A 250,769-nucleotide genomic window follows, 5' to 3' on the forward strand; every position below is an offset into this window, starting at 1 on the left:
AGAACTCCAGTGGTTGAAATACTGCAAGCCTCTGAAGGATCCTGCATCAGAAGAACCAGCAGCTTCTAACATCTGTTTGCTGCTCAGCAGTGGCTTTTTAACAGCTGCTGTCTGAATACGATGCATTTGCTTGACAAATCTTCCTCGGTACACTTTAATCTGAACCAACCCGTCTGTGCTCTGCATCACATGGATCTGTTCACAGTACGATGATCTCTCTTAAGTTTTGGTGAAATTTCCAGTGTTTTCAGACCTCTGGCGTCTGCAGAAAGGTCTTTCTTTCTCCACATGTTGCATGAAACCTGTGACTTCCTTAATGTGGAACAACCTCATTAAGTTGTTTCCCTTTAATTAGACTCTCCAAACAAATTAATGATCAAACCCATCTGAAATGTTTCACTGAAATCCTACCTGCATAATAACTTGGAACAGTGTATTTTTCAGTCGGTTTGAAGGTTTTATTGCAGAGATTTTCCTTTAAATACATATAAAACACGACCTCTTTATTTGATAAATTAACTAAACATGACAATATGAAGCCTAACAACAGGCTTTAGGCAGCTTCACTCCAATAAATTCTCATTATATGTTCATTTTCAATGTTTAAAAGTGTTAAATTGATTTAAATTTTTTTTTTTTTTTTTTTTTAAAGACGTTGCAGCTACACAGTCTGTAGATTTGGGTTGATTCTGGTGTTTATCTGTGAACTTTTCTCCTTTTAAACCAACTCTGCTGGCTTCTTTTATTCCCAGTAAAACCAGTAAATATCCTGCACCGCCTCTGAAAGCTCACTGACCTGATTAAAGCTCAGCTCCAGCTCCAAATGATGTAAATCAACAGCAAGAGCTCGTAAAAGTGGAGTTTAAATCATCAAAGTGGGTCACGATGCAGATTTACTATAGAAAAAACAGGAACCATGAGTTTGTTTTTCACCCAGAAAATGCCCTGTTTTGTAGTAAATGTCTTATTCCTGCTTTCATGGAGACTTTTCTTTCTGTTTTTGAGTTTTAAACCAAACAGAGAATCCTCCAGATGGTCGGTTTGGTGATAAATGGCTCCATCTGGTGTCTCTCTGGATGAAACACTTTAAATAAACTTTGAGGGTGAACTGACGTCTCTTTCAAACTGGTTCAACTTTCTAGAAGAGTCTTTTTGAACGTCGACTGGTTGGATCCTGAAATGTTTGTTCTTGTCTACAGTAAAACGTGGTGTTTAAAGGCGTGTCGTTGTTGTTTAATGAATATTTCTGATACTTCCTGATGCTCGGTCAGCTACGTCACTGAGGTTCTCTAGTCGCTGGATGAAGGAGAAACGTGGAGCTGATGATGAATCGACAGAAACTTCAGCCTTTACAAGTTTACTGAGATATGATCAGATTCACTTACAGATTTTTTTCTCTGTTTTAAGATTTGAGGTGATAATCTGGAGTCTGTATTAGATTTAAAGGTGGTTTCTATTTCATAAGTGACATTTCAATGTTTTTTATCCATAAATCCATTATTTATACACTGATTAGCGCAGGGGGGCGGAGTCTATCACAGGTTCACCTGGACAGGTAACAGTCCATCACAGGGCTATCACACTCACATTCACACCTACTGATAATTTAGAATCACCAGTTATTAACCTCAGCATGTTTGTGGACTGTGAGAGGAACCTGGAGAACCTGGAGAACCCAGCAGGAGAACATGGAGACTCCATGCAGAAAGATCCCAGAACCAGAACCAGAACTGTGGGTCTTCTAGCTCTGAGGCAACTGTATTTAGATGACTAAAAAAACATATTATTTAACAAAGTTTATTTTTCTAATTTATTGATTATTGATTTATTAAGTATTTTAACTCATATTTTACCATTTTTTTTCACATTTTGTTAAATGACAGATAAAAACTTTTAAGATCACAGAATAAATGTTGACTATAACAAAAACTGCAGAAAAATTCCACAGTAAAAAAAAGTGGATTTTTAGTCATTTATTCTTTGACAGTGTGTGACTATAAAATTATTCTGTTTAAATCAGATAAAACATCCATAAAAAAACATTTTTTGTTTCTTTGCTTTTTGTTTTTAGTTTTATAGAACAGGACTTTAAACATCTCCTGACTGTGCAGAGCTTCAGGTTCATGTTCCATCTCTGCAGCATCTTTAAGCTCAGATAAAAACACAGTAAAACTAAAACGTCTGGTCTTCATGTGTCTTTAAAGTCCAGCTCCACGGATCAGAGAGATAAATCACAGGTTTGTTGTTCAGTTTATTTGTTCAGATGCTGTAAAAAGTGGGACGGACGGACGGACGGACGGACGGACAGACGGAAGAGATAAAACAGACGGAAACCTTGTGTTCTGACGTTAACCTGAGACCTGCTGCAGGTGTGAACAGGTGAGTTAACCCACTCTGACACAAACCTTAATGTAAACCTGGAAACAACCACAGAGTCTGACTAGAAGTTCTTTTCTGCTCTTACTTTATTTTGCACTAAAGATCTGGGATTTGTTTGAGCTGTAATTTTCCACTCAGCTGGACTGAATGGACTCGTCTTGTTTGACCAAATCAATCTGCAGCTGCTAGAAATCTGCTTTCAGCCGCTCAGTGAGAAGCTCTGAGGTCTGGAATCAGGTCTGGACTGAAGCTTTCTGAGGATTCAGAGCGCTGAGAGTTCATTTTAACCCTCCTGTTGTCCTCATTTACCGGCACCAAGAAATATTGTTTCCTTGTCTGAAAAAAGTCCAAAAATTCAGCAAAAAAATTCCCCAAATTTCTGAAAATTTGCAAAACCTTCAGGAAGAAAATTCCAATAATTCCTTTAAAGTTTCCCTTAAAAGTTTTATTTTTAAAAAAATCCCCCAAATTTGGCAAGAAATTCTTGTAAATATTGTCAAAAAATTAGTAAAAATCTTCCAAAAAAATCCTAAAAATATCTAAAGTGATTCCATATATATCAGTAAAATTTCTAATATTTTCTTTAAGAACATTCACAAAAAAATCAACCAAAATCCAGTGAAATTCACTGGATTTTGGTTGATGTTTATGTGAATGTTCTTAAGAAACATTTTTAACATTTCTTTTTTTCCACCAAAAAATGTTCAAAAATTTCCCAAAAATGTTGAAAATGTGGACATCAGAAGTTTCACTGTGAAAATATATTTTTTTTCACATTTTCAAACTTTAAAACGGATCAGTTTTGACCCGCAGGACGACACGAGGGTTAAACTCATTTGCAAATAAAACTAGGATCAGATCAACCCTGCAGTACAAAAATGCAGTAATCAAAAAGTACAAATAATCAGGAAACATACATTAATACTGTTGATATTCCATAGATTATTCTATAGCCACAAAAAACATATACAGAGTTTTCTAAATGTGTAAAATATTTATGATGCATGAAGGAAAATGTGTTTTCAGAAGGTGTTTTTTCTGTTAAGTTCACTTATTTTTAAGACTCAAACCAAAATAATTTGGCTGTATTTCGAGAATTTCATGTATTTTCATACTTCAGAGTTTTTGTAATTTCACCTCCTAAAAGACAATTAACTTTGGAAATCATTTTAAAAGACCCAAAACTAAATTCTGTTGAATATTTTTGGCAGATTTTTTTTAACTTTCGGGATTTCACAGCTGGATTGTTTTTGTCATTTCTTACCTGTGAAACCATTATAAAGGTTCAGTATCTCCAGAAATAAAACTAAAACAAACATGGCTGGCATAGTGTCTCCATAAAGTTCCTGTAAGTGTATATATACATGGATGGATCCATATTTCTACTAAAATACAGTCTTTGGTCCACATTTCACCAACTTTTGAGGCTCTAACATCAGTAGAATCTGATGTGAGGAAAGTTTGACTAGACAAGGTTCCAGTTTTTAGATATTTAAACTAAATGTTGATGTGGACTCATTGGTAGGAACCAGAACCTGGTGTTCATAGAGGTCTAGATGTTCATAGAGGTCTAGATGTTCATAGAGGTCTAGATGTTCATAGAGGTCTAGATGTTGGCATTATATATGCAGAGTTATATTGTTGGTTACTGTAAGTGTATATATGTAGATTGATCCATATTTCTACTTAAATACAGTCTTCAGTCCATATTTCACCAACTTTTGAGGTTTGATATTTAGTCAAGATGTTGATGTGGACTCATTTTTGGGAGATAAAAACTGGGCAGCAACTTATTTCCTGAACCCTGTTATGGAGCTTTTTGCATTTTCCTTAAAGAGTCGCTCTCATTACACAATAAAATGCATGTTTTTTTTCCTCCTCCGCTGGTGAACTTCTTCAGAAGGTGTTTTGTCGTCACATTTCGTCCTGCAGCCCGACGAGCTGCTGAGCTGCTGCTGGGAGACGATGTTTGAAGAACAAAGATTGTGTCCAGAAGTTTATTAAATTTCCGCCGGACAGGCAGCAGAGACTCAGATAAGAAGCTGATCTGTTTGATCCGGTCAAACATGATGGAGGAGGAAGACCTGCAGTGATGGAGAGTCTGGACTGAGGTGAGTTTATCTGGAATCATCCAGCTCTGTGTCTGCTTCTGTACTTTCTGACTGTTTTAGTGTTTGACATTAAATGCTGGAGATCAAGACTTTACTGAGGAAGTGTAGCCATGAGAAACTTAAAGTCTGGAGATTTTTTCCTCTTGTCGACTAATCAATGGAAAGAACGATCAAGAGAGAACAACTTCTTCCAGCGTTTTATAAAGTTTAACTGCAGGACCAATCATCCACATGGTTTATTTTCATATTAGGCATTAATTCTACATAAATCTGTGTTTAACCCTCCTGTTGTCCTCATTTACGGGCACCAAAAAAAGTTGTTCCCTTGTCTGAAAAAAATCCAAAAACTCATCAAAAAATTCCCCAAATTTATAAAAATTTGCAAAATCTTCAGGAAGAAAATTCAAAAAATTCCTTAAAAGTTTCCCTTAAAAGTTTATTTAAAAAAAAAAATCTCCAAATTTGGCAAGAAATAAAAATTCAAAGAATAAAAAAATAAAAAATGTAAATGAATAAAAATCTTCCAAAAAATCCTAAAAAAGTGATTCCATATGTATCAGTGAAAGTTCTAATATTTTCTTTTAGAACATTCAGAAAAAAATCAACCAAAATCCAGCGAAAATTTGCAAAACCTTTAGGAAGAAAATTCCAATAATTTCTTAAAAGTTTCACTTAAAAGTTTTATTTAAAAAAAATCCCCCAAATTTGGCAAGAAAAATCTTCCAAAAAAAATCTTTAAAATATCTAAAGTGATTCCATATATATCAGTAAAACTTCTTAAATTTTCTTTAAGACCCTTCACATAAAAATAATTTCTTTAAGAACAGTTTTGTGAATGTTCTTAAAGAAACATTTTCAACATTTCTTTTTTTTCCACCAAAAAAACGTTAATTTTCCCAAAAATGTTGAAAATGTGGACATCAGCAGTTTCACTGTGAAAATACAATTTTTTTTTCACATTTTCAAACTTTAAAACGGGTTAATTTTGACCCGCAGGACGACACGAGGGTTAAATGTTCCACACTTGATGCTCACATGACGGTTTTCAATTTCCTGCCCAACTATCAGCTTTAAACAAGGATCTGTCCGTAAATCTTCAACCACATCATGCTTTGCTTCCCGTTTCCTTTCCACAGTCTGAAGTGCGCCCCCTTCTGGCTGGCCGCCATGCTGCACCTGCTGCTTTCCGTCTACATCCTCACCTTCCTGATGGGCGTCCCCACCAACATCCTGGCTTTCTGCACCTTCTGCCGTAAGGTGCGTCGCAAGGCGACCCCGATCGACGTCCTCCTGCTGAACCTCACCATCTCGGACCTGATCTTCTTGGCGTTCCTGCCCTTTAAGATGAAGGAGGCATCCGATAACCTTGCCTGGATGCTGCACTACGAGCTGTGCCCCTTCACTGGGTACGTGTTCTACGTCACCATCTACAACAGCACGTTGCTGCTAACCGCTGTTAGCGTGGAGCGCTACCTGGGAGTTGCCTACCCGCTCAGGTACTCGGTGTGGCGCAGGCCTCGCTATGCCGTGGTGGCCAGCATGATGTTCTGGGTGGTGACCTGTCTGAACCTCAGCATCGTCTACATCATGCCCTACTCCCAGTGGAGGACAGGATCCAACGGCAGCACGCCGGTGCCGCCTCCAACCACCTGCTACCTGAACTTCACCGAGGACGAGCTCGACATCCTGCTGCCGTTCCGCCTCGAGCTCTTCCTCGTCCTCTTCTGCATCCCCTTCTTCATCAGCTGCTTCTGCTACGTCAACTTCATCCTCATCCTGTCCCGACTCCCAAACATCGGCCGGCGGCGGAGGCTTCGCTGCATCGGTTTAGCGCTCAGCACGCTGATCGTATTCGCCGTCTGCTTCGGGCCTTACAACGCCTCCCATGTGGTGGGCTTCGTCCGGAAGGAGAGTCAGGAGTGGAGGAACGTGGCGCTGCTCTTCAGCACCTTCAACGCCTGTCTGGATCCGTTTATCTTTTATTTTTCCTCAGCGGCCGTCAGGAGCATGTTGAAGAACTGCTTCAGGAACGTCGCGCCGAAGCTGCACATCCTGAGATGTGGAGCAGTTCCTCACAGCCCTAAACACAAACCCTCCAAAACTGAAAAATACCGGGAAGCAGCACCTCCCTGAAAGTCCAGCAGAAATCAGAATTCAGGAAATATGCACACACAGACTTCTGAAAAATACTTTGGATGCATGCTATGGTTTGTCTTTCCTGAGAAGTCATTTTCACAGTTCAGTATCTCCTGAAGTAAAACTCATACGGCCATGAAACGAGATCACAGAACTGGGTCATGCAGATCTAAATGATGGAATGGTTCAAGCAGGTGCCAAGTTTCAATTGTTGACCCTTAAAAATGGAAAATAGTAAAGCAAAATTTCAAATGTGGCTGGCATAGTGTCTCCATAAAGTTCCTGTAAGTGTATATCTATATGGATGGATCCATATTTCTACTAAAATACAGTCTTTGGTCGTCATTTCACCAACTTTTGAGGCTCTAACATCAGTAGAATCTGATGTGTGGAAAGTTTGACCAGACAAGGTTCCAGTATTTAGATATTTAGACTAAATGTTGACGTGGACTCATTGGTAGGAACCAGAACCTGGTGTTCATAGAGGTCTAGATGTCCATAGAGGTCTAGATGTTCATAGAGGTCTAGATGCTGGTGTTCATAGAGGTCTATATATTCATAGAGGTCTAGATGTCCATAGAGGTCTAGATGTTCATAGAGGTCTAGATGCTGGTGTTCATAGAGGTCTATATATTCATAGAGGTCTAGATGTTCATAGAAGTCTAAGATGTTGGTGTTCATAGAGGTCTAGATGTTGGTGTTAGATATGCAGAGTTTCTTTCATGTTGTCTCCATGTTGGAATTTAACAGCGTATGAGGATTATTTTGCCCAACAGAAGTTCCCATACATGTACTGGAAACAGTAAACACAGAAACGGACAATAAATGAACACACATGACAATAAATGTCCTGTTTATTGAAACAGATGACAAGAAACTGGAGATGAATGTTGGACTAAAAACGACAAAAGGAACAAAGCAAAATAAGTCAATATCCTTGTTGGTCTTGTCTAGTTTGTATTGACATTATCTCCTCATGGTTGGAGCTGGATGGTGACAGAACATCACCAACAGATATTATCAGATGGAGGAGACTTTACAAACACGGAAAGGACACAGACTGACCCCTAAGTTATGCAAAAAAATTGACAAAATGAAGGTCCAGGAACTGTTCTTATCCTCCAACCAATAAAAGGGACTTCAGGGAGATTGTTGGTGGATCAGTTACTGTTTGTGTCGTTGTCTCACTTTACAAAGTTCAAGTTTCTGTGTCTGCTTTTGTCGACCTACAATATTCAAAGTGATAACATGATATTATGTGGAGTTAGAACCACTACAGATGTGTTTGTGTTGATTAAGTTCTTTGTACAGGTTTGAGGTTAGCGTTAGATTTCTACAAAATAATGTCAACTAATTAAAAGTATAAAACGCAAAATATGTGTTTGTTTGGTTGAAGTATTTGCCTCCTTCATGTATTTCATAGATGTACATTTGGCCGCAACTAAATCAAATCTTCTCCAAGTTTCAGGTCTCTTCAGATGCATCAGGTCCTCCAGAATTTCTCTATTTACCCTCTACCTTTACCAGCCTTCCAGGACCTGCTGCTGAGGAACATGATGCTGCCACCACCGTGCTTCACATCATGATGCTGCCACCTCCATGCTTCACATCATGATGCTGCCACCTTCATGCTTCATATCATGATGCTACCACCACCGTGCTTCAAACATACCACCTACTTTGATGAACATAAAGCTCCATCCTGGTCTCCTCAGACCAAAGAACCTTCTTCCAGGTGTCTTCAGAGTCTCCACATGTCTTCTGGTGAACTCTGGTCCAGATTTAATTTAAACTTTTTCCATCAGAGTCTTTCTCTTTGTCTCCATGAAGCTTTGACTGGTGAAGAACAGACAGCAGTTGTTGGATGAACAGTCTGAAGCTGGAACTCCTTCAGAGGAGTCATAGTTGTCTTGGTGGCCTCTCTCACTAGTCTCTTTCTCCTTCAGAGGAGTCATAGTTGTCTTGGTGGCCTCCCTCTCTAGTCTCTTTCTCCTTGAGAGGAGTCATAGGAGTCTTGGTGGCCTCCCTCTCTAGTCTCTCAGGTCTTGAGGACGTCCTGCTCTCGTCAGATTTATTCATGTTCCATCTTCCTTTCGTTTCTTAATGATGGATTTATCTAGACTCCAAGAGATCTTCAGGAACTTGGAAATGTTCTCGTATCGTCCTGACTGATGCTTTTTAACAACTTTTTCTCAGACTGTCTTGGTTCTTCAGTCTTCATGGCGTAGTTCTATCCAGGAGTTCTGATCCACCAGAGACTGGACCTTCCAGATCCAGGAACCTTCATAAACAGATACACTATTAGACTGAAGCCCAGACATGGACTCTGCCTGACCTTAATTGAGTAAATAAAGCTGGAACTTGTCCCAGTAGGGCTCATACCTAAAGTAAACCGGCTAAGTATCATTTTTTGTGTGACTCAGTGCAGCCAGGACACGGTTTCATCAAAGCTGAGTGTTTTATAGGGTAAAGTAATTAAAAACCTGGATAGCAGGATGTTCACTGTCCAGCTAATACGGAGTTATGATCACAACTTACCGGAAGTTTAGACGCACTGAATACACAACTCTGCTTTATCAGGTGTGGAGGGACTGATAGCTGCTCTCTGGTCATTTCCTGGCAGTAATAATGAAGCTGCTGTGCAGGTGGAGAGTGTTAACACCGATGACACCCCTTTATAGAGTCCTGCTGAACACAAACAGCTCTATCTGTACAGTCTCCTTATGATAAATACTGAATGTTGGTGCACAAAACTCAGATTGTTTATTAAAGTGCTGTAAAATACTACATTAAAAGTAAAAGTTGATAAAAGTATAGTCAGGAAAATGTATTTTAATGCAGAAGAGTATTCTCTGACTGATGTTGCATTAATATAAAAGCATTATAAAAGCAAGATTTTACTGCAGGTTAAGGGAAAGCTAATTTATATTTTTAGGACTGCAAATAATTTTTAGAGCATTTAAATGTTAATAAATAGCGATCGAAAACAAGCAGTTTAAAAGCACTGTAAAATAAAAATGTGGAAATCTGGCAGCAAGGATGCCAGAAAAAATACGTTTAGCTCGCTACGAAAAGGTCTTACTTCAGTCCAGTCATTTATGCAGGAATATCAGATAAAAATATTTAGCCAAAAATACGATGACAAAACAAATTCTGTAAACAAAAAGTGAAAATCTGGCAGCAAGGGTACCAGAAAAATATAAAACTGTAAAACCAGTGACAACAGCAAATATATGTAAAATAAACATATTTTTAGCTGATTTAAATACAGTAAAACAGCAATTTTCCAAATTACTATTTGTAGTTTTGTCCTAATTTTTTATTTTTTTCAGTCAACACATAAAATGGAAAAAAAAAAATCAGAAAAAAAGTGAAGTCAAACTCAAACACGTTTCTGTTTTGGTGAAAGCAGTTTACTTTTGTACATTTGATCAAACTGAAATCACATTTTGTGTCTTTAAACGGGAATTTTACTGTGATTATTAGATTTAATGCTTTTTAAGAACTGTGCCACTGACTTTTCCCAAATTTTGTGCTGCAACTCAATCATTTTATTTCAAGGGTAAAGAAAAGAAACGATGAAATAATGTTTTACTTTCTACATCCATCCATCCATCCATAGGTGTCTTGGTGGCCTCCCTCACTCGTCTCTTTCTTCAACATTTCTACATTTTCCTTCTCAAACCATCAAAAAGAAAAAAAAAACGAGCTCACAGTATTTTTATACATGGAGTATTTATTCCAAAAATTAAATATGACAAATAAGAAGGCTCAACTTCGGACCAGGATCAGGTGAGTGTTAAACAAAATACACTTTTACTTCTAGAAGTCTCATAATCAGGCACACAAACAAAAAGCACATTAATATGAAATAACCGTGAAACCCAAACATCTGTTTTTCTTCTTCGATATGCAGCTCGACAGATTTGTTTTTGCGGGTGCTCTTGTTGTGAAGTCTGTAAACGTGTGAATTTCACATTAAAAGACAAAAACCATGAATCAGGAGCTTCATTATTGCCGTCCAAGGAGGAAAAGGTGTTTCTAGCAGTCAGTGGGAAATAAATAAATAATGCTACATCACTTCTACAGTGTTTGATCTTCACCCAGAAATGCTTTTATTTTGAAGTTGTGCTTGAGAGTCCAGGCCTTTTTATTTTGGTCCTGTCAGCTCCAAACCGATCAGCTCTGCATATTTTCTCTGTTCTTGGCATATATCAGAGGTAAGAACACACAAATGCTCCGTACAGCATCGTCAGGCATCGATATAACAATTCTGTTTTAAATCAGCACCATCAGGAAAGGCACAGTCGAACCTTCAACCCTCCTCCTCTGGGAAACACAGAAAGAGTAAAAATAACCGTCGCCTCGTTGATGAGATGAAGAAATGAAGGAGGGCTGATGGTTCATCGGCTAAACAAACAGAACTATGAGCTCCGAACTGGACTCTGGTAGAATAAATAAGTGGTCTGTGCATCACGTTAGCATCTCTACATATAAATATTTGTCCATTCAGACTGAAAAATGCTTCTGGCTTTGAGGGGAAAAGGCATCAGAAGCTGCCTTCAGGCTCTGAGGTGATTCTCTGGAAATAAAACTAACATTCCTCGACTGCTGAAGAACCACAGCAGGGTGAAGATGCCACTCCAGGAAAATAAGAACCGATCACAATCACTTTATAGAGCGAGAAGTTTGTTCAAAAAAAAAAAAAAATTCACTTTAGAACGAGATGTTTTCACTTTGTAACAAACTTTAAAATGTTATAACCAGATGTTTTCATGTTATAACCAGATGTTTTTGTTATAACCAGATGTTTTTATGCTATAACCAGATGTTGTAGTCAAAAACAAGATATTTTTAAGTTAAAACCAGATGTTTTTGTTTTAATAAGATGTTTGTTATAGACAGATGTTTTTGTTATAACCAGATGTTTTTTGTTTGAATAAGATGTTTTAGTCAAAAACAAGATATTTTTATGTTGTAACAGGATGTTTCTACGTTATAACCAGATGTTTTCATGCTATAACGAGATACTTTTAGGTTATAACTAGAAAATTACACATTAAATAAAGACATATTCATGTTATAACCAGATGTTTTCATGTTTTAACATTTTATGATGAGATATTTTCACATTATAGCAAGAAATTTTTATGTCATAAGATTTTTTTATGCTATAAGAAAATATAGTCATGTTGAAACTAGATATTTTCACCTTTTAACAGGATGTTTACAAGTTATGAGATGTTTTCACGTGATAAATAGATCATTTCTAGATAGATAAATATGATTTTTAGATATTTAACACACTTTCATGTTATGAGATATATATGTATGTAATAAAATCTTTTCATATTTTAAGTAGAAATATTCATGTTAAAACAAGATGTTTTGACATAAAAAATATATACGTTATAAGATGCTTTGATTTTATATAAGATGTATTCATGTTAAAAAAAATAAATTCACATTAAAACAAGATGATTTTGCACCATAAATAGACATTTTTATGTTTTATATTCACGTTATAACAAGACGCTGTCACATTATTAGATGAAAACTTCTTTTTTTTTTTAAATTTAATCAAAAAAACGTTCAAACTGCTGTTTGAATGAGGTTCATGGTGAATGAATAAATGAAAGAATACGAGTCACTGGATTAAGTTCTGCTCCATGTTGAGACATTCTGCTGTTAAACACAACGGAAGATATTGGATAATAATAATAATGGTAATAATTAAAGCTGCAAGCAGCGTTGGTTGGGTCCTCGCATCCTTGCTGAATCCAAGCATGTCCACTAGGTGGCGCTGCGACTGAGAGTGTATTTTTCTCCTATGGATGTGATGATGGCTGGAGTCTGATCAAACATGTAAAGTTTGAGGCAGATTGGAACATATACAGGCTAGTTATACATCACTTCCTGTTTCATGGCAAAATGTCGAAATTTCTTTAGCTGCCATTTCCACGTCCTTAGATGTTTGTGGAGCATTTTGGCACCCATGTCTGCTGTACATCTGGGCCAAACTTCAGCTCTGTTGGGGCTGTCTGAGTTTATAGCTTTTGAAAATGTCCAAAAAATGGTCCAAAATCTGCCAAAATATGACACATAATTCAAAACGGCTGACTTCCTGTTGTGTTTTAGGTATGGACGTCAATTACATTTTTGTGCGTCTTGATGGATTACATATGCCTACCAAATTTCATAGCTGTAGGTGACACGTCCTGGTCGTAGTTCCTGTTTGAATTTTTCCAGGTGGCGCTATGGAGCCGTTTTAATGACTGATTCTGTACAGGAAGAAAAATCTGTTCTAACTGGAGGCTCATAACTGGTCACCAAATCCTCCATCAGGATCAATAACAGCAGAATGTAACGAACATCTCAACTCCAACATCAAGTAGAGCCTCTTAAAAGATCAATTGTGACGCCAAACATCTCAAGTTTTAACCAGATAAACAGCATTTTGTTAGAAAAAGGAAAATATTCTATGTTCTGTTCTAATAATTTGAAACCTATCGCATGAAAAACAAAAAAATCATCAGTTTTTCTCTTCCTGGTGTGGCGGCGGTTCACCTCCATGAAACAAACTTCGAGTAAAATCAAAGTCCAACATGAAGAAGCGGCCTAAAGTCGACTAAAGTGTCTGAAATTAAAACATTTAAATAGAATCTGAACCAACTCCAAACCCGTTTCTAAGTGCAGTTAAACAGAATCCTTTAAACTTCTGTTTTCTCATAGCGGAGCCCGGTCAGCGCCCCCTGTAGGCACATTGGTTTGGTCCAAAACATGGAACCAAAAAGATTTAAACCAAGTCCAAGACAGAAAAGCAGCGACACGACCGACTGAAGGCAAGAAGAGTCTCAACCCCAGAAGAAAACCTGCTGCTTCCTCCAGTTTCAGATGGGATTTTTAGAAAAAGTAGAATAATTAACTGTATCTTTGGGTTTTATGCTGTTGGTCCGCCAAAATAAAAGCACACCGCCTTCTGCTGTGGGGAAAAAATATAATATACAGAACAGATATTTCTCTCTGTTGCTGTTTTCTGATATTTTACAGTTTGTTTTGGTGACTTCCACCTCAAAACTCCTCCGGAAGTAAAAGCTGCTTAGTGATAAAGACTCAGAAACCCTAAGGCTTCGACTGGTCGAGTGCAAACCAACGGACACGAGTTTCCAGTCTGAAGCTTCACTAATGCCGGCTCAGATATTCATTTATAGCTGCATCACATGTTTGACAGCTTGATGTGGAAATGATTTCTGATCTCACCCCAGATTAATCAAATAGATCCATTTATAAAAACAAAGCCACTGCAGAGCGTCAAACTACATCAAGTTGTTTTTTTTTTTTTACATTTTTAGCGGATGCGTTTTCAGCCCAGTAATCTCATGGAGGCGACATACACAAACATTAGGCCTTTTAGCACCATTTAGTACCAACACATTTGCACGATAAAAGACAGCAGCAGGTTGTTTAGCTTAACTGCAGAAAATACGACTAGATTTTAAAGCACAAGAGCCGCCAGAAAAGACGACAAAATCAGAAACGGCTGTACTTTATTATTAACGTTAAATTAATCTCTGATAGTCAAAGCTGACGTTTACATTTTCCTCCAGAAAATGATCATTCAAAAGTCTGCATTTCTGCCTGAACGGACTAAAATACAACCCCAAATCTCCAGAAGTCTCCTTTTAAGGCGTCCTAAGACATTAAAATAGTTTGGATTCTCAGTGTTACAGAGTTAAAAATGAAAATGTTTTTTAGCTCTTACTTTAAATCAGACTGTGTGCAACGACTCACATTAAAACTCAGTAAAAATGACAAGAAATGAGAATAAATCCCAAAAGCAATGAGATGTAAGGCTCATCCCAGACCTGGAGGACATTTGGGCTTCAAAATGTGTGAAAAATGAACCTTTCTGCTCCATATTGATCAATAATAGGTATTGATGGGCTCAGCTTCTTCTTCCATGTTTTCTGTGCTGTTTGCTAACTCTACTCTAATCCATGCTAATGTGATCTTTTTCTCAGCAGTAGAAGCTAGATATTTAGCTGCTGTTACTGCTGACCAAGAGGACAAACTGACTGATGGAAAACAGTCCAAAGAATTAGTCTGAAATCAAATCAAATTAATCCAAAACTACTCAAAACTCATCCAGATCCACTTCAGATTTGCCCAGAACACATCCAACTGTCCTAAACCCCTTGAAATGCTGAAAGTGTGAGCTGGTACTTGTTCCAAATGACTTGTGATGAAGAAAATAGCACACCTTTTGGAACTAGTGTCACATGTCACCCCCTGCATTCCATTTCCCACGGTTATCCCCTATTCTGCTATCTTTGTTTATTGTTACTGTCTGTCAGACCTCTATATGCCAGATCCTTTGATTGAATTGCTCTTAGTTGTTGTCTTACTGTCTGTTAACCAACTACAGGCACATTAACCACTATTCACCCTTGTGTTTCCATACTGCCCCCTCCCTACCCTCTGATCCACCTTCTGACATCCCTATAAAAGGGCTACTCTCAGAATGTTCTGGGTCGGCTCACATTCACAGACTCATGCTCTGTGTTGGTCAGCCCACCGTATGCCAGAATACCAATAAACACCCCACTACAGCAAACTTCAAAGGACTAAGAGGGAAATTTCTTCAACATCTGAAATTTGTCCTAAATAACTCAAAATTCACCCATGACTCAAAATGTGTCTAAATCTGTCTAAAAACATGAAATTAGTTGAAATTAGTCAAAAAAGACTTGAAACCCATCCAAATTCACTTAGAATTTGTCCAAAATTCTTTGAGTTGTCCCAAATCCCTGAAAATATTTTCATTATGAGTTGATACATATTTTAAATGACTTGAAATTTGTCCTAAATAACTGCAAATTCATCCAAAATGACTCAAAATTCGTCTAAATCTGTCTAAATACATGTGAATTAAGTCAAAACTAAACCCAAATTACTCGAAACTTGTCCAAAACAACCTAAAATTTGCCCAAAACACATCCAATTATCCTAAATCCCTTGAAATATTTCCATCAGGAGCTGATACTTGTTCCAAATGACTTGAAATGTGTCCTAAATTACTCAAAATTCATCCAAAATGATTAAAAATGTGTCTAAAATACATGTGAAATGAGTTGAAATTAGTCCAAAATGACTCAAAACTTGTCCAAATTCACTTAGAATTTGTCCAGAACTCATTGAGTTGTCCCAAATCCCTTGAAATATTTCTATTATGAGTTGATACTTGTTCCAAATGATTTGAAATATGTCCTAAATTATTCAAAATTCATCCAAAATGATTAAGAATCTGTCTAAAGCACATGTGAAATGAGTTGAAATTAGTCCAAAATGACTCAAAACCCATCCAAATTCACTTAGAATTTGTCCAAAACGTTCTTCTCTCGTAGTTTTTTTAGATTTGGTCTCAGGACAAGAACATTTACTGCAACTGCAAATTTTAGTATTTTCAACATGGATTATTTGACATTTGACGGATGAGACGTAAAATGTCCTCCAGTTCTGGAATGACCCATAAGTGAGTATAAGTTAAATTCATGTAATTTTAAAATCACAAATCATTGATTTTGCGACGAGGAAAGAACCAGTTCATTATTTTATGCCGATGTCAGAATGAGAAGTGAAATTCACACCAAATGTGAGCTTTAAATTCTGCATCAGAATCTTCTACTACTCTGATCAAAGAGTATTTCATGACCAGATCTTGAGGAAATCAGAAATAATTACACTCTTGGCTGGTGGTGAGATCAACTGAGACGAGTTGTGCAGTTTTCTGGGGTTCAGATTTGTGTTAACGGAGTCTTTTCAAACCAACGTATGATTTAAAAACCTTCCAACTAACCAGCTCGCCGCTTTCTGACCAAATCAGGCACTTTAGTTTAATCTCTTCAAACGCCATCGATCCTTCTTCACCGCTTCAAACTCTACGTTCCTGAATCCAACGTCACAAACTCACCTACGACAAACCGATTCTCTTACAACTTATTGCACCGCTCGAGTTCCTCACATAGAAACTGGTCTGAAAATTGGAAAAACTGGTTGACAGAAGAAAGAAACTATTGCTGAACATGAACTTTAGGTTAAAACCCGTGAAGGTTTGGTTTTAACACCTTGTTTTCTAACAGTCTTAAGGCCTCAGAGGATGGCTGAACGTGGCTCGTTTGGAAAATAAAAAGTTTTCATTCAGTGTCTGTGCTGTGCAGAGTTACGCTTCTTCCTGTCTGACTGATGGACTATGAGGCTTAAAGGGAGACAGAAGAATCAGCGCTAAGGCTTCCAGGACAGAAAGACGACATACAGGATCTAAAAGGCTGAAAAAACACACAAACAAACATAAAACACAAACCGGCCGAGGCTACGGAGCAGGTCGGTCCTCGCTGGTTCTGCTCTGTGCACCCAAAGATCCTCAGTTTTAAATTTACTGGCTGCTCCGACGGTCTTTAAGCTCAAAACAAGCCCAGCAAAGGAAAGGCTCCTGTCAGGTGTGGAAGGAGAGGCTTGGCTGGCTGGTTTTTAGGTTGCATAACGAGGTCGTTCTCCTCGCTGATGTCCGAGCTGCTGCTGGGCGACGCTAAGTCTGGTTCAGGCGAAGTACATGGTCCTCAGAGTGTCGTGGTGGATCTGGACCGCCTTGGCCAAAGCCTGGGGGTCCCTGCCGTTACTCTGCCCGGAGACATGGCTGCCCTCCGCACTGAGGAACAACAAAAAACACATTTAAACTGAGAAAACCCATCAGCCATTCCTGCAGTGAGTCAGTCTGGGTCACTTCAGAGAGCAGTGTTCCTCCAGATCTACTTCTGAGTGTTTCTATCGATTATTTGGGACCAAAACTAAAAATCTGAGAACTCTGAAGTGCAATTTTTTGCATTTTCACCTTGGAAGCTATTTCAAAGGTTTAATATCTCCAGAAATAAAACTCCCAAAGGCATGAAATATGTCGAGCACACTGACAGAATAGCTTCCAGATGATTGAACGGACCAAACAGAAGATAAGTTTTTTATTGTTAGCCCTTGAAAACTGAAAAAAAGTGCTAAGCTTCCAAACCAGAGTGTCATAGTGGCTCCACAAACACCTTCTAAGTCTATATATATATCCATATTTTCTAAAATACAGTCTTTGGTCAACATTTCACCAACATTTGAGGCTCTAACATCAGTAGAATCTGGTGTGTGGAAAGTTTGACCAGACAAGGTTCCATTTTTTACTATTTTGACTTGAAAGCTGTCTAGAAAGACTCAAAAGGTGTTCAAAATAAGATGAAGACCCCTATGAACGCCAACATCTAGACCTCTATGAACGCCAACATCTAGACCTCTATGAACGCCAACATCTAGACCTCTATGAACGCCAACATCTAGACCTCTATGAACGCCAACATCTAGACCTCTATGAACGCCAACATCTAGACCTCTATGAACGCCAACATCTAGACCTCTATGAACGCCAACATCTAGACCTCTATGAACGCCAACATCTAGACCTCTATGAACGCCAACATCTAGACCTCTATGAACACCAACATCTAGACCTCTATGAACACCAACATCTAGACCTCTATGAACGCCAACATCTAGACCTCTATGAACATCTAGACCTCTATGAACACCAACATCTAGACCTCTATGAACATCTAGACCTCTATGAACACCAGTTTCTGGTTCCTACCAATGAGTCCACATCAACATTTAGTCTAAATATCTACAAACTGGAACTTTGTTTGGTCAAACTTTCCTCACATCAGATTCTACTGATGTTAGAGCCTCAAAAGTTGGTGAAATGTCGACCAAAGACTGTATTTTAGTAGAAATATGGATCCATCCATATGTATATATACACTTATAGGAACCTTATAGAGACACCATGCCACCTTTGTAGGAAAATGTTGCAGTTTTTTTCCCCATTTTTTAGGACAAATCATTTAAAAATTTGTCCTCTGCTGGAAACTATTCCGCCCTCAACAAATGTCATGACTGTGGGAGTTTTATTTCTAGAGATGTTGAACCTGTACAATGGTTTCCTAGATGGGACTTTTTTAAAAGGCTAAAAATACAAAAATTTCACAGGTTTCTGCCTTAATCCTATCACTTTTAAAGGCAAAGTTCCAACAAGCTTGACAGAAAACCAAATGTCAAATAATGAGAAGAAAATTTGCAAATAACTAAGACTGCAAACATGGAACATAAATAAGATCAAATATTAAAGTCAAGTCTATATTATGTTCTATACAGCACACTGAAGACAACAACTGCTGCAGCAAAGTGGCTTCCAGTAAAAAAGATTCTGATTTGTAACCTAACAAGACTGAACACTGTGTGGTGTTATTTAAGGTGTGATTATACCTGATTATTTTACATATTAGGGATTAAAACCTTCAAAAATGATATAAAACACAACTTTAATTAACTATAATACATAAAAAGGCTGACACTCAGTGGAGATATTAATTATGGCGATAAATGGGACAAATGTACTAATAAAACTAGACACTGAGGTTATTATAAACTACGGAACTTAATCTAACTAACACAAATATTACAGCTAAAACCCTCCAGTGTGAGAGATCTGACATCTTTTAATAGTATTTTATTGTTCTATATTTGGACCAGAGGAGGCGCTGTTGTAACAGGAACAGACCTCCGCAGTGACAGTGATTTAAGCTCCTCAGAACAATTCTACATAAATCAGAACTCCACCTGTCGTGCTCTTTGTCGACCAGGTGGTAGCGGGCGCGGAACGCCACCAGGTGGGCGTAGTAGGCGGGTGCTGGGATGGAGACTGAACGCGTGCAGCGGACGTAGGTGTGGCACAGCTGGTAGGTGAGCAGCTGGAACTCGTCGGCGGTGAAGCAGTTGTCGTCCCAGAGAACGTGGTAGTGTGACGGTCGGCTGGTTCCCTGCAGGGAGGAAGATCCATGGAGACAAACACTGAGCAGATATATTTAGATGAAGCTGCTCCACAGAGCTGCACGTTACCTTCTATTCTCTGTGATATATAGAATTAGTGCTGGGCGATATGACAATACATATCGTGGGAACAATAGAAAAGTGTCTATTGTGCCATTTCTCTTCTATCGTTTCTAACCTAATTTTATCAACTATTACAGCAAATATATCATTAAATAGCCTGCAATGATTGTATTAGTGTTTTCTTGTCACTATGCATACTCTAAGTTTATATGAGTGAAAATAAAGATGAATAAAAAAGAGATTTTTCGCAAAGAAACTCCGTCTTGTGGTTTTGCAACATGACGCTGCTTTACGTTCTTTGATTCTCACGCGGGTTTGCAACATGCTTTACGTTACTTAACTGCTGAACGATGGACGAGGAGCAGGTTGAAGTTTCAGGCCCCAAGTCGCAACAGACAGAGACAGCTATGCAGGCAGCCCAAGAAGAAGCACTTTTACTGAAAAGACGGGGTACGTCTGTGATTTGGTTACATGTTGGGTTCAAGAGGTCCGACATGGAGCAGAAGACGGCCATATGCAAACTATGCTACAAGGTTACAGATTTCAGAAAGCTGAAAAATAATTTCTGTTTATTTTTTACAGTTGAACTTTTGTGCAAAATGTGTTTTTCTTCTCAGAAACTTGAAAATGTCGTGCACTTTAAAAAAAAGTTAAAAATAAAGTTTATTTTGACAATTCAGTTTAAATAACTGTATGATTTTGAAATAAAATGTGAAGGCTACTGTACCTCCACCACAGCTGTTTTCATTTGATACATTTGTATTGCTGCACTAAAATGTATGTTTCTTATTTATGACAGTTCAGTTAAATGTCACTTCAAAATAAAGTTGGAAAAAAGTAAGCAATGAATTTTTGTCAAACTTTTCAGAGAATAACTGAAAATATACTATATTGTGGTACATCGTGATATAAAATAAACCGTATTGTGATATATGATTTTTTCCATATCGCCCAGCACTATATAGAATAATACACTGTGAGGCGTGATTATAAATATGGATTAAAAAAGACCTCATAATACCAATCAGGCAACATCAGACATCAGTAGAAATATAGCAGAAACTCCCATCAAATTCTACTTTTAGTAAGGAATATGGATCCATCCATCTATACACACACTTACAGAAACTTTCTGGACTTCCAAATGTTTAAATGGCTCCAGTAAAGTTCACATGTTCAACTATTGCTTCTTGAAAGTGGAAAAATGGGCAACATTTTCCAAAGAGGGTGGTTATTGTGTTGAACTATCACTAGTTTCTCTGTTCATTTCAAGTATGTTTATGGTGCCATTCTTTAAGGAAAAATATGCTTCATATGTTGTTAAATCTGAGCATGGTAGCAGCTTGAAAGCCTGCAAATAAAACACCAACATCTAGACCTCCATGAACATCTAGACCTCTATGAACACCAACATCTAGACATCTAGAAATATGGATCCATCCATGTACATGCACATACAGGAACTTCATGGGGATACATAACCAACATTTTCCATTTTTGCACAAGTTTTCCGTTTTCAAGGTCCAATAATTAAACATTTGTTGTCTGTTTGAGTCATTTAATCATTGGTATCTGCTGGAAACTATTCTGTCTGTATTTTTACCAAATTCTGTGGCTGTGGGAGTTTATTTGCATATTTGTTTTATTTGTACTTAGTTTGCCTTTTTCTATTTTTTATATATAGCTGGAAGTCACCAATCGTAATTTCGTTGTGTGGAAACACAATGACAATAAAGATTCTTGATTCTTGTGGAGATATGGAACCATTAAAATGGCTTCCCAGGTAAGATGGGTTTTTTGGAGGGAAAGCTTACAATAATTAAGAAACTCTCAAAATTCAGCCTAAATATTTTAGAGAAATCAGTTTTGGGTCCACACCCATGAGAACCCTGAGAGTCTTTAAAATACCAACTAATAATGGGTTCTGTTTAAGCCCAAAATGTGATCAAATAGTTCAGTGATTGAACCTTTAAAAATCAAAAACCTGATTTAAGTTTTTGGTCATTTTTCGCCTCCTCACCTAGCGATACTGTAGATCTGTCTAGAAAGTGTGTGCTGTTGAAGGCTTACCTGGATTCCAGCGTGACTGCAGAGGTAAAAGTCGAACTCGTAGGGGTGGGTGATGTCGGTGTCCACGGTGGTACCGGCAGGAATGTTTCCACTTCGTCCAACCTGGTGGTGAAACAGAACAACACAAACTGATGAGTCTGTGGATTCTCAGTCCAGATCATGGCGATCTGAGGAGCTTCAGCAGAAAACAACTGGATGTCTCACCTTCACCCATCCATTTATCACAATGCACATGTGTGAAAAAGAGCTTTTCATGTTATGAAAGTCACAAAGATTCTGTTTGAGGTCCTGGTTTAAGGTCAAGGAGTGTAAAAGTCAGTAGTGGTGTCTCAGACTTTCATCTCCACTGAGTTTTTACTGATTTGAACCTCCACTGTTGTGTAGGATTTGCGTCCTAAATAAGTCAGAGGGTTAAGGTTAATCTTCACTGATGCCAGTCACTAGCTTAAAACCACTGTCACTTCTCATTCAAGAGGTTCTGAAGAACTGGATGAAGGTGAAACATCTTCAACAACCTGAAAAAGAAGGCCAGCTGCTGTTTACTTTAGCTCCTAGAAGTCACATTAAGACCCAGATATCAAATCCTTTTTCACTTTGTGAGATATTGGCTCAATATTTCGGCCTAATTTCAGTCATTCTACATTTCTACACCAGTAGAAAAATAACAGGAACACCCATCAAATTCTACTTTTAGTACAAAATATGGATCCATCTATCTATAGACACACTTACAGAAACTTTCTGGACTTCCAAATGTTTAAATGGCTCCAACCGAGGTCTTGAAGACCAACATCTAGACACCTATGAACTCCAACATCTAGATCCTTATGAACTCCAACATCTCACACTTTGTTGTGTTGAGATACTAGCTCAATATTTCAGCCTAATTTCATGCATTTCTACTATTTACAACATCCATAAAATCCCATCTTGTATTGCCCACCCGCTCGTTGCGATCTGCACAGAAGAGTCGAGTGTGATGGCGTTTCTGTACGACGATGTAGGTGATCCCTGGCTGGTATTCCTTCTCCAGACTGATGCAGGCCTCCCTGATGGCCAGCAGCTCGTAGTACAGCACCTGCACAAAATACAGCTAGTGTGAGTTTAAATTCAGATAAATACGTTTAGAGAAAATGTTTGGAAAGTTTTAATGAAAACTGCATGAGTGAAAATAATGTTCAAATGACCAGATAAAGAAAAAAAACGGCATTATTTTGTCTTAAATTGAAAATTTGAAAGTCAACAGTATCTAGAAAATATGCCTAATTTCAAAAGAGTGCTTTATATATCCCCAATGCACTTATTTATCTGGTTGAACAAGTTAAGGAGAGTAGAATAACCACAAACTGAAACAAAAATGTGTGGTCATGGCCCCTCTACAGATTCCTTTAAGCAAAATAACAAATTTTTCACCTTGTTAATATATCCATATTGTGTTTTATACATGCTGATAGACACATTATTAGTGAAACTAGCAGCCATGGCCATCTTAAAACATTAATAAACTGTAGTTCACTGATGACGGTCTTAAAAACACAGATTCCAGGGTTTCATACTCAAACATAAAGAACAAATTCTGTCAACCTGAAGCATGAAGCTTCTGTATGAGAATTTTATGGCATTTTACGGCAGAAGGGAGTTATTTTACTGGACATAAAAACGCCTAAGTCTGTACTTTCCGTGTACAGAGGAGAGTTTTTTGGGACTTCAGAGTAATTTGCATTTAAAACAGGTGTGACTTCATTTTGTTTCACCTGCCAGTTGTGAACTCGTGTTCACTTCTTGAGTTGACTCTCAATAATGTGCAAAAACATAATTATATCTGAATTATTATTTCTTTCTTATACTGTAAACTTCCTACTTATGTGTATATTTTAGTAAACACTCTTCCGCTTATGTTTATCCCATATTTTTTCTACTGACTAAATTTCTAAGACTTTGAATGGGAGTGACTGTAATGTCAACAGTTTATCCTCTGGGATCAATAAAGTATTTCTGATTCTGACTACAGAGTGCTTATAAAAGTGCTGGAAATCACAGAAAAGCATGAAGACTTTAGTGTTTGCACCTGTCTGAACTGGCCTTCCGACACTCCATCCCTGTAGAAAATGATCCTGGTCGGCTTGTAGCGGGTCGACTTGTAGAACTGGATCAGGAGCTCTCGAATCATGGAGGCCAGGTCCTGGATGATCTCCTGTCTGGGCCTCTGAACCCGAACTGTAGCACAGTACCTGCTGGGGTGGGCGTCCATGCTGCCGACCACCTGTAGAGGAGGAAGATATGGTTCAGACTGGTCCTGTGTCACTGTGCAAACACTATCAGGCTGCAAACCTTAAAATAAAATCAGAAAACTACAGCAGAAGCTCAGAACTCTGCCTGATTTGTGGCATCAGTTGATAAAAAATAGAAAATTTCCGTGAACTTTAGCACCAAAAACATGCATGCTCAGACTTCTATGGGTTACTTAAGCAGGCAAAGTAGCTGAAAAGTAGAATTTTTCCCAAAATTGAAGTCTTACCGCTGCAATCGACGGCTTTTTCCCGTCTCCTGCTGGAGGATGAGTGACATCAGCACCGAGGAAGATGACCGGCTGCTGGAACACAGTTGGTCTGGATGGAACAGGAAAAACACCTCTAAATTGAAATGACTTGACAGCAGAAAGAGCCTTTGCATCTCAAATCTTCACATTTCCAGATCAATTTCTGCTCCACTACCTCTAATTTGTCTATTTATAAAGATTTGTGAATTTTTAGATTGATATATGAAATACTTTTCGAGATAACATTTTTAAAAACTTCCACTTTCAGCAGGTTTTTTGCACATTAAAATCTGTCTGTTTGAACAACAATATAAAGATAAAAACATGAAATCTGAACTGCTATTTCTGTCATTTCATTTCTGTAATATCGCAGACATCGGGATTTATCTGTCAGAAATGATACAAGGAACAACTGATTAAACTGTGGGGGTGTTTCTGACTCCCATCAATTCCTGCCGCCCGCTACATATTTAGGTCACGTGATCCGGTATCCGTACATAACGTACACATGCAGAACACACACCTGTGCTCAGAGCAAGGTCATTTAGTTTGTGGGTTCATCTATATTAAATGGACACATTCTATGTTGCTGTGATTTCTGATCATCAATAACTAATAAACACATGCTGCATTTCTGACATATGGGGGAATGAGCAGCCTTGGAGGAGGACTGCTCTCTGATTTTACCGTTGGTGAGGAACCAGGATGTTGTTGATGCCTCCCAGTTTGACGTTGATCTTCAGGCAGAGGTTGGAGAGCGTCTGAGGCGACGTCTTCACCACGTTCTTCACCTGGACGCACTGGGTGGCCATGCCGAGGAGGGTATCTCCGACCCGCTTTACCTCAGCTGTGGGTCAGAAACCACATGAACACGCTGTTTACAGACTAGATGAGGTCTCACAAACAACACTCAATAAACTGCTTTTGGTCTTTATACAGGATAATATCAGGCTAGAGTTCAGAGGTTGGTCTGTAAGTTTTTTTTTTTTTTTGTTTTTTTTTTGATGATTCAGAACTGATTGTTATCGTCTGTACCATAGACGGGTGTTTTTCCCGGCAGGATGACGATGATGAGCTGCAGCCCGGCGTAGGTGTTCTTCAGGTGTCTGAACATCGGCTCCACGCTGTCGGCTCCCTGGGCGTATTTACAGAAACATGGCTGACCTTGGATCGGCATCCCAGCATCCTTAGAGATTTTGCGCAGCTGGTCGGTGAAGCTCCTGAGTGGAAACAAACACACAGAACGCTCACGTTAAAATGTACAGTTTGACTCATCAACATGAAGACAATCCTGAGTTCTGTTTTATTTCTCGTTCTGTGTGGGAAGTCTTTTTTAATCATGTCATTTAACTGAGATCTAAGCTAAACTCTGCTGCTCTACATTTATTACAGGAGGGACTAACTTGCGTTGAAACTGTTTTTGTTAAGATCTTGTACACTCCAATCCAGATATTTTGCAAAATTAACAATTCTTTTATGTCTGGGATCTAGATGCAAATGTAATCTTAAGCAATGAAAACGAAGATTTCTTTCAAACGCTGTGAAAAGTTTGGATTTCTAAAAACTCAAAATAAAAATATTAAACAGCAGTTTAAAGTCCACAGATATGATGAGGTGATGGCCTGTTATTATTATATCTATACTACTGTTCAAAAGTTTGGGGTCACTTAGAAATATCCGTATTTTTAATAGAAAAGGAGCTTTTTTCAATAAAGATAGCATTAAATGAATGATAAATCCAGTGTAGACATTGTTAATGTGGTAAATGACTATTGTAGCTGGAAACAGATGATTTTTAAAGGAATATCTCCATAGGGGTACAGAGGAACATTTCCAGCAACCATCACTCCTGTGTTCTAATGCTACATTGTGTTAGCTAATGGTGTTGAAAGGCTCATTGATGGTTACAAAACCCTTATGCAGTTATGTTAGCACATGGAGAAAAGTGGGAGTGCATAATATTATTTATCATTGATGTAGAAGGGCCGTCGTGCTTAGTAGTGCGTTTGGATCGAGGAAAAAATTGAGAAAAAGATCTGTATTGGTGTATACTCGGCCAACAACAAATCTGTCTGCGGTTGTGAGGCTGGTTGAACGTACTGCCAAATTCTCTGAAACGCCTTTGGAGACGGCCTATGGCAGACTGGGGGATATTTGCAGAAGGGGCAAACCTGGAGAGTCACACATCTGCTGTGCTCTCCTACATCAACTTCTGCTCTGAGAGTGTCACATCAACAAGGACTGTTAAAGTGTTCCCCAACTTAAAGCCATGGTTTAACAGCGAGGTGCCCTGCTGAGAGCAGGATGCTGTTTTCAAATCAGGAGATCATCAGGCCTATAAAGAGGCACGGCGGTCCCTGCAGAAAGGCATCAGAACGACCAAGCGCAAATACAAACAGCGCATTGAGGAACACTTTGACAAAAACAACACCCGGAACATGTGGCAGGGGGTCAAGAGACTCACCAGCTATAAGGATGGTCAGACAATGTCAGACTCCACAGACAGCACTCTACCAGACACTCTGAACCAGTTCTTCACTCGTTTTGACCAACCCAACGGACAGGCCTCCACCTTCACTGCTCCTCCAGAGGGACGACCCTCCATCCAGCTGCAGCAGCATCAGGTCAGATCCACCCTGAGCAGAGTCAACACCAGGAAAGCACCTGGTCCAGACGGTGTCACAGAAAGAGGGCGCAAGTCATGTGCTAAACAGCTGGTAGAGGTTCTCACCACCATCTTTAACCTCTCGCTACTACAGTCTACAGTCCCCACCTGCCTTCAGACAGCCATCATCATCCCTGTGCCCAAGAAGAACCCAGTGAGCTGCCTGAACGACTATCGCCCTTTTGCTCTAACCCCCATCAGAACCAAATGCTTTGAAAGATTCATATCTTCCCATATTAAGGCTGCTATTACTGCTGACCTCCATCCACATCAGTCTGCATACAGGACAAACAGGTCAACGGAAGACGCCATCATCACATCTCTCTACTCAGCCCTCACACACCTGGAAGGGAGCAACACCTATGTGAGGATGCTGTTTGTGGACTTCAGCTCCGCCTTCAACACAGTTCTCCTTCACAAACTGGTTCTGAAGTTGAGCAACCTTGGGCTCGGCAGCTCACTGTGCTCCTGGATATTGGACTTCCTCAGCAACAGACCTCAGAACGTCAGGATCAGAGACCACATCTCCTCCACTCTCATCCTGAACACTGGTGCTCCTCAGGGGTGTACTCAGCCCCCTGCTCTACTCTCTGTTCTCCTGTTCACTCTGGCAACACCATCGTTAAGTTCGCTGATGACACCTCCATCATAGGACTGATTAGAGACAACGATGAATGAACCTACAGGGAGGAGGTGAAGCATCTGCAGCGATGGTGTCACCACAACAACCTGAACCTCAACAGTGGAAAGACCAAGGAGATGGTCTTGGACTTTAGAAGATCCAAGCGAACTGAGCACTCCGCCCTCTTCATGGATGGAGAGGAGGTAGAGAGGGTGGAGAGCTTCAGGTTCCTCGGGGTCCACATCTCTGCAGACTTCACATGGTCCACCCACACCTCACACCAGGTGGGGAGGGCCCAACAGAGACTGTACTTCCTCAGGAAGCTGCGTCAGGCTCTTCTCCCCCAAAAGCTGCTCATAAACTTCTATCGCTCCACCATTGAGAGTCTCCTGACCTACTGCTGTACAGGTGGTTCACCTGCTGCACTGCAGAGGACAGGAAGGACCTGCAACAGGTGGTGAGAGCAGCAGAGCGGGTGATTGGGACCACACTACCTCCCCTCAGAGATGTTTATACCAGCAGAGTTCAGAGGAAAGTCAGGGGAATCACCAGAGACCTCCCAGGATGCTCTCTGTTCTCCCCTCAGGTAGACGCTACAGGACACTTAGAGTCAAAACCAACAGACTCAAAAGCAGCTTTTATCCCCAAGCTGTCAAATGTCTGCTCCCTCCACCCTGAACGACAATACCACACACCTGCAAGTGCAATATTTATGATTCAGTGCAATTTATACCATGTGCAATTTTGCTCTCTTATGTTGTATATATTTTGAAGGTGTTTTACTCTTACGTTGTATATATTTTTGTAAGGTGTGTTATATAGATCATTTTTGATGTTGCTATTTGGAGAGTACTAAACCGATTTTCATTGTTCTCTGTAACAGTGACAATAAAGATCTATTCTATTCTATTCTATTCTATTCTATTCTTCTAGAGAAATGAACATTAAATTCATGGTCCACAGCTCTGATGGACATTGCTGCAGTCAGCATGCCAATTCCACGCTCCCTCAAATCTGACAACATCCGTGGCACTGCGGCGTGTGATGAAATCACACATTTCAGAGTGGCCTTTTATTGTGGCCAGCCGAAGACACACCTGTGCAATAATCATGCTGTCTAATCAGTATCTTGATGTGCCACACCTGTGAGGTGGATGGATTGTCTCGGAGAAGACAAGAGCTCATTAACACAGACTGAAGCAAATGTGTGAACAATATTTCAGAGAAACAGATATTTAGTGTACACAGAAACAGTCTCAGATCTTTGAGTTCAGCTTATGAAAAATGGGAGCAAAAACAACAGTGCTGTGTTTATATTTTGGTTCATTGTTGTTTTACTGACTGTTAATTCATAACTAAACTGAGAAATAAACACCGTTAGCAGCTCACTTGAGGATCTCCTCCCTGCACTGCCTCTGGGTGGCGAAGCAGGCGATGGCCCACATCTTGATCTCCACTCCAGTGTGGAACTGCTTCCCCCTCATATCCCAGACGCCGTGGCTCGGTGTGGCCACCGTACGGTTCTGCAACGACAGTGTAGGGTTGATCTGCTGGCAGCCAGACAAACACACAACGTACAGATTCACAACGTAAGGATTCACAACGTACAAACACACAATGTACAAACACACAACGTAAGGATTCACAACGTACAAACACACAACGTACAGATTCACAATGTACAAACACACAACGTAAGGATTCACAACGTACGATTCATAATATACAAACACACAACGTGCGGATTCATAACATACAAACACAACATACGGATTCACATATTCTGATTATCTGAGCACTTATTAATCTCTGAGTTTTATCTGTGCTTCTGATTGGGCCATGCGTTTAAGGTGTATTGTAAATGCATTCTTTAATAACAGACATGCAAAGCAGCCACTTCTGGTTACAACTGCCTCTCTGGATGGTTTCTCAAAACAGCATTCATGTGTTAAAACATGTAAAAGCAAAACAAATTCATCAAAGTACACGTTCAGAGAGAAGAAAAGATGCTAAAAGACTGAATCAGAGGACTGTGGTTTACAGTTGAGTCAGATTAAACATGAAGAAATAAAACAACACAAATTTACAACATTTTTCATTCTGTTTTCGTGTCACATCAGATTTCTGGTATTATGCTGTTGCACTGACTAAGATTTGTTTACTTATTTGTTATTTGGGACCCAAAGCTAAGTTCTTATGAATATTATGGATAAATTTTGAGACCTTTATATATTTTCAGACCTGGATTTTTTTGTATTTGCATCTTGATCATCTTTTACAACTTTTATGTTGTTAAATTCCAACATGAAGACAACATTGAAGCAGCTTGAAACTTTGCACATGTAAAACCAACATCTAGACTCCAAAGAACACCAACATCAAGACCTCTATGAACACCAGCAGCTAGACCTCTATGATCACCAGGTTCTGGTTCCTACCAATGAGTCCTGATCAACATTTAGTCTAAACATCTAAAAACTGGAACTTTGTCTGGTCAAACTTTCCACAGTTATTTTGGGCGAGCTTTATCATATATGGAGCACATGTTGAGTCATTTTTGGCAGCTTTCATGTCAAAATAGTAAAAACTGGAACCTTGTCTGGTCAAATTTTCTCCACATCAGGTTCTGCTGGTGTTAGAACCTCGACAGTTGGTGAAATGTCGACCAAAGACTGGATTTTAGTAGAAATATGGATCCATCCATATATATACACTTACAGGAACTTTATTGCATGTTTTTTTTCACCATTTTCAAGGACCAATAATGAAAAATTTCTCCTCTGCTGGAGCCATTTGATTATTTAGATCTGCTAGAAATGATTCTGTCTGTCTGAGATATTGAACCGTGAAAATGGCTTTTTTGTGAGAGTGAAAATACTAAAATTTCGAGGTTCGAAAACAGATAAAATTAGTTGATTTTGGGTCTCAAATAAGTAAGTTCCAAAGTGAAAAAAAAAGATGAAAGAATCAGAAAATGTGACCTTCTGATTTTGGAACAGCGCCACCAAGAGATGCCAAAGACATCTTCAGGTCTTTTTACTACATGTCAGTAATTATGATTATGAAGTATGTTTTCTGTGACATGTTTCAGGACACACATGCATATGAAGCGTGATTTAAAGGGGAAGGTACCATAAAGGGTTCAGAGCTCACCCTGCCGCCATACTGCAGCATGGGGGCCGGCAGGACTCGGCCCGTCACCTGAGCCATCTCATCCCGAACCCGGAACTGAAACTCCTGGACGAACGGGTCGGCCTCGTAGTTCGCACTCCGCACCTGAGAGGAAGAAGAAGTTATTTTAACTTAAAAAAATGAATAAATAAAATTAAAAAAAAGCTTCATGGTGTCATCTGCTGGTTCCAGGACGCTCACCAGCCGGCTGATCTCCTCCTGACGGTCCGGTGCAGAGCGAGCCGTGGCTTTGATCATTGTGGACGTCTGGTTATCAGTCAGTTTCTTAATGCAGCGCTGCCCAGCAACTATATTACACACCTAAATGTAAAGAAACACAAGTTTAGGGTAATCCAGCTCAACAATCAGACTAAAACCACCTTTTCTCACTGGCTTTTGATTCGAGGAGATTTTCACTTTGTCTTTTATTCTGGATATTTTATCATCTTCTTTTATTTATGACAGATTTTTTTACACGTCGAGTTTTCTAGATTTTCCATTTTAACCACAAAGCACTTTGGTTTGTTTATAAATGTGCTTTATGAATGAATTTAACTTTGAACATTCTTTGTGTTCAAGCTCCTTTCTTGTTAAGAAAAGGGTGATTTGGTTTTGTTTGCCCAAACCAATCGGAATCAAATGACATGGAAGTAGCAGTACTGGTTGCTTCCATTTTTATTTCTGAACGTGTCGGTCTCATCCATGTTTTTATTCTTTTCTTGAACGTAGATGAACGTGGAAAAGATCTAAATAACTGAACGACTCCAGCAGAGGCCATATTTTTAATTACTGATCCTTAGATATGGAAAAAAGAGCCACACTTTCAATTAAGAGTAGTATTGTGCTGAGTAGTCATCAGTTTCACTTCTCTGTTCATTTCTAGTTCATATGTGGAAACTTTTAAACTTTTTCTTCAAGGCAAAATTAGCCTTACGTTGTTAAATTACAACATGAAGACGATATGGAAGCAGATTAGAACGCTTTACATTAAACACCAACATTTAGACCTCTATGAACACCAACATCTAGACCTCTATGAACATCTAGACCTCTATGAACATCTAGACCTCTATGAACACCAACACCTAGACCTCTATGAACATCTAGACCTCTATGAACATCTAGACCTCTATGAACATCTAGACCTCTATGAACACCAACATCTAGACCTCTATGAACATCTAGACCTCTATGAACATCTAGACCTCTATGAACACCAACATCTAGACCTCTATGAACATCTAGACCTCTATGAACATCTAGACCTCTATGAACACCAACATCTAGACCTCTATGAACATCTAGACCTCTATGAACATCTAGACCTCTATGAACATCTAGACCTCTATGAACATCTAGACCTCTATGAACACCAACACCTAGACCTCTATGAACACCAACATCTAGACCTCTATGAACATCTAGACCTCTATGAACACCAACATCTAGACCTCTATGAACACCAACATCTAGACCTCTATGAACACCAACATCTAGACCGCTATGAACATCTAGACCTCTATGAACATCTAGACCTCTATGAACATCTAGACCTCTATGAACATCTAGACCTCTATGAACACCAACATCTAGACCTCTATGAACACCAACATCTAGACCTCTATGAACATCTAGACCTCTATGAACACCAACATCTAGACCTCTATGAACATCTAGACCTCTATGAACACCAACATCTAGACCTCTATGAAGACTGCAACCTTGTCCTTTCAAACTTTCCATTCATCAGTTTCTATTGATGTTAGAGCCTCAAAAGTTGGTGAAATGTCAACTAAAAACTGTATTTTTGTAGAAATATGGATCCATCCATTTATAAACACTTACAGGAACTTTATGGAGACATTATATCAGCCTGGATTGTAAATATGGCACCTTTTTGGGGACAAAAATGAGAAATTTTGCTTCTGCTGGAGCCATTCAATCATTTAGATCTGATGGAAACTACTCAGTATGTGATAACTGGCAGTTACTCTGAACTTCTGAATGCTTTTCTGCCAAAGGAAAATATGCAAATTGTGTAATAATAATCTTTAATGATTGTACTTCAGGGCTGCACAGTGGCATAGTGGTTAGCACTTTCGCCTTGCAGCGAGAAGATCCCTGGTTCGCGTCCCGGCTTTCCCGGGATCTTTCTGCATGGAGTTTGCATGTTCTCCCTGTGCATGCGTGGGTTTTCTCCGGGTACTCCGGCTTCCTCCCACAGTCCAAAAATATGCTGAGGTTAATTGATTATTCTAAATTGCCCATAGGTGTGAATGTGTGAGTGCTTGTTTGTCTTTGTATGTAGCCCTGCGACAGACTGGTGACCTGTCCAGGGTGTCCCCTGCCTTCACCTGAGTCAGCTGGGATAGACTCCAGCCCCCCCATGACCCTAGTGAGGATTAAGAGGTGTATAGATAATGGATGGATGGATTGTACTTCATCATGCGGTCCTCACCTCCAGCGGCAGGTAGGTGTGCTTCTGTTCCTGTCCCACCTGCAGACAGGGCAGGTGAGGATACTTGAGCTGCAGGTTGTACTTCTCTCTGAAGTACTGCGCCACCGTTCTCTCCACCGTCTGGCCATTCTCGAGCTGCAGCGGAAATCTGCGGATGTGACAAGCGACAAGAACCTCTCGTTACCGTGACGCCGACGGCAGCTAACAGCTACCGAGGTGCGATGTGGGAACATACGTCTGGAGGCTGGCAGGACGCCGCGTCACGTTGCAGACTCGGTACTTCCTACGCATGGTTCCACAGTGTGTCACTTCCACCTTAAGACCTGTGAAGATAGTGCAGGAGATAAACATTAGTAAGAGACAAACTGGAACAACTGAGTTAGCTTCAGTCACTGAGATCTAACTTTCAACTGTGTCTCAGTTACGCTGATAGTCAGGAAGTTACCACAACATCAGACGTACCTTTGATCTCTTTGGTGAACTTGACTCTGTGGGAATCGGTGAGAGGTCGCGGCTGCTCGTCAATGTTGTGGATGTCCAGAACCTCACACATGAACTGGATGACCGGCTGGGCTTTATAGAACGCCGTGGCGGACACTGGAACAACACAGAGACAGGCAGAAATGTAAATAAATATGTCAGGGGTGTCCAACATGAGCACAATTCTTGAGTCATTCAGGACAAGTTTAGGGGAAAAAGGTCATTTAACGCTCATATCAGCATGTGTAATAGTTGTGGTGATTGGTCAGAACTATTATAGACGATGGAAGGAGAAACCAGGATCATCTAGAGACAGGATTCCTTCTTAGGGTTAACTCAAACCCTTTTCCAGCAGGTGAATGTTTAATTAGGAATCATTTCATTAACTTCGCAAGTTAGAAAACTACAAGCCAGCTTTACATTTTTATTTCTTTTTCCTTTGAGTTCTGCCTCCTTTGATTGTTAATTATCTTACTGAGCGATAAATAACTTTGCTAAACCAACAACAACTGTTTTTACGTTGCACCTCTGTTCCCTAACAGAGCTGGGACTGAACAACCAGTTTAGTTTCTTTTAGTTGCTCCTTCTTGTTTCCAGTCTTTAAAACTTTCTGTTTATTGAACAGATACATGAAAGGAATCGGTCTCCTGTGTTTACCGGCTCCTTTAAATGTTCCTGTTTCCACTTCCGGTACTCACCGTCGATGTTGAGCATCATCTTCCACATGGCCGGCCGGACCGACTGATGGAAGCCGAACCAAACCTCCCTGCCTCCACCCAGCGGATGGTCGTAGCCCTCTGGGGAGGAGAAGAAGGACCGTCCAACAGGAGTGTACCTGGGGAGGACACAGGTGACCAAAAATAAACCGAGGCCAGGAGCTGCATTCCCTGAGAGGTTCACTCGGTGCAGCATAACAAGCCACAGACCTCAGGAGGCTAAAAAGGCGGTCGGTCATGTTACTGAAAGCTATTTGGGTTAATGGATTCACCAAATGACACAACCCAGATTACATATAAAAATGCTTTTAATCCACATCTCAGCGTTGAATCCCAAATCCACCTGTGGTTCTGCATGTTTCCACTAAAGCAGGGGTGTCTAACTCATTTAATAACCACAACTCCCCATGTTTCCTTTGTTTCTGTACAAAAATGTTCATATTTAAGGAATTATCTTACTACAAAACATATATGAACAACCTTAGTAAGAAATTTCTGGAGAAAAATAAATTCAGTTTCAGCAAAATTCAGCCTCAGTTTATCATTTCCACATTACAACTTCCAGATCCCAGTGTCGACAAAGGAACACAACATTTAGTCATCTGGAACTGAACTAGAGAGGATTCACTGGAGGATCAAAACCACAAAAGTCACACCAAAGAAAAAAGACAAAAAACAACAAAAACAAGACAAAAATTATAAAAATGACAAAAACAAAAAACACAACGACAAGAAAGACAAACAACACAAAACAAAACAAAAAAGACAAAAAAGTAGACAAAAAAGTTACAGTGACAAAAAAATGGACAAACGACAAAAAACGAGACGAAAAAATACAAAAGCGTGAAACAAAATGACAAAAAGATAAACAACACAAGCGAGACAAGAAACACAAAATAACAAAAACGATGCACAAAACAATGAATAAAGCAAAACACTGACAAAAATAAGACAAAAAACAATGGAGAAAAAAAGGAAACACAAAACAAAAACATGAGACAAATGACATAAGTCTGACAAAAAGACAAAAAACAATAAAAACAAGACAAAATATTATGAAAACGAGAGACAAAACAACAAAACCAAGAAAAAAAATGACAAAAAATGAGACAAACAACACGAAACAAAACAAAAGAAGTTACAAAGCGACAAAAAATGAACAAAAATGAGACAAACGACACAAATGAGATAAAAAATTACAAAAGCGAGAAACAAAATGACCAAAAAACAGAGAAACAACACAAGCGAGCCAAAAACCGCCACAAAAAGACAAAAATAACACACAAAACAACGAATAAAACAAAACACAAAATGACGAAAATAAGACAAAAACCACAAACGAGACAGAAAGGAAACACAAAACGACAAAAGCGAGAAACAAAATGACAAAAAATTACAAAAACACGACAAAATATTACAAAAATGAGACACAAAATAACACAAGAACAATGAACAATCTAGTATTTTACTTTATGATCAAAACAACTTGTCATGGTCTAGAAATGATTTTAAATTTATAGTTTTACTGATTTACAATCTGCAGTTAATGTCTACTCTGGAATTTTTACACTTTGAGGGCCGGATTGGACCCTCTGGAGGACCGCTTTTGGCCCGTGGGCCTCATGTTGGACACCCCTGGACTAAAATACACCTGCTGCAGTATGTGACAATGGTGTGGCTGAACTGCTGCGTCATCTGTGGACTCACTTCATGGAGGGCAGATGTCGGAGGACCACGTCTACAGCGTGGACCGGGTTGGTGCTGACCGGTTTCTCCAGGTCCAGCAGTTCTGGAACTCCTCGTCCCGTCAGGACCTCGTGCAGCATGTGCCAGCTGACCAGCGACACGAACCTGATGGTGACTTTAAACGGTCGGTCCTTCCCACCTTCACCTGGCAGGGTGACGTCCAGATCCACCTGAGGAAGAGGAGGAGGAGGAGGAGGAGGAGGAGGAGGAGGAGGAGGAGGAGAGCGGTTATCGTGGCCTGAAGGTCAATGATCAACACAAGAGCCTCCAGCTTCATCTGAGTCGTTTCAAACATAGAAATCTGTCACAAGTTTAACGTGAGAATCACAGGTGAGATGCTGATAACAGGTGAACAGACTTGGCCTGTTAGTGTCGTCGGATGGACCTCAGAGTGAAGGCTAAGGCTAAGTCCAGATGTGTTCGTTCATAGTTGTGATGCCTTCAGTGAGAATCTACAATGTAAATACTCACGTAAATAAAGAAAACTATTAAATGAGAAGGTATCCAAACTGCTGACTGGTAGTGGAGATTAAGGGAACTATTTTAAATTCTTCTTACCCCAGAGGTGGCGACTGGCAGTGGGCTGGCCGTATATAGGCTTTTCTTCCCATCGTAAACTGGCAGCCGGTCACCGAAGATGGTCACCTTGAAATGCTGCACCATGGAGTCCACCACCTCCCTGGAAGACCACCATGAAGAATATATCACATTAATACCGATCAATAAATATTAATAATTAGTCTGATCAAACATGTAAAGTTTGAGGCAGATTGGAGCATGTACAGGCCGGTTATACATCACTTCCCGTTTCATGGCGAATTGTTGAAATCCCACCAGCCGCCATTTCCACGCCCTCAGATTTTTGCAGAGCATTTCGATAAATTTTGATCACCTATGCCTCCTGTACATCCTGGCCAAATTTCAGCTCTGTCGGGGTTACCCTGCTTGAGTTTATAGCTTTTGAAAATGTGCAAAAATTGATCCAAAATCGTATAAAATATGACAAATAATTCAAAATGGCCGACTTCCTGTTGTGTTTTAGGTATGGTTGTCTACTGGTTGTAGAGCCAAGTTCCATAAAATATCTAATTTTTCACCGGTTCTGATGTGGGTGCAAATTTTCACATGTTTTCAAGTATTTTTAAGCCTTCAAAACTGCAATTCAAAAAATGTGAGAAAAAAAAAAGAAGAAAATCATGGGTTAATTAAAATGTAAAGAAGTAATTTCCCTCAGGATTAATAAACTATCTATCTATAGTCTATCTATTTATCTATCTATTGTCTATCTATAGTCTATCTACTATCTATCTATAGTCTATCTACTATGTACTATCTATCTATCTATCTATAGTCTATCTATCTATCTATCTATAGTCTATCTATCTATCTATCTATCTATAGTCTATCTATCTATCTATCTATCTATAGTCTATCTATCTATCTATCTATAGTCTATCTATCTATCTATCTATCTATCTATCTATCTATCTATAGTCTATCTATCTATCTATAGTCTATCTATCTATCTATAGTCTATCTATCTATCTATAGTCTATCTATCTATCTGTCTGTCTATCTAGCTATCTATCTATCTATAGTCTATCTATCTATCTATCTATCTATCTATCTATAGTCTATCTATTTATCTATCGATTGTCTATCTATAGTCTATCTACTATCTATCTATAGTCTATCTACTATGTACTATCTATCTATCTATCTATAGTCTATCTATCTATCTATAGTCTATCTATCTATCTATCTATCTATCTATCTATAGTCTATCTATCTATCTATCTATCTATCTATCTATCTATAGTCTATCTATCTATCTATCTATCTATCTATCTATCTATAGTCTATCTATCTATCTATCTATCTATCTATAGTCTATCTATCTATCTATAGTCTATCTATCTATCTATAGTCTATCTATCTGTCTGTCTATCTATCTATCTATCTATCTATCTATCTATCTATCTATCTATCTATCTATCTATCTATAGTCTATCTATCTATCTATAGTCTATCTATCTATCTATAGTCTATCTATCTATCTATCTATAGTCTATCTATCTGTCTGTCTGTCTGTCTATCTATCTATCTATCTATCTATCTATAGTCTATCTATCTATCTATAGTCTATCTATCTATCTATAGTCTATCTATCTATCTGTCTGTCTATCTATCTATCTATCTATCTATAGTCTATCTATCTATAGTCTATCTATCTATCTATAGTCTATCTATCTATCTGTCTGTCTATCTATCTATCTATCTATCTATCTATCTATCTATCTATCTATCTATCTATAGTCTATCTATCTATAGTCTATCTATCTATCTATCTATAGTCTATCTATCTATCTATCTGTCTGTCTGTCTATCTATCTATCTATCTATCTATCTATCTATCTATCTATCTATCTATCTATCTATAGTCTATCTATCTATAGTCTATCTATCTATCTATCTATAGTCTATCTATCTATCTATCTATCTATCTATCTATCTATCTGTCTGTCTATCTATCTATCTATCTATCTATCTATCTATCTATCTATCTATCCTGGTAGTGATGGAATGTTATCTGTCTGTTATAAGACTTAAAGGCAGTAAAAGGCTGCAGGACTAAACCAGTTTCTGGTGTTTTTTTCTGTCACCTGTTGACCCGTCGGGGACATTTTTCCGGCTTGATGTCCACCTCGTACAGGCAGACGTCGATCTTGGGGATTTCCACCTGGAAGCAGTTGGCCAGAAGCTTGATGGGCTTCCCGATGGTGCCATAGCCGGGTCGCCGTGGCAACGAAAACAGGGCTTGGGCTTCATCTGCTCCTACAGCGAGAACAGAAAGAAAAACGTTTACAACAAACTCTGACAAATAACATAAAAATAACTGTAATATGCTTGTACACAGTTTTGACCAATAAATTGTGCTTTTATTCGCATCAACATGTGAAGTTAAACCATCACTGTATAGCCAATATACACACTGCAACATATTTATTTATCGAGTCATATTGTTATCGCAGAACAGAACAGAACAGATAAAACTAAGCCTGAACCAGAGCTGAGAGCTTTAAAATGAGGACAAACAGTAGGAAGGAAGTGGTTAATAAGGAGGAAAGTGCAGACGCTGTGTGCTAGAACTGAAGACGGTCAGTGATGTTGAACGTTTCCTCGTATCAAACTGACAAAACCGAAGCAAACAGACGCCATGTCACCCCCACATCAATCTGATAATGACCGGAGAAAAGGTTACGGAGTTGGGTGACATTTGAAAATAAAGACCAGCAGATTTCTTCTGAGTGACGCAGCCTTTTGCCAGAGAAGAGGAGAAGTAGGCGAGCGACACGACACCCTAATTTGACATCAATTTTCAGAAATGCCAAACTGGAAAGTACTCGTGAGAGAAAAACCTGACATCACACGACCACACAATTTCCACAAAATGTGACTCAGAGGATCCGAACAGCGACCAGAATCCTGCACAGAAACACAGAGTTGAAGATGTGGAAACAGCAAGAGGTTGTTGAAGAGAAAGAGAGCATGGAAGGAAAAGAACGATGAAATAAAAGGCCGAGCGGCTGTGGGTGGATGAAATTAAATGTCGACCCTGAATGCCTCACAAGGAGGAGACGTTCTGTTGATGCATCTCCAGGTCGCTTCCTCCCCTGTTCCCAATGAGAGACAAAATGTTACAAAAATGAGACAAAAAAACAACAAAAAATTAGACAAACGACATGAAATAAAACAAAAAAAAGGAAAAAAATAGACAAAAAAGTTATAAAGCAACAAAAACATAGACAAACAACACGAGCGAGACAAAAAAACTCCACAAAATGACAAAAACAGTACACAAAACAAGGAATAAAGCGAAACAACACAAAAAACACAAGCGAGACAAAAAGGAAACACAAAAAAGAGAAACAAAATGACAAAAAATGAGAAACGACAAAACAAGTCAAAAAACAAAAACAAGACAAAATATTTAAAAAACAAGACACAAAATGAAAAAAAATGAGAAACAATAAAAAGACAAGAAACAAAATGACAAAAACAAGAGACAAACGACAAAAGTCAGACAAAAAAACAACAAAAACAGACAAACTATTGAAAAACGAGACACAAAATGACAAAAATGAGAAACAAAATGACAAAAAACGAGAAACAAAATGACAAAAGACAAGAAACAAAATGACAAAAATGAGACAAATGACAAAAGTCAGAAAAAAAAAAGGCTGAGCGGCTGTGAGTGAAGAAATGAAACGTCTGAGGCTGTGAGGCGTTCAGGGTCAACAGCTGACCCTGAACATCTCACAACGAGGAGTCCTTCTGCTGATGCATCCCCGGTTCGCTTCCTCCCCTGTGACCTTCCCATGGCGATGGCACCCACGTTGCCACGGTTTCCCCATGGCAACCGAAGGCACGCCGACAGCGGGAGGCAGGAAAAAATAGGTGCACACAGATTGGTCTCATCGCATTCATTTAGAAATAACAGAAAGCAGAGGGAAAAAGTGAGATTTTCTTTTGAATTTATGTAAATCCTCCTGAGCTCAGCAGACGACGGACAGCAGCAGTAAATGACCCAAAAAGACAACGGTTCACTGCAGCCCGAGCACCAACGGAGAGAATAATGACCACTTGTCGGGCGGCTTCATCATACAAATGCAGCGTAGAAACATCAGCCCACACAAGGCTGACATTCAGCCCACACACTGGTGTAACATCGTCCTAATGTCTCCGTAGTGCTGCTTTAACGTCCTAATGTCTCCGTAGCGTTGCTTTAACGTCCTATTGTCTCTGTAGCGCCGCTTTAACGTCCTAATGTCTCTGTAGCGCCGCTTTAACGTCCTAATGTCTCTGTAGCGCCGCTTTAACGTCCTAATGTCTCCTTAGCACAGCTTTAACGTCCTAATGTCTCCGTAGCGCCGCTTTAACGTCCTAATGTCTCCTTAGCACAGCTTTAACGTCCTAATGTCTCCGTAGCGCCGCTTTAACGTCCTAATGTCTCCTTAGCGCCGCTTTAACGTCCTAATGTCTCTGTAGCGCCGCTTTAACGTCCTAATGTCTCCGTAGCGCCGCTTTAACGTCCTAATGTCTCCGTAGCGCCGCTTTAACGTCCTAATGTCTCCGTAGCGCCGCTTTAAAGTCCTAATGTCTCCGTAGCGCCGCTTTAACGTCCTAATGTCTCCGTAGCGCCGCTTTAACGTCCTAATGTCTCCGTAGCGCCGCTTTAACGTCCTAATGTCTCCGTAGCGCCGCTTTAAAGTCCTAATGTCTCCGTAGCGCCGCTTTAATGTCCTAATGTCTCTGTAGCGCCGCTTTAACGTCCTAATGTCTCTGTAGCGCCGCTTTAACGTCCTAATGTCTCTGTAGCGCCGCTTTAACGTCCTAATGTCTCCTTAGCACAGCTTTAACGTCCTAATGTCTCTGTAGCGCCGCTTTAACGTCCTAATGTCTCTGTAGCGCCGCTTTAACGTCCTAATGTCTCTGTAGCGCCGCTTTAACGTCCTAATGTCTCCTTAGCACAGCTTTAACGTCCTAATGTCTCTGTAGCGCCGCTTTAATGTCCTAATGTCTCCGTAGCGCCGCTTTAATGTCCTCAACTCACTAAACAACTGGTTTATAACACTCAGTACCTGCAGACAGGTACATTAGAAACTTAATACTCTGCAGAAATACCAAATATAACTGATGCTGATGCACAACCGATCCAAAACTATTCCCTTTCTGCAGCTGTGAAGACATAAAAACCTCATTAGATATTGCTGGATCGTTATAAACTGAATAAATCTTTGGTTTTGTCTGGAAAAAAAGGCTATTTTTAGACGCCATCTTGGGGAAACTGCAGTTAAACACGATTTTTTTTGACGCTGTAAAGACAAATTGATCCACAGGGCAGATTTATCCAAAGAGACAAAGAATAAACTGTAAAAATAATGTGGATTAAGTTGATGAAAGTCCGACTTTAAACAGGAATATTTAGATCAGGGGTGTCCAACATGTTATTATTTCTGGGTTATTCTGCTGTGGTTTTACTGGTTTTACTGGTCCAGTCCACTGGAGATCAGACTGGACTGGATGTGGAACCTGGACTAAAATGAGTTTGACACCTCTGGTTTAGAAAATGAAGTGATTTTTTGACATAAGGACACTTTAGAGAAGATGCTATTTGAAATTCCTCATTCTCATTTCAGTGAGTAAATACCGATTTCTCTACATTTATTACCGTCACGTTCAAACACAGTCCTGTAATTTACACCTTCAATAAGAGGAAGAAGTCCTCAGATTAATAACTTTATTAATTGTACGCTGTTAAATACTTCATTCCATTATTTTTCTTCTCAATCAAGAATTGAGCTGAAATTGATTCAGCTGTAGTTGATGGAGTAAACCCAATTAACACAAATTATAACGTGAATGATATTAGTGAGAGACGAAAGAATTCTGAAAGGAAAAACAAGATTTTCTGCTCACAACAAATATTTGATCATCAGGAAACCATTTATCTACAAACATTCATTCTAAAATGTGAGGATTTTCTGCTTTTCTGTGTTTAACTTTAAGCTTTAAATTAAATATCTTTGCATCTGTTTTGTTAGTGAGAACAGAGGAGATACCTGCAGAATCCCCTTCAGGGTTTTTCCCAGAGCTCAGGATGAGGATGACTACACATGATGACGGTAAACATGACTGAATGATTTCGAGTTTTGATTTGAAAAGACGCAATCTGCTGCAATTTAAATAACTCATTATGCATTATTATGACTAACCCTTAAACTGTCAGAAATCAGAATATCTGTCAAACAAATCACAATTAGTCATTTTCTCCAAATCATTCATTCAGAGTTCAGCAAAATCAGTGAGTCTATGTCGCCATAACCAAAAGGAATCTGTGCATTTTCCTGTTATTTATGATCATTTAAAGACAAAAAACAGCGTTTTATGAAACCCCAATTATCACAATTGGTTAAAGACACACATTTTCATTGGCTAAGATGATTTTAGAGAGGAAACAAGAAACCACTGAGCTCTGTGAATGGAAACAAAACTATTAACTGAGAAAATATCAACATACAAATGAAGTGGCAATTAAATAAACACGATATACATACATATACACATATATATGTATACATATACACATATATATACACACACACATTATATACACACACACACACACACACACACACACACACACACACACACACACACACACACACACACACACACACACACACACACACACACACACACACATTTGGTGTCATGTTTATTTACATTTCTAAGTCACCACAAACTTTGACTGGTAGTGTACATGAGTTAAACTTGCTCAAAAATGAGTTAAAGTTGCTCTATATTAGTTAAAGTTGCTCTACATTAAATAAAGTTGCTCTATATTAATTAAAGTTGCTCTACATTAAATAAAGTTGCTCTATATTAATTAAAATTGCTCTGTATTAGTTAAAGTTGCTCTATATTAATTAAAATTGCTCTGTATTAATTAAAGTTGCTCTGTATTAATTAAAGTTGCTCTGTATTAATTAAAGTTGCTCTGTATTAATTAAAGTTGCTCTGTATTAATTAAAGTTGCTCTATATTAATTAAAGTTGCTCTGTATTAATTAAAGTTGCTCTGTATTAATTAAAGTTGCTCTGTATTAATTAAAGTTGCTCTGCATTAAATAATAGATGACAGATTAATTCTGTAGAAACGGCAGTAGAAAGTGTGAGTCAGTGAACCAGTAATGAACCTCTGTTTTATTTTTTTTCCTTCCAGTTCACCGCTGACCCCACAAACATCAATAATACACAAGCTGTTGCTCCTGGCAACGCAGCAGATTGACTTGTGCCCGCTGTACCCGGCCGATCTGTAATCAACGCAGCCGGCTGAGCGGTAACCATGGCAGCGGCTTCAGACACACCTGACGGATCAACACCTGCCTCTGACAACCGGAGTGACGTCGGCAACAAAGGGAACCTGTGAGACCGGTTTCAGGGCAAACACTCCCGTAACGAGGCGCTGAGCTGACCGGAAACTAACTACCATCTCCCTGTTAACACTCACTTTATATTAAAGCTGGACAAATAAAGGTGTTTTAGTGGGAACGGTCATTCTCTTATCATTTCTATCATATAAAAATGGGTCAGACGAGGCAGAATATGATATTTTGTGACATGTTTGACCTCCCGATGACCACACACATCTCTAATAACAGTTCAAATCAAATTTAAATCTCATTGTTTTGGTTTTATTTTTTTCATTGATGTCTCTTGTAATTATGGGAACATTGTTTTTTTTTAAATAAAGACAATATTTTAAATAATAATTATTATACATGGAACGTGTCCCACAACATGTTAGAAGAACCTGTAGATGACGTTTTTGTCATTTTATGTTTCATTTCAGTCGTTTTGTGTCGTTTTTGTCATTTTATGTCTTGTTATTGTTGATTTGTGTCTCGCTTTTGTCATTTTGTGTTGTCGTTATGTCTTGTTTTTGTTGTTTCGTGTCTTGTTTTTGTCGTTTTGTGTCTTGTCTTTGTTTTGTCTTGTTTTTGTCATTTTGTGTTGTCATTATGTCTTGTTTTTGTTGTTTCGTGTCTTGTTTTTGTTGTTTTGTGTCTTGTTTTTGTCGCTTTGTGTCTTGTTTTTGTTGCTTCGTGTCTTGCTTCTGTTTTTACATCATCAACCAGTTTTCCTAAAAGAATGGGTTAGAACAAAGCTGTCTTCTCTTATAGTTTTCATATTTTCATTGCACTTTTCTGTCTTGAAATTCCAACAATATTCCGATTAATTGCTCCAGCTCCAGTTTCCATACATCTACAGTTGCGTTTTATCTGGATCATAATGTATAAATGCACATATTTTTACGTCTGAATAAATGTTAGACTGTAATTAACATGATTTATAGATGGGTTTTATGTAAAAAATACAGAAATTATCTCATCTGCTGCTACTTTATGGTGTATAATCGCAAAAAATACGACCCTTGTAAATTATATTTTAATCATTTTGATGCATTAATAACATTTCAGTCACAACTTAGAGGCTGCATCCTCCTTTCAGCAGTTGGAAAAACGGGTTGCATTAGTTGAAATGATCCTTTAAAGCTATTTCTGATTATAACCTTGGGCTTAGAGGTGGTAAAATAATGCAGAGACAAGAAGGTAAATGCAAATAATCACTTTTTGAGCACAAACACAGCTGATATCTCAGCATCTGTTAGCTGGAACAAATATTAAAATTCTGATTATTGCTGCAGTCTGGACCAGACAAGCTTCTGAAGCTGATTTCTAGACCAGATGACATTTTAGATTAAAAAACAAATGCAGCTCCTATAATCTGAATATTGTGGTTTTCTAGATCGACTTCTTCTACAGCAGGGGTGTCCAACATGAGGCCCGCGGGCCAAAAGCGGCCCTCCAGAGGGTCCGATCCGGTCCTCAAAGTGTAAAAATTCCAGAGAAGACATTAACTGCAGATTGTAAATTAGTAAAACTATAAATTTAAAAATCATTTCTAGACCATGACAAGTTGTTTTGATCAGAAAGTAAAATACTAGATTGTTCATTGTTCTTTTGTCGTTTCGTGTCTCATTCTTGTAATACTTGTGTTGTTTTTTTGTCTTTGTTTTCATTTGTCTCGTGTTTTTGTCGATTTGTTTCTTATTTTTGTCCTTTTGTGTTTTGCTTTATTCATTGTTTTGTTCATCATTTTTGTTGTTTGTGTTTTTTTAGTCATTTTCTTTCTCGCTTTTGTCATTTTTTGTCTCCTTTTTGTTTTGTCCATTTTTTTGTCGCTTTGTAACTTTTTTGTCTCATTTTGTCTCTTTTGTATTGTTTTGCATCTAATTTTTTTCATTTTGCGTCTGATTTTTGTCATTTGTCTCATGTTTTTGTGGTTCTGTTTCCTTTTTGTCTCGCTTGTGTTTTTGTCTTATTTTTGTCATCTTGTGTTTCGCTTTATTCGTTGTTTTGTGTACCGTTTTTGTCGTTTTGTGTCTCATTTTTGGCATTTGTCCATTTTTTTGCCACTTTGTAACTGTTCTAATTTCCTCTTTCTTTGTTTTTTGTCATTTTTCTCATTTTTTGTCATTTTGTGTCTCATTTTTGTAATATTATGTCTTTTTGATCATAACGTAAAATACTATATCGTTCAGTTCCAGATACCTTTGACTAAATATTTTGTTTATTTGTAGATCCACTGCAACCTCAAAGTTGTAATGTGGAAATGATAAAACTTGAATTTATTTTTCTCCATAAATTTCAGGTTGTTCATGTTTAGTAAAAAGATAATTCCTTAAATGTGAACATTTTTGCACTAAAACACAGGAACCATTAGGAGTTGTGGTTATTTCTAGGTTATTATGCTGTGGTTTTACTGGTCTGGTCCGCTGGAGATCAAACTGGACTGGATGTGGTCCTGAACTAGAATGAGTTAGACTCTCCTGGTTTAAACACGACATTTAACATCATTACATGTATGTTGAGGCTGAACGTCCTTGCTCAGACTGTAATCAACATTGTTTAGAAGTGGATTTTACACATATAATGAAAAAACAGTCTCGTTTATTGTACAAATTCAGGCCTTGTGAATTAATTGAAGCTATTTTTAATGCTTTAATACACATTTCTATCACAGTATGGGGCTGTAATCGTCTTTGGTAAGTAGGAAAGTGTATTATATGAGCTGTAGGAGCCTTTTGAACGAGTCAAACTGGTTGTAAACTGGGGCAGAGAGCAGACATAACAACTCAGAGCCATAAAGATGATGCAGATAATCAGCTTTTAACAACTTCTATACAGCTGACAGAACAGACCTGCTTTAACCAGACGTCCGGTACCGAGCTTAACCACCGTGAACCGGCCGAGCTCTCCACCAGCGGCTCAAACTTTAGCGAAGCTCCGCAGAGTCTCAAAATAACTCGGCGGCACCTGAACACCGCGTTAGCTCGGCTCGACTCGGCCCGTTTCGGCTCGGCGGTCAATCCGTTGAACCCACCTGTTGTTCCGATTTCCATTCATGAGGTCTCTGTCCGGAAGAACCGGCACCGTGTGGTCGATGGTCCTGCGTCAGCTGTCACCGCTGCTCCCCGCGGCTCTCCTCTGCCCGCTCTCCGCTCACTGCTCCCCGGTGATGTGGAACCGGCCCGCTCGGGTTTCCCCCCCTCCGGCTGGAAGTTCCTCTCTCCCCCGAAAATGACAGCTGAAAAGTTGAACCGAATATCGACACGTCCGTCCTGTGTCGCTCTTTCCACCGTAACCGGATAAAAAATACGGTTCTCCGGTGTGTTAACGGTGTTTGTGGCAGCTTGGACCCGAACTTGGCGGAGTTTCGCGGCGGCGGAGAAGCTAACGGCTCCGGTTAGCTTTAGCTGCTGACAACCAGCAGCCGACCGGCGACACGACACCGATATTCACCGTGTCAGCGGCACAGTTCGTCGTCCCGCTGGGTTAACGTGACACTCCGGGGTTGTTCTTTATCACACAGATACCGGCTGTTCACCGGGTTGGCGTCCTCCTCAGTATCGGTGAGAAACCGGTCTGCGGTCCGCTCCTCACCGCCCTCCTTCCGCCACAGCGCCAAGCTTACGGCGGCTACAGCTAACCACTTCCGCAGCGCTCCTCCAAAACAAAAGCACGAATTACCCGCTAATAGGTAATAATGGAGATTTCCGGTTTAAAAAATAAAACATCTTTTCGAAGTGATTTGCTGTGTTATGATTTTTAATTAACGAGATTTTATTGAATTTGAAGGTTCATCGAAACCTAAGGTGTCAAAAATGTATAAAACAATGTTAAAATCATAAAAATTGAATAGAGTTAAGGTATTTTAGGGTCAATATATAATTGCGGGACTTTTTGTATCATAGTCAACATTTTTGCTGTTTTCAGGACTAAAATCAACATGGCTGCCTATAACCAAACACCACATGGCATTTTAGAGAAAGATTCTTCTAAATATTATATATATGCAATTGAGTAAAACTGAAATAGAAAATTATTTATAAATATATTGTATCTGTCATGATTATCTCCACTTAATAAAAAGAACACAATCAAAACAATTTTTGAATAAGCTCATTTTATTATTGTTTAGCTAATTAGAAGGTGGTTGTGATTAAATTCAGACGGTTGTGTAGTTCTCATTTTAGTGATATCCAGTCATTTTTATTAATAAATGATTGTTGCCTTTAAAGTGTTATCAGTGACGGTGTTGTCTTCTTTATGGGGACAGTAGGTGGTGCTCACTTCCTTCAATGAGCCTTTGAAATGATATTTTGTGTGAAATCATCTTTTGCCTAGAAACCAGACTCTAAACGTGGGTCCTATCAGTGCTTTTTACATCATCTTTAGAAATAAGACACCTATAAGTTGTGTTTTTTCAGTTTCATGTCTGTCCAAGTGGTTTAGAAGCTCATAAATGACCCTGAGAGAAGTTCCTGGTCCGTTACATGGAGTTCCTGCCTCCATACTGTAGATGTCTCCAGAACCCAAAGCTGTGAGAAACCACAGAAGAAGAGAAGCAGGAAGCATCAGACAGCAGCATGAGGAGGAGGAGAACTTAGTGGAGCTTTATTGATATTATTATATATTATATCTAGTGTGTGAGCAGGAGGAGCTGCTGATGGGAACCAGCCTTCATCTTGGTGTTGTGTTGAACCAGCATGGAAAAGGTGATCAGCTGTTTCCAGAAGAGGCCAGATGCAGTTTCCAGGCTGATCTGCTTCCCCTGGGCAGGTGGAGGATCCAACCACTACGCCCGCTGGGGAAACATCCTCAACTCCTCCACTGAAGGTTCAACACAACACACACAATATCTATCTATCTATCTGTCTGTCTGTCTGTCTGTCTGTCTGTCTGTCTGTCTGTCTGTCTGTCTGTCTGTCTATCTATCTATCTATCTATCTATCTGTCTATCTGTCTATCTGTCTATCTGTCTATCTATCTATCTATCTATCTATCTATAGATAGATGGATAGATAGACTATAGATAGATAGATAGATATTTAATCATTCGCATTAAACAGCAGCTCCAGTTACAGTTGAAACTCCACATCTCCACTGAAAATAAAACATCTAGGAACAAAATTTTGCTGACAGAAGCATTGAAATATGCTAAAAACTCAGCGTGAAATGGCATATTTGTAATATGTAAAAATTCGGTGTTCAAAAATTTAAAAATAACATTAATTTACACTATTTTAATGTAGTTTAATTAAAAAATATTTTTCTAATAAAAAATATATGTATAAATTACGATATCAAAGAATATTTTTAAGAAATAATGTAAAATGTAAGTGTGTGTGTGTGTGTGTGTGTGTGTAGTGAGCAAAATGTTAAAAAAAAGTCATGTAAAAAAATACAGCATGCAAAAGTATGACAAATATACAATACAAAAATATAGTGTTCAGAAATGTTTTTAAAAGAGGGAAATGTATGTTGTGTGCAATAGTGCTGAAAAAGTAATATAAAGAAATACAGCTTGCAAAATGTGACAAATTTGTTATATAAAAAACATACAGTGTCCAAAACTGTTCAATAGATAAATAAATACATGTGCAATAGTTTTAAAATGTGTCATTTAAAGAAGATACACACAAACATGTGAAGTAAATAATATACAACAGGGCCTTTTTGAAAATACTTGGAGAAGCATTTCTGGTCTTTATTAGTGATATTATTATCATTTACTAGTGTTGTGAGGCGCTACACCATGAAACATTACCAGAACGCCTTAGAACAAAGTAGAAGTTAAAGACGCTTTCTGCTTTTATGAATCATTTCAGACTTGTCAAAATATAAACAACAACAACAACAACATAGAAATGTTCAACATTTATCCATCTTAACACTTGTTTATTTCATTTTCATGCAGAAGAAATAATTAATCAAATTTTTAAAAAATCACTAAAAATTCAAATTTTGCGTCTAAGTGTTGGTGCTGCTCTTTGCTCTGTTCTCTCCATGTTTACTCAGGATTCAGTTTTACTGCGACCAAAGGGCGTTTAAATGTGCTTAAAGTAAACCTGAATGTAGAGTCGTGGTCTAAATGTTCTCTGTGTTTATTTGGTGTTTATATTATTTTATACACAGAGGTGGAAAAAAGTTTTCAGACACCACATGCATTCGTGAAATATTGTATTAAGACTCACTCTTAGGTCTTCAAGTGTAATTTCTTTTAGTTCATCACAGCCAAAATACCAAATAAATCTTTAAAAAGCCAATAAAAACTTAAAATTGATTGGTTCCATAAAAAATACATTTAGAAATGTTGAGTATTGGGTCATTCTGCTTCCAGTGATCCACTAATGAAGGTCGGGCTTTTTATTAAAAGACACAGGTTTTGTTGCCGTGCTTCATGTCTATATAAAGCAGCACATTGGAAAGTTCTTCAGAAGCAAAAATGGCAAAAATTAGTTAAAACTAGTTCAAATATGTCAAAAAAATCCTTAAAGTTTTTCCAAAATTACTTAAAACCTGTGCAAAAATGACTCAAGCTGTTCAAATTTACTTAAAATTCATCCAAAAAGAGTTGAAATGGTCAAAAAATGGCTACAAATCTGAATAAAATGACTTGAAATTCATCTAAAGTACCTCAAAATTAGTCTAAACTGACTTAAATTTGTGAATGTTTATTTGTTTATTTACTTAGATCCCCATTAGCTACCATACAGACAGAAGCTATTCTTCCTGGGGTCTAAAATGAATGAAATGTTTGTGGATGTTTGTGAAAAAATGCTTTGAATTGTCTGACTGTGATCTGGAATGAGTCAGAAATGGCCTAAAATTACTCAAAATTTGGCCAAAACTAGTGAAAATGTATCAAAAAATTCTGTTTGTCCAAAAGGACGTGAAACTCATGAAAAGTGATCAAACATCTTGGAACAGACCCGCGTCCTGAACGTTCTCTGTTGCGTCTCCTCCAGTGTTCTCAGTGAGGCTTCCTGGCAGAGAGAGTCGGTCCACAGAACCGTTCTTTGAGAACATGCAGCAGATCGTGGATGAAGTTGTGGACGTGTTGCTGCCGCTGCTGAAGGAGAAGCCGTTTGCTCTGTTTGGACACAGGTAGGACGGAGGTTTACTTGAATTCCATGAATCCTTTCTTCATTTTAACCTCATGTTAAAATCTGTTCCAGCTTCGGAGCCTTTACGAGCTTCGCCGTCGCAGATGTTCTGAAGAAACGTCACCACATGGAACCTGCTCACATCTTCCTGTCTGGAGCTTCTGCTCCTTATGTAAGTTATTCAAACACAGATAACACCTGCATTTAATAACGTCAGTACCTGGAACTTATTATTTTATTATCCATGCACTGCAAGAAACTCTAAATCTTATCAAGTCTGTTTGTCTTAATTTTAGTCTAAATGTCTCATCCCACTGGATTTAAGATAAATTCACTTAACAAGAGACATTTCAGCAGATGGAGGGACTTGTTTTAACCCTCGTGTCGTCCTGCAGGTCAAATTGACCCGTTTTAAAGTTTGAAAATGTGGGGAAAAAAATCTATTTTCACAGTGAAACTTCTGATGTCCACATTTTCCACATTTTTGGGAAATTTTTGAACATTTTTTGGTGGAAAAAAAGAAATGTTAAAAATGTTTCTTTAAGAACACTCACAAAAAAATCCAGCAAATTTCAGTGGATTTTGGTAGATTTTTATGTGAATGTTCTTAAAGAAAATAATAGAAGTTTTACTGATATATATGGAATCACTTTAGATATTTTTAGGATTTTTTGGAAGATTTTTACTCATTTTTTGAAAATATTTACGAGAATTTTCTTGCCAAATTTGGGGGATTTTTTAAAAATAAAACTTTAAAGGGAAGCTTTTAAGGAATTATTGGAATTTTCTTCCTGAAGGTTTTGCAAATTTTCAGAAATTTGGGGAATTTTTTGCTGAATTTTGGGATTTTTTTCAGACAAGGAAACAATATTTTTTGGTGCCTGTAAATGAGGACAACAGGAGGGTTCAGACGATGCATCTTAAATATCTTGTTAAGTCAAACAATCTGGAAAATATCTTGTTTTGAGTTATATTTCACAAGAAAACTCAAAATAAGTTTAATGCATCTCGAATTAGGAGGTTACATGAAAGCAAAAATCTATTTTTGAGTGAAAAATTGCTATTTTTTTTTTTTTTAGCATGTCAGGCTTATTTTAAGACACCTAAGCTTGACAATCCTGGTAAAATAGAGCTTAAAATAAGTTTTCCCAGCTAATTTTAAGATCTCAGTACTCTAAACATCATATCTTATTTCAAGAAATCTTACCAAGACATTTTTCACTTGTTCTATTGGCAGATTTTTCACTTATTTCAAGGTAAAAGTTGCTTGAAATAAGTTTTTTTGTGGTTTTGGAAGGGGCATTTTTTCTAGTGTGAGTCTCTCCATCATTTTCTGGATTAATCAATAACTGTTTGGTCTATAAAGTGTCAGAAAATGTAGAAAAAAGATGAAATATAGTCAATTTATTGGCACAGAGGAGATCAGGAACCAGAAAATATTCACATTTAAGTACCTGAAATCACAGAATTTAGTTTTCTTCACACAAACTGATCAATCGACGATCAATATAGTTGCTAAATAAATCATTGGGTGCTTGATTAATCACTGCAGCTCTATCAATAGCTGTTATTTTATGGCCTGTAAAGCTAAATAATGTATTAAAGTCTCCAAAAACTCTTCATAAAGCTGAAAGGAGATGCAGAAATGTTCAACTGATCCAATAGTAACAAAAAATATTGATTAAATCTGCTTTAATGGCATGAATTTACATGGAGGGTTGCTCAATATGAGGGATCCAGAATTCAGAGTTAGTTTCTCCTAATCGATGGTTTAAATAATTGATTATTTAATCAGCTGCAGGTTGATTTGATATCATGTGTTTGCCTCCACATTAACAATGTTTTCTGTTGTTGTTCATCCTCCAGTCAGAGATTCGGATCAAAGCTCCAAAGAGAAGCCAGATGTCGGACAAAGACTTCCTGAGCTGGTTGACGTCCATCGGAGGAACTCCTGCTGAGCTGCTGAAGAACCCTGAAGTCCTGAAGCTCTTCCTGCCGTCGCTGAAGGCCGACCTGCACGTCGTGGAGAACTTCAGGTGGAGATATATATATATGTATATACAGTGTCGTGACAAAGTATTTGCCCCCTTCACAAATTCTTATTTTTTTGCACATTTTCCCCACCTTAATGTTTAAGATCATCAAACTAATGTAAATATCAGACAAAGATAACCAAAGTAAACACAAAATGCAGTTTTTAAATGATGATCATCCAAAGCTACCTGTCCCTGTGTGAAAAAGTAATTGCCCCCTAAAGCTAATAACTGGTTGTTCCGCCCTCAGCAGTGTTTTCTAGAACTGCCAGTGAGTCTTTCTCATCTCTGTGGAGATATTCTGGTCCACTCTTCTTTACAGAATAGTTTTAATTCAGCATCACTGGAAGATTTTCCAGCATGATCGGACTTTTTAAGGTCCTGCCAGCGTTTCAATCAGATTCTAGTCCAGACTTTGACTCGGCCACTCCAGAACCTTCATTTAGTTTCTTTAAACCGTTCAGAAGTCGACTTGCTGAAGTGGATCGTTGTTCTGCTGCAGAACCCAAGTGAGCTTCAGCTGGAGGTCAGGAACTGATGGCCGAATGTTCTCCTTCAAGATCTTCTGGTAGAGATCAGAATTCATGGTTCCATCAATCACAGCAAGTCGTCCAGGTCCTCAGACCATCACACTACCACCACCATGCTGGACTGTTGCTGATGTTCTGTTTCCAGATGGAACGAGACACACACCTTCCAAAAAGTTCTACTTTGGTCTCGTCAGTCTGTAGAAGATTCTCCCAGAAGTCTTGGGGATCATCCAGATGCTTGTTTCCTTCATGTTCTTCTTGGTCAGCAGTGGTTTTCTCCTTGGAACTCTACCATGGATCCATTTCTGCCCCGTCTCTTCCTGATTGTTGAGTCATGAACTCTGACCTTAACTGAGGCCTGCAGGTCTTGAGATGTTCTCCTGGGTTCCTTTGTGACCTCCTGGATGAGTCGTCTCTGTGCTGTTGGGGTAATGTTGGTAGTGAAGGTTCTCCACTGTTCCATGTTTCCTCCATTTGTGGATAATGGTTCTCACTGTGGTTCTCTGGAGTCCTGAAGCTTTAGAAATGTCTTTGGAACTCTTTCCAGATTGATTGATGTCAGTGATTTTATTTTTCATCTGTTCTTGAATTTCTTTGGATCATTTAGTTTCAGCTTCTTGAGATCTTCTGGTCGACTTCATTTATCAGATAGGTTCTATTTAAGTGATTTCTTGATTGAACAGGTCTGGACGTCATCAGGTTTGGGTGTGGTCGGTGAAATTGCTTTCCAAACAATGTGATTAGCCAAAGTTAATTCATGATTTAACAACGGGGGCAAATACTTATTCACATTGGGCCAGGTAGGTTTGGATAACTTTTTACCTTTAAAACATTAAATCATCATTTAAAAACTGCATTTTGTGTTTACTTTGGTTATCTTTGTCTGATATTTACATTTGTTTGATGATCTTAAACATTTAAATAGGAGTAATATTCCAAAAAATAAGACTTCAAGAAGGGGGCAAATACTTTTTCATGGCATTGTAAATGTGTCTATATAGAGTCATGTACAAGCCTGTGAGATTATACAGATATTTCTGTTTTTTAGGAATGTAGTTTGGCCTGTCGGGGTTTTATTTATTCATTTTACAGCATTTTCCCCATTTAATGTGAGCATTTTTCAGGGACATTTATTCCTGGATAACTAAATAGAATGTTTTCTAACTTTGTGTCGTGAAAACTGTATAGAACGCAGTATCTAGTACAACAATGTACTGCAGACAAACTTAATTTTAAGCTTGTATGTTGTTTTTTACCTTTATGTTAATCATTTTTGTGCACAACAACAGAGAGAATTGTTGGATTCTCCACATCATGGTGCTGCCACCACCATGCTTTCCACTCAGTCTTTTTGATCAACATTTAAGTGGGGGAAATATTCAAAAAATAAGAATTTAAGAAGGGGGCAAATACTTTTTCACGGCACTGTACATACTGCATATTTAAGCCTTTAATTCTATATTTGTATATATTTAATTCTGCTGCAGGTCCGATCGGCCCGACGCTCCCTTCCTGTCCTGTCCAGTCACATGCTTCGATGGAAAAGACGACGCTCCTCATGACTTACAAGGTCGGTTCAACAGGAAACTTCTACTGCATGAAGAGCTGCAGGACAACTGGCTGCGTGTTCTCATCAGTTTACCAGTAAAATCCTCCGTGTTCAGGTGTAATTAATGATGAATTAATGTTCTCTGTGTTTCATTATTAGCCTGGAAAGACGTCACATCTGGAGATTTCACCGTTAAGATGTTTGAAGGATCTCACTTCTACCTGAAGGAGCCAGAAAACGAGAAGATCATCTTAGACTACATCACCAAGCACCTGGAAACCTCCCAGATGGACTATTTATGATAAGAATAAGAATAACAGAGTAGTTTATTTTTACTAATTTATCATTCAGTGTCACTGTCAGTCCCACAGGCTTTATACTTAAATAAATGTTGAATAAACAGAATGATAAGCTCCAAAACTTAACACACTTCCAATAAACTGGTTGGAATTGAAAATCAAGTTCGAAAAACATGATAAAATGTTAGGAATGAATATTGTTTGGTGCTTTAATAACAGTCTGAATTCATATTCTTGAATTCTTTTCACACATTTCTTGCAAAGGACCAAATTTACACACTTCAAGCTAACTAGAACTATGTACAGTAGCTTTTTGTACTAATTTTTCATGATGTTATTCTGTGTCACTGTCAGTCTCAGAAATATGACATTTAATTGAAGTGTAACTCTGTTTCTGCTCCCAAAAAGTCCCAAAACTAAACATATTTGCAATAAATGTGTTGCTGTTCTTGATTTCTTTGATTTTGTGACTGAAAATCATGATTAAAATACATGATAATGGACCAAATTTACCCCCACACTAGTATTAGCTCATGGAAGCAAGATGAATATTCTTTGATGCAGAGTTCTGATATTCCTGTTTTTGTCCAGAATCATGGATACTTTTTGCATATTTCTTGAAAAGGACAAAATTTACACACTTCAAACTGACTAAAACTTAACATGTACAGTCATTTTTAAAAATAAGTTGATTATTCAGCAGCTGTGAATTCTATAAATTTTACATTTATTGGAATATTCAATAAGTGTAACCCTGATTTTGCACCAAACAAAGCCCCAAAATTTAACATATTTAGAATAAGTTTGTGACAAAAAAATCACAAATACATGATATTGGACTAAATTTCTCATGTAATAATAATAACATGATTAATAAACGTTTTTTGGAGCATTAATAAGAGTGTTCAGACTGATGATATTTATGTTTTTATCCAGAATCTTGAGTTCTTATTGTACAGTGGTTAGAGTCAGTTCCTTTATTTTGATGCAGGGAGTGGTAGCTTGGGCTGCACAGTGGTGTAGTGGTTAGCACTTTCACCTTGCAGCTAGAAGATCCCTGGTTCGCGTCCCGGCTTTCCCGGGATCTTTCTGCATGGAGTTTGCATGTTCTCCCTGTGCATGCGTGGGTTTTCTCTGGGTACTCCGGCTTCCTCCCACAGTCCAAAAATATGCTGAGGTTAATTGATCATTCTAAATTGCCCGTAGGTGTGAATGTGAGAGTGATTGTTTGTCTCTGTATGTAGCCCTGTGACAGACTGGTGACCTGTCTAGGGTGTCCCCTGCCTTCACCTGAGTCAGCTGGGATAGACTCCAGCCCCCCCATGACCCTAGTGAGGATTAAGCGGTGTATAGATAATGGATGGATGGATGGATAACATCTGTCTAGATGAAGCTGCCAACAGTGGAGTTCCACAGGGCTCTATGTTAGAACCAATATTATGAAGAACATAAAGGCCTGGGGTCCGTTTCACGAAGCAGGTTCCACAAACTCTGAGTTTAACCCTGAACTCTGAGTTGATCTACTCTGAGATAGAAAACTCTGAGTTTTCGGTTTCACAACGGCTGATCTGAGTTGGTTAAATCAACTCGGAGTAGTTTCACCCGGAGTTAAGCGCGTGCACCACAACTCTGAAAAGCCAGTATCAATGGAGCGCCGATTCGACGAGTCACCATGGCAACGAGGAAGCGGAGGACTACACCGTTTGAATTGGAAATCTTAATGCGCTTATATAGCGAGTTTGAACACGTTTTTAGAAAGAAGTGCAACACCTGCAGCTGCAAAAGAGAGGGAGACGGTGTGGGAGAACATTGCTGCCTGGGTCAATGTGTAAGTTTAAATCACAATAATATTACAGGAAAACTGTTTGAATAGTAGACTATTAAGTTATTTCATTTAGGTGCAATCCTGCAGGGGAGAAGCACATGAGGCAGGAGCTTAAGATGAAATATAAAAACATTTTTAAAACAGGTAAGAAGTCGGCATAATCTCATGGAGCTACCTCATTTTGATCATGTTTTACATTGTAAAGTAGCCTAAATATTAAGTATGCAGTGGTTTTATCCCACACATAGCCTAAATGTCTGCATCCATATCATGTTCTGTTAAATAATTAAGCCTATTTAAACTAACAGACTTCTACTCTGCCAACTATATATATATATATATATATATATATATATATATATATATATATATATATATATATATATATATATATATATATATATATATATATATATATATATATATATATATATATACATATACATATATACATATATGTATATGTATATACATATACATATGTACTCTCATGAAAGCTCCCACTTTTCTCCATGTGCTAACATAACTGCACAAGGGTTTTCTAATCATCAATGATCCTTTCAACACCATTAGCTAACACAATGTAGCATTAGAACACAGGAGTGATGGTTGCTGGAAATGTTCCTCTGTACCTCTATGGAGATATTCCATTAAAAATCAGCTGTTTCCAGCTACAATAGTCATTTACCACATTAACAATGTCTACACTGGATTTATCATTCATTTCATGGTATCTTCATTGAAAAAACTGCTTTTCTTTCAAAAATAAGGTCATTTCTAAGTAGCTCTAAACTTCTGAATGATAGTGTAGAAATAAAACCAGTCTGTAGGATGGCTTTCTTTCATCTATGTAATATTTGTAAAAACCAGGAACATCTTGTCTCAGAGTGATGCTGAGAAACTAGTCCATGCTTTATAACTTCTAGGTTGGACTGTTGTAATTCCTTATTATCAGGATGTCCCAGTAATTCTTTTAAAAACCTCCAGCTGATGCAAAAAAAGTTCTGACAGGAACCAGGAACCTCCCTGTTAAATCCAGGATAGACTGTAAAATCCTTCGAACATATAAAACTCTGAACAACCAGCTCCATCGTATCTTCTGAATCTTTTGAATTGAATTATATATTTTTGTATTCATTCATATAATTCAGGATCAAATATTGACTCCACAGAAACCAGAAGCTTCCTCATTTTTATTTCTAGATTTAAAGTCACACCAGGTTTAGATTTTGTTCAGGGTCATGAAACAACGAGCAGATTAATAAATAGAATGTGTTTATCAAACATTTTTACAGCAGATTAATTCTTCAAGTTTAATCTGGAACCTGAGAGAAACACAAGATTAGATTCGGGTCACTACGATTATTTAATCCTCTCTGTTTATCTTCACACAGTTTGCTTGAGATAAGGTCGTTTTCTGTCACATTCAGGGAGGAGAAGATCCTGGTTTACTCCATCAGACCAGAAACTTCAGGAGGATGTCGAGTCCTTGGAGGAGGTAGTGGAGGAGGAGGAGGAGGTAGAGATGAAGGAGATGGAGGAGGAAGTCAAGTCTTTAGAGGAGGTGGAGGAAGAGAAGCTCCTGATTTACTCCATCAGACCAGAAACTTCAAGAGGAGGAGAGTCTTTGGAGGAGGTGGAGGAGAAGATGGAAGAGGAGGTTTAGGTGGAGGAGAGGGAGATGGAGATGGAGGAAATGGAGAAGGTGAGGGATGTGGAAGAGGTGAAGGAGGAGGTGGATGATCCTAAGTGTGATGATGAGGAGGAGGTGGAGGAGATGGAAGAGATGGAGGAGGAGATGGAGGAGGTGGAGAAGATGCAGGAGGTGGATGATCCTACATGTGGTGATGATGAGGAGGTGGTGGAGGTGGAGGAGATGCAGGAGGAGATGGAGGAGGTGGCAGGTCTATCTGCTGAGCGTTAGGAGGAGCATCGGCCATCATGAAGGAGTCGGTGGACCTGGTGCTGGTCCGGAGAGGAGCCAGACGTCTGAGGCTGCTGGGGGTCCAGGGCAGCTGGACCTGAGCTCTCTGGGACGGAACCACGGAGCTGCTGTCCTCCAGCCAGCGGGGGAGCTGGACTGAAGGTCCAGAGTCCAGGTCCGGCATGAAGCCCAGGTTCTCGATACCAGCTGGAGGAGGAGAGGAACCGCAGGGGAACCATCAGAGAGAGTAAACTTTTATTGTCTGTTTTTACCGTGGTGTTGCTGTCTCCTAAAGCTTTGTCTATCTAAATAACATCTAACTCTCGTTTTTAAAGGTGCCAAAGAAATAAAGTTTATTATTATTATTATTATTATTATGAAGAAGATGATAATAACAATAATTATTAACATTATTTTACCTCCAGCTCTGTAGGTGACTCTCATGGGCATCGAATTGTACGACGGGTTAAAGCCAGAGGCGCTGTCTCCTTCTGAAAACTCAAAATCTAGAAGACAGAACAAGAAACTTTCAATAAAGTCTTTAGATTTAAGGTGGACAAGCTCATTTTCAAGACAACTGAAGGACATCTTACATCAAATTTCAACTAATCCACGCAGAAAATACTAAAACATACAGTTGTTGTGTAAATGTACTTGTCCTGAGACCAAATCTAAAAAACTAGAAGAAAATAATTTTTTGTTACAAATTTTAAGTGGATTTGGACGAGTTTCAAGTCATTTTGGAATCATTTAAACTAATTTGACATGTATTTTAGACAATTTTTTTAAGCATTTTTGGATGAATTTTGAGTAATTTAGGACACATTTCAAGTTATTTGGAACAAGCATCAGCTGATAATATAAATATTTCAAGGGATCTAGGAAAATTTGGATGTGTTTTGGGAAAATTTTAAGTGGTTTTGGATGAGTTTCAAGTAATTTGGGTCTAATTCGACTCATTTCAGACAGATTTAGACAAATTTTGAGTCATTTTGGATGGATTTTGAGTTATTTAGGAAAAATTTTATGTGGGTTTGAATGAATTTTGAGTAATTTTGGATGAATCTGGAGCAATTTAAGACAAATTTCAAGTCATTTGAAATATGTATCAACTCATATTGGAAATATTTCAAGGCACTTGGTACAACTTGATGAGTTTTGGACAAATTCTAAGTAGATTTGGACAAATTTCGACTCATTTTGCATGTATGTATGAATCTTTAACAAATCCGTGGATCCAGACTATCAGCTTCATCACTGCCAAAACCTAATCACCTGGTCCTTGTGTCATTTCTGACCTTCCCTGAAAATTTCATCCAAATCTGTTAGTCCATTTTTGAGAAAAGTAGCTGACAGACAGACGGACAAACTAATGCCGATCGTCACTTTACTCCGCTGCTTTCCCCACCTCTCTACCTCCATCCCTCTACCTCCATCCCTCTACCTCCATCCCTCTACCTCTATCCCTCTATCTCTACCTCTATCCCTCTATCTCTACCTCTACCCCTCTATCTCTATCCCTCTATCTCTACCTTCTACCTCTTCTGTTCCTCTCAACCCTCCTTCCAGCAGCAGATGGTTCCCCCACATTAGATCCAGGTTCTGCTCGAGGTTTTTTTCCCTGTTAAAAGGGTGTTTTCCTGCCACTGTCGCCTTTTGGCTTGCTCTGGGGGTCAGGCATATGGGTTCTGTAAAGTGTCTTGATACAATTTGACTGTAATTGGCGCTATATAAATAAAATTGAATTGAATTGAATTGAATTGAATTGAATTGAATTGAATTGAATTGAATTGAATTGAATTGAATTGAATTGAATTGAATTGAATTGAATTGAATTGAATTGAATTGAATTGCTTTCCTTGGCAGAGTAATAATTATATTTTGGAGGATTTTAAGCACAATAGCGCTGTTTAATATTGTCCTGTTTTTAATTCAACATGTAAATTAGTATGTTACTCTGAGTTATTAGTTATGTGGTCTGTCTGTCTGTCTGTCTGTCAGATTTTAGTAAAATAACAATGAAAAAACACTCTGGCAGACCCTCAAAATAAAAACAAACCAAAATGATATGTAAATGAACAGAATGTGAGCTCTTTAAGTGCTTCTAGTTGTAAATCTGACCGATACAAACCTTCATCTCCTGAGTAGTAACTTCTAGTCTTGTCCAGAGATTTTCCATTTGACATCTGGAACAAGAAGAGACATCATTTAGTGTCAAGATTAGAGTTACACAAAGTAGAAAATAAATACATATTAGGAGCAGTACGGCAGGAAAACATCAGAAAGTTTTACTTTAATAAATATGACTATGTTTTGCTGCAACAAGGAAACAACATCAGATGAGGTCTAAACACAAACAACCATATAAAACATTAAAAAAGTGCCATAATATTAGATCATAAAGGCTTTAAAGTAAATAAAATAGCGACCCAAAAAGAACATTTAGGGCTAAAAGTTTGCTTTTTCTTTTTAAATGTTGCATAAAAATAAGTGTAAATTACTTTTCTTGTTTTGCTCAATGAATGTTTACATTTAAATGTTCCTTCTGATCATTATTACAGGAGAATAATATATCAATTCCACTACAGGAGGGACCTAAAATCTTCATAAATATCTTTATTAAGGATATTAGGCAAAACTACAATATTGTGCAGCCTGAAAAATAAACCATTATTTTAAAATTAAATGTTGCAAAGTATCATAAAAGACTGATCCAAGGTGGAAAATGTAAGGCTTTTAAACAATTCAAAAACCTTCAAAAGACAGATTTTTGTAGATATTTTCAACTAAAGAAACTATTATATGAAGGAAAATAATTTAGAGCCGGCGTGTCAAACATGTGGCATACTTTGTAAAGTGTAAAAATTCCAGAGAAGACATTAACTGCAGATTGTAAATTAGTAAAACTATAAATTTAAAATCATTTCTAGACCATGACAAGTTGTTTTGATCAGAAAGTAAAATACTAGATTGTTCATTGTTCTTTAGATGTTTTGTGTCTCATTTTTGTAATATTTTGTATTGTTTTTGTTGTTTTTTGTCGTTTTTTGTCTGACTTTTGTCTTTTGTCTGTGTTTTTGTTGCTTTGTTTCTCTTTTTGTCATTTTGTGGGTTTTTTGTCTTGCTTTTGTCGTTTTGTGTCTCATTTTTGTATCATTTCGTCTTGTTTTTGTTGTTTTTTGTCTTTTTTGTCTGACTTTTGTCCTTTTGTTTCTCATTTTTGTGGTTTTGTGTTTTTTGTCTCACTTGTTTTTTGTCATTTTATTTCACGCTTCTTTCATTTTTTGTCTCATTTTTGTCATTTGTCCATTTTTTTGTCGCTTTGTAACTTTTTTGTCTAATTTTTTGTCTCTTTTTTGTGTTGTGTGTCTCATTTTTTGGCGTTTTGTGTCTTGTTTTTGTAATATTTTGTCTTGTTTTTGTTGTTTTTTTGCCTTTTTTGTCTCACTTTTGTCATTTTGGTCATAAAGTAAAATACTATATTGCTCAGTTCCAGATGACTAAATGTTGTGTTCCTTTGTAGACACTCTGTGATCTGGAAGTTGTAATGTGGAAATGATAAACTTCAGGTTGTTCATGATGTTTAGTAAAAAAGATAATTCCTTAAATGTGAACATTTCTGCACTAAAACAAAGGAACCATTAGGAGTTGTGGTTATTTCTAGGTTATTCTGCTGTGGTTTTACTGGTCCGGTCCACTGGAGATCAGACTGGACTGAATGTGGAACCTGGACTAAGATGAGTTTGACTCTCCTGGTTTATAAAAACACTTGACGGTGGACAGGAAATGCAGAAAGCCTGGAGATGAACTCTGAGATCCTCCAACCTTCTGCTGCTGCTCCTTCTTGGGGTGTTTGCTGAGGGACTTCGGAGGAGCGACGCCCATCTTTGCTGACTTGAAGGACTCCAGGCGGCTCCTCATGGTCCTCTGGAAGACCTCCTGGACTTCACCCTCGTCTTTGTTGACGTCGAAGTGACTGCGGCTGTATCTGTGTCGGTGCTGCAAGCCAGGAAACAGATTATTAGTGATGAGTTTAAGGCAGTGATGATAATGCTGCTGAGTGGAGGTATAACCGCTCACCTGTTTCCTGCCTCTGTACAAGTGCTGCTGCAACAGGTGGTGAGTATTAACGTCCTCAGAGTCTCTCACAGCCTTCATGTTCTGTTCATGCATCTCCAGACTCACTGATGGAACTGGATCTCTGCTGCAGGAAAAACCATCATATAATAATTAGAATTAAGATCCTTACACTGGACACCCATCAGTTTCCATATTGTTTGTAAAAATCCGTCTTTAAAGCACTTCATGGTCTTCTACTGGAATTTATTCATGGACAAAAGTTTACATCCACCTGTAAAAACCATGTACATCGTTGCAGTCCTAGGTCCAATGACTCCTCTTTCTGAGACAAAACCAACAATCCTGTATTTTGGTTCTTTCATAGATGTAGTAAAGGTCTTCTGGAAATATGACTAAATTAGCTGGATCATAAATATGGCAACAGAAATGTTAATATTTGGTTAAATTTGTCCATTTCCTCCTCAGTTCAGTTCTTCTAGTTTCAGTCTTCCGGTTTATCTTCAACTCCTCTGGACACTATACCTACCATCAAGCATGGAGGTGGAAGTATCATTATACTATCAATTTAACTGACTCAAATCTGACTCAGAAAGACAACTTTCTTTCTGTCTTTCTGACTCAGACTTGTTTCTTCATCAGTCCACAGGTTTAAGTCAGGACTTTAGAGAGACCAGTCTAGAACCTTCATTCTAGGTAAGAACTGATATTAACATCGATCACTGGCCAATAGAAACTGGCAGAGCTGCTTTATTGCAGCTTTGAAAAAGACTAGACACTAGTGATTTTGTTGGAAATCAGGTAAAATTGTTGCTTACCGGCCAGAAGACATTTCACCGTGATCATCAGACATGTCGGCCATGATGTCGGGCATCACCTCCTCATAGTAGTCATCATCGAACTTCTTCTTGAAGTCTATGTAGGCGTGGTCATTGCGGATGAACTCCAGAGAGCCTCGGCGTTCACCCTACAGACACAACACCGAATAATCTCACATCTGTTCACCTTCAAGGGCAAAATAAACCTAAAAACACCGTGACAAACGCCATCTTCACCTCGGCCACGTAGCTCATGGCGTCCTTCAGGTTCAGCTGGTGGAAGACCTTGAAGAGGCGATCACGGTTCTTCCTCGCCGACGGCTTCATCAAAACCTTCGACATCCACTTCTCCTCGAAATAATTCCACCTTCACAGCAAGAAAACACATCACTGCAGCTTCATCCACACAGTAAATGGACTTTAGATCAAGTCTTGACATACTTGTCCCTCATGTAGTTGTGTCCGATCTGTCCTGAAATGTCTTCTATGGCCACGAGCATGTGATCAAACACCTGACAATGCCAACAACACAAACCCTCAGTAAACAGCAGGTTTTAGGCTCTTAAAGTCTGCAGAGTCAAATGTTTTACCTTGTTCTGCACTTTTTCTATGAGTGTGAGCTCCGACACTGCAGCTCTCCTCACTTTGAGCCATGTGACCAGAGGTTTCATGGTGATTCCCTGCAACATGAACAGGACGAACCAATAAACCACCAGCAAGATTAGAAGACATCTTATATTATTCGTTTAAAAATCACCAAAACTACACCGTTTATCATAAAAGGAAACTGTAAGAACAGAAAAATGTCTGGATTCTGAATGCACCATTCCATCAGGAGAATTAATCAAATCCAAGCTTAAAATCAGGATGTTTCATCAAGACTACTTCGTCACTCCTCAGTGCAATTGTGCTATTTTATCAATCAAAATTGTTCAGAAACTATTAGGAAATATGTAGACACATTTATATATATATTAATACATTTATGCTTTATTAACATGAAATTTTACTTTAGTCTGAATCTGTTGAACTGTGTGATAATTGTTGTGACCTTTATACTGACAAAAGAGTGAAGTGTTTGGGATGTATCCGGCTAAGCTAGCATTCCAGAGATAAAGAGGACCTTGGAGTGAAAGCGGAGATGACCGAGACCACGCTTCCCCAGCGATCAAAAGGAGAGAAATGAGGAGTCTCTGGGGAGGGAGATTTCTTGTATATGTATTGGTGAACACACTGAGACTGCCTCAGTGCAGGTGTAACCCATTGCCTGTACTCCTTGCTGCAAGTAAACCATTAGAAAGACTTTAAAGTCTCACTGAGTTTTGATTTTGTGTTGGGAAATTTTGTGGTACGAACTAACAGCGAAAATACAGTCTTTGTCTTACAGAAATAATTTCCTGACAGAAACAGTCAGAATACAGTCTGAAACCAGTCCTTAAACAGTCAAAAATCAGTACAAAATCTGGACAAAACCAAACCTAAACTACTCCTTAAAAAAGTCCAAGACCCGCCCAAGACAGTCTGAAACCAGTCCTCATCCAGGAATTTGTTATTCTGTTTTTGAGTAATGTTGCGCACAGAAAGACAAACAGACAAATGTATGCCGATTGCCACATAAATCTGTCGCATTCCTTGCTGGAGTAATAAACAAATATTAAATAATCAGTGATATACCCGTGTGAAACCCTCTCCTCCTCCTCCCTGTATCTCGTGAAAACCATATCTTTGTCCTGCTTTTTAAATTGGCTCATGCTTGGATGTTGCCTGAGACTTACCTCCAGTCCCTTCTATAACCTCACTCTACATACCAAATGACATTAGTTTTGTGTGAAATCTTCTCACCTGGATGATGACGGTGAAATAGACGACAATGAGCGTCGTGCAGACCATCAGGTTCTTCTCCTTGATCTTGTTCTCGTCCAGCATCATGGCCAGGCCATAGGCGACCGCCCCTCGCAGGCCACCGTAGCTCATGATCACCTGATCGATGACCTCCAGAGGAACCAGCCGGAACTTGTTCAGGATCCAGGTGAGGAAAAACACACCTGTAGTGCAAAGAACACCGGTCAGACGTGTTTAAAGCCTCGACCAACGGTGGAGGACCGAACCTCACCGATGAATCTGTAGACGATGACGAAGAGCAGCGTGAGGAGGATGAAGCCAGTGTTCCAGACCCACAGCGTCTTGTCAATGGCCGAGATGCCGAGGAAGACAAAGATGATGGTCTCCGAGCCGTTGGCGAAAACCTTCATGGCGTATCGGACCGTGTTCACCGAGTTCTCGTCCATGTTGGCGTTGATGTACTTCTGGCAGCACATTCCACAGAACACGATGCTGCCAAACACAAATAAACACTTCTTAATGTGTAAAACAAACTCAGAAATACTAAAATATATCAGTGTTTCCTCTACATTCATTTAGCAGCAGCGGCCCACCGCTCCTAAATCCTTTTTTGACTTCTGTGATTTTTTTCAGATATTAAATAGACACAGAAACTTTAAGGACATATTTTAAGGAGAACATAAACAGAAATAAACTTTCACACAGAAATAATAAAATGTTTCTCTTAAGGAGAATTTAAACTATCAATAAATTTATTTCAGGACTTTCTTGCCTCTTTCTTTATAAAATGGACAAAGAAATAATAAAATACTTCTTTTAAGGAGAATTTAAACCACAAATAAACTTTTTATAAAACTTCTGTCTTAATAAAATGGACACAGAAATAATAAAATATTTACCATAAATAAACTTGTTTCAGAGACTTTTGTGCTTCTTTCTCATAAAACAGAATGACTCACGACAGGATGGCGGACAGCGACAGCATCTCGGCCGTCAGGTAGGCCAGGTATCCGAGGACGAACACGAAGCCCGGCTCGATGATCTGGATGTTCTTGGTGCATCTGGTCAGAAGAGAAATCAGGAGGCCAAAGACGAAGCCAACGAGGGAGCCGCCGAACGCCACTACGAAGAAAGAAACTGCAGGAAGAAAACACTTTTAGAGATGGGTCAAGTGAAGAACCATAAAAACGACCGTGTTCCTTCCTGCAGGAAGAGTTTTAGCATTTTAGAGTTTCTGTACTTCTGTAGTAATTTTAGTTTAATATATCTACAGTTGAATTATACATAGTAGTATCCTTATTTTCCTATAGGCATGGATAATATTGTATTTTTCCACATCCAGGTGATTTTGTCAGTATTTCTGCATATTTTGGTTTATTTCATGTTCTGCTGATGTTTCCTACATGTACTCTCCTCTCTACTGCAGAACTGTCAACATCTGATTATGTGAAATAAATAAAAGTCAGACGTACTTATTCCCTTAATGATCTCCACTGCGTTGATTTTAGCTCCTCCCAGAGACACGAATGCATCAAATACATTGAAAAGCACCTGAGATAAAAAGAAGAAAATGAATGTTTGATCTGCTGGTGGAATAATGAGATAAAACAGACAAAAAAAACAACTAAATAAATGCCTAAAAAAATGAAATGAGACTCAACTTTCGTCTTGTCTTTCAATTTTGAATCTTAACTCTAACGCTGATGCATTAATTAGACTTTTTCCTATGAAAATAAACTCAAGATAAACTGTCTTGTTTTTAAAGGACTTTAGACAAAATATAGTCATTGAATATTCAATTCACTGACCAGCAAGGACACGAGGGCCCCACCAACGCTGCTTGCAGCTTTAATTAGGGTTGAGCACTGAATGGTGTGGAGACCATATTAAAACCCATGAGTTTCTTTTTTTATTTCTTTTGTCGCATCTAAAATAGCAGTTTTGAAGGCATAAAAATACTTGAAAATGTATGTAAAGTTGCACACACCTCAGGACTGGCAAAAAATCTGATACTCTAGAGGAATTGCATAAGTGTGAACTAAACAGCTCAATAGCGCCACCTGGGAAATTTCAATCACGAACAATGGCCAGTACGTGTCACCAACAGCTATGAAATTTGGTAGGCATATGTACCTTGTCAAGACACATGAAAATGTAATTGACAGCCATACTTAAAACCCAACAGGAAGTCGGCCATTTTGAATTATGTGACATATTTTCGACGATTTTGGACCGATTTTTGCACAAATTCAAACAAGCTAACCCCAGCAGAGCTCAAATTTGGCCAGGATGTACACCAGGCATGGGTGATCAAAAGTTGTCAGAATGCTCCACAAAAATCTGAGGGTGTGGAAATGACGGCTGGTGGAATTTTGACAGTTCGCCATGAAATAGGAAGCGCTGTCTAACTAGCCTGTACATGCTCCAGTCTGCCTCACACTTTATATGTGGGATCACAGTCTGGTCCTGATGACATACAAATGCCGAAATACACTCTCAGTCGCAAAACCACCTGGTGGACATGCTTGGATTCGCTGACCAGCGAGAATGCGAGGACCTGTTCAATGGTTCTTGCAGCTTTAATTTTATATTTTGGTGCATATTTTTATCCAGAAAGTACATGTAAGCCTCATTATAACTTCTGAAGTCTTGAACAAAAGGTGTGTAACGATGAAAAAAAACTCCTTTTTGTTGTCTCACTGATGAATAGAGTGGAATTTTCTGATTCATAAAAGCTGCATTTATTTCAGGTCTAACCCCTCAGAGAGTATTTTAATTGTAAGGAGAAAGTGTTTGCTTTCTTTACACTCCCTGTCTGTACAGTTGACTTTTCCTGAGACGAATGTTTGGACAAACCCTCGACCTGTTCTGCTTCCTTTGTAAGGCCGAGAACATTTCTAATCCTTCATACGAACCACCGTGACGCCGTCGTTCAGCAGCGACTCCCCGAACACCATGATGAACAGGACCTCGTTCACGTGCACCTGCTCGAACACGGCGATGACGGCGACGGGATCCACGGCGGCGATCAGGCTGCCAAACAGCAGGTACTGCAGCAGGCCGATGTCCAGGTCGCCTGAAGAGACCAGAGCTGATTTAATGAGGCTGTTTGGAGGCACAGTGAAGCAGAAATATGAAACATCTCAACAACTACTGCTTCAGTTTCCATTTCATTTGGTTTTTCATTGAAGCAATATCAAAATTACATAGATGTATTTATGTCAGTAATATTAAACAAATGTATTTCGGTCATATTAATATGAATAGATGCATGAATCACCCATGGCTCCCCCCATGTGACACCCCCACAGCGACAGCCCCAGACTGGCGGCATTCCAGCAGGTTCCTATGACGGCGTAGACCAGGATGGCTCCCATGTTGCTGAAGAACAGCTTGTTGGGCATGGAGTAGCCAGCGTCCAGGATGACCTGAGGCAGCAGGTAGAAGAAGAAGACCGTCGGGGTGAGGGTGAAGGTCTGGACCTTATCGGCCCCCCAGATGATCCCCCCCAGGATGAAGCCGAAGCAGATGAGCAGGGCGCTCTCCGGGATGATGTTGGTGACATGGTGGTTAGCCTCAATGACTGAGAGAAGAGAAAAACCAACGTTAGAACCAGAACATGGAGATTCAGAAGAACCAATAAACCTGGAACATTAGTTAGTGATTTCTGGCTTTCTGGAGGGAAAAACTCCATCCATTATCTATACACCGCTTAATCCTCACTAGGGTCATGGGGGGGGCTGGAGTCTATCCCAGCTGACTCAGGTGAAGGCAGGGGACACCCTAGACAGGTCACCAGTCTGTCACAGGGCTACATACAGAGACAAACAATCACTCTCACATTCACACCTACGGGCAATTTAGAATGATCAGTTAACCTCAGCATATTTTTGGACTGTGGGAGGAAGCCGGAGTACCCGGAGAAAACCCACGCATGCACAGGGAGAACATGCAAACTCCATGCAGAAAGATCCCGGGAAAGCCGGGACGTGAACCAGGGATCTTCTAGCTGCAAGGCGAAAGTGCTAACCACTACAGCACTGTGCAGCCCGGGAAAAAGTCAACTTTTGAAAATATACACCACTGTTCAAAAGTTTGGGGTCACTTAGAAATGTCTTTTTTTTTCAAATGCTGCATTTCTGACAATGCCTTATGGAGGAATGAACAGCCTTGGAGGAGTACTGCACTCTTTGAGTACTTCTCTAGTTAGATTTTATGTTCTGTTTGTTTTTGGTCTAGAAATATAACCTGTGAAGTATATACAAACAAACCATCAGAATATGGACTACAACTAGAAAGTCTGGAGCTGAAGTGGAGATTGGACTATAAATGTGAGAAGAAAGATAATTTGGAGAAAACAGTCTTCACAAATGTGTATTAGTAGTGAATGAACATGTACAGAGGGCCAACGTGCAGTAAAATAAACTCCTAAATGTGTATTTTGGATCTTCTCATCTGAAGGAAATCATCTTATGGAAGCAACATTTTTCAAAACTGAAATAAAACTATGATTCAGCCGTTAGTATCTTGTGTGCTGTGATGTTCCTTTGGAGCCAAGGATGAAGATTTTCTCCATAGTCATAACTTGTAGTTGAACGTCATCATGATGAATCTGGTTCTTGTCCTGAAATTCTGGTTGCAGATCGGTCTTGGTGACCAGTCATCCTCACTTGTTGTTCTTTCTCCTTGTTTCTGCTTTTCTTCTGGGTCCTCCCATCGCTTGGCTTCAAAGGTCTCCTTTCCTCGTCTGATTCTGACTCTCCAAAGTTCGTCTGTCTCAACATCTTCCCAGCTGTCGGGTCGATGTTTCTTCGTGTTGGCTTTGAGGACGTCTTTGTAGCATTTTTTCCATCCACCTCTGCTTGGTTCACCTTCTTTGAGTTGGGAGTAGACAACTTGTTTTAGTAGTCGGTCGTCGCTCATCCTGACAACGTGGCCACTCCATCTCAGCTGGTTCTGGTACTGGTTGGTTTCTTGCAGGATGCTGACGTTGATCTTGAGGATGCTTCAGAGACAGTGTTGGTAGAACTTCTTAAGTGTCTAAAGATGGTCTAGAGTCCATGTCTCTGATGCGTACAACAGCTTTGGAACTACGATTGCTTTGTAGACCACCATCTTGGAGTCAGTTCTGATGTCTTGATCCAGGAAGACTCTGATTTGCAGATGACCGAAGCTGCTGCCAGCACATTTCAGACAGTGTTGAGTTTCAAGCTCGAGAGATGACTTCGTAGGTAGCAGAAGTGGTTCATGTTTTCCACAGTTGTTCCATTGAGTTGAGTCGCTGGTGGATTGAGCATTCCTTCATTTGGTGGTGGCTGGTAGACAACTTGGGTTTCTTGACGTTGACGTTCAATCCCAGCTTTGTGTTCACGCAGTGGAAAGTGGTCAGGATTTGATGGTCTTCATAAAGCGCTGTGATGCTGTTGTTGTCTGGATGAGAGTCGATGTTCTGCTTTTACTTTTCAGGCAGGCAAAGTTGAAAATCTTTTGTAGACGACGTAGATGTCTGGTGGTCTTTGGTGATGTGAAGGACAGCTGGGTGAAGGTTGTAAAGAATGTGGGTGCCATGTCTTGTGTCTTGCATGAGGATTCATATAAAAACAGTTTGTACTCAGGTCAGAGCTGGAAAACGTCTTAAACCTGACTGTCCTGTAACTAAAGCATGAATGTAAAACTCCAGCAAAGTTGTTGAAAACTTGCAAATGATCAACAGCCAGAAAGCGTCACTGTTTCTTATGATTAACCAGCTGGAAGGAAAAATCTGAGCAGACCTGAACACAGAAGCCTGCTGGAGGCGACTCGTTAGCAGGTCGATGGAGCGTCGCTAAAGCCTATTTAATCATAAAACCTGTTAAGCTGGGGAGACTTCTGTTTCCATCTCACAAGATTCTGTCTGTTCGTCTGATCATATATACATATATATATTAAAAAAAAAAAAAAAAAAAAAATATATATATATATATATATATATATATATATATATATATATATATATATATATATATATATATATAAAAATTCTGCTCAGATTTGATCATTGGACCTCAGAAAAGCAGATTCACACGCTGAGAATCGGAATGGAAGGTCAATGCTAATAATTAATATTATACATTCTTCGCCTCTTTACATTTTAACACAGATTTTGTTGCTTTAACTGTTATATATTCAAACTTTTAAGGTCAAATGTAATTCTAAGAAGTGTACATTTCTTGTTAATCACAGTAAAAACAGAACAAACTCTTAATTACTGGTTGTTAAAGGTCCTAAAAGCTTTATTTACGACAAGAAATGCAGTCCTAGATGATCACAATAACACCTGCTGAAGTGACATTTTGGTCATTTTGTGTTAGTTTTGCATCACTTAAACTGCTGTTCAGACGAGGATACATCCCATAATACTGATGCGCACAGTTGTCTACAGAGGAAATTGACAGAAACCAGATTTATTCTTTAGATTGTGACACCTGGATGGAGGGAATTGTTTTGTTTTGCATCATTTTGTGGTATTTTTGTGTCACATTTTGGTCACTTTGTCTGACATTTTGATTGTTTTGCATCTTTTTGTGTTCATTTTGCATCACTTAAACTGCTGTTAAAACTATGATACATCCCATAATACTGATATTGAGAAAATGAACAAAACACAGAATTAGTCCTCAGTCTGTGACACTTGGATGGATTTAAACTGATCTGGGTTCAGTCTTTATCAGAACTCAGATGTGTTTCTCCTCCTAAATGTCATGGTTCTATCTGCTGGACTGATGAAGTTCTGAGGCTCAGAAATGATGGAAAAAGTCCATTAAAAAGTGATAAATCTGGACCCACCTCTATGGACTTCAAGGACCTGGAACTGTGGAAATATTCCCAGTATGAAGGTAGAACTCTGATCATTAATAAAGTTACTGGAGATAAAGAACCAGATGTTCTGAGGAGGTCAGGAAGGAACTTTAGTCCTAGTTGGTTGATTTTGTTTAATGCTGAATGCATGAGTTTTTGTTGCAATTTTGCCTGTTATGGTCATTTTGGTATTTTTTGTGGCGATTTACGTACGTTTTGTGTTGATTTTGCATATTTTTGCTGCCATATTTGAATCTTTCAGTAGTTGTGGCTCTTTTGTGGGGTGATTTTGGGTATTTTGTAGGGCTGCCACAAACGACGAATCGACGAATCGCCTGAGCACGCAATGTCATCAAAAGCGGAAGTGAGCGCGCAATGCAACAGAAATCACCGTCCGAGTGGAGCGCGGAACACGCACGGACATCCGCGCTGTATCGTGCATATATAGTATATGCATATATTATATACGCACAATACAGCGTGGACATCCGCGTTTACGATACAGCGTGGACATCCGCGCTGTAACGTGCATATACTATATATGCACGATACAGCGCGGATGTCCGTGCGTGTTCCGCGCTCCGCTCGGACTGTGATTTCTGTTGCATTGCGCGCTCACTTCCGCTTTTGATGACATTGCGTGCTCAGGCGATTCGTCGATTCGTCGTTTGTGGCAGCCCTAGTATTTTGTGGTAATTTTGACCCTTTTTGTGGTTGTTTTGCATGTTTTATGTGCCAAATTTGGGTTTTTGTCACAATTTCACCTGTTTTATGGTAGTTTTGGTCCTTTTCATGGTAAATTTGGTAGTTTTTGTGGTGATTTTCCATTTTTTTGATTACATATTCGAACATTTCAGGGTAATTTTGGCTCTTTTTGGAGTACTTTTGCAAGTTTTTTGTGCTTAACTGGAGTTTTTGTTGGAATTTTACCTGTTTTGTGGTAATTTTGGTACTTTTTGTGGTGATTTTAGGTGTTTTTGCTGACATATGTGAAACTTTCGGAGTAGTTTTGGCTCTTTTTGGGGTGATTTTGTATCTTTTTGTGGTAATTTTGGCAATTTTTGTGGTAATTTTCCAGCTTTTTTAGTTACTTAAGTTTCAGTTTTTATCAGAACTTAGATGTGTTTTTCCTCCTAAATGTCATGGTTCTATCTGCTGGACTGATGAAGTTCTGAGGCTCAGAAATGATGGAAAAGTCCATTAGAAAGTGATAAATCTGGACCCACCTCTATGGACTTCAAGGACGTGGAACTCTGGAAATATTCACAGTATGAAGGTAGGACTTTGCATGGCTTCATTTAATAAACTAACTTGATTGTAGATTAAAACATTAGGTGACTCTGAGGGAGTTTTAGTTGAACTTTTATGGAATAACGTCGGAGATGCTCTACTAACATTGCACTAATCCCTACACCATCAAAGAACTAAGTTGTGCTGAAACAATACTTCCCTCAAGAAACCCTTCTGGAGGCGCCAGTCTTTGTTTTGTTTAGTTAGAAGCAGCTTAACATTAACTTCTGTCATTTTTCTACCACATTGATGCGTTACGTACCCAGCTTAGCCAGAAAAGACACCAGGATAAACAGCGCGACTAGATACGGGGTCTCCACATGGTGCCACTTGAAGGTTACAATGGGGATCCCCGATAGGCTGGATCCATGTTCGTGTTCGCTGTGGTTCGACTCGTGTCCCGTTAACGCCGCTTCACAACTCACAGACGAGACGAAACCAATCAGCAACACCGAACCCAACAGGTGCACAAATCCACAGCGACGCATTTTATACAGAATGAATAAAAGAAACAGAATGAAGCAGGAAGTCCTTTGTTGAGGAGGTGAAAGTGTCTTCTTATCCCTCCTTATTCTGACTCCTTTTCTCCTCACTCTATTTCCTCCATCTTTGTCTTTATCCTCCCTCAGGTTGTGGTCAGCAGCAGCGCAAACTCTGGACTCAGCCTTTTATCTGTCCTCTGTGACTGAGGTTGAGTAAGTTCAGGAATTAAAGGAGGAGTTCACAAAAATAAACAAAGATTCCTGGTTATTCAGTCACGTTTGAAACCTCTCGGCTTCTCGGTGACAAATATTCTCATGAGTTTGTGTTTAGGAACATTTCCATCACCGGCCTCAGTAATGATTGACGCTGACGTTGCTCAACCTGTGGTTAAAGACTCGCCTCGACGTCCTCCACCTCTCCTAAATAAACGATTGTATCATGAAGCAGTGACTCGGTTAATAAGTTCTCCTCAGCCTGCAGGAATTACACATTTGATCCTGACTGGAGTGTCCAAAGATAGAAATAAAATCCACTCCACTGATCATTTCTGTTTCTGTAACTGGAAATTTTTCACTTCAGTCGTGAATTTTGGTTCTTTTATAGATTTATTTAAGGTCTTCTGGAAATACAACTAAATCTGTTGGATCATAAATGTCAATATTTGGTTAAATTTGTCCATTTCCACCCTAGTCCAGTTCTTCTGGTTTCAATCTTCAACTCCTCTGGACACTATACCTACCGTCAAGCATGGAGGTGGCAGTATCATTATACTATCAGTTTAACTGAAACAAGTCTGAGTCAGAAAGACCACAAATTTAGTTGAACTGCACCAATTCTGGTTCCGTTCAACTAAATTTGTGGTCTTTCTGACTCAGACTTGTTTCTTCACCAGTCCACAGGTTCTTGATGGATCTAAGTCAAGACTCTGGGGAGACCAGTGTAGAACCTTCATTCCAGCCTGATGGAACCATTTCTTTACCACTTCTGATGTGTGTTTGGGCTCATTGTCTTGTTGAAACATCCAACTGTGTCCAAGATCAACCTTCTGCTGATGGTTTTAGGTTTTCCTGAAGAATGTGGAGGTGATCCTCCTTCTTCATTATTCCATTTACTTTGTGGAAAGCTCCAGTTCCACAGAGCATGATACTGCCACCACCATGCTTGATGGTAGGTTTGGTGTTCTTGGGGTTAAAAAAAAGTCTGAGACCTGCCTAAGACAGTCCTGTCATCTTTTGTTCTTGATTTTGTCATAAGAATGGATCAACAGTGTTTGTGTAATTACTCATCACTCATCAGAAGGGGGAGACAAACGTTCAACACTACAGCACGTCGTCTGCTCGCCCAAATTCAACAAAATTGGCTGTTCAGGTTAATAGATTGTTTTTTGTGACAAAGATTGATGTATTTTGGTCATTTAATCTAATTCTGAGTTCTAGGAGTCGTTGGAAACTGAAGACTGACCTGATAAACATGGTCTTTACAAGTGGAGGGAAACTTTTAAACCTTTAACTTAAATTTTTTAATTGTAATATTCCCAGTGGACAGTAAGTTTCTTATTTATGTGGAGTGTCTGAGACTTTTCTTACTTCTAGTTGTTGTTTTCTACTTTATCTTGCTTCCCTTTTTAATTCTGGTAAATGATATAAAACATCACCAGTGTGACCTCGTGTGAACTCTTTAGGACCTTCACATCCATTAAAGAAGTCAATCTTTAGATGACCACTGCAGCGTAAAGGACTCGCCCATGTGTCTCTTTGTTGGCGCTCTGAGACTTGTTTGAAGTTCCTTTTTGTTGTTTGATTTCTTTCTTTTCTTTTGAGAAGTGTCAGCGGTTTTTCTGCTTCTCCTTTATTTGTGCAACCTTTGTCATTTCCTTTAATGAAACAACTCTGAGACGACACGGAAATCTGTCCGGCTGCTTTGTTGAACGGACTCTCAGCATCTTTGTGTGTCGATGTGATTCAGGGAAGCTGCTGCATGTTTTCTTTGTCCTGTCTGAGCAGAACGACGGACAATAGCCTCGTCGGTCTGACTGGGTTGATGATTGGAGAGTTCAGACAGGTGGGAGCCTCAAATTCATGGAAGAAAATAAAACATCAGTGTGGAGTTGATTTACACTACTGTTCAAGTGTCTGGGGCTCCCCAAGCAATTTCATGTTTTCCATGAAAACTCCCACTTTTATCCATGTGCTAACATAACTGCACAAGGGTTTACTAATCATCAATTAGCCTTTCAACACCATTAGCTAACACAATGTAGCATTAGAACACAGGAGTGATGGTTGCTGGAAATGTTCCTCTGTACCCCTATGGAGATATTCCATTAAAAATCAGCTGTTTCCAGCTAGAATAGTCATTTACCACATTAACAATGTCTACACTGGATTTATCATTCATTTAATGTTGTCTTCATTGAAAAAAATGCTTTTCTTTCAAAAATAAGGTCATTTCTAAGTAGCTCTAAACTTCTGAATGATAGTGTAGAAATAAAACCAGTCTGTAGGATGGCTTTCTTTCATCTATGTAATATTTGTAAAAACCAGGAACATCTTGTCTCAGAGTGATGCTGAGAAACTAGTCCATGCTTTATAACTTCTAGGTTGACTGTTGTAATTCCTTATTATCAGGATGTCCCAGTAATTCTTTTAAAAACCTCCAGCTGATGCAAAAAATGTTCTGACAGGAACCAGGAACCTCCCTGTAAAATCCAGGATAGACTTTAAAATCCTTCTTCTAACACATAAAACTCTTAATGACCAGCTTTTCTTTCAAAAATAAGGACATTTCTAAGTGACCCCAAACTGCTCAAGTGTACATGAATTAAAGTTGCTTTAAAATTAATTAGAGTTGCTCTGAAATGAATTAAAGTTGCTCTATATTAATAAAAATTGCTCTATGAGTTGAGTCAGTTTTAATCTTGTCACCTCTGAACCTTCCAGCAGGTTTCAAATTCATGTTATCTTTAATAAATTACCAATAAGTCACCATTTTTCAGGTCTGGAAGAAACAGAGACAGAAAGTATTGTTGGATTCCCACCTTTCCAATGGCGCTTTAACAAATCTAAGATGTAAATTTAGGATATTTCATCAAAATCGCTTTATTCTCATCAAAATATTAACAAAAATTCCATCACATTCTGCAAAAAAGAAAAAAATTCTGTGTTCCTTGATAGAAATGTGGATCCATTAGTGACTCAGCTGAGACCAACAATCATGTGACTAAAGTTCAGGAAGTTTTCAGCTGAACTGCAGGACGTGTTTCCACAGAACGGACAGGAGACTAAGTAGTATAAAAATATAAACAGGTAAATATCTGTAGCTTTTTTTCCCAAAAGAACTGTTGGATTCTCAGCCCTAGTGAGTGCTGATGGTTCTGTTGAACTTGTTTCTTTTATCTCTTTCCAGAGATACCAGTAGAGATCTGTTCTCTCTTGGTTGTATGTCTGGCATAGATTTCAAAAACTGTTCATTTCCCAATTAGACACAATTTTACCTATAATGCCGAGTTGCGACCATCACTAGAGTGCTGGTGTAAAGTTTGCGTCAAATGTTGGCCAGCTGATTAGTTTGATCTCCCTTTGAATTTTTCATTTCTTTACCATTTCCCTCCACACTTTGAGTATATGGAAGCATTTTATGTTTAAAATGTTGAATTATTCAACATATCAGCAAGTTTAGGAGGATTTTTTTCACCTTTAATTCAAATAAAAGGCATTATTTGGTTTTCTACAGCAGGGGTGTTCAACAAGCGGCCCGTGGGCCAAAAGTGGTCCTCCAGAGGGTCCAATCCAGTCCTCAAAGTGTAAAAATTCCAGAGAAGACATTAACTGCAGATTGTAAATTAGTAAAACTATAAATTTAAAATCATTTCTAGACCATGACAAGTTGTTTGGATCAGAAAGTAAAATACTGGATTACTCATTGTTCTTTTGTCATTTTGTGTCTCATTTTTGTAATATTTTGTCTTGTTTTTGTTGTTTTTTTTGTCTTTTTTTGTCTTATTTTTGTTATCTTGTCTTTTGTTTTATTTGTTGTTTTGTGTAAAGTTTTTGTTGTTTTGTGCTTTTTTGTCTCATTTTGTCGTTTGTCCATTTGTTGGCGCTTTGTTTCTCGCTTTTGTCATTTTGTGTCTCATTTTTGTAATATTTTGTCTCGTTTTTGTTGTTTCTTGTCTTTTTTTGTTTGACTTTTGTGGTTGTGATCCTCCAGTAAATCCTCTATGGTTCAGTTCCAGGTGACTAAATGTTGTGTTTCTTTGGAGACACTTTGTGATCTGGAAGTTGTAATGTGGAAATGATGAACTGAGACATTTCAGGTTGTTCATGATGTTTAGTAAAAAGATAATTCTTTAAATATGAACATTTCTGCACTAAAACAAAGGAACCATTAGGAGTTGTGGTTATTTCTAGGTTATTCTGCTGTGGCTTTACTGGTTTTACTGGTCCGGTCCACTGCAGATCAGACTGGACTGGATGTGGAACCTGGACTAAGACGAATTTGACTCTCCTGGTTTTCTACAGTGCACATGTCGCTTTTTAGAACATTGCTAGGGCTGAAGTTGAGGTTTTTTTCATGGTTTTGCTCATCTGACCCGCCTAAACTCTTAATATAACAACAAAATCTAATTTTATCTGCATCATGTGTTTACTGGGTGAGGTCCAAAGTGACACATTTCACTGCTTCACGTGACAAAACCACAGTCTTAAGGTGCTTCCAGAGAGAAATAACCTTCATCTGTTCACCTCACTGTGCACAAAACCATGACTGAAAGGCTCCAGTTGGAGGACGGTGACTGTTGAGTAGATTTATTAGATCGTTAGTTAATGAGGTTGAAGAGTTCATGCTGATGGTGGAGGCTAAATGTGCTTATCAGGAGGATTTATGGACTTTTGGTGTGTCAATAATGGCTCCACAGTTGCAGAATTTTGTCTTTTTTGCCGAATCTGATGCAACCCGTTTATTTTTTGGTCAAACTTTCAAAGAGACGTCGAGAAAAAAGCATTTTTAAAATGAAATAACATGATTTTAATCTCAGATTTGGAAAGTTGAGAATCCAATGGTTCTTTTGGAATAAAAGGCTGTAGATATTTACTTATTTATATTTTTATACTACTTAGTCTCCTGTCTGTTCTGTGGAAACACGTCCTGCAGTTCAGCTGAAAACTCCCTGAAGTTTAGTCACATGATTTTTGGTCTCAGCTGAGTCACTAATGGATCCATATTTCTATCAAGGAACGCAGAATTTTTTCTTTTTTGCAGAATCTGATGCAGCTAGTTTATCTTTGTTAATTTTTTTATGAGAGTAAAGTGATTTTGACGAAATATCCTAAATTTTAAGCTTAGATTTGTTAAAGAACCGTCAGAAAGGTGGAATCCAACAATACTTTCTGTTTCTAAAGTTTTCAGACCTGATAAATGTGGATTTATTGGTAATTTATTAAAGATAACATGACTATAAAACCCTGGCAGGTTTGGTTCAGATGTGACAAAACTGACTCAACTCAAAACATGTTACATATGTTACATAACATGCTAATATAGAGCAACTTTAACCAATATAGAGCAACTTCAACTAATTTAGAGCAACTTTAACTAATGTAGAGCAACTTTAACTAATATAGAGCAACTTTAACAAATATAGAGCAACTTTAACTAATATAGAGCAACTTTAACTAATATAGAGCAACTTTACCTAATGTAGAGCAACTTTAATTTGTTTTAGAGCAACTTTAACTAATATAGAGCAACTTTAACCAATGTAGAGCAACTTCAACTAATATAGAGCAACTTCAACTAATATAGAGCAACTTTAACTAATATAGAGCAACTTTAACAAATATAGAGCAACTTTAACTAATATAGAGCAACTTTAACTAATATAGAGCAACTTTAACTAATATAGAGCAACTTTAACTAATATAGAACAACTTTAACTAATATAGAGCAACTTTAACTAATATAGAGCAACTTTAACTAATACAGAGCAACTTTAACTAATATAGAGCAACTTTAACTAATATAGAGCAACTTTAACTAATATAGAACAACTTTAACTAATATAGAGCAACTTTAAATAAGATAGAGCAACTTTAATTAATACAGAGCAACTTTAACTAATATAGAGCAACTTTAATTAATATAGAGCAATTTTAACTAATATAGAGCAACTTTAACCAATATAGAGCAACTTCAACTAATTTAGAGCAACTTTAACTAATATAGAGCAACTTTAACTAATATAGAGCAACTTTAACAAATATAGAGCAACTTTAACTAATATAGAGCAACTTTAACTAATATAGAGCAACTTTAACTAATATAGAGCAACTTTAATTTGTTTTAGAGCAACTTTAACATAGAGCAACTTTATTTAATGTAGAGAAACTTTAAAATAGAACAACTTCAACTAATTTAGAGCAACTTTAACTAATATAGAGCAACTTCAACTAATTTAGAGCAACTTCAACTAATATAGAGCAACTTTAAATAAGATAGAGCAAGTTTAATTAATACAGAGCAACTTTAACTAATATAGAGCAACTTTAATTAATATAGAGCAACTTTAATTAATACAGAGCAACTTTAACTAATATAGAGCAACTTTAACTAATATAGAGCAACTTTAACCAATATAGAGCAACTTTAACTAATATAGAGCAACTTTAACTAATATAGAGCAACTTTAACCAATATAGAACAACTTCAACTAATATAGAGCAACTTTAAATAAGATAGAGCAACTTTAACTAATATAGAGCAACTTTAACTAATATAGAGCAACTTTAACCAATATAGAGCAACTTTAACTAATATAGAGCAACTTTACCTAATGTAGAGCAACTTTAATTTGTTTTAGAGCAACTTTAACATAGAGCAACTTTATTTAATGTAGAGAAACTTTAAAATAGAACAACTTCAACTAATATAGAGCAACTTTAAATAAGATAGAGCAACTTTAAATAAGAGAGCAACTTTAATTAATACACAGCAACTTTAACTAATATAGAGCAACTTTAACTAATATAGAGCAACTTTAACTAATATAGAGCAACTTTAAATAAGATAGAGCAACTTTAATTCGTGTACATTACCGTTCAAAATCTCCTCCACAAACTCATTTACTTGGAGAGACTTCTGCTAGAAAAACATCACTCTCTATTTCATAACTCCTAAACAAAAATCTAGACAAATGAGGACCCCACTGCCATGCTGGGGATAATAATGGTGGACTATTTATTCTGGTCTTGTCCTCTGATCAGGCTGTTTTGGGAGGAAGTGTCCTTAATATGTCCTTCCCCAGACTACACCTCGGACTTCCCCTGGGGGATCTAAACAAGAACGACACATATTTACTAAAGATCTTCAAGTTATCATGACATGCTGGCTTCAAAAACACGACCTTCTGTTGACACCTTTATGAATATTATGAATCAGTTCCATGATATGGAGCAGATCACTGATAATCTGAGGCTACAAATGGACGTAGGGAAGGATCCTGGGGGAAATGGACCCTTTTCTTAGCCCAGTAACTTCAAAAATGCTTTAACCTGGGGTCTATACAGACACATTTGTACTGTGTGAGAATTCATACAGGTGGACAGATGAAGATGCGTGTATGTATTTATTTTGTTTATTTATTTTTATGTAAGTTGTGACTCCTTGACCTCATTGTTTGTGCTATGTATATATTATCCATGTTTATAGTAAAAATAAGAAAAATGAAGTTCAAAAAAGAGACACAAAATGGCAAAAATGAGACGAAAAGCAAGCAGAATAAGACAAAATATTCTAAAAAAAAATGAGACAGAAAACACCAAAATGAGAAATAGAATGACAAAAAGTGGACAAACAATGAGAAACAAAATGTCTAAAATATATACAAACAACACAAGCGATACAAAAAGGTAACAAAAAACAATAAAAATAAGAAACAAAATGGCAAAAACGAGAAACAAAACGACAAAAACAAGAAACAAAACAAGAAAAAAAACAACAAAAGCCAGAAACAAAATGACCAAAACATGAGACTAAAGACAAAAATCAGACAAAAAAAGACAAAGAACAACAAAAATAAGACAAAATATTACAAAAATGAGACACAAAATGACAAAAGCGAGAAACAAAATGACTACAATATAGACAACACAAAACGAGACAAAAACGAGACACAAAACAACTAAAACATGAGACAAACGACAAAAGTCAGACAAAAAAAAGACAAAAATCAACAAAGCAAGATGGAATATTACAAAAATGAGACACAAAACAACAAATTAACAATGAACAATCTAGTATTTTACTTCATGATCAAAACAACATCATGGTCTAGAAATTATTTTAAATTCATAGTTTTACTAATTTGCAATCTGCAGTTAATGTCTTCTCTGGAATTTTTACACTTTGAGGGCTGGATTGGACCCTCTGGAGGACCACTTTTGGCCCGCGGGCCTCATGTTGGACACCAGTGGTCTAGAAAACCAGGTGTGACAGCAAATCTTTTTTTAAAAAAGCCTTTTATCTGAATTAAAGTTGAAAAAATTCCACCTAAACTTGCTGATATGTCGAATAATTCTGTTTTAAAGATAAAAAGCTTCCAGATGAAATATTCACACAGCTGAACTCTAACGAGGTCTTTAGGTTGATCACACTCAAGTGGTTTAATTGTCCATTGTGCTTTGAAAGACTCTGAGAAGAGAGAGCGGTGGAAGAAAGAACGCTCTGTGAATGTGTGGAGAGGAAATCTGATCTTAGCAGAGCTGGTGCTATTGTGTGCCGTCAGAATAAAGTCAACATTAGCGGCGTAAACACTCTGGAGGTTGGTCTGAGTCGGATTAATCATGTTTCAGGAGGAACGTCTGCTTCAGAAACACGTTTGAATCCTGCAGGAAACGTTTCATTGGTTCAGGCTGAAAAGTCAAACATTTATTCATCATCTTCGTCCATAAAGGTTTAATCCACTTCAGACGTGTCGTGTAAATGTTTGCTTTTCTTTCTCTAATGTTTTTGATTACACACTTTAAACTGCGAACTGTTGGAGCTTTGTGGGTTTTGGTTCAAAACTTCTGCAAACTAAGTCTCGGCTTGAGTTACTTTTAAGAGAACCGTTGGCCGGTTTTAAAGACATTTCATCTTTTAAAAATCACCAAATCACCTGAGGACTGGTGAAGAAATAAGTCTGAGTCAGAAAGACAACAAATTTAGCTGAACTGAACTGATTAGAGGAGTCAAAGATAAACCAGAAGATTGAAACCAGAAGAACCGAACTGAGGAGGAAATAGACTGGTTTTAGATGTGTTGAACTTTCTTTAGGTGTTGGACTATCTTTAGGAGTAGTTCAGGTCTGGGTTTTGGTCCTGATTTTGCACTGGTTTTTGACTTTTTGAGGACTGGATTCAGATTGTCTTAGGCGGGCCTCAGACTTTCCTTTAACCCCAAGAACACCAAACCTACCATCAAGCATGGAGGTGGCAGTATCATGCTCTGGGGCTTTCTACAAGTGCTCCTGGACTGGTTTCAGACTGTATGTTGGACTGGTTCTGGACTTTCTTGGGACTGGTTTATGTTTGGTTTCAGTCTTGATTCTCCTAGGTTTGGATGTGATTTAAAGTTGGTTTGGGACTTATTTTACTCTGGATCTGGTCCTGGATGAGGACTGGTTTCAGACTGTCTTGGGCGGGTTTTGGACTTTTTAGGAGTAGTTTAGGTTTGGTCTTGTCCAGATTTTGTACTGTTTTTTGACTTTTTAGGACTAATTTCACACTGTTTCTAAAACCGGTTTCAGTTTTGGTTTTGGACAGGTTGAAGTTTGATCTTGGTCCTGGTTTTAGACCTTCTTAGGACTGGTTTCAGACTGTCTTGGAAGGGTCTTTTGTTAACCCCAAGAACACCAAACCTACCATCAAGCATGGTGGTGGCAGTATCATGCTCTATGGAACTGGAGCGTTACACAAAGTGAATGGAAGAATGAAGAAGGAGGATTACAACCTTGGAGGAGGACTGCACTCTCTGAGGGCTTTTCTTCTTATTAATGTTGCATAAATCACAGAACTTAGCCTAAATAACATATATACTGCACAATAAAATACAGTACAACACAATAAGACTTTATTAACCCTCATGTCGTCCTGCGGGTCAAAATTGACCCATTTTAAAGTTTGAAAATGTGGACAAAAAATATTTTCACAGTGAAACTTCTGATGTCCACATTTTCAACATTTTTGGGAAATTTTTGAACGTTTTTTGGTGGAAAAAAAAGAAATGTTAGAAATGTTTCTTAAGAACATTCACAAAAAAAATGAACCAAAATCCAGCAAATTTCGCTGGATTTTGGTTGATTTTTTGTGAATGTTCTTAAAGAAAATAGAAGTTTTACTGATATATATGTAATCACTTTAGATAGGATTTTTTTGGGAAGATTTTCACTCATTTTTTGAAAATATTTACAAGAATGTTCTTGCCACATTTGGGTATTTTTTTTAAAATAAAATTTTTAAGGGAAACTTTTAAGGAATTATTGTAATTTTCTTACTGAAGTTTTTGCAAATTTTCAGAAATTTGGGGAATTTTTTTGCAGAATTTTTTGAATTTTTTCAGACATGGAAGCAATATTTTTTGGTGCCCATAAATGAGGACAACGGGAAGGTTAATCCTACATATTGGGTGAACTTCAAATTGTTTCGACAGCAAAGGGGTTAGTGCAAATATTTAAGAAAAATCAGTAAAAATTTGAAAAACTAAACCAAAAATCTGCATAACTACTAGTCAAGATTGGATATGCCAATACTGCACTCATCCCGTCTGGATTATTGTAACTCCCTCATTTCTGGCATTCCTGTAAAGCTCCTCTGTCGCCTCCAACTTGTCCAGCAGCTCGACTTCTTACTGGTTTTAACAGACGACTTCCCATCACACCTATCCTGCTTCCTTCCACTGGCTCCCTGTTTGTTTTAGAATTGATTTTAAGATTTCCCTGATCCCTTTCAAAACTCGCCAGGGTCTCGCCCCAAGCTATGTGATCTATTGACCCCTTATACAAACAAGAAAAGCACTCAACTCTTCCTGTTTGCAAAATTCAGCTTTTGTCTTCAGATTCTGAGGATTCATGGCATGCTAACTTAAAGATTCAGACATCTCTGAGTTCTCTCATCATGTTGTTCTGGTTCCACAGAGCAGCAGGACTTTATACTGAAAAATGAACCACAGTGAAGAAAAATGAGACTGAAGAACTATCAAGTCCAGAACCTGCTTGGAGTAGGAATTTTTCTCTACACAGACCTCCAGATCATCCATGCTATGAGTCTCTGTTAGCAGAACTACCCTCTGTGGAGGTTTCCATCACTCAGCAGCTCTAAAACCTCAAACTGACCTTTTTACTGTAACAACCTGCAGAACAACAGAAAACATCAGCTGCTGCATGTGGTTCCACTGTTTGGTTATCTACAGTCACTTCCTGCGTCACACACACAAGACCACAGCCCCGTATTTACGTCTGCAGTCATGTACACAAACACACACTCGTATGCATGCTCCTTCATTTACATTGTCCACACGGCTGCAGCCCATTTACATCTGTTGTGTATACAGGAGTTGCTAATGACAATGTTTTGTGATCGCAACAGGACCAGGAGGACAAGGAGCTTCATCTGGGTGATTCTCAGCAGAGGTCAGACCACATCTAAAACACAGGTCACTCAGAAACCACAGGTGGAGGTTTCATCTGAATATTATATATTATATAATTGGCCCCGGCTTAGGACTGGTTTCAGACTGTCTTGGGCAGGTCTTGGACTTTCTTTAGGAGTAGTTCAGGTCTGGTTCTGGTCCTGATTTTCCACTGGTTTTAGACCTTTAAAGGACTGGGTTCAGACTGTCTTAGGCAGGTCTCAGACTTTTACAACCCCAAGAACACCAAACCTACAATCAAGCATGGAGGTGGCAGTATCATGCTCTGGGGCTTTCTACAAGTGCTTCTGGACTGGTTTCAGGCTGTATGTTGGACTGGCTCTGGACTGTTTTGGGACTGGTTTCTGTTTGGTTTCAGTCCTGGTTCCCCTGGTTTAGGATTTATTTTACTCTGAATCTGGTCCTGGGTGAGGACTGGTTTCAGACGGTCTTAGGTGGGTCTTGGACTTTTTTGTTTGAGTGGTTTAGGGTTGGTTTTGTCCAGATATTGTGCTGGTTTTTGACCTTTTTTTAGGACTAGTTTCATACTATTTCTAAAACTGGTTTCAGCTTTGGTTGTTGACTGGTCACTCAGAAACCACGGGTGGAGGTTTCATCTGAATATTATATATTTCAGACTGAATTCTGACTGGTTCTGAACATTTCTTTGGACTGGTTTAGGTTTGGTTCTGGTCCTGGTCTTAGACCTTTTAAGGACTGGTTTCAGATTTTCTTGGTCTTTTTTATACCCCAAGAACACCAAACCTACCACCAAGCATGGTGGTGGCAGTATCATGCTCTATGGAACTGGAGCTTTACACAAAGTAAATGGAAGAACGAAGAAGGAGGATCACCTCCACATTCCTCAGGAAAACCTAAAACTATCAGCAGAAGGTTGATCTTGGACGATGTTTCAACAAGACAATGAGCCCAAACACACATCAGACGTGGTAAAGAAATGGTTCCATCAGGCTGGAATGAAGGTTCTAGACTGGTCTCCCCAAAGTCCTGACTTAGACCCATCAAGAACCTGTGGACTGATGAAGAAACAAGTCAGAGACAGAAAGACGGCAAATTTAGTGGAACTGCACCAATTCTGGTGAGTCAGTTAAATTGATAATATAATGATACTGCCACCTCCATGCTTGACGGTAGGTATAGTGTCCAGAGAAGTCAAAGATAAACCAGAAGATTGTGCTAGGATTTTTTTTAAGGTAGTACTAACTGAACACTGAAATTGATATCACATATGAGTACTACAATATTGATATTAATAACCATTTGTTGTGTAATTAATGTATGAGTTGTGTTGACCTGAATAGAGAGAGAGCATTAACCCTAGGATCTGAAGGGTTAAATACATGATGGACAGAGACAGACAGGTCAGGCTGGAAAGCTACAACTGCACACACACACATATCAGTACAAAGAGTGTCTTCACGCACACGCGCACACGCACACGCACACACACACACACACCAAAAAGATAGAGAGGTTGGCTTTGCTTCATAGTATATTCCTATTTCCTTACAAGGTAACAACTAATTGCACCGAACCTGGTAAACTCAAGGTTGTTTAAGGGAGGAAACCGTAATAATCTTTTCTATGAGAAACCACCAGTAGCTCCATCACATCTCAGCTAACAAAGGAATAAGACTAACAGGTAGAGAGCGGAAAGAAGTTCCTGGTGATTGGATGAATCATATGCCAGAGATATGGACATATCTGTGCACCAGCTAATGAGAGAACTAAGTCTAAACCATGGTTTATCCCCACCTTTAGCCAATCACATTGCAATATTTGAATGATATGTTTGTGTTCTATAACCAATCACATTTCACCATACTGTATAAAATGTTCTGTTCATATCAGACTTTATCCTTTTCTGGGAGACTGTTCCAAACAGAAAAGGTGCTTGTGCAAGATTCTTTTGAGACACTGATATTAGAAAATAAACAGCTTAATTGGAGAGAAGTAGTTTGTCTTCTATTTCAAAAAACAAACACGCTCAACAATTGAAACCAGAAGAACTAAACTGAGGAGGAAATGGGCAAATTTAACCAAATATTGACATTTCTGTTTGTATATTTGTGAACCAGCAGATTGAGTCATTTTTTCAGAAGACCTTTAATAAATCTATGAAAGAATCAAATTGGGGTTTTTTTGTGCTTTTTCAGATCTTTGCTGAGCTCCTCAGACTTTCCCACTGTAGAGTTTGAGTCTAATGAGTGGATCTAATGGATTCTATTTAAACTGATTCAGAGGAGTCACCTGCTGTAGTCAATCCAAATCATCGAAAATCCAATCGGAGCAACTTAATTTCTTAAAATTTTCCCAGATTAAAAATATATCTTTGTAGTTATGCATTAAAAATATAGTAAAACTTGTGTTTGTGACATTCTGGTAATTAAGTACAAAATTTCCTTTTAAAGAACATAGAAAAACTAGTTGGAAGCACTTAATAATTATGACTAAACAACTTAAAGATTTGTGTTTATGCTGCAAACCAACTTGGGATTCTACTTAACAACACCTTTGATTGAAGAGGAAAACATAATGCCACCAACTCAATGTAGCTTGTTGGTTGAACATAATTTTCTTAGATGTTGTCATTACTCCAAAAAAAAAGAGAGTACACAAAAAAAACACTCTGTTTAAAAAAATCTAATTTGAACAATTCAATCTTTTTAAAAAATATTTGCCAACTTAAAAGACTTGCATTCATAATTCTGGTAGTTGAGTACAAAATATACTCTAAAAAAACACAGAAAAACTAGTTGGAAGAATTTAATAATTATGAGTAAACAACTTAAAGATTTGTGTTTATGCTTCCAATCATTAAGTGATTAAAAACACCTTTGATTGAAGAGGAAAAGCTAATTCCATGAACATAGCTTGTTGGTCGGACATTATTTACTTTGAAGTTGTCATGACTCAAAAAGAAAGATGGTACTCAAAGAAAAACACTGGTAAAGAAAATCTAATTGGAACAATTAAATTTTTTAAATGTTTACCAACTTAAAAACTTGTGTTTTGGTCCAGACAGGTACAGGAGTGGAAAAGCAAAATCTAATTCCACCAACTAAATGTAGCTTGTTGGTTGAACATAATTTTATCAGAAGTTGTCTGAACTCATAAAGATTGATGCAACTTAATATTTACGAGTAAACAGCTTAAAGACTTATGATCCTGCTTAAAAACAAAACCTTTGATTGAAGAGGAAAATCTAATCCGACCAACTCACCGTACCTTGTAGATTGAACATAATTTCATTAGAAGTTGTCTGAACTCACAAAGATTGATGCAAATTAATAACTAAGAGTAAGCAACTCAAAAGTTTGTGTTTATGTTTCCATCCATTAGGTGATTAAAAACACCTTTGATTGAAGACAAAAATCTAATTCGACCAACTCAATATGGCTTTTTGGTTGGACATAATTTGGTTAGGCGTTGTCATGACAAAAAAAGAGTGCACTCAAAGAAAAACACTGGTAAAGAAAATCTAATTGCACCAAATTAATTTTTTAAAATTTTTTTCAACTTAAAAAACTTGTGTTTTGATCCAGACAGGTACAAGAGTGGAAGAGGAAAATCTAATTCCACGAACTCAACATGGCTTGTTGGTTGAACATAATTTCATTAGAAGTTGTCTGAACTCATAAAGATTGATGCAACTTAATATTTATGAGTAAACAACTAAAAGACTTGGGATTCTGCTTAAAAAACACCTTTGATTTAAGAGGAAAATCTAATTCCACCAACTCAATGAAGCTTGTTGGTTGAACATAAATTACTTAGAAGTTGTCTGAACTCAACCATTTTGATTTACTGAACCCAAACATTTTAGGACTCACTGAGTTTGCAGATCCAGCTGACCAGGATCCAGAGGGCCACCAGGTAAGGGGTGGAGACATGATGCCACTTCCAGGACACGATGGGCAGGGTGGTGATGGGGCCTCCTCCGTGACCCGAACTCGAGTCGTGACCCGAACTCGAGTCGTGACCCGAACTCGAGTCGTGACCCGAACTCGTCGAATCGTGACCCGAACTCGTCGAATCATGACCTGAACTCGAGTCGTGACCCGAACTCGTCCCATTCCCCGAGTCCGAGCTGGAGGTGCCTACATGGTCGTTGCTCGGCGTCGGGTCCTGATGCTGGTCCTCGCTGGCCGAACATCTGGACGCCACCAACGCGACGCAGAGAAGAAGAACAAACCTCCGAGTCGCTGTCATGTTGGATAAAAGTTCACCAAAGTGTAGAAGAAAGTTCCTCCTCCTGGTTCTGCTCAGGCTTCCCTCACTGGGCTCCTACCTGAGTCCACACCTGTACCTGTCCGGAGCATGATGGCCCTCTGTGCTCACCTGTCCGACCAGGATACACCTTTTCCCATCAGGCGAGGCTCAGCCCATCCTGATTTCTGCTGTCTCTCTCTCCTCCCACTCTGAACCCAGACCAGCTTGTTTGGCCACTTAGCTCAAAGGTACTTTTGGTGTTCGGTTATAACTGTGTGCTTTATGGTCTCACACTGAATTAACTATTTTTACTGCCCTTCCTTGTTTTACACACTTCTGAGGCTCTTATGTAACCTATAGGAAAGAAATGTTAATGTTATCACAAATAACACGCCTTGAAATAAATTCCACTGAGGCTGGTATTTATTTAAAGGAAAAATACACTTTTAGAAACTGGGCTCAGTTTCTCTCATCAGGATTGCATTATCACTGTCAAAAATGCCGTTTATTTACTGTATTTTTAAATTAATTTCCTTTTATTTTACAGAATTCCTATGTTTTGCTTATAAACTGATAAAATCCTTGGAAAAACGATTAACATTAACCTTACTATATATATATATATATATATATATATATATATATATATATATATATATATATATATAAACAATCAAATCAAATGAAAAATCTGTACTTGTTTTACTGCATTTAAATCTGCTGAGTATCATCATTTTACAGATGTTTGCTATTAATTCAAAGTAAAAATAGGTGCATTAATAATTTTAAAATGATAAATAATTAAAAATAATAATAATTATCTTACAAGTTGTCCATGTTTTGGTAAATTATAAATAATATCTAGTAAAATCACAAAAAACAGGTGTTAATTTACATGGTAAATATTAAACTTTTTTTTACAAATAGTATGTTGGGTTTTTTTTTTTACAATATATTTTACTGTATTTAAATCTAAAGTATCATCATTTTACAGATATTTGCTATTATTTGAAAGTAAATATAGGTGTATTAATTATTTTAAAATGGTAAATAATTTTTAAAAACTTATTATTTTACAAGTTGTCCATATTTTGGTAAATTATGATTAATATCTAGTAAAATCAGAGAAAAAAGGTGTTAATTTACATTGTAATGGTAAAATTAAAAAAAAATATTAAAATACTATTTTTTATAAATTTTTTTTCATTTACTGCATTTAAATCTGCAAAAAAATATATAATTATTTTACTAATATTTGCTGTTAGAAAGGCTGTGTATATTAGGGTCTGGAAAATGGTAAAGTACCCGTTTTATATTATTATTTTACAGAGATTTCATGTTTTGAAAAATTAAATCACAGAAAATAAATTATAACTGCACAAAAAATATTTTATTCTTTTCCAACATTTAAGCGTAAAGTTATAGAATTTTTACTGTATTTAAATGAGCAAAAGATATAATTATCAAAACAAAAATGGGCATATATTAATTATTGAAAAATTTTTTAATCTTTTTTTCTGAACAAACCACAACTGTAAATAAATCAAAAATATTTTTAGTTTAACGGTAGTTATTTTCTAACATTTAAGCGTAAAATTACAGGATTTTTACTGCATTGAGACAGAAAAAAAGTAGAAAATTATTATCATTAATCATGATTTTACAGATACTTGAAATAAAAAATTGACTCAAAAATGGTAAATCATGTTTTAACTGTTATTTCACAGATTTTCTTTTTTTAAAATTACAAATAATATCTGATAAAAGTCACAACATTAAATACAGTATCTAAATGAGGTTTTACTGGTTTTCCTCCAGTAAAGATGACATGGAGGTGAGCTGACCCTGGGTTTTACTGGAGCATCCCTCCACCAGCCCCTCGCTGTCATGTTGAGCCTCCTTATGGTGGCCACCATAAGGAGTGTTTACGGAGACGTTCAGTCATTAATCAGCCTCCAGTCAGCTGAAATCCTCCCAGTCAACATTTAAACACCACATCAGCTCCACTTCTTCATGAATAGATCATTTATTCTTCCAGGAGGAAATGTGAAGAAATCTGGGTCTTTCCAGAAACTCAGCATTTCATAGGAATCCTGTTAAACAAATGTACACAGGAGAGAAAAGTTCTTTCCTCAAGTGAGTTTAACAGGATTTTCTATTAACTTCTGAGCCTCATGGACAGTCAGGAAACAGTTTAATTAGGATGTCAGACCTTTACTGGCTTAGTTTTAACAACAATAAAAGAAAACTTAAATCACTTTTACTTTGAACATGAAGAAAAACACTCGTAAAGAAAATCTAATTGGAACAAATTCATTTTTTAAATGTTTGCCAACTTAGAAACTTATGTTCATAATTCTGGTAGTTCAGAACAAAATTTATTTTTAAAAAATGTGGAAAAACTAGTTGGGAGAACTTAATAATTATGAGTAAACAATTTAAAGATTTGTGTTTATGCTACAAAGTGATTCAAAATTTATTTGACTGAAGAGGAAAAGCTAATTCCACCAACTCAATATGATTTGTTGGTTGAAGATAATTCACTTAGAAATTGTCATAACCCAAAAAAAAGAGTGTACATGAAGAAAAACACTAGTAAAGAAAATTGAATTGGAACAACTTAATTTTTAAAATCATGTTTTGCTAACTTAGAAACTTATGTTCATAATTCTGGTAGTTGAGTACAAAATGTACTTTCAAAGAATGTAGAAAAACTAGTTGGAAGAACTTAACAATTATGAGTAAACAATAACAATATAAAATTCTCCCCAGCCTGACCTTAATTATAATTATAATTATTTTAATTAAAAATAAATAAATTTTTAAAAATTATTTTTATGTCGAAGTTCTTTAGAATTTGACACATTTTTAACATGTAATTTAATTATTCATTATTAAATAAATTAATTAATTTTTTTTTAAAAAAGATTTTTGATGTGGAAGTTGTTTACAATTTGGCCAACTTTTAACATTTAATTTAATTATTATTTAAAAATAAATGAAAAAAATAAATTAAAAGAAACAGATTTTTGATGTGGAAGTTATTTAGAATTTGGCAAATTTTTAACATGTAATTTAATTCTTAAATAAAAAAAATAAGTAAATAAAAAGAAACAGATTTTTGATGCAAAAATGAGACATAAAACGGCAAAAACAAGACATAATATGATAATATGAGCTAGAGTGAGACATTCAATCAAGGCTGACAATGGGATGAAAAAGATAGGAGAGAGGACATAAAGTGGGAAAAATAGGTTTTTCCACTTTTAAAAATATCCTTCAGAATTAATAAAGTATCTATCTATCTATCTATCTATAGTCTACCTAACTATGGTCTACCTATAGTCTACCTACCTATCTATAGTCTATCTATCTATCTATCTATAGTCTATCTGTCTATCTATCTATCTATAGTCTATCTATCTATCTATCGTATGATTTTTAAATAATTAATTTGCATTTTATTGCATAGAATACGTTTTTACAGAACTTAACTTTTGGTACAGAAACCTTCGTCTACAGTTCCAGAGGTCAGACATTTCCTGTAGTTCCTGACCAGGTTTGCCCACAGCACTCCTCCATACAGATCTTCTCCAGATCTTTCAGGTTTCTGGGTGTCACTGGGAAACACAGAGTTTCAGCTCCTTCCAAAGTTTTTTTTTTTTTTTAATTGGGTTCAGATCTGGAGACTGGTTCGGCCACTCCAGGACCCTGAAAAGCTTCTTCTGGAGCCACTCCTTAGTTGTGTTTCAGGTCATTGTCATGCTGGAAGACAATGACTCAATGCTCTTCAGTGCTCTTACTGAGGTAAGGAGGTTGGTTCATGGCCTCATCCATCCTCCCCTCAGTACGGTAAGAAGAAAAACACCCCCACAGCATGATGCTTCCACCCCCATGCTTCATGGTTGGAATGGTGTTCATCCAAACACAGCAAGTGGAGTTTATTCCAAAAAAGTTCTATTTTGATCCCATGTGACCACATGACCTTCTCCCATTCCTCCTCAGATGGTCGTCCTTCAGACGGGTGCTGCAGGACTTTAACCTTCCTGTTGTCCTCATTTCCTTGTCTGAAAAAATTTTGAGAATTCAGCAAAAAAAAATCCCCAAATTTCAGAAAATTTGCAAAACCTTCAGGAAGAAAATTCCAATAATTCCTTAAAAGGTTTTTTTTAATCCCCCAAATTTGGCAAGAAAATTGTTGTAAATATTTTCAAAAAATGAGTAAAAATCTTCCAAAAAAAATCCTAAAAATATTTAAAGTGATTCCATATATATCAGTAAAACTTCCAATATTTTCTTTAAGAACATTCACCAAAAAAATCAACCAGAAACATTTTGAACATTTCTTTTTTTCCACCAAAAAATGTTCAAAGATTTCCCAAAAATGTTGAAAATGTGGACATCAGAAATTTCACTGTGAAAATATATTGGTTTTTTTCCACATTTTCAAACTTTAAAATGGGTCAATTTTGACCCTCAGGACGACACGATGTTACGGAGGTGGTTGGAGAACCCAGGCGCAGGCACAGATATGGCAGACAGGTGGCAACAGAAACAGGTCTTTATTTAAACCAAGCAAAAAATAAACCAAAAGAGAAAACAACCAGGAGATAAAGTAAACCAAATCTAATACTACAACAAACTACATTACTAACCCTACAAAAACCAAACAGGGATAAGCTAAACCAGACCACAAAACAATGTACTTACAAAACCAGGGGGAAACAGAACTAAGGGGGGCAAAGTAGGCAGGCTCGAGGAATCCAGAAGCTGGTAGGGGAACAAAACTGGCAGACAGACAGACAGCTGGGGGACAGACAGGACCGACAGTTATCCAGGGATGGGGGGGGACAAGAGTCCAGGTGAGGCTATGGCAGGCTGGAGACTAGAAACAGGGCAGGTGAGAATCCAGAGAAGTACAGAGTCAAAAAGAGAGTACTGAGTCCAAGATGGGATGTGACTCGCTATGATCCAGTGAGGTGTGACTGAATGAGCTGAGCTTTATATTGCAGGAGGTGATTGTGAACAGATGTCCTGAGTGAACTGATTACTGCAGCTGACACTCAATGCAGTAATTAGCAGGTAGCAGAATGCAGGCAGGTGAAGCAGGAAGAGCAGGAGAGAGAGACAGGGAGAGAGACAGGAGGGAGAGAGAGACAGGGAGAGAGACAGGGAGAGAGACAGGGAGAGAGACAGGGAGAGAGACAGGGAGAGAGAGACAGGAGGGAGAGAGACAGGGAGAGAGAGACAGGAGGGAGAGAGAGACAGGAGGGAGAGAGACAGGGAGAGAGAGACACAGGAGGGAGAGACACAGGAGGGAGAGAGACAGGGAGAGAGAGACACAGGAGGGAGAGACACAGGAGGGAGAGAGACAGGAGGGAGAGAGACAGGGAGAGAGACAGGGAGAGAGACAGGGAGAGAGACAGGGAGAGAGAGACAGGAGGGAGAGAGACAGGGAGAGAGAGACAGGAGGGAGAGAGAGACAGGAGGGAGAGAGACAGGGAGAGAGAGACACAGGAGGGAGAGACACAGGAGGGAGAGAGACAGGAGGGAGAGAGACAGGGAGAGAGACAGGGAGAGAGAGAGACAGGGAGAGAGAGACACAGGAGGGAGAGACACAGGAGGGAGAGAGACAGGGAGAGAGAGACAGGAGGGAGAGAGACAGGGAGAGAGAGACAGGAGGGAGAGAGACAGGGAGAGAAACAGGGAGAGAGAGAGAGACAGGAGGGAGAGAGACAGGAGGGAGAGAGACAGGGAGAGAGAGACAGGAGGGAGAGAGACAGGGAGAGAGACAGGGAGAGAGAGAGAGACAGGAGGGAGAGAGACAGGGAGAGAGAGAGAGACAGGAGGGAGAGAGACAGGGAGAGAGACAGGGAGAGAGAGAGACAGGAGGGAGAGAGAGACAGGAGGGAGAGAGACAGGAGGGAGAGAGACAGGAGGGAGAGAGAGACAGGAGGGAGAGAGACAGGAGGGAGAGAGACAGGAGGGAGAGAGAGACAGGAGGGAGAGAGACAGGAGGGAGAGAGAGACAGGGAGAGAGACAGGGAGAGAGAGACAGGAGGGAGAGAGACAGGAGGGAGAGAGAGACAGGAGGGAGAGAGACAGGAGGGAGAGAGACAGGAGGGAGAGAGAGACAGGAGGGAGAGAGAGACAGGAGGGAGAGTGACAGACAGACAGAGGTAGCCAACGAGAGACAGATCAAAACAGATAGAGAGAACAGGAGAAAGGAGGAGAGAAACTGGGGCTGGAACAGGGATCATGACACACGAGGGTTAAATGATCTTAAACCATCTTTATGACAAACTGTGACTTTCTTCTTTTGCAAAACTTCCTTTAAAATTGACAAATCTCACATGTGTAATCCAATTTAAACAGGATCTAAAAGTCACGTATCTCACTGTTAACTACTTTGGATGGTTTTTCCTCAATCCGATCCCTACAATATCTGCTGGTAGCCAATAGCACATTTCTGGAACCTTAAAATAGCTTCTCAGGTGAGATGGGTTTTTTTCCCCACATCTGAAAACACGAAATTCTCAAAGTTCATCCAAAAGCTTTAATAGAACTTAGTTTGGGTCCTACACTGCTGTCTGAAGTTACAGCGACTGATTCTAAATAAAAAGTTATTCTCAGAGTATTTTTGATAAACTCAGATCACAGTTATATACCAGACATCTTCAATATACACGACAGCGCACTGTAAAAACACAACTCATCACTGTCAGAGCTGAAACTGCTGAGTCACAGACACACGAAGAAAAACCACAGATTCCGACACAAAGAAAAACCAACAAAGACTTTCCTCATTCCTGCGAGTCGATCTTTGTTCCAGACAATCTGAATGATTGATTTTTTTTTTTTTTTTTTGACAGATTCACCTCTATTAACAGATGCTAAGTAACAGTGACTCGGCTTTCCCCCCTTTTGCAACACCAAACGTCACTCACAAATATTTGATTTTATTCCTTTTTAGTTTCTGTGAAAAAGGGGGGAAATTAAATATTTTTACAGCAAATCAGAATAACTGATTATTGTTAATAAAGTGGGTCTGAAGCAGAAGGAAACTTGAAAAGTCACTGCATGTTGTTCTGCTACATGATCTGTTTATGGTGTGCAACCGAGATGTTAAATAAAAGCACCTGCATGGACAGTCGGATGAAGGAAGTGTTCAGGTTTCAGTTCAGGTGACGCAGAAAGATAAACACACGAGTACTGAGGTCACCTTCAATATGAGACTTCTTAGTCACACCTACAGGATATTAGAACTGACAACAGGCGACTACTTTCTGCATAATTTGATTTAAATACAGTAAAATGGTTAAAAAAAATACTATTTGTACCTTAAAACTAAATTGATATTTCATGTGGATGTTATTCACCATCTTGGCCTGTTATAAATATTGATATATATGATTTGGTCCAATATGTAGTCACTTCTCCCTTAAAGCCTCCCTTTAGTTTACTAGCCTGAGTTTTGTTAGCCTTCCTGTACTTTGTTAGTCTTCCTGTAATTTGTTACCCTTCCTATGATCTGTTAGTCATTTGTAGTTTGTTAGCCTGAGATTTGTTAGCCTTCCAGTAGTTTGTTAGCTGGAATTTTGTTAGCCTTCATGTAGTTTGTTAGCCAGAATTTTGTTAGCCTTCCTGTAATTTGTTAGCCTTCCTATGATCTTTTAGTTTTCATGTAGTTTGTTGGCCTCTGTTTTGTTAGTCTTCATATAGTTTGTTAGCCTATATTTTATTAGCCTTCATGTAGTTTGTTAGCTTTTCTATGTTCCGTATCCTTCCTGTAGTTTGTTAGCCTGAGTTTTGTTAGCCTGTGTTCTGTTAGCCTCCCTGTGTTTTGTTAGCCTTGGTTTTGTTAGCCTTCCTGTAGTTTGTTAGCCTGAATTTTGTTAGCCTTCCTGTAGCTAGTTAGCCTGAGTTTTGTTAGCCTGTGATCTGTTAGTCTTCCAGTGTTTTGTTAGCCTGAGTTTTGTTAGCCTTCCTGTAGTTTGTTAGCCTGAATTTTGTTAGCCTTCCTGTAGCTAGTTAGCCTGAGTTTTGTTAGCCTGTGATCTGTTAGTCTTCCAGTGTTTTGTTAGCCTGAGTTTTGTTAGCCTTCCTGTAGCTTGTTAGCCTGAGATAAAAGCACCTGCATGGACAGTCGGATGAAGGAAGTGTTCAGGATTCTGCACGTGATTGTTGTAAATAGGAATGTTTTTCTTTTTCACCATTAAAAAACACAAAAAATTCTGATGTTAAAATGATTTAGTCCAATATCTAGTCACTTTGTCCTTCAAGCATGGCCTAACTTACCTCTGGAATTCCTGGTATGTTTAAAATATCTGCATCACACACAGATAATAACCTCAATGACGTCCATCCTGAACCCTTAAAATGTACAGCAGGTCACCACCACACCCAATGACTTAAAACCAGCTAAAAACACGACTCACCCTGACAGAGATTAGTGATAATACTATAAATCAGTCACTCAGGTGGAAAGTACAGCTGCATGTTGACGGTCGACTCATTCATGATGTCTTCAGTTTCAGAAATACTGATTGTTGCATGGAAACACTCAGCTTTGTCCTTGTGACACTGTTCAAAAAGGAAATAAAGGAGACTGTAAAGGCATTTAAACTTCATTTACTGACTTTATAATGTAATCTACAACTGAAAATACAGTATTTGTTCACTTTCTCAGATGCATTTATTGTGATTTTTAAAATGTACGCTACTAAATATATACTACTGTACAAAAGTTGGGGTCACTCAGACAATTCCGTGTTTTCCATGAAAACTTCCACTTTTATTCATGTGCTAACATAACTGTACAAGGGTTTTCTAATCATCAATGAGCCTTTCAACACTATTAGCTAACACAATGTAGCATTAGAACACAGGAGTGATGGTTGCTGGAAATGTTCCTCTGTACCCCTATGGAGATATTCCATTAAAAATCAGCTGTTTCCAGCTACAATAGTCATTTACCACATTAACAATGTCTACACTGGATTTATCATTCATTTAATGTTATCTTCATTGACAAAAAAATGATCTTCTTTCAAAAATAAGGATGTTTCTAAGTGATGTCAAACTTTTAAATGGTAGTGTAATAAAATACAGTAAAATACAGTAAAAATATAGAAAAAAAATACAGCAAAAATATAGAAAATATATAGTAAAAATACGTTAAAAAGTCTAGATAAAATATAGCAAAACTACAGTAAAAATATAGAAAAATACAGTTAAAATATAGTAAAAATACAGTAAAAATATAGTCCAAAGATAAAAAAAGACAGGAAAAAGACAGGAATAATACAGTAGAAAATAGTAAAAATGCTGTAAAAATCTCATAAAACATAGTAAAAATACAGAAAAAAATTTAGTAAAAATGCAGTAAAAATACAATAACTACAGTAAAAATCTGATAAAACAATAAAAAATACAGTAAAAATAGCTAAAATACATTAAAAATACAGAAAAAAATACAGTAAAAATATAATAAAACGGCGGTAAAAATATAATAAAAAACAATAAAAATATTGTAAAAATACAGTAAAAATGAAGTAAAATATAGTAAAATTACAGCAAAAATACAGTTAAAATAATAAAAATACAGTGAAAATATAGTAAAAATACTGTAAAAATATACACTATTGTTCAAAAGTTTGGGGTCACCCAGACAATTTCATTACAATTTCAGCTAGAATAGTCATTTACCACATGGACAATGTCTAGACTGGATTTATCATTCATTTAATGTTGTCATTGGAAAAAAAAATGCTTTTCTTTCAAAAATAAGGACATTTCCAAGTGACCGGTAGTGTACATTTTGGATTCTACTGATTAGTTTCTATGCTAGTTTTCATATTTATCCATCTGGCTTCTATTCCAAGGATGTCTTTTGTAAATATTACTACTTCCTTTGTTCTGTGGATCCATCCATCTATTTCCTTCCAGCCTTCCAGCAGACTTTGGACGCTAATCCAGACGTCCTTATCACCATTTCCCAGCTCCACATGGGGAGTCCCAAGGCGTTCAATTACTTTAGCAATTATTTGTCCATTAAATGCCGATTAAATGTTAAAAAGTAACAGGTATCACTGCAGTTATGCTCTTTACGACAGCTGCAACTTACCTGATGACCACTAGAGACTCTCATAATCACATAAACGCTAAGAGAGAGCGTCAGATCAGCTGGTGTTTATGACGTCCATGTACAACCTTTCCTCATGATAGCTCATTATTTCTTCCACATATACAGAAACTGATCACCACTCTGGAGTTGCAGACTGCTGGTGAAAACAAAGCAAAATATCTAAAGGCATTTTTACTATTACATAACCGTTTGTACACTGAACAATTTAAAGACTATGAAAGAGAAACTACTGGTTAGTCACCACCTCTATCCACCCCTATCCGGTTAGTTTATCAGTCGTAATGAATTACAGAGACACAACCTAGTAACCAAAACATTCTGAGTAATAGCTTAAAGTAACTCAAAAAATTAATAAAGTCATAAATTTGTGTACTTCTCAGCCCTAATTTAAATGTTGAACATGTCGATAAATGTCAGTATCTACTCAGCTTTGATTTTAAGTTAGACCAGGACATAGTGCTGTTTTTTTTTTTCCGGTCAAATCTCTAACTGTTTGATATTTAACTGTGTGTTTTGTTACCCGACCTGTGCTTCATTAGCCTGCCTGTATTCTGATAGCTTGCCTGTGTTCTCTTAGCCTTCCTGTGGTTTGTTAGAGTTCCTATGTTCTGCTAGCCTCTCTGTAGTTTGTTTACTTGTGTTCTCTTAACTTTCCTGTGGTTTGTTAGCCTGTGTTTTGTTAGCCTTCCTAAGATCTGTTAGCTTCCCTTTAGTTTGTTAGCCTGAGTTATGTTAGCTTTCCTATGTTCTGTTAGCCTCCCTGTAGTTTGTTAGCTTGTGTTCTCTTCGCCTTCCTGTGGTTTGTTAGCCTGAATTGTGTTAGCCTCTTTGTGTTTTGTTAGCCTTCTTATGTTCCGTTAGCCTTCCTGTAGTTTGTTAGCATGTGGTTTGTTAGAGTTCCATTGTTCTGTTGCCTCCCTTTAATTTGTTAGCTTGTGTTCTGTTAGCCTCCTTGTGATTCGTTAGCCTGAACTGTGTTAGCCTCCCTGTGTTTTGTTAGCTTTTCTATGTTCTGCTAGCCTTCCTTTGATCTGTTAGCCTCCCTTTAGTTTGTTAGCCTGAGTTATGTTAGCCTTCCCATGTTCTGTTAGCCTCCCTGTAGTTTGTTATCTTGCGTTATCTTAGCCTTCCTGTGGTGTGTTAAGCCTCCCTGTATTTTGTTAGGCTCGTTATATTCTTTTAGCTTTCCCGTAATTTGTTAGCTTTATTATGATCTGTTAGCCTTCATATAGCTTGTTAGCCTGTGTTTTGTTAGCCTTCCTGTAGCTTGTTAGCTTGTGTATGGTGTCCAGCGGCGTCGCCATGGCAACAGGGGCAGCTTGGTGCACGCGCCGCTCTCACATGACGTCTCCCAGCATTCTGCGCGCCGCTGACAGAGACGGACGGAGCATCACGGAAGACGATGCGGCTTGGTGAGTGAAGGCGGTTTAAAAACGGCACCGAGTCACGTTTCCGAACTTACACCCGCAGCGTTCGGCGTTTTTTCAGCGTTTTAACGGGAGCCGGTACGCTATAGAGACAACATGAATCATTTTCAGTGTCCGTCCGTCTTCTTACCGGCTGTAAAACAGGAAGCAACAGGACGCTCGGTGGTCCGGAAAACTTGGTCTCGGGAGCGAAGTGGTTAGCTGGAGAAAACGGTGCCGAGATACAGAGGCGACATTTTGGAGATTTGTCGGTTAAAAAAAAAAAAAAGAGTAAATAAATAAATCTGTGGATGTTCTCAGTCATCCAGGTCATGATAAGTCTCAAGCAAGCATAAGTTATGGCAACTGGACTAACCTCGTGTGAGTCGAAATAATAAATAAATAAATAAAAGAAAGAAAGAAAGAAGCTAAAAGCGGAAGGAGGAAGTTTGAAAACCAGTTGGAACTGTAATAGAAGCTGATTCCAGCCGGGAAACCGATAGGGGACAGAACCAGTCCCGACTAGTCCAGAACCAGTCCCGACTAGTCCAGAACCAGAGCCAGGAGTAGAACCAATCCAGAACCAGGGGCAGAACCAGTCCAGAACCAGAGCCAGGAGTAGAACCAGTCCAGAACCAGGGGCAGAACCAGTCCAGAGCCAGGAGTAGAACCAGTCCAAAACGAGTCCAGAACCAGGGGCAGAACCAGTCCAGAACCAGTCCAGACTAGTCCAGAACCAGAGCCAGGAGTAGAACCAATCCAGAACCAGGGGCAGAACCAGTCCAGAACCAGAGCCAGGAGTAGAACCAGTCCAGAACCAGGGGCAGAACCAGTCCAGAGCCAGGAGTAGAACCAGTCCAAAACGAGTCCAGAACCAGGGGCAGAACCAGTCCAGAACCAGTCCAGACTAGTCCAGAACCAGAGCCAGGAGTAGAACCAGTCCAGAACCAGGGACATAACCAGTCCAGAATCAGAGCCAGGAGTAAAACCAGTCTAGAACCAGGTGTAGAACCAGTCCAGAACTAGTCCAGAATCCTCTAATTTGTGAGGATTTTCTGCTAAATAAAAAAAATTAAAAATAAAATCTGAATTATAGAATAATCTATTCATGATCACGACCATATTTCCTCGATTAGCTTCTATTATGTGAAGATTTTCTCCTTCTTTTTGTCATATTTGACAATAAACTGAATATATTTAGGTTTATAGATGTTGGCTGAATACTAGAATTAATCTAAATCAATTATGTCACGACTGAAATTAACTATATACTAACCAGTTAATTGTCATTTTTCAAAAGAAATACCAAAATATGTTCTGCTTCCGGCTTCTTATTCGTGTTGATTTTCTGCTTTGCTTTGTCTGTTTGACAATAAACTGAATATATCTGGAGTTTGAGGTGTAACCTTAATTAAATTTATGACCTTGGTTTGTGGGGAAATACGTCTGAAATGTTCCAAATAAAATGATTATTTGACTAAATACCAGATTATTTGACAGTTTATTAGATGTCAGCTGCAGTTCTGTAGACTGAGGCTTGTTTTTATTCTGCTGTACTATCAGCTCTCCCGTTTCTCTCCTTTGTGTCATTTATGCATTTTTTGTTCGTTTTGTAACTTTTTTGTCTATTTTTCTGTTTTGTTTCATGTTGTTTGTCTCATTTTTTGTCATTTTGTGTCTCATTTATGTAATATTTTGTCTTGTTTTTCTTGTTTTTTGTCTGACTTTTGTGGTTTTGATCCTCCAGTAAATCCTCTCTGGTTCAGTTCCAGATGACTAAATGTTGTGTTTCTTTGTCGACACTGTGATCTGGAAGTTGTAATGTGGAAATGATAAACTGAGACTGAATGTTGCTGAAACTGAATTTATTTTTCTTCATAAATTTCAGGTTGTTCATGATGTTTAGTAAAAAGATAATTCCTTAAATGTGAACATTTTTGCAGTAAAACAAAGGAACCATTAGGAGTTGTGGTTATTTCTAGGTTGTTATGCTGTGGTTTTACTGGTCTGGTCCACTGGAGATCAGACTGGACTGGATGTGGAACTAAGGCCTAGTCCACACGTAGCCGGGTATCTCACAAAACGAAGATATTTTTCTACGATTCGGCCTATCATCCACACGAAAACGCAGATTTACGTCATCAAAAACGATTCTTTTTAAAAACTCCGACCAAAGTGAAGATTTGCGAATTCTCCGTTTTATGCGTCTGCATGTGGACATCAGTAACCGAGGTTTTGCGTTTCGAAACGTCACCGCCTGCGACAAAATATGTTCTTACGTCACATATGCGACCTGTGTTTACATTCGGTAACAGTATGGATGCTCTCACAAGGTTTTGGCCGCTGTTTCTTGTACTTTATATTCCAAAACTACTTTTAAGAGCAATTCTGCCTCCTTATCGGTCCACACGAACGAGCCTGGGGCCATGTTTCATATTTCGTGGAAGTGACGTTAGAGACGGAAGCTTACTCTGATTGGATAGGATTTGGGGAACTACTGCCACCTAAAGGTCCGGCATGCTTATGAATGTGCTTAAAAACGCACTTATGCGGTTAGGTGTGGATGAAGTTTTTTTCTAAAAACGAGGTGGTGTGTACGTACGTTTTTTTCTAGACGGAGGGGGAAGGATATTCGGTTTTACAAAAACCCTGCTACATGTGGACAAGGCCTGAGATGAGTTGGACTCCTCTGGTCTGGACGGTGATATTCTATATTATGAAGCCATCAGTAAATGAAAGCTGCTATCAGACTCGTATATCTGATTCCTGTATTGGATGTCAGCCTTCGTTAACAAACCATCCTGCTCCTGTAAACTCTTCTGTAAATGACACGTCACAGCTGATTCTCCTGTTTTAGGACAAAGAAACTACACATTTACCTTTTTAAAACATTTGCACCTTCATTAGGAACCGGTAGGTTTGTGTTCAACAGCACAAACAGGGAAAGTAAATGGAAGAAACTGTTAAATGGGATTTACAGACAATAAGAAAAATATCAAAAAACAGATTTAACTTTTACATTAATGCCCTTAAATATAGTTTATCCTGACATCTTGCACAGTTTTTTACTTACCACAAAAACAACTTCTTGTTACTTACTGATTAACAGCATGTCTCATCATGCAATGATCTTTTATGGTCATTTTGCATTTCTTTGTTGTCATTTTACATCTATTTGTGATTATTTTGTAACTCTTTGTCGACATGTTGCGTCTTTTGTAGTTGTATTGCATCTATTTGTGTTGATTTTGCATCTTTTTGTGATCATTTTGTGTCTCTTTATGGTCATTTTGTGTCTTTTTATGGTCATTTTGTGTCTTTTTATGGTCATTTTGCATCTTATTTGTGCTTTTTTTTGTTATTCTTTATCAACATGTTCTGTCCCCTTATAGTTTTACATCTTTCTGGTTCATTTTGCATCTATTTGTGGTCGTTTTGTGTCTCTTTATAGTCTTTTTGTGGCTCTTTGTCGGCATGTTGAGTCTCTTTTTAGTTGTGTTAGATCTCTTTGTGGTTATTTTGCATCTATTTCTGGTCATTTTGTGTCACTTTGTCAGCTTTTCGGGGGCATTTTCCATCTCTTTGTAGTTATTTTGTGACTCTTTGTCAGCATGTTGTGTCTGTTTATAGTTGTTTTACATCTTTGTGGTCATTTTGCCTCTGGCTGTGGTCATTTTGTGTTTCTTTATGGTCATTTCTTCAGTTTTAGTCTTCGAATTAGTGGATTTTTGTAAATGTTTGCCTTTAATGTGCAGAATTAATTCAAAGTGGATTCTCAGGAGATAATAAAATAGATGGTAGAGCTGAAAAGTTAATTAAATGAGTGTTTTGCTGCAGTCTACAATCTTCCGCTGCCATTCAGTCGACTACAGACGCCTTTAAAGGAGAATTAGTTGCTGCTGTCAGAAACCTAAATCTGTCCACTGAGATCTGAAGCAGAAAAACACAATCAGCTGACTGTCCGAACTCTGATAAAGCTCTCAGTGTTTTCCAGATCTGGCATCTCGTCCTGGTTCCTGCTGCTGTTGACACTGAGTGAACTAATTATTTCTGTGTATTCAGAATGGATGATCACAGCATTTATACCTGGAGCTGCCTGATATGGAGAGCATATGTAGTTTTACATCATAATACACAACAAAACATGTGAATATGTCCACTTGGGCTTCAGATAATCAGGATTTTCACTATTTTATGACACTTTACACATTGAAAAATCAATTTATTATTAAAGAAAATCCAGTATCTGAGTGTTATTACTAAACAGTCTGAGTGAATCGAACGAAACAAACTTCTTAATGGTGAATTAACATCATTTATACAAACAAAAAATAGGATTTTTAACCAGATTTTGACACAGAGTTCCTCCACAAATTGGTATCTAGGATCCATTGCTGTTTGTTGTATTTTGTTTTTCTGTAACAGTGAGGCTCAAATGTACCATAAAACACACAAAATATGAATGTTGACAATAGAAATCTCTATAATCTCTGCATTAATAAGCAGTTTATGAATGTATTTCGGTCCTGCAGAGCTTTTCCAATTAACCCTCCTGTTGTCTTCATTTACAGGCACCAAAAAATATTGTTTCCTTGTCTGAAAAAAATACAAAAATTCAGCAAAAAAATTCCCCAAATTTCCGAAAATTTGCAAAACCTTCAGGAAGAAAATTCCAATAATTCCTTAAAAGTTTTATTTTTTAAAAAATCCCCCAAATTTGGCAAGAAAATACTTGTAAATACTTTCAAAAAATTTGTAAAAATCTTTTAAAAAATCCTAAAAATATCTAAAGTGATTATATATATATATATATATATATACAGTAATTCACAAAAACATCAACCAAAATCCAGTGAAATTCACTGGATTTTGGTTGTTTTCTTGTGAATGTTCTTAAAGAAACCTCTTTTTGAAATTTCTTTTTTTCCACCAAAAAATGTTCAGAAAATTTCTCAAAAATGTTGAAAATGTGGACATAAAAATATGTTTTTTCCACATTTTCAAACTTTAAAACGGGTCAATTTGACCCGCAGGACGACACGAGGGTTAAAGGTCTCCCTAATTAATTACGGAAGCAGCTAAAAAACAACAAGACAGACTCAATCTGGCCCAAGCTTTAACAATATGTGAAAAAACTGGTCATATTGTGAATATTTTAACAGATGTCCTCTTTTGTAGAATATGTAGTTTTCTATCATTCATTTATGTTCAAACACCGAACTGTTACCCGAACCCTTGACGCCACAGCTTGTCCAGTCATGCAGGAAGATAACAGACTCCACTTTTCAATATTTTCAATCAATCTACCACCAGATATGATGTTTTTGCTGGATAAGACCCTCCCTGATGACCAGTTTCTGTGTGTTTCAGAGTTTGTTGTGTATCTGCTGTTTGTTGCTGGTAAAATAATCTGTGCTGTCTGATGCATTCAGTGTCGGTCTGTCTTCCTGGGTTGATTTCAAACTGCTGCCTTCAGGCTGAACTGAACTTTAACCTTCGAGCAAACAGATAACAGCTGTACAAGGCTGTGGGTTTAGCTCCAGGGAATGAGGTCATTATGATGTTTATCCTCAGCCGTTTTATCACAGTACACCGTGATCGTCACATCAGAGCCACAAGCCGTATAAAGGTCCAGGGAGTTTACGTCGCTGTCTTTCTCTCTCCTTTCAGCCGCAGATATGGATTACAGGGGTGTGTTTGCAACCTTGGAGAGAGTTTGTGAAGACAACATCTCTGTTCTGTGTGGACCTTCCGACTTGCCGTACGGCAGCACCGCCAACCGCCTACTGACGTGCATCAGACAGATTCAGGAACATGGACGAGCTCTGGAGCCGGTGGTCGGCTGCTTCACCGCCGTCTATCATCACTACGACTTTGATGAACAAACACCTGGAAACGGCTACAGAACCCTGGTCAAGGTGAGACAAACGCTTCTACTCACTGTGCCCTGAAGCCAGGATTTCTTTATGTGACTGAGCAACACAAAAACACGGAATGAACCCTGTCTAGAAGATGATCCTGGTTTCTTCTTCCATCGTCTCTAATAGTTCTTCTGACCAACCACCTACCAACATGCTGATATGAGCCTTCAAGTTTACCCAGAATGCACTTTTTTCCCTAAATGTGTCCTGAACGACTCAAAGCTTGTGCGAAATGAGTCAAAAGATGTCCAGAAGAACCCCAAAAGTCACTGAAAATGATCAGAAACATCTCCTAAATTACTAATTTTCTGCCCAGAATGATAAAAACTTCTCCAAAATTGTCAAAAATGATCAAAATGTACAACATTTTTTTTATTTTGAACAAATTTTAAAAGAATTTTAAAATATTTTTGGACATTTTTGAAGTTTTTTTGACCATTTTTGAGTAATTCTAGATTGTTTCTGTGTCATTCTGGGCAAATGTTGGTTCCTTTTGGACAAGTTTTATCGCATTAGACACATTTTCAGTCATTCACTACAACTTTTGTGTCATTTAGAACGACTTTTGAACCGTTTTGAGCAAGTTTCTGTTAAACAACAATCAAAATGTGTGTAAAATGATCCTTTAATCGTCTCTAACAGTTCTGACCAACCACCTACCAACATGCTGATATGAGCCTTAAAGCTTACTCGCAATGACCTTTTTAAAGTTTTCTCTGGTGAATTGTCAGAAAACAGAACCATATCCAGGGTACAATGATTGTTTCTAGGACTCTATATCATAGACATTAAGCCAAAATCTTTCCAGAGTTCCAGGCCCCTGAAGTCCATAGAGCTGGGTCCAGATTTATCACTTTTTAATGGACTTTTTCCATGATTTCTGAGCCTCAGAACTACAGCAGATAGACACATGACATTTAAGAGGAGAAACACATCTGAGTTCTGATAAAAACTGCAACTAAAATAACTAAAAAAGCTGGAAAATTACCACAAAACGGGAAATTGTGACAAAAATGCAAATTGGGCCCAAAATCACCACAAAAAGACACAAAATCACCTCAAAAAGAGCCCAAATTACCCTAAAATGTTAAAGTATGCCACAAAAACATGGAAAATCACCACAAAAACAGCCAAATTTAGTCTCTGCCTTAGACTGAGGTGTTCTGGTAAACAATGGCTGTTGGGACAAAGGTTTTCCAGTTCTGTTCAGTCCTGACAATGGAGAGCAACAGTTTTGTTCTTGCAGCCAAAAAGCTTTTTCATTATCAACCTGTTGTGTTTGTTTTGTGCTCCACTTCTGAGGCTCATGGTGAAACTGTAAACTTAATGGTGGTCACAAAAACTGAGGTTCTGATGTTTTTCCAGGATCCTGACTCATGACAGTTATTGTTGGTGTTTGTTTCATATCCATGACCACAACAAGAACAGTCTCGAAGCTTTCTGGTCAATGTTGTCTCCAACATCTCCTTCTTTCTGTCTTTATTCCAGGTCTTGCTGTCTTGCCTTTTCCACATCATCCAAAAGGCCCGTTACGTCGCCTCTAACTACAACAGTGCCTTCTTCAGAGCCGAGCACAACGCCGCCGAGATGGAGGCGTACTGCAGCGCCCTCTGTCAGCTGCGAGCGCTGCTTCACCTCGCCCAGCGGCTCATCAACGACAACGACTTCGGCCAGCTGTACTCGCTGAAAGACGAAGATCTGAGCCGCAGGTTTGTGCAGGAGTACAGCTCCATGCACAAAGCCTGTTTCTACGGCCGCTGTCTGGGCTTCCAGGTCAGACTCACAATTTACTGCCACTTGGAAAGACCAGGATGGGAGTCTTAAGCTCTCAGTGACTGCTATAACTCTTAATTTACTATGATAGAGTCATTAAAACACACAAAAACAATCATTTTGGTTCTTTTATAGGTTTATTGAAGTTTTTCTGGGAATATAACTAAATCTGCTGGATCATAAATATACTTACAGCAACTTTAATTATCAGTGTCAATCAGATATCCTTAGTTTCATGGCCTCTTAACTTTTTGTAGGTGACTTCAGTCAACTACAGCTGCTGACTCCTGAGCTGATTTAAATAGAACCCATTAGATCCACTCATTAGACTCAAACACTACAGTAGGAAAGTCTGCATGTATTTCAGTTCTTTTATAGATTTATTGTAGGTCTTCTCGAAATTTGACCAAAAATACACATAAAGCAACTTGAATTATCAGTTTTGATGATGTAGAAAGTTGTTTTAATCTAATTTTCTTAGTTTCATGGCCTCTTAACTTCTCCTGAGTGGTTTCAGTCGACTGCAGCTGCTGACTTCTCTGATCCAGTTTAAATAGAACCATCAGATCCACTCATTAGGCTCAAACACTACAGTGGGAAAGTCTGAGGAGCGCAGCAAAGATCTGAAAAAATCAAATCATTGATTAGAACAAGTCAGAAAGTCACTTCAAAGCAGCTTAAGATCCAGAATCATCAGTTTGTCAGAATAAAGTTCATGGTCCAATTGTGTTGCTGCCACCATCAGGAAGAAAACACAAACTATCACCTGCTGCTGAGAGACCATTGGTCAGGATGGTCAAGAGTCAACCAAGAATCACCAGAAAGCAGGTCTGAATGAATGAGAAGCTGGTGGAACACAGCTGTCAGTGTCCACAGGGTTTTACATCAACATGAGCTGAGAGGATCTATGAAGAAGGAAGTTCTTCCTCTAGAAGCAGAACCTTAAAGCTCCACTCAAGTCTGCTGCTGATCACATGGACAAAGAAAAAGCCTTCTGGAGGAAAGTTCTGTGGTGAGATGGAAGAAAACCTGAGCAGAAATATGTTTGGAGGAGAGAAGGTGAGGCCTTTAACCTCAAGAACACCAAACCTACCATCAAGCATGGTGGTGGCAGTATCATGCTATGGGGCTTTCTAGAAGTGTTTTCAGACTGTATGTTGGACTGATTTTGGACTTTCTTGGGACTGGTATAGGTTTGATCTTGGTCTTGGTTTTAGACCGTCTTAGGTGGATCTTCTTTAAACTCCAAGAACACCAAACCTACCATCAAGCATGGTGGTGGCAGTATCATGCTCTGGGGCTTTCTAGAAGTGCTTCTGGACTGGTTCTGGACTGGTTTCACAATGGATGTTGGACTGGTTCTGGACTTTCTTGGGACTGGTTTATGTTTGGTTTCAGTCTTGATTCTCCTGGTTTTGGATGTGATTTAAAGTTGGTTTAGGATTTATTTTACTCTGGATCTGGTCCTGAATGAGGACTGGTTTCAGACTGTCTTGGACTTTTTTTAAGGGGTAGTTTAGGGTTGGTTTTGTTCCGATGCTGTACTGGTTTTTGACTCTTTTGGGACTGGTTTCAGACTGTATTCTGACTGGTTCTGAACATTTATTTGGACTAGTTTTGGTTTGATTTTGGTCCTGCTTTTAGACTTGTTAAGGACTGGTTTAGGACTGTTTTGGGTGGGTCTTTTTTTAACCCCAAGAACACCAGACCTACCATCAAGCATGGTGGTGGCAGTATCATGCTCTGTGGAACTGGAGCTTTTCACAAAGTAAATGGAAGAATGAAGAAGGAGGATTACCTCCACATTCTTCAGGAAAACCTAAAACCATCAGCAGAAGGTTGATCTTGGACGATGTTTCAACAAGACAATGAGCCCAAACACACGTCAGACATGGTAAAGAAATGGTTCCATCAGGCTGGAATGAAGGTTCTAGACTGGTCTCCCCAAAGTCCTGACTTAGACCCATCAAGAACCTGTGGACTGATGAAGAAAGAAGTCAGAGACAGAAAGATGACAAACTTAGTGGAACTGCATCATTTCTGTCCGGAGGAGTCAAAGATGAACCAGAAGAACGGAACTGAGGAGGAAACGGACAAATTTAACCAAATATTAACATTTCTGTTGGTATATTTATGACCCAGCAGATTCAGTCAAATTTCCGGAAGATCTTTCATAAATCTATGAAAGAACCAAAATGATTGTTTTATGGTGACAAAGATCCATGTTTCAATAATTCCATCATTGATAGTCAGAGTTAAAGGAGTCATTGGAAACTAAAGACTGAATGACGAACATGATCTTTACAAGTGGATAAAAAAATTTTGTTCATTTTTGTACAATCTTTAGCACGGTGGAGATCAGATATGAAACCAAATGTTGGTCCAGTCAGCCACAGAACTGTCTGTGGTCCAGAAACAGCTTGTAGGAAAATGTAGTTTACTTCTTTTATTTGTTAACAGTACTTATTAAATACCTTTTTTGTCTTTATTTTCACAGTTCTCTCCAACCCTTCGTCCGTTCCTCCAGACTGTTGTCATCAGCATGGTTTCATATGGAGAGACGTTCGGTAAACAGCAGTCTGGCTTTGGTGAGTTTTAGGTGTTTGTTATCTTCATGTTGTCAAGTCAAGCCATCGTCGTTTATATATCAAAGTTAAGACAATACACATTGTGCCACAGTGCTTTCTTGTAAAGCAATAAAGTCTAGACTTTATCTACTTACTAATGTAATAATATGGCTAAGAAAAACAAAACAATATACAAAATTTAACCTAATTAAGATAAATAGTAAAGCTGATTTCAGTGTGTTTCTCTGTTTTTGAACCCATATTACTCCACCAGTGTTCGTTTATTAGTTACACTGGTCTACAAAATTTTGGGAAGTCTCTGCTTCAGAGACAAAACTTGCTAAATCTTATGTAATTTGATACAGTTAAGTGAAAAACAAACATTAAAAGTCTTAGTTGGCTACGCTTTTCAAGATATTTAATGTTAAAGTTTTATTGCACAGTCCAGATTGGATATGCCATTACTGCACTTATCAAGAGTAGAAATACTGCTGGAGAAGTATTAATACTGCACAGATCTAAGTACATGTAAATAACGTCTTCTATCAATAGAAATTAAATTCTCACGTCTTATTTTGTCGTTTTCGGTCCTTAAAAAGCGTCTTTCTCTGGCTGCAGGTACGGCAGCTCTGTCTCTCCTCACGTCAGGGAAGTACGTCATGGATCCGGAGCTACGAGGCGCCGAGTTCGAACGCATCACCCAGAACCTGGACCTGCAGTTCTGGAAGTCCTTCTGGAACCTCACCGAGTCCGGCCTCCTTACAGTAGGCAGGGTCCAGTACTCTAACCTTCCCTCTAAGCCAACCTGAGAGGCTCCTCAGGGTTTAAATCCACGTCTTGGTCTCTGCAGGGCTTCAGCAGGATGGCCTCCAGCCCGGTGCAGGTGAACCTCACCTTGACGTTGCCCCCGGTTACCCTCCGCCTACCTTTAGCTGCAGATCCAAACCTGACCATCACCATTTCCCCTCCCATCGCCCACTGGGGCCCCGGACCGGTTCACATGAGGCTCATCTCCTGGGAGCTTCGAGAAGGACAGGTGATCATCAGAGATACAGAATCCTGTGTTCTAGTCTTTCTACCTGTAACCCTGAATCACATGGTTAGATTTAGATCAAACCCAACCAGGTCCACCAAGTCTTTGAAGTCCTTCTTAATGAATCAGGTCCACCAAGTCTTTTCAGAGAAGGTGTGTCCAAACTTTTGACTCATAGTGTGTATACATTCTCAATATGATTTATCAGGGTGGTTTAGTTGGCAAATGGTTTCAGATTGGGACTGGATATTAACAGATAACAAACACTGAATGACTCAGATCAGAGCCAGCTCAGTCTATGGCTGCCTCCTGTACTCCATGGAGGTGGTGGGAGAGAGGAGGGTTCTGGCCAAACTGTCTTCTATCATGGGAAACTCCTCCCACCCTCTGCATCAGACTGTGAACTCCTTAAGAAGTGCCTTCAGCAGCAGACTGGTTCACCCTAAGTGTAAGAAGGAACGTTTCCACAGGTCCTTTATTCTAGCATCTGTCAGACTGTACAATGCTGCATTATAAACTTTACTATTTACTGTCTACTGCTGCACTTTTTTCTTACCCCAATTTACACACATATCCACCTACTTATGTGTAATAACTGATACCTTATCCTCTGTATATAGTCTTCTACATGGTATTTTTTTTAAAAAAATCATCTGTATATAATGTTATCTGCAATTTTTGCACCGTGTTTTTTTCTTATTTATTCTTCCATTGCCTTTATACTTTCATACTTTTTCTTTGGAGCTGCTGTAACGGTGAACTTTCCCCACTGTGGGATCAGTAAAGTTTATCCTTATCCTTATTGAAGGAAAACACTTGATCGGGACATCCCTAATCAATACATTTGAAAACCAATATAGATACTGTATGAAACCATAACTGTAAAAGCTGAAAATTTGATTTTAAAGAGTCATTTTAAGTTTGATTTTTGTTGAATAACGTTACTGTTTTCAGTGTTTTCAGTGTGTTTGCTGTACTACTGATCAGTGTGTGACTAGTCTTGTTATTTCACAGGACAGTGAAGAGCTCCAGGCCTTTTATCGGTCTGATCCTCCTCCCATCTCCGTGTCCAGCCTCCCCTGGGTTCAGAAACAGCCTCTGTCCCGCTGGCTGCTCATCCACTTCCACGGAGGAGGATTCGTGGCCCAAACATCCAGATCCCACGAGGTATAGACGATGTAGAGAAAGGACTTCTGGTTGTAGCAGTCCTCAGTTTAATTCTACTATTTATTATGTTCTACTAACTGGCTCAGTTTGTTTTTCCCATGTGTTTCGATCTCAGAATTACCTCCGGAGCTGGTCCAAGGAGCTAAACGTCCCGATCCTCTCCGTTGATTACTCTTTGTCACCTGAAGCGCCTTTTCCCAGAGCTCTGGAGGAATGTTTCTACGCCTACTGCTGGGCTCTGAACCACTGTCACCTGCTGGGTCGGTGCCGTCCACACAGATCTGATCATGACTGGTGAAAGCACAGCGTAGCGTAGAAGTTAGTGAAAACCAGGACTCAGTCAAATGTCTTTTATTATGACTACAGGGTATAAACCAATTTTCAGTTTTGCAAGTCTAACTCAGACCAACGTAGCTCAACTTGGTCCTATACCAAGTAGGACCAGTAGACAGTTGACTGAAAACTAATCAGCAGCCTCTTTAATAATCAAGTTATCTTTATTTTTCCAGCAAAAATTCACAAACGTTGATTATTCCGGGTTGTGAAATGTGAAAACCTGCTGCTTTTCTTTGTTTTGCAGTGTCGTAGTTCAATATTTTAGTTTTTTGGACTATTTGTCAGACAAACCAGGATATTTCATGAGCTCTAGAAGGCTATAATGGAAATATTTCAGATTTCATATCATGGGAATAAATCAGAGCCTCACATCTGACCTCCTCAGAATCATCTGGTTCTTCATCTTCAGTATCTTTATCAATGATCAGAGTTCTACCTTCATGCTGGGAATATTTCTAGAGGTCCAGATCCTTGAAGTCTATAGAGGTGGGTCTGGATTTATCACTTTTTAATGGACTTTTTCCATCATTTCTGAGCCTCATCAGTCCAGCAGATAGAACCATGACATTTAGGAGGAGACACACATCTGAGTTGTGGGGAAAAACTGTACTGTAATTTTTGGCTCTTTGGGATGATTTTGTGTCTTTTTGTGGTAATTTGGCGGGTTTGGGGGCAAATTTGCAAGTTTTTTGTGCTGAATTTGAGTTTTTGTTGCAATTTCACCTGTTTTGAGGTGATTTTATTTTATTATTTATATTTATTTTGGTACTTTTTGTGGTAATTTTGCATGATTTTACTGGCATATTTGAACCTTTCAATGTAGTTTTGACTCATTTTGTGGTAGTTTTGGTACTATTTGTGGTAATTTTGGTACTTTTTGGTGGTAATTTTAGTTCTTTTTGTGGTGATTTTGCATGTTTTTGATGGCATATTTGACTATTTTAGGGTAATTTTGGCTCTTTTTGGGGTGACTTTGTGTCTTTTTGTGGTGATTTTGATAGTTTTTTGGGCCAAATTTGAGTTTTTCTCACAATTTCACTGGTTTTGTGGTATTTTTTCCAGCTTTTCTAGTTATTTTAGTTGCAGTTTTTATCAGAACTCACGTGTGTCTTTCCCCCTAGAGTATCATGTGTCTATCTGCTGTACTGATGAAGTTCTGAGGCTCAGAAATGATGGAGAAAGTCCATTAGAAAGTGATAAATCTGGACCCACCTCTATGGACTTCAAGGACCTGGAAGTCTGGAAATATTCCCAGTATGAACGCGGAACTTCATACAAACAGGTTCATAGAATCTGCACAGTGTGGAAACTGATGAATGTCCACTGTAGCTATGAACAGCAAATGTACACAGTGTACCAGTTTAAATGCAGTATTACTGGTTGTAGAGGGAGGGGTGGTGCTTATCAGATATTATCAGAACATAGAACACAGAAAGGGACATATGTGCTCAGTCACATAGAGAAAATCTGGAGGAATTTAAAGAAACACTGATCAGGAATGAAGTTTAAATGGCCTTAAAACTGCAAATAATGAATATTTGCATTATATATGTGGTTTTTGATTATGTTTTTGACTATTTTATTGATAAAATGTCAAAAAAAAGCAGAGAATTCCCAAAATGACATCTTTAAATTCATTGTTTTGTCTGACAGAGTTAATAATGTATTTTTTTATTAATATAGTTGTAATTATTGTGGTTATTCAGATGCTGACAGTTGGTTCTTTGTGCTTCAGGCTCCACAGCTGAGCGGGTTTGTCTGGCGGGCGACAGCGCCGGAGGAAACCTCTGCATCACCGTGTCCATGAAGGCCATATCTGCCGGCATCCGAGTCCCCGACGGCATCATGGCCGCCTACCCGGCCACCCTGCTCACCACCGACGCCTCGCCCTCCCGCCTGCTCACGTCCATCGACCCGCTGCTGCCGCTCGGCGTCCTCGCCAAGTGTCTGAATGCCTACGCAGGTATGTGGGTGGAGGGGCTTCGTTTGTGCCGTTTGATGCTTCATTTAACGCTAAAAGTGCTTCCAGGCGCCGCTGAAACAGAAAACACATCATCAGGGGGATTATTTATGTGTAAATCAGATCATGTGGGAGGAACATGATGAACTACCTGCTCAGATTTCAAAGCAGAGCTGCACGATTCTGGAAAAAACTGAAGCTGTGATTTATTACAATATGAAAAAGGACTTGAAAAACTCAGTTCAGAGGAAAAATTTGCAAGGATTGAGGCACTTTGTAAGAGAGTGCATCTGCTTGGAAAATCCAAAATAATTTCAAAAAACAGAAAAATGAAATGAAAATATTTTGGCCCAATTTTCAGAATTTCATGTGTTTTCAGACCTGGAAAGTTTTGTATTTTCACCCTCATAAACATGTCTTATCCTGGAAGTCACGTTAAGGGATCAGTATCTCCAGAAATAAAACTCCTACAGCCATGAAATACAGTGACGACACAGACAGAATAGTTTCTAGTAGATCTAAATGATGGAATGGATCCAACAGAGGACAGCTTTTAAATTTCTGGCCTTTGAAAAAACAAAAACATATCCTTACATCATGATGTTGCCGCCTCCATGCTTGACGGTGAGGACAGTGTGTTTGTGATGATGTCAGTGGAGTTAAAACTTTTTAATATTGGCCCTAAAAAATGGGAAAAAAATACTATATTTTCCAAACTTATTGTGTCCCCTGAATGTTCCTGTAAGTGTATATATATGGATTTAACTGTATTTCCTACTAATAATACAGTGTATGGCAAGTTTAATTAAAATTGCTCTATGTTGCTTAAAGTTGCTCAATATTTAAGTTGCTCTGTATTATTTAAAGTTGCTCAAAATGAGTTAAAGTTGCTCTAAATGAGTTAAAGTTGCTCCATATTAGTTAAAGTTGCTCTATATTACTTAAAATTGACCTGTTGTACACTTAATTCAACACACATCCCAATAAATCTCATGTTTATTGAAACACAGAGCAGGAGATTAATGCTGCACTAAAATAAATCATTGTTTGTATTTCATTTATTTGCAGAAAAGACGTTTTCAGAATCCCTTCAAATGTGTCTGAAATTCTCCAAACTTTTTTCCAGAACTTAGTTTTTGGTCTGAAATAACAGCCAGATAAACTGAATGAGTTCTTTCTGTCTGATGTGACCCAGTCTGACCCTCATGTTGTACTTCCTTCCTCTATGACCCGGTTCTGTCAGGTGCAGAGAGCGGGTCGGTCCAGCCGGCGGTGGGCGGTGGTGGTCTGAGCTCTCTGGGCCGAGACACCGCCATGCTGCTCAGCGACCTCACCCAGGGAGCCTCCAGCTGGATCCAGTCCTTCCTGGACCCGACGAGGACCTCCGACCAGCCGCAGAGACGGATCGGCGCCGGCAGAACCTCCGCTGTCGCCTCGGCAACCAACTCCGAATGCCACGTGGATTTCCCAGAAGGCTTCGAGCCTCTGCGCTCCGAGTGTCTGGCGTTCGTTCGGCCGACGTCCTGCCCGATCATCAGGAACCCGTTCGTGTCGCCGCTGCTGGCGCCCAACAACATGCTGAGAGGCCTGCCGCCGGTGCACATCGTGGTAAGAGGAGGAACCGAGGACGGAGGTTCTAGATCAGGGGTGTCAGAGTCATCTTAGTCTGGGTTCAGGTTCCACATCCAGCCCAGTCTGATCTCCAGTGACCAGTAAAACCACAGCATAATAACCTAGAAATAACCACAGCTCCTTATGGTTCCTTTGTTTTACTGTAAAAAAGTACATTCTGAAAATATTCACAGTTAACCCTTTAATGTCCTCACCAAGAAAAAAGCAATGAAAAAATTATTTCTTTATATTTGTTATTTCCTTGAGGCACTAATAACAACAATCCATTCATTTTTTTATGAACAGACCCCCAGTTTTGGAAACATTGACCTCTACCAAACAGTAGAGCATGTTTTGCAAAAATTATTTGACCCTTTTAGGCCTTTCTTTTTATGTTTCAATTCACACAGTTATGTTCAGTAACTCCTTAGACGTGACAATATGTTAAAAAATACTAGCTGACCTTTGAAAATCACAGCAAACAGAGGCCTCATGTCAGGAGTGATTTTGCTCTTGCTAACTTCTTGTGAGCAAAGTCACTTCTTCTGCATGCTATTTCAAAACACAGTGACATCTAGTGTTCTTTTTTAGTACAATGTACCTCAACTGAGTGGCAGAGATGGCTGAAACAAATGAAATGATCTAAAACATATTTTTCAATATAGTGAGTCAAAATGTGCTCTGCCATTTAGTTGAGCAGAACGTTAAAACAAACCTTTTTTTTTTTTTTTTTTTTAAACAAAACATTATGAAAAAACTGAATTTTCTTCAGAAAATAAATTCAGTTTCATCAACATTCAGCCTCAGTTTATCATTTCCACGTTAAAACTTCCAGATCACAGTGTCGACAAAGGAACACAACATTTAGTCACCTGGAACTGAACCACAGAGGATTTACTGGAGGATCAAAACCACTTGTCAAGATCTAGAAATTATTTTAGATTAACGTTCTTCATCTGCTTAAAAGTTTGCTCATTTTTTCACTGTCTGAACCTCTCTGCTGCTTTGGGACTAATTTCCTCCCCCGTCTGGCATCTGTTTTCCTACAAACTGCAACCGTCACATTACCGCCATCCATTTCCAGAGCTGCACTAATAAGTAGGGGTAAAAGACAACATCCAGAGTGATGCATCTGCAGAAAATCTCTCAGCTCAGCTCAGCAGTTTCACTTCCTGCTCAGCAGCAAACAGCAGAAAAATAAAGACAGCAGCATTTAGCAGCATCAGATATTCTCCTTTAGCAGTTAATGGAGTGGCCAACGCCATTTACATTCTCTAAAATGTCATTATTAAATAATTATTGGATCTTGAAAATGGAAAATGTGCACAATTTTCAAGAAAAAGTGGTCTAGTGTCTCCATAAAGTTCCTATAAGTGTCTATATATGGGTGGATCCGTATTTCTACTAAAATACAGTCTTTGGTCCACATTTCACCAACTTTTGAGGCTCTAACATCAGTAGAATCTAATGTGTGGAAAGTTTGACCATACAAGGTTCCAGTTTTTAGATATTTAGACTAAATGTTGATGTGGACTCATTGGTAGAAATTTGTTTGTTTTCAGTTTCTTACTATTTGAATTTGAAACTTGTCCAAATTAGTCAAAACTGTCCAAAAACAACTAAAGATCTGTCCAAAATTAGTAAGAGCTGTTCATAATTTGGCTAAATTGGTCCAAAATGACTTGAAACTTGTACAAAGTTTCTCAAAAATATTCAAAATTTGTTACAAACTTTGAAATGACTTAAAATTTACTTGAAACCTGGCCAGCATCATTTACATTGTCCAAAATGGCATTATTGAATAATTATTGGATCTTGAAAATGAAAAGAGTGCAAAATTTACAAGAAAAAGTGGTACTGTGTCCTGAGAATGTTCCTGTAAGTGTATATATATGGATGGATCCATATTTCTACTAAAATACAGTCTTTGGTTAACATTTCACCAACTTTAGAGACTATTTGGACTTGAAATTTGTCCAAATTAGTCGAAATTGTCCAAAAACAATTAAAGATCTGTCCAAAATTAGTAAAAGCTGTTTATAATTTGACTAAACTTGTCCAGAATAACTTCAAACTTGTCCAAACTTACTGAAAAATATTCAAAATTAGTTAAAACTGTGTTTCAAAATGAGAAACTGCTTGCTGTTTAGAGGATTTAGAATAAAAAATACAGTTATAGGACATTTTATTTCCTGGGTTTTACACTCAGAAGTCCAGTTTTGTCCAGATTGTCGTCGGATGTTCACAGCAGAGTTCAGACTTTCTGTTCCTCCATGTGTCCTCTCAGGCCTCGGCTCTGGACGCCCTGCTGGACGACTCGGTGATGTTCGCCAAGAAGCTGCGAGACATGAACCAGCCGGTGAGCCTGACGGTGATGGAGGATCTCCCTCACGGCTTCCTCAGTCTGTCGCAGCTCGCCAAGGAAACGGAGGTCGCCACGGAGATCTGCGTGGCGAGAATAAGGGCGATCTTCCAGCAAGAAAACCCGCCATGTGCTCTTCAGAAACCGCCAAAGCTGGACCAGAGTGCCAGTCCATCGGGCTGATCCCTCAGCTGCTGGGACGTTGTTGTTTTTTAGAGATGCAACACGATGTGGTGAGTGATGTCATGAAGTGATGTCATGAATTTAGCAAAAAGGAAAAGAAAAGAGGAGTTTTGAGGATGCAATAGAGGAAGACATACTGCACTTTAAACATCCGCTGCTCAGCACTAAGAACTTCAGCTTTCTACAACCAGCTCTAATAAAAGCAACATAAAGTATTTTTCTAATAAAACGCACAGTAAAGATTCAGACCACAGTGAGAACGTTAAGCTCAGTGAACCACCATGACCAGCTCTAGCAGAAATATATTTGGCAGCTGTGCCTTGAATTTAAAACTTTGCTGAACCGTCTAAAGAAGAGTAGCTTGGGTTTACATGGCCTCTGTGATCAAACTGACCAGGATTCAAGCTTTACTCAACAGGAAGCACCTTCCAGACGCACTGTGTTCAAATATTTGGACTGAACGTACGTTTAAACCGGGTTCTCCAGTCTGTCACATGTTTACAACATACTGAAACGGAGGCCTTCACCTTGTGTTTACCAGCAGTTTGTGGGTTTGAGTGTGAAAGTAACTTGCTGTACTGTCAATGAATTCTTTGAACTTCACTCTGTTGTTATATTTAAAGCATGTATTAAATCAAACTGCAACAACTGCTTCTGCTTATTGGAGGATTTAGGACTTTTGGGATATTTGCTCTGTTATCTCAACATGTTCTGTTCTGCAGCTGCCTGATAAACCTCCTGGGTCATTTCACATCGTGGCATTTTAGACAGACTTTGCTCATTTTGGACCCAAAACTACGTTCTGTAAAATATTTTGGCTGAATGTTCAGAATTTCATACATTTTCAGATCCGGGATTTTGTCTATTTTCACCCTCAAAGACCATCTTACCTGGGAAGCCACTTTAAGGGATCGATATCTCCAGAAATAGAACTCTGAGGACACAGCAGATCTAAATGATTAGATGGATCCAACAGAGGACAACTTTTAAATTACTGGCCTTTAAAAAAACAAAACACATCCCCTCGTCATGATGTTGCCACCTCCATGCTTGACAGTGGGTTTCTGATGATGTCAGCAGAGACCAATGTTTTTTTTGTCATTGTTTTCCTTTAAAATGGAAAGGAAAAATGCAAAATGTTCAATCCAGGCTGGTCTAGTGTCTCCATAAAGTTCCTGTCAGTGTATATCTATGGATGGATCCATGTTTCTTCTAAAATCTAGTCTTTGGTCGACATTTCACCAACTTTTGAGGCTCTAACATCAGTAGAATCTGATGTTAGGAAAGTTTGACCAGACAAGGTTCCAGTTTTTAGATATGCTAACTTAAAATCTGTCCAAATGACTTTAAAGTTGTGCAAAATATCAATAAAAATAACTCACTGGCCCCTTACAATGGAAAAAAGGGCCAAAATTTCAATCCAGTCTGGTATTGTGTCTCCATAAATTTCCTGTAAGTATATATATATGTATATATATATATATATATATATGTATATATATGTATATATATGTGTATATATGTATATATATACATATGTATAACTAAATGAGCAGGTCATGTGATCTGGAATTAACACACTTCCTTGAGAGGTGTTTTTGTAATAGGTAACTTAGTGGAAACTGATTTCTCGGATACAGATACAATTTGCTATTGTCCATATAAAATTTGATATATTGTCAAAAAAGAAATATCTCTCATGATTATCTCAACTTTTTTTTTTTTTTTTGGCCTTTTTTCGGCATTTTTTTTATTGGATAGGTGCAGTGAGAGAGAGAGATGGGAAACAGGGGAGAAGAGTCAGGGGAAGACATGCAGCAAAGGGCCACGAGCGGGAATCGAACCCGGGCCAGCTGCGTCAGGGACCAGCCCCTGTACATGGGTCGCCCGCTCAACACAATCAAAACTATTTTTGAATCAACTCATTTTATTATTGTTTAGCTAATTAGAAGGTGGTTGTTATTGAGACGGTTATTTAGTTGACATTTTAGTGATATCCAGTCATTTTTTATATATAAATGATTGTTTCAATAATAAAGAATTATGGAATTTGTAAAGACTTGATCATAATGAACATAAACATATTAGTTTTTTTTTTTTTTTTTACTTTTAATAAAAATGTATACAAGATATATCCCATGGACTTGAAAAGTCTCTCAGTTACAGATTGACCCCTATAAAGGGGCGCAACGGTTAAGTCTCTGGACTACTGATCAGAAGGTTAGAGGTTCAAGCCCCTATGTGGCCACTGTTGGGCCCTTGAGCAAGGCCCTTAACCCTTCCAGCTCCAGGGGGCGCTGTACCGCGGCTGACCCGTCGCTCTGACTCCCCCAATTGGGGAGGATATGCGAAAATCAGAATTTCCCCTTGTGGGATTAATAAGGGATAATAAAATAAAATTAAAGCTGCAAGCAGTGTTGGACGGGTCCTCGCATCCTTGCTGGTCGGCGAATCCACGCACGTCCACCAAGTGGCGCTGCGACCGAGAGTACATGTCGGCCTATGGATGTGGTGAGGGCTGGACTGTGATCACACGTGTAAAATTTCAGGCAGATTGGAGCATGTTCAGGCTATTTCTAGAGCTTTTCCTGTCCATACACCAGGTGGCGCTGCGACCGAGAGTGTATATTGGCCTATGGATGTGATCACGTCCGCACTCTGATGACACATATAACATTTCAGGCAGATCGGACCATGTCCAGGCTAGTTATAGAGCTTTTCCTTCTATCCACCAGGTGGCGCTATGACTGTGGCTGTATTTCAGCATGTGAATGTCATCAGGGCGGGACTCTGATCATACATGTAAAGTTTGAGGCAGATTAGAGTATGTTTAGGGCAGTTACACAGCAGTTGACGTGTCATGGCGAAGCATCAAAGTTTGGGAGCCTGCCATGGCCACGCCCTCAGACTTTTGTGGAGCATTTTGATAACTTTTGATCACCCATGCCTGGAGTACATCCTGGCTGAATTTCATATCTGTCGGTGTTACCCTGTTTGAGTTGATAGCTTTTCAAAATGTCTAAAAATGACCCAAAATTGAAGGTAGGTGTTAAAATCTAGAAAGAAGAAGAAGATTAAAGAAAGAAAATACATAAAAAAGAAGCATTTAAATAAATGGGAAAAAGTTAAGACAATTAAACTTTTATAAAGTATGGGGGGAAAAAAGATGTAAGAAATTAAAGAATTGTATTTAATAAATAAACAGGACATTTGTAAATAAGTGTTGTAGTCTTTTGCAGTTAATTGATGGATAGGCGTAGTGAGAGACAGCCAGACAATGGGGTAGAAATAAGAATGAGAACAACTAATACAGCACAGGGTTGCGAGCGGGAATCGAACCAGGGCCTCAGCATTGAGGACCAACTACATGCATCAGTGGCTTAACCCGCAGAGCTATATGATCACACATGTCAGCTGTCAGCAAAGGTGTATCAATCCAATAGAAAGTCTAGGGGTAGGGTTCGGGTTACAGAGGAAGGTCCTGACAGTAGCAATGTACCAAAAACATGGATATAAAATTATACATTTTTTCATAATTTAATATTAAGTCACACTAGCCAAAAAATTCTTAGAATAAAGTTGGGGTTTTTCCTTCAGCCGTTGTGGTTGTACTGTACCTTTAGGTTATCTAGATCTACAACGGCTGAAGGAAAAACCACGGATTAATTTCTCAGAATATTCGGCTGCTTAGTATTAACATTAAAAATATTTATGTGTAATATTAATTACCCTATTTTTTTCATTACAACTGTAAGGACCTTCCTCTCCAACCCTAACCCTACCCCTAGACTTTCTATTGGATTAATACACGTTTTCAAGACCAGAACATGTGTGCTCATGTAGCTCTACGGGTTACGCCTGTGATGTTCAGGACTCATTCTTGTATTTTACACTCTCTGATGTTTTCTTTTCTTCATGTCTAGTGTGTGAATCATTTCTGGTTTGTCTCTTCAGTGTCTCATGTGGCCCTGCAGCTTCTCCTCCTCCACCTCCTCCTGAAGCCTTCATCTTCTTCATCATCAGCTGCTCAGTGACTCTGTTGGACGTCTCACCGTGTGGCAGCAGCTCAGGTCAGTGGTGAAGATCCTCTTTATCAGCTCCACACCCACAGACGTAGTGAACGCAGCGTCTGTTGTTGTGCTAATAAGAAGCTGCATCTGAGCAGCAGCAGCTCTGTTCACTCCAGCCTCAGTCACACATGGAGTCAGAGCAACACTCTGTCAGAGCTGATTCCTCAATGTTAGATCTGATTAATCTCTCTCTAGTAACAGGTTATGTACCACAGGCTTTTAAGGTTGCTGTAATCAAACCTTTACTTAAAAAGCCCACTCTAGATCCAGATGTTTTAGCCAACTATAGACCAGTTTCCAACCTCCCATTTCTCTCCAAAATTCTGGAAAGAACAGTTGCAAATCAATTATGTGAACATTTACAAAGGAATAGCTTGTTTGAAGAGTTTCAGTCAGGCTTCAGAGTGCATCATAGCACAGAAACAGCTCTGGTGAAAGTTACTAATGACCTTCTCATAGCGTCAGATAATGGACTGGTCTCTATACTTATTTTATTGGACCTTAGTGCAGCATTCGATACAATCGACCACAAACTTTTATTACAGCGACTAGAACATTCTATTGGCATTAAAGGGACAGCACTGGACTGGTTTAAATCCTACTTATCAGACAGGTTCCAGTTTGTGCATGTCAACAATGACTCTTCTGAGCATACTAGGGTTAATCATGGAGTTCCTCAGGGTTCTGTCTTAGGACCAATACTGTTCACATTATACATGCTTCCCTTAGGCAACATTATTAGGAAGCACTGTATTAATTTCCATTGTTATGCTGACGACACTCAATTGTATTTATCTATGAAGCCAAATTAAACTAATCAGCTAGCTAGACTGCAAGATTGTCTTAAGGACATAAAGACCTGGATGACCTATAATTTCTTACTACTAAATTCAGACAAGACTGAAGTCATTGTATTTGGCCCCAAACATCTTAGAGAATTGCTTTCAAAGCATATAGCTACTCTGGATGGCATTACATTGGCCTCCAGTACTACTGTGAGGAACCTCGGTGTTATCTTTGACCAGGACATGTCCTTTAACTCGCACATAAAACAAATCTGTAGGACTTCCTTTTTCCACCTGAGAAATATTGTGAAAATCAGGAACATCCTGTCTCAGAGTGATGCAGAAAAACTAGTCCATGCATTTGTTACTTCTAGGCTTGACTACTGTAATTCCTTATTATCAGGTTGTCCCAATAGCTCTCTGAAATATCTGCAGCTGATCCAAAACGCTGCAGCCAGAGTACTGACGGGAGTTAGCAAGAGAGATCATATTTCTCCTATATTGGATTCTCTTCATTGGCTTCCTGTTAAATCTAGAATAGAATTCAAAATCCTTCTTCTGACATATAAAGCTCTTAACAACCAATCTCCATCATATCTTAAAGACCTGATAGTACCATATTATCCTAGCAGAACTCTTCGCTCTCAGACTGCAGGCTTACCTGTTGTTCCTAGAATCTCTAAAAGTAGAATGGGAGGCAGAGCCTTCAGTTATCGGGCGCCTCTCCTGTGGAACCAGCTCCCAGTTTGGGTTCGGGAGGCGGACACCCTCTCTATTTTTAAGACCAGGCTTAAAACCTTCCTTTTCGACAAAGCTTATAGTTAGGGCTGACTGGGGGACCCTGACGGGGTATGCTGGTGTTTTCATTTGCACAACTGACTTCCCCTCTTGACGTTCCTTTAGTTTGCCCCTAGTTATGCTGCTATAGGCCTAGGCTGCTGGGGAACCTCTCTGGATGCACTGAGCCCTTCTCTAACTACCTATGTATTTACTATATATACCATTATTGCATTACATTCACTCTGTTTCTTTCTGTGTCCTTTCTCCGAGTGTCCCTGGTCCCAGAGCTGGATGCTGGATGCTTCAGATGTGTGGTTGTGTTTTATGGTCCTTGTGTCCCACCCCCCACCTCTCTATCTCTACCCCTCTATCTCTACCTCTACCCCTCTATCTCTACCTTTCTACCTCTTCTGTCCCTCTCAACCCGCCCGGCCAGCAGGCAGATGGTTCCCCCCACATTAGAGCCGGGTTCTGCTCGAGGTTTTTTTCCCTGTTAAAAGGGTGTTTTCCTTGCCACTGTCGCCTTTTGGCTTGCTCTGGGGGTCAGGCATATGGGTTCTGTAAAGCGTCTCGAGACAATTTGACTGTAATTGGCGCTATATAAATAAAATTGAATTGAAAATTGAATTAAACTGAGAGCTCTCAGCAGTTTTCTACCCATTTAAGAACAGGACAAACCGAACAAGCTGTTGTATCGATTTGTCCACGATTTCCTCTCATGTGTCCATTTTAAGGAGTTTGCAGTCAACCAAGGCCGACTCAGAATCACTCCCACCGGGAAGATCTGTGAAGGAAGGTCCACCCGGCTGGTCCAGAAGCTCCGGTCCAGCAGAGCAGCGTCAGGATGGAGACGTAACCGGGTGAGTTAACTAGAGAGGCGACACATTCACATAGAAAATCCAACAATTCCTTCTGTTTTTACAGTTTGTGACTCTGGTAAATGGTGTCATTTTTCAAAGCTGGTGGGTTTTGGGCTTCACAGATTGAACCTAAATGCTTTTCTTAAACAAACTGCTGAGCTGCTGCACAGTGAAATGTTTGAGTGGAGCTCAGGATGAAAGCATCAGAGCTGTTTTACATGTTTTTATGTTCAGCTAATATCATTTCCTCTGGACAATGTTTGTGGTGTTAGAAGTGGACGTTTGTAGGGAGTTTTCAGTTGTAATACTTAAATGCATAAATATTTGCAGTGGTGGTTTCACTGCAAGCATCTACTGATGTCACCAGTGAAGTAAATAAAAACAGCATTTGTTGAACTTTACGCCTCTCAGTGTCTGCAGTTAGTTTAGCTGAATCAATGCAAAGATATTTCTATTTTTCTACATGACAGGAATGTCAGTGAAATCCAAATGCTAAGAATAAACAAGTGATCTGCCTGGTCACAGATCCCACTTTAATCCAAAATAAAGACTTTGCAAGGAAATGAACTTGAAATATGAGCCACCAGTAAAAGTTGTGATCAGACAGAAGGGCCTGTATTTTATCTTTGGAGAAGTTTAACATGTAAGTTTGTGCAGCTGATCAGTGGTGAGGCCTGTGGATGACTGGAGATGTGTGTGGACACTTAGACGAAGCAGCAAATGTGTTGAAAATGAGTTGTCTTCTCAGAGTCTTGAAGATGTTTTGTCAGAGCTAAGAAAGAAGTAAGAGATCCTGCAGGTGATTGTTGAGTGGTGTTGAGGAATTTGAATGTAGAGGAATAGCAAAGACATTTTGAAGATATTTAAGCCATAAGTTGTATTTTATTTGTTTGCTGTTCTCTCCCATTTGTAGTGAAGAGAAGTGATTTGACATGAAGAATGTGATTTGTGTGGCTTTGAAATTGTGTTAAAATGTAAAAATGAGTGATGAGGAGAAGAGTGTGACTTTTTAGTATTGTGTTTTTTAGCGTGTTCTTTAAAAGTTGTAGGTAGATTATCTTCTTTTTTTGATTTTGTGGATTGTTTTTTTTTCTTTCAGTGTTGATGTCACCGCCTTGACGAATAGAAGAAAAGCCTGTATTTGGGTATGTAGGACTGGTAGTCCAGAGGTAGTGGTGGTGGTTTGGAACCTGGAGAGTGCAGGTTTGATCCCCCACCCTGCTCAAGCTTTTTTTTTACATTTGGGCAAAATTTGCCAAAAATCTGCCTTCGTGCCTTCGTGCCTTCGTGCCTTCGTGCCTTCGTGCCTTCGTGCCTTCGTGCCTTCGTGCCTTCGTGCCTTCGTGCCTTCGTGCCTTCGTGCCTTCGTGCCTTCGTGCCTTCGTGCCTTCGTGCCTTCGTGCCTTCGTGCCTTCGTGCCTTCGTGCCTTCGTGCCTTCGTGCCTTCGTGCCTTCGTGCCTTCGTGCCTTCGTGCCTTCGTGCCTTCGTGCCTTCGTGCCTTCGTGCCTTCGTGCCTTCGTGCCTTCGTGCCTTCGTGCCTTCGTGCCTTCGTGCCTTCGTGCCTTCGTGCCTTCGTGCCTTCGTGCCTTCGTGCCTTCGTGCCTTCGTGCCTTCGTGCCTTCGTGCCTTCGTGCCTTCGTGCCTTCGTGCCTTCGTGCCTTCGTGCCTTCGTGCCTTCGTGCCTTCGTGCCTTCGTGCCTTCGTGCCTTCGTGCCTTCGTGCCTTCGTGCCTTCGTGCCTTCGTGCCTTCGTGCCTTCGTGCCTTCGTGCCTTCGTGCCTTGCTTATGGGTAAATCTCCTGGTTTTCCCTTTTTCCCAGATCCCTCCTTGAACTCCAGTCCAATCCAGTCCACTGACACTCCACACCACAGACCACAACCTTTCCACAAGGTTCCCAGCGGGGATTCGAACCGTGACCATCCACATGACAGACACACACCCTCTGTGTGAGCTATCTGTCACACAAGGTCCCTGGTGGAGTTTCTTGTAATGATGGTTGCAAGAGGTTGTCATGCAGCCAAAGTGTAAAAAGAGCCTTGAGCTGGATTCAAACCAAGGACCTCCTGGATGAGAGGCAGATAACTTACCACTGCACTATCCTTCCTACTGGGTGTAGCTGTTAGTTTTCGTAAATGATGGTACACAAAAGTATTAAGGAAGTGAAGATAATAAAGGTACTAAGGTACCGGGGAGGCAAAAAACTTACCTCTACACCACCTGTCCTACAAGATGTTGCTCTAACTTTGCTTAAATGATGCTATCAATTAGTACTGGCGCAACCAAACGACAAATAAAAGGTGTGAGTGGAGATCTGAATCATGTGAGGTTTGTTTCTGAGACTGAATACACCTGATCTCATCTGATCTGCAAAGCTAAGCAGGCTTGGGCCTGGTTAGTATTTGGATGGGAGACTACCTGGGAATACCAGGTGCTGTAAGCTTTTTACTTCTCCTCACAACCTGAACAACACACTGCTAGCGACAGCTATCAACTAAAACCTCTTGGTTTCTTTATTATACACTCTATGAGGTGGATAAGCTGCAGCTCATGCTGATTTATTGCTGCTTCTGGTTGGAGCCAAAGAACAAAGGCTTCACCTGTTGGAGCAGCTGATGTCCTGCAGCCTCTTCACCACAGAAAGCCTCTGACAGCTTCAATTCTTTACACTCTGACTGCAAGACACCAATCACATAGGAACATTTACATGTATGGAACAAAGAGCTGAGCTGACACTCAACATATGTTTGAGCATTTATTGATAAAGACATTCAAACATGTCTAGAGATAGAACACCAACGCACGGTGTAAGAAAGGTCAGAACAGACTTCACCTGCTCAGGAAACTGAGGTCCTTCGGGGTGCAGGGAGCAATTCTGAGGACCTTTTATGGTTGTGTGGTGGTATCAGCCATCCTGTATGGACTGGTCTGCTGGAGCAGCAGCATCACGGCTGCAGACAGGAAGAGACTAAAGAAACTGGTTAAGAAAGCAAGCTCTGTCCTGGGCTGGTGGTAGACAGGAGGATGATGACAAAGCTGTTGTCTATCATGGAGGACATCTCCCACCCCCTGCAGGAAACAGGACCATCACCGGCAGCTCCTTCAGGGACAGACTGCTTCACCCACGATGTTTGAAGGAGGTCCTTCCTTCCTGCAGCAGTCAGACTGTGTTCAATCAAGCCTGCTCCCAGTAGTTCAGATCACCCATGAAGTAACTGCAATAAAATGTAAATAAGTCAATATGTGCAATTTCACAGGGTTTTTTTTTTTTTTTTACAAGCATTTCTATTTCTTCTCTAAGGAGAAAGCATCTATTTATATCTGTGCACTGAGTGCTGCTTTTTTTTTTTTTTAACTTTTTTTCCTATCTGCTACTGCCACACTGAAAATTTCCCCACTGCAGGATCTACCTATCCATCCATCTATCTATGGTCCATCTACCTCCCTACCTATCTATCCATCCATCCATCCATCCATCCATCCATCCATCCATCTATCCATCCATCCATCCATCCATCCATCCATCTCTCTCACAGGTGTGGGGGTTGATTCACCTGTTCTCAATCACCTTAATCCACGAAGGCCCGGTTCTTCATTCTTCCGCTCTCTGCCAGACCAGAGACTTTGAAACCAGAACCTTTCTCCTACAATTAGTCTGGTTTCCCCTTTTTGTTTTCACCTTGGTTTAGTTATCCTTTCTGTGTTGGTTTTAGTTTCATTCGTTAAATAAACTCCTTGTAATCTTTGACCTGTGTCTGCAGATGTCCTGTGACACCAATGATCCCATCTGATATTTAGCATGTTTTCAATTATTGGTCCCATTTCTTAAAAAAAAAAATAAAAAAAAAAAAGCCCCCTGAAATCTGATCAGATAAATGAATGTGAAACTACTTTGGGTCTGCTGCAGCTGCCTCCCTCTGATCTTGTTCGTGCCCACAGCACAATCTGATCAGTGAAACACTGAAGGACAACTTCAGCATGTAAAACATAAATAAGCAAAGGCTGCAACTCGTGATTATTTTAATTTTAACTTAACTTTATGTGCTGTTCAAAAACTTTATTTTTTCTGCAAATGTGTAGTGATTCCAAATCTTGGTTATTGATCTCCTTGATTACAAAAAAAATCTGTATCGACCCGGAAAAAAAACAAACATGTCAGGCACCCTATGATGTTAACTGTTTGCCTGAATGTTTTTGTTTAAAATCCTCAGTAATAACCTTTGACTGGTTGCTCTTAACCCTGTAAAACTCACTGCTGCAAAAATACAACATCAGCTTATTTTTTAATTACTATTTTCTATTATATATATCTGAAATAAACCCTAATCTGTGGGTCTGACAGCAGCGTGAGGTCAAAGAAGCTGCCATCAGCTGCTGCACTTCTGTCCGTCCAGCAGATGGAGCCATGGAGCTGCAGTGAAGTGAAGAGCAGCACAAGGCAACCACCACTTCCATCCACTGACGCATTCAATTTGACTGACGCTAATGTTTTATTGACTTCCAACCACTAAACCAATATGATCACTGATGCACTGAGCTGAAGAAGTAATGTTACATTTCAAACATAACTGGGGAAATAACCGAAACTTCTTCCTTAGGAAAGGAGAAAGTATAAGAGTATAAAGGCAGTGCAAGAATAAATAAGAAAAAAATGGTGCAAAAATTGCCCATAGCAATATATACAGATGACTTTATTCTTAAAAAAAAAAAAACAACAAACATGTAGAAGACTATATACAGAGGATCAGGTTTCAGGTATAAATAGATCGACAGATGAATCCTTACTGTGAAAATATTTAAAGACATTGAACATTGTGCAATATAAGGTCAGTCAGCAGCCTCAGTTCATGCACCAAGAAAACTTTTATGCATTTTTTAAAAATAAATTTTCTCCATTTACAAGGCAGGGAGATAACCGAAACTTCTTCCTTAATAGTTCCTGTTTAGTTTGTATGCTGTGGTGTCAGGATTACTACACGTGGAAATGAATATCAAATTAAAATCATTTCCATATCTTGACAAGTTGTTGCGATCAAAAAGTAAACTAAAGCTGCAAGCAGCGTTGGACGGGTCCTCGCATCCTTGCTGGTCGGCGAATCCACGCACATCCACCAGGTGGCGCTGCGACCGAGAGTGCATGTCGGCCTATGGATGCGATGAGGGCTGGACTCTGATCACACATGCAAAATTTCAGGCAGATTGGAGCATATTCAGGCTACTTCTAGAGCTTTTCCTGTCCATCCACCAGGTGGCGCTGCGACCGAGAGTGTATATTGGCCTATGGATGTGATCAGGGTCAGACTCTGATCACACGTAAAATTTCAGGCAGATCGGACCATGTCCAGACTAGTTATAGAGCATTTCCTTCCAACCACCAGGTGGCGCTGCGACCGAGAGTTTATGTCGGCCTATGGATGTGATCAGGACTGGACTCTGATCACACCTGTAAAGTTTGAGGCAGATTGGAGCATGTTTAGGGCAGTTACACAGCAGTTGATGTTTCATGGCGAAGCATCAAAATTCACGAGGCCGCCATGGCCACGCCCTCAGACTTAAGGTGAGCATTTTGATAACTTTTGATCACCCATGCCTGGACTACATCCTGGCCGAATTTCAGCTCTCTCGGTGTTACCCTATGTGAGTTTATAGCTTTTGAAAATGTACAAAAATGACCCAAAATCGTCAAAACGTATGACATATAATTCAAAATGGCCGACTTCCTGTTGGGTTTTGGGCATGGCTGTCAATTACATTTTGGTGTGTCTTGACGAGTTACATATGCCTACCAAGTTTCATAATTCTAGGTGACACGTACTGGCCGTAGTAAATGTTTGAAATTTTCCAGGTGGCGCTATGGAGCCATTTTGCCAAACACATGTGCAGTTTCCCTAAAATCTGAAATGGGTTGCCGGTTCAGATATGTGTGGTAATTTTGGCGAGCATTTGAGCATTTTTAACCTGTCAAAAAGTACTTTGTTTATTCCGGCAACGATACGTTGCCACGGCAACAGCGTTTTATGAATCGTCAAAATCTTCACACTGTGCCATGGTCAATGTGTGGTCACTCACCTGACCAATTTTCAGAATCATATGACAAAGTATCAGGCAATGGCACGTGCAAATGTAATGACAATTTCTTCCTGTTGCCAATAGGTGGCGCTATGAGTATTTCTAAATTTATGAATGTGGATGTGTTCAGAACCGGACTGGTGTCCATCACATCAAGTTTGGTCCGGATTGGATCATTTTCAGCTGAGATATTAATAATTCAATTTTTATGGCGAGAAATCGAAATTCGCCGCAATGCCACAGACACGCCCCTTGACGACGAGTCACCATTTTCTTTGGGAATCATCATCAATGTGTTCAGGCTTATGTCACCACATTTTAGGTGAATCTGATCAACGTGCTAAGAATAGTACATCAAAGTGTGAAAAATGTCAATTTCCTGCTACCACAAGGTGGCGCTATGACTGTGAATGTACATAACCACATGGATATTGTCAGGGCTGGACATTGATCACACATGTCAAATTTCAGGCAGATTGGACCATGTACAGCTGAGTTACACACCACTTCCTGTTTCATGGCGAACGATCCATTTTTTTGGGAGTCGCCATGGCCACGCCCTTTGAAATGAAATGAACATTTTGATAATTTTTCATCAGGTCGCGTGTTTGCATATATTGGCCAAATTTGACGTCTGTCGGACTTATCCCCGATGAGTTATTAATTTTGAAAAATTTACAGCTAATTCAAGATGGCCGACTTCCTGTTGGTGTTAGGGCGTGGTCATGATTGACTTTTTTGGGTTTCCTGATGTGCTGAATATGCATACAAAATTTTGTAGCTGTACATGAAACATCGTGCAAGTTGGCCTAATGACCAAATTTTCAATTTTCCAGGGGGCGCTATGGAGCCATTTTTCCACACACATGCGCAACTCCCATAAAATATCAAATTTTTCACCAGTCCTGATGAGCATGCCAAGTTTCACGCATTTTGGGGTATGATAAGGCCGCCAAAAATGGCAATTTCCCGGCGGGCAAAGAAAGAATAATAATAATAATAATAATAATAATAATAATAATAATAATAATAATAATAATAATAATAATAATAATAAATAATCCCTTGCATTCCAATAGGGTCCTCCGCACCGTCGGTGCTCGGACCCTAATAAAAGGTCTTGAATGTTGAACCTCTGGAAGTCAGTGTGGAATATGTTGCAGTACCCCGGTGTGACGGCAGAGAGGCAGCAGCGCCGCGCAGACTCACATGTGATAAACAGGAGGGAGACACCGAGGAAGAGGAGACGAAGAAGAAGGCGACCATGTTGATTTAAAGGAAGAAGAAACACAATAGAGACGATTTATGTCGACAAAAATCCAGTTACTGAAGCGAATAGTGAAAGAAGTAGTAGATCGACCGCACACTGAGTACCCCTGTAAAATAACAAAGAAACTGAGGTAGGTTTGCGGAAACTCGGAAGCGGCTGTTTTCTGGTAAAAACATCCGAGCTGTTGAGCTAACGTTAGCATGTGGAGCTATCTGTGCTAAGTTAGCCTCCAGGCTAGCTGTCGAGCTAGTTGTGTTCCGATGTAGCGGCAGCGACACACTCATTAGTAGTTTGACCTGGGCAACACATAGCACCGTTCTCGTCTAAACTTTACAAATACGTCGTCATATTTTGTTAGTTCAATGTTGAATAAAACTAAATAACGTCTGTTAGTTTTGGGCTAACACGGGTTTAGCACTAGCCAACTCTGTTAGCCCAACGGAGCTAATATGTCTCCTGAGACGCAACACTAATTTGACGTTCACATATTGATTTTACAGTGAAGTTGAGTAAAATCTGACGAAGAAGCGCGAGCAATTCGAATAGTTTAAAGTTATTTAATGTTAACTTTTTATAGAAGTGGTTTGGAAAATCGACAACAGCGGCAAAAGTAAGTCGACGTTGATCCGAACGTAAATCTAGGGTGGCCAAACGTCCTGGTTGTTTTTTTTTTCATAAAGTGATGAAAATGTCCTGCTCTTCATTGTTTTTCATTGGGACACTAAATAGAACTAAAGATACACATTTTTTTTTTTGTTTTTTTAAGTTTGTGAGAGCTATTTTTGTTAGTTAGATTGCTAATATAGCAGAGGTATTTTTTTTTAGTTTATTATTTTCTAATACAGAAGAGACATTATTTCTGTCATTATTTCATTTGTTATTTTTGAAACTTGCCATAATAAAACAAGTAGAGTAACCTCTGAGAAACCTATCTGAATGTGTCTTTGGTTATAGATAGTATTTGGTAATAGAACTGTTTTCTATCCATACAGAGGAGGCATACTTTAAATGTATTGAAACTATAAGGTTTTTGATAATCAAAATACGGTCACCCTAGTAAAACATGAAAAAGGTCAAAGCAGAGAAACTGAAGTTATGACAGAGGAACATCAACAGCCCCGACGGGTTTTATAGCATTTAAAGTCGCTATTCCGTGTCTCAGGAGTTTATAGACTTATTTAAATCCCAGCGGTTTGTGCTTCGTTAATCTGTCACCTGGCAACGTCACAATCTGAAACCATTTAGAGAATTAACGACTAAAGCCTGTAGGTAGGACTGAACCATGTCTCACTATTAAATGTTTAGATAAGTACTGCTAAATTTTAATGACCTATTTTTAGTTTATTCTGAATTTATCCACTGTAGCCTCTTTATCAAGATCCACAGGTAATAATTTGTAAAGTTTCTGATGTAAAATGCACAAATAATTACATTTAGACAAGCAAAATGGATTTTATTACACTACCGTTCAAAAGTTTGGGGTCACCCAGACATTCCTTGTTTTCCATGAAAGCTCCCACTTTTATCCATGTGCTAACATAACTGCACAAGGGTTTTCTAATCATCAATTAGCCTTTCAACACCATTAGCTAACACAATGTAGCATTAGAACACGGGAGTGATGGTTGCTGGAAATGTTCCTCTGTACCCCTATGGAGATATTCCATTAAAAATCAACCGTTTCCAGCTACAATAGTCATTTACCACATTAACAATGTCTACACTGGATTTATCGTTCATTTAATGTCATCTTCATTGAAAAAAGAAATGCTTTTCTTTCAACAATAAGGACATTTCTAAGTGACCCTAAACTTTTGAACGGTAGTGTAGATGGCTCTCCAGGACCAGGTATCGTTGGTCTCTGGTCAGACCAGCAGGAGGGTCCTTTGTTGGAGGCGTTTGTTTTTTTTATTTAGATGAAACTGATCTCTGCTAGCTGCAGACGAAGGCGACCAAAGACCCTTGGAGCCGTGGACTAGCATCCCTTAGGAGACCTGAACAGGAGCCACATTGAGAGTGACGGGCTTTAGTATCGAGGCCTATGATTGGCTGTTACTTTGTGTTTTCACTGTGAGCTTTCATGGTGATAGAATCTAAACTATCGAAACGTTCCACTGTTGACGAATCATCTGTCACTGACACAAAGCTACCGTTTTAGTGGCTTTCATTTGTTAATAATCTATCGATTTATTAAGTTGGTTCAAAAGGTAGAGTCATCCATAAAATGATCTCAGGTTAGAGTTTAGATGGGTGGTAATGTGTTGGATAGGAATGATGATTAAAAGCAGTGTTTTTTATTTTTGATATGTTATATAAATTCCATATTGTTATGTTCTGTAAAGTTTCATTTTCTCAGACTTCTCACACTGCCATAGACATCCTCATATGATAAGGGCCGCAGAGATTTATAGATTATTTGTCAATCGTTAAATTTAGCATCCACTACTTTGATTTAAGGTCTGGTAGTGGTCTGGTACTGGTTGGGTAGAGGTCTGGTAGTGGTCTAGTACTGGTCTGGTAGAGGTCTGGTAGTAGTCTGGTACTGGTTGGGTAGAGGTCTGGTAGTGGTCTAGTACTGGTCTGGTAGAGGTCTGGTAGTAGTCTGGTACTGGTTGGGTAGAGGTCTGGTAGTGGTCTGGTGCTGATCTGGTAGTGGTCTGGTAGAGAACTGGTACTGATCTGGTGGAGGTCTTTTAGAAATCTGGTAGTGGTCTGGTACTGGTCTGGTAGAGGTCTTTTAGAAATCTGGTAGTCGTCTGGTAGAGGTCTGGTACTGGTCGGGTAGAGGTCTGGTAATGGTCTGGTAGAGGTCTGGATGCAACAGCTTCTGTCTTGATGATTTGTCTGGTCTGTTGTCGACTTGTTTCAGCCGTTCTCCTGATATGTTTTGTGGTAGAAAAATGTTTGTCAGTCGATGGTTTTCGTTTGTATTCCACCACAGTATTTCACGGGGTGTAAAACAGTTTAGCTCCGCTTTGGTGAAGAACATCAGGGCATTGTTTTTTACGGTCTTTAGCAGTAATTTTTGTTGGTAAATGAGAGACATTAGAATGGGCCATGTCTGCATCTTCAGACCAGAAACAAGGAAGTGAATTTGGTGACGTATGTGCATTACGTTTGTGGACTGCTATGATTAGTGGAACTCACGGGAGGCGGGACAACATTGCGGAAAAGTTGCGGTGATTGGACAAAATTGCAAGGTGGCGCAGAATTCATGGAGATCGGTTGAATTCGCATTAATTATTGCCATCACAACATCGCAAATTGATGGAGGGACTGAATAATGGATGATCATGACATTAACTGTCCGAGGAAATACTAACAACTGTAAAATGAGTCTTCTGTTGATGTTCTGATGTGTTTTTGGTGATTTATTTCAGGTTTGAGTTGTTGGCTTTGGCTTTGAAGAGGCAGCAGGTTGATCACGGCCGACGCTCACACAGTTCCAGACCGAGCTGAAGACCTGAGGCGTTGGGAGAGAGGGTTCGACACCCGGAGGAGAAAGAAACCACACAGCGAAGACTCAACAAGGGTGGAAAGCTGCTTGGCTTTGGACTCGATAACCCCTTGTATGACTCGTGATTTCAGGATCCGTTTGTTTTTTCATGCGTGGACCGACGTCGACCCACGGTGTGGAAATATTCAGAGAGCATTACAGACTATATGATTTTGGGGAAACACCTGTACAAAGTTGGACATCCTTTTTTGGAGAACAGGGTTATTGAGCAACTCTTATGGACTCAAAGTGGAAACAAGAAATATTGTTCAATTTAGAACCAGAAGTTTAAGTATTGAACTCAGATTATATTGAAGAAGCTATTCCCCAAGTTCAGATTGCCTTAGTTGTTCTATTTCAGGACTTGAACCGCTTTGATACTTGTTCACGTATAATTTTTCTATATTGTGAGCAGGTATATTCATGCATATGAATGCAAATTTCTCTTCATTTTGAAGAGCTCTTGTGTAAAAACTTGTTTTTTTGTCATTCTCGTACGTCAGTCACTCTGTTGTTGAAGGGACCGAACTGCGCGTACACGTGTATATGTAAATACTACCAATCCACTTCAGTTGTAAAAGCTTTGGACTTAAAAAGAATCGAGAAAATTGTTTGTTAATGCTTAATTAAAACTTTTTTTTTACTTTTGAAGAGAATTTTTAAAAATAAAAACCTAAGAGGCAAAAATCTAATACCTGGAAGGAAAAAACAACACGATTAAGGACAACGAAACCAGGAAAAATGGCAACGGCCAGAACAGAAAGCGTCGGTCCCGTGGTCATGGGCCTGAACAAGCAGAACGGGCAGCTCAGAGGACAGACCAAACCAGCTCCAGCCTCGCCAGCACCCACCACTCAAGGAAAGACTTTGGGTGCTCCCCAGAAAGCCGGCGGCGGCCCTCAGGACGGAGGAGGCATCAAGTTTGGAGACGACTGGAAAAAGAGCCTGAAGCTCCCTCCCAAAGACAACAGGGTCAAAACCTCAGTGAGTCCCGCCTGATCACCCATTATCATCTGTTTTGGTGTTTTTCTACTGTGATCCTAACGCTCTGTTCACCAGGACGTGACGGCCACTAAGGGGAATGAGTTTGAAGATTACTGTCTCAAAAGAGAACTCCTGATGGGCATCTTTGAGATGGGTTGGGAGAAACCGTCTCCTATCCAGGTAAGGTTTCCTTTTTTAAAGTTAAATCTTTTTTCCTCTGTGATCTCATTCTTTCTCAATGTTTATTTAACCCTCTAGCGCCCAGCGTAGCTACAACTGCATATTGATTTTTGATTGATGGTAGATTTGAAACCAGATCAGTAGGGCTGGCCAGATTAGCAACTTCTGGGCTCCGGATATTTGGCCCCGATTAATGACGAATATCCGAATATTTGGATCGTCCAACGGGAGGAGGGGTGTAGACGAAGGGGCGAGCTGAATGTTCAGATCATCCGACAGGGGAAGACGGAGACGAATGGACGAGCCAAATATTCGGCTCGTCCAACGGGGGGAAGACGGAGACGAATGGACGAGCCAAATATTCGGCTCGTCCAACGGGGGGAAGACGGAGACGAATGGACGAGCCAAATATTCGGCTCGTCCAACGGGGGGATGGGATCCGACTATTCGGACCTCAAATTAATATTCGGATACCACGGTAACGACCAAATATTCGGATGTTCGGGTCCAGCCCTACAAGTCAGATAGATCCATCATTCTTTTTGCATCTAAAATCTGGGCAGTCAGACAAACGTTTCAAACATTCACCAGGTCTCAGAGCGCTTTTTGGTTGCAGTGATGGGTTTGTAGAAATACACAATACAGCACATAACAGAAATCTTTATAAACCAGACCACGGGATGTTGTACAACTTTTTTACATTTATAAATTTGAGGACACAGCTGTGCAATTTCTGTATTTTGAAATGTATGTGAAAAAAACAAAAAACATTTAGATTTTTTTTTAGGTTTATTGCACTTTTAAGCAATTTATTGTAGTAGTTAAGACATATGTGAATATATATTATTAAAACTTGGGATATAAGGGTTATACTGATGTAAAGCCAATAAAAACACTCCAAAAAATTCCACTACAGCAAGTAAAAATGTAAGAATATGTCCTGGTGGATTTGCACAATGGTAGGTCTTAAAGAGCTAACACTAGTAGGAATTTTTTTCTATTAAGTCTATTTTAAAATTCAGCTAACAAATAACAGCGTGCCGCGTTCCTAAAATTGTTAAAATTCCAGAAATATTCCTCTTGTAGATTTTCTTTCTATTAGATAGAAGCTAGATTCCAGCAGAGTTGCCAAAAGGAAACTAAAAGAGAAAAAAACAAAACGTCATGGAAGAAGAGGTCTGGTGTCTCCATTAAATCTTCATTTTCTAAATAAAGCATTAACGATATAAAATAAATGAAATCATTAGAATATCTGTGGCTATATTCTTTTGGCCTGTTTCAGCTTATGTATTACTTCACCAAGGAATGCAGTGGAGTTATGTGACGGTCGGCGTCGGTTTGTCTGTCTGTTAGCAACATTACTGAAAACCAGGGTATTAACACAAATTTCATCCAAATCTGTTTTTGAGTAATGCTGCTAACAGACAAACCAGCGGCGATCATCACACAATTCCACTGCGTTCCTTGGTGGAGTAGCAATAGTTGGACCAACATTTTAAAATCATGAAGCACTAAAGCTAGACAATCAGTGTGAATAATTTTCACTTTCTAGTTCTATTTTTGTGCTTCAGTCTCTTTTAATATGAGATCGTCTGGTTCTTCGGTGCTTCAACTGGGAGAGTTCTGCTAAATAAGATGCGGCCAATGCATTCAAACCTTTAAAAACAAACAAAATATTAAAAAATTAATCCCAAAGCAGGAAGATGGTGGAGGAAACACTGTCCTGTGGTTGTTTTCTGTCCCTGTTAAACGACGAGCAGCAGTAAAATCAAATGTTTTACCATGGTGTAGTGACAGAAGCTGTGACTGCTGGTTCCCTGCAGGAGGAGAGCATTCCCATCGCCCTGTCTGGACGGGATATTCTGGCTCGGGCCAAGAATGGAACAGGAAAAAGTGGAGCTTACCTCATCCCACTGCTGGAGAGGATAGACCTGAAAAAGGACCACATACAGGGTGAGACGCCGCCTGGGGTTCGGCTTTTCTGTCCGTCTTCTACCACGGACTCCACATTTGTTCCTAAATCTGTACTCTGACATGAACCCCGTTTCTAGAACATGTTTATTTTGAAGAATCGCAACAGAAAAAGCAAATGAAAACTGCAAAATTCTAAGAAAAATGTTTAAAAAAAACATTTAAGGTGGTGCTCGAATGCTCTGTTTCAGTGTTTTATTTATCTTCTAGCAATCTGTACTTATTCTACTTTTATCAGCCTACTGTTGATCGTTTCTGTGCTTCTGATGTGAGGTGGAGGGCTGATACTTAGTTATTTTATTTGCGTTCACAGATGCACAGAGAAACGACAGATAAATCTAAAATCTTTTGACGTTTTCTACAAGAATTTCTGAGATTTGAACACTTTTTTTTTTTTTTTAAAACATATTCTGTCGTAGCACACATTTAATTCACACAACTGATCGGCTGTTTCTGCCGTTTTTATTTTCACTGACTGAAAAAATAATTCATTTTTTAAATTCCCAGTTATGGATTAAATAAATGAAGGACTTTTGAATATTTATTTACAATTTTTGCAGGCTGTTCATATTTTCTATAACTTCTAAACGATAAATATCAACAATGCTTTCATAGAATCACAGGCACCTCCTTTAATGTCTACATTTTGATGCTAACATTTCTTATAGATGGAGAAATTTTATTTATTTTTTCCAAATATCTGAGTTTGTTTCCAGCTTCTGCTAACGTTTTATATGAATCTATTTGGTCTGGATTACTAAAACAAGCTCCTTTTTTTTCTTTCACAATTTCTATCTGTATTTATTTACCGTCCACTGCGCCTCTAAACTCTTCTTCTTCTTCTGCGTCCTTCAGCCATGGTCATGGTTCCTACTCGAGAGCTGGCGCTGCAGGTGAGTCAGATCTGCATCCAGATCAGCAAACACCTGGGAGGAGTCAAAGTCATGGCGACCACCGGTGGCACCAACCTGCGAGACGACATCATGCGTCTGGACGAGACCGGTACGGATCTTCACCTTCACTTCCTGTTTATCCACCAGCGGCTAATGCTAAAGGCGCACTGACAAATATTAACAAAAACACTTTCTGATTTGCTGCTTCTGTTGAGTTCAGCTTTGAAAATTAAATCTAATTATTGTCTCTAAGTCTTTGAATAATCAGAATATATTAAAGATGTGTTTATTGATTAAAAGCCGATTTATGATGCCCAGAGTTTACAGTTAAATGGTTTTCAATCACCTGAAACCGGTGTCTCTTGGAGCTTAGATTTACCACATATGTATTCGTTTTTAGATAGAAGCTGAAGACAGTTATTTTTTCTACTGCTTTTAAATAATCAGTGTTATTATAAAATCTGCCTGCCCTTTTATTCACATAATTTTAATTCTTTTTTTCCTTTTTATTGCATAGTTTATCTCCTAGATGTTTTTGTTTTCTCATCTCTGGCTATTCCGTCTACATCTAAACCGCTGTGGTTGTTCTGTTTCCATAGAGGTGCAGGACTTTACATTGAGAAATTAACTCGCGCTGAGTAAAAATGTGAAGAAAACAAACCAAACAAACTGTTTGGGGTTCGGAGACCGAACTAACAAATACTTTATTAGCTTCGTGTGTCATTTGTGTGGGCCTTAAATACTTTTTCTTCATTTTAAGTCATTTTTTTGTCATTTTATACTTTTATTTCTCATCTCTTGGTTTTTTCAGCTCTTTCAGTCAATTGTCTATATTCGTTTACAAATTATATATATGCAGGGGGTCCCTCATCTGACGTCAGAGTAAGTCGATTTTCGCCCTAAGTCGGAACTCTTGTGAAAGTGGAAACAAAGCCATTACGATATCGATTGCTTTCCTTTTCTTCGAAGCACAGCAATCAGAAGAGTCTGACTTACGCTGGGAGCCATAATGAAGGGCAAAAAGTTAGTGAATGTGGCACAATCCAAGGTGGAGTACAACCAGAGAATGGAAACAAAGCTGTGTTATAGCGCCGTGTGACGACGTATTCATCCGCTCCGCTCATCAACTAGTTCCACGTAACCAGTTCAGACGAGCCACTGGAGGTCGAGGACGTTTTATACCGAGGACCTCCTGTATATGTACATGTAGGAGTAGTTATTCTTAGTGTAGCCTATTTTATTCTTCCTATAACATCAACAGTTACTCTCATCTACTCTTATTGATCTTATAAAGCAGATCCTTATGTATTCCTTTGTAAGGACAGTGTAGAGATGTATTAACAGGTTGTTCCCTCTGCAGAAACAGATCTGCTGTGAAATATAAGCTCTTACAGTGACAGTTTAGATCATTCTGTGAATCTCCGTACTCTTTATTCAACTTGCTTGTGCCGTTTTTGATTTCTTTAACCCTCGTGTCGTCCTGTGGGTCAAAAGTGACCCGTTTTAAAGTTTGAAAATGTGGAAAAAAATATATTTTCACAGTGGATGCACTTCTGCATGTCCACATTTTCAACATTTTTGGGAAATCTTTGAACATTTTTTGGTGGAAAAAAATGTTAAAAATGTTTCTTCAGAACATTCACAAAAAATCAACCAAAATCCAGCGAATTTCACTGGATTTTGGTTGATTTTTTGTGAATGTTCTTAAAGAAAATATCATTAGTTTTACTGATATATATGGAATCACTTTAGATATTTTTAGGATTTTTTTGAAGATTTTTACTCATTTTTTGAAGATTTTTACTCATTTTTGGAAAATATTTACAAGAATTTTCTTTCCATATTTGGGGGATTTTCTTAAAATAAAGCTTTTAAGGGAAACTTTAAAGGAATTATTGGAATTTTCTTCCTGCAGGTTTTGCAAATTTTCAGAAATTTGGGGAATTTTTGGATTTTTTTCAGACAAGGAAACAATATTTTTTGGTGCCTGTAAATGAAGACAACAGGAGGGTTAATTGGATTTTATTACATGTTTTTATCTTATTCACCTTTCCGTTTCCCTGTAAAGCCCTTTGAAGAACCTCTGCATGTGATGTGTTTTATAATCCAACTTTTTGCTCTACAGAAAGGTGAAGTTGTGATTTGTGTTTTCAGTGCATGTGGTCATCGCTACGCCTGGCAGGATCCTGGACTTGATAAAGAAGGGCGTGGCGAAGGTGGATAGAGTCCAGATGATGGTGATGGATGAGGTAAAGTAAAGCTGCCGCTACAAACCGTCTGTCGTCACGGCTTCTGAGCTGTTTTCATTCCACGTGTGTCAAAGCCGAGCAGAGTTTCATGTTGGAACGGCTTCGTGTTGAAATGCGTCGTTTGCCTGCAGGCGGATAAGCTGCTGTCTCAGGATTTTGTGGTGCTCATCGAGGATATCATCAGCTTCCTGGCCAAGAACAGGCAGATCCTGCTCTACTCTGCAACCTTCCCCATCAGCGTGCAGAAGTTCATGGTGAGTAGTCGGCTAATTGCTGCGCCGCTCGTTGGCCCGATGGCTCGGAGCCACCTGGCAAACTGCAGACCGAGCTGCTCTCACACTGAGCTTAAATCTGTTCAGGACTGCCTCATCGGAGGTGCAGTTAGCCAGTAGTCTCAGAGATTCTCAGTAATACGAGGATCCTGGAGGTTTCACTGAAGAAAAGGTCAAATATTTCCTGCAGGTGTCAAAAACAGAAACTGACAGAGACGAACTTGCAGAACAAGATTAAAACTGGATCATTCCATATAAAATCAACAGATTTTAAGAAAATTTCCCACCTGACCCTCTCAGATTTTTCTACATTTTTACATACTTATAGAACATTATATATGATGGAAAAATCCAAAATTTCAAGGCTTAATTGTAAAGAGTTCCAAAGTTATGACCATTTGAAGTAGCTAGGGGTACCCTAAAATTCCGCCCAAAATTAAGACTTGAAATTTTCGGCTATTTTCAGGCTTCTATAACTTCTGAACAAAAAGAGCTAGAGATCTGAAATTTTCAGGATCATTTCATGGGAATCCATAGTCCTAAGAAATGGGAAAATATTTACTTAAAATTTATAATTGCATGTTACAAAGAATGACAAATTTGAGATTTTACCCATGACGAACTTCTAAAATGCTACTTTTGTAGGATGATTAGGTTTTTGTACACAAAAACTAATCATCCTATTCATTAGAAATTTTATGTGCTGTATCTTGGCTACCTAGGGAATGGATCTCTGTAAAATAAAGGTCCTATGTTATGTATGATATATGAACACCTAAAAATCAAAAATATCTGTCCGACCTTCGGATTCAAAGGTCAATATCAGCATGTGGGTTAGGTAATATCACAAAATAAAAGACACCATGCGAACATTCAGGAATTGCCCTAAATTTTGACACCAAGCAGAACTTGCTTCTATAAATCCTTCTGTGTTAAATGTTCAAATTAAATATGCACGTTTTCAACCCAGATTTTAGCCATATATAACAGAAAATGTAGTGATTTTCAAGTGTTCAAATGTATGTATTGCAGAGTCCAGATTAATCACAAGAGGAAGAAAGACCTATTTTAATAAAATAAAGTCAGCATGGCTCAGACACAGTGAACAGAGGAGCAGGTTGTTGGAGATCCATTCAGCATGGAGAAACATCTTTGTACTGATGATGAGCAGAGTAGAGGCTGGAAACACCTAATTATTCATAATGATAATGACCAAGAATGGGTCGAAAATGACATAAAAATGGTCAAAATTGTCTGAAATTACATTCACTTCCTTGGCGGAGTAAAAATGGGCTCACAGTGGAATACAAACGAGACAGAAGCAAATAGAACCACCATCTCTAAAGTGCCTGGTGTTCAGAGCGGCTAGCTGATGAATCTTCTGTAAGCAGGACTGAAAAACACACAGTTTCAGTTTGAAATGAAAACGGTTTGTTGTTTCTGTTTTAAATGCTGAAGTGTCAAATGTTGCTCTGTCTGCTGCAGGCGAAGCATCTCCAGAAGCCCTATGAGATCAACCTGATGGAGGAGCTGACTCTGAAGGGCATCACTCAGTTCTACGCCTACGTCACCGAGAGGCAGAAAGTCCACTGCCTCAACACGCTGTTCTCTAGGGTGACTTTAAACCTCCTCCTCATCACCAACCACAGTTTGAGCTGCTTTACTCTGAGCTCAGAGGCTCAGATCCACTAATGTTACATGTTTAAAACCTGTATGTAACGTTTTCCATGTTGGTTCCTTCAGTTTGGTTCAGATTGGTCCCTAACGTTTCCATTTCCTCCTCCTTCCTCAGCTTCAGATCAACCAGTCGATCATCTTCTGTAACTCCACTCAGAGGGTGGAGCTGTTGGCCAAGAAGATCACTCAGCTGGGCTACTCCTGCTTCTACATCCACGCCAAGATGATGCAGGTGACATGAAATCACCACCGAAGCCTTTTCTCTTCATAATAAAGTCTGTGGGCTCATTTAGTCCAGGCACTTAATAAAAATGCACATTTAAAAAGCTCAACATTATGAATTTACCTCAATTATTTACACATAAAGGTTCAGTATTTTTAATTTTGTGTAATTTCAGTTGCCTGATTATTGTAAGTGTAAGAATAGTTGGTTCCATATTTTGCAAATTCCCCTGCTCTTGGTTTATTATATATTTATTTACAGTATAGATGGGCTGTTCATGTGTTTCTGTGACTTTTAGGTACAAAATATCAGCAATCTTTAAACAAAATTAGATTCCACCTTCTAATACACTCCCCATCAACGTCTTAAGACCAGTGGAAAAATTGGAAGAATTTGCCTTTTCCTCTCACTCCCATTTCTTCTTGTTGCATTTTGAAGCTCTGCTTAGAACCTTCTGATGATCCAACAGAGCAAAATGCAGTTTTTTGCTATTTTTCAACGGGTCTTAATTTTTTGATTGGGAGCATATTTAGATTTTCGTGCAGCGCCAACATTCAAAACATAGCCCAAGTTTTATAAGAATCTAATTTGCAGCTAATATTTGTTGTAGGCAGTGTCTTAAACAATTGGAAATAACCTTTACATGTGAAATATCAACAATCTTTCACCAAAATCAAAGACTATACCTTTAATATTTAGAATTTAATGCTCTACTTGCCTTCAAAACAAAGACACATTTGATAAAAATGTTATTCACACCCAATATTTCTTACAGCCAGTGTCTTAAACCATTTAGAAATATGGAAATTACTATTAAATGGTATTTATCAACATTTGTCCACCTTTAATATTTGGATTTTAGTACTGTGCTTCAAGTCAAAACTTAATAAAATTGTTATTTGGAGCTAAACATTTATTAAAATCGACATCCTAAACTATTTAAATATCAGAATTCTTTCACTAGAATCACAGACTTCATTTTTAATATTTCTATTTTAATTAAGCCAATGTCTTAAAAATATTTTTAAAAATGTGGAAATAAATGTTAGCTGTAAAAAAGGCATTTTTATATTTTTTTTATGTAGTCAGAGAATTAAAATCTAAATATTAAATGTCAAATCTGTGATTAAAGCAATAAAATGCTGATATTTGATATTTAAAAGTTTTTTTTCCTCCATGTTTTTAAGTAGTTTAAGACGTTGGCTGGAATATAAATTAGATGCAGACAACATTTTTGTACAACTTTGCTCTTGTTTTGAATTAAATGGAGCATTAAGATTAAATATTAAAGCTGTGATTCTGGTCACTCATCTCACTGTCCGTTTTCCTCCTAAAAAGCTTCAAACTTTTTGTTTTTAATTAACAAGATGGAGAGAAATCTGTGTGACATTGACACATGACTTCTAAAGGAAAGGTTTTGGTGTTTTGGATCAGTTTTTCTAAGTCGTTTCCGATCATCTCGTCTCGTTTTGCCCTCAGGAATACAGAAACCGTGTGTTCCACGACTTCAGAAACGGACTGTGCAGAAACCTCGTCTGCACTGGTGAGTTTTTACTGTTTAATCCGTCAGACAAAGACCAGAAAATGTCCTTAAAAGTCCTTTTTAGTGCTGATTTGACCGTCTGTCGTCCTCCAACAGATCTGTTCACCAGAGGAATCGACATCCAGGCTGTCAATGTGGTCATCAACTTCGACTTCCCGAAGAACGCCGAGACTTACCTCCATCGCATCGGAAGATCAGGTGAGAAGTTCTGCTCAGATTAGAAATGGATGAACTGTTCAGCACTGATCAGTAGAGGACTTTGATAACAAACCTCACGTCTCTGGTTCAGACACCATACTAGACTTTTAACCCTCGTATCGTCCTGCGGGTCAAAATTGACCCGTTTTAATGTTTGAAAATGTGGGAAAAAAAATATATTTTCACCTTGAAAACTTATGATGTCCACATTTTTGGGAAACTTTTAAACATTTTTTGGTGGAAAAAAAATGTTTCTGAAGAACATTCACAGAAAAATCAACCAAAATCCAGTGAATTTTGCTGGATTTTGGTTGATTCTTAAAGAAAATAGAAGTTTTACTGATATATATGTGATCACTAGATATTTTAGGGATTTTTTTTTTTGGAAGATTTTTACTAATTTTTTGAAAATATTTACAAGAAGTTTCTTGCCAAATTTGGGGGATTTTTTTATTTTATTTTTTTTTTAAATAAAACTTTTAAGGAATTATTGGAATTTTCTTCCCGAAGGTTTTGCAAATTTTCAGAAATTTGGGGAATTTTTTTGCTGAATTTTTTTATTTTTTTCAGACAAGGAAACAATATGTTTTGGTGCCCGTAAATGAAGACAACATGAGGGTTAAACTAACTAAATCTGTGTGGATCTCTGGTTCAGACACCGTACTGGACTTCCACACTAACCTCTCGTCTCTGGTTCTCAGGGAGGTTCGGTCACCTGGGCCTGGCCATCAACCTGATCACCTCAGAGGATCGCTTCAACCTGAAGGCCATCGAGGACCAGCTGGTGACCGACATCAAGCCCATCCCCAGCAGCATCGATAAGAGCCTCTACGTGGCCGAGTTCCATTCAGGCAGCGCCGACTGTGACGTGGAGGAGGTGGAGGAGAAGCCGGGACGCCAACAGGACAGCACCTAGAGCAGGTGAGGAACCTTCTGGAGGTCAAAGCTGTGTTTGGATCGGCCACTAAATCAGATGTTCAGTCGTTCTGTTTAAAGGAAGGTTGTAATTTAACATAAAGAAAATACACTTTATTTTTCATTATCCAGATAAATACAAAAATAAAATTAACAAAAACTGCATTCGATCACCATTAAATGTGTTGTGAGGAGTTAAATAAGCAGTGACAATCAAACAAACCTGTCTGGAAAGTCATGTTTCAAATAATAACACTAATAAACAATAATTATCAAATATAGCTGATTATCCAGTCATGTGTGATGTGTAGCTTTGTTGGTAAAATCAACCAAATCTAAGCTTAAAATCATCACAGATCACTTCATTCTACATGTTTAAAAAATTGTAAGCAAAAAACCATTAGCAAGTAAAAGATTCTGTAAAAATACAGAAGAATAAAGTTCTGCTTAACCGTTGAGCCATGACTGACAAAAATTCAGGTTATTAGATGAACAAAGAGACTGAGAGTAAAATCAAAGCCACTGGATGAATAAATAAATGCAGCATGGCTCAGAAACGGTGAACAGAGGAGTTAAAGTTGCTGGAGATCCATTCAGCATGGAGAAACATCTTTCTACTGATGAGCAGAGCAGAGGATGGAAAAATGGAAATATTCAGATGAAGTTAGTCTAAATTTCTCTACATTAAAGTTGCTCTTCATGAGTTAAATTTGCTCTTAATGAGTTAAAGTTGCTCTACATTAGTTAAAATTGTTCCATTTTAGTGAAAGTTGCTCTACATTAATGTTGATATTGTTACAGTTGCTCTATATTAATTAAAGTTGCTCTATATTAAAGTTGCTTTATATGAGTTAAAGTTGCTCTACATTAATGTTGATATTGTTAGTTAAAGTTGCTCTATATTAAAGTTGCCGTTAGACTCTGAGAAGTGGATGATCCAAACACAGATATGAAGACATGTCCTGGATAATAAATCTTGCTAATCTTCGTCTCGTTTTTCCTCCAGAACTTCGACTCTCCGGCTTTTGCACAGACGTCAGCGCTTCAGGCAACTCTTCATCTCCACTCTTTAGTTTTCGGAGCCTGTCAGACGGATTTTATTTCACTTCTTTTGCTTTTCCTCAGAGAGCTGCCTCGTTCTTTTAACAGGGGGGAAGTTAAAGGCGTCGTTTTGAAACCAGCGAACCGATCTGTTCCGAGACCACCGGGTTTTTTTCTTTTTTAGCATCTGTCCTCTTCACTGCTGTCGTCACTTAAGTGCCTTACTTCCTCCACGTGCACTCGTCGTCCGTTCATCGCCTGCAGCAGAGCACAAATTAAATCCAAACATCCGTTATGCAAAAAGAGAAAAAAACCAACCACTCAAAGTCCTCCTCCTCCCTCCCCAATGTTTATTTGAAATGTGAACGTTGCAATAAAAAGGGCAGCTTTCTTTAAATGCGACTGTTTCTCCCTTTTTCCACTCGAGTTCCGATTCGAGGTTCTTTTAAAAAACACAACTGAAGTTTGGCCGTGGATCTGTTGGCCGATTAACGCTGGGTTTCTGTACGGACAAAACGACGCCTTCAGCTTCCTCTCTTTCTTCGGGTTTTTGTGGCTGAACTTTAAATCTAACTTGGTGAATGTATCCGAGGCCGGCTTCACCCAATTAAAGGTTCAAATTCAAACTGCAGATAAACGTTTCTAATCCGGGGGTTCTTTTTTTTCCTGAGGGGGCAAGTCTGTTTTTTTGTTTAGTTTTTTTCTGAAAGCGAAGTTGTAGCATCTTTAAACAGGCAGCTGTGAGTTTTCCTTTAATTTGTCCTCCTCTTAAAGAGCATCACTAACCATTAAAAAAAAGACGGAAAAAGATAATTTTGTTGCTTCGGGGGGGCGCTGTGAGGGGAGCTTCTGGAGGTTTTTATTTTTTCATCTTCTCTCTGGAGCTTAAAGCCAAACGGAGGAGTCGGAGAAGCTTCAGGTTCCAGAGAGAAGAAGAGTTCGAGGGAAGCGTTGAAGCAGCGAGATCTTCTGCTGTGAAGATGGACGAAGTCTTTATTATATGAGGTGAATCGTTCTGAGGAAACCAGACGCCTCGTCGTTTACATTTATAGTGAGAAAAAGAGAAAAAAAAAAACAGAAAACGCTTTGCTTCGTGGACGAAGAAGTTCTGGTTCAACTTTTAGTTTCCTTTGAAAGATTTTCAGGATTTACATCGAAGCAAAACCAAAAAGTGGAGAAAATAGAGAGAGAGAGAGAGAGAGAGAGAGAGAGAGAGAGAGAGAGAGAGAGAGAGAGAGAGAGAGAGAGAGAGAGAGAGAGAGAGAGAGGAGAGAGAGAGAGAGAGAGAGAGAGAGAGAGAGAGAGAGGAGAGAGAGAGAGAGAGAGAGAGAGAGAGAGAGAGAGAGAGAGAGAGAGAGAGAGAGAGAGAGAGAGAGAGAGAGGGAGGGAGGGAGGGAGGGAGGGAGGGAGGGAGGGAGGGAGGGAGGGAGGGAGGGAGGGAGGGAGGGAGGGAGGGGGGGGGGGGGGGGGGGGGGGGGAAGTGTGTGCAGCAGGTGTGTGTACACACTTTTACAGTGTGTGTGTGTAAGTGTGTGTAGTGTGTGAGTTGAAGTGTGTGTGTGTGTAGTGTGTTGTGTATGTGTAAAAGTGTGTGTGTAGAGTGTGTAAATGTGTGTGTGTGTGTGTGTTTGTGTAGTGTGTGTGTGTGCAGCAGGAAGAATCTAGTCGTTTCCGTTGAAACGAGTCGATCTTTGGTTTGTGTTTTTTTTGTTAAACCTCTGAGCCGTCAGGGCGTGATTCTTTATTTCCTGTTTTCTGTTTTTCTTCCTCCATCAGTTCATGTCTGTGGATCGATGAGAACTTTTCCATTTTCCTTCCTGTGTTTTTGTGTTTCTGATCTCGTCCCTGACGTTGTTCCTGCACCTCCTCTGTGACCCAAACAGCAGAAATGAACAACATTTATCAGTTTTAGTGGACAGGATGATTCATATTTATCTAAATATAGAAAAAGTTAGGCCCTAAAGGATCTTTTCAGAGATCCAGCTGCATGTTTGGTTTGTTATTTTGGCATCTTTTGACATTTTACACAAAATGAATTCCTAAGTGAACTTCACTAGGTTGTTTTGAGGTTTGTTTAAGCCACAAATCCTCACTTTTACTGGGAGAAACTCAGGATTCATAGATGTTGTCTTGACATTTTAAACACCAAAATTAATCACTAGGAGAAATGTATCAGCTTCAGTTGTCTTTTCAGATCTTTCTAGCTGGTTTGGGAGCCACACAAATGCATTTTTAATTGGATAAACTCTGAATTTGCCCATCATAGATCCAACCACATGTTAGATTAGTTATATTTCCTTTTTACACACCAAAGGTTATTGCTAAATTAGCTTCGCTGTATTGTTTTGAGATCTAGAACTAATTTCAGAGCCCTAAAGATGTATTTTTAGTTGGATAAACCCAGAATTTGCTCATCATAGCTTCAACCATTTGTTCTGTTTCGCATTTTAAACACCAAAATTTATTCCTAATTGAATTAAAGGGGTTGTTCTGAGGTCTGTTTATGCCACAGAACTGCATTTTTATTGGGATAAACCCAGAATAGATGCCAGGTAGATATTTCAAACACCACAACTACTTACTAAGAGAAATACATCAGCTTCACTTGGGCATTTTCACATCTTTCTAACTGGTTTGGGAGCCACAAAAAACTACTTGTATTTGGATAATCTCTGAGTTTGTGTGTCAAAGATCCATCCATGTGTTTTATTTCCTTTCTCACGCCAACATTTTTGCTCTGAAGTAGCTTCACTGGGTTGTCTTGAGGTTTAGCTGATTTCAGAGCCACGACGACTCATTTTCAGTTGGATAAACCCAAAGTTTCCCCATCAGTCGTCACAGAGGAGGTGGTGATGGATCCGTACGAATGTTCTGAATGTTATTTTGTCGTCTGTTGTTCGTCTTTTGTTGGTTCTCTGACTCGGAGCGCCAACCAGGGGGTTGGGCGGGATATTTGGTTCAAAAATTAAAAAAGAAACTAAGAAGGCGGGCGAGGAATCGGGTACAAATCGAACAGGATCGCTGCTTGAAAAATGTAAAACCCAGAAAAAGTTAACACCTGAGCTAGTATTAAAGACCGAGGAGCCGCTAATATTCAATCTGAGCGTCGCTGAATGGAATTGGATCCGTTGGTTTTGCTGCACTAATGATTTCTGACCAGTTTAACGGCGATGCGGTCGGCTTTGGGTAAAGAACCGGCTCTATTTCCATGGATAGAAAACAAAAGTGTTCACATTTTAATTGACTCCAATCTTTTTCTGTTTGAACGTAGCTGAAGTTCCAGCAGTGTTTTCTCTACGACGTGGACAGACGTGGTTAAATTCTGGAAAAATACTGCTTCATTTGACCCCTTAGACTTTAGAAAAACAACTTCATGTTGGACTTGAATTCAAATTTCTGAGTTTGCTGATTTTCCTCTCAAAGTTTTCCTTTTGATGCCGATGATTCTGATTGGGTATTACTGCTACAGATGCGTCATTCTGGGGTTGGTTTAATGCTTTTCATTTTTTTTTCTTTCCCGACAAATGCATTAAAGAGGCACAAGATTTCCAGCGGCCGGCGTTGATCACTCTGCCCTCTACTGTTGTAACCTGGAAACACATCAGGGCTACCAAACTCAATAAATTGACCTGAACTTTACTGTCTGCTGTCTGCTCTTTTGTTTCTCCACTGATGGTTTTAGACTAGATGGAAGATGTCAGCTTGTTTTAAAGAACTAGAACATCCTAGTCCAGGTTCCACATCCAGTCCAGTCTGATCTCCAGTGGACCAGACCAGTAAAACCAGTAAAACCACAGCAGAATAACCTAGAAATAACCACAACTCCTAATGGTTCCTTTGTTTTAGTGCAGAAATGTTCACATTTAAGAAATTATCTTTTTACTAAACATCATGAACAACCTGAAATTTATGAAGAAAAATAAATTCAGTTTCATCAACATTCAGCCTCAGTTTATCATTTCCACATTACAACTTCCAGATCACAGAGTGTTGACAAAGGAACACAACATTTAGTCACCTGGAACTGAACCATGGAGGATTTACTGGAGGATCACAACCACAAAAATCAGACAAAAAACAGGACAAAATATTACAAAAATGCGAAACAAAATGACAAGAAAGATACAAAATGACAAAAATTGTACAAAACAATGAAGAAAACAAAACAATGACAAAAATGAGACAAACGACAAAAAAAGGGATAAAAAAGTTATTAAGCGACAAAACAATGGACAAACAACACAGGCACAAAACAAAAACATGAGACAAACAACAAATTAAACAAAAATAGACAAAATATTACAAAAATGAGAAACAACAAAAAATGGACAATTGACACAAGACAACAACAAAATGACAAAAAATCTGACAAACGACATGAAACAACAAAAAATTAGACAAAAAATTTACAAAGCAGCAAAAAAATGGACAAATAACAGAAAACAATGAACAAAACACAAAGTGTCAATAAGACAAAACAAGCAAGACAAAAAGGAAACACAAAATGACAAAATATTACAAAAATGAGACACGTAATGACAAACGAGAAACAAAAAGAATTAGAAGTTACAAAGCGACAAAAAATGGGCAAATGACAAAAGTCAGACAACAGGAGAAAACAAAAACAAAAAATAAAACAGACACAAAACGACAAAATGAGACAAACGACACGAAAAAAAAAGACAGTTACATAGATACAAAAAATGGACAAACGACAAAAACGAGACAAATTACATGAATGACAGAAACAAAACGACAAAAAAATAGACAAGTGAGAGAAAAAGGAAACAAAACGACAAAGATGTGAGACAAATGACAAAAGTCAGACAAAAAACACAAACTATTACAAAATGAGACACAAAAGGACAAAAATGGGACAAAAAATGACAAGTGAGAAACAAAATGACAAAAAAGTAGACAAACACAACCGAGACAAAAAAAACAAAATGACAAAAACGGTGCACAAAACAACGAATACGAAACACAAAATGAAAAAAAATTAAAAACACAACCGAGACAACAAGGACACACAAAATGACAAAAACATAAGGCACACGACAAGTCAGACTAAAGCTTCGTGTCCACTAGATGCTATTTTCCCGCACTGCAACGCACCGCATCTGAAAATCTCACGGCCTGCGGGCGGTCACTCGTGGACCACAACATGGTCACATGACAACGCTGGACCAACAGCAGACCACAACATGGTCACATGACAACGCTGGACCAACAGCAGACCACAACATGGTCACATGACAACGCTGGACCAACAGCAGACCACAACATGGTCACATGACAACGCTGGACCAACAGCAGGCCGCTACGTGGTCACGTGACTGAGCTTTCAGCTGGACAGTCCTGCAGACAAGTCGGATAAACACAGTGGCTTAGCTGCAAACTTTCCCTTTTATTTCAAAAAACACTTCAGTGAAAAGTATTTCTGAAAGCATTTGAGGAGAGAAATAATCTGCAGCAGCTGAATCTGTCCTTGTTTTATGTCACTGACGCCTAGTTTAGAAGTTTGAGGATAGTTTCACGATGTGTGGAATCTCCACACGCAGCGTCCAATTTGCATAAAGTAGAAGTCAGTCTACTTTATGCAAATGAGCTGCAGCCCTCTCCAGGTAAACACACCTGATCACAGCTGGAAACGCACTGCAACCGGACCAGTATCCCACATGCAGCGCATTTCCAGCTATACTGTACTGTACATAGTAACAGGTTATGTACCACAGGCTTTTAAGGTTGCTGTAATCAAACCTTTAATTAAAAAGCCCACTCTAGATCCACATGTTTTAGCCAACTATAGACCAATTTCCAACCTCCCATTTCTCTCCAAAATTCTGGAAAGAACAGTTGCAAATCAATTATGTGAACATTTACAAAGGAATCACTTGTTTGAAGAGTTTCAGGGTTCTGGAGGTGGACACCCTCTCTATTTTTAAGACCAGGCTTAAAACCTTCCTTTTTGACAAAGCTTATAGTTAGGACTGACTGGGTGACCCTGACGGGGTGAGCTGGTGTTTTCATTTGCACAACTGACTTCCCCTCTTGACATCCCTTTAGTTCTGCCCCTAGTTATGCTGCTATAGGCCTAGGCTGCTGGGGAACCTCTCTGGATGCACTGAGCCCTTCTCTAACTACCTATGTATTTACTATATATACCATTATTGCATTACATTCACTCTGTTTCTTTCTGTGTCCTTTCTCCGAGTGTCCCTGGTCCCAGAGCTGGATGCTTCAGATCTGTGGTTGTTCTCCCACCAATTGTAACCCTCTACCTCTACACCTCTATCTCTACCTCTTCTGTCCCTCTCAACCCTCCTTCCAGCAGCAGATGGTTCCCCCACATTAGATCCAGGTTCTGCTCGAGGTTTTTTTCCCTGTTAAAAGGGTGTTTTCCTGCCACTGTCTCCTTAGGGCTGCTCTGGGGGTTCAGGCATATGGGTTCTGTAAAGCATCTTGATACAATTTGACTGTAATTGACGATATATAAATCAAATTGAATTGAATCACTCTAGTCCACGCAGCATTGGTGGTTCAGTGGTAGAATTCTCGCCTGCCACGCGGGAGGCACGGGTTCGATTCCCGGCCAATGCATTTGCAATTTTAAGGACACAACGTGTACACAATTGGTTAAAATATTACCACACAAACATCTACTAATGCTGGTGAAATTTACATAAAAGTGCATATAGTTACCACAAAAATGTTATGCACTTTTGTCATTTTGTCAGATTTTTGTCATTTTAAATGACAACTAAATTACACAGCATGTCCACAAATGGCTACATAATAACACAAATTGTCACAAAATCTGCACAAAGTGCATAAAATTACCACAAAAACTAATTGAAAACAAAATTACATAAAATGTTTTGGTATTTAACAAAAAAAGATTGAATTACAATAAATTAAGTTTTATCATATTTTCATTGTCGTCTCGCCGTTGTGGGTTTTAATGGTGTTTTACGTTCAGACATGAAGATTCATGGTCTGGCAATGGAACCCATGTGACAGAGTCCAAACAGCATTGGTGGTTCAGTGGTAGAATTCTCGCCTGCCACGCGGGAAGCCCGGGTTCGATTCCCGGCCAATGCACTCCCAGTTTTTAACACATTAAGTACACAATTGGTCAAAAAATGACCATACAAACATCTACTAATGCTGGCAAAATGACAAAAAAAACTAACATCAAGTCTACAAATTGAGTCAGAATAACCACAAACACACAATTATCACACTTTCTTTAGACTTTAACCCAAATGACAATAAATTTAAATGACACACAGTGTCTATTAACAGTCGCAAAAAGACAGAAAATAACCATGAATGGACACACGACCAAAAACAAATTAAATAACGACAAAATGTCAACAAATGGTCACAAATTGACCAAAAATGACACCAAAATAACACAAAATGTGACAAAATTTACACAAAAGTGCATAAAATTGCCACAAAAGCTAATTAAATGACGAAAAAATTCCACAAAATGTCAACAAATGGTCACAAATTGACCAAAAATGACACCAAAATAACACAAAATGTGACAAAATGTACACAAAAGTGCATAAAATTACCACAAAAGCTAATTAAATGACGAAAAAATTCCACAAAATGTCAACAAATGGTCACAAATTGACCAAAAAAGACACAAAATGACACCAAAATAACACAAAATGTCCTGGGGTCCGTTTCATGAAGCAGGTTTAGTGAAAACTCTGAGTCTGTTAACCCTGAAATGAGGGAAACTCAGAGTTTTCCGTTTCACAAAGAGAGGTAACTTAAACTCTCGGTCAGTTACCATAGTAACAGACTCTATGAATCTAACCTGGTCAGGACGAGGTTTTTCTCAGTAAACCTCGAGTTTCTCTCAGTCTCCGCCCTCTTTCAGCCACACGCTATTTAATTTCCTCATTCATTCATTCAGTCATCAGGTGAGTTTTGGCGAAGTCTAGTTCTGCCGTCTGCCAAAATGTCATGTCCTTTTATGAACGATCCAGTGGATGAAGGAGCAGAATTACTGCACAGAGAATTAAATATTCGTCAGGAGATTGTTATCAGACCGCGCATAGATGTTCTCGCATTTCCGCACAATTATCTTTTAGAGCGGTACCGTTTCACCTCACAGTCCATAATCTACATCCAACCTAATCCGTCTTTAGATTTGCAACATTACCAACCACAGTTATGCTCTAACATCCCAGCAGATATTGGCCACGTTTACACGAAGTTTTTTAATTCGGAGTTATTTATTCGGAATTTACTCATTCTGAGTTTTGTGCTTCGCGTTTACATGGAAATATTAATTCCGAATTAAGGTTTACATGGACCGCACGTTTATTCCCTTCCTTAATGCCGCTTTTAACGCTTGGGCGTTGGAAAGGATTCTGATTGGACAGGGAGTGGACGTGACGTATCCCTGTTTACCGGAAGAAAACAAACTCCATTTGCCACGGCATTTCTTTCCCCCAACAACATGGAGGAACAACTAATAAGGACGCTTTTCGCTTTGCTTTTTATTGTCGTTTTGAAACAGCAACTCGACAATGGCGTACTACTTCTGTTGCATCACTTGAGAAGGAGAAGAGAGATAGAATACCAGAGAAGGAGGCAGACGACCAAGCTGTGTACGTCGCTACGTCATCGCTACGTCATCACTACGTGAGGAGCCAGGCATGCGCAGAATGACCGGAATTAACTAAAGTGGAATTAACTGTATACATGAATAGAACGTACACAGGAATTAGTTTATTCGGAATTAACATCGGAATAAACCAGGTAGTTTATTCGGAATTAAGTTTATTCAGAATTAACTTTTTAATTCGGAATTAAGTGTTTACAAGGAGATTTTAAAGCGGAATTAACTTCAGTTCCGAATTAAAGAGGAATTAAAGGTCTCATGTAAACATGGCAAATGTATGTTGTGCTGCGGTTCTTTGCAAATGGAAGTTTTTTATATAATGTAGGAGATGCAGAGCACTTCAGTAAGACAACTGTATGCAGGACGGTCAGAAAAGTGAGTCTGGCCCTGAATTGACTGTTAACATCTTTGTGGTTTTTCCTGGACATAAACCTGTCAGAGCCATCAAGGAGGAGTTCCACAGGATTGCAGGGGAATGATGTAGAGATCTGTTAAATTCATTTTAAATCATTCTGTTAATGGCATCGTGCTGCAGCCTCAGACTGGGATTAGTCATTTTAATTTCTTTCAGGATTTCCCAGGGAGTGTTTTTATATTTCATCTTAAGCTGCTGCTACATGCACTCCTCCCCTGCAGGATTGCACCTCAATGAAATAACTTAATAGGCTACTATTCAAACAGTTTTCCTGTAATATTATTGTGATTTAAACTTCTGCATTGACCCAGGCAGCAATGTTCTCCACACCGTCTCCCTCTCTGTTGCAGTTGCACTTTCTAAAAACGTGTTCAAACTCACCATGTGAGCGCATTAAGCTTTCCAGTTCAAGTGGGGTGAAAAACGTAGCCCTCCTCCCCGTTGCCATGGCGACTCACCAAATCGTGGCTCCATTGATACTGGCTTCAGAGTTGTGGTGCACGTGCTTAACTCAGGGTGAAACTACTGAGTCGATTAAACCGACTGAAATCAGCTGTTCTGGAACCGGAAACTCAGAGTTTACATCTCAGATTAGATCAACTCTGAGTTTGTTGAACCTGCTTTGTGAAACGGACCCCTGACAACTACTTACAAACTTGAATCTTAATGCAACCAGTTTGTATTTGCAATGCATCTGACAACAAAGACATTGATGTAATTACACAGGACTGTTACAGGTTTTTCATTTTAGAAAAATAAAAGACAAATTTCATTCATTTGTTCTGAACTTTATTATACTTTCAACCTTACATTAATTTTAAGATCAATTCCATCCTGCTGCCTCAAACTATTTGCCTTAGACTTGAAGCTCTTCCAGGTTTCCTGCATCTTCTGTACAGCAGCCTCCTCCTCTTCTACAGCCTTTGAGCAGATCCTCCAGGGACTTCTGTTGTACAGCAACCACAGGAGATAGTGGTGAGAAAAAAGCCAGTTGCAGCTCCATGAACTGAGAATAGCCTCACCACATTTACAGAAACAATAGAGTTGAAAGATATGAATACAGGCACAAAGACTCAGATTTCAGTTTAGAGAAACTGATTTTTCTCTACATTAGCAGAGATTACAATGTTGCTGTACTTTTAATGCACCTGATACACATTTCAAGTTCTGAGCCATTTAGTCGTAATGAATATAGTCCCATCTAAAGCACAGCTGAAACCACTGAAAATATTCAGTGGTTCTGATGATTGCTCTGGGAGCATGAACCACTTCAGTTCCTCAGCACATTAGCCTTTTTTGTCCTTCAGTACAATTAATGCCTTGTGTTCAAAAAGTGTGTAGATGCTCACACCTCTGAATCAAAATCTCTTTTCTGAGATGCAGATTCTCTCTCATCTCTGCAGCTGTAGGAGGATCACCTCTGTGATGGTCAGGTGGTCTGCAGCTGTAGGAGGATCACCTCTGTGATGGTCAGGTGGTCTGCAGCTGTAGGAGGATCACCTCTGTGATGGTCAGGTGGTCTGCAGCTGTGGTAAATACAGACAACAGGTTGTTGGCTACTGTTCGCCTCTCCTCATTGGTCTCCTGCAGCACCAGGTGATACCTTGGCAAGAGAGGACCACAAGCATTTGATTCTCAAACAAATGGTCCATCATTTAGACTTAGAAAAAAAGACCCCACAACAAGCTTCATTTTATGAACCTGTGACTAAATAAGGTAGAGATCTGAAGCTAAAGTAGGATTTTACACTTGCTGCTTCCTCTTGTTGTGCCGCCTTCAGTTGTTGCACAGCCTCATCATATCCATCATTTACTCTCTTTTCCAGAAGTTTACGGTGATTTTCCACAGACTCCATCTCTGCAGCCCACTCTTGTTCCTCACGGGCAATTTCCTGAACACAAACACACAGTATGAAGCACCACAAGCACAAAACAGTTGTGTGTTTTCTGCATCACAGTGCCGACAACAGACTATACCTGCATGTCAGAATCCAGCTGTTCATGCAGTTTGTGTATCTGCTCTCTCAGCTGCTTCACATCAGTGGACTTGTCTATGATGTTGAAATTAACCTAAGACACACACATATTTCAAATGCAACAACACAACTGGGCCACACTATGATGTGACCGTTAGCATTCATCCTAATGTTTCTGGAAACAATTAGAACATAGTTGTATGAAAGTTTGGTTACCTGTTCACAAGCCTCCTCCAAGCTGAGTTTGGCGTTGGTTAATCGACTGTTCTCCTCCTCTACGTCACTGATCAGCTTTCTCAGAAGCATCTGGAATACACACCACCAATCAGAATAACTACTAACTATACTGCTCTATCATCATACACAATTAAAGAACAGCCTTTCAGAAACCTACAACTAAAGCACCATGAGTGAATAAATGCACCATTCCCAGATTCATGATGCCAGCTGTGTGAATTTAAAAGATGCACGTCCAAGCAGCAACTAAAGGCACATGGAAAAAACTGAAGAGTGCAACGACGGTGTGTTGGACTGGAAGATAGTCTTGTTCATGCTGACATGATAACCATCAAACAGAACTAATTCAGATACCTGTGGAAACCAGGTCATGAGCAGTTAGTACCTGTGTTCTATGCTGCCAGGCCCACATTCAAAAGGTCTGATCTCAAAGTCGTGACTGCAGGCGTTCCACTGATGCTGTGAATGTTCCTGCTCCTAAAGGATCTTTCTCATTTGACTTGAAGAGTTTGATAATCTAAACTTTAATCCTTTTGTCACAATATCAGTCATAAACAACTCTCCACTATACAGCAAGAAATCCAGCCCTGTGTTCATGGAAACTGCTATTCCAGAGCGCAGTGATGAACCCATGGAAAAGGAAACTGTAGCATCAGCGACTGCAGGCAGTCAAAGTCCAGCAGCTAAGGTGACAGAGGTAGGATGATCCCACGCTGGTCTTTATAGAGGATCCAGGTGAGATGAGCTGCAGGTGTGCTGCTGCAGTTCATCTCATTCATGCTGCTCATCTCACCTGGATCCTCTATAAAGACCATCCTGCCTCTGGAGCAGCCTGCAGACAAATGGAGCAGTACATGTAAAAAGCTGCTGGAAATATACTCCAAGTAGTTAGCAAACAAGACCTGTAATGTTTGTGATGCTGCCGTTAATTTAAACAACGCTACCGGCCACAACACATACTTTACTTAGACAGAAGCACTTTCTAACACCACTTTGCAGATTTACTGAGAGCTCAGTTACTTGGTCGTGTTGCGTTTTCTCCAGTTTCAGTGAGCACATTGTAGGATTCTAGGGATATAGTTAACTCAGCTTCCACAGAACATAGACTGAGAATCTGTAGCCACTTAGCAGCTTTTCTGTTGTACATTCACTGTTTGTTGTTGTTTTCCACTGGTTTTCAGATTAAATGTGATTAAGTACCAAACTGTGGACATGTTTTCCTGTTAAATATGATTAGGTGACATGTTTCTCCTCCTCTTCTCATCCGTATGTCCACCACCAGTGTCTAAATGCCATCAGGGGACATCAGACGCTGCTCTCAGCTTCACTCGCATGAGGACATAAGGACAGGATGTAATCACCAAAGATTGTTCATATTCCATCAGTGTTGTACACGTGTCAATAAAATAATTGTTCACTGAGAAAACTTTAAATGTCCTTATTTAAAATCGGACTCGCCTAAGAATGCAAGACGTGGCACAAAAACACGTCTGGTACTTATGTATAAAGTGTTTAGTATAAGTATAGTACTTATGTATAAAGTCATTTATTATTATTTTATTGGACTAGTTAACAATGGAATAGAATTGAAATACTTTATTTATCCCATGCCTGGGAAATTATTTGCTACAACAGAAACACCAAATCACAACCAGTAAAAAAAAGAACATAGTAAATTACAGTCTGTACAAGGGTTAAAATGAACTGGGAATTCTTCTTGAATAAGCCTTTTGTATTGTAAGTATATTTTGAGTGAAATCATCAATTCAAAACGTAAATTGTGCACTTTAGTGATCAACTATTGCGGTAGGTGGCGCTGTCTACAAGAAGTGCTCTAAACTGAAAGGAAGTGTGCAGCCCTGTAGCTGCAGCCCTCTACGTGCAGCCCTCTACATGCAGCCCTGTAGATGCAGCCCTCTACGTGCAGCCCTGTAGATGCAGCCCTCTACGTGCAGCCCTCTACATGCAGCCCTGTAGATGCAGCCCTCTACGTGCAGCCCTGTAGATGCAGCCCTCTACGTGCAGCCCTGTAGCTGCAGCCCTGTAGATGCAGCCCTGTAGCTGCAGCCCTCTACGTGCAGCCCTGTAGGTGCAGCCTGCAGACATACCCTTCTCGTCCAGGAGAGGTCATGTGGTCCACATGTGGTCATGTGGACTCCCAGGAACCTGAATGAGTGGACTCTCGCCACACACTAGCCGTGATGTAGAGATCCCATAATAATATTAATTATCCAAATTTATGTGATTAATTTCAATATTGCGGTTTAGTCACTATAATATTATAGATAATACAAAATATTGGGGTTAAAACATATAAACAGAATATTATTTGTTTTGTAAATTAACCTGACAAACCTAAATATTGAGGCTAAGAAGCTTCAACATTACATTTAATATAATATTCTAATCATTTTGTGTTTGAAACTTGCTGTATGTGTTTTAGCTATACTTTGGTCAAACTTTATTTGTGGATGTTTTGTGTTTTTCTTCCTCCTTTGACCTTCATGCTGGTTTGTCGTTTCCTTTGACCCCGCCCTTTCGAAGCAACCAACCAACGGTAATGTCTCCTCCAATCAGTGACCTCCGTATCCTTCATCCTGCCCCTTTACCGCAGACTTCACTATGCTTAGCCAATAGCGTTAGAGTATGAGCATTACATCATAAGCGCAAAGACACGCCTTCGATTTGTCGAGCACTCAACGTGACTGACAGGTGACTCTACCAATCACTCCTGAGGATGCTAATCCGTCGTCCAATCAGAACAGGCGTTGGGGGGAAATAGGCGGGCCGTAGCGTCACTCTTCTTCTTTGGTGCTATATGATTCAAGTTCCGGCTTCATCGTCCTCTGGAAACTACAACGTGAGTAGCATCGTTAGCTGAGTTTTATCAAACCTCAGGTTCCAGCAGACGGTCCGGTTGGTTTAGCGGCAGCTGCTGCTTCACACGGCGGACTCTGGTTCCTCTCTTTGGGCAGCGGCGGGTTGTTTTAATGCCGGGGAAGCTAGCTAGCACCATGCTAACCAGTGCAGGGAGCTAACTGTGCTAATGAGCTAGCTTAGCTAAACGTTCTCACACCTGAGGGTTCATTCAAAGTGTTAGCTTCATTTGATTCAGGCAGCAGCTCCAGAGCTCTGTTCTCGCTCCTCGTTCAGTCATTTAGCTTCACTGTTAAAGTGCTTCACCTGCTGCTGCTGGTTTGAATGGGCTGTGAAAGGTTAAAGGGACACTCCATCACTTCTACATGTTCTCTGATTAATATATCTCTTAGCTTGTGGTTGTGGTGGTTCATGTCTTTCTTTGCTCTAAATGAAGCTTTACAGTCCAAATTAAATAACCCTGATGCTCTCATCAGAGTGTGTTGCCTTCTTGTTCTAATTTAATTTACTTGATCAACAGAAGTGATGTTAATGTCGGCATCGGATCTCTCTGGTGGATCACATCTATCAAACCTGGAGGCTGAAATCTTTCTCTGGTCACTGATTCTGTCATATAAGCTCACGTCTGTTTAAAGAAGTTGTATATTTACGTCTCAATATTCAAGGCGTCAATATTAAAATGACAAAAAATGAGACAAACGACACAAAACAATTTGACAAAAAAATGGATAAACGAGACAAAAAGAAAACGCAAAACGAAAAAAATGAGGAACAAAACAACAAAAACATGAGACAAATGACAAGTCAGACAAAAAGCAAGGCAAAACTGCAAAAATGAGACACAAAATGACAGAAGTGAGAAACAAAATGACAAAAAATAAGATAAACTACACAAAACAAAAAAGAGACAAGAAAAAAGTTACAAGCGAAAAAAATGACGAAAAACTAGACAACACAAGCAAGACAAAAAAAGCACAATGACAAAAACGATGTACAAAACAACGAATAAAGCCAAACAGAATGAAAAAAATAAGACAAAAAACACAAGCGAGACATAAAGGAACACAAAACAAGAAACAAAACAACAAAAACATGAGACAAGTGACTAAAGTCAGACAAAAAGACAACAAAAACAGGACAAAATATTACAAAAATGAGACACAAAAGAACAATCTAGTATTTTACTTCATGATCAAAACAACTTGTCATGGTCTAGAAATGATTTTAAATTTCTAGTTTTACTAATTTACAATCTGCAGTTAATGTCTTCTCTGGAATTTTTACATTTTGAGGGCCGGATTGGACCCTCTGGAGGACCGCTTTTGGCCCACGGGCCGCATGTTGGACACCAACTGCTCTAGAAGGTGCAGATCTCTCTGTTGACTCGCTGCAGCTCGATCACACCAGCTCACCCACAGCTCTGCTCTACTGAAAAACTGGAATAATTCTGCCAAACACTGATTCTGAAAGCTAAACCCTGTAATCTAACAGGTTTAGTTCTTTATGTTTCTTCTGTATTTTTGAGTTTCAGGGTTAAAATCTACAACCAAGACTGTTTTTTTAAGCTCCTAATGCATCTTCTGTCACCTAAAAACTCCATATCTGCCTGTAAATGAGCTAAGAAGATTTGATTTTCACTCGAGGGGTTTTTAATAACTTCAACAAAAAAAAACGTGAGAAATAAAGGCAATTAAACTAGAGAAAACGCAGCGTTATTGGTGCTGTGTGGTTAAACCTGGTGATGTGAACGCTGAATTACAGATGAAGAACTTTAGGGGAAGCAGAGCTGCGATAAATAGTTGATTAATCTTCATTAATAGTTCATTAAAGGCCCATCTAGTGCAGATTAGCTATAAATGCTGTGTACTACATACTTACCCGAAAACAAATAAATACAATAAAACTGATTGGTCTTCAGCTATTTTAAAGAACTAAATTATGATTTCAGGTTTCTTAAAATGAGGATCCGAAGCTTTTCTTTGCTGCGGCTGAACATCAACTGAACTATTTGTGGCTGCTGCTCAGACTAAAGACATCTAAAGTGATTCTTTTGGTCAGTAGAAATTATATCAGACATATTTTATTTTACTGTCAAGACAATGAAGTAAAAAGTCTTCTGATAATGAAACAGAAGGCTGATTAAAGACCAGAGTCCGTTATTATTCTTTTAAATTAGCATCCAGAATGTTTGCGACCGAACTGGACGACAAACATCAGAACATCCTGACATCTTCAGGTCTTTTTTCTAGTCTTCTTAACTTCACATCTAGATGCTGTTTCTCTGTTTAAATCTTCTGTCCTCCTCAGGATGGGCAGTGTTTTGGCTGCCAGCTCCCCCAACCCTCCACCTCCGGCCCCCGGCACCGCTGCTGCCCCCGGGTTGACGGTGCCGCCGGGCTTTGGGATGCCTCCGGTTTCCCCAGTTATACCCCCAACCGGGGCGACTTCTGGACAGCAGCAGGAGGCAGAAAACCCTTTGCCGAACCCGGGAGCGTTTGATGAATGCCATCGCAAATGTAAAGGTATTCATCAGAACGGACCGAAACGTATAAGAAGATAATAATATAATAAAACTAGAATAGCATTCAGAGAGAGCAGTACTCCTCCAAGGCTGCTCATTCCCCCATATGGCATTGTCAGAAATGCTGCATTGTTGCTCCGCCAAGGAACACAGCGGAGTTATGTAACAACTGGCATTGGTTTGTCTGTCTGACTGTTCGCGACATTACTCAAAAACTGACTAACGGATTTGGATGAAATTTTCAGGGAAGGTCAGAAATGACACAAAGACCACAAGAATTCCTTCAAGAGCTTTCAAGAGACTGGACTTCTCTTGTAGGTTCTTGAAGACCTTCCACCTTGCATTCAAGATGAGAGGTCCAACGTGGAAGGTACAACAGAAGGTGGGCTTCTTTTGAAGGTTATTGAAGATGTCTTCAAAGACCTACAAGAGAAGTCCTGAGCTAACCCTAAATGACTTCTCTGGTAGGTTCTTGAAGACGTTGCACGTCATAGGTCACGTGATCCGGTATCCGTACATAACGTACACATGCAGAACACACGCCTGTGCTCAGAGCAAGGTCATTTAGTTTGTAGGTACATCTATATTAAATGGACACATTCTATGTTGCTGTGATTTCTGATCATCAATAACTAATAAACAAATGCTGCATTGCTGACATATGAGGGAATGAGCAGCCTTGGAGGAGGACTGAGCTCTGAGGGCGTTTCTTTTGGGATATGTCATAATTTCCATTGAAGTCCATAGAGGTGGGTCCAGATTTATCACTTTTTAATGGACTTTTTCCATCATTTCTTAGCCTCAGAACTTCATCAGTCCAGCAGATAGAACCATGACATTTAGGAGGAAAAACACATCTGAGTTCTGGGAAAAACTGACACCAGATCAGTTTTACATCCATCCATGTGTCACAGTCTAAACACTGAATGTGGATTCTGTTCATTTTCTCTATAACCGACTGTGATCATCAGTATTATGGGATGTATCCTAGTGTGAACAGTTTAGAGTCTTAGAAACAATCATTGGTTCCCTGGATGTGTGTCTGGTTTCTGATAATTCACAGAGAAAACTTTAAAAAGGTCATTCTGGGTAAACTTTAAGGCTCATATCAGCATGTTGGTAGGTGGTTGGTCAGAACTATTTCTGAAGTTCTGATGCTGAGAAATGAAAAAACTCAAAATAAAAAGCATTAATTTGGACTCTCTGTGTACCCGTATAATAAAGTAATCGTATAGAAATGATCAGCTGATTCTGAGGGCGTCAGCAATGAAAATGTCTGAATGATTTTTTTCATCTTCAGAGGTTTTTCCGATGCAGATGGAAGGCGTCCGGATGGTTGTCAACAAGGGAATCAGCAACCACTTCCAGGTGGGTTAAAGCGCTTTTTAAATGACATCTTTCAAGCTCCGGTTTTAATGTAAATGAGTCGGGTTCATGCTTTCTTTTCCGTGTCTCCAGGTGAATCACACGGTGCTGCTCAGCACCTCCGGAGACTCCAGCTACAGGTTCGGTTCTACGTACGTCGGGTCTAAGCAGACGGGTCCAGCAGAGGTAAGAAGCAGTGAAGTCAACATGAACTATGGGATGTTTCCTCTTTTATCCTCTGAGCTGTAACATTAACATACGCTGCTGTTCAGTTCTTCCCCGTCATGGTTGGAGACATGGACAACAGCGGCAGCCTCAACGCCCAGATCATCCACCAGATCTCCAGCAGGATACGATCCAAACTGGCCTTCCAGGTGAACTCTCATCACAGTTTTACACAGATTTAATTAGCGACGTCCTCATCCAACCTCAAAAAACAGGATCAGGGTAGAGATGTAACGTTCGAGTCAGTCGTTTGAACGGCTCTTCATATTAGCGACGGGAAAAAAATACACAAAATGAGAAAAATGAGACACTAAATGGCTAAAATGAAACAAAAAAACAAGAAAATTTGGTCACAAAATAAGAAAAACACGAAACATTATTACCGTAGTGAGACACAAGATGTAACAAACAAGACACAAATTTAGAAATAACACATCAGAACACAACCACAAAGAGAGAAACAACAGAAAGCAAGATGTAAAACGAGAAACACACGACACAACATGACCTAAACAAGACGTAAGAGATAAAACAAGAAAAATTAAACACAAAGTCCCCAAAACACGACAACAAATGATGCAAAATGAGACGCAAAATGGCTAAAATGAAACCAAAAAAACTGCAAAATTTGGTGACAAAACAAGAAACATTATTATCATAAGACACAAGACGTGACGAACGAGTCAGTCGTTTGAACAGCTCTTTATGTTAGTGAAGGGAAAAAATTACACCAAATGAGAAAAATGAGACGCTAAAATGAAACAAAAAAAACTACAAAATTTGGTCACAAAACAAGAAACATTATGATCATAATACGACAGAAGATGTGACAAATGAGACACAAATTTAGAAAAAAACATGTCAGGACACAGCCACAAAGAAAAAAACGACAGAAAACAGGATGTAAAACAAGAAAAAAGAGACAAAACATGATCTAAACAAGACATAAGAGATAAAATAAGAAAAATGAAACACTACATACCCAAAACAAGACACCGAAAGAGAAAAATGAGACACAAAATGGCTAAAATGAAACAAAAAAAATGAAAAGTTGTTCACAAAATAAGAAAAACACCTAACATTATCATAATAAGACACAAGACGTGACAAGTAGAGATGTGTCGAGTCAGTGATTTGAACGACTTCTAAGTGAATGAGAACTGGTTCGCAGTTACAAGTAGTTCGTATGTGCAAACGGCCCACGCTTTCTTCACGTGAATGCAGCTACAGGCTATCGTTGAAAAGTTTGGGTTCATCCAGACAATTCCGTGTTTTCCATGAAAACTCCCACATTTATTCATGTGCCAACATAACTGCACAAGGGTTTTCTAATCATCAATGAGCCTTTCAACACCATTAACTAACACAATGTAGCATTAGAACACAGGAGTGATGGTTGCTGGAAGTGTTCCTCTGTACCCCTATGGAGATATTCCATTAAAAATCAGCTGTTTCCAGCTACAATAGTCATTTACCACATTAATAATGTCTACACTGGATTTATCATTCATTTCATGGTATCTTCATTAAAAAAAATGCTTTTCTTTCAAAAATAAGGACATTTCTAAGTGACCCCAAACTTTTGAACGGTAGTACATAGATAGATAGATAGACAGATAGACAGATAGATAGATAGATAGATAGATAGATAGATAGATAGATAGATAGATAGATAGATAGATAGATAGATAGATAGAGTAAATCTTTATGGATCCCACAGCCGGGAAATTTACAATGTAACATATTTTTACTTTACTGGTTTATTCCTATTTTATCATTCTAAATTTACATCAACATTTGTCTTCAGACACAACAACACAAGTTTGTGAACTGGCAAGGTGACGCTGAGTTCAGAGGAGAAGATTTTACTGCGACCATCACATTTGGAAACCCAGATGTCCTCGTGGGTTCTGGTAGGTCAACAAAGGATCCACTCACTACTAACTCTAACCATACCCTCGTAACCCTACCCAACTAACCTTAACCCTGCCTAACCCGACCCTAGGAGCCCTAATCCTACCCTCCTAGCTCCAGCATTACCCTCCTAAGCCTACCCTCCTATCCCTAACCCTGCCCGCCTAACCCTACCTAACCCTACCCTATTAACCCTAACCCTACCCTCCTATCCCTAACCCTACCTAACCCTACCCTATTAACCCTAACCCTACCCTCCTATCCCTAACCCTACCTAACCCTACCCTATTAACCCTAACCCTGCCCTCCTAACCCTACCTAACCCTACTAACCCTAACCCTACCCTCCTATCCCTAACCCTACCTAACCCTACCCTATTAACCCTAACCCTGCCCTCCTGTCCCTAACCCTACCCTATTAACCCTAACCCTGCCCTCCTGTCCCTAACCCTACCTAACCCTACCCTATTAACCCTTGCACTTGCCCGTAGTTCTGGATGTGCTGCTACCCATATCTACCAAAGCTAACTTCTGTCTTTATGTTATATTTTTAACATTTCTGAAAGCAGTGCATTAAAAGCAGCCTGTTGTCGTCTCCTGTCAGGTATCGTCGTCACTCACTACCTCCAGTCCATAACGCCGGCTCTGGCTCTGGGAGGGGAGCTGGTTTACCACCGCCGGCCAGGAGAGGAGGGCTCGGTGATGTCTTTAGTGGGCAGGTATACAGGTGAGACAGTAATCTGGATTAAAGCGTCCGGCACATTCACGTCTTCATTACCAATCCTGACCAGTTGGCTTTAATCTGCAGGCAGCAACTACATTGCCACGCTGACCCTCGGCTCAGCGGGAGCTCATGCATCGTACTACCACAAAGCCAACGACCAGGTAAAGTCTGCAGGTTAATAGACTCAGGATCAGCTGGGTCGGTTCATGTCATTTCAGATAGAAGTGTTGGTAAAATGTCGACCAGAGTCTGTATTTTAGAGCAAATATGGATCCATCCATTTATATACACTTAGATGAACTCTCTGGGACTCCAATAATGCTTTTGTTTTAAAAGAAATTGCAATTTTTCTATTTTAAAGGTCCAATATTCAGACTTTTGTCCTTTGCTGAAACAATTTGATCATTTAGATCTGCTGCAAACTATTTTGTCTATGTTTTCACCTTTAGTTTCTGAAGATACTGAACCTTAAATTAGTTTCCAGGTAAGATGTTTGTTGATGGTCAAAATACAAAAATTTCAAGGTCTGAAAACATGAAATTCTCAAAATTCAACCACAGTATTTTACGTAACTTAGTTTTAGGTCCCAAATATCTCCCAGCTAAACTCTGAATAAATCTCAATGAGACATCAGAAACTCCGTCAAGCACGGAGGTAGCAGCATCATGGGGATGTTTTATTCCTTTTTCATGGACCACTAAATGCCTAATTTGACCTTAACTGAAGCCATTTGATGATTTAGATCTTCTGGAAACTGTTCTGTCCGTGTCCTCACCAAATTTCATTTGCTTCTGGACATACTGAACCCTTAAAATGGCTTCACAGGTAAATGTTTGTTTAGGGTGAAAATACAAAAACTTCAAGCACTGAAAACATGAAATTCTTCAAATTCAACTAGAATATTGTACAGAACTTAATTTTGAGTCCCAAACGAACAATTAAATTCTTGACAAAGCTAATATTCAATATCATCCTGAGTTTTCCAGAAGGTACGAGACACTCTGAAGTCAACTCCAAGAAGATTCTTTGGTCTGATAAGATCAACATTGAAACAAACACACTGACCGTACCTTGAGGCATGGTGGTGGCAGCATCATTGGACCTCTGCTGGTGCTATTGGAACATTTGAACATGCTAGAAACTATTTTGTCTGTGTCCTCACCTAATTTCATGGATGTGGGGGTTTTGTTTCTGGAGATATTGAAGCTTAAAATCAGCCTTTATTTATTTATTTATTTATTTTTTTATTTTTTTTTTTAACGGAACATAGCTTCAGGTCTGAAATAATCAAACAGCAAAAATCTGAAATGGTGCAGAAACATATTTCTGTCTGAATTGACTGACTGAACTCATGTTAGCTAACTTACCTTCACCTTGTTTTAAATGTGATTCATGGTTTTGTGCTGCCTTCTTGGTAAATCTCTGCAGCTCTACTTGTAGGAAACAGGTTCCACTGTGACCCAGTATTTCATGTTCTGCCTCCATCAGGATCTAACTGTCTTTGCTCTTCAACAGTTGCAGCTTGGAGTCGAGTTCGAGGCAAGTAGCCGAATGCAGGACACCAGCGTGTCGTTCGGCTACCAGCTAGATGTGCCTAAAGCTAATTTACAGTTTAAAGGTATGTATGATGAGAGCAGTTTGGTTTGTCTCTGGACACCAAAACTATTCCTGTTAGAATCATTCTAGTTGTTTGGTTGTATGTAAAGTACGTAATGCTTATCAAATGTATTCCAAGTGTACAATCTGCATGGCTTTTACCTCGTCTCACATTTTTCAAATGCGTTTTACTTTTTAAAATCACTTTTTCGGAATCAATTTGTCCATTGTTTGAATAGAATAGAATAACTTTATTGTTATCATACATTGGGGCTTGACAAAAATATAAATAGCTGCCACTGGACGGTGCATTGATGACAAGCTAAATGAAATGACAGACAATAAATAATAAAATCAAATGTACATATAAAACGACTATATTAAGAACTACAACATATGCAAAAGAGACAAGATATATACAATACAATGTGGAAGGTAAATGAGATAAAATAAAAGCCAATAAAATACAATAAATATGGGCACAGTAGTGGCAGCATCATGATGTGAAGCACGGTGGTGGCAGCATCATGATGTGAAGCATGGTGGTGGCAGCATCATGATGTGAAGCATGGTGGTGGCAGCATCATGATGTGAAGCATGGTGGTGGCAGCATCATGATATAAGGCACGGTGGTGGCAGCATCATGATGTGATGCATCGTGGTGGCAGCATCATGATGTGAAGCACGGTGGTGGCAGCATCATGATGTGAAGCACGGTGGTGGCAGCATCATGATATGAAGCATGGTGGTGGCAGCATCATGATGTGAAACATGGTGGTGGCAGCATCATGATGTGAAGCACGGTGGTGGCAGCATCATGATGTGAAGCATGGTGGTGGCAGCATCATGATATGAAGCATGGTGGTGGCAGCATCGTGATGTGAAACATGGTGGTGGCAGCATCGTGATGTAAAGCATGGTGGTGGCAGCATCATGATGTGAAGCATGGTGGTGGCAGCATCGTGATGTGAAACATGGTGGTGGCAGCATCGTGATGTAAAGCATGGTGGTGGCAGCATCATGATGTGAAGCATGGTGGTGGCAGCATCATAATATGAAGCAGGAGATTGTACCTGAGCTGCATTAGAACCATTGAAGTGAAACTGAGCGTTACTGTTTTGAGTTCAGGAGTCTGGTGGACCATTTTAAGGATCTGAGTTTCTTCCCAGATTGGACGCTGTCTACGCAGATCTTCTTGTTTGTTCTTTCACCCTCTAACTTCCTGTTCTTCCTCCAGGTTCCGTCGACAGTAACTGGATCGTCGGCGCGACGTTAGAAAAGAAGCTGCTGCCGTTGCCGCTCTCTCTGGTCCTCTGCTCCTTCCTCAACCATCGTAAAAACAAGTTCCAGTGCGGCTTCGGCGTCACCATCGGCTAGATCTGGCTGAACAGCGGGTTGTCGGACCTACGGACGAACGGACGGACTCTCTTTGGACGAATGGACTGAAACACTTCGTCATCGGTCTGTCGTCTTTGGTTCCCAGATCATGTTTCATCTCATGCGGTGAATAGAAGCTGTTCATGTCAGTAAAGTGTAACGTAAAGATGAACCCGGAGGATCTGAGGACTCTTCGAGGCAGGATGTCGGAGCTCCTTGTTTCTCTGAGTCCGGTGCCCGTCACGTTTGGTTTCCAGCTTTGATTTTATTGTTTGTTTTTTTTTACTGTAAAGTCTGTCTCGATGTGCAGTGGATGAAATGGTCGTCATTTGCTTGTTAAACGGTGATTTATTGGTTACAGACGAGCTGTTCTAAGGAGTGTACTGTATGTCCTGTTCACCACCCATCACTTGTTTCGTTGCCTTTTTTATGTTACGTACAAATGGAGCAGCAGATATGATCTGTATATACCTCTCAGAAACTGATAAATCCATTTCTTACTAAAACACCTCGGCTCAGTGCATTTCTTCATGTGGATATTTATCTAATGGTCGCATTAACTGATGTTTTTCTTCTTGATGTTTTGATGCCTAACATCCAGATTTCATTGTTTCACTGTCTAATCCTTCTGTTTCTGATGTTTGGTTCACTAGTATCCAGGTTTTTGATGTTATGGCGCATTAATATTCAGATTTTTGATGATTGGTACATTAATATCCAGATTTTTAATGATTTGGTGCATTATTATACAGATTTTTGATAATCTGGTGCATTAATATCAAGATTTTTGATGTTTTCACATGCTAATATGCAGATTTTTTTTTAAGTTTTGTGTTTTGTTGTGCTATCATCTAGATTTTTTATATTTTGGTGTGTTGATGTCCAGATTTTAATGCTTTAATTTGCTAATGTCCAGACTTTTGATGATCTGGTGTATTAATATCCAGGTTACTGATGTTTTTCTATGCTAAGATGAAGATTTTTAAAAAATATTTTAGTGCAATAAATAACAGAATTTTTATGTTTTGGTGTGCAATCATCTAGATTTTTTGATATTTTGGTGTATTGATATCCAGATTTTAATTCAATTCAATTTTATTTATATAGCGCCAATTACAGTCAAATTGTCTCGAGACGCTTTACAGAACCCATATGCCTGAACCCCAGAGCAGCCCTAAGGAGACAGTGGCAGGAAAACACCCTTTTAACAGGGAAAAAAACCTCGAGCAGAACCTGGATCTAATGTGGGGGAACCATGTGCTGCTGGAAGGAGGGTTGAGAGGGACAGAAGAGGTAGAGAGGTAGAGATAGAGGGATGGAGGTAGAGGTAGAGAGGTAGAGGGATAGAGATGGAGGTAGAGGTAGAGAGGTAGAGGTAGAGGGATAGAGGTAGAGGGTTACAATGTTTTAATTTGCTAATATGCACATTTTTGATGTTTTGGTGGCGTTTTTATCCAGTTTTGTTATGTTTCAATGCGCTAATATCCTGGTTTTTGATGATTTGATGCATTAATATACAGATTACAGATTTTTTTTTTATGCTAATATGCAGAATTTTTAAATTTTGTTGCGCTATCATCTAGATTTTTGATGTTTTAGTGCACTAATATCTAGACTTCTGATGATCTGGTGCGTTAATATCCAGATTCCTGACGTTTTTATATGCTAATATGCAGAAAATTTGGTGCAATAATATCCAGACTTTTGATGTTTTTGTGCAATAAATAACAGAATTTTTATGTTTTGCTGCACTATCATCTAGATTTTAGATGTTTTAATTTGCTAATATCCAGACTTTTGACGATTTGGTGAGCTAATATACAAATCTTTTTAGTTTTAGTTTGTTAATATCCAGGTTTTTGATGTTTTGGTGCATTGTTATCCAGATATTTGATGTCCTACTGCACAAATATTGAGATTTTTGATGTTTTGATGCACTAATGTCTAGTATTTCAATGATTTGGAGTGCTAATATCCATATTTTTTTCAATTTTGGTGTGCTATAATCCAGGTGTTTAATGATTTAGAGTGCTAATATCCAGATTTATGAAGTTTTGTTGTGCTGATACCCAGATTTTTAATGCTAATATCTAGCTTTTTGATGTTTAATACATTGCTATCCACGTTTTTGTTGTTTTGATGTATGAATATTCAGGTTTTTTGATGTTTTAGTGTATGAATACTCAGATTTTTGATGTTTTGGTGCATTAGATATTTTTGCCCCAGTGGACACATCCTAGGATTAGTACAAATTACATCTTAAAGGTCAACTGGACTGATTTTTGCTGCTTTGGGTGAACAGGATGAAACTCTGCTTGAAAGAACAAACTACGGTGTGAATATATACCAGACTTTTCTTATTCAAACTGTTGAGGCTTCTGTAGTGAAACAACTGACACAGCTCTTTGGTCGTAATCAGATATTTATTTATTAAAATAAACACTGGTTGAGGTGAAAATAAATATTTTGTGCATTGAGGCAGCTGGAGGTGAAGGTTGTGAGGTGGATGAAGTCTTTACTGGGTCATCTTGGTGAAGGTCTCCCACAGAGCGGTGAGCTGGGCCTGCATGTCCTGAGCGCTGGCATCCAGCTTGGCCTTCAGCTCCTCCCCGTATGGAGCCAGTCTCTGCTGGATCTCCTGGGTCTTCTGGGCCAGCTGGGTCTCGAAGCTCTGGGCCAGGGGTATCATGCTCTTCTGGAACTCCTCCACGTGCTGCTCCACCTTCTGCTTCATCTCCTCGGTGTAGGGAACCATCTGGCTCTGCAGCTGGTTGACGCTCTGGTCCAGCTGAGCCTTCAGTTCCTGGCTCCTCTGCAGCAGGACGGCCTTCAGGGCCTCGGGGTCCATGGACTCGGCGTAGGGGGCGACCTCCTTCTTCAGCTCCTCCACCTTGGCCTGCAGTTTGGCCAGCATCTCCTCGGCGTAGGGCTGCATGCTGGTGCCTGCGGTGGTCAGATCCTTCTCCAGTTGGGCCTTCAGCAGCTCGGCCTGCTGGGTGAACTGGGTCATGAAGTTCTGAGTGGCCGGAGCCACCTGAGCACGAAGGGCGACGATGTATTGGTTCACGGTGTCGACGCTCTGAGAGATCTTAGTGCTAACAGACAGGAAGTCTCCGTTACTACATTGAAACACAACAATGAGAATATTTCAGATTTCTTCACTCATTATTCTGAGCCTTACTTCACTTCCTGTCCCGGCTCGGACTGTCTGAGCTGCTTCAACGAGTCCTCGGCGGTCAGCGTCGCCTTGGCAACGTAGTCCCAGAAGGCATCTTTCACCATGTCCAGGTTGGTCTTGGGCGGCTCCTGCCACAAGACGTTGGCATTGCAGACTGTGGACAAAACGGCAAATTAATGTCTGTGATTTTAAACGGATCCAAAGTTTGATTCAAAGAGAATTTTTTTTTTTTTTTTTTTTTTTTTAACGTTATGGTGAGCGTATTGCGTCACTTCCTGTTGTAGCGCTGTGTTGTGTTCTGTGACTGTTGTAGCTTATCCACTCCATCTAATTTGATATTCATTAAATCTGTGTGTAGCGGTAATATTTGAATCGTAACATACACTCGTTTTCTTCACGCACCCTCTCAGTACTTAATTCTAAGTTAATCTGTTATCTCTGTCCGCTAGCCTAGCACTTAGCAGTTAGCATGGCTTCTCCCTCTTCCTCTCCTTCTCTTTCCTGCTCAGTGTGTCACATGTTTAGTTACTCCTCTGCCTCCTTTAGTGATAATGATACCTGTAATAAATGCAGTCTCTTTGTAGCTTTGGAGGCGAGGCTCTCTGAATTGGAAGCGCGGCTCCGCACCATGGAAAACACCCCGCTAGCTGTTAGCCAGGCTCCCTTAGCCGGTGCGGACCGCAATAGCATAGCTGCTAGTGTAGCTTCTGCTAGCCGTCCCCTAGCAGCTCCCGAGCAGCCGGGAAGTCAGGGTAGCTGGGTGACAGTTCGTAGGAAACGTAGTCCTAAGCTCAAGCCCACTGTCCCGGCACACCACAAACCGCTTCACGTTTCTAATCGTTTTTCCCCACTCAATGACACACCCGCTGAGAAACCAACTCTGATCATTGGCAGCTCCGTAGTCAGAAACGTGAAGCTAGCGACACCAGCGACCATAGTAAAATGCCTCCCAGGGGCCAGAGCGGGCGACATAGAAGCAAATTTGAAACTGCTGGCTAAAGATAATCGTAAATACAGTAAGATTCTTATTCATGTTGGCGGTAATGACACCCGGATACGCCAATCGGAGGTCACCAAAATTAGTGTGGCATCGGTGTGTAACTTTGCCAAAACCATGTCGGACTCCATAGTTTTCTCTGGACCCCTGCCTGATCTGACCAGCGATGATATGTTTAGCCGCATGTCGTCGTTTCGCCGCTGGTCGTCTACGTGGTGCACTGCAAACGATGTTTGCTTTATAGACAATTGGAGCTATTTCTGGGGAAAACCTGGTCTGATTAGGAGAGACGGCATCCATCCCACTTTGGCTGGTGCAGCTCTCATTTCTAGGAATATGGCTGATCTTATTAGAACTCCTAAAGCATGACAACCCAGAGTTCAGACCAGGATACAGAGTTGTAGTCTTCCACACCTCTCTGCAGTTTCCTCTCAGCTGTCACCCTCCAGTAAATCACTTAGCTTTATTGAGACTGTGTCTGTCCCCCGACCACCAAAATTCAATAAATTAAGCAAATCAAAAATAAACAAAAGACATAGTAACCATAAAAATCTAATTAAAATTAATACCACTATTTCAACTGAGCGAAGAAACAGGACAATTAAATGTGGTCTGTTAAATATTAGATCTCTCTCGTCTAAATCTCTGTTAGTAAATGATTTGATAACTGATAACCAGATTGATTTGTTCTGTTTGACTGAAACCTGGTTGCAGCAGGAAGAATATGTTAGTCTAAATGAATCAACTCCTCCTAGTCATACTAACTGTCATGTTCCTCCAATCACAGGCCGAGGAGGAGGAGTGGCAGCAATTTACCTCTCTAGCTTAAAAATGAACCAGAGACCTAAACCTAGTTACAGTTCATTTGAAAATCTTACTCTCAGTCTCTCTAATCCAGATTTAAAAGCTCAGAAACCAGTTTTATTTGTTGTTGTATATCGTCCTCCTGCTCCTTACTCTGAGTTTTTATCTCAATTCTCAGACTTTTTATCTGATTTAGTGCTCAGCTCAGATAAAGTCATTATTGTGGGTGACTTCAACATTCATGTTGACGTGGACAGTGACAGCCTTACGACTGCTTTTAATTCAATATTAGACTCAATTGGGTTTTCTCAACATGTAAATAAACCAACTCATAGTTTTAATCATACCCTTGACCTCGTTCTGACTTATGGCATAGAAATCAAACAGTTAACAGTATTTCCCCAGAACCCTCTTCTTTCTGACCATTTTATGATAACATTTCAATTTACAACAATAGATTGTATAGGAGTTAAGAATAAATATCATTACAGTAGATGTCTGTCTCACAATTCGGTGACTAAATTTAAGGAAATAATACCCTCTCTATTTAGTCCAGCACCACTTACTGATATAATGGAAGGGAAATATTATAATTTTACCCCCACAGAAGTGGATTATATTGTTAATAATGCTGCAGCCTCACTGCGTACAACACTTGATAGTGTTGCACCTGTAAAAAAGAAAGTTCTATCTCAGAGAGGACCTGCTCCTTGGTAGAATTCCCAGCTGCGGACTTTAAAGCAGGCGTCCCGAAAGCTGGAAAGGAAGTGGTACTCCACTAATTTAGAGGAAGTTTATGTAGCTTGGAAAAATAGTCTAGTAATTTATAAAAAAGCTCTTCGTAATGCCAGGACAACATATTATTCATCTTTAATAGAGGAAAACAAGAACAACCCCAGGTTTCTCTTCAGCACTGTAGCCAGGCTGACAAAGAGTCAGAGCTCTGTTGAACCTTGTATTCCTTTAGCTTTGAGCAGTAACAACTTCATGAGCTTCTTTACAAATAAAATTATTACGATTAGAGAAAAAATTAATCTGGCCCTTCCTGCAAATGTCACAGATGTATCATCGATTACAGATACTTTAGAATTGGCTGTAAGACCAGATGGATATTTAGAATTTTTCACCCCCATACATGTCTCTGAACTCATTTCAATAGTTTCTACATCCAAACCATCGACATGTCTTTTAGATCCTATCCCAACTAAACTGTTCAAAGAGGCTTTACCTTTAATTAATTCCTCAATGTTAGATCTGATTAATCTCTCTCTAGTAACAGGTTATGTACCACAGGCTTTTAAGGTTGCTGTAATCAAACCTTTACTTAAAAAGCCCACTGTAGATCCAGATGTTTTAGCCAACTATAGACCAATTTCCAACCTCCCATTTCTCTCCAAAATTCTGGAAAGAACAGTTGCAAATCAATTATGTGAACATTTACAAAGGAATCGCTTGTTTGAAGAGTTTCAGGGTTCGGGAGGTAGACACCCTCTCTATTTTTAAGACCAGGCTTAAAACCTTCCTTTTTGACAAATCTTATAGTTAGGACTGACTGGGTGACCCTGACGGGGTGAGCTGGTGTTTTCATTTGCAAAACTGACTTCCCCTCTTGACGTCCCTTTAGTTCTGCCCCTAGTTATGCTGCTATAGGCCTAGACTGCTGGGGAACCTCTCTGGATGCACTGAACCCTTCTCTAACTACCTATGTATTTACTATATATACCATTATTGCATTACATTCACTCTGTTTCTTTCTGTGTCCTTTCTCTGAGTTTCCCTGGTCCCAGAGCTGGATGCTTCAGATCTGTGGTTGTTCTCCCACCTCCAGCTGCCCATTTCCATCAATCTACTCTGCATTGTCCTCACTATACTTGATTTGCTCATCTACATATTTTTGAATTTACCACCAGCTATATATGTAGTATATTTAATGCCAGAGCCATACACCATAGCAGTAAACTATAATTAGTTTCCATGTTAGTTGTACTTTGCATGTATCATCTGTCTTATCATGCATGTATTATACTGTGTGTTTTATGGTCCTTGTGTCCCCCCCACCCCTCTATCTCTACCTCTACACCTCTATCTCTATCCCTCTATCTCTACCTCTCTACCTCTTCTGTCCCTCTCAACCCTCCTTCCAGCAGCAGATGGGTCCCCCACATTAGATCCAGGTTCTGCTCCAGGTTTTTTTCCCTGTTAAAAGGGTGTTTTCCTGCCACTGTCTCCTTAGGGTTGCTCTGGGGGTTCAGGCATATGGGTTCTGTAAAGCGTCTCGAGACGATTTGACTGTAATTGGTGCTATATAAATAAAATTGAATTGAAATTGAAAAAAATGAACTCACCGGAGAGAAGAGCGAGAAGCACGAGAACCTTCATGATCGATGCTGTTGAATGAAGAGATGAAGAATATTAATGTACAGTTTGAGACTGGATCTAGTTAGGTGAAGGAAGTCTAGAAGGGTAGAATATTTACCTTTCAGAGGCAGCTGCACTCTTCTTTGCTGGTGGTCGGTCTGTGCTGTTCAGTGGACGGAGCGGCGGTTTTATAGCCATGCTGAAGGGTAAAGTCCTCCTCCCGCTGCCCTGCTGGACACATTCTTGTCACTTCTGGCATTCCACGTCACAATGTCAGTGTCATCGCCTCTTCATCTCATGATTCATAGTCTCTGGTTTCTATTTATGATGGTTTATAGGCATAAAACAAACAAACAAACAATCACATGTAGCAGCTGAACAGAAACCAACCACTAATGGGGACGACTGTTTTCAGACCCTTTAAAGAAGTTTAATCAGTATAATTTTAAAACAAGTCAAAGAAAGTTCAAGATTCCTTCTATAAAAGGTCATGCCCTTTGTGGGGAAGCAAAACCATCACAGGTCAAGGATTTAAAATCAATCATATCACTTAATCTGGTGGTGAAGTTTTTGTTACTTGGGACCCAACACTAAGTTCTGATAAATATTTTGGTCAAATTATGAGAATTTCTGATGCTTTCAGGGAATTTCCCTTTTGTCTTTTGCCCCTTTAAAAATAAATCTGTGAAGCCATTTTAAGAGTTCAGTATCTCTAGAAATAAAACTCCCACAGTCATGAAATCTGGTGAAGAAACAGACAGAATAGTTTCCAGGAGGTCAGAACGACTGAATGGATCCAACAGAGGAACCTTTTAAGAACTTTTTAATTACTGGCGAGTAAAAATGGGAAAAAAACAACATCCCCACATCATGATGCTGCCACCTCCATGCTGGTGTTTGTAATGATGTACAGTGCTTAGTGTCCACCAAATACAGCAGCTCGTCTGATGGTCAGAAAGCTTAATTTTGGTCTCCTGAGACTAAAGAACCTTCTTCCACTTGACTTCTGAGTCTCCACATATTTTTAGGTCTAGATGTTCATAGGGTGTCTAAATGCTGATGTTCATAGAGGTCAAGATGTTCATAGAGGTCTAGATGTTGGTGTTCATAGAGGTCTAGATGTTGGTGTTCATAGAGGTCTAGATGTTGGTGTTCATAGAGGTCTAGATGTTCATAGAGGTCTAGATGTTGATGTTCATAGAGGTCTAGATGTTGGTGTTAGATGTATAAAACTATCTCAGAGTGTTTGAACACGTCATGTGAAAACAGAGGCTTATCAGCAGTACGTTTATCAGGAGTTTCACGACTTCAGCTGCTCTGTTATCAGCGTTTCAGGAGGGAACTGCTGTTCAAGAACCAGAGATAACTGGTTGGATGTCCCAGATCAAAGTCCTGCTGAGCTGCTCTGACCAATAAAAACCTGTTGGTCTCCAGGTGTTTCCTAGAAGTCACAGTAAATAACTCAAACATTCAGGACAACAGGCTGAAACTGTCACGTCATCTTATCGTCCACGGTTTTTGCTCCGAGTGTTTTAGGATTCCAGCTTGTCACTGTCATAAATATTCAGGTTTCTTGTTTTTGCTATTTCATTAAAACTAGAATCTTAGTAAAGGCGTTTTCTTTCTTATAAATTTACTGATTGTGTGATATTTCTAGTTTAGTTGTTCAACCAGATCAACCAGCTTAGTTTTATAAAGTAATGGCAGCAATAAACTGTAGCTCAGTTAACCAAACTGATTCTGTGTTGTAGTATAAATGCTTTTGTATATCTAGATTTCCTCCTAGCACCACAGTGTATAAGCTGGAGTCCAAAAAAAGTTTTAAAAACAAAGGTGTCATGATGCTGCCACCACCGTGCTTCATATTATGATGCTGCCACCACCATGTTTCACATCATGATGCTGCCACCACTGTGCTTCACATCATGATGCTGCCACCACCGTGCTTCATATTATGATGCTGCCACCACCATGCTACACATCATGATGCTGCCACCACCATGCTTCACATCATGATGCTGCCACCACTGTGCTTCACGTCATGATGCTGCCACCACCGTGCTTCACATCATGATGCTGCCACCACCATGCTTCACATCATGATGCTGCCACCACCATGCTTCACGTCATGATGCTGCCACCACCATGCTTCACGTCATGATGCTGCCACCACTGTGCTTCACATCCTGATGCATGACTGATGCTTTTCAACAACCTTTTCTCAGAGTTTTCTGGAGTGTTCTTCAATCTTCATGGTGTAGTTCTATCCAAGTACTGATCCATCAGAGACTGGACCTTCCATATCCAGGAGTCTTTATATTACAATCACTGAGACACATTCACTGACACCTGATCATCTTTATTTTACTAACTCTGTGACCTCTAGCACCAACTGGCTGCACTGAGTTCAGTTAGTTGAGTCACTTTAAAGGCTGTCACTGGTCTTTGTTCTAAATTCTTGACAAAAAAGACAAATCAAACGGATTCAGTGTTGAGTAGCAGTAAAAGGTAAACTTCCAAAGGAGTGAGGGTTTTAATAGCCGCAGTAGGTACGTAGATAGATATTATCCTGAACTGTACATGATTTTTGAAATGAGTTTACAGTAGTAAACTTGTCGGTATTCTTCAGTCAGAAGGCTGAACTCGAGTCCATGAGGCGTGATAGACGCTGGATGTGTCACCGATCACCACTGTAGTGATGTGGAAGCTCCAGTTACAGCACGACATTCAGTGCTGGACTTTATCCTGCAGACGGCCAGACGCTTATAAAAACCAGTGACGAGAACAAACAGAATCAACAGCTGACCGAACAGGAAGATCATCCACACAGGTAGGACTCCACGTCTCACACTGTTCAGGGGAAAAAACAAACTTAATATTACATATTTTAAAAAATAGTTCTCAATTGACTGTCATTTTATAGAAGTTAATCTCAGAAAATAACTTGTAAAATCAGAAAAAAGCATTAATCTACAATGACACTGTAAAATCGTAAAATTAATTGTTAAAAAAAAGATTATTGTTGTTAATAATAATAAAAATAATAGTAATAAAAAATTATAATAATAAAACGGTAAATAAAGTCTGCATAAAAATTCAGTACTTTTATAAATGGTAATTTATTCTTTTATGATGTTTGAGCATAATATTAAACAGTTTTATTGTATTTTAATTGGCTAATTTTTTTTTTTTTTTACAGACATTGGCCGTTATTTATAAGAAAAATTCTGTATATTAAGGGTTGAAAAATAATTTTTAAAACTGTTATTTTACAGGTTTTAAGTATCAATTTACATGTTAACAATAAAAAAAGGGTCAAAACTCTAAATAATGTCCATATTAAATCATTCGTAAATTTTTTTTAATAGCTACTAATTAATTCTTTACAACGTTTGACTATAAATGTACACAATTTTGCACTGTATTTAAAACAGCTAAGAATATATGTAATATTGCTGATATTTACTCTGATTTGACAGAAAAAAGTATGTATATTGTGAATTTAAAGTTAAATGTTCAATAAATGTTAAATTATAGATAATAATGAGGAAAATCAGAAACAGATTTATGTGGCGACATTAAAATAAATCAGCCAAAACTGTAAATAACATCCACATCAAAATTCTGATTCAGATTTTTCTTCTTTTATATTTACCAATAAATTAATAAATCAATCAATCATCAATAAATATCCTTATTTTTCAGTTATTTGTCAGTATTTGAAGGAAAAGTTATGTATAATAAGGACTGAAAATCTTTTGTAGCTGTCAGTTTACAGATTATTTGCATGTTAAACCTTTTAATAAAACAATCCATAACTGTATTTTGTGTGAAAATTCTGAATTTTTGCAGTAATTTGTTCTTTTTCAGTGTGAGACTGTAAAACTAGACTGTTTACCATCAGCTAAAAAATAGGATTATTTTTCAGATATTTGTGGAGATTTTCATGGTTTTTACAGTTTTTGAACATTTCTCTACTTTGTTGCCAGATTCTCACAGTATTTTTTATGGTTTTTCTGTTTTACAGCGTCAAACATGAAGGTTCTCGTGGTTCTCGTCATTGCAGTTTTCACTGGTGAGACGATTTTTCATCTTTAAATGTGATTTATTCTGTAGAAACATGCCAGAATAACGTCTTCCATCTGTTCTCTGTCAGCCGGCTGCAACGCCAACATCGAGTTTCAGACTCCGTCCAAACAGCAGCTGGACATGGTCAAAGATGCATTCTGGGATTACGTTGCCAAGGCAACCGCCACCGCTGAGGACTCGCTGAAACAGATCAGAGAGTCGGAGCTCGGACGGGAGTTCAAGTAAGACCAAAGAAACCGATTAAAACAAGTATTTACACTACTGTTCAAAAGTTTGGGGTCATCCAGACAATTCCATGTTTTCCATGAAAACTCACACTTTTATCCATGTGCTAACATAACTGCACAAGGGTTTTCTAATCATCAGTGAACCTTTCAACACCATTAGCTAACACAATGTAGCATTAGAAAAGGTTAAAGTTGAAGTTGCTCTACGTTAGTTAAAGTTGCTCTATATTTAAAAGTTGACCTGTTTTATGTGTTTAATCTTTATTATTATTATTATTATCTTTATTATTACTTTACTGTGTTTAAATAGTAAAAAACTTAATTTAATTACAGGAATTTGCTGTTTTCTTTAAAGAAAAGGTTTGGATATTTAGAGCTGAAAAAATCTTTATTTTAGCTATTATTTTACAGATTATTTACAAAGTAAAATTTTAAATAGATGAACAGAACCAAAATTGAACATTATGTCCGCATCATAAATCTAAATGTTTTGCAAATTATAGTTTCTATTTTTTGTGTGTGAAATCATAAAATGACATAATTCAATACATCCAGAGAATCCAACAATGAAAAATATAAAAATATAAATATATACGGTCATGTATGTTGAAGACTGGAGTGTTTGTCGTCTTGTTAAAGTCATCTTGCTTCTCTGCAGCTCCCTCATCACCTCCCAGGACCTGGTCTCCACCTTCTCCCAGGAGGCCGATAAGCTCAAGGCCCGCGTAGAGAAAGACCTGCAGCCCTACGCCCAGGAGATGCTGGAGATGCTGCAGGCCAAGCTGGAGGAGCTGAAGAAGGAGGTGGAGACTGCAGACACTGAGGCCCTGAAGGAGCTTCTGCTGCAGAGGAGCCAGGAGCTGAAGCTGCAGCTGGACCAGAGCGTGGAGCAGCTGCAGACCAAGATGGTTCCCTATGCTGAGGAGATGAAGCAGAAGCTGGACCAGAGCGTGGAGCAGCTGCAGACCAGGATGGTTCCCTATGCCGAGGAGATGAAGCAGAAGCTGCAGGACAGCCTGGACCGCTTCCAGAGGAGCTTTGAGGTCCACGTGGCCCAGAAGGCTCAGGAGGTCCGGCAGCAGCTGGCCCCGTATGAAGAAGAGCTGAAGGCCAAGCTGACCAGCGAGAACCTGAAGGCCCAGCTCAGAGCCCTGTGGGACGCCTTCAGTAAGCTGGGCCAGTAGACGGACTGGAACGGTTTAATTCAGAATATTTAAGTGCAATACGTCATTTCCTGTTTCCTGTGATTTATCTGTTGTGTTACTGTTGACAAATAAAACAATAAAATATCTCCAACGTGGTCTGGACTCTGTCTGAAATGGAAAACAACCTGCAGTTGAACTAATACGATCCAAAGCACATTTCAAGTCTTTTACACTGAAATTCCATTAAATGTTTAACCCTCCTGTTGTCTTCATTTACGGGTACCAAAAAATATTGTTTCCTTGTCTAACAAAAATCCAAAAATTCAGCAAAAAAATTCCCCAAATTTCTGAAAATTTGCAAAACCTTCAGGAAGAAAATTCCAATAATTCCTTAAAAGTTTCCCTTAAAAGTTTTATTTTAAAAAAATCCACCAAATGTGGCAAGAAAATTCTTGTAAATATTTTCAAAAAATGAGTAAAAATCTTCCAAAAAAATCCGAAAAATATCTAAAGTGATTCCATATATATCAGTAAAACTTCTAATATTTTCTTTAAGAACATTCACATAAAAATTCAACCAAAATCCAGTGAAATTCGCTGGATTTTGGTAGATTTTTTTGTGAATGTTCTTAAGAAACATTTTTAACATTTCTTTTTTCCAACAAAAAATTTTCAAAAATTTCCCAAAAATGTTGAAAATGTGGACATCAGAAGTTTCACTGTGAAAATATATATATATATATATATATATATATATATATATATATATATATATATATTTTTTTTTATTTTTTATTTATTTTTTTTTTTACACATTTTCAAACTTTAAACTGGTCAATTTTCACCCACAGGACGACACGAGGGTTAATATCATCAAACAAATTTAAATATTAGACAAAGATAACCAAAGTAAACACAACATGCAGCTTTTAAATGATGATTTAATGTTTTAAGAGGAAAAAGCTATCCAAAAGTACACGGCCGTATGTGAAAAAGTAATTGCCCCCCTTGTTAAATCATGATCTAACTGTAGCTAATCATATTTTTTGGAAAGCAAGTTCGGTGTCACTGATCACACCCAATCCTGATGACCTCCAGACCTCTTCAATCAAGAAATCCTGGATATTTTTGAGTAATTTTGGACAAGTTTCAAGTCATTTTGGACAAATTTTGCCAAATTACAGGCAAGTTTTACTAATTTTGGACAGGTCTTTGGGTTTATTTTTGGACAATTCAGACTAATTTTGGACAAGTTTCAGATCCAAATAGTAAAAAAAACATTTATTCCACAAGCCACTTTATGCTGATGTCACTTACAGTGTAGTAACACTGTATTTATTCATTTTTCATTCTTGTATATATTATTGTTATTATAATTATTATCTTTACTGTACACATGGTTAGTGCTGCTCTGAAAGATTTTTGCTGCTATAACATGGGAAATTTCCCCTGATCTGGGGAGTAATAAAGGACTATCTTATCTTATCTTATCTTATCTTATCTTATCTTATCTTATCTTATCTTATCTTATCTTATCTTATCTTATCTTATCTTATCTTATCTTATCTTATCTTATCTTATCTTATCTTATCTTATCTTATCTTATCTTATCTTATCTTATTTTAGCAGAAATATGGATCCGTCCACGTATATACATTGACAGGAAATTTATGGAGACACAATACCACCAAAGTTTGAAAATATGACACTTTTTTCCCAGTAATCCAGGAGAACATCTAAAGACCTGCAGGCCTCAGTTAAGGTCAGAGTTCATGACTCAACAATCAGGAAGAGACGGGGCAGAAATGAATCCATGGTAGAGTTCCAAGGAGAAAACCACTGCTGACCAAGAAGAACATGAAGGAAACAAGCATCTGGATGATCCCCAAGACTTCTGGGAGAATCTTCTACAACAATAATATGCAATTATTTGATTTTGAAAATGAAAGGAAAGTGCCAAATTTTCCAACAAAGGTGGTCTAGTGTCTCCATAAAGTTCCTATAAGTGTATAAATATGGATGGATCCATATTTCTACTAAAATACAGTCTTTAGTCGACATTTCACCAACTTTTGAGGCTCTAACATCAATAGAACCTGATGTGTGGTTCCAGTTTCTTACTATTTGGATCTGAAACTTGTCCAAAATTAGTCTGAATTGTCCCAAAATAAACCCAAAGACCTGTCCAAAATTAGTAAAACTTGCCTGTAATTTGGCAAAATTTGACCAAAATAACTTGAAACATGTCCAAAGTTACTCAGAAATATCCAGGATTTCTTGATTGAAGAGGTCTGGAGGTCATCAGGCTTGGGAGTGAGACCAAAGTAGAACTTTCTGGAAGGTGTGTGTCTCGTTCCATCTGGAAACAGAACATCAGCAACAGTCCAGCATGGTGGTGGTAGTGTGATGGTCTGAGGACCTGGACGACTTGCTGTGATTGATGGAACCATGAATTCTGATCTCTACCAGAAGATCTTGAAGGAGAACGTTCCACCATCAGTTCCTGACCTCCAGCTGAAGCTCACTTGGGTTCTGGGTTGATATTATTAGTTAAAGTTGCTCTATATTAGTTAAAGTTGACCTATATTAGCGAAAGTTGACACTATTAGTTAAAGTTGCTCTACAGTAAATCCATAAAAGGTCTCAGGTGAAGTTATTGATTGACTGATTGATTGCTCTGTGTGAGAGGTGATTGATTGTATAAATGTCGTTAACAGAGACTCTGAACCACAGCTGATGGACAGTGAAGTGATCAAAGTGACCTTTAATCAGCTCGAAACTCTGAAGAACTTTTGCTGAATAAAGGCTGATTTCAGATCATTTCATAGCTGAGAGGGAAACAGTTAAAACTAAACTTCATTCAGGAGCCTGAACCAGCTGGTTTATGTGAGTTTAAATGGTTTATTCTGCTGTTTTTGGTTCTTCTACTGCCTGTACTCTGTCTGAACATCTGCGACGTGGAGCTAAAACAACTCAGCAATAAAAGAGTTCAAGCTGTAAAGGTCAGAAAAGCTGCTGACTTTTATTGGATCGGATCAATGATACGTGGAGATTATAAATACTGAGCTCATCATCTGCTCAGACATCACAGATCTGATCACCGAGGTGAGATTTAACTCTTCTACAAACCTCCAACAGCTCCTCTAATCTGAATTTTTAACGTTTTATTCAGCTTTAACTTGGGGAAATTACAAAAAACTGGATTTATGTGGTGAAGAAGTCACATTAACGACTGAGGAGCGGGAAAATATTGACTAAAATCAACAGAAAAGGTCTTTAATCTGAGCTAGTAGTGAGTAAATGTTTTGATTATTCTATTATATTTAATTTTCCAGACGTGTTCATCATGAGAGTGTTTGCAGTAATCCTGGCGCTGGCCGTCCTCACAGGTGAGTTCAACATTTCATTAATTAATTAAATGTAAAAGAAAAACAAAATATGCATTTTATAAAATCAGGTCATTCGCCAAAAATTTCTTTAAAATAACTGGAAAATGACATAATCTTGTAAATAATTGATTAAAATACAATTTCTAGCTTTAACTTTTTTATGGTTATTTAAAAACACATTTAATGAAAGATATTTACAATGAATTTCCAATAAATATCATTAAATAATGTTATAAATCCAAATATTAATGCAGAAACATGCCATTATTAGTTATTAGTTGGGTTTTATTATATAATTTATGGAACAAGTCTTGTGAAAAAATGTCAAAATACAGACGTAAAACTAAATATTTGATTTGATTTGAGATTAAAGCAAGTAAATTTACATAAGAATCTGATTTTCTTACATTAAAAACATAAAGTTAATGGATTTAGTGCTGTTTTTAAAATAATAATGATTATAAAAACAATGATTAACTTTAAATTTTGAATTATATCAAGGATAATATGAGTTTTTACTTATAAATATCCATAAACAGCTTTGTTTAAAAAGTGTTATAGTGTTTAAAAAGTATGTCCATCTATAAAATAATGGATTTACTTTAAAATAAAATAGCAAAACAGACATTTTTAAACAAATTGTTATATTCAATATATATAACAATAGTTGACAATAAATGCAATAATTCATTAATTGTTAATTTTAGGTCATATCAAGGATAATATGAAAAATGTAAAATATGTAAAATAATGGATTTAGATTGGAAAACTTTACCACTGTTATTTCAAAATATATATTACTGTTATTATTATTATTATTATTATTATTATTATTATTATTATTATTATTATTATTATTATTATTATTATTATTATTATTATTATTATTATTATTATTACAATAAACTGTCAAGTGTAATACCAGTTTTTACAGACAGCCTCATTAAGGTCTCATATTTCATAGATTTTTGGGTGTTTTTTTTTTTTTTTACATCAGACTTTTTGTCATTTTATGGATGTTTTTGTGAATTTATAAAATGGAGAAAAAAATCTGTGAAATTACAGATTTTTTGAAGCTACACCAGTCAAAAGTTTGGACATATTATTATTTTTCTGACTACTGTTATTATTATTATTATTTTCCTATATATGATTGGTATATTAATTATATGTTATTACATTTATTATTAGATTTTATTATTGTTTAACAGTATTTGTACTAAAAATCCCTGAAAGACAAACAGCAGATTTAACAAAATCAGAGAAACTTGAGGTTTTTCTACAAGCTGATTCAAATATCATCCGGTCTGATTCTAAACTCTTTTATTTCACTAAATCTTCCATGTAACAGTTTGAAAAGTGATTCTTTGTGCTGTTTTTCTCCTGAACCAGGCTGCAGCGCTCGCAGTATTCCTCCACAAGACTTCCTCAACTGGGAGGCTCCACTCGCCAAGTTCACCAGTTATTTCTCCGACATGAACGATAAAACCGACGATCTGCTGGAGAAAATCAAGAGCTCCGAGATCAGCAGAGAACTGGAGTGAGTCCAGAAAAGATTTAATTCAAACCAGTAAAACCTGCAGCTAAACTGGTGGATTTTATTCAAACGTCTTCAGTTTGCAGCTGAAAACTTTAATTTTCTGCATTAATGAACATTTTAATCATCAAGTTTAATGTAGAATTTACTCTCATAGTCTCCATAAACACAATAATTCTACTTCTGTGCTACCAAAAATGACAAATTTCAGGTAAAATAATAAAATTTTCCATATTCCGAACTTCAAACTCCTGCACTTTTGCTGTAATATCTCAGATTTAAGGATCAAAACACAAATTTTCTCTGTACAAATAGAGTTGATAACAAACATATTTAAATAAAAACAACAAGAGCTCAAAGTGCTGCACGATTAAACCATAAAAACACAATAAAACACAATAAAACACGGTGACGTGGATGTAAAGAGAAGTAATACGATAAGAACTGCAAGAATCTACTTGTAATTTTAAATCATATCAAATGTAATGAGATTTAAAATGTAAATCTTGCATTTGATAGATATTTCATGTTAAAACACATGTTCGCCTATAAATTAATGAATTTATTTCAGTTACCAAGATTAGAATTACAATAATAAACTTTAAATCTGATATATAAAATATAATATGAGTTTGTACGTGTAAATTTACAATAAAATCTTGTATATTTAACAGATCTTTAATGTTAAAAGTGTGTCTGCTGATAAAATCAATAGATTTTCCTGAAAAAAATACAAAAAACACCATTATTTTAATACGTTACATGGCATGAGTTGTAATATTTCATATTTAAAGATTAAAATGCAAACTTTTTCTCCAAAAAAAAGTTGCCAACAAGACCAGGACTCACAAAGATCCTGTCATATTTATTCATATAAAAACAACAAGAGGTCACCATGTTCTAAGTGCTGCACGATTAAATCATAAAAACACCATAAAACCCAAAGACTGAGACGAACGTGGATATAAAAAAACAATAAAGATAAAGACAGACCTTGATTCGTCCTGAAGGTTATGGTTATCTTTTGCCAGATTTTGCTCAGAAAAAGCACAATAACATGAAAATAAATTCAGTCTAATAGAAGGATAACATCAAATAACAAAAATAAAAGAAGCTCTACTCGAATCAAATTCCAACAAAAAGACGAACAACATCTGCATAGAAACGTGTACTGATCTAGGTGTTGTTGTTATAGATGGAATTTCTGTTTCCTTCTCATTCCTGTCATGAAACAAACACAAAAAATGAACTAAAGACACATTAAGTTGTACATAATAATAAGAATAATAAGAATAAGAATAAGAATAAGAATAAGAATAATAAGAATAAGAATAAGAATAAGAATAAGAATAAGAATAAGAATAAGAATAAGAATAATAAGAATAATAAGAATAAGAATAAGAATAAGAATAAGAATAAGAATAAGAATAAGAATAAGAATAAGAGTAAGAATAAGAATAATAAGAATAAGAATAAAAATAATAAGAATAAAAGTTTATTTATAGAGAATCTTTTTCAAAAATAGCTTACAAATTGCTTTACAGACAGGACAAAAAAGAAAGGGACACTGACGTCATTTAAAATGACATATCCAAGAAAGGGAAAGAACAAGTGAAATATATAAAAAATATAAGGTAAAATGAGTCTAAAAACAATAATAATAAAAATGTTAATGTAAATAAAAGAAACAAATATGTAAATAAGTAAAGAAAGGATAAAAATGGAAAAAAATGAGCAATTAAATAAAAAAAGTTAAAAAAACAAACAGATAATAATAATTCTAAAAATCAAAAATAAAAATAGGAATAGACTTATATCTAGCAAGAGTTTCCATAAACTCTAGAAAAAAACCTTCTGAAAGTCAGTCAATGGGTGTTTTTTATGTCAGAAAATATTTGATATATGAGGCTAACATTTCACAGATATCTTTTTTAATTATCCATATTTTAAAATAAGGAAACCAAAGCAAATCAGAGTGATTTGAGCAGAAGGACTCTGGTGATCTGAGATGAAATTCTGTCGTTTGGTTAAAGTTTGACTGCAGAACTCTAATTTGTTTTTTAAAGTCCTATAAACTGAAGAATTTCTCATCGATGTTTGAACCTCTGCAGGTTAAACATCGTCACATTCTGCACTACGCTGAATGTTAGCAGCTAAATTAGCACCAAGGTGAGACGTGGAGAGCTGCAGAGAACTTTACTGACTCCTTCTGTTTATGTTTCTGGATTATTCTGCTGAAACCTGTTCATATTTGCATTAAGTTGAAAGAACAGAAATTCAATGTGTCCAGTAGATCACAGATGTTTTATTTAAGAATAATAATGTTGTGAATAGTTAACTCTGATTACATTTTTCCATTTCTGGAGCCTGAATTCTATTAAAAACCACCAACTGAACCTCTAACGTTTCCTCTGAGCAGCACCCTGATCCAGGACAGCATGTCGGAGCTGGCCATGTACCGGGACGACCTGCAGACCAAGCTGGCTCCGTACACCCAGGAGGCAGCTGAACGTCTGGGCAAGGACCTGAAGAAGATGGCCGACAAGCTGCAGGAGCACATGAAGGAGGCCCGGGACCAGATGGGGAGGTACGGCAGCGAGCTGCAGACCATGATGGAGCAGAACAGCGACGACGTCCGGGTCCGAGTGTCGGCCTACAGCCGCAAGATGAAGAAACGCCTCAACAAGGACTCCGAGGAGATCAAGAGGTGAGACTGGAGCAGCAAGGAGGGAAACCAGGAAGAGATTAGTGACTGATAATAACTCAGTAAGACATCAGAGTTTAATAACTGATAATAACTCAGAGAGACATCAGAATTTAACCTTCGTGTCGTCCTGCTGGTCAAAATTAACCCGTTTTAAAGTTTGAAAATGTGGGGGAAAAAAATATTTTCACAGTGAAACTTCTGATGTCCACATTTTCAACATTTTTGGGAAATCTTTGAACATTTTTTGGTGGAAAAAACAAATGTTAAAAATGTTTCTTAATAACATTCACATAAAAATCAAACAAAATCCAGTGAATTTCACTGGATTTTGGAAGATTTTTTTATGTGAATGTTCTTAAATGTAAATTTAACACGTTTCGTTAAATTGTAGATAACAACTAAATGACACGAAAAGTATTAATTTTCACTCTAAAAACAGGCTAAAATTATAAATAAATGTAGCTTCACAAACAATATTTGTTTTATTTTCTCACCATGAAAAAAATACAATTATTTTACAGATATTTGCCATTATTGTCGCAGTTTTTGCAACCTTTCCACTGTTTTTTTAAAAAAAATTTTAAATTGTGTTTTAGTAAATTTTTGTACATTTTTAAGATGAATAATCTATGCATAAATTAAGAATATACTACAAAAACCTGACACTAATATTTTTTTTAAATTTCAGTTTTTTTTACATTTTCTATTTTAATATTTATTTTATCCATTGAACCACAGGATTGATCAGTAAATGTTTCTATGCAGATGATGTTCGTCTTTTTGTTGGAATTCAATTCGAGTAGAACTTTTTTTTATTCTTGTTATCCTTCCATTAGACTGAATTTATTTTATTTATGTTATTGTGCTTTTTCTGAGCAACATCTGGCACAAGAATAACCTTCAGGATGAATAAAGTTCTGTCTTTATTGTCTTTTTTTAAATTAAATTATAAAAAGTCAATTAGTAAATGAATACAGATAGCTTCATGCTATATTTGCTTTAACACACCCATGACAGATTTTAATTTAAAATCTTAATTTAAAATGTCACTTTCTCTGTCAGATAAATGGCTTGAGTATAGTTGAATCATTTAGTAAAATATTTTATTATAGATTAAACTATCTAAGGGTAAATAAAGGACTTATCCAAGTCCATCAGAAGGAGAATGTTTCCATTAATTAATGGAATAATTTAAGAGGAATCTGATCTATTAGGTGTTTAAAGTGACTTCTAACCAGCTCTGTTTCTTCTCAGACGCGTGTCCGACTATCTGGAGGAGCTTCAGACCAGAAGCTCGGAGAACATGGAGGAGATGAGGACTCGCCTGGACCCCTACTTCGCTCAGGTCCGAACCAACGCCCAGGCCAAGATCACCACCCTGAACGACCTGCTGATAGCTCAGGTGGAGAACGTGAAGAGCAAAATCCAGAAGGCCACCGAGGACATCAAGGAACAGTGGGAGGACACTGCTGAAGACCTGCGATCCACCCTGAAGGAGAAGATGGCGGAGCTGCGCAACTGGTTCCAGCCCTACATCTCCATGTTTAGAGAAGAGTAAACATCATCAGTCCAGACTTCCTGTTCTTCTGTTTGATTCATGGAAAGAGTTCGAAGAATGATCATCAATAAAAACGTCTCCTTACAGAACAGATGTTTGTTCAGTTTCTTCATGTCATTGCAGATACTCCACCATTTCATGCATGTGTTCTTCTGATATTTTTACCTTATTTTAAGCCATTTTAAAGGTCAAATATCTCCAGAAATATAACTCTCACAGCAGAGAAATTTGTTGAGGAAACAGGGATGAAAAAAGGCTCCAATAGATCCAAACAACAGAATGTCTCCAGAAGACGGTAAATTTCTAATTACTAGACCTTGAAAATGGAAAAAAGGCATAACTACACCATGATGCTGCCACCACCATGCTTGATATTATAAAGTTGCCACCAGCATGCTTGATATTATAATGTTGCCACCACCATGCTTGATATTATAAAGTTGCCACCACCATGCTTGATATTATAATGTTGCCACCACCATGCTTGATATTATAATGTTGCCACCACCATGCTTGATATTATAATGCTGCCTCCACCACAGTTGATATTATAATGCTTTCACGCCATGCTGCTTCCACCACCGTTCTTCACATCATGATGCTGCCACCACCATGCTTGATATTATAATGCTGCCACCACCATGTTTTACATTATGATGCTGCCACCACCATGCAACACAACTAGTGTTTAACTAGTTTCTCTATGATATACAATATAATGATAATGGAATTAATAGTTTAAACATGTAAACCAGTCTCCAACTAGTGTCTAACTAGTCTTTAAGTGTTTAATTGTTCTCTAACTAGTCTTTAACCAGTCTCTCTACAATATACAATAAATAATGATAATACAATTAATAATTTAACCATGTAAACTAGTCTCTACTTAGTCTTTAACTAGTCTCTAACTAGTCTCTAACCAGTCTGCAACTAGTCTCTCTACAGCTAACTACAACAGTACAATCCGGCCGCACGTGAAGTTACGGCACGGTGAAACCAAACTATCGCGTTACGTCATTCGCGCAGCCAATCATATTTCGTCTCCTGTCTCTGTCAGCCAATAGGACGCGGCTCTTTTGTTCGTCTTCCTTCCCAGGGTTAGCTCGTCTCGGCTCAGTGTTGTCGCCTCCAAACATCCATGATGCTTCTGGTTCTCCCAGCAGCGGCTCCCAGCTCCTCTCCTGCCCGCTGACAGCGCCACCATGAGCGGCCTCTGCAGAGAAGTCATCACCCTCCAGCTCGGACATTATTCCAACTTTGTGGGGACCCACTGGTGGAATTTACAGGTCAGAAAACAGCAGCAGCGGCTAGGCTAGGCTAGGCTAGGCTAGGCTTGGCTAGGCTAGGCTAGCTCGTTAGCATTCATTGTCAAACTTGGCAGACTGGAGTTAGCTCGAGTTAGCCACTGCAGGGATGTTCATTTAATGTTCAGTTTAACTCACTAAGAACACGAGAGTTATTTAATGTAACATACAGGAGCTAAACCCGGAGCCAACACCTACATTTATGGAGCTAAAGATGCTAATTATCAAGTCTCAGTTCAGCAGTTTGTGGATGAGATTCTGCAGCAGAGGAATCTGATTCATCACTTTAATAAATTATGTAATAATCGCCACTGTATATTTAGTTGTTGTGTGATGCAGATATAAGTGTCCAGCCTCCATTAAACATGAAAGTAATTGTCAGAAAACAACGCAACTCATTTCCTCCCATTATGTTGTCAACACAACTCTACAAAACAACTTGGAATATTTATCTATATCAATAAATCTTAAATGTTTATGCTGCAGTCATGCGTTTAATTAAGTCATGGTAAGAGAGTGTAATTTGTCTGCACTGGTACCACTTTATTTTATTTTATTTCTTTGATGTGTTTTTAATAGACTTTTTTGTTCAAAGATGCAAAACAAACAGATACAAAGTGGAAGTTGATACCAGAATCTGTTGACATGTTATTTCTAGCAGCTCTGCAGGTTAAAATGTGAGAGATTTTGTTTATTTATGGCAGTGCTGATTTAAATAAACAGCAGTAAGATGAAGAGATGAAGCAGAATCTGTGGAAATCATAGTAAATTCACCTCCAGAGACGCTCACCACAAGAAAAAGAATCAACATCTGGGATTATGTCGGAAACTTTTAAATTAAAAAGTAAAGTTTAACAAACTTCAACATCATGCTGCTGCCACCTCCATGCTTCATGTCATGATGCTGCCACCACCATGCTACACACCATGATGCTGCCACCTCCATGCTTCACATCATGATGATGCCACCTCCATGCTACACACCATGATGCTGCCACCTCCATGCTTCACGTCATGATGCTGCCACCTCCATGCTTCACGTCATGATGCTGCCACCACCATGCTTCACGTCATGATGCTGCCACTACCGTGCTTCACATCATGATGCCACCACCATGCTTCATGTTATGATGCTGCCACCACCATGCTACACACCATGATGCTGCCACCTCCATGCTTCACATCATGATGATGCCACCTCCATGCTACACACCATGATGCTGCCACCTCCATGCTTCACATCATGATGCTGCCACCTCCATGCTTCACATCATGATGCTGCCACCACCGTGCTTCACATCATGATGCCACCACCATGCTTCATGTTATGATGCTGCCACCACCATGCTTCACATAAATAAAAATAGGAATAAAAAAAATTGTTGTGGTCAAACTAAATTAAATACTGTTCTATTTCAGATCTTTGTCATCAGCAAACGTCAAGAACTAGACAGAATTAAACGTTATAAAAACAGTTGTATTGTGGAGAAAATCAGTTACTTCAGAATTAAGAGTGAATACGAATTACTTAAATATTTTCCACTTATTTAGTTTTTATTTATTAAATTAGAATTCTGTTAACTAAACTGGATTCAACATTTTTCAGTATTTTCATACTCTTTCCAGCCCCTCTGTCTCTCAGGTTTTGAATATTTCACTTTAATTTCTTCCTGAATGAATGCTTCAGCGTTTTTAATCAGTTTTCCTGCAGAGAAACTGGCAGATAAAAGCAGCTGATCTTCTTTTTTCTGTCTCCAGGATGCGTCTTTGTCGTACGATCCCGAGTCGCCTCCCGGTGAGATCCAGAGCGATGTGGTGTTTCGTGAAGGACAGACTCTGGGAGGACACGTCACCTACACGCCTCGACTCATCGCCATGGACCTCAAAGGTAACTCCTGGCCTCCAGGTGGTGTCTTACTCTAGTCTGTTTCAATAAAACGTTCCCCAGGGTGTGATTTAGTTCAAACTACTGAATATTTTGTCATTTAAATTCCTAAAGCGAAGATACAACAAAACATGGAATAAAAAGCTTTCCTCTTTCAATCAAATGTTTCTTGAATTAGTTTGTGAAGAAAAACCACAAGACTCGTGTTTTCAGAGGCTTTAGAAGCTAATTTTAAAACAAACAAAAAAAGATTGTTCATATTTATTGCTTTTTTAAGGCAATAAAATGTTAGAAAAGATCATTTTTGCTGCAATTAATGGTTGTAGTATTTGATATTTACTTTTTCAGAAATTGATCCTACAAGTTTTTGTCCTGTTTTAAGACATTAAACTATCAGAAAGGACAATAAAACTTTTCAAAAGCCACAGTAAATCATTAGAAATGGCAATAAAACATTAGAAAATAAAGTTTTTGCTGCTCTTAATGATTAATAATTTCATATGTCTCCTGTTTTGCTGCTGTGGTCTTTTATTCTATTTCTTTTTTGTTTTAAAGTTTGATTTTACAAGTTTTATCCTGTCTTGATGTTTTGCACATAGTTTTATTGCTGCCTGTCTGATAACTTTTGTCAACTCGGTTTGTTTTAAACGTGATTATATATGTGAATATAATTAGATTCAAACGCTGTGTTTGTAGGAAGTCTTCGGACTCTGCGGCAGGAGGGGAGTCTGTATGATGCCGGCAAGGACACTTCAGCTGTCACCTGGTAAATCAGAATATTTCTGAGATTTTTCACCAGTTAATGCTACAACTTTTATACCAAATAGTAGTTTACATGTTTTTTGTTTGACTGTGAATGAAACAGTCTGGTGTTTGCTCAGAAACCTCTGCCACACATTTGCTCTGTGGTAGAATTAAAACCAAGAAATGTTCAGTATTTTTAGAGTTTGTAATGTATGTGTATACATATAATATAAATAATATGTATACAGGGAGTCCTCAACTTACGTCGGAGTTCCGTTCCTATGGATTGATGTAAGTCGATTTTCTCCGGAAGTTGGAACTCCGGTGAAAATGTAATCAAAGCCATTCCGTGTATCACGATATTGATCAGTTCTTCATAAAGTCATGAATACCAACGACTTTCATGCATGTATGAATCATTTTACTAGAAGATAACAGAATATTGTAACAGACTGATGTTGTTGTTGATGTTGAGGTTTCAATGCTGTGCAGTGAACGTGTCATGTTTAGTTAGCTCACCTCTGATTGGCTGAGAGTCAGCAATAGAGAGAGCTGGGAGCGGTGGCTAATTCTGGAGCTAAGTTATGGGGTTTTTCTAGTTATTCTGGCGTTGACTACGGTCCACAGTAGCCTGTGTGAAGGTTCAATAAACCAGCAGAGAACCAGATAAAGTCTCACTCATTCATCACAGAGGGTCGCTACAATATGTTGACCTGTTTTTACAACTTGACTGATGTTTGTAGGTGTTTGTCCCTGTTCCCAGCCTTTTATTCTATCTAATTTCACTTCCATGGAGACGCCTTTCCTTTTCTTCCAAGCATCAGAAGAGTCTGACTTACGCTGGGAGCCATAATGAAGGACAAAAAGTTAGTGAATGTAACACAATCCAAGGTGGAGTACAACCAGAGAATGGAAACAAAGCTGTCTGATAGCACCGTGATGACGTATTCATCCGCTCCACTAGTCAACTAGTTCCACGTAACCAGTTCTGAACAATGAAACGCCGTATGTTAAACCGAAGACCGGCTCATAACCAGTTCTGACGTAATGGCGAAATGACGTCGTGAACCGAGGATCTCCTGTAATGTGTATTTGAGGTATAAATATTCTCCTTCCTGCAGGGACGGAAGCCTCCTGATGCACAAAGAAAGTCCTCCTGCGAAGAACTCATTTCTAGAAGATTTGGATAAGCTGGATGTGAGTATTTATAGCAGAAATAAAAACAAGGCGAGTCAGTTGTTCATATTTTATTATTCATATCCACACTTCAACACAGCAGCAGCTAATTACCAGGCTTCACATAGAAACAGATTCAAAACATGAATTCATAACATTAAAAAGGGAAACAATCTGTTTTTAAAGACTTTTAAACAGAGACACTAACTTCTAGAAAAACACTCCAAGGCTGTTTAATTATTTATATTATTGATAAAAAACAGCCAGAATTCTCCCTCATGGAGACGTCAGACCTTCTAATAATATTCTTGAACTAAACTCTGCAGTTTAATGTTTGTTTAGAGCCAGAAATGTTCTCCAAATCTAAAACTTCTCTTCTGTTTCTGTCTTCAGAAGGGGCAAATCCTGGCCGAGGTGGATTTCTCCTGCAGCTCTCAGCCTCAGTGTTCAGGTGAGAAACTCTGGAGAACCTTTTAATGAAACTCCAGTTTCAGGTTGAAGATCCACAGAACCGATTCTGATGTTCTCCCAACAGCAGCAGCCGGCGGCTCAGTGAGCGTCGAGTCGGTCAACAGTCGACTGTCTCGGGTCCAGAGGGGCTACCGGCTGGAGGGCAGCGTCAAAGTCTGGTCTGACTTCCTGAGGATCCACCTCCACCCCAGAACCATCTCAGTCGTCCACCAGTACAACCACGACGGGTAAAGATCAGAGCTGGAGACCTGAGATCTAATCCAGAACCATAAATTCAGTTCCTGAAGACCTGAGATCTAATCCAGAACCATAAATTCAGTTCCTGAAGACCTGAGATCTAGTCCAGAACCCTAAATTCAGTTCCTGAAGACCTGAGATCTAATCCAGAACCATAAATTCAGTTCCTGAAGACCTGAGATCTAGTCCAGAACCATAGATTCAGGTTCAGGAGACCTGTGATCTAATCCAGAACCCTAAATTCAGTTCCTGAAGACCTGAGATCTAATCTAGAACCAGGTTTTCATCCTTATGTTTAAAGATAAATCCAGTTAAAACCCAACATCTGTCAGTGAAAGTCCATTAAACTTCTCCTGTTCATCCATAAAATAGTCCCATTATAATGTGACCACCTTTGTTTTCCACCACAGCGCCACCTATTGGAGTGGTCTAGTTCAACAAAAGTGCTCCTTTCTAACCACGTATTTAAGGTTTTATAGGTTTATTCCTGTCAAATAATAATTTTTCTAACACGTCTGATGGGTTTAAAGGTTTTTTCCAATCAAAGCACCACATTTTGTCCAGTTGCTTCTACTTTTGAAGATTTATTCCACCCACAATACTACTTTTTCACCAGGTACTTGTAGCTTTAAAGGTTTGGTGTTCTTTGTGTAACGTTGGCTGCTTTGAGTTTCTTCATTTTGTCTGGTGTGTCTTCAGAGAGGCTCATCGTCTGGAGGCCTTCGGTCAGGGAGAATCTCTGCTGCAGGGATCAGTGTTGGAGGATCTGGAGGACAAACTGCACTTCTTTGTGGAGGAATGTGATTATCTCCAGGTACCTGTTTCATTCTTCTCATTAAGATTTATATGTACCGTAGTATCAGGATTATCCCACATGAAATCTGAAAGAAGTTCTCCCCAGAACCTCCTCAGAACATCTGGTTCTTCATCTCCAGTAGCTTAATCAATGATCAGAGTTCTGCCTTCATACTGGGAATATTTCCAGAGTTCCAGTTCAGTTCCAGATCAGTTTTACATCCATCCAGGTGTCACAGTCTGAACACTGAATCTGTTGGTGGTTCAGCACCATTTTTTTCTATAACTTTGGACTTTTTGGTGTCATTTTGGACAATTTTTGAAAGAAATTAAAAATAATTTTGGACATTTTTCAAGTTGTTTTTGACCATTTCTGAGTAATTCTAGACTATTTCTGTGTCATTCTGGACAAATGTTGGTTTGTTTTGGGCAAGTTTTATCACAGTAGACACATTTTCAGTCATTCAGGACAACTTCTGTGTCATTTAGGACGACTTTGGAACCATTTTGAACAAGTTTCTGTCAAAGTAAACAATCGAAATGTGTGTAAAACGATCCTTCCATTGTCTGGAACTTTTCTGACCAACCACCTACCAACATGCTGCTATGAGCCTTAAAGTTTACCCAGAATGACCTTTTTTAAACCAATGATTGTTTCTTGGACTCTAAACTGTTCACACTAAGATACATCCCATAATACTGATGATCACAGTTGGTTCTAGAGGAAATAAACAGATTCCAGATCTGTGACACCTGGATGGATGTAAAACTGATCTGGTCTGTGAACGTATCATGTCTGGTGTAAAGTGATGCAAAACATACACAAAATGATGTCAAACAGCCAAATATTGACGTAAAAGGTTTTAAAAGATCTGAACGTGACACAAAACAACCCCAAAATGACATAAAAAGATAAAATATGATGTGAAACAACCAAAAAAGATGTAAAATGACCACAGTGTGATCCAACACAACCCACGAAATGACTTTAAAAGACCAAAATGTGATGTTAAATGACTACATAATGAGTAGAACTAAATGGAAGGGACCACAGAAAGTTGTTGCACATTCCGATATTACAGAATACTTTTTGCCACAGTGCCTGGATGGATTTAAACTGATCTGGTGTCAGTTTTTCCCAGAACTCAGATGTGTTTCCTCCTAAATGTCATGGTTCTATCTGCTGGACTGATGAAGTTCTGAGGCTCAGAAATGATGGAAAAAGTCCATTAAAAAGTGATAAATCTGGAGCCACCTCTATGGACTTCAAGAACCTGGAACTCTGGAAATATTCCCAGGATGAAGGTAGAACTCTGATCGTTGATAAAGTTACTGGAGATGAAGAACCAGATGTTCTGAGGAGGTTCTGTTTTTTCTCGTCTTTGAACTCACTGTTCCTAAAAGTCTGTACTTTTTCTGATCCCGTCTCCTGTCAGGGTTTCCAGGTTCTCTGTGACTTGGCTGATGGTTTCTCAGGTCTTGGATCGAAGGTCACAGAGATGCTTCAGGACTCTTATGGAGGTCGAGGCGTCCTGACGTGGGGTTTAGCTCCCGTTAGCCACCCGGACTCGGTCAGTAGAACTCAGCAGATTCTCTCTGGATGTTTGTCTGAAAGCAGACGTTTTGTGAACCAGTCTCTCTGTTGGTCCAGACTCCGGTGAAGGACCTCTACCACCTCCTGAACTGCACCTTAGGGACCGTCCACCTGGCCAATCACAGCTCCTTCTTCTGCCCGCTGACGCTTCGTGGAGGTTTGGGCAGAAGACCTTCATCTCCCACCACGTTCAGCCACCTCAGTTACGATGTAAGACCTTTAGATCTACAAATATCATCAAATGGCTTCAGTTCAGACTCTCCTCTGGTCAGAATTAGATGTTTCAACCCACTAAACCCCAATTGTTTTACATTTTTCTTCGGTGTCACTCAGATATGTCTCCTGTCAGCAGAACTTCTTCACCCAAGTCAACTGGAAATTAGCTTAAAATGAGAAAATCTGATCTAAAACGGCTTCAACTTTGTCTAAATGGACTTAAAAATTACCGAAAATTACTCAACTTATTTAAAACATCAAAATGTTGTTTAAAAAAAATACTAAAAATGTCTAAAATGACAAAAGAAAATCATCTAAAATGACTATTTTCTCTGAAATGACTCAAAATTAGTTTAAAATGAAAGTAGTTTGCTTGTTTAAAAATTTAGTTTTAAGTGTAAAAAAACAGACACAAAACAACACAAAGTTACCACAAAATAGTTCCAAAGATGGATGAAATAACTAAAATGACAATAAAAGACACACAATGACAAAGACAACACCAAATGAGCAGAAACGGACACAAAATGAAATGAACTGTCATGATTTTAAGCTCAGGTTTGGTTAATTTTCCTGACAGAACGCCACATCACAGGCGAGTAGTTCAAGGACCGTCAGAAACCTGAAAATCTGACAGCTTTTCCTGCTTTTCCAGTTTGTAGCTCTGATGAATGCTGTCATCTTTGCAGCCGTCGCTCTGGTACCACTCCAGCTCCGTCCTGGCTTTGGCCCTGGATGCCCTGACGGCGCCCTACCGCCTGAGGAACAACAGCGTCCCCATGTGGCAGCTGGCCGACATGCTGGCCGTGTCTGGGAGGAAGGTTCGTCTGTCTGGTTTTATTAGTGCAGAGCACTGAACAGAACAAAAAGGAGGGAAAAAAACAGCAAAAACTTTAAAAATTATCTCCTTCCTACATATTTTTACCTGAATAATTTACATATTGGAGGTTAAAACCCAACAAAAATAACATAAAACACTATTTTACCTGAATATAATACATAATGAATTCAGAAAATATTATAATCAACATTAGATTTTGGACTGAAGACCTTGTAGTGTTATTTATGGTGAGATTTTCCCTGAATATTAGAAGTTAAAACCCACCAAAAATAACATAAAACACATTATGATGACTATAAAGCATATTAATGCTGTAGTCTTATTATTTATGGGTCATTCCATCTGAAATCACCACATTTTCAGAACTATTTCTACTCTGATTGGTCTGAAATCTTTACAGAATAGATAGAGATATTTATAAAGATATTTGGGAAATTTCAGAGATATTTTTATAAAGCATGTTCAGATTTTACATGAACATGTCTTGCAAAGTATTTGATTTATGGAGCTACAATTTCACACATATCTTCATAAATATTAATATTTTATGCTATTAAAGTTTCAAGTAAATTTAGAAATGGTTTGAGATGGAATGAAGTTTATTCTGGAGTGTTTTAAAGCATCATATTTATTTTTATAATGTTCTGCTTTTGCTGAAATCTGCACTGGAATATTCTGTGAAATAACAGAGAAAATTTCAGGTTTTTATCTGGAATAGTTCCTCAGATGTCGTCGTTCAAACAGACTCAGATTTTAAATAAACCTGCTGAAAGTTTGTCGATAATCCTTTTCTTTGTGTTTTATTTCCTTCTATTTAATCCTTTTAAGTGTTCTTTATAAATAAATGTGTATTTTCCACGTCTCTGACCTGAATCCAGGTAGTGGCTGCATACGGCGCCGTCCCCTTTCCCATGATGCACGGCGGCTCCCTGCCCGACGCTCTGAGCGCGTGCAGTGACGCTCCGCCCTGGAGGCCGCTGTCGGCCTGTCCTGAGGCCGACGGTCGATGCTACGGCCAGTGGACCACGCTGAAAGGCTTCGAGGGCCAGAAACTGATCAGGTCAGAGCTCTGAAAGCAAACCAGGACTGTTCAACATGAGTACTACAAAGTAATACTGCAGTACAAGTACACAGTATTTTAATCTGGGACAGCAGTTAACAATTATATCCTCCATTAACTGAGTTGTGAAGGAAGAAAAAAGCAGAAAATATTCACATTTAAGAAGCTGAAATCACAGACTTTAGGCTGTTGATGTTAAAAACTGCTTAAACCAATTAATTATCAAAGTAGTTGACGAATAAGTTAGTAGTTACGAGATAAATGCATCTGTATAACTTTATTTAAATATCATGTAGAGACAAACCGTCTATATTTCTCTGGTTTAAAGGACTTAGAATGGTGTGTTTTTGTTGTATTTCTAATTTTTTTAGCTGTAATTTGGTGAATAAATGACAAAATATTGTTTCAGAAGTTCTACAGTCACATTTTGAGTGATTATTACTAAAGCTTTATAGATTTTTTTAGGGTCTTCTGGTTTTTTTTCTGGGTTTTTGGCAGTTTTATACTTTGGTAAATTGAAAAATTATAATTCTGGAGTATCAATCACGGAGGTTAAAGTGCTAAATATGTAAATTAAGTGAACCCCAGAGTGTTTAGCTTCATTTCTGAGTTAGAATGTGAGTTTCATGAAGTAATTTCTGTTTTTAGGTGACTGTTTGGAGGATTTATTAGAATAAAATTTAAATTAAAGCTGCAAGCAGTGTTGGTTGTGTCCTGGCATTGGGCCAGTGGATGTGATGAAGGCCGGGCTCTGATCATACATGTACAGTGTGAGGCAGATTGGAGCATTACAGGGATCTCATGTTCTTGTAATGTGGTTTTTTTTTTTCAGCTCTCTGGCTCCAGGAATCAAACCTCCTACTCCCCTCCACAGCCTCCACAGCGGTGAAGACGTCTTGTCGTCCTACATCAGATCTTTCTACCCTTCAGCTCCTCTGTGAGGCTCCACACCAGCAACTTTTAAACCCGTCCATGTTTCTGCTCGTCTTTCTTCCTCATCATCTCTTCTTCTTTCCTCCTCAGAGCTCTTCAGCTGGTGTCCACTCCCAGTAAACTCACGCCTCCGTTCCCTCAGATCTTCAGCCCGTCGCTGGACGCTCAAGGTTTCCTGCAGAATGAACCACCTCCACCCGGCTGTGAGTGGATTTCTGGTTTGAGATTTTCCATTTATGGCCTCAAAAAAACCCTTGAAATGATCCTCATAACATACAATAAAAACAAAGCTGGTTCCTAGAGAAGATCCAGGGAGTCCTTGATCTAATGAGGGTTTTTCCAGTCCAGTCGGATTAGTAATAATTAATTAATGGTTCTGTTTGAACAACATCATCTGAGGAACTATTCAAGATAAAAACCTAAAATTTCACAAACATCTCTGTAAATATCCAGAATTTATTCCATAAAGATTTCAGACCAATCAGAGCAGAAATAGTTCTAAAAATGTGATGATTTCAGAGGGAATGACCCATAAATAAGACTAATCTCAACATCTAATGCTGATTATAATCTTTTTATTCATTTAAAACGGCATTAATGTGTATAATGCTCAGATACAGTAGGGTTTTCTGCCATTTTTGTTGGGTTTTAACCTCTAGTATGTAAATTATTCAGGTAAATTGTCACCATAAATAACACTACAGGGTCTCAACTCTCTTAATCTTTTCTTTTGTTAATTTATCATGTATTATACTCTGGTAAAGTGGTGTTTTATGTCCAATATGTAAATTATTCAGGTAAAATCTCACCATAATTAATGTTTTATGTCATTTTTGTTGAGTTCAGGTAAAATCAATGTTTAATGCTGATTCTTAATTTAAAGCAGCATTATTATGTATTATATTCAGGTAAAGTGGTGTTTTATGTCTAATATGTAAATTATTCAGGTAAAATCTCAGCATTTAATGCTGATTATTTAAAGCAGCATTAATATGTATTATGCTCAGATAAATTACTGTTTCATGTCATTTTTGTTGGGTTTTAACCTCTAATATGTAAATTATTCAGGTCAAATCTCAACATTCAATGCTGATTATAATCTTTTTATTCATTTAAAATGGCATTAATATGTATTATGCTCAGATAAATTACTGTCATATCATTTTTGTTGAGTTTTATCCTCTAATATGTCAATTATTGAGGTAAAATGTCACCATAAATAACACTACAGGGTCTAAACTCCAATATTTAGTGGTGATTATAATCTTTTCACAATTTATTATGTATTATAGTCAGGCAAAATAGTGTTTTATGTTTTTTTAATTGGATTTTAACCTCTAATATCTAAATTATTCAGGTCAAATCTCAACATTCAGTGCTCATTATAATTTAAAGCAGCCTCGTATTATAGGCAGGTAGAGCTTTATGTTATTTGTGTTGGGTTTTAGTCCCTAATATGTAAATTATTCAGGTAAAATCTCAACATTTAATGCTGATTATAATCTTTCCTTAATTTAAAGCAGCATTAATATGTATTATACTGAGGCAAAGTAGTGTTTTATGTCATTTTTGTTGGGTTTTAACTTCTATTACTCAGGTAAAATGTCACCATAAATAACACTCCAGACTCTTAACTGCAACATCTGAGGTGTTTTGTAGCTCTGCTAATGATCTTTTTTCTTCTCTCCCTCCAGTCGTGACTTAAAGTCGTTTTTTTTCCCTGCATTAATCATTAAACCTGTTTTTTGTCTTCAGGTCCGCCTCCTCTCGTCTCCTCGGTTCCCGTCCTGACGTCCCTCCAGTCGGGTCCGGCCCTGGGCTCCTGGCTGTCGGATCTTCATCGCGCCGCCGCCTCCTTCGACATCCGCCGCGTGGCCCCCAGCTTCCTGTCCCAGGGGCCCGAACTGGCCGACTACCAGGAGGCCCTGGAGCAGCTCCGCCTGCTGGCCCGCTGTTACCGTGACGACAGCAGCGGCGTGATGCGGTCTTCGTCTGAGGAGGACGACGACTGACCCGGACAGACGGATGTAACGGACTCTGAGGACTGTTTATATGTAATAAATGTATTTTATACCGACTACATGAGATAAACGAGTGTATTTACTGAAAAACACGTCTCCTGCCTGCTCCATTCAACTATAAACACAAATATCAGCAACATTATAAGAATTTATACTGAATAAAACGCTACATGGCCACTTTTCTGATCCCATTTTAGCTGAATTCTCAAACAAATCAGCAGATCTGTCCTCCTCACATTCTGCTATTCCAGCTCCTTTTCTAGTATCTATAGAAACTTCATACTTTATATTGATTTATTCTGAGTTTTCAAGGTTTATTCTGGTGTTTTACAGTCAGATTACATGTCAAACTGTCTTCTGTTGTAGATTAACAGTAAAATAGTAAACTGGTTTAATAATGAAATGTCACTAAACTGCAAAGAAAATAGAAGATAATCGTCATAAATTCAGACTAAAATCTGCACAAATGTTTTTCTAACAATCCAGAAGGTATTCAATTGATAAATACTTTTATTTATGTTGTTTTATTAACTGATGTTTTATCTGCAGTTTATGATCTAATAAACCTTCAAAAATAGGACTAAATGAGCTTCAATTACAACCAAAAAAACCTTAAAAATCAGTGATGATTTTAAGTCTAATGTTCAACAAACTGGCACTAAAAAATACTTAACCCTCATGTCGTCCTGCGGGTCAAACTGACAGTTTTAAAGTCTGAAAATGTGGAGAAAAAATATTTTAAACTTCTGATGTCCACAATTTCAACATTTTTGGGAAATATTTGAACATTTTTTGATGGAAAAAAACGATAAAAATGTTTCTTAAGAACATTAACAAAAAAAAAAAACCAAAATGATTATTATGTGAATGTTTATGGAAGCAAATCAGACTCATCAGATTCTGAATTTTAAAAGCAGCTGAATTTCTTACTTTGAATTTTTTTGCATCAAAATTACGTATGTGAATTTTTTATGCCTGAATTTAGCTCATCAAAATTCTAAAAACCAGTTAAAAATTCAATCTCTTCAAAATTCGCCATCAAAAAAATTCGATGTGTTCAAAATTCACCATCAAAAAATTCAATGTTAAAAAATTAGCTGTCAAAAAATTCGCTGTTCACATCTGGGGGACTCAGGCATAAACAATCGATCCTGGCCAAACTCGAACCAATGCCCAGCCAATCACGTGGCGCTCCTCCGGTCATGTGACGGAGACGGTTCACCTCACAAGACCGGGGTCAACCACAGCTACCAGCATGAACGACGGCGCTTCAGTGAGTGTATTAATCCTTTTTGTCCTGTATGTGGTTTGTTTTTGTGAGAGTCAGTAAGCTGTAATGCATGCCGTTAGCTGCGCTAGCACAGCGTTAGCCGCGCTAATACAGCGCTAGCACAGCGTTAGCCGCGCTAATACAGCGCTAGCACAGCGTTAGCCGCGCTAATACAATGCTATCACAGCGCTATCACAGCGTTAGCCGCGCTAGCCGCGCTAATACAGTGTTAGCCGCGCTAGCACAGTAATGAGGTCACACAGACAGCACGTTCTGCAGCTGGGTAGTTGAGTAACAATTTTATAAACGCACAAATGGGTGGAAGTGTGATTTATGCGCCCGAAAATGCAGTTAAGTCACAGAGCAGTAGGGTTGCCACCTTTCAGAAATGAAAATAAAGGACGCCCACCACGGCTCCTTGGGGCCACAGTTCAGTAAAATCGGAAAGATATTCACAGATTCAGAATTCCACCATCAATAACTCATTATAAACGATGCGTCTTTTCCATCGCTGTAAGGTAGACAATGTGCTACAAGCCTAGTTTTATCAACAGTAGCCTTCTTTCAAGCTGCAGAAATAACATTGGTGTCAACAGGAGCCAGTTGAAGGCTGCAGTGATTCTGGTGACACTACAGTGTATCAGAGAGAAGCTATTGAATAGTTGTGTCTCTCTTTGCTGTTGCAGCAGTTTTGCAATTTGCACACAGTCCCTGTTCACTCCATAGACATCAATGTTATTCATGCAGCTTGAAAGACAGCTACTGTTGATAAAACTGGGCTTGTAGCACATTGTCTACCTTACAACGATGGGAAAGAGGCATCGTTTATGTTTTGACCAGTGTTGCCAACTCCTCAGTAAGGAAAGTAGCTATTGGCTGTCCTAAAGTCACTAGAAGTCGCTAAATGATGTCATCGCCTAATTTGCATAATTTCTTGTTTGCATGTAATTGTAATCAACGTTGTAGGAGAGACAAAAAGTGAGTTTAAAATACCCAAAATATGTTTCTGAACTAGAGGCTAAATGCAGTGATTTATTTTAGTGTGACAGTGAAGAAACATTTTCATTTCCATCCCGCTCTGTAAGCAGGACGGGATCTGCAGAGACTTTGATTCATCTGCCGTCTGGACATGGAGTGTTGTGGGTCTCCTTCCTCTAATCAGACAGTGGGATGCTGCAGGTCACTAGACTGACCTCCTGTGCTTTGTGAAGGGGAGGAGCTCACAGCGCCACCTGCTGCTCATTGAGGACAGTAACTGCAGAACGATCCCAGCTTTCATGTCAGACAGGGGCGGATCCAGATTAATTTTAGTGGGGGGGGGGGGCACGGGGGGTACAACAGATATTTTGGGGGGTGGTTGTAAGTTTTAAAGCTGCTACCGACCTCTCGCTTTTACAAAGTTTTTTTCCATGTTTTTTTTTTTTTGCTCTTTAACCCAATAGGAAAGCTGTATATGACCTTTTCATTTTGGACTGTTAACATTCAAATTATGATGGACTTGTTTCCTTGTTTATGTGAATTACAACATCATTAGCTGCAACATCTGCCTGTTCTGTAAAACTGGTAGCTCAACAACAGCATCCTGAGGGCAATTAAGTCACAAATATTGTGCAAGAACAGCAATATTACAACCCTGACAATTTCCACTTCTTAGAATGTTTACTGCCAATTATCACACATGAAACAAGAAATAATATTCTGTACTAATACTTCTGTACTAGCCAATACACAGTGAATAAATATTATCTGAAAGTCAGGTTATTGTTGTTTATCAGCACAATACAAAAAGATTCATGTTAGACATATTCCAGTTAAGACTAGAATATCAGGATTTATGTAAATTTACCTCAATAATATGAATGTTCAGGTTAAGATTGTACAGTGATATTTATTATGTAAGTTTAACTGATTAAATTTAATGACTCTGCACTGCAATATTATTTATTATTTAGATTTACATCATTATTATAATATTTAGGGTCAGACTCTACAGTATTAAGATTAAGAAATCAAATATTCTATAAAATGTAAATACACTGAACTCATTTGGAGATATTTAAGTGAGACTCTACAATATTCTTTGACACAAATCTATCTAAATCCAAATTTTAATCATTTTTACTCCAAACATTTACTGGACTGATTAAAATATTAAAATCACTCCTTTCTAATCCTCTGCTGTACGTTCAAACCTGAGGCCTTAAATAGAAACACACAAGTATCTGATTGAAGGAACTTCTGCAGAGTCCTGGTTCCAGAACATGATGATAGAATTATAGACAAACTTTAACAAAAGCTGCCTGAGAGTTTACAGGTTTTTATGTTGGATTTCTTCAGTAATTTAATGAGTTATCAGCAAAAATCAAGTGTTCATTTGATGAACTTCATTTCCTAAAACATCCAGAATTGGAGCTCATATCTTTGGCAGCTGTAAAGTTTCTGCTCCTTCAAAGTTCACAACACAATGAATGAATTCCTAAAACACTCTCAATGCTGGAGAGCATTTGTGATGCTGAAGCAGTGAGCAGTTTTTCTGTTTCTTCTCTGGAGATGCACAATGAGGGACGTCTGCAGAGACTGAGAAAGAGTCTCACCACATCCTGACATGAGGAAAAAGACTTTATTGAAGACTACAATGAGAAAAACTATCAGACAGCAGACGGCTGCATTCAAGGTGAGCTCTGAACATTTGATCTGGAACAGGAATTCAATAACGGCAGCATGAGCTTCATTTCAGTCTGTAGCTGCTGAATTCATGGATGAATCATCTGGCACTAGAGAGGAAGACCATCAAACATCCACGTCAGCTGATGGAGGTCCAAGAGTCTCACCCAACAAACAACCTACAGAGTGAAGACCTCCAATCTGATTGGACGGCCTCCTATTCAGCCACATGTGTGAACAAATGCCTCTAAGCTGATTTGTTTTCTAAAATAAATCTAGTTTGAGTCCTAATCTATGCTTGTGTGTTTGCTTCTTTACACCTGCTGTTAACAGTTTAGGCTGTTAGATTGTTCCAGATAAGACAAGTACAAGATTCTTCAGAGCCGTTCTACCACGAGCCTGACAGGAAGAACTCCAACAGCTACTGAATGTTCCTGTGGTTCCCTCAAGGCTACAGGAGGAGTCCTACGAGGACGAGCAGGTCCACCTGATGGCAGCCAGTCGCTGTGGTTCAAAGCCAACACCAACTACGTGGACTTCTACTGGACCACATGGAGGCCTTCAAACCGGACCAACAAGTTCAGCGACTCCCCGACTCGTGGGTCTGAGGACGCCGCCGAGCCTCGGTCCAGCCGGCCTCCTGTCTGTGGATGTTTGAGTGCTGAGAGGTTTGTGGATGCATGTGAACGTTCTGTGTTGAAACAGCAGCTTTGGACTCAGTAACGCTGGGAAAAACCAAGAGCTCCTTTATTTGTGACTTCCACTAAAAAACTGATGAAAATAAGTTTGCCAGGGTTCTGACTGATAACAGATTATTAAATAATGAAAATAATAGTTTAAATATTCCTTTAAATAATCCTTTTAGGTCTACATTTCCTTTACACTGACTTCTTGGTAAATGTACAAGTATTTAGGGTGGAATATACCATTAAGCCCAATGTTCAAGGGTTCTGGGAATATACCATTAAACCAACCTTTTAGGTAAATGTTCCAAGATGTTGGGTAGAATATACCATCAGATCAACCTTTTAGGTCTACATTGGAAGATTTTAGAGTAGAATATTACTCCAAACCATCCTTTAGCTCTACATTTAAGGTGGAATACTGCTTTACACCAAGATTTTTTGGTCTACATTGAAGGATTTTGGGTGGAATATTCCTTTGAACGAACTTTTTAAGTTTATGTTCAAGGATGTTGGGTGGAATATACCACCTGTTTTTGTGTTGCTCCTCTGCGACCCTAGACAGCCGGGTCCTAATGTTTTTTGAGCAACACACCATACTATGATGTTTTTACAATGATGGTTCTACTATGGAACCAGTTTGACATGTTCAGGTGTTCTTTGTGTGAACTTTCAGGTATCAGAAGGTGGTTTTCAACTTTCTTTGTTAACTTTCTGCCTCAACTTTAAACTAAATTTCCTTCACTAACCCAACCCTCTGGACTTCCAGGAAGCTGTGTTCCTATTGGCTGTCCAGGTGGCAGCTTGGTGTTATCAGGAACACCTGAGCAGCTCAGTGTCTTCCTGCTTTATGTGGCTGCAGACAAACATTTCCTCTGTTTCTCTTCACCAGTGAACTGGGTTTGGTTCCATTGCTTTAGTTCGTTCTTTAGGTGTTGGCTTGCAGCTTCCAGCAGTAAAATCATCTTTAATGTGTTTCTTGGTGTGTTTTAGGGCTTTGTACTGGATAGTTGTCTTGGTAAATGTTGTTCTTTAGCCACAGTTAGCACATGGTGCTAATGTGTGCAGTGATTAGTGGATTTGGTGCAGCTGAGTTGTGTCTTTATCTTGGCTGTAGTGAGTCTTTAGAGGTTTTTGGTCAGACACATTCTGTATTCTTGTTTGAGAACCAGCGTTGGTTGTCCAGAAGGTAAGAGTTCCTGTCCTGATTCTCTGTTCTCAGAGGTTCTCTGGTAGGCTGCAGGAGACTTTAGCGTTTGGGTTGTGCTAGTTTGGTTTTTGTATGGTTTCATTTGGACGACTATCTTGAGGCCCCTCCATGTGGTTTAGTGAGGTTTTCTGGAACAGTTCTACAAAGCAACCTGCAGCAGAAGAGGCTTTGAGAGTTTTTAGGAAGTTCTGGAGACCAGACTTTAGAGCAGCAGAAACATTTGTCAGCAGTTTGAGCAGGAGAAGGTGAGCTTCAGAGTAGAAATGAGATGGAAACCTTCTTGACCCGTGTGGTGAGGTCCTGTACCAAGAGTTTGAGCAGGTTGTGAAGAGTCTGTAGTTCTTTAGGTCTGAAAGCACAAGAATCGACTCATTAAAGGAGAAAACAGGAGATGTTGGTTCTTCTGTAACTCTGCAGTTTCCAGTTTCCTTAGACTGAATATAAAGTTTATATTTTAAATGATTTGCCATGTGAGCCCAAGAAGACTTCAGTAAACTCCCTCCATCCCCTGGACACAACAGATTTTATTACCATGTTAAATCTTTTTTTTAAAATATGTTTTTTGTTTTAATCATAGTTTTAGCATAGTTTTTTCTCTTTTTTTCACAGTTTTGTCATCTGTGTAAAAGGTGCTAAACAAATAAAGCTCAATTGATAAACTGAATAATTGACTAACTCATGATTGTGACAACAGAAGTATTTTCATTGTGATTTAAGGGTTTGTTTCATTTCTAAGGTTGAGGTTAAAATCTTGACAGAAGAAAAAGATTAAAGAAATAAATTACATTTTAAAAAAGCAATTAAATCAAAGGAAAAAAACATTTAATACAACAAAACTTTTAAAAAGAAAATTAAACATTAAATACAATTAAATTATATTAAACAGACAAAATAATTAAATAAACAGAAGATACAAAACGGAATTATGAAATTAAACAACATTTATTAAACAAAAATATGAAACATTGAAGATTAAATATTTTAGATAAACATTTAAAAAATAAAACTAAACAAGAATATTACACATTTTTCAAAAATACAAAACATTAAATTAGATTAAACCTTTAAAAATACAAAACATTGAATTAAAAATTAAATGTTTAATTGGAAAATTAAATCTTAAAGACAATAAAACTTTAAATAGGAATTAAACAGAAAATACAATGAAGCATTTAAAAAGAAAATTAAACATTGAAAGGTGGTAAAACATTTAAAAAGAAAAACCTTAAAGATTTAATCGAAAAATTAAACACGGGGAAAGAAAAGGAAATTTTTCAAACAAGCCGATAAAACATTTGAAAAAACAATTAAACATTAAAAAGACAAAACATTTGGAAATCAAATCAGACATTAGAAAAGATTAAAAGGTGAGAAAAGAGCAAAACTAAACATTTAAGAAGAATCAAACTAAAGACAAAACATTTGAAAAGACACCAGTTAAACTTTAGAAGATCAAATTAAACAGAAGAAACAATAAAATGATCAAAAGAGCAAAAACAGATAAAGGTCTGAAAGCGTTTTCTAGTCTGAAATGAAAACATCGTTGTTTCTTCAAACATTTCCTCTTTCTATGTTCTTGGTTTCATTGTGGACAGATTTACTAAGAACTCATTTCAGAAAACTGCTTTCCAGATAAAGTCTGCTAGTAGTTGAAGGCATTTATCAAACTAATGTTACCTTCTGATCTCCACAAACTTTACTCTTCAGTGAAGAGAATCAAAGTTTGTTGAGTATTTCTAAAAAACCCACAGGTGAAGGTCTGAGAAGAACTCAGATGGATGATCTAAATGTGAAATCAAGACTCATGGTCAAAAGTTTTAAGGCTTCTGTTAACCATAAAGTTCAAACTAACAGAGAAGTACTGAGAAACTTTTAAAATTTCAGTCCTCAGACTGTCTAAAGGTTCAAACTAACAGAGAACTACTCAGGAACTTAGAAGATATCAGTCCTTGGACTGTCTGAAAGTTAAATCTAACAGAGAACTACTGTGGGACTTAGAAAATTTCAGCCCTCAGACTGTCTGAAAGCTCAGGTCCTGAGGACTCGGGAGGTCTGGAGGCTTGGAAAGTCTTGGAACTGAGGGTTCAACCCTCCAGCACAAAGGCTGAAGCCCAACCTCCTGAGAAAAACGGTCGAGTCGAGACTCGAGTAAAAAAAAAACTCAAAAAACGACAAAAAATAGATGATAAATGCGCAAAAAAAAGAAGATTTAGTATCTGAGTGAGTAGCTCAGGGGGATAAGAAGAGGACTACCAAGTGGAAGGTCGCAGGTTCAAGACCCGCCACTGGCCTTTTTCTTTGTTCGTCTTTGTCAGGATTTTGATAAAATTTAAGAAGTGTCTGGTCTTGAACCAGCGACCTGCAGCTCCATAGGCAAATCCTTAACTCACTGAGCTACAGATCAGATAAAAAGAAATAAATTCGTCGTCCCTTTGGCATCGTAGTTTCTGAAGTCACCACATGGGCAGAGCCAAGGCGGAGTCTGGGAGGAGTCAGGGCGGAGAGTAGGCGGGGAGGTGGGTGGCAGCCTCCCCCCTCTACTCCCCCACCTCCCCCCACCACCCACCACACCTTCCCCCGCCCCACGAGTTCTTCGAGTCTCCACGAGTTCTTCGAGTATCGACAGGTTTTCCCGAGTTTCTGGAGTTTCCACCAGGTCGGAGGCAGAACAAGTTGTCATGAAGAGGTGTTGATGTCAGCCAGGATGGACTGACTTTTTACAGCGACTAGAAGGAAGACGACTAGAAGAGCAGGTCTTTAACCAGCATCCATAAAATCCATGGAGTCGGCTCCAGAGAAATGAAGGGAGGTCAATTTTTTATCAACCTCCATCCAGATGTTCAACTTCATATCTTTACTTGGACATTTTTAGCACCACAAACCTTTAGTGTCACACTTTATCATTTATTAGGACTTTATCGGAATCCACCAGCAGATTTAGTTTTTGTTGAGAAACTTTATTCTTGTCATCGTGGGACTGCAGTATTTAAAACTGTTCCTTCTATTTGACCTCATGTTTATTAGTTTTAGTGGAGAAAGTTATTTTAGTTGTCGATTAGTCTCTTAAAAACCAAATAATAAATTGGATTAGTCAAGCGGTTTAAATTTCTTACTGTCATATTTTAAATGTGACAGAAAATGGAAAAATAAAGTGTCTTGAGACAATTTCACCTGTAACTGGCGTTATATAAATAAAATTGAATTCAAATTGTATGTATCTTGTAATGGAGTAATTCAGCCATATATGTTGGAAAACACATTTTCTTTGACCATTAATCTGTCGATTTTCTCCAGTAATTCATTTCTTGTTTTGGTTTATAAAATGTCAAACCCAAATATATTCAGTTTACTGTCATAAAAACCAAAAAGATTTACATTCATGATGCAGGAATCAGGCAGTTTTTCACGTTTTATCTTAGTTTAGTCAGAAACATAGTTGATAACGTGAATTTTTGCAGCGTGCGAGCTGTAAAAGGTTTTAATCTTTGGGGCCGAGTGTCAAAAAACATTTAGAAACCAACATCCACGAAACACTCAACAAAGATTTGAACATCATTAAAGGGAAATCCAACTTTTGCATGACAATGTCTAATTAAAGGACATTTATTTCCAACGTAAATGTGTGATATTCATCCTCTGGAGCTTTCTCTTCACATTGTCTTCCACCTGGACTGGTTTGGTGCAACAAACATTTGAAAAACTGCACTTTAACATCAATGAATGACACTGAAGTTTAATCTCTACATAAATGAGACTGAGTCTGGATGTGCTGCTCTGTCATTAACTCCTAAGTTTAGGGAAAGTTCAAACAAAAGAGGACAGTTTAGAGAAGACTTGAGAATGAGCTTATTTTGAACAAACATCTCAGACTTTCTGAGCTTCAGCACCTCTAGCAAGATATTTTAACAACAAGCAACTCAAGAGATCCAGAAGTTGGAGAGAGTTAGCTTTAGCTGAGCCAAAGAACATGTGGGACGCTAACCTAGCAAACATTTCAGACTTTTCTCTGTGAATTCTGAGAAATAATTTACTATTTAATGACAGAGCTACACATCTTAACTCAGTCATGAAAACAGACTCTAATTCAGTGTCATCCATCCATATTAAAGTGCAGTTACCCAAAATGTTTGCTGCATGAGCTCCAACAAAACCTGTCCAGGTAGAAGGCCACTTTGACAAACAGGAAGTGGACGATTCCAAGCAGATTTATAGAAGGGGGAACCGGACTGTACTAAGTGTGGTCGAGTACAGAGGGGTGTTTTGTGGGTTTTTAAGGCTGATAATGATTATTACTGAGACATTTGGAGTAGATATTCATTTGCAGTGAATGAAAATATTTAAAATCTTGGAGTTAAACTTAGAAGAACACAAACTCTAACAGAAAACTTTGTTGGTACGTTTTTGTTTTGTTTACAGATGTTAAATTAAAAGAGTTTTATTCGTGACGGATAACCAATTAAATCACTCCAGAAGACAGAGCGACCACAGGTAGATAAAGGTTCAGAGCCAAAGTAGCGCCATTTTTAAATGTATTTATTACCATAAATCAACAAAAAAAATAAAATACTGATAATCAGTAAATCAGTCAGCCGACAATTACTACAATTCTACAATGTATGTCTCTTTCCTTGACTTGTTATTTGTACAATATACGATGTATATGATGGCGTTTTTTCATAGCAAAGGCTATACTATGATGTTTTCTAAGAGACATACGATGCTACTCTGTTTGTTCTGGTCCTGGGCTGCTGCACTCCTCCTCTGTTGTTTTCTGGATTGTACTCAGCTGCATGTCTTCGTCCACCCGGCCTCCGTTGACTCGTCCGGCCTGCCGTCTCTGGAGCTGAAGCTGGATTGGAACAGACCAAAGTACAGTCCAATCACGATGCCAGCTGCCTCTCAAAAGGCTCCTTCATCTGGTAGGTGGCGGAACTTCTTCTGAGGAGAAGCTGAGCAGGCCCAGCAGAACTTTGGAGATGTGTTCCAGTGGTTGGTGGATGTGTGGGGAGATAGAGAGGGACCTTTGAATTGTTCAGAAAGGAAAACAGGGAACCCATTGGTAGTTTTAGTTTAGGGTGCTACTGTGGTGTGTTTTTGGGTTTTAAGAGGTGAACAGGAAGAGTTTTTTTTTGTATTGATTGTCTTTTACTTTGTTCCTGGTTGGAATGCCCATCAATGTCAACGTGAAGTTCACTTTTAGTTCTGTTGATTTATTTTTATTTTACTAACACCCATTTGCTTTTAACCCCCTCACATGTTGTGTTGTTGTAAACTTAGTCTTTCAAATAAATACTCGTCAAACCCTCTGGAAACCAGCGTTTGGACTTTTTGTGTTGCTCCTCACCTACTTCAGACAGCCGGGACACAACAACGTTTTGTGGACTAAAGGCTTTTCTATGACGTTTTTAGAGCGACATGCTATAACGTTTTCTGAGCGACATGCTATACTATGATGTTTTTAGACCAAAGGCTATAATATGACGTTTTTTGGGCGACATGCTATACTATGACGTTTTTAGAGCGACATGCTACACTACGAGATTTTTAGAGCGACATGCTATGACGTTTTCTGAACGACATGCTATACTATGACGTTTGTTGGACCAAAGACTATACTCTGACGTTTTTGGAGCGACATGCTATAGTATGACATTTTTAGACCAAAGGCTACACTCTGACATTTTTTGAGTGACATTCTATACTATGATGTTTGTTGGACGACATGCTATACTATGACGTTTTAAGAGCAACATGCTAAACTATGACAATTTTAGAGCGACATGCTATACTATGACGTTTGTTGGGCGACATGCTGTACTATGGACGTTTGTTGGATGACATGCTATACTATGGACATTTTCTGGACCAAAGGCCATACTATGACATTTGTTGGGAACATGCTATACTATAGGCTTTTTTAATTGAAATATTACTATGATGTGTTTTTTGTTTGTGTTTTTTTGTTTTTTAGCAACATATAATAATTTGAACAGTTTTAAAAATTACTATACTTTTACTTGTGCAATGAAATATTATTCTTTTTAGGCAAAGGCCATGTTTGATTACATATAGGCTATTAAATAAATGTTTATTAAAAACTAAAAAGTATTTAAAAAATAATAACCAACGTAGGCATTTACTGAGTCACTAAAATAGTGTAGAGTCTACGGCCACATCAGCATTATTATAAGCATCCTCTGGTAAATTCACAGCCATATACTGTAGGAAATCTAGCTGATCTCATCATGATGTCCACTTACCATATGGACTTCAGGAGATGATTAGATGATGATAAACTGTGACCTGCTGGTTGGGTTCTCTCTGTTCTCGTATTTCCTCCATGTTTGCCTCCTGATGCTGCCTTACTTCAGCCAGTCCATGAGCAACAGAAAACACAGTTTGCCTTGTACCCACTGCCAGGGGTTCCACTCTTCCCACTCCAGTCTGTACATTTGCAAACGTTTTTGCTTCTTTAGACGTTGTGGAGTTTCAGGTGCAGCAGCTTCTGTAACCAGGCAACCAGAGACAGGACCGGACAGGACCGGACACACAGAGACGTCTGAAGTCTGTCCACTGGACCTGGCATCGGGTCCTCGCTACAAAGGTCCTACGAAGATGAAATTGGTTGCCCTTAATATTTCCTGTGTTTTATTTTATTCATTATGCAGTTTTGATGAGTGTGTGACAGACGTGTATGAGACATTTATGAAAATACGGAACAACTTGCGTCCCGTATTGAATCAATACGGGACGCAACAATTAATTGTCAAATAAAGGACGTTTCCGTATTTTAAGGGACGGGTGGCAACCCTACAGAGCAGTGTAAAGAAACCGGTCACCTAGCAAACTGAATTAGTCTAGGTAACACTTTGTTTATTATGTGTGTTTTCTGCTCAAGTTAATGTCCTGGTTTGATTCATTTTAAATTACTCCTGATCTTGAAAGGTTTTAAACTGTGCAGTCAAAGTAGTTACAACTGTGAGCGAATAGCTTGAAATGAACTGCCTTAGACTGCTCTGTTCATAGCTGACCATTCTTTCACAGCATGGTATATCAAGAGTTATTGTGCAATGATAGATAAATGCAGCCCATTTTTCAACTGTTTCCTGTTTAGTATGCGTAACCTCCTCTTAATTTGTTCTAAAAGAAATGTCTAATGAGGCAGTCTAGTCTTTCAGTCAGGTTAAGTCATTTATCCCATTGGTGGTTTGCATTATATAACTTTGTTTTTCTCTGTTCTAGGAACTATTGTTAAATCATCTTTATGTGAGACTTTGTTCTCGTTTGGAGCATATTCTCGGACGCATGCCTCTGGATCTGGACTTCTTAGAGTTCACTTGCACACAAGAACTTGTGTTTTTAAATGCTTTATCCAACCAAGTAGAAGTTTGCCCAGCTATTTTAAATGCACTAACACAGCTACACCATCTTATCAGCTCAGAAAAAGAAAACAGGAATCAGTGCATTGCAACTGTGCACTCAGAGAGAGGAGCAGCTGGGCGACAAACAATGCTCACATCCCCAGAGCACCTGTACAACTTACTGGAACTTAATATGTCTGTCCCATGTATAGACAATGGTATCTGTGAAATATTAGCTTAGTATGTCAAATACTTTCTTAGATTTTTTTAAGTGGACCATAGACCTAGTTTCAGTATTTTTTTCTCACATTCAAATTTGAGGCTATATATAATATATATATAATATCTCAAGAATAATTCAAGATAAAAGCCTGAAATTTTCATTTATTTGTCTTGCTAACATAAGCATATCAGATTGCTATTAAATACAGCGGTGGAAAAAAGTTTTTGGACACCTCCTACATTTGTGAAATATATTGCATTAAGAATCCCTCTGAGGTCTTCAAATGCAATTTCTATTAGTTCAGTCACAGCCATAATACGAAACAAATCCTAAAAAAGTCAATAAAAACTTGAAATTCATTGGTTCCTTAAAAATAAGACATTTTTAGTATTGGGTCATTTTGGTAGAATTTAGTTTTGTTAGTCATGTAAACAATAAACAAAAAAAAGCATCATTTGTGTCTGTCTAATGCAGTCACACCTTTTGAAACACAAAAGACTTTCCAACAAATATTTCACGATAATATTTGAGATTCTGGAAAATTTTCAAGGTGCCTGAAAACTTTTTTCCACCACTGTATCTGTCAAAGCATGAAAATTTGCCATTAGAAAAATGCCACTATCTCCAGAACGATATATGCGGTCATGGTTCCATTATGCCAATGTCATGGTAATGACTGGATGCAGGGCTAATTTACAAAGAAACTACACAAAACAACATGTCAGGTTTCAAAGATTGGACTTTTCATAGACCACTTCATTTTTTTCATATTTCAACTCACCCATAATCTGAGATTATTGACCTACTTGTTCAGTATTATAGATTCTTCATCATTGTTCTGAGATAGTGTAATTCAAACAACCTCAAATTTCAATGTGCAAAAAAATGCCTGTTGAAGTAGGTTGACAGTGACAGCCAATTTAAAAATATTTTTTGCTCTGACAGTATTTGGCATACTATATATATATATATATATATATATATATATATATATATATATATATATATATATATATTTTTTTTTTTTTTTTTTTTTTTATTTATTTATTTATTTATTTATTTATAGGCTGCTGTTTTGTAATATTGCAACGGATTTTCATCCCATTCACCAGTGAGAAAATAAAGTCCATACAGTCCAGTTCATTTTTTACTCCTGCATTAATGCCGTGATTGCATGTATTGTTCACCAGAAATATTCTTAACTTCAGATACTTTAAATGTATGGCAGAAACACGCATACTTGAGCCAGATAACCTGTCAGGTGAGTTGGGAGAACAGGTAGGGGAGGGAATCCAACAGTGCACTTAGTTTTGTCAGTCAAGTAAAACTAACTAGAGAACAACACATAACATCTTGACTGGCAAGTGCAAATACAGGCCAGGATGTCAGTCTTAAATGATGTGTAGTCCTTGTAACGTCCTGGGAATGTAAGGTCTCATAGCAAGAGGAGGCTGTGGGGTATCTGCCATTCACTACTTCTGTGGAGAGAGTTCTTGGTAGAGTCTCCCATCCAGTCCAGAATTTCACCAGACTGGTCAGTTCAGACGGTGTTGCTATGGAGTGGATTAAAATTGATTAAATAAATGGCTACAACAAATGATCAAAAACAATCTAGGGTACGCATACTAAACAGGAAACAGTTGAAAAAATGGGCTGCATTTATCTATTATTTTTCATTGCACAATAACTCTTGATACAGCTGTGAAAGAATGGTGGGCTATGAACAGAGCAGTCTAGGGCAGTTCATTTCAAGCTATTCGCTCACAGTTGTAACTACTTTGACTGCACAGTTTAAAACCTTTCAAGATCAGGAGTAATTTAAAATGAAACAAACCAGAACATTCACTTGAGCAGAAAACACATAATAAAATGTTACCTAGACTAATTCAGTTTGCTAGGTGACCAGTTTCTTTACACTGCTCTGTGATTTAACTGCATTTTGGGCGCATAAATCACACTTCCACCCATTTGTGCGTTTATAAAATTGTTACTCAACTACCCAGCTGCAGAACGTGCTGTCTGTATGACCTCATTACTGTGCTAGCGCGGCTAGCGCTGTATTAGCGTGGCTAGCGCTGTATTAGCGCGGCTAACGCTGTATTAACGTGGCTAGCGCTGTATTAGCGCGGCTAACGCTGTGATAGCGCTGTGCTAGCATTGTATTAGCGCGGCTAACGCTGTGCTAGCGCTGTATTAGCGTGGCTAACGCTGTGCTAGCGCAGCTAACGGCATGCATTACAGCGAACTGACTCTCACAAAAACAAACCACATACAGAACAAAAAGGATTAATACACTCACTGAAGCGCCGTCGTTCATGCTGGTAGCCGTGGTTGTCCCCGGTCTTGTGAGGTGAACCGTCTGCGTCACATGACCGGAGGAGCGCCACGTGATTGGCTGGGCATTGGTTCGATTTTGGCCAGGATCGATTGTTTACGCCTGAGTCCCCCGGATGTGAACAGCGATTTTTTTGACAGTGAATTTTGAACATTGAATTTTTTGATGGCGAATTTTGAACATTGAATTTTTTGATGGTGAATTTTGAAGACATTGAATTTTTAACTGTTTTTTAGAAATTTGATGAGCTAAATTCAGGCATAAAAAATTCACATACGTAATTTTGATGCAAAAAAAATTCAAAGTAAGAAATTCAGCAGCTTTTAAAATTCAGAATCTGATGAGTCTGATTTGCTTCCATACATAAATACCATTATATACAGTCTATGGTAAATACGTATGTGAATCGCATCATTGGCTGCAGCAGCCAGTCACTGGTCACTCACTGACTCACATTGAAAAATAGCACAGAATGAATTGTTACGTGTTTATTTTATTTACAATTTAGGTTGGATTTTTTTTTTTTTTTTTTTTGTGCGCAGCGCAGGTTTTCTGTGCGCGGAGACCGTGTCAGCAGTGCGGAATTGCACACGCGCGCAGCTTAGAGGGAACAATGCCTGTGATTATTGACCCACAAATTAGAAAACCTGAACTTTCTTAATTTTGAAGCTACAACCTGTGTCTGTCTGTATCTTGGCTCCACTTGGAACTGAAAAATCAGATTGTGGGACTACACAAAGATCGAAAAGGACATAGGACCAGCCGAAATTCAAGCAGGTGTAAATGCAAACTGTGCAGCATGCCAGCTCAGGAAGGCCTGATGAAAGCTACATGTAGTTACAGTGACACATGAACAGAACACATGCAGATGCATTTTTTTTTAAGTAAGTCCTTCTAATTAATTTAAGTTCTGGTGCAGTGTAGTATTGCAACCATCCTTTTTATAGTCACTAAGTAACTGTGAAACTGAATGACTGGATGAAAATATGCATAGAAATAAGAAAACACAGCTGTTCTTAGCAACTCCAAAATGTGCACAGGATGAAATGAAGTTCACACCATGTTGTTTTTATTTGTGGTGGAGGAGGTACTGTTTGTGCTTTGGTTAAAGTGAAGAATGCCAGAAGTTTATTAAAGTAAAACTATCAAAGACATGATCATAATTGAAAATGGATGGACGGGTGGCTAAACACCTCACATCATAGCTGTGGAGTCCTTCAAGCTCCTGGGGACTACAATCTCTCAGGACCTGCAGTGGGAGACGAACATCCACTCCATCCTGAAAAAGGCTCAGCAGAGGATGTATTTCCTACGACAGCTGAGGAGACATGGCCTGCTGCAGGAGCTGTTGATCCAGTTCTACACTGCAGTCATCCAATCTGTCCTGTGTACCTCTGGATCAGCCACACAGCAGGACAGAAACAGACTAAAGCCTATAGTACGGACTGCAGAAAACATCATCAGAGACCCCACTCACCCTGGACATAAACTGTTTCCCCTCCTCCCCTCTGGCAGGCGCTACAGATCCCTGTACACAGAAATCACCAGACACAAAAACGGTTTCTTCCCCACTGCCATCACTCTAATAAACAGCTGAGCCATTCCTAAACACCTGTACAATAGTCAGTATTCCAATGGACATGTACAGTATTTTTTTTTCACCATGAACAGCATTCTCTCTAAAATGAATTGGCATTTTAATGAATTAATGACATATTTAATAACACATTTATGTATTTAATTCCAATTTGAATTAATTAATGACACATTTAATTATTTAATGATGTATTTATTTATGTAATTTTGGCACTTTTAGTCCTCCATACCAGTGTTCCATGTTGAGTAGTATGATGGTACAGTAGTTCTGTTTTTAACCCCCTCAGACATCCCATAGCACCCTCTTGTGTTCAACTGTGTTTGGTTTTCAAAGTAACATTGGGAAAAAAAAACACATTTAACAATATTCTAACAAGTACTTCTACCCAGATTGCTTCATAGTTTTTTTTTTTTTTTATCTGCTTGAAGTTCACAGTTGTGAGATCTCTTTGTACCTGTTCTGTATTTGCAGCACAGAGGTGTTTCTGACTGGAAGAACTCCATGTACAGCAGCTGTGTGACTGGTGGAGCCGTCAGGTTTCAAGGTATGTAACCTGCTTTATTTGCTTTGATGGTTCAAACTGAAAGACGTGTTTCTGTTGTCCTCACATCTCTTGTGTTTCTGTTTTGAAACTGGACTGAAGGCTGGAGTCCTGGGATGTGGAGGCTTTGCTGCTTTTTCTGCAGCAATTGAATATTATTTACGGTGAACCACTAAGAAGTGATTCTGTGGACAAGAACTTATTTGCTGCACAAGAATGAAGAGTCACGGTGTGAGAAAGTCACTTCTGTGAATATTGACCTGCACATGGAGGATTGCTGTGAAAACAGACGGGAGTGTAAAGTGACACCGCAGTGGACTGTCTGTATTTTACAGTGTACTTTAGTTGAAGCAGAACAAAGCAGCCTCTTGTGGAGAATCTCCAGAAACAGAGCAGAGTGGGTCCACTTCTATATCAGAGATACATTAATGATGGGAAAATGTGAACTGAAATCACCTTCTGAGTCAGGACCATGTCAACTTAGACTGAGATAAACAGTTCTGGTTGCAGAGCACTGCTGTGACGTGTCAGTGTTATTTATATTAAAGATGTTTTTGTTAACTTGTTCATTCAGAACTCTTTTTGATGTAGTTAACAGAAGTCTATTACCAGAGAATTTGGCTTCATTTTCGTTTCACTCAGTGTAAATCTCATCTGAATTTGCAGCCGCTCTCACCCTTAAAGCTTCATTGTTTCCTTGCTGAGCCGTCAGACCTGCCACTTCTCTGTTGTGATGCTTTCAGATGTTTTTAGTGTTGCACGTCTCACCTCTGAAGCATTTAGCTGCTAACAAGAACTAAGAGAGAGAATGTTTGACTGGTGAACTCAAATACTCCTCCAGTGTGTCCAGTAGTTTTAAGTAGCTGCTGCTGTTTGTTGAGTCATCAGGTCCATCTATGATCTGTTCCCCAAGGAAGAACTTAGTTGACACACAGCGGAGATTCACAACAACGTCAGCTCAGACAGAGGTGTTTGTTAAAACAGAACATCTGGATTATTATTTTTTATATCTTGTTCCAGTTAGTCATACAACTGAGAGTGTCCTTTCGGGAGCTGTAGTAAAGACCAGACCACAATTCACAAAGTATCTTACCACTTGGTTTAATCTATAATTTGAATTCCAGAGAAGCTGTTGGTTTTTAAGCCTCAATCAATAATATGATGTAATGCCATGATTTGAACTGTCCAAGAATGTTTAGAAAGACATTCAGATATACACAGAATACATCATATTCTGAACTCTGTGAAGAATTTTTAACTGTGTTCATGTCAAGTGATTTGAAAATGTCATCAAATTGCTTCTCTTTTAAAATATCTCAGTGCAGCTGATTGTTAAAACACACGTGACTCTTGTGTGTCTGTTTCAGTGTTGAAGAAGCTCCACGTTGATCCACCATCAGTGAAGGTGGACGATCTCACAGAAAACACTCCAATTATCTGACTTAACAATAAACCAGTCAAGTTGTAACCAAACAGTGAGAAACATGAACAACACAATTATGGAGTCGCTTTGGAAAGTATTCAGACCCTTCAAACAAACATTTTGTTTTATTCTAAATGAATACAAATTTTCTCCATCAATCTATCATCAATAACCCAAAATGACAAAATGACAAAGAGTAAAACTTCTTTATAGAGATTTTTGCACATTTATTAAACATCAAAACTGAAATATCTCAGTCACTTTTTACAAAAAAATCACCGAAGTAAATCTTACTTTTTATAATATTTATTAAACAAGTATTGGTCACATTAATACAGTAAGATCAAAACAAAATGTTACTAAAGGCGACTTTTATTTTCAATACACATTTTTAAAAGAACAACTTTTTTACAATAAAACATCCACTATTGACAGTATTTCAAAGAAGTTCTCATCATTATAAACAGTTAAAAACAGCTGTTATATTTTTACAATATTTATATCATAAGTTTTGATGTTATGCTAATAATTATGACAATATCAAAAATGTTAAAAGCATAGCTTTAAATTTTATTTGCAGCAAACATCAACAATTTTAAATATAACAATAAACAAAGTAAATATGTAAAGAGTTCTAATGTCATGTTCATAAAATTTCATCATAAAAATGGTTTGTAAAGATGAACCTAAATGTGTTAGAATAAACAATAACAGTTTTTTAATTTTTACATTAACAATTATTGATGTCAGGCTAATAAATTTGGATCCTATCAAAAAATAATTTGAAACTTTATCTAAAATTTGCTACATTAGACACTTAACACATTTTTTTTTACATTACATTGAAGTTGTTTTTTTTTTTTAACATTTTCATTAAACTAATAAATCTTACTTTAGACAATGTTTATCTTCTAAGTTCTCATGTCATGTTATGTTGGATCATAGCAAAAATATTCATACATTTTTTTACAATAAACATGAACAAAGCTAACTACTTGTGATGTTTCTTCCTAAGCAGTGAACATCATCTTCTCTGTCTCGCTGTCTGAGCTCAGAGACAAACAGGTGGCAGCTTCTTCTGTCTTCATTTGTTGCTTTGTGAGGAGCTTCCTAAACCCACCAGCACAGAACCAGCACATGATGAAAACTAGTTCTGTGCAGGCAGAGTCAGGACGCCCCTCAGTGGCTGGAGAGGGTGCTGTTGGAGGCAGGGGCGTCTGAAGTGGAGCGCTGACCTGGGAAACAGAAAAACAGGACACAAAAATCAACCTTTGACTCTCTGGTAACTGCTGAACTGTTGGATTAAACCTCTAAGAATTATTAGTGCTTCTTTAATAGACATGAAACCATCAATAAATAACTGATATAGGTGTAGGACAGTTCCAGTCTCCATCAGTTCACATCAACATACAGAAAGGTAACTTCAGCCCATCACCACTTTATATCCCTGTTGGTACTTTTGTAGTCTTGTGAGGACTCACTTAGTCAGCTGACTGAAAACACTCCTCCTCTCTCCAGTTGGTTCCTGGTCATCCATCCTTCTGGTCTGGTCGGTCCGGTCTTCTCTGTCCATCATCCAGGAGCTCTGTTCAGAGAACTCCTGGATGATGGATGATGAAACAAAACAGAAAGTGCAAATGTCAGTAAAATGCTTCAATTATAAATGATCAGGAACAGATATTAAATCCTTAATAAGTGCTTCATTTGAAGTAATAACTTACCTTAATTTGATGAAAGCAGCGACATGAAAGAAATAACGTTAGTAACATGGATAATACTTGAAAATGAAAATATGTGCGATTGTAATTATACTTACCTCCGATAAAGAAGAACAAACACACCTGTATTTGTCAGGTGCTCATACCTACCGTTCCTCCCACATTATCTGATGACGCTAAGACATGTGAAGGAGGATTTTTACTATTAGGTGCAGGGATCTTGATGGTTTTTTTTTTTTTTTTTTTTTTTTTCTTTTTTTTCTTTTTTTTTCTTGTTTTTTTTTTTTTTTTCCAATCCCTGCAGTAAGAAGTGGGAGCTGCCTGTCAGCTGGAACTTCTCTGCTCAGAGCTTCCACCAGTTTCAGGACTAATCGGAGTCACTATCATCTGGACTCCAAAAAGGCCTGAACCAGTTTCCACTGGTCACAGAGGAGCTCAGGCCTGACGTGGAGGGACCGGACGCGCTGTGGTTTGTGGCACCGGATGTAGATGGTCCTGGCTGCTGGTTGTCCTCTTCACTGGTCCGCTGCCTCTTCGTACCTACCTGTGCCTCCACATCGCTCTCCTCCCAGGGCCTCTTTGGGAAGGAGATGATGTGGAGAGCAAGGTCCTCCTGTGGGGGAGCAGCGGGAGCAGCGATGACTGGAGCACCAGCAGGAGGGGGGAGCCGCTGGACCAGGGGGGAGCGAGGTCGGATGTCCTCTTCTTCGCCGTCCTCCGGGTCTTCTTCATCCTCGTCCAGGCTGCCGTAGCCGGAGTCTTCGCTGGTGCTCCAGTCGTCTTCCGAGTCTTCTTCCTCGGAAGACTCATCCGAATCATTGAAGACGACGACACGGTCGTCATCATCAATGATCCAGATGAGCTCCGGGAGGCCGTTGGCGGGACGCTCCACGACGTAGTCCACAAACCCTGAGAGGAAATAAGGTCATGTTAGTACTTCTAGCATCGTTAGATATCAGGACCAAGTCAGGACCAAGCTCAGCTACATTTGTTTGTCTCAGAGATTAAACCATGCAAGTCTAAGTTCACACAACCACTACAGCAGAACTGGAAATTGCTCATTAAATCAGTTATGGTGATGGTAAACACACACTTCAACACAACAAAGTAAACACAACACACCACAGTACAACACATCACAGCAGAGTAAAGTACAACACAACTCAACACAACACAGTGCAACACAAAACAGCAAAATACTACACAACATACAACAAAACAACAAAGTACAACATGGGGCAACACAAATAACTCCCCAAGACAATGATATACAACTGAAAGCAGTACAATACAGCACAGCACAATGCAGCACAACCCAACACGGTACAACACAAAGCAGGACAGCACAACACACTACAAAACAACATAGTACAATACGACACTATGCAGTACAACACAATTCTGAATAACACAGGACAGATAGCACAACATAGTACAGTGTAACAGAGCACAACACAACACAGAACACAACACAATACTGCATAACAAACCACATTATAGCACGATGATACACAATATAATTCAATACAACACAATGTGCAGTACAACACAATACAACCCAACACAGAACATGTCACAGAACAACACAACACAACAAAAGGCAGTACTTTGCCTCTCTAATCACTACTGTTACAACCAAAACATGGCAACAGGCAACAATGAAGTCACATTGTATTACTAATTATTATTAGTGCAGCTGGTTCAGTTCATTATCACACATTCATGAAATCCGAAATAAACTGAATGTTTCCTGTGAGTGAATTTTTCTCCTCAAAAACAGCAACATCTGTTCTCCTTGAATGTTTTTAAGAGTCCTCACTCAGATAAGTAGCATGTTAACTGCATCTATATTAGTCTGTGTACATCAGATAATTAGTCACATCAGCAGTAGAAACCAAAGTAATTCACTTTGTCATTTCTTAACTCTCATGCTGACAGTTTTCAACCAACCTCGAAACTACAACCGCAAACTACAAGTCCTGAGATCCACTTATGGCTCCTCTGCGCGCATTTACGCACGACTCTTTCTACTTGTGTTTTGAATTCTGATTGGCCAAATAAACCAACCAGCAACAAAGATCCATTACAAGTAAAATAGCACAAAAAACTACCAAACTAGTCGATTAGAACAACTTATTCTCCACATGTATGAGTTTATTTGATGTGACTGAATGGAGACGGTAGCGCATTTGCAGTCTGTTATAACTACGTAAGAGAATTTTTTTCTTTTACAAAATATTCATGTGAATTTTTAGCAACTGTGATGCTCTTAAACCAAAATAACAGAGTTTCAGAATCATGACGCCAAAGATTAATAAATTAGATTAACCCTCTCCCGAAAAAATGAATACAATTTTACAATTAAATAATCATTTTACACGGAAAAAAACACCCAATAACTGTTAATCACTCAATCTGTCACACTGATTACGACACTGACACAGTATTAAAGATTTCAGAGGGACAAATCACATAATTCCATCACTAAAAAGCTACTTTAATAATAATCTGATAATAATAATAATAATCTTACCAGCAGCGTCACGGTGCACCTCCGGGGCAGCTCCCACAGGTCCCTCGATGTCCACGAGTCTGAAGTCCATTTCCAGGTCTTCAAGTAGCCTTGATTCAAGGATCCAACAAGAGTCGGTTTACAAATGTCTTCTTCTTCAGGTGTTCTTTGGCCGAAGGTTTCCTCTTCAGGTCTTCCTCCTCCGAAGTTTCCTCTTCAGGTCTTTGCTTTCCAAAAGTTTGTCTTCAAGTTTTTGCTTTCCGTAGCTGATCTTCGAACAGGTCGATCCGAGTCCAAGAGCAGGTGAAAAAGTTGTTTTCTGACATTTCAGAATGTTGCAGCCTTTATATAAGCTCCCTGGATGCATCAAAAAATGCCACATGGTGCACCATGGAAACGATGGAATTCTCGAATGCAGAAGTTCTGTCACATATATTCTGATCACCTGCCTGAATAAAGACTAGAAGTCACTCTTGTCATGAATCTTCTTCCAGTTGACTTCACATTTATTCACATGTTGTCTGTTGCATTTTGACCCAGGAGCTGCTTCAGGCCTGATTTTATTTTGACCCCAGGATCTAACATCCCAGTACCAAACACCACAGAACTATTTTATCAGGGAAGTAAAAGTAATACAGCTATCAGGGAAACATCTGAAATACCAGAGGGCGTGGTGTAAAGTAACTAAGTAAATGTATACTCAATTGCAGTGCTTAAATGCAATTTCAAGTGACTTGTGCTCGAATATTTTAACTGTATGCTACTTTCTACTTCAACAGCCCTAAATTTGAGATCGAAAAATGCTTGTTTTGTTTTTGTTTTGTTTTTTTTACAAGAACTGACACAAAAAGACTCTTTCATGTCAACGTGAAACCGGATTTCAACAAAAAATAATGCCACTTAATTAAAAATAGAAAACAGAAAGTGATATTTCTGAAACAAAACATGAACAATTCAGTCTGTTGGTATAATAACTTAAAAAAGAGTCACAGATTTGTCTTTAAATGCACATCCAAATCACAGCCTTTGTGATTTGTTGTTTATGTCATTTCGAGCTGTGACTTTGATTTTAATTCAGTTAATTATTCAGGCCTAATGCAAAGTGTTTTGTGCAACAACATAAAATCAGTAATGCTGCTCCAAAAACACAAAGTACGCTGATTTGCAATTAACAACATTGGTCAGTAGGCCTCAAACTAATGATTATTTTTCATTGTCAATTTATCTCTCCATTATTTTCTCGGGTAATCAATTAGTTGTTGTTGTTTTGAAAAATGTCCTATTTCCTGAAGCCAAAGATGTTCTACTGACTAATTAATCCTAAAAAATAACTGATCAGTAATTTTTAACAGTTGACAGCTAATCAGTGAACTGTTACAGCTTTATTGCTAAGAGACTTTGTCAGTGGGAACAACATGGATATTCCAGAGAGCAGTATTCTACATGCTTTTCTGTCAATCTAACAAGGATACATGCATTTATTAGTTTCAGAGTCTTGATTCAGCAGATTTCTGATGGTCCATCAGGGGTGAAATTGTAGAGTTTTTACTAATTAAATACATCTCGTATTGCTCAGTAGTACCATCCAGTGTTCCATGTTGAGTAGTACGTTGGTACAGTAGTTCTGTTTTGAACCTCCTCAGAGGTTCCATAGCGCCCTCTGGTGTTAAACTGATCCAGGAGCTGCATTTATGATCTTGTAGTCAAAAATGTGGGATTATAGAAAGTGAGGGGAAAAAACTACTTCGTCCTCTTTAACTCTGCTTGACTGAGAAAGACTCACTGGAGATCTTTTTCTCATCCACTGGTCTGAGTAAAGGAAGAACGTGACACCACACTCACTACGACCTTCATCCCATCCAAAAACAGATAAACAACTGTAGATGAAATAGCGGCTTTTTTCTTGAACCACCTCCTGCCTTTCCTTGTTCTCCACAAACACTGTAAACATGTTGTGCATGCAGGAAACCATTTTGCATTGTTTCTGAAGAACTCAAGAAGTGTGTCAGCAGCACCACCAAGTGTCTGATTTCATGCAGGACATGGTTTTTGGTCACACCATTTACAGCACAAATAAAGTCAGCATAACGTATATTCCAGGCATGTCACAAACAGTACAAACTCTATAGCTGCCATTGTAGAGAAATAGCAGCGAAATAAAATAAAGTGATGCCTGTGCAGTGTATTTCAAGCATACATGACTATATGAACACGATAAGTTATACACAGATATTCATCCATTATCTATACACACTTAATCCTCGTAAGGGTTGTAGGGGGCTGGATCTATCCCAGCTGATTTAGGGTGAAGGCAGGGGACACCCTGGACAGATCACCAGTCTATCACAGGGTGACATATAGAGACAAAGCACACTTCTATACAGATATACAATAATTAAGTGCAGGCTAATTACATTACCTGATAATGTGAGCCATGTCATAAAATATTTTGAGAAGTCAGAATTTAGGCTAAGTATGTCACCTCTTGTGTTATTATCATGACTAATGCTTCATGTCGATACTTTTCGTCCCAGCTGAAGACAAAATGCACACTACACAACAGAAGAGAGTACACAATTAAAATATCACTTAAAATTCTAAATTGCATCATCTCTCAAAAATTTCATAGCTGACAAGTAGAATACATGCTTCTATGAAAAATCAAAAACAAATTCTTTACAAAGACTGTACTGACAATGCTGGCCTCGCCTTAGAAACACAACAAAAGTGAATATACCTGTGATCAATGTTCCCTCTAATTTTTCATGAGTCTGAGCAAACACACAAACTCCCTGAGCGTCCCTTGGACCACTGTGAGCAACATCAGACGTGTTCACTGTGGTCACACCAGCATCACATCCATTCAAGTTACATGGTTCATTAAAAGAATCAAATTACAGCATTTACATTTCTGTTAAAACACTTTGTCAACAGGAGCCAGTTGAAGGCTGCAGTGATTTTAGTGACACTACAATGTATAAGAGTGAAGTTATTGAATATTTGTCTCTCTTTACTGTTGCAGCGGTTTTGCAAATTGCAGACGGACCCTGTTCACTCCATAGACACCAATGTTATTCCTGTAGCTTGAAAGACAGCTACTTTTGATAAAACTGGGCTTGTAGCACATTGTCTGCCTTGCAACAATGGGAAAGAGGCACCGTTTATGTTTTGACAACCTATATCTAATGAGTTATTGATGCTGGAAGTCCGAATCTGTGAATATCTTTCCAACTTTACTGAACTTGGGGCCACTACCACCTAAGGAGTGATATATTTAATTTTGAAAAAAGCCATACTTAAAGCTTTAAGTGCTTTATTAACACGGAACTAAAAATTTTGTATTGTTTTATTGTCACAGGTTCTGTCTGAAAAGAGGTGGCATCATTTTAAACAGTGAAATCAAACTAATAAAATGTAATGACCAACCAGTGAGCAATACTGGATTCTGCAAAAACATAAACAACTTTTTTTAAAAATCTAAATCTTATCTTAACACAGTTAATGTATTAACTTATTTTTGTGTGTATGCATGTATTTATTGATTTATTTAGTACTGTTAACATATCAGAGTTCTGAGTGAGTTTTTCTTAAGATAGGCAAAGGCCATTTATTGATTACATATAGGCTATTAAATGTTTATTTAAAACTAAAATGCATTCAAAAAAAAAGCAACAACTTAGGCATTTATTGAGTCACTAAAATACAGTAGAGTACAGACCACATCAGCATGATTATAAGCATCCTCTGGTAAATTAACAACCAGATACTGATGTCTCTCACCATATGGACTTCAGGAGATGACTGGGGGATGATAAACTGTGACCTACTGGTTGGGTTCTCTCTGTTCTCATGTTTCTTACATGTTTGTCCCCTGACAGCCGGGTCCTAATGTTTTTTGAGCAACACACCATACTATGACGTTTTTACAATGATGGTTCTACTATGGAACCAGTTTGACATGTTCAGACGTTCTTTGTGTGAAAACTCAGAGATTTCAGGTATCAGAAGGTGGTTTTCAACTTTCTTTGTTAACTTTCTGCTTCAACTTTAAATTAAATTTCCTTCACTAAGCCAACCCTCTGGACTTCCAGTAAGCTGTGTTCCTATTGGCTGTCCAGGTGGCTGCTTGGTGTTATCAGGAACACCTGAGCAGCTCAGTGTCTTCCTGCTTTATTTAGCTGCAGACAAACATTTCCTCTGCTTCACCAGTGAACCGGGTTTGGCTTCGTTGTTTTAGTCTGTTCTTTAGGCGTTGGCTTGCAGCTTCCAGCAGTAAAATCGTCTTTAATGTGTTTCTTGGTGTGTTTTAGGGCTTTGTACTGGATAGTTGTCTTGGTAAATGTGGTTCTTTAGCCACAGTTAGCACATGGTGCTAATGTGTGCAGTGATTAGTGGATTTGGTGCAGCTGAGTTGTGTCTTTATCTTGGCTGTAGTGAGTCTTCAGAGGTTTTTGGTCAGACACATTCTGTATTCTTGTGAACCAACGTTGGTTGTCCAGAAGGTAAGAGTTCCTGTCCTGATTCTCTGTTCTCAGAGGTTCTCTGGTAGGCTGCAGGAGACTTTAGCGTTTGGGTTGTGCTAGTTTGGTTTTTGTATGGTTTCATTTGGATGACTATCTTGAGGCCCCTCCATGTGGTTTAGTGAGGTTTTCTGGAACAGTTCTACAAAGCAACCTGCAGCAGAAGAGGCTTTGAGAGTTTTTAGGAAGTTCTGGAGACCAGACTTTAGAGCAGCAGAAACATTTGTCAGCAGTTTGAGCAGGAGAAGGTGAGCTTCAGAGTAGAAATGAGATGGAAACCTTCTTGACCCGTGTGGTGAGGTCCTGTACCAAGAGTTTGAGCAGGTTGTGAAGAGTCTGTGGTTCTTTAGTCTGAAAGCACAAGAATCGACTCATTAAAGGAGAAAACAGGAGATGTTGGTTCTTCTGTAACTCTGCAGTTTCCAGTTTCCTTAGACTGAATATAAAGTTTATATTTTAAATGATTTGCCATGTGAGCCCAAGAAGACTTCAGTAAACTCCCTCCATCCCCTGGACACAACAGATTTTATTACCATGTTAAATCTTTTTTTTAAAATATGTTTTTTGTTTTAATCATAGTTTTAGCATAGTTTTTTCTCTTTTTTTCACAGTTTTGTCATCTGTGTAAAAGGTGCTAAACAAATAAAGCTCAATTGATAAACTGAATAATTGACTAACTCATGATTGTGACAACAGAAGTATTTTCATTGTGATTTAAGGGTTTGTTTCATTTCTAAGGTTGAGGTTAAAATCTTGACAGAAGAAAAAGATTAAAGAAATAAATTACATTTTAAAAAAGCAATTAAATCAAAGGAAAAAAACATTTAATACAACAAAACTTTTAAAAAGAAAATTAAACATTAAATACAATTAAATTATATTAAACAGACAAAATAATTAAATAAACAGAAGATACAAAACGGAATTATGAAATTAAACAACATTTATTAAACAAAAATATGAAACATTGAAGATTAAATATTTTAGATAAACATTTAAAAAATAAAACTAAACAAGAATATTACACATTTTTCAAAAATACAAAACATTAAATTAGATTAAACCTTTAAAAATACAAAACATTGAATTAAAAATTAAATGTTTAATTGGAAAATTAAATCTTAAAGACAATAAAACTTTAAATAGGAATTAAACAGAAAATACAATGAAGCATTTAAAAAGAAAATTAAACATTGAAAGGTGGTAAAACATTTAAAAAGAAAAACCTTAAAGATTTAATCGAAAAATTAAACACGGGGAAAGAAAAGGAAATTTTTCAAACAAGCCGATAAAACATTTGAAAAAACAATTAAACATTAAAAAGACAAAACATTTGGAAATCAAATCAGACATTAGAAAAGATTAAAAGGTGAGAAAAGAGCAAAACTAAACATTTAAGAAGAATCAAACTAAAGACAAAACATTTGAAAAGACACCAGTTAAACTTTAGAAGATCAAATTAAACAGAAGAAACAATAAAATGATCAAAAGAGCAAAAACAGATAAAGGTCTGAAAGCGTTTTCTAGTCTGAAATGAAAACATCGTTTCTTCAAACATTTCCTCTTTCTATGTTCTTGGTTTCATTGTGGACAGATTTACTAAGAACTCATTTCAGAAAACTGCTTTCCAGATAAAGTCTGCTAGTAGTTGAAGGCATTTATCAAACTAATGTTACCTTCTGATCTCCACAAACTTTACTCTTCAGTGAAGAGAATCAAAGTTTGTTGAGTATTTCTAAAAAACCCACAGGTGAAGGTCTGAGAAGAACTCAGATGGATGATCTAAATGTGAAATCAAGACTCATGGTCAAAAGTTTTAAGGCTTCTGTTAACCATAAAGTTCAAACTAACAGAGAAGTACTGAGAAACTTTTAAAATTTCAGTCCTCAGACTGTCTAAAGGTTCAAACTAACAGAGAACTACTCAGGAACTTAGAAGATATCAGTCCTTGGACTGTCTGAAAGTCAAATCTAACAGAGAAGTACTGTGGGACTTAGAAGATATCAGTCCTTGGACTGTCTGAAAGTTAAATCTAACAGAGAACTACTGTGGGACTTAGAAAATTTCAGCCCTCAGACTGTCTGAAAGCTCAGGTCCTGAGGACTCGGGAGGTCTGGAGGCTTGGAAAGTCTTGGAACTGAGGGTTCAACCCTCCAGCACAAAGGCTGAAGCCCAACCTCCTGAGAAAAACGGTCGAGTCGAGACTCGAGTAAAAAAAAAAACTCGAAAAACGACAAAAAATAGATGATAAATGCGCAAAAAAAAGAAGATTTAGTATCTGAGTGAGTAGCTCAGGGGGATAAGAAGAGGACTACCAAGTGGAAGGTCGCAGGTTCAAGACCCGCCACTGGCCTTTTTCTTTGTTCGTCTTTGTCAGGATTTTGATAAAATTTAAGAAGTTTCTGGTCTTGAACCAGCGACCTGCAGCTCCATAGGCAAATCCTTAACTCACTGAGCTACAGATCAGATAAAAAGAAATAAATTCGTCGTCCCTTTGGCATCGTAGTTTCTGAAGTCACCACATGGGCAGAGCCAAGGCGGAGTCTGGGAGGAGTCAGGGCGGAGAGTAGGCGGGGAGGTGGGTGGCAGCCTCCCCCCTCTACTCCCCCACCTCCCCCCACCACCCACCACACCTTCCCCCGCCCCACGAGTTTTTCGAGTCTCCACGAGTTCTTCGAGTATCGACAGGTTTTCCCGAGTTTCTGGAGTTTCCACCAGGTCGGAGGCAGAACAAGTTGTCATGAAGAGGTGTTGATGTCAGCCAGGATGGACTGACTTTTTACAGCGACTAGAAGGAAGACGACTAGAAGAGCAGGTCTTTAACCAGCATCCATAAAATCCATGGAGTCGGCTCCAGAGAAATGAAGGGAGGTCAATTTTTTATCAACCTCCATCCAGATGTTCAACTTCATATCTTTACTTGGACATTTTTAGCACCACAAACCTTTAGTGTCACACTTTATCATTTATTAGGACTTTATCGGAATCCACCAGCAGATTTAGTTTTTGTTGAGAAACTTTATTCTTGTCATCGTGGGACTGCAGTATTTAAAACTGTTCCTTCTATTTGACCTCATGTTTATTAGTTTTAGTGGAGAAAGTTATTTTAGTTGTCGATTAGTCTCTTAAAAACCAAATAATAAATTGGATTAGTCAAGCGGTTTAAATTTCTTACTGTCATATTTTAAATGTGACAGAAAATGGAAAAATAAAGTGTCTTGAGACAATTTCACCTGTAACTGGCGTTATATAAATAAAATTGAATTCAAATTGTATGTATCTTGTAATGGAGTAATTCAGCCATATATGTTGGAAAACACATTTTCTTTGACCATTAATCTGTCGATTTTCTCCAGTAATTCATTTCTTGTTTTGGTTTATAAAATGTCAAACCCAAATATATTCAGTTTACTGTCATAAAAACCAAAAAGATTTACATTCATGATGCAGGAATCAGGCAGTTTTTCACGTTTTATCTTAGTTTAGTCAGAAACATAGTTGATAACGTGAATTTTTGCAGCGTGCGAGCTGTAAAAGGTTTTAATCTTTGGGGCCGAGTGTCAAAAAACATTTAGAAACCAACATCCACGAAACACTCAACAAAGATTTGAACATCATTAAAGGGAAATCCAACTTTTGCATGACAATGTCTAATTAAAGGACATTTATTTCCAACGTAAATGTGTGATATTCATCCTCTGGAGCTTTCTCTTCACATTGTCTTCCACCTGGACTGGTTTGGTGCAACAAACATTTGAAAAACTGCACTTTAACATCAATGAATGACACTGAAGTTTAATCTCTACATAAATGAGACTGAGTCTGGATGTGCTGCTCTGTCATTAACTCCTAAGTTTAGGGAAAGTTCAAACAAAAGAGGACAGTTTAGAGAAGACTTGAGAATGAGCTTATTTTGAACAAACATCTCAGACTTTCTGAGCTTCAGCACCTCTAGCAAGATATTTTAACAACAAGCAACTCAAGAGATCCAGAAGTTGGAGAGAGTTAGCTTTAGCTGAGCCAAAGAACATGTGGGACGCTAACCTAGCAAACATTTCAGACTTTTCTCTGTGAATTCTGAGAAATAATTTACTATTTAATGACAGAGCTACACATCTTAACTCAGTCATGAAAACAGACTCTAATTCAGTGTCATCCATCCATATTAAAGTGCAGTTACCCAAAATGTTTGCTGCATGAGCTCCAACAAAACCTGTCCAGGTAGAAGGCCACTTTGACAAACAGGAAGTGGACGATTCCAAGCAGATTTATAGAAGGGGGAACCGGACTGTACTAAGTGTGGTCGAGTACAGAGGGGTGTTTTGTGGGTTTTTAAGGCTGATAATGATTATTACTGAGACATTTGGAGTAGATATTCATTTGCAGTGAATGAAAATATTTAAAATCTTGGAGTTAAACTTAGAAGAACACAAACTCTAACAGAAAACTTTGTTGGTACGTTTTTGTTTTGTTTACAGATGTTAAATTAAAAGAGTTTTATTCGTGACGGATAACCAATTAAATCACTCCAGAAGACAGAGCGACCACAGGTAGATAAAGGTTCAGAGCCAAAGTAGCGCCATTTTTAAATGTATTTATTACCATAAATCAACAAAAAAAATAAAATACTGATAATCAGTAAATCAGTCAGCCGACAATTACTACAATTCTACAATGTATGTCTCTTTCCTTGACTTGTTATTTGTACAATATACGATGTATATGATGGCGTTTTTTTCATAGCAAAGGCTATACTATGATGTTTTCTAAGAGACATACGATGCTACTCTGTTTGTTCTGGTCCTGGGCTGCTGCACTCCTCCTCTGTTGTTTTCTGGATTGTACTCAGCTGCATGTCTTCGTCCACCCGGCCTCCGTTGACTCGTCCGGCCTGCCGTCTCTGGAGCTGAAGCTGGATTGGAACAGACCAAAGTACAGTCCAATCACGATGCCAGCTGCCTCTCAAAAGGCTCCTTCATCTGGTAGGTGGCGGAACTTCTTCTGAGGAGAAGCTGAGCAGGCCCAGCAGAACTTTGGAGATGTGTTCCAGTGGTTGGTGGATGTGTGGGGAGATAGAGAGGGACCTTTGAATTGTTCAGAAAGGAAAACAGGGAACCCATTGGTAGTTTTAGTTTAGGGTGCTACTGTGGTGTGTTTTTGGGTTTTAAGAGGTGAACAGGAAGAGTTTTTTTTTGTATTGATTGTCTTTTACTTTGTTCCTGGTTGGAATGCCCATCAATGTCAACGTGAAGTTCACTTTTAGTTCTGCTGATTTATTTTTATTTTACTAACACCCATTTGCTTTTAACCCCCTCGCATGTTGTGTTGTTGTAAACTTAGTCTTTCAAATAAATACTCGTCAAACCCTCTGGAAACCAGCGTTTGGACTTTTTGTGTTGCTCCTCACCTACTTCAGACAGCCGGGACACAACAACGTTTTGTGGACTAAAGGCTTTTCTATGACGTTTTTAGAGCGACATGCTATAACGTTTTCTGAGCGACATGCTATACTATGATGTTTTTAGACCAAAGGCTATAATATGACGTTTTTTGGGCGACATGCTATACTATGACGTTTTTAGAGCGACATGCTACACTACGAGATTTTTAGAGCGACATGCTATGACGTTTTCTGAACGACATGCTATACTATGACGTTTGTTGGACCAAAGACTATACTCTGACGTTTTTGGAGCGACATGCTATAGTATGACATTTTTAGACCAAAGGCTACACTCTGACATTTTTTGAGTGACATTCTATACTATGATGTTTGTTGGACGACATGCTATACTATGACGTTTTAAGAGCAACATGCTAAACTATGACAATTTTAGAGCGACATGCTATACTATGACGTTTGTTGGGCGACATGCTGTACTATGGACGTTTGTTGGATGACATGCTATACTATGGACATTTTCTGGACCAAAGGCCATACTATGACATTTGTTGGGAACATGCTATACTATAGGCTTTTTTAATTGAAATATTACTATGATGTGTTTTTTGTTTGTGTTTTTTTGTTTTTTAGCAACATATAATAATTTGAACAGTTTTAAAAATTACTATACTTTTACTTGTGCAATGAAATATTATTCTTTTTAGGCAAAGGCCATGTTTGATTACATATAGGCTATTAAATAAATGTTTATTAAAAACTAAAAAGTATTTAAAAAATAATAACCAACGTAGGCATTTACTGAGTCACTAAAATAGTGTAGAGTCTACGGCCACATCAGCATTATTATAAGCATCCTCTGGTAAATTCACAGCCATATACTGTAGGAAATCTAGCTGATCTCATCATGATGTCCACTTACCATATGGACTTCAGGAGATGATTAGATGATGATAAACTGTGACCTGCTGGTTGGGTTCTCTCTGTTCTCGTATTTCCTCCATGTTTGCCTCCTGATGCTGCCTTACTTCAGCCAGTCCATGAGCAACAGAAAACACAGTTTGCCTTGTACCCACTGCCAGGGGTTCCACTCTTCCCACTCCAGTCTGTACATTTGCAAACGTTTTTGCTTCTTTAGACGTTGTGGAGTTTCAGGTGCAGCAGCTTCTGTAACCAGGCAACCAGAGACAGGACCGGACAGGACCGGACACACAGAGACGTCTGAAGTCTGTCCACTGGACCTGGCATCGGGTCCTCGCTACAAAGGTCCTACGAAGATGAAATTGGTTGCCCTTAATATTTCCTGTGTTTTATTTTATTCATTATGCAGTTTTGATGAGTGTGTGACAGACGTGTATGAGACATTTATGAAAATACGGAACAACTTGCGTCCCGTATTGAATCAATACGGGACGCAACAATTAATTGTCAAATAAAGGACGTTTCCGTATTTTAAGGGACGGGTGGCAACCCTACAGAGCAGTGTAAAGAAACCGGTCACCTAGCAAACTGAATTAGTCTAGGTAACACTTTTATTATGTGTGTTTTCTGCTCAAGTTAATGTCCTGGTTTGATTCATTTTAAATTACTCCTGATCTTGAAAGGTTTTAAACTGTGCAGTCAAAGTAGTTACAACTGTGAGCGAATAGCTTGAAATGAACTGCCTTAGACTGCTCTGTTCATAGCTGACCATTCTTTCACAGCATGGTATATCAAGAGTTATTGTGCAATGATAGATAAATGCAGCCCATTTTTCAACTGTTTCCTGTTTAGTATGCGTAACCTCCTCTTAATTTGTTCTAAAAGAAATGTCTAATGAGGCAGTCTAGTCTTTCAGTCAGGTTAAGTCATTTATCCCATTGGTGGTTTGCATTATATAACTTTGTTTTTCTCTGTTCTAGGAACTATTGTTAAATCATCTTTATGTGAGACTTTGTTCTCGTTTGGAGCATATTCTCGGACGCATGCCTCTGGATCTGGACTTCTTAGAGTTCACTTGCACACAAGAACTTGTGTTTTTAAATGCTTTATCCAACCAAGTAGAAGTTTGCCCAGCTATTTTAAATGCACTAACACAGCTACACCATCTTATCAGCTCAGAAAAAGAAAACAGGAATCAGTGCATTGCAACTGTGCACTCAGAGAGAGGAGCAGCTGGGCGACAAACAATGCTCACATCCCCAGAGCACCTGTACAACTTACTGGAACTTAATATGTCTGTCCCATGTATAGACAATGGTATCTGTGAAATATTAGCTTAGTATGTCAAATACTTTCTTAGATTTTTTTAAGTGGACCATAGACCTAGTTTCAGTATTTTTTTCTCACATTCAAATTTGAGGCTATATATAATATATATATAATATCTCAAGAATAATTCAAGATAAAAGCCTGAAATTTTCATTTATTTGTCTTGCTAACATAAGCATATCAGATTGCTATTAAATACAGCGGTGGAAAAAAGTTTTTGGACACCTCCTACATTTGTGAAATATATTGCATTAAGAATCCCTCTGAGGTCTTCAAATGCAATTTCTATTAGTTCAGTCACAGCCATAATACGAAACAAATCCTAAAAAAGTCAATAAAAACTTGAAATTCATTGGTTCCTTAAAAATAAGACATTTTTAGTATTGGGTCATTTTGGTAGAATTTAGTTTTGTTAGTCATGTAAACAATAAACAAAAAAAAGCATCATTTGTGTCTGTCTAATGCAGTCACACCTTTTGAAACACAAAAGACTTTCCAACAAATATTTCACGATAATATTTGAGATTCTGGAAAATTTTCAAGGTGCCTGAAAACTTTTTTCCACCACTGTATCTGTCAAAGCATGAAAATTTGCCATTAGAAAAATGCCACTATCTCCAGAACGATATATGCGGTCATGGTTCCATTATGCCAATGTCATGGTAATGACTGGATGCAGGGCTAATTTACAAAGAAACTACACAAAACAACATGTCAGGTTTCAAAGATTGGACTTTTCATAGACCACTTCATTTTTTTCATATTTCAACTCACCCATAATCTGAGATTATTGACCTACTTGTTCAGTATTATAGATTCTTCATCATTGTTCTGAGATAGTGTAATTCAAACAACCTCAAATTTCAATGTGCAAAAAAATGCCTGTTGAAGTAGGTTGACAGTGACAGCCAATTTAAAAATATTTTTTGCTCTGACAGTATTTGGCATACTATATATATATATATATATATATATATATATATATATATATATATATATATATATATATATATATATTTTTTTTTTTTTTTTTTATTTATTTATTTATTTATTTATAGGCTGCTGTTTTGTAATATTGCAACGGATTTTCATCCCATTCACCAGTGAGAAAATAAAGTCCATACAGTCCAGTTCATTTTTTACTCCTGCATTAATGCCGTGATTGCATGTATTGTTCACCAGAAATATTCTTAACTTCAGATACTTTAAATGTATGGCAGAAACACGCATACTTGAGCCAGATAACCTGTCAGGTGAGTTGGGAGAACAGGTAGGGGAGGGAATCCAACAGTGCACTTAGTTTTGTCAGTCAAGTAAAACTAACTAGAGAACAACACATAACATCTTGACTGGCAAGTGCAAATACAGGCCAGGATGTCAGTCTTAAATGATGTGTAGTCCTTGTAACGTCCTGGGAATGTAAGGTCTCATAGCAAGAGGAGGCTGTGGGGTATCTGCCATTCACTACTTCTGAGGAGAGAGTTCTTGGTAGAGTCTCCCATCCAGTCCAGAATTTCACCAGACTGGTCAGTTCAGACGGTGTTGCTATGGAGTGGATTAAAATTGATTAAATAAATGGCTACAACAAATGATCAAAAACAATCTAGGGTACGCATACTAAACAGGAAACAGTTGAAAAAATGGGCTGCATTTATCTATTATTTTTCATTGCACAATAACTCTTGATACAGCTGTGAAAGAATGGTGGGCTATGAACAGAGCAGTCTAGGGCAGTTCATTTCAAGCTATTCGCTCACAGTTGTAACTACTTTGACTGCACAGTTTAAAACCTTTCAAGATCAGGAGTAATTTAAAATGAAACAAACCAGAACATTCACTTGAGCAGAAAACACATAATAAAATGTTACCTAGACTAATTCAGTTTGCTAGGTGACCAGTTTCTTTACACTGCTCTGTGATTTAACTGCATTTTGGGCGCATAAATCACACTTCCACCCATTTGTGCGTTTATAAAATTGTTACTCAACTACCCAGCTGCAGAACGTGCTGTCTGTATGACCTCATTACTGTGCTAGCGCGGCTAGCGCTGTATTAGCGTGGCTAGCGCTGTATTAGCGCGGCTAACGCTGTATTAACGTGGCTAGCGCTGTATTAGCGCGGCTAACGCTGTGATAGCGCTGTGCTAGCATTGTATTAGCGCGGCTAACGCTGTGCTAGCGCTGTATTAGCGTGGCTAACGCTGTGCTAGCGCAGCTAACGGCATGCATTACAGCGAACTGACTCTCACAAAAACAAACCACATACAGAACAAAAAGGATTAATACACTCACTGAAGCGCCGTCGTTCATGCTGGTAGCCGTGGTTGTCCCCGGTCTTGTGAGGTGAACCGTCTGCGTCACATGACCGGAGGAGCGCCACGTGATTGGCTGGGCATTGGTTCGATTTTGGCCAGGATCGATTGTTTACGCCTGAGTCCCCCGGATGTGAACAGCGATTTTTTTGACAGTGAATTTTGAACATTGAATTTTTTGATGGCGAATTTTGAACATTGAATTTTTTGATGGTGAATTTTGAAGACATTGAATTTTTAACTGTTTTTTAGAAATTTGATGAGCTAAATTCAGGCATAAAAAATTCACATACGTAATTTTGATGCAAAAAAAATTCAAAGTAAGAAATTCAGCAGCTTTTAAAATTCAGAATCTGATGAGTCTGATTTGCTTCCATACATAAATACCATTATATACAGTCTATGGTAAATACGTATGTGAATCGCATCATTGGCTGCAGCAGCCAGTCACTGGTCACTCACTGACTCACATTGAAAAATAGCACAGAATGAATTGTTACGTGTTTATTTTATTTACAATTTAGGTTGGATTTTTTTTTTTTTTTTTTTTTGTGCGCAGCGCAGGTTTTCTGTGCGCGGAGACCGTGTCAGCAGTGCGGAATTGCACACGCGCGCAGCTTAGAGGGAACAATGCCTGTGATTATTGACCCACAAATTAGAAAACCTGAACTTTCTTAATTTTGAAGCTACAACCTGTGTCTGTCTGTATCTTGGCTCCACTTGGAACTGAAAAATCAGATTGTGGGACTACACAAAGATCGAAAAGGACATAGGACCAGCCGAAATTCAAGCAGGTGTAAATGCAAACTGTGCAGCATGCCAGCTCAGGAAGGCCTGATGAAAGCTACATGTAGTTACAGTGACACATGAACAGAACACATGCAGATGCATTTTTTTTTAAGTAAGTCCTTCTAATTAATTTAAGTTCTGGTGCAGTGTAGTATTGCAACCATCCTTTTTATAGTCACTAAGTAACTGTGAAACTGAATGACTGGATGAAAATATGCATAGAAATAAGAAAACACAGCTGTTCTTAGCAACTCCAAAATGTGCACAGGATGAAATGAAGTTCACACCATGTTGTTTTTATTTGTGGTGGAGGAGGTACTGTTTGTGCTTTGGTTAAAGTGAAGAATGCCAGAAGTTTATTAAAGTAAAACTATCAAAGACATGATCATAATTGAAAATGGATGGACGGGTGGCTAAACACATCACATCATAGATAGCTGTGGAGTCCTTCAAGCTCCTGGGGACTACAATCTCTCAGGACCTGCAGTGGGAGACGAACATCCACTCCATCCTGAAAAAGGCTCAGCAGAGGATGTATTTCCTACGACAGCTGAGGAGACATGGCCTGCTGCAGGAGCTGTTGATCCAGTTCTACACTGCAGTCATCCAATCTGTCCTGTGCACCTCTGGATCAGCCACACAGCAGGACAGAAACAGACTAAAGCCTATAGTACGGACTGCAGAAAACATCATCAGAGACCCCACTCACCCTGGACATAAACTGTTTCCCCTCCTCCCCTCTGGCAGGCGCTACAGATCCCTGTACACAGAAATCACCAGACACAAAAACGGTTTCTTCCCCACTGCCATCACTGTAATAAACAGCTGAGCCATTCCTAAACACCTGTACAATAGTCAGTATTCCAATGGACATGTACAGTATATTTTTTTTCACCATGAACAGCATTCTCTCTAAAATGAATTGGCATTTTAATGAATTAATGACATATTTAATAACACATTTATGTATTTAATTCCAATTTGAATTAATTAATGACACATTTAATTATTTAATGATGTATTTATTTATGTAATTTTGGCACTTTTAGTCCTCCATACCAGTGTTCCATGTTGAGTAGTATGATGGTACAGTAGTTCTGTTTTTAACCTCCTCAGACATCCCATAGCACCCTCTTGTGTTCAACTGTGTTTGGTTTTCAAAGTAACATTGGGAAAAAAAAAACACATTTAACAATATTCTAACAAGTACTTCTACCCAGATTGCTTCATAGTTTTTTTTTTTTTTATCTGCTTGAAGTTCACAGTTGTGAGATCTCTTTGTACCTGTTCTGTATTTGCAGCACAGAGGTGTTTCTGACTGGAAGAACTCCATGTACAGCAGCTGTGTGACTGGTGGAGCCGTCAGGTTTCAAGGTATGTAACCTGCTTTATTTGCTTTGATGGTTCAAACTGAAAGACGTGTTTCTGTTGTCCTCACATCTCTTGTGTTTCTGTTTTGAAACTGGACTGAAGGCTGGAGTCCTGGGATGTGGAGGCTTTGCTGCTTTTTCTGCAGCAATTGAATATTATTTACGGTGAACCACTAAGAAGTGATTCTGTGGACAAGAACTTATTTGGTGCACAAGAATGAAGAGTCACGGTGTGAGAAAGTCACTTCTGTGAATATTGACCTGCACATGGAGGATTGCTGTGAAAACAGACGGGAGTGTAAAGTGACACCGCAGTGGACTGTCTGTATTTTACAGTGTACTTTAGTTGAAGCAGAACAAAGCAGCCTCTTGTGGAGAATCTCCAGAAACAGAGCAGAGTGGGTCCACTTCTATATCAGAGATACATTAATGATGGGAAAATGTGAACTGAAATCACCTTCTGAGTCAGGACCATGTCAACTTAGACTGAGATAAACAGTTCTGGTTGCAGAGCACTGCTGTGACGTGTCAGTGTTATTTATATTAAAGATGTTTTTGTTAACTTGTTCATTCAGAACTCTTTTTGATGTAGTTAACAGAAGTCTATTACCAGAGAATTTGGCTTCATTTTCGTTTCACTCAGTGTAAATCTCATCTGAATTTGCAGCCGCTCTCACCCTTAAAGCTTCATTGTTTCCTTGCTGAGCCGTCAGACCTGCCACTTCTCTGTTGTGATGCTTTCAGATGTTTTTAGTGTTGCACGTCTCACCTCTGAAGCATTTAGCTGCTAACAAGAACTAAGAGAGAGAATGTTTGACTGGTGAACTCAAATACTCCTCCAGTGTGTCCAGTAGTTTTAAGTAGCTGCTGCTGTTTGTTGAGTCATCAGGTCCATCTATGATCTGTTCCCCAAGGAAGAACTTAGTTTTTGCACATTTATTAAACAAAATTATTCAGTCATTT

General features: G+C 38.5%; 13 protein-coding genes, 3 long non-coding RNA genes and 2 other non-coding genes across 25 annotated transcripts; 11 read left to right on the forward strand and 7 right to left on the reverse strand.

Moving 5' to 3' along the window:
- Positions 1 to 4,282: 4,282 nt before the first annotated feature.
- LOC111563503 (free fatty acid receptor 3) lies at positions 4,283 to 7,989 on the forward strand. Its single transcript, XM_035944616.2, has 2 exons — positions 4,283 to 4,490; positions 5,627 to 7,989. The coding sequence occupies exon 2, from the start codon at positions 5,658 to 5,660 to the stop codon at positions 6,621 to 6,623; it is 966 nt and encodes a 321-aa protein (XP_035800509.1). The 5' UTR covers positions 4,283 to 4,490; positions 5,627 to 5,657; the 3' UTR covers positions 6,624 to 7,989.
- A 2,350-nt stretch (positions 7,990 to 10,339) lies between these two features.
- Positions 10,340 to 47,668, reverse strand: ago3b (argonaute RISC catalytic component 3b). Of its 4 annotated transcripts, none has more exons than XM_055018108.1 (19): positions 47,084 to 47,668; positions 38,738 to 38,909; positions 36,633 to 36,753; positions 36,036 to 36,244; positions 34,311 to 34,447; positions 33,595 to 33,729; positions 33,368 to 33,455; positions 33,133 to 33,280; positions 30,876 to 30,995; positions 30,657 to 30,779; positions 28,893 to 29,026; positions 25,252 to 25,436; positions 24,904 to 25,063; positions 24,196 to 24,286; positions 23,746 to 23,940; positions 22,621 to 22,755; positions 21,678 to 21,779; positions 19,335 to 19,534; positions 10,340 to 17,331 (listed from the first exon to the last, which is right to left on the reverse strand). In XM_055018108.1, exons 1-19 carry the CDS (start codon positions 47,100 to 47,102, stop codon positions 17,223 to 17,225), a joined length of 2,583 nt encoding a protein of 860 aa, XP_054874083.1. In that variant the 5' UTR covers positions 47,103 to 47,668; the 3' UTR covers positions 10,340 to 17,222. The 4 variants fall into 4 exon arrangements, with proteins under 4 accessions (XP_054874083.1, XP_054874080.1, XP_054874081.1 ...); XM_055018105.1 differs by having other exon boundaries at positions 28,893 to 29,050; XM_055018106.1 differs by having other exon boundaries at positions 30,636 to 30,779.
- Positions 47,669 to 48,601: 933 nt separating this feature from the next.
- Positions 48,602 to 56,013, forward strand: olah (oleoyl-ACP hydrolase). Its single transcript, XM_023296386.2, has 6 exons — positions 48,602 to 48,879; positions 51,012 to 51,150; positions 51,222 to 51,321; positions 53,016 to 53,185; positions 55,200 to 55,282; positions 55,421 to 56,013. The coding sequence occupies exons 1-6, from the start codon at positions 48,750 to 48,752 to the stop codon at positions 55,561 to 55,563; spliced, it is 765 nt and encodes a 254-aa protein (XP_023152154.2). The 5' UTR covers positions 48,602 to 48,749; the 3' UTR covers positions 55,564 to 56,013.
- A 2,550-nt stretch (positions 56,014 to 58,563) lies between these two features.
- On the reverse strand, positions 58,564 to 90,692 carry LOC111586623 (sodium/hydrogen exchanger 3). 3 transcript variants are annotated; one of them, XM_035942091.2, is made up of 16 exons: positions 90,172 to 90,692; positions 69,327 to 69,629; positions 68,962 to 69,122; positions 67,519 to 67,597; positions 67,006 to 67,183; positions 66,318 to 66,538; positions 66,047 to 66,249; positions 64,795 to 64,884; positions 64,646 to 64,716; positions 64,442 to 64,571; positions 64,205 to 64,353; positions 63,390 to 63,510; positions 63,135 to 63,308; positions 61,441 to 61,495; positions 59,729 to 59,815; positions 58,564 to 59,516 (listed from the first exon to the last, which is right to left on the reverse strand). In XM_035942091.2, exons 1-16 carry the CDS (start codon positions 90,548 to 90,550, stop codon positions 59,221 to 59,223), a joined length of 2,697 nt encoding a protein of 898 aa, XP_035797984.2. In that variant the 5' UTR covers positions 90,551 to 90,692; the 3' UTR covers positions 58,564 to 59,220. The 3 variants fall into 3 exon arrangements, with proteins under 3 accessions (XP_035797984.2, XP_023152152.2, XP_023152153.2); XM_023296384.3 differs by having other exon boundaries at positions 63,390 to 63,513; positions 90,172 to 90,690; XM_023296385.3 differs by lacking the exon at positions 90,172 to 90,692 and adding an exon at positions 74,436 to 74,816 and having other exon boundaries at positions 63,390 to 63,513.
- An 11,273-nt stretch (positions 90,693 to 101,965) lies between these two features.
- On the forward strand, positions 101,966 to 122,133 carry lipea (lipase, hormone-sensitive a). Its single transcript, XM_023287884.3, has 11 exons — positions 101,966 to 102,109; positions 107,774 to 108,021; positions 109,513 to 109,797; positions 112,295 to 112,385; positions 112,983 to 113,128; positions 113,215 to 113,400; positions 114,412 to 114,564; positions 114,680 to 114,824; positions 116,636 to 116,863; positions 118,104 to 118,468; positions 120,759 to 122,133. Exons 1-11 carry the CDS (start codon positions 102,100 to 102,102, stop codon positions 121,014 to 121,016), a joined length of 2,115 nt encoding a protein of 704 aa, XP_023143652.2. The 5' UTR covers positions 101,966 to 102,099; the 3' UTR covers positions 121,017 to 122,133.
- Positions 122,134 to 124,474: 2,341 nt separating this feature from the next.
- LOC129350715 (uncharacterized) lies at positions 124,475 to 128,846 on the forward strand. The gene is made up of 3 exons (XR_008604199.1): positions 124,475 to 125,086; positions 127,386 to 127,511; positions 128,611 to 128,846. It is a non-coding gene; the product is annotated as an uncharacterized LOC129350715 (long non-coding RNA).
- A 5,971-nt stretch (positions 128,847 to 134,817) lies between these two features.
- LOC111562609 (probable ATP-dependent RNA helicase ddx6) lies at positions 134,818 to 151,572 on the forward strand. The gene is made up of 13 exons (XM_023261232.3): positions 134,818 to 134,978; positions 138,229 to 139,328; positions 139,404 to 139,508; positions 141,332 to 141,461; positions 142,335 to 142,481; positions 144,527 to 144,621; positions 144,753 to 144,875; positions 146,379 to 146,507; positions 146,686 to 146,802; positions 148,273 to 148,336; positions 148,433 to 148,534; positions 149,236 to 149,455; positions 150,456 to 151,572. The coding sequence occupies exons 2-12, from the start codon at positions 139,086 to 139,088 to the stop codon at positions 149,448 to 149,450; spliced, it is 1,470 nt and encodes a 489-aa protein (XP_023117000.1). The 5' UTR covers positions 134,818 to 134,978; positions 138,229 to 139,085; the 3' UTR covers positions 149,451 to 149,455; positions 150,456 to 151,572.
- A 5,447-nt stretch (positions 151,573 to 157,019) lies between these two features.
- trnag-gcc (transfer RNA glycine (anticodon GCC)) lies at positions 157,020 to 157,090 on the forward strand. Its single transcript has one exon. It is a non-coding gene; the product is annotated as a tRNA-Gly (tRNA).
- A 430-nt stretch (positions 157,091 to 157,520) lies between these two features.
- On the forward strand, positions 157,521 to 157,591 carry trnag-gcc (transfer RNA glycine (anticodon GCC)). The gene has a single exon. It is a non-coding gene; the product is annotated as a tRNA-Gly (tRNA).
- Positions 157,592 to 160,340: 2,749 nt separating this feature from the next.
- On the reverse strand, positions 160,341 to 162,438 carry LOC111562594 (kinetochore protein NDC80 homolog). Of its 2 annotated transcripts, XM_055018159.1 has the most exons (5): positions 162,150 to 162,438; positions 161,744 to 161,833; positions 161,529 to 161,621; positions 161,300 to 161,443; positions 160,341 to 161,078 (listed from the first exon to the last, which is right to left on the reverse strand). In XM_055018159.1, exons 1-5 carry the CDS (start codon positions 162,174 to 162,176, stop codon positions 161,064 to 161,066), a joined length of 369 nt encoding a protein of 122 aa, XP_054874134.1. In that variant the 5' UTR covers positions 162,177 to 162,438; the 3' UTR covers positions 160,341 to 161,063. The 2 variants fall into 2 exon arrangements, with proteins under 2 accessions (XP_054874134.1, XP_035799835.1); XM_035943942.2 differs by having other exon boundaries at positions 160,341 to 161,443.
- A 2,053-nt stretch (positions 162,439 to 164,491) lies between these two features.
- On the forward strand, positions 164,492 to 174,868 carry tomm40l (translocase of outer mitochondrial membrane 40 homolog, like). Its single transcript, XM_023261223.3, has 10 exons — positions 164,492 to 164,624; positions 166,949 to 167,163; positions 168,463 to 168,530; positions 168,621 to 168,713; positions 168,800 to 168,901; positions 170,560 to 170,665; positions 171,270 to 171,392; positions 171,474 to 171,550; positions 172,905 to 173,007; positions 174,223 to 174,868. The coding sequence occupies exons 2-10, from the start codon at positions 166,950 to 166,952 to the stop codon at positions 174,360 to 174,362; spliced, it is 1,026 nt and encodes a 341-aa protein (XP_023116991.1). The 5' UTR covers positions 164,492 to 164,624; position 166,949; the 3' UTR covers positions 174,363 to 174,868.
- A 1,898-nt stretch (positions 174,869 to 176,766) lies between these two features.
- Positions 176,767 to 181,934, reverse strand: apoa4a (apolipoprotein A-IV a). Its single transcript, XM_023261224.3, has 4 exons — positions 181,818 to 181,934; positions 181,687 to 181,728; positions 177,544 to 177,694; positions 176,767 to 177,457 (listed from the first exon to the last, which is right to left on the reverse strand). Exons 2-4 carry the CDS (start codon positions 181,718 to 181,720, stop codon positions 176,878 to 176,880), a joined length of 765 nt encoding a protein of 254 aa, XP_023116992.1. The 5' UTR covers positions 181,721 to 181,728; positions 181,818 to 181,934; the 3' UTR covers positions 176,767 to 176,877.
- A 2,483-nt stretch (positions 181,935 to 184,417) lies between these two features.
- On the forward strand, positions 184,418 to 187,315 carry LOC111562606 (apolipoprotein A-IV-like). Its single transcript, XM_023261228.3, has 4 exons — positions 184,418 to 184,529; positions 185,727 to 185,774; positions 185,856 to 186,009; positions 186,674 to 187,315. The coding sequence occupies exons 2-4, from the start codon at positions 185,735 to 185,737 to the stop codon at positions 187,197 to 187,199; spliced, it is 720 nt and encodes a 239-aa protein (XP_023116996.1). The 5' UTR covers positions 184,418 to 184,529; positions 185,727 to 185,734; the 3' UTR covers positions 187,200 to 187,315.
- A 3,180-nt stretch (positions 187,316 to 190,495) lies between these two features.
- Positions 190,496 to 196,440, forward strand: apoea (apolipoprotein Ea). The gene is made up of 4 exons (XM_023261227.3): positions 190,496 to 190,549; positions 191,942 to 192,089; positions 194,506 to 194,793; positions 196,048 to 196,440. The coding sequence occupies exons 1-4, from the start codon at positions 190,507 to 190,509 to the stop codon at positions 196,349 to 196,351; spliced, it is 783 nt and encodes a 260-aa protein (XP_023116995.1). The 5' UTR covers positions 190,496 to 190,506; the 3' UTR covers positions 196,352 to 196,440.
- A 1,003-nt stretch (positions 196,441 to 197,443) lies between these two features.
- msto1 (misato mitochondrial distribution and morphology regulator 1) lies at positions 197,444 to 209,685 on the forward strand. Of its 2 annotated transcripts, none has more exons than XM_023261226.3 (14): positions 197,444 to 197,637; positions 199,414 to 199,543; positions 200,237 to 200,306; positions 201,406 to 201,481; positions 201,854 to 201,911; positions 201,999 to 202,158; positions 202,868 to 202,982; positions 204,400 to 204,534; positions 204,615 to 204,767; positions 205,463 to 205,594; positions 206,493 to 206,674; positions 207,507 to 207,611; positions 207,698 to 207,810; positions 209,363 to 209,685. In XM_023261226.3, exons 1-14 carry the CDS (start codon positions 197,554 to 197,556, stop codon positions 209,617 to 209,619), a joined length of 1,770 nt encoding a protein of 589 aa, XP_023116994.1. In that variant the 5' UTR covers positions 197,444 to 197,553; the 3' UTR covers positions 209,620 to 209,685. The 2 variants fall into 2 exon arrangements, with proteins under 2 accessions (XP_023116994.1, XP_023116993.1); XM_023261225.3 differs by having other exon boundaries at positions 197,445 to 197,637; positions 201,996 to 202,158.
- A 10,286-nt stretch (positions 209,686 to 219,971) lies between these two features.
- LOC129350640 (uncharacterized) lies at positions 219,972 to 225,380 on the reverse strand. Its single transcript, XR_008604113.1, has 3 exons — positions 225,339 to 225,380; positions 221,716 to 222,062; positions 219,972 to 220,476 (listed from the first exon to the last, which is right to left on the reverse strand). It is a non-coding gene; the product is annotated as an uncharacterized LOC129350640 (long non-coding RNA).
- A 5,014-nt stretch (positions 225,381 to 230,394) lies between these two features.
- LOC129350745 (uncharacterized) lies at positions 230,395 to 233,313 on the reverse strand. Its single transcript, XM_055018225.1, has 2 exons — positions 233,187 to 233,313; positions 230,395 to 231,562 (listed from the first exon to the last, which is right to left on the reverse strand). Exons 1-2 carry the CDS (start codon positions 233,254 to 233,256, stop codon positions 231,021 to 231,023), a joined length of 612 nt encoding a protein of 203 aa, XP_054874200.1. The 5' UTR covers positions 233,257 to 233,313; the 3' UTR covers positions 230,395 to 231,020.
- An 8,957-nt stretch (positions 233,314 to 242,270) lies between these two features.
- On the reverse strand, positions 242,271 to 247,669 carry LOC129350624 (uncharacterized). The gene is made up of 3 exons (XR_008604092.1): positions 247,628 to 247,669; positions 244,009 to 244,355; positions 242,271 to 242,769 (listed from the first exon to the last, which is right to left on the reverse strand). It is a non-coding gene; the product is annotated as an uncharacterized LOC129350624 (long non-coding RNA).
- Positions 247,670 to 250,769: the final 3,100 nt, after the last annotated feature.

Source organism: Amphiprion ocellaris, chromosome 15 (genome assembly GCF_022539595.1).
Source record: "Amphiprion ocellaris isolate individual 3 ecotype Okinawa chromosome 15, ASM2253959v1, whole genome shotgun sequence".
Taxonomy (NCBI): Eukaryota; Metazoa; Chordata; class Actinopteri; family Pomacentridae; genus Amphiprion; species Amphiprion ocellaris.

Bases quoted from the DNA above. Each gene is read 5' to 3' on its own strand.
- LOC111563503 (XM_035944616.2), top strand. From the start codon at position 5,658: ATGCTGCACCTGCTGCTTTCCGTCTACATCCTCACCTTCCTGATGGGC.
- ago3b (XM_055018104.1), bottom strand. The intron at 36,754-38,737 runs GTGACAGAAAAA...GTGGTCTTCCAG, and splicing joins TGTCCCCGACGGGTCAACAG to GGAGGTGGTGGACTCCATGG. The intron at 36,245-36,632 runs GTAAGAAGAATT...CCTCTTCCTCAG, and splicing joins TGCCAGTCGCCACCTCTGGG to GTGGATCTGGACGTCACCCT.
- olah (XM_023296386.2), top strand. From the start codon at position 48,750: ATGGAAAAGGTGATCAGCTGTTTCCAGAAGAGGCCAGATGCAGTTTCC. The intron at 51,151-51,221 runs GTAGGACGGAGG...AATCTGTTCCAG, and splicing joins TTTGCTCTGTTTGGACACAG to CTTCGGAGCCTTTACGAGCT. The intron at 55,283-55,420 runs GTCGGTTCAACA...TTTCATTATTAG, and splicing joins CGCTCCTCATGACTTACAAG to CCTGGAAAGACGTCACATCT.
- LOC111586623 (XM_023296384.3), bottom strand. From the start codon at position 90,550: ATGACAGCGACTCGGAGGTTTGTTCTTCTTCTCTGCGTCGCGTTGGTG. The intron at 67,184-67,518 runs GTACGTCTGACT...TTCTTCCTGCAG, and splicing joins GGAGATCATTAAGGGAATAA to TTTCTTTCTTCGTAGTGGCG. The intron at 66,250-66,317 runs GTGAGGTTCGGT...TTTGCACTACAG, and splicing joins CATCGTCTACAGATTCATCG to GTGTGTTTTTCCTCACCTGG.
- lipea (XM_023287884.3), top strand. The intron at 112,386-112,982 runs GTGAGTTTTAGG...CTCTGGCTGCAG, and splicing joins TAAACAGCAGTCTGGCTTTG to GTACGGCAGCTCTGTCTCTC. The intron at 114,565-114,679 runs GTATAGACGATG...TTTCGATCTCAG, and splicing joins AAACATCCAGATCCCACGAG to AATTACCTCCGGAGCTGGTC.
- LOC111562609 (XM_023261232.3), top strand. From the start codon at position 139,086: ATGGCAACGGCCAGAACAGAAAGCGTCGGTCCCGTGGTCATGGGCCTG. The intron at 139,329-139,403 runs GTGAGTCCCGCC...TCTGTTCACCAG, and splicing joins ACAACAGGGTCAAAACCTCA to GACGTGACGGCCACTAAGGG. The intron at 144,622-144,752 runs GTAAAGTAAAGC...GTTTGCCTGCAG, and splicing joins AGATGATGGTGATGGATGAG to GCGGATAAGCTGCTGTCTCA.
- LOC111562594 (XM_035943942.2), bottom strand. From the start codon at position 162,176: ATGTGGGCCTGGCAGCATAGAACACAG. The intron at 161,834-162,149 runs GTACTAACTGCT...TGTGTATTCCAG, and splicing joins CCTGGCAGCATAGAACACAG to ATGCTTCTGAGAAAGCTGAT. The intron at 161,622-161,743 runs GTAACCAAACTT...TGTGTGTCTTAG, and splicing joins TGGAGGAGGCTTGTGAACAG to GTTAATTTCAACATCATAGA.
- tomm40l (XM_023261223.3), top strand. From the start codon at position 166,950: ATGGGCAGTGTTTTGGCTGCCAGCTCCCCCAACCCTCCACCTCCGGCC. The intron at 167,164-168,462 runs GTATTCATCAGA...TTTCATCTTCAG, and splicing joins ATGCCATCGCAAATGTAAAG to AGGTTTTTCCGATGCAGATG. The intron at 168,531-168,620 runs GTGGGTTAAAGC...CCGTGTCTCCAG, and splicing joins GAATCAGCAACCACTTCCAG to GTGAATCACACGGTGCTGCT.
- apoa4a (XM_023261224.3), bottom strand. From the start codon at position 181,720: ATGAAGGTTCTCGTGCTTCTCGCTCTTCTCTCCG. The intron at 177,695-181,686 runs GTGAGTTCATTT...TTTTGTCCACAG, and splicing joins GCTTCTCGCTCTTCTCTCCG to TCTGCAATGCCAACGTCTTG. The intron at 177,458-177,543 runs GTAAGGCTCAGA...CCTGTCTGTTAG, and splicing joins GAGCCGGGACAGGAAGTGAA to CACTAAGATCTCTCAGAGCG.
- LOC111562606 (XM_023261228.3), top strand. From the start codon at position 185,735: ATGAAGGTTCTCGTGGTTCTCGTCATTGCAGTTTTCACTG. The intron at 185,775-185,855 runs GTGAGACGATTT...GTTCTCTGTCAG, and splicing joins CGTCATTGCAGTTTTCACTG to CCGGCTGCAACGCCAACATC. The intron at 186,010-186,673 runs GTAAGACCAAAG...GCTTCTCTGCAG, and splicing joins GAGCTCGGACGGGAGTTCAA to CTCCCTCATCACCTCCCAGG.
- apoea (XM_023261227.3), top strand. From the start codon at position 190,507: ATGAGAGTGTTTGCAGTAATCCTGGCGCTGGCCGTCCTCACAG. The intron at 190,550-191,941 runs GTGAGTTCAACA...CTCCTGAACCAG, and splicing joins GGCGCTGGCCGTCCTCACAG to GCTGCAGCGCTCGCAGTATT. The intron at 192,090-194,505 runs GTGAGTCCAGAA...TCCTCTGAGCAG, and splicing joins GAGATCAGCAGAGAACTGGA to CACCCTGATCCAGGACAGCA.
- msto1 (XM_023261225.3), top strand. From the start codon at position 197,554: ATGAGCGGCCTCTGCAGAGAAGTCATCACCCTCCAGCTCGGACATTAT. The intron at 200,307-201,405 runs GTAAATCAGAAT...TCCTTCCTGCAG, and splicing joins GACACTTCAGCTGTCACCTG to GGACGGAAGCCTCCTGATGC. The intron at 201,482-201,853 runs GTGAGTATTTAT...TTCTGTCTTCAG, and splicing joins AAGATTTGGATAAGCTGGAT to AAGGGGCAAATCCTGGCCGA.
- LOC129350745 (XM_055018225.1), bottom strand. From the start codon at position 233,256: ATGGACTTCAGACTCGTGGACATCGAGGGACCTGTGGGAGCTGCCCCG. The intron at 231,563-233,186 runs GTAAGATTATTA...ATTTCCTCTCAG, and splicing joins GGTGCACCGTGACGCTGCTG to GGTTTGTGGACTACGTCGTG.